Source organism: Ovis canadensis, chromosome 2 (genome assembly GCF_042477335.2).
Source record: "Ovis canadensis isolate MfBH-ARS-UI-01 breed Bighorn chromosome 2, ARS-UI_OviCan_v2, whole genome shotgun sequence".
NCBI classification, from domain to species: domain Eukaryota; kingdom Metazoa; phylum Chordata; class Mammalia; order Artiodactyla; family Bovidae; genus Ovis; species Ovis canadensis.
This window is the reverse complement of record NC_091246.1, coordinates 138,435,130-138,678,922: the sequence shown is the minus strand read 5'-3', so window position 1 is coordinate 138,678,922 and position 243,793 is coordinate 138,435,130. Positions and strand designations below refer to the sequence as shown.

The following is a 243,793-nucleotide window of genomic DNA, read 5'->3' as shown; positions in this document are numbered from 1 at the left end:
AATAAATAACATATGGTTGAACTTGCCAAACTCTTTCCGCCTCCGCCCATAGGCAACAGGAGGACTTGGCTTACTCTTTAACTAAAGTCATTTAGTAAGCAAGTTAAGTTTATCAAACACAGAGAATGGAGGGAGGCTTCCATTATAGATAATTTCCAAAGGTAGGAATGAATGAAACCCCGAGCTTAATTATTCAGCCCTTTCTTTTGCTGTCCAGACTGAAGTGTTCTTGCAATGGAGCTCAGATCCTTGGCCCACTGAGTCATTGATATAATGCATTCAGTACCTTTGACTAAAATGTCTTGGAAAAGTCATCTTGGGATGGAGTAGTTAGTTTATTATAATGATGATACTATACAAGGAAAATCAAAGCAGTAAGCAGCAGACAGTGACCCTTTCCTCTTGAACCCCAATGATCACTCCAACTCATGTCAGCTTTATAGTCCAAGTCAACTCAACTGGGAGAGCAGAGGGTGAGCTCAGAGAAAGAGGGGACCTTTTCCCAGATTTGTGGACCACACTTCAGAGCTTCCTGAATCCCAGTATTCTTACCTTTGTAGTTGGAGAGTTATGGGGGAGTGAAGGTTTAAGACCCTCTTCTTTCACCAGTGCAGTAAAATGTTGTAAGTAGCTGATCTTTTTCAGGTATACTATACAATTACCTTGTTCTTTTCCCATTGCACCCTCCATGATTTAGACACATAGATAGCCTCCCCATTATGTTCAGCCACTTTCCAGCAGCAAGATGCCTGCCTTGGAAGAGATAACTATTAGTACATCTTTAGCTGGTCCAATGTTGAAAAGATAGTTACTTCCCAAACTCATGTCTGAACCAGTTCGGAAATGATTTTGGATTCACTTGTGATGTCCCATGTCCCAGTGACAGTCCTGGGTGCCTTGTCCATGGCGGTGCACATCTCCTACTTGTGACCTAGCAACCCCCCTGGTCTGAATCGACCTTGATCCTTGCAGTATCCTCCATGATATTTCTGACCCCATCGTCTGTTACCACTTCACCTTTGACAGGGCTATCACTAGACCCAAGAAAGAAAATCTGTAGAATTCCTGTAAGTATCAGGACATTCTTACTCTCCAACAGACTGAATCAGGTCAGGTTTCTCCCTGTTAACCAGGTCATACAGCTCTGGCATTGTTCTCACACTGAAAAATGCTGTCATTTTGAAGCCATTTTTCTTAAAAGTAGGTAGAGGAGATGGAACCATTCTAAGAATGTGATGCAGTCGATAGCTGCATGCTCCTCTTCAGGACAGCTGCTCCCACCTCCTCAACGCACAAAACACAACGGAGGCTCAGGTTCTCCAAGTTCCAGCTCCAAGACAAAGGACTCGGCCAGTTTTTGAAGCCTTGGTGATGTTTTGTGGTCAGAACTGTAGATGGGGCTTCCCTGGTGGCTCAGAGGTAAAGAACCCACCAGCTAGTGCAGGAGACATGGGTTTGATCCCTGATCCAGGATGCTCACACATGCCACAGAACAGCCAAACCCATGTGCTGCAACTGTTGAGCCTGAGCTTTACAGCCTGGGAGCCACAACTACTGAGACCACGTGCTGCAGCCTGCGTGCCCTAGAGCCTGGGCTCCGAAACAAGAGAAGCCGCTGCATGAGAAGCCCCTGTACCACAGCTAGACAGTAGCCCCCTCTCGCCCCAACTATAGAAAGCCATTGCAGCAACAAGATCTAGAGAGCCAAAAATAAATAAATGAAAACTATTAAAAAAAAAAAAGACTATATGGAGCCTGGAAGAGGCGAGCCCACTTCTGGTGGAAGAAGGCGTGGTGACCCGTCACCCTGAACCCACATAGCTGAAGCCAGGGGGTGGTTATTGCGCATGAAGCACTGGTACTAGGGCAGCTGCTTACCCTTCCGGTGTCTCCAGAAGCACGCAATGCCCCAGGCCACTCACCCCAAATGTTGCCTGTCTAACCAGCCTGGAGCTGAAACTCAATTCACCAGAGGTGCAGCTGCAAGCAGCCTGCAGTGAGCCCTGAGCACCCACCTGGCCCTCCCAGCAGCAGCCACTCTCCCGCCACCCCATCTTGAGAGTGGGGACACCTGTCTATTAAAATTGACTTTTACTTCATCGATCCTAATGAATGGAGCTTATTTGGAACCTGTCTCAAGCAAAGGAAACGTTGTTACGTTCTGTTTTAAGGAAAACAGGACCAGTATAGTGTTCATGGAAAGTAGATGAGGTGGGCTGCAGAAATCAGGAAGTATTGAGAGCCCCTGGGCCCAGAAGTCAGGGAGGGTGAAAGTACAGGCCAAGCGAGGCGGTCGTGACATCTTCCCCACTAACTGATACCTGTCAGAACGTCATTAGCTAGGGTCTCCAGTTTGGCCGTCTGGGAAATATTGGGGTTTGAAAGAATGCTAGCATAGGGACCTGGGAAAAGCTTAGCTGTATTAAACTGCCCTCCAATTCAACTAGAGATAAAACAAGAGAGGAAGGAGACATATCTCCAAATTCAATTCTCCTATCTTTGCTTATGTTTTATGGAGAACTTATGTCATTCACAAAAGAGATGTAGTTTCCCCAGGGGAGACAGCAGGTGTACATTTCCTCTCAAGGTTATTTAATTGCTGTCAAGAAGACATACGATTAACAAAACCAAATGCTGGAAATATGAAGTAAAGACAATTTTAAAGTTGTTTATATAGTTGATTACAGTATATCATACACTGTGTTTATTTGCCATAAAGCTGTCTATCACAGACTGTTTCCACACCTGTGCCTTCACACTAAACAGCCCACTGCTTAGCTGTGTGGAAATTCCCAACTGAGACAATGGCCCGTGCCCGGCAGAAGTGGCTTTTTCTCCTGGTGTCTTAGTTACCCACTGGACACCAGCTTCACGACAATAAAGGTGGGGCCTGAAGCCTGCCGACCCGGCCTAAAGTCTGTTTTGATGAGCGCCCTTTGAGCATTATGGAAGCAAAGCAGGAGGGAAATGACAGACTTGGGGCTCCTCATTGTTCTTTGTGAGGTTGCTGCTCAAAGTGAGGCCTACTGTCAGGGATTTGTTAATTACTGTTCGGAGATGAGACGAGAACAGAATTGAGAGGAAGCATTTAGAACTGCTGGGCTTCCTTGGTAGCTCACAGTAAAGAATTCGCCTGCAGTGCAGGAGATGCAGGAGACGTGGGTTCGATCCTGGGTTGGGAAGATCTCCTGGAGGAGGGTATAGCAACCCACTCCAGTATTTTTTCCTGGAGAATCCCATGGACAGAGGAGGCTGGAAGGCTACAGCCCATGTGTCACAAAGAGTCAGACATGGCCGAAGCGACTGAGCGCAGCACAGCATTTAGAACTGTTGGCAACCACGTGGCAGCTTAAGTTTATTTCTGTTGAATCTAATTTTAAAAAAAGGAACTTGAATTTTGTGTACATTGATTTTTATTCCATTTTAAGTTATTTTTACTGCATTTTATAAAATATTAGGCTGTAACAGACTGGAAATTAAAAAAGAAATAGATTCTTCACCACACATAGTTTGAGAAGCATTGCTTCAGGGTAAAAACCCACATGCATGCTACATCCCAGGATTTCACTTTGACACTCTGACACTCTGTCCCCAAGGGGCAGCCAATGGCAAAAAAAAAAAAAGTGGATTTAAAAAGATGGTCTCCCAAAGGATCAAATGGTCCCTCATAAGTGAGAAGCAAGTATCTAATCTACTACACATGTGTTAGGTCCATGCCAAAGGTTGGTATTCCTAATGAAACCAGCCCAACTGATCCCCTGTCACGACATAATCCTTAGGTTTTTCAATAATACTAGTAGAGGTAGAAAGAGTAGCAGCAGCTAAGATTTGCAAAGGACTTACCATGATGCAGATACTGTCCTAAATACTTTATACATACAAAATATCAAATAGCTTCTCTCTCTTTGGAGTAATATACAGTCTCACCTATACATGTACCAAAAGAAGTATAGCATCAAGTCTGTTTACAATGATTCCTTGTACAGCTATGAAAATTTACGTCTTTTTCAGGTATTTCAAGACATGATGCCATGTATACTAGAGACAATTATTAAGACTAGAAACATAATACCCAGGAAGTAAGAGTTTTGTGTTCAGATATTGCGCATAGTGCATAGCTGGAAAAAAATTTAATACTGAAACAGCATTCAGTTTTAGAAAATACAAGGATATTTTGAACCACATTTTCCTTTTTTGTTGTTCCATTTGGAAGTTCTCAGGCATGAAATGGAGATAAAAATACAAGTGGAAGAAGCAAAGACAATGTAAGCCAGCTCGCATCAGAGCATAGAGACATTATCCAAGATGAAGTCTTCCACCTACAACTTTTCTCCCCACAACCTGGCCGATTTCTTGAAAAGATAAATAAAAATTTTAAAAACCTTTAGATAAACTAAATAGAAAAGACTCAAATAAATAAGACCAGAAATGAAAGAGGAGACATTACAACTCTTCCTATGCAAACACGAAGGATCACAAGAGACAATCACTGTTTTATGCCAACAAATTGGATAACTTAGAAGAAAAAGATATATTCCTAGAAATAGATGACCTACCAAGACTGAATCATGAGGAAACAGAAAATCTGTACTGACCAGTAACAAGTGAGGAGATTGAAAAACCTCCGCACAAAGAAAAGTCTAATGGGTGAATTACACCTAACATTTGAAGAAGAATTGATGTCAGTTCTTCTCCAACTTCCCAGACCCTGATGCTAGGAAAGATCGAAGGCAGCAGGAGAAGGGGCAACAGAGAATAAGATGGTTGGATGGCATCACTGACTCAGTGGACGTGAATTTGAACAAGCTCTGAGAGATAGTGAAGGACAGAGAAGCCTGGTGCACTGAAGTCCATGGGGTCGCAGAGAGTCAGACACAACTGAGTGACTGAACAACAGCTTCTCAAACTCTTGCAGAAAATTAAGAGGAAGGAGCACTCTCAAAAACTTGTTTCATGAGGTTAGTATTATCTGGATAACCAAGCCAGATAAGGATACTACAAGAAAACTACAGACCAATGTCCTTGACAAATCAGTTCAGTTCAGTTCAGTCACTCAGTTGAATATTGGTACATAAATTCTCAACAAAACACTAGCAAACCAAATTCAATAGCAGGTTAAAGGGATCAGACACCACGATCAACCTGGATGTATCCCTGGGAGTAGTTCAGCACACACACATCAATAAATGTGATACACAACATTAAAAGAACGGAAGAGAAAGATCAGATGATCATCTCAATGGAAACTGGATATAGAAAGAACATATTCCAACATAATAAAGGCTGTATATGACACACTCACAGCTAACACATCTCTTTTCTCTAAGATCAGGAAAAAGAGAACAATGCCTCTCACCACTCCTATTCAACATAGTACTAAAAATCCTAGCCAGAGCAATCAGGTAAGAAAATGATATAAAAACCATCCAAACTGGAAGATTAGAACTAAAACTGTCTTTTCTTCAGATGATATGATCTTCTATATAGATAATCCTAAAAACTCCATCAAAAAATTGTTAAAATGAATCAGTGAATTCAGTAAAGTTGCAAGGCATAAAATTAACTTACAGAAATCAGTTGTGTTTCTATACATTAACAATGAAAATTTTCAAAAATAGATTAAGAAAACAATTCTATTCACAATAGCATCATAACAATAAAATACTTAGAAATAAATTTAACCAAGGAGGTAAAAGATCTGTGCACTGAAAACTATAAGACTTTGATGAGAGAAATTGAAGACACAAATAAATGGAAAGATATTCTTTGTTGATATTGTTTAAATGTCCATACCACTCAACTCATCTATAGATTCGATGCGATTTCCGTTAAACTGCAACTTTTCACAGAAATAGAAAAAAAAATCCTAAAATTTGTATGGAATCACAAAAGATCTAAAAACAATCTAAGAAAACAAAGCAGAAGCCATCATTTCCTGATTTCAAACTATAGCACAAATCTGTAGTAATCAGAACAGTATTATAGTGGCATAAAAAAATAGACACAGACACCAATGGAGCAGAATAAAGACCTGAGAAATAAACCCTTGCATGTACAGTCAACAAGTATTTGATAAGTGAGCCAAGAATACTCAATGAAGAAAGGATAGACTCTTCAATAAATGATGTTGAGAAACTGGGTTGACACATAGAGAAGAAAATTAGACCCTTATCTTAACCACTCACAAAAATGAACTCAAAATGGATTAAAGACTTAAACATGAGACATAAAGCCTTATAATTCTTAGAAGACACCATAGGTGGACAAAACTTTGAAATTGGTCTTGAAAATATTTCTTTGGATTTGACATCAGAAGCACAAACAACAAGAGCAAAAATTAATAAGTGGGACTATATTAAATTAAAAAACTTCTGAGCAGCAAAAGAAACAATCAACAAAATTAAAAGCCAACCTGTGACAGGTGGCAGAAAATATTGGCCAATCATGCTACGAAGTTAATACCCAAAATATACAAAGAACTCATACAACTCAGTAGCAAATAAACCAAACAATTCAATTAAAAAATAAGCAAAGGACCTTCTGAATAGACAAATCCTTTTCACAGAAGACTTGGTACATGAAAAGATGCTCAACATAACTAATCATTCTATTCAGTTCAGTTCAGTCGCTCAGTCGTGTCCGACTCTTTGCGACCCCATGAACCGCAGCACACCAGGCCTCCCTGTCCATCACCAACTCCCGGAGTTCACTCAGACTCACGTCCATCGAGTTGGTGATGCCATCCAGCCATCTCATCCTCTGTCGTCCCCTTCTCCTCCTGCCCCCAATCCCTCCCAGCATCAGAGTCTTTTCCAACGAGTCAACTCTTCACAGGACGTGGCCAAAGTATTGGAGTTTCAGCTTTAGCATCAGTCCTTCCAAAGAACATCCAGGGCTGATCTCCTTTAGAATGGACTGGTTGGATCTCCTTGCAGTCCAAGGGACTCTCAAGAGTCTTCTCCAACACCACAGTTCAAAAGCATCAATTCTTCGGCACTCAGCTTTCTTCACAGTCCAACTCTCACATCCATACATGACCACTGGAAAAACCATAGCCTTGACTAGACGGACCTTTGTTGACAAAGTAATATCTCTGCTTTTTAATGTGCAATCTAGGTTGGTCATAACTTTCCTTCCAAGGAGTAAGCGTCTTTTAATTTCATGGCTGCAGTCACCATCTGCAGTGATTTGGGAACCCCAAAAAATAAAGTCTGACACTGTTTTCACTGTTTCCCCATCTACTTCCCATGAAGTGATGGGACCAGATGCCATGATCTTCATTTTCTGAATGTTGAGCTTTAAGCCAACTTTTTCACTCTCCTCTTTCACTTTCATCAAGAGGCTTTTTAGTTCCTCTTCACTTTCTGCCATAAGGGTGGTGTCATCTGCATATCTGAGGTTATTGATATTTCTCCTGGCAATCTTGATGCCAGCTTGTGCTTCTATCAGCCCAGTGTTTCTCATGATGTACTCTGCATATAAGTTAAATAAGCAGGGTGACAATATACAGCCTTGACACACTCCTTTTCCTATTTGGAACCAGTCTGTTGTTCCATGTCCAGTTCTAACTGTTGCTTCCTGACCTGCATACAGATTTCTCAAGAGGCAGGTCAGGTGGTCTGGTATTCCCATCTCTCTCAGAATTTTCCACAGTTTATTGTGATCCACACAGTCAAAGGCTTTGGCCTAGTCAATAAGGCAGAAATAGATGTTTTTCTGGAACTCTCTTGCTTTTTCGATGATCCAGTGGATATTAGCAATTTGATCTCTGGTTCTTCTGTCTTTTCTGAAACCAGCTTGAACATCTGGAAGTTCACAGTTCATGTATTACTGAAGCCTGGCTTGGAGAATTTTGAGCATTACTTTACTAGTGGGATATGCAAATCAAAACCACCATGAGGTATCACTTCACACATATTAGGATAGCTATTATCAAAAAGATAAGAGGTAAGCTTTGGCAAGGATGTGGATAAAACAGAATCCTTGCACAGTGTTGGTAGGAATGTAAATTGGGGCAGAGCCTATGGAAAATAGTGATAGAGGTTCCTCAAAAAATTAAAACTACCGTATGATCTAAAAACCCTGCTTCTGGGTATATACCCAGTGGAAATAAAATCAGAATCTTGAAGTAATGCCTGTTCTCCCATGTTCACTGTAGCATCATTCACAAGAGCCAGGATACAGAGACAACCTAAGTGCCCAACAACAGATGAGTGGAAAAGGAAAATGTGATATGCAAGGAATTATAGCCATTATGTTGGCTATAATCTGTATTCTAGTATAATCAGTAAAAATACTGAACGATTAGGCTGTACACCTGAAACTAATATAATATTGTAAATCAACTATTGTTGTCGTTCAGTTGCTAAGTCATATCTGACTCTTCACGACCCCATAGACTGCAGCACTTCAGGCTTCTCTGTCCTGTCTCCCAGAGTTTGCTCAAACTCATGTCCATTGTTTCGGTGATGCCATCCAACCATCTCATTCACTGGTGCCCCCTTCTCCTGGCCTCAGTCTTTCCCAGCATCAGGGTCTTTGCAGTGAGTTGGCTCTTCATATCAGGTGGCCAAAGTATTGGAACTTTGGCTTCAGCATCAGTCCTTCCAATGAATATTCAGGGTCAATTTCCTTTAGGATTGACTGGTTTGATCTCCTTGCTGTTCAAGCATCTCTTAAGAGTCTTCTCCAGTACCACAGTTCAAAAACATCAATCCTTCAGCACTCAGGTTTCTTTATGGTCCAATTCTCAGCTATACTGAGAGTATATCAGCTATACTTCAATAAAAGAAGAAGATAGAGTACATATATACAATTGAATATTATTCAGTTATGAGGAAAAAGTAAAGTCTGCTGTTTGTGACAAGATGGATGCAACTTGGGGGCATGCTAAGTGAAGTTAACAGAGAAACATAGATACCGTCTGGTATCACTTACACTCGAAATCTGAAAAAGCCAAACTCATAGAAACAAAGAGTAGAAAGGTGGTTACCAGGGGCTGGGGGGTGGTGAGGTAAATGGGAAGGTGTTGATCAAACTTTTAGTTATAAAATGAAAAAGTTTGGAGGATCTAATGTGCAGCATGGTAACTATAGTTAACAATATACTTGAAAGTTGCTGAGAGTAGATCTTAAATGTTCTCACCACAAAAAATGAAATGATAATTGTGTAAGGTGATGGAGGTGTTGGCTCACACTGTAGTGGTGACTATTTCACAATATATGTGTATCAAGTCAACACACCGTACATCTAAAATTGCACAGTATTTTATATCAATTACGTTTCAATAAAAATGAAAAAAAGATTCTTTATTGGTAAAATGACAACCTGTGGGGAAAAAACCCACAAAAATGTATTTCTGTGATCGTATGCTGTACACTGGTTCTTGCCGCCCTGAATCAAATGCTTCATTTAAGTGACTGTCATAATATTATTGCTGATCTCCTCTCTTCAAAATATATACCCAACTATCACTTTATCTTACGGTCCTTCTTGGAAACTGAAATCATGTATTCTAAGGACATTCATGAAAAGGCGTTTTTAAATTTACTGCTTTACGTAGACTGGGTTGCATGCTCAGTCGCTTCAGTCATGTCTGGCTCTTTGAGACCCCATGGACTGTAGCCTGCCAGGCTCCTCTGTCCATGGGATTCTCCAGGCAAGAATACTGGAGTAGGTTGCCATTTCCTCCTCCAGGGGATCTTCCTGACCCAGGGATCAAACACACATCCACACATCGCCCAAGTCTCCTGCACTGCAGGAGGAGTCTTTACCCACTGAGCCACCTGGGATTGGGCCACTACAAAATATCTTTTTCGTCAGCTCCCTGTAGCCTAGACAAAGTATTTCTTTTCTCTCCAAGTCCATATTGTTGAAAATTTTACCTGGAGCTGCCCCAAAACTGGGTCTTGATGCTAAAGTGCACTCCTAGAAATGCAAAGATAATGTGTAAAAGGAAAAAAAATCTGTCAGTGATGTAGATGAAAATGAACGTTAGAGCAATTCCCAGGCAGCAGAGAAAGAACTCAGTGTTTACATAATCCTAATGTGCATACATGGCTTCTTCATATTTTCCTGCTAAAGCTCATCTGGCTTTGCTCAAGACTTCAAATGCAGTGAATTCTAGGCAGCACCTAATATTTATTCATGCCATTGTAAGAGCATCTTTGCAGTTCTTGCCAAGGTCTGTCATAGAATGTTTATCCAGCTGCATGGCAAAAACATCATACACAGTCATCATTTTACTCAGTCGCCTTCTCAATATTTTCTTCTATGATTAAATTAACTCATAAATATTACACCTTTAATGCCAGAAAGCTATGGTTCATCCAGCCAGTTGAATACTTGTTTGTCCATTTTCTAATGGCACTCAGTCATTTCATTATAGAGTCTGAAATAATGAAAATCATTGCATTTACTTAACATGCACAATAAACAGAGCAGGACCCATCTATGAGCTCCTTTATTATGCAGTGCAAGCCTGCAGAAGAAATTTTGTAGGAAGAACTATAAGGATTGTGTTGAAAATGGTTTTGGTAAATACAAGCAAACAAGCTCTGACTGCTTAATGCATAAGATAGAAATGCTGACTCTATTTGCAACTGGCACAATTTTTTGCTCAACCCTGGAGGGTTTCAAATAAACACACACATCTTGGTCTTACTTGTACTTAATTCATTACCAGACTATGCTCATGAACCTGGTAAGCTGTTACCAGGTACTGTGGCATTTTTGAGACTCTTTCCTTTAAACATACATACCCAGTCTTTTTTTTTTTTTTTTTAAGTATTCATCTCCATAGTAAAGGATGGGAGCGTTGGTCAAGAATCTGCTGTGCCCTCCAAGGCAGACCTTGGTGACAGAAGCACAATATGCTTCTCCATTGATATCTGGCCCTGGAGGCAAGAGCCACCTACCGCAGGAGCCTTATCAAATCACCTTCTGAATGACATATTTATAGTTGGCACTGCAGGGCAGTCAGCTTTTGTAGAATTATATCCAAATATTCTCCATCATTCTGGGAATAGCCTTGGTTAGCAATTGCTCATAATGTCAATGCTTTTGGAAACTTTTTACAGTTATTTTATTGTTTTTATTTCAAAAGTAAAACTTAAAGGAGCTTGGAAAGTAGGTTTTTAGATGATCACACAATGGCCTGATTTCAGTGGTTTCAGTTCTGTGCATTTTACTTTATGTGCACCCACTGAAATTAACCAAAATTAATCCATATTTGAACAAAGACTGTGGATACAAATGAGCCCTAACTTCCTAGCTCCTCGGTGTACTGCGCTAGCTGAAATGTTTGGAACGCATTGGCCCTGGGAGGCGAAGAAGTTATGGCAAACAACATATGGGCTTTAAAATCTGGAACTATCCAAGACAGAGCAAGAAAACTATTTTCACTTTCCTTGTCCCCCCCTTTCTTTCCCTCCAGAAGATGAGTAATTACTAATCACATTTTATTTTCATCTTTAGAGCTGCATCCCCAAAAAGCCAGGTCAGTTTAAAACTGCTGGCGAATTTGCAGCCCCGTCCAATGATTATCTAATGCATTTGTGTCCTCTGCTTTCCCTGTCGTGTCAAAACGCACGAAGGAAATGTGTTAAGCCCACTGAGCTGTTCCCAGCTCTTTTATTCACCTTGCAGCATGCTAGTTCCTTCCCTTGGCATTGATATCATTATGCATTTGTCAAAGGCAGACTCTCACTTCAGGGGCCTTTATTATGTGTGACATTTGGCAGCAAATTTTGCCACTGGGGTTTGCTTATATCCTCTGTATGTTATTGTACTTCTTTGGCATTCAGTAAATTCCGTACACCCACTTCTTTGATGTTCATTCCAGCCCCTAAATGTGGAAACAATGACTGAAATTTTGGATCAAAGCATCTCATAGATGACAGGCAACACAACTCTCTGATTATTCACTAGAACAGAGGGGATCTCCCCTCCCCACCTCCCCCAGCTAAGATCTAGGCCAGTAGTCCCTCCAGGAACAGCTCTGACTTCCCTAGTGCAAAGGCACGAGAGGAAACTAAAGAAAACAAGTCCAAAGTTTTAGGAAAAAAGAGACTCAACCAAACAGCTGAAGTGAAGCTCATGGTCATTTCTAACTGTAGGGAAAGCTAACGACGGTTCCAGTTGGTCCTCTCATTTCTTTCCATGGGTCATATTCTAGTCTAGCACTTCTACGGGGCCAGGATTTTTTCAGGTTTTGGAAAAGTCTCCAGATCTAATTTCTGTATAACGTCAGCTATACAAGATGGCCTAGATTTTTTTTTAATGCATATTTAAAAGAAGAGGTAAAGGGGTCCAGGGATTAAGAAATTTTTAAAGTAATTGAAAAAACCCAAAACTACCCAAATTTCAACGAGTTACTTTTGCAAACTATAATTAGCTGTCTGGAACAGTTTTCAGTGTTTGCTTTTGCTTTACTCCTGGGATCCCAGTGCAAATAATTACTTCATTCAATTTACTTCACAGGTCAACTTTGACTCATAAAAGCATTAAAGCAGGTAACCCCCTAGGGGTGTTGGGAAGACAGATGAGCAAATAGATATGAAACTGTCGTAAGCACTTTGGGGGCGGTGGTGGTGAAGGCACTTTATAAATCCAGGATATTTTATGGTTATGTGTTCACTTCACTCCACTTGGTATCCAGAATGTGCTAGTTATAATTAATACACAATGTTGGGAACTATTATAAATGTACCAGACTCTTTATAAATAGTGAGGAAGATAATTGTGTTTGAGAAATTTCATCCTGTATAAATTAGAATTCCCAGTAGAGTGCCATAATTGAGAATAGGGCTGAGTGCACTGAAGGGAGAAGACAGTCGTCTTAGCATGATAGCATGTGTTCAACCAAAAGGTAGAGTGCCAAGAAGGAAGCATGAAAGCCCTTAAAATACCAGTTTCAGCTTGCCCAAGCGGGAAGCTTTTACTGCCCAGGCATATGCAACAGTGACATCCAGCGGTTGTGGAGATAATTACAAGTGAATCTCATTTTAAAATATAAAATGTTTTAAATTATAATAAAATATTCTGTATGGTCAAATGTTGTCTAGATTCTTTATCTGGCCACAGTGTAAGTCAATAATTCAGACTGGATGCCAACTGAAACAAAATTCACTCTACTTCCTAAGTAGTTTCCAAAATCTGTTTTGTTAAGTGTTATTTTGATGTTTTTTAAAATTTACTAAAATTATAGTGCTCCAAGGGTCTCCCTGACCCTCCTAAGCACACTTAGACATTTTTACAAAGACAAATGAGACTGTGTATATGCTGCAGACACAGCAGAAATGAAAGCTATACTTGACTCCTCTGTTAAATACTCCATGGAAAACATCCATGACCCTGAACATATTCATGGTTGTGGAATTGCTCTGAGAAGTTCATTATGATTTTTTCCAAGTCACTGAAGAGGAAGAGAAAGAAGAAGGGAAAGGGAAGAAAAGGAAAATAAAGGAGAGAAGGAAGGAAGGAAAAAAGGAAGGAAGATTAGGAGGGAAGGAGGGATAAGTGGGAGACGAGAGGGAGGGAGAGGGAAGGGAGGCGAGAGGGAGGGAGAGGGAAGGGAGGCGAGAGAAGAACAGTACTCATTAATCTCCAACAAGTTTTGGTAATAAGTCCATGTAGGATAATATATCTGAAGAGGGAATTCAATGGGATAATTAGCTCCCCCCTCAACTTCTTGTTTTAAATTGCATTCCTTCAACAACCAACCAATTAACTAAGTTAAAAAATAATAATTTTCATTAAAAAATAAAATCTGAAAACAGCTGCTGTTGCTGCACCTAGACCACTGTCAGTTGTAGGAGGATGCTGGCAAGGGGGCCCTCTCAGTGACCCTGGGAAAGAACTCTCCACAGAAGCCTGTTAAGTCACCTCAACCTGTAAATTATGTATGTTCACGTCAATGCTGAGTAAGTCAGGTGACAGCTTACCAACTTCCCAGGCGGCATCCCGGAAAAATCATCATCTTGTGCCAAGCTTTTCTCAATTTTAGATTTACCCCTCCTATTGGGGTTCTTTCCCTTCATGTGTCTGCATCTTTAAAGTTCTCAAGTTGGGAAGAATTTACAGGCACCCTCTCAAATCCTGCTTGTTAGAGGAGGGAAATAAACACGTTTCACATCTATCCAACTCCAACAAGATAATCAAGACATAATTCCATAAAAAACTCCAAATACCGTTCAGCTCATATACCTCTCTGTTGTGCCCTAATGGAGGAGAAAGCACTGCTCAGAAGCAGTTGGATTGAAGGTGCGCGTGCACAGGAGACCTGCAGTGAGCACTCTGCAGAGACTGCCAGTCCAGAGACATGGGGAGGGTCCCGGAAGGAGTGCCTGCAACACGACCTGTGTCAGTGAGAGTTCTGGGAGACGTGTGTTGACACAGAGCAGGTGAATCTGCAGGCTTTAGCCAGGTTTGTTTGCTTTTACAAGGCCTTTGAACTGCAGGAGGGATTATCCAGATTTTAAAGCAAAACAATGCGTTCCTATCACTGCTCTCTCAGTATCTTCACTCAGAGATCCCTCTGGCTTATTGCTTCTTTGTGGGAATATATGGAGAATTGGCACACCCAGGTCTCACCTCTCCTTTTAGTTCCGCAGGAGTCTGGCCGGGTGGTTCTTATCCAGAACACCCTGTAACTCTTATTTGATAATTTATTTCTAGAATCAAACCCCGGGGTCCCTCGAGAGCAGGGTAGAACCTTCCCTTGACAGGCTGGAACCTCCTACATCAAGGTGGCCATAGCCACCACATTACCAGCTCCTGCCAGCCTGAAGAGCAAGAGGCTGGCATGAGGGATCAGTTCCTTCTTTTCTCCCTAAGGAAAAATCCTGTCTTGCAAAGCTTCCTTTGATGTTTCAAGATTCCCTAAAAAAGGCAGTTGCCAACATGCATATCCTCTCCTGGCTTATAGCTTCCGGTATAGTTTTACTGCAGTATATAATGTAATAATCTGTTTAATTTCTTTAGAGAGATGTTATATATATATACAGGTGGCATTTGGGTGGAATCACATGCCATAAACCTGTCTGCTCCTATCCAGGTTCAGAATACAGAAGAATCTGTTTTACAGACATTCTAGAATTTTTACATGGTCAATTGGCTGGTTTTGTATTCTGGAACGTATCAGAGCATCTACAGGAAAATATATACATAAATTCTATAAAATGGTGGCAAGATTTCTGATTTACTGATACAACTGGTTTGAATTTTCACAAAAAATATTTAGCTATAGGACAATGTATTAGGCGTGTTCTTAAAGGTAAATAACTGCAGCCAATAAAAGTTGGGCCTATAAAGGGTCCCATCTTCTACTAGTTTTCTGCACCGAGAATTACTACCAGTATAATCATGGCTCCCTGCACGCTAATATTTCCTCTGATACAGTATGATCAATGTTGTGGAAAAACATTTATTATATTTCTTCTAGCTACTTAAAGGCATTACTGAATTATGGGCATCGCAAAACGAATCCACTGTGCATTTTTTCTTTATGTGACGTTTTTACAATCTTCATTTTCTGCTTTGCAGCCACTGAGCTATAGAGATCCACACTCTGTCCCTCTTACAACTGCCACTGGGGCCACCCTCTCCTTTCTGCTTTACTACGTCTGAAATGCACTTCCTATGATAACATTCCTTTTCATTCTGTGCCGGACTCTTCTCTGAAAGGAGGAAGTGAAGAAAGAAATTATACAATGTGTTGTTAATAACAGTTCTTAATCTTCTTCCTTAATGAAGGTGATGAAGTTTAGACTGAGAAAAGGACAAGGGGAGGAGATGGTATTTTACGGAATCATTCCAGGAGAGCTGATGGACTCTGAATGGGTGTGGGTTTTGCAGTTTTGACATTTAACAATTTTATTAACATCTTCGCTTGTTGTGCACCTTAGTCCACAGGATCTGCAGTGGGGAGAGAGTGTCCAGCTAACAGCCCGTGACTCAGGCCCTGCCAGGGGATGAATCAATTAGCAAGAGAAGCAATGATGCAAACACTTCAGGGTCACTCAGGATGCTGTTTGCCTTTTTGATAGAGAAAGCCCGCCATAAATAACATCACACCTCAGGAAATCATTCCGGGAGGCCCACATGCCGGCGGGGCTGCAGCCTGGGACGGAAGGAATCGTTTGCTCATTGTGTGTATTTCCCCCAGCTCAGTCAATGGAGGATTTGTAGTAAAACCAAAGTATTTCAAAGGAGGACAGTATGTGGTAACAGAGGCATGTTTAGTGATTTCTTTTAGTACCAGAACCCATGATTTATGACCCAGAGTTAGAGCCAACTTTATTACAAAAATGACTTCACCCAGAATAACCTTATTCAGGGCTCTCAGGAGAATGATGTAGCACCCAACAGCATTATAATCTAGCAGATATTCACAAACAATTCCTTCCTCAGACTCATTTCCTTCCCCTTGCAAGAGGCACCCTTCCCCCTTTACCTGCTGGCAGAAGCGGGGTCCCAGGCAGTGCTCTTTCTGCGGTGATCTGCCCGGGTCAGGCATTGACAATAAGCCACGGCAGAAGCCACCTCCTGGGTCTCAGTGGCATCTTCCCCAAGCCTGTGCCCTGAGGAATAATGCGCAGAAGACACCCACTCACCCTTCTTTCCCTCCCTGCACAGAGCTTGCCTGCTCCCTGCACTCTCACCCACTCTTCCAGAACTCAGATCCCCATCACCTCAGAGAGGCTTGCCGAAGCTCCCCGCTCTTCTGATTGCCATGGAAACCGCCAGCTGCACTAAAACTGCCAAGGCTGGGTGTCCAGGCAGGGTCCCCAGGGCGTACCAGGATCTGGGAACTAGTCCTCCATCCTATTAAACTCCGGTGTCAGCTCCTAGCAATTGTTTTAAATTTACACCCTCAGAGTGCCTTAGTGGGATTACATGTCCATTTGCATTAAAACAGGTTTCTGTCATTAAACTGCCATACAGTAAGCTTCCTTGGGACAAGTTAATGAGCTCTAAATATCATCAAGTAGAAGTTCACTTCACCAAGATGGCCAACAAGGGGGGCAAGAGGAAGTGACTGCTCAGAAATCCTAGCCCGGGAGAAATATAAGTGCCAACTACAGAAGGAGGTCTTGTCCAGGTCCTTCTTCACTGTGAGATAAGTGGCTCTGATTTAGAGCTCATCTGGGAGAGTTGGCAACATTATCTCTATTCACCAAGAGCCTGCAGTTCACTTCCTAGTCCCGATTCTGAATATGCGTTCCCCTGTGTCTGCTGAAATTCACCAAGGGATCGCTGGCCCCTCTACTCTGTGACGGTGCCTCAGGCTACTGTGTTTTACCCTGTTGTCTGTCTATCCTTGAGGAGCTTGTGTGCATCCAGGTTGTCTGAGGACAAATGCACGCAGCAGAGCATCAAGCAGCTGGAGTGAATGCTCCCAACTCTAAAATGCCCAGCTGGCTATAATGGGACTGTCTGGACCATCAGCTGGGGGCCTGGACCCTGGATCGCTGGTCCTGATAAGGAACACACCACATTGGTTATCTAGAAGCAGAATGAAAACATTGAGTTATTGAGGCTGGATTGTCTCTGTTCACAGAATTGCCTTGCCCTTACAAATATTTATATATGTGTGTCTAAGTAGAAAGATTTTATTTAAAAAAAAAAAAAACAAGTAAATCAACCTCCAAACTTTCTTGTATGTAAAGGAGGAAAGACTGGCTGCAAGACAGACTTCCTGACCTGCAGAAGCTGTGATCTCATTTCTGTGTAGACAGACATTACAGGGGACAGTAATGTATGATTGAGACACTGCTATATTTAGAAATGACAGGATGGGCATTATTAATAGCTTAATTGACATTAAGGCAATTACCCCTACCCTTATTACAGTTTGTAGAATTACACAGAAAATATTGGCTGAGGCCTTTTTTTCCCTAGAGCTACCCAAGGATACAGCATTTTATTTCATGCCAGATCCCGGTTTTGACATTAGATACTTAGCTATAGAATGATTTCAGTAAATCATTATAAATGCATTATAATAAAGATGTTATGAGCTATCAGATATTAACCCCCAACCCCTAAAGAGAGATAAATAGCCCAGTTGCATGATTCCCACTTTTGTTTCATAAGAAATAAGCTTTTGCAAAGAGCAACTGACTAATGAATTATAAAATGGTGTGTTGAGCTCAGATAATTAAACAATGCATTTTAGTGTCTAGTGTAGGATGAACACTAAATCATATACAAATAAAAAGGGAAAAGCCTAAACCCCCAAGCCCAGCTCCTATTTTCAAATAACATTACGGTTGGTCTACAGTCCAGAAATGCTCAACTGTTTTCTCATCTGATTAGAGAAAGTTATCAAGTATAAGATCAGGACACAAGTAAGTCGACTAAACCAAGAGTCAGAGCAAGATTCTGGAGGTGTTGATTTCAGAGAAGCCCACAAAGTTATTTTAATGGAGGTTTTACATGGAGATTACCTTTCTTTCCAAAGTGTTTAATGGGGCAGAAGTCTAGAAGAATCCGGAAGTTCCCAAGTTTCTTTATACCTTTATATTTTATCTCTTAATTCATAATAAAACATACTAGTGGGGGTGGGTGGGTGGAGTAAAAGTCTGATACTGATAACAGTAAAAGTCTGATACTGATACTGTTTGGAAAGACAAACAGGAGGAGGTGGAGAAACACAGAGATGGGTTTGGGTTCTAACCATCTTCAGGTATACCACCAGCCCAGCCAGGCGACATCTAGTGGTCAGCCTTGGATCACCATGAAGGTTTTGCCTGAATGTCTCCCACATGGGGCTATCTTGCCATTGGCGGCCCTTTTGGCGTGTCCTGGGTTTGTCACGGGGTTTGAAGTTGAGTATAAGCATGGCCTGAATACATGTTTTAGTTTTCCAGTCTCTCAGAGATGTGGTGACTGCTCCAAGGCACTCCTCTCTTTCTTCGTCGAACAGCAAGACACTAATGATTGTTTGGACAAAATCAGAGATGGCCTTGGACTCCGTGTGAGCAATGACCGCCGGTGCTTGTGAGCAGGACTTCCCTGGGACGCCGGGTACTTCACGTTCCACTCGACCAGCTCTCTCCTGTGTTCCAGTCAAGCCAACCACACAGCCCTGTGCCCCTCTGCTTCCCCAACCCCATGTGTCACCTGATGCTATGGACCTCCTTCTAAGGCTTCTTTATTTCAAAATAAGATAAGGATATTAATATGTCTACCCAGGCAGTTGTGTGAGCATTACATGAAATTAGTTATTTAAAAGTACAGAGTAAGCCCACAACTAAAAGTTTTTTATTTTTAGTTTATTTATCTTGTAATTTTCCTTGCCTGGTTCTTCTATCTTCATTCTACCTTTATATCTTACAATTATCTCTCCCCCTCTCTCTCACACACAAACACATACACATACACATGTTTGCAAATCCCTGAAAGGCAGAGGCTCTGACTTGCTCATTCAAGCATACCTTTCAGTGTCTAGCATGTGTTTTGCTTAAGGTCACACTCCATACATGCTTGCAACACTGAACAATATTAATAATGTAATAGCTACTAGTAACATTTTCTGAGCTCTTGGTATGAGCCAGGCACTCTGCTAAGTATCATCACCTCATTTAATTCTTACAACAAGTCTCTTAGACAAGTACTATTTTCATCTTCATTTTATGGGAAACTAAAGTTTAAAGACATTCTATAACTTGATCAAGGTCACACAAGCTCATAATTGGGCACCCGGGATGCAAAGAATCAGCCCAGTTTGAAGTTTCAGCTCTTATTTGCCACGTGTTGAGTTGATTTTCTCAGCTTTTGTCTCTTTTAGGCTGAGCTCTGTTAAGGGATCAAGATGTACCCACTCTTACATGGATGATTTTAAGGACCTCGATCTTCGAGGTTCCAGGAAGTTCAAAAGTATATGCAAACTCTAGTTTATAGCTACTCAATAGTCACTTATCTGCAAACTCCTGGATCATTACATAAAACCATCCAAAAAGATTTTACAATTGCATATACCGTAAAGTTAATTTCACTTTGAGAGACTGTATCTGAGGGAAGTGATACACTCAGTTACGTACTCAGGTTGGTGGCCACAATAGACAGCCTGGCTCCCTGGCAGCCTCACTCCATCACATGGTCACAGGCAAGGGACATCCTCCCAGTCTTAGAATGCTTACGCTTCTTAGCGGTTCAAGTCTCACAAACCCCACACCTCAATTAAAGAGGTAAATTAAAAGGAATATTCAACCTCAAGGATGAATTCTTTTAGTAATTTGAGGTGGATGCTTTATTGGATAAAAAGACACACATGGGTTTATTAAAAATTCTGCCTTCATGTACAAGGATCTGTGGAGGAGGTTACCTAAGGTGGTGAGGAGTTTGTGTAGCCTGAGATACGTGCTTGTAAAACAGCAACCAGAGGGAACAGGCCTAAGGTCTGTTGCTGAAGGACACAGCTTGGCTCTTTGTTCTCTACTTGCCTTTCAGGCACAGCAGCCAGACATTTGGGATCACCTCTGGTCTTTATTTCAAACTTGCTGACCGAGTGCTGTGCTGGATACCACTAGGGTCAGAAAGAGTCAGGCCTCCTCTGCTCTCAGGCATATGGAGACTGCCACAGCTCGGCTCCTTAGCAGTGTGTGCCTGCTAAGATACTGCTGTGTGCCTGCTCTCTTGTTGTGAGCAGAGGTACTATGTGTCACTTCTGGGCCAAAGCATTTTATTTTCAGAAGACTCCCCAGCTCTCTCCTCCTGGGCAGAAGTGAGCTTGGAAGCCTGTGTTGAGATGATAGAAGGCCTAGTATCCTGGATTCCTAAATGACTTGGTGGAGATGAGTCCTCCACAGGCCCATGGTGGACATCAGCAAGAAGCAAACTCTTTTTAGATTAAGTCACTGACATTTGGAAGCTGTTTATTACCACAATAAAACCAAGGCAATCCTGAAAAATCCAGGAGCTGACTTTTTGTTCAGAAAATGTGGCCTTTCTTTCCAAGTCTTAAGATCTTTAATTTTTTTCCAATAGCTTTATCCACTGATTCAGTGGTTTACACATTTTTTTCCCCCATCCTTTTGGTAAAATCTCAGATGACAAAGATTGCCAAATGACCTTATTTGGAAAGAATGGTGGTTTGTCTTTCATCCATTGATAAATATTGGTACTGTGAAACAAGTGGGGGAGACGGAACACAAGATCACCTTCTGAAAAGAACACGGCAGAATGAGATGGGGAAAAAGAAAGGGGAAATAGAGAGAAAAAAGAGAACTAGAGAGACAAAGAAGGAAAAGTAAAGAAATATGGAAAAGACAGAAAAGTAGAGAAGACAGCAACACAAAAGATGGGCCACTTATTTCACTTTAGCTATGGTAGTTGCTGTAGTTGTGTTCCAGTCCAGAATGTATCTCGCAGGGTATCTTTGATGTTTGGTACCTCATGTATGCGCCTAGCATGTCAGGGTCCTTTGGTTGAAATCATAAATAAAGGAGTGAATGAATTTTCATTTTATAATCTTGGGAGCATGTTTTACTTGAACTGGTCTATGACTATGAATGAGCCTCCCATCATATAGTGAAAGGCAGTGGAAAATGTGAGAGAGGAACTAGAAATAATTGAGTTTGAATAGCTCTTTATAACCTTTAAACCTGAGTCCTTGAAAAGAGCAGCTATGAGGTCAGAGCAATTATTCTTTGTCCTAGAAACAGGACATCACTGATGACTCAGAACAATCTGTTTCACAAAGTGTTTCAAATAAACTGGGTAGAAATGTCCTTGTTTTGCTTGCCTCTGGCTTAGCTGAACTGAGGGTACAGTCAGCACTGAGGTATCTATGGCCTTGATGTTGTGGAAAGAAGGTGACAGGAGGGAAATGGAATAAAATTTGCTGAATATTTTTGAGAAAACGTCAAAGGGGACAAGGAATAGCAATATTACCAGAGGATTAATAAGAAGGTGGATCTGGGAGGCATTTGACTGCCAAGTGGGGACCTCCAGTAGAATATTCACCTAATTGGGAGTAATTCACTTTCCAGACATGTGCGGAAGGACTGTGGTAGGGCCGCCCCCATTCAAGGATGTTCTCTGGTAAATTCAAGGAAGCCCATTCTGAGGACATGATAGGAAGTTAGTCCTTCCTTGGGGGGAGTATGAATCCAGTGTCTCCAGTCTGTGGGCTCATCTGTGTGCATGTTGTATGTGCTGTGTGTGCACACAGGCTCACACACTCATGCACAGTTCAGAGGTCTAGGAATTGTGATAGGAATGGAAAGCGCCGAATAAGCAGGAAGCTGCTAGACGGCAGGCTCCAGGAGGATGACTGGCGTGGGCAAGAGAACATTCTGCACAGTAAAAGGGTATCCCTGTGAATTACATGGAAAATGCCGCAAAAGGGCTGTTAGCATGTTGGCTGCAGCTTTAAAGAAAAGGAATTCTGTTGGGATGAAATTTCTCTTGGAGATGAACACATTCTGTATACCCAAATTCTAACTCATCAACTTCTACCTGCCATCTCGAGCTACACTTGTCTCTCATTTCTTATCAAAGGGACAAGCATTTTTCTTTCCTTGGCTCAAAATCATGAGCTTCTTCTCCTCGCTCTTCCCTTCATTCAATCTCTTCCCCTTTAAAATGTTTCTTGGAGTCCCTCTTTTCCTCTCCCTGCCTGGGCACATACCTAGCTGGTCTACCTAATTCTGGATCATCTCTCTTCCTATTCTAAATATAAGACCCACATGCAAATAATGAAATACTATCTCATAATCCAAAACAGAAATGGTGAGTGTTATAGTAACAGTGGCCCTCTGTACTAGATTTCCCAGATAATTCAGCTTTCATGTAGTTTTATTCTTTTCAATAAAGGCAATTTGTTAAAGGCACATACGTGATGAAATAAAAGAAAATTTAAATATTATGTGATTATTTTTGCACTTCTTTTTCTCCCCTTTGACCTTCCTCCTATTCAAGCAGTTGGCCATGTCTCTTGCTCTTTAGCTCAAGGAAGGGCTGAAACAGCATTAAAGAGAAGAAGCATTTTCTTCCTAACTTGCATATTTCAAAATTCACTCTCTTGGGTGAATAATAAAGACATTATTATTAGGGCAGAGGCCAAAGAGTAGGGCTCAAACATGAGTATAAACTAGGCTCTTCCTCTTCACCTCTTACCAAAGAAGAGACCACCACAATTGATGGAGGAGGGAGACTTGGAGGAAAGCAAAGGGAAGCAAAGATTTTGAGGGAACAGAGATGAGGGGACCTACATCCCTTAGAATAAGAACTTGGATCCTGTCAGCTGACTGCAGATGGTAAAATGGTAAAAACCCATGGTAAAAACCCATGTAATTGCTTTTGGGAATAGAGGTAGGAGGAGTGAAACTGGAAAATTATAATAGTTAACCTTTGGAGGTTAATTTGGAAGTATTTGAAACAAAATTGAAACTGTGGATAAATTTTTATATTTATCTGTAAAGATATCTGTACAAAAATATTTATTGCAGCATGACTTCTTAAGAGAAAAAAAAAATTTCCAACAACTTACATGACCATTTACAGAAGGGATAAATTAAATGTGGGATTTTGTGGCATCCATAGACTACTGTAGAGCAATTAAAAGATACTGTCTCTTGAGAGTCCCTTGGACTGCAAGGAGATCCAACCAGTCCATTCTGAAGATCAGCCCTGGGATTTCATTGGAGGGAATGATACTGAAGCTGAAACTCCAGTACTCTGGCCACCTCATGCAAAGAGCTGACTCATTGGAAAAGACCCTGATGCTGGGAGGGATTGGGGGCAGGAGGAGAAGGGGATGACAGAGGATGAGATGGCTGGATGGCATCACTGATGCAATGGACATGAACTTGGGCAAACTCCGGGAGATGGTAAGGGACAGGGAGGTCTGGCATCCTACAGTTCAAGGAGTTGCAAAGAGTCAGACATGACTGGGCAATTGAACAGCAACAGCCCTTAGAATCCAGTTGCCTAATAAACCTTAAGACTTGAAACATAAGTGCCTCATTTTACAGATGAGAAGGAAGAGGGGCCTGAAGTTAAATGGTTTCTCCTTTAGACAACAGCCTGTTGTTTAGACTTCCAACCTCACCTTTTGTCCATGATGTCATCTGACACCCTAAGTTGTCTGGTATAGTTTTCAGTCTACTCCAGGAAGCAGAAAGTTGTTCCCTCCCCTCTCCCCAGTATGCTAGCACAGAAGAAGAAGAGAGAGGGAGAGGGAAGGAAAAAGAGGAGAAAGCTGTCTCCCCTTGCTCTTGAGGTCACAGTCCAGAAGAAAAGCAGAATCAAAATTGGAAGCCATAAAAACCCCTAAGTAACCTGTTCTCACATTTCCCTCATTCACAGTAAGGGGTTTCCAGGGTTTTCCTCTCGCATCTCCATTGTCCTATCAGCAAAACAAAGGGTTCAGCTAGAAGAATTATATCCACCTTTAAGTTCAAAATATTATCCCTGCAATGAATCTACTTTTAGCTATAAAATCCAGCTGCCCAAATTTCACTGTTGAAATCTCCATGTATAAGCCAGTGTTTTATCCACTTTCCCAAATCTTTTGTCCATGCCCTACAATTTTCCACTGGTTGGTCAAACCTACAGACCATATTCAATCCTTCTTTTCCATTATAATGTTTGATTCTCAACATTCCTAAAAATTATTGGGAGTGGGAAGGATCTTCTGTCTGGGCTTTCAAGATAGGTGCTAAGTAAAAATCTCAACACTAAATGTCAGTCCCAGGAGTTTTTCTAAGATTGGCAGCCCAAGGTCAGCGAAATGGCCTTGGCTGCATCTCTGGGAAAGCCTCAAGTGGGAGTGGAAGTCATCTCAGCCCCAGCGCTGACCTCCCGGCATGGTCTGGTGGGCTGAAGAGGAGTGGGAGTCAGCAACCCCATGTTAGGTACTAATTGTGCGACTGACTTGGGCTGTGACATTGGAGGAAACTGTTTCACCTCGAGGCTTCTTTCGCAAAGCAAGAAAAAGCTGCAAAGAGTTCTCTGGAAAGTACATTCTGCACTAGAGGCTAAATGTTACAGTCATTAAGGAAGCGAAAGGAGACTCGGTGTCTTCTTCAGCCAGAGTCCTTTTGGTGTCTCCACCCACACAGCCAGAGTTTAAGAGTGTTATCGTCCAGCCATCAGAAGCACACCCACTCTAACGCAAATGCCTCAAATTCACTCTTCACTTTTAAAGGAACACACTTTTAAAAATCATTAATGGTTTAGTTGTGTGACCATCCATTAATGAAGGGCATTTCCCGCTCCCACATCTTTAATGGAAATAATTAATGAGGTGTTAGAAATTAACAACAATTAACAGTGCACAGGAGCAAAGGCAGAAGGTCAGAGACTCCAAAGAAATACAATTTAGATTCCTGGGTAGAATTTTGCCATGTCAAGAAGTGACACGCTTCTCATGAAAGAGAAGCATCTTCCATGTTAAATGTGTTGCCATTATACTGATCTTTCAAATGGGGAAAAGTCAGACAATAGTCCTAGTAGTCTCACTTGTAACAGTACAGATTTCTCTAATAAACTCTGAGAATTCCTAGCTTTGGTATATATCTCGGGGGCACAAATCCACCCATTGCTCCAGAACATGGGCTCAAACACCATTATTTTTTAAGATTATGATGTTAACAGAAGGAAGTAAATTACTTGGCACTTCTATCAAGCATATGGTTTTGCTGAACAAAAAGAAATACTATAACATAGGACATTTTTTAGCTTAGTATTGATAAACATTGCTTGATAGAGCAGACTTACAATTTAGCAGTAGTGGGATCATTTTAGACTGTATTGGATTCTAGTGGATTCCTGGAAATAACTGCCACTTAGAGTAATTATTAATGTATATCAGTTATACAAATTACATGTGTGTTTTTATATTTAGTTATAGGATACTGGTGAGCATAATTTTATATATTTATATCTATATACACAACGGCTTCCCTCGTGGCTCAGATGGTAAAGAATCATCTGCAATGCAGGAGACCTGGGTTCAATCCCTGAGTTGGGAAGATACCCTAGAGAAGGGAACGGCTACCCACTCCAGTATTCTGGCCTGGAGAATTCCACGGACAAAGAAGCCTGGCAGGCTACGGTCCATGGGGTCACAAAGAATCGGACACGACTTAGTGACTTTTACTTCACATACACATACATGCACGTAAATTCATAAATAATTTGCCTTAACCTTATCTACCTGATAGATAAGTGCCAAAGAATATTACTACCAATATACTAGGTCTCCCAGCTTCACTCCATGCATTTGTTCCCCTTTTCTAAAGCACAGCCAAGAGTCCTTGAGCCAAGGTCTTACGTATATCCCCAATATTGAAAATATAGTCAGAGGGAGTGAGTCAAGCTCAAATCTACAACTAGATGACCTCACCAAGGATATCGACCAAGGATATTTTACTAGCAAATGGGTATGGGATAGACTTATTCCACTTCTACCCACAAAGTAATTATAATTATAATTACATTACCTGCAATTATAAACATAATTAATTATATTCCTGCAGCGCTTTAAAGCTTACAAAGTACATTCACAGACATTAATTTTTTAACCTCGTCAGTACTCTGTGAAGCAGGCAGTGCAGACCTGCAGAATGGCACCAAGGACTTCTCACTGAGACCAGACCTGTTGCCTCCAGGCTTCCATCTCCTCCTGTCTCTCATGATTATCTCCTTAAAACAAGCGTATGCTGAAAGTGAAAAGAAAAAAAAAAGACAGTATCTAGAGGCAATGATGCTTCTGGCTTCTTGGTCAAGCCGCTTTCAAACAAAGCAGCACAAGTGGTGTTCAGAGAAGGAATGAGCCAGAATTTGCGGGAGGAGGTACCAGGCTCAGTGACCTCAAGGCTCTGGTTTGGTCCAGGTTCCAGGACCAGCTCACATACCCAGAGCTGCAGTTGGGTTCTCGTGGACAAGAGTCATCAGCAGAACAACAGACTTTGGGAGCTAGAAGAGCAAAATGTCTGCGGCACACCTAGGATATGCACCTACAGTCGGGAATGCCAGCAGTAAGTCAGAGCCCCACACGGCTCTGGTAACGGGACGGGGTCTTGTCATGACACCGTGCAGTCCAGCCCTTGGCTCTTGCAGGTTAGAGGCTCAAATGCACAGTCTTCCACCTGCTTTTCAAGGATCTCCCTCATACCCACCTCTCAAAATGCAACCTAACACATCACTAAAGGCTCACCCTGTGCCTTCATGTCCCATCTACTCACTGTCTCACGACCACGCCACCTCCTGTTCCTGGTCCCAGGTTCCTCGCTGTAGGGCTCCCAACCCTGCGCTCCTTCAAGGCCCAGTCCAAGGGCTCCTCCTCTGGGTAGAAGGGAAAGTATTAATAGATGTTGGCCTTTCCGCTGAGAGCTTGGTTCCCTTGAAAAAGAAATTTATACTCAAATAACTACAGTAGAAGTTGTAAGATGTCCAGGGCCCTAAAACAGCACCACTTAGAGTGTGAAAAGTGACATCAGTGGTACCTGGAAACTGGTTGGAAGTGTAAATTCTTGACTCCCACCCTAGATCTACTGAATTAGGATCTTCAGGGCTGGGCCTAGGAATCAGCATTTTAAGAAGTCCTCCAGGTGAATGAGATAGCTGCTAAAGTCTGAGAGCCCCTGCCTTAAAGGGAGATTTTTATGCTACGTCAGAGAGGAAGTGCTTCTGGAGATAGCCCTTTGGGACTGATAGGATTCAGACACCTGGAGACAGGTAACAAGAATTCCAAAGGTAAAGGGAAGGGAGCAGAGGCCTGATCCAGGGAGGTGGTCTGGAAATAATAAGGATTTCCATATTGCTACACCTAGGATGGCTGCAGAGCTGCTGGTAACTTTCAATAACATATTAACCTTGGGGCTTCTCTGGTGATCCAGTGGTTAAGAATCCTTGTGCCAAAGCAGGGGACATGGGCTCGATCTCTGGTCCTGGAAAGTTCCCACATGCCACTGAGCAACTAAGCCGGTGCACCGTGACTACTGAGGCTCCGTGCCGCAGCATACTGAGGCCTGAGCACCTCGAGCCAGGGCTCTGCAGCAAGACAAGCCGCTGCAGTGAGAAGCCTGGGCGCTGCAATAACGATTTCTTGAATGCATTCAAGCAGGTTTCTTCCAAACCTGGAAGCAGACAGAACATACCGAGTGAAGCCAAGTTAATTAACTCAGTACTTGTCAACCTTCTTCAGACACCAGAATCACCTGTGGAGCCTTCCAAATGTGCCACGGGTGGGACTGCACACCCAGAGATCAGGATTCAGTTGGTCTGTGAGGCCAGAGCAGCACTTCCTGTTTGTTGTTTGTGGCTCCCCCAGAGGTTCAGTGTGTACCCGGCACTAAGACTACAGAATTGGCCAATGGACAAGCATCTGCTGCTCACCTACTCAGTGGTAGGGGCTCTGCTCCACATAGTGGTCAACGCCAGGAATAAATAAGACACTGCACCCACCCTAGGAGTGGATATCTTCCAGGATCCGCAAAAGACCAAGGGGGAGATAGAAACAGTATTAGGCAGCAGAGCAAAGGAGGCGAATTTAGCTAATGACTCAGAATTAAACCCTAGAGCCTGCTAGGAGAATGTAGCGGGACTCAAGAAGGACAGTGTTTACACTAAAGAACGCAGATAAGGAAACAATCAGAGATTGCTGTGTAAAGTTATGCTTCCCCTTTGGAGGTTAACTGGCATAGGCTAATTTGTCACCTTCTGCCTCCTTTCTTAGCAAGAGGAGCTCTGAATGGTTTAGTATCCAGGCCTGGGTCAGGGTCTGGCGCCTATACTGCTGATGGTGGGACATGTCTTTCTCTTGGCCAATGAGAAAAGAAGGAAAACATTTCAGGAGCCGCTAAATCCCAGTGTCTTTATTTGAACTTCCCTGGACCAGGCAAGTTAGTGGTATTTATGGCTTAAAAGAATTTCCATCTGCAAGTTTATCTTCCTGTTAAAAATCAGCCACCCCCTACCCTAAACAACCAAAGACAATAAATCAGGGCTTAAGTAAAAAACAAATACTTCTCTCCACAAATTAGAATCCCTATGGTTGCTAACATACTATTTTTTTAGTATCAGACATCGTAAGAGGTTAAGTGATTTGTGGACGGGAGTGAGTTTCCCTTCAACTGGGTACACAGAAGGCGTGGAAGTGAGACCAGATGTTGTCCGAGCTAAAGGAGGAAGAGCTGGGCTAACATTTCCTGATGAGTCCCAGGGCTTAGTCAAACTTTCACCTCTCCCGAATGAGCCACACTGGGGCTGCAGTTATTTTTAAGCAAGTCTGCCAATTGATGACTGTCTTCGCCAGTCTGGTTCCTTTCTCTTTCACAGAAACAACGGTGTCAAAACAAGTTCGTCTCATTCCTGCCTACTGAACTGATGTACGGCTCTGCCATCGTCATTGACGGAAGGACAGCACAGTATCATGCATGTGCTTGTTCACTTGTGTCCGACTCTTTGCTATTCCATGAACTTGTAGTCTCCTAGGCTCCTCTGTCCCTGGAATTTCCCAGGCAGGAATACTGGAGTGGTTGCCATTTCCTTCTCCAGGGGATCTTCCCAACTCAGGGATAGAACCTGTGTCTCCTGCAATGGTAGGCAGATTCTTTACCACTGGGCCAACTGGGAAGAGCATAGCAGAGTATAGTGGCCACCAACTGGTGCAATAAACTACTACTATTTTTATTAAAATCTTTTTTAAAAAAGGTGTTATTTGTTGCCTGCTAACCTCAAAATATCCTCTTTCAAGAAGGCTCTATACTTTTCATGTTCACACCTGGGCTCAAGCATAACATCAGTGATGGGTCCAGACAATAGCCTTTCTACCCTGACACCCCAGTTGTACCCACTCCCCATTCACATTGCTGGGGGTGTCATTTTCCCCCTGTTCAAAGTCAGCCCTGTTTAGAGGTACAGTAGAAGGAACCCATGTAAATAGACCTTTTTACATCAACTATGTCTACTGATCTGTCAATATCACATTGTCTGAAATGTCTTCTTTTATGAAAAATTTCTGAATAATCTTTGGCAATTTTTTGTTTTGGAAAATTTGGGACAATTTCTCACTCTCTCAGAACCTCACTTAAAATGTATATGATCTTTGGGGATTTGGGTTTCACATCTTCAGCCATTTTCTGTTATTTATTCCCCATGACACAGTGAGTTTTCCAGTACTATATACTAAATGATAATACACACAACAGAGTTGTTGAGTTGAATTTAAAACCTACAAATCATGTTCATAAAAATTACTTGTTTTTCACAAACACCATTCCATGTGGGCAAACTGAGCCTTCACCTCTCCGTGTTAAAAGTAGCTGCCTGTCTCCGAGGAGTGCTCTGTGGTGCAGGTTGCGGTGAGAAGTCAAGAGAAGGGAAACAGCCTGTCATCAGAAAGAGCTTTTTCCAGGGAAAGTCCAGCATCCACTCAGTTTTTCTTCCTTTCACAAAGGGAAGTGCACATTGCTACAGTCTGTCAAAGCTCAAAGGGAAATCTATACAATTCTTTCCCCCAACAGACTTTTCTCCCACCCCACCGCCTTTTCTTGGGAAATTTAAAAGACACAGAAAAGTTAAACTCTCATACTCACCCTTCCCAGAGTTAACAACTGTTAACATCTGGTCATACTTTTCTCCAGGTTTGTTTGTTTTTTTTTAAGAAATAATATGTTTCAGATTCCAAATTCCATCCTCTTTAGCCAGAATGCTCCTCCCATACCCGCATCCATAGAAACAAAACCACTTTCGTGAGTTGGGTGTGGATCTTTACAGTCTATTAAAAATATATGTTTTATACATATAAAACATACACATCCTCATCCATCAGAGGGCTGACAGAATGAAAACCACAGCCACAGAAAGCTAATCAAACTGATCACATGGACCATAGCCTTGCCTCACTCAATGAAACTATGAGCCAGGTCGTGTGGGGCCACCCAAGATGTGTGGTGGAGAGTTCTGACAAAATGCAGTCCACTGAAGAAGGGAATGGCAAACCACTTCAGTACTCTTGCCTTGATAACCCCATGAACAGTATAAAAAGGCAAAAAGATATGACACTGAAAGATAAACTCCCCAGGTTGGTAGGTGCCCACTATGCTGCTGGAGATCAGTGGAGAAATTACTCCAGAAAGAATGAAGGGATGGAGTCAAAGTGAAATCAGCACTCAGTTGTGGATGTGACTGGTGATGGAAGTAAATTCCGATGCTGTAAAGAACAATATTGCACAGGAACCTGGAATGTTAGGTCCATGAATCAAGGTAAATTAGAAGTGAAAAGATGCTCAACATCACTCATTATCAGAGAAATGCAAATCAAAACCACAATGAGGTACCATTTCACGCCAGTCAGAATGGCTGTGATCCAAAAGTCTACAAGCAATAAATGCTGGAGAGGATGTGGAGAAAAGGGAACCCTCTTACACTGTTGGTGGGAATGGAAACTAGCACAGCCACTATGGAGAACAGTGTGGAGATTCCTTAAAAAACTGGAAATAGAATTGCTTTCAGTTCAGTTCAGTCGCTTAGTCGTGTCCGACTCTTTTTGACCCCATGAATCGCAGCACGCCAGGCCTCCCTGTCCATCACCAACTCCCGGAGTTCACTCACACTCACATCCACCGAGTCCGTGATGCCATCCAGCCATCTCATACTCTGTTGTCCCCTTCTCCTCCTGCCCCTAATCCCTCCCAGCATCAAAGTCTTTTCCAATGAGTCAACTCTTCACATGAGGTGGCCAAAGTACTGGAGTTTCAGCTTTAGCATCATTCCTTCCAAAGAAATCCCAGGGCTGATCTCCTTCAGAATGGAATGGTTGGATCTCCTTGCAGTCCAAGCGACTCTCCAGAGTCTTCTCCAACACCACAGTTCAAAAGCATCAATTCTTTGGCACTCAGCCTTCTTCACAGTCCAACTCTCACATCCATACATGACCACAGGAAAAACCATAGCCTTGACTAGACAGACCTTAGTCGACAAAGTAATGTCTCTGCTTTTGAATATACTATCTAGGTTGGTCATAACTTTTCTTCCAAGGAGTAAGCGTCTTTTAATTTCATGGCTGTAGTCACCATCTGCAGTGATTTTGGAGCCCTAAAAAACAAAGTCTGACACTGTTTCCACTATTTCCCCATCTATTTCCCATGGAGTGATGGGACTGGATGCCATGATCTTCGTTTTCTGAATGTTGAGCTTTAAGCCAACTTTTTTGCTTTCCTCTTTCACTTTCATCAAGAGGCTTTTTAGTTCCTCTTCACTTTCTGCCATAAGGGTGATGACCCAGCAATCCCACTGCTGGGCATACACACTGAGGAAACCAGAATTGAAAGAGACACATGTACCCCAATGTTCATCGCAGCACTGTTTATAATAGCCAGGACATGGAAGTAACCTAGATGTCCATCAGCAGATGAGTGGATAAGAAAGCGGTGGTACATATACACAATGGAGTATTACTCAGCCATTAAAAAGAATACATTTGAATCAGTTCTAATGAGGTGGATGAAACTGGAGCTGATTATACAGAGTGAAGTAAGCCAGAAAGAAAAACACCACTACAGTATACTAACGCATATATATGGAATTTAGAAAGATGGGAACGATAACCCCATATGTGAGACAGCAAAAGAGACACAGGTGTATACAACAGTCTTTTGGACTCTGTGGGAGAGGGAGAGGGTGGGATGATTTGGGAGAATGGCATTGAAACATGTATAATATCATATAAGAAATGAATCGCCAGTCTAGGTTCAATGCAGGATACAGGACGCTTGGGGCTGATGCACTGGGATGACCCAGAGGGATGGTACAGGGAGGGAGGAGGGAGGCGGTTCAGGATTGGGAGCACGTGTACACCCGTGGTGGATTCATATTGATGTATGGCAAAACCAATACAATATTGTAAAGTAAAAAATAATAATAATAATAAAGAAAAAAGAAGAAGTGGTCAAACAGGAGATAGCAAGACTGAACATAGACATTTTAGGAATCAGTGAACTATAACGGACTGAAATGGGTGAATTTAATTCAGATGACTGTTATACCTACTATGGCAGGCAAGAATCCCTTAGAAGAAATGGAGCAGCCCTCATGGTCAACAAAAGAGTCTGAAATGCAGTACTTGTGTGCAGTCTCAAAAATGACAGAATGATCTCTGTTCGTTTCCAAGGACTATTCAATATCACAATAGTCCAAGTCTATGCCCTTATCCAAAATCACTGCAGATGGTAACTGCAGCCATGAAATTAAAAGACGCTTACTCCTTGGAAGAAAAGTTATGACCAACCTAGAGAGCATATTCAAAAGGAGAGACATTACTTTGCCCACAAAGGTCCGTCTAGTCAAGGCTATGGTTTTTCCACTGGTCATGTATGGATGTGAGAGTTGGACTGTGAAGAAAGCTGAGTGCTGAAGAATTGATGCTTTTGAACTGCAGTGTTGGAGAAGACTCTTGAGAGTCCCTTGGACTGCAAGGAGATCCAACCATTCCATTCTGAAGGAGATCAGCCCTGGGATTTCTTTGGAAGGAATGATGCTAAAGCTGAAACTCCAGTACTTTGGCCACCTCATGTGAAGAGTTGACTCATTGGAAAAGACTCTGATGCTCAGAGGGATTAGGGGCAAGAGGAAAAGGGGACGACAGAGGATGAGATGGCTGGATGGCATCACCGACTCAATGGACATGAGTTTGAGTGAACTCTGGGAGATGGTGATGGACAAGGAGGCCTAGTGTGCTGTGATTCATGGGGTTGCAAACAGTTGGACACAACTGAGTGAGTGATTGAACTGAACTGAACTGAACTGATGCCCCATCAGTAATGCTGAAGAAGCTGAAATTGAATGGTTCTATGAAGACTTCTCTTAGGAAAAGGCAATGGCACCCCACTCCAGTACTCTTGCCTAGAAAATCCCATGGACAGAGGAGCCTGGTAGGCTGAAGTCCATGGGGTCGCTAAGAGTCGGACATGACTGAGCAACTTCACTTTCACTTTTTATTTTCATGCATTGGAGAAGGAAATGGCAACCCACTCCAAAGTTCTTGCTTGGAGAATCCCAGGGACTGGGGAGCCCTGTGGGCTGCCATCTATGGGGTAGTACAGAGTCAGACATGACTGAAGTGACTTAGCAGCATGAAGACCTACAAGACCTTCTAGAACTAACATCCAAGAGATGTCTTTTTCACCATAGGGGACTGGAAAGTAAAAGTAGGAAGAGATACCTGGAGTAACAGGCAAACTTGGCCTCAGAGTGCAAAATTAAGCAGGGCAAAGGCTAACAGAGTTGTGCCAAGAGAACTCACTGATCATAGCAAACACCTTCTTCCAACAACACAAGAGAAGACTCTACACATGGACATCACCAGATGGCCAATACCAAAATCAAATTTATTGTATTCTCTGCAGACAAAGATGAAGAAGCACTATACAGTCAGCAAAAACAAGACCGGGAGCTGACTATGGCTCAGATCATGAACTCCTTATCACCAAATTCAGACTTAAATTGAAGAAAGTAGGGAAAACCACCAGACCATTAGGGTATGACCTAAATCAAATCCCTTACGATTATACAGTGGAAGTGAGAAATAGATTCAATGGATTATATCTGATGGACAGAGTGCCTGAAGAACTATGGATGGAGGTTTGTGACATTATTCAGAAGGCAGTGATCAAGACCATCCCCAAGAAAAAGAAATGCAAAAAGGCAAAATGGTTGTCTGAGGAGGCCTTATGAATAGCTGAGAAAATAAGAGAAGCTAAAGGCAGAGGAGAAAAGGAAAGATATAACCATTTGAATACAGAGTTCCAAAGAATAGCAAGGAGAGATAAGAAAATCTTCCTCAGTGATCATTGCAAAGAAACAGAGGAAAACAATAGAATGGGAAAGACTAGAGATCTCTTCAGGAAAATTAGAGATATCAGGGGAACATTTCATGCATGATGGGCTCAATAAAGGACAGAAATGGCATGAGCCTAACAGAAGCAGAAGATATTAAGAAGAGGTGTGAATAATACACAGAAGAACTATACAAAAAAGATCTTCATGACCTAGATAACCACAATGGTGTGATCACTCACCTAGAGCCTGACATCCTGGAAAGTGAAGTGAAAAGTGAAAGTTGCTCAGTCATGTCTGACTCTTTGTGACCCCATGGACTATACAGTCCATGGAATTCTCCAGACCAGAATACTGAAGTGGGTAGCCTATCCCTTCTCTAGGATACCTTCCCAACCCAGAAATCAAACCAGGGTCTCCTGCATTGCAGGTGGATTCTTTACCAACTGAGCTATCAGGGAAGCTCAACATCCTGGAATGCAGTCAAATAGGCTTTAGGAAGCATCACTATGAACAAAGCTAGTGGAGGTGATGGAATTCCACTTGAGCTTTTTCAAATCCTAAAAGATGATGCTGTGAAAGTGCTGCACTCAATATGCCAGCAAATCTGGAAAACTCAGCAGTGGCCACAGGACTGGAAAAGGTCAGTTTTCATTCCAATCCCCCAAAAGGTCAATGCCAAAGAATGCTCAAACTACCACACAATTGCACTCATCTCACACACTAGCAAAGTAATGCTCAAAATTCTCCAAGCCAGGCTTCAACAGTATGTGAACTGTGAACTTCCAGATGTTCAAACTGGATTTAGAAAAGGCAGAGGACCCAAGGATCAAATTGCCAACATCTGTTGGATCATAGTAAAAGCAAAAGCGTTCCAAAAAAAACATCTACTTCTGTTTTATTGACTATGCCAAAGCCTTTGACTGTGTGGATGACCACAAACTGTGGAAAATTCTTCAAGAGATGGGAATACCAGACCACCTGACCTGCCTCCTGTGAAATCTATATGCAGGCCAAGAAACAACAGTTAGAACTGTACACAGAACAACAGACTGTTTCCAAATTGGGAAAGGAGTATGTCAAGGCTCTATATTTCACCCTGCTTATTTAACTTATATGCAGAGTACATCATGAGAAATGCTGGATTGGATGAAGCACAAGCTGAAATCAAGATTGCTGGGAGAAATATCAATCATCTCAGATATGCAGATGACACCACCCTTATGGCAGAAAGTGAAGAGGAACTAACAAGCCTCTTGATGAAAATAAAACAGTAGAGTGAAAAAGTTGGCTTAAAGCTCAACATTCAGAAAACGAAGATCATGGCATCTAGTCCGTGGCATCTGGTCTATCATTCCCTGGCAAATAGATGGAGAAACGTGAAAACAGTGTCAGACTTTATTTTTGGGGGGCTCCAAAATCACTGCAGATGGTGACTGCAGCCATGAAATTAAAAGATGCTTACTCCTAGGAAGAAAAGCTATGACCAACCTAGACAGCATATTAAAAAGCAGAGACATTACTTTGCTGACAAAGGTCCGTCTAGTCAAGGCTATTGTTTTTCCAGTAGTCATGTATGGATGTAAGAGTTGGACTATAAAGAAAGCTGAGCACAAAAGAACTGATGCTTTTGAACTGTAGTGTGGAGAAGACTCTTGAGAGTGCCTTGGACTGCAAGGAGATCCAACCAGTCCATCCTAAAGGAAGTCAGTCCTGAATATTCATTGGAAGGACTGATGTTACAGCTGAAACTCCAATCCTTTGGCCACCTAATATGAAGAACTGACTCACTGGAAAAGACCCTTATGCTGGAAAAGATTGAAGGCAGGAGGAGAAGGGGACGACAGCGGATGAGATTGTTGGATGGCATCATCAACTCGATGGACATGAGTTTGAGCAAGCTCCAGGAGTTGGTGATAGTCAGGGAAGTCTGGTGTTACAGTCCCTGGGGTTGCAAAGAGTTGGACACAACTGAGCAACTTAACTGAACTGATACATTTTTGCATGCAACAATATATAGTATTACTTCCTATATGTATTTTGCTATTTAAATGAATGACATCATTATTTATAGTTTTTGCAACTTGCTTCCCACTCCTGCCCCACTATATAGCATTAGGTTTTTGGCCATCTATCCATGTTGAGGTACGTAGACCTGTTTTACTCTTTCCATTATGTATATATCACATTTCTAGTTCACCATTGATGGATATTTAAATTCTTTCCAGCTTTTCACTATTTTCTGCCAGGCTGCAGCAAAGATTCTTGTCCAAGTCCCTTTGTACACAAACAACAGTTTTTGTGGGAAATATACTCAGTAGCAGAATCTATGGGCCTAGTACATGCATGATTTCTATTTTACTTAGGTTCTGCCAAAAGACTCTGAAAGAGACCACTGATTTACATTTATTTCCACCAGCAGAAGGTGGATTGGACCAATACATACTGGACAATACATAATATTATAGGACATTTAATATTTTTCCAATTGAATGGTTAAAAAATAATGGCTAAGTATTGGTTTTATTTCTCATTTCCATGACTATTAGTAAATTAAATGATCTTTTCACAGGTTTATTAGCAATAGCAGTTTTCCTTTACATATTCTTTACTTATTTTTATTATTGTATTTTTATTATTATTAATACTTTGTAAGGGTTCACATTTACCTTGGATAGTAATCTTTTGCAAATTATACACATCTGTTAAAAAATCTTCATTTCTTATTTTTGAATTGGTAATGTATATACATGGTAAAACCTAAAGAGTTACAAGCATATATAAATGAAAAGCATTTTTCTAGGTCTATTACCCTCTCTCCATTCATTTTACTTTCTTGAAGAAAAGTAATGTTCTAGTGTACCCTTCCAAAGAGTTCTATGCATATGCAAAAATAATAGTTTATAGTTTCCTCTACAATTACTTTTTATAAATTCATAAAATAATATACTATCCATTCATTCTGTATCTTGCTTTTCTTCACTTAAAGCTATCTTAGAGATCATCCTAAATCAGTTTATATTTCTTCTCTTTTCTATTTATTTATTTTTGGCTGCAGTCTTTTATTTTATTGATGGACCAAAATTTATTTAACTAGTTTCCTACTGACTGACCTTTATGCTGCTTCCCATTTTTATTATTAAAAATTGTGTTTCAATGGCTCCTTTTATATATGTATATTATCTCATATCTGTACAGATGGATGGAACAATGGTAAAGAATCTGCCTGCCAATGTAGGAGACACAAAAGATGTGCGTTCCATCCCTGGGTTGGGAAGATCCTCTGGAATAGGAAATGGCAACCCACCCTAGTATTCTTTTTTTTTTTTTTTCACCCTAGTATTCTTGCCTGGAAAATTCCATGGACAGAGGAGAGTGGTGGGCTACAGTTCATGAGGTCACAGAGTTAGACATGACTAAGAATCTGAGCATGCACATGTACAAATTGTCAGAAGTGAAAGCATTATTTAAAGCTAAGTGTTTTAAAATTTTTAATAGGTATTACCAAATTATCCTCTGTAGAGGCCATGCCAAATCACACTTCTACCAGAAATGTGTCATTCGTCTTGTTTAAAGATTCTTAGAATAATAACAGATAACACTTACCGAGTGTTTATTATAGGTAGGCATGGTTCCAAATCCATTGCTTGTATTTTTAAGAAATCTTTATGGAAAATGTCAAATGTGACTAAAAGAAAAGAATGTAATGAGCTCTCATATACCCTTCATCCAGCTTTAGCAATTAAGAACATATCCACAGTGCTATATGTCAATTATGTCTCAATAAAACTATAAGAAAAGAACATATAGCAAATCTTTTATCTATACACCCACCCCCATTCTCTTTCTCATATCTGTTGGATTATTTTAAAGTGAATGCTAGCACTGTATCATTTCATTCATAAATATTTCAATAGCATCTCTAAGATATATGGATTTTTACAAAAGTAACCACAGCATCGTTATCATGCCATAAACATTTACAATAATTTTTTATGATCATTTAATCACCAGTCAGGATACAGTTTTCCCCAACCAACCCACTAACATCTTTCTATAATACATTTGGTTTCTTTGAATCAGAATTCAAACAAAGTCCACACATTTCATTTGGTTGCTACATCTCTTAAATCTCTTAGTTTCTAACAGCGCTTCTCCCTCTTGTTTTCTCACCATTTATTTATTAACGAAAAAGTGTCCAGGTGGTCAAAAGTTACAAACTTCTAGTTATAAAACAAATAAGTCATACTGCTATAACATAACAGCATGGTGACTATAGTTAACAATACTGTATGGTATATTTGAAAGGTGCTAATACAGTAGATCTTAAAATTCCCATCTCAAGAAAAAAAATTGTAACCAAATGTGCTAATGGATGCTAACTAGACTTATTATGATGATCGTTTATATACAAGCTTAAAAGGTTGAACACCTGAAACTAATGTTATATTAATACATTAATTATATCTCAATAAAAAGTGTCATTTGTTCTGTTCAATTGTATTTTAACTTTACTTATAGTGGGTTTTATTTGTTTGTTGCCATATGAAAGTATTTTATATGGAATTTTTCTATAATCAAATTAAGTACATTTTTCTCTATAGTGTGTGTTTTTTGTATCTTGTTAAAGAAAGTCTTTCCTAACCCAAGAAAAAAAATTGTTTTCCACATAGGCTTAAAGCTATGTGATTTACATTTTAAGCCTTTAATCTTGTACTTTATACCATATGCAAATTATGCATATGGTATAAAGTAGAGATCTCATTTTTTTTTTCCCCATGGAGTGGGTCCATTCTATACCCTTTCTTCATTGATTTGCAATGTTATCTCCAATATAATGGACTTCCCTGGTGGCTAAGATGGTAAAGACTCCGCCTGCAATGTGGGAGACCTGGGTTCAATCCCTGGGTTGGGAAGACCTGCTGGAGGAGGGCATGGCAACCCACTCCAGTATTCTTGCCTGGAGAATCCCCATGAACAGAAGAGCCTGGTAGGCTGCAGTCCATGTAGTCACAAAGAGTCGGACACAACTGAGTGACTAAGCACAGCACCCTCCAATGCAACGTGTGGCTCAGTTTATAGGCTCTGTCTTTTTGATTGATCTATTTATCTGATTTGACTCCAGTATCTCACTATTTAATGACTATAGCTTTGTAATATGACAGGCCATTGTTAGGACAAATCTGGTTTCAAATTTTTTTAATGTATAATAAAATGAGACTAATCAGATCCTTCATATTAAAAAAAATGATGGATTTTGGTTTAGGGGGATAGTGACAATTTACAGGTTGTTAGAATTGAGGTAGGAATCCATGTTGTGCTGAAAGGTGACATTTAAAAGCTAGATTTACTTTGTTTGTAAAGGTTTCATGTAGTTCTTCCATAAGTACAGTACTTTCACAATGTCTTCTCAGATCACAGAGGATTTTACCCTTTCTTCCTCTTCTCCCCCATCCTTATCCACACACATGGGTAAAGAGAAAGGGAGAGAGTGCTCGTGAATTCAGGAGGCAGGTGAAGGTAAACATGCAAGCCTTTGGTTTATAGACTAAGAATAAGAGGTCCCAGAAGTGGGAGAAGGTCAAGCCCCAAGTCCTAGGACTCTTGTTATTTACTGTCCTGCCGACTACTAAACATAGTAGATTCCAGTGCCTCAAAGAGCCAATGAGTAATTCATCAGATACTTCCTGCTTGAGCAGTCTTGAAGATGTGGGAGGGGTGGGGCAGTGAATGTACTGATCAGCTCTCAGATGAGAAAGAAGTGTTCTTGCAACAAGGAAAGAACATGGAGAGCCCCAGACTGAGAAACCTGCCTCACTTCCTCCAGGGTGAACATCAACTGAACTTCTAGCTGTTCTCCACATGGCCCCGCACTTTCCAACCCCTCCATGCTTTTGTCTATGCCATTCTTGCTGCCTGAATTGTCTCCTCTACCATGTCCATGAAACCAACTTAAATGACATCTCTTCTATGACACCTTTACATATACCTCAGGTTAGGTATGTCTCTCTACCTCTCTTACCATAGAATCAAGTAATTGTTTTCTCCAGGCTGGATTGAAAAGAATGCTAATGGACATCTCTTCCCCTGCTGTCTCCTCTTCCAGGGAGTCCTGCACACCACTGCTGGATAAAGGCACACATTCTTCCTTCCATTTGCACTTTTCTGCATTAGAGACACTCCAGCATCCTTGCCTAAAATACGTGCCCTTCAGCTCTGCAGTCCAGGGACCCCATGGGTAAGGGACAGAAGCTGACTTTCCCACCAAAGTAGTCCCTCCCTTTTGTCAGATGGGTTCTACCTACATCCCCACCCATGTTGCTTGACCCTTCCTCTATGCTCAGGCCATTTTTTAACCCCAAATTCTTTCCCCTCTTTTCTGCTAAGAAATGTTTTATACTCCCCTCTAGAAAGACTTTCTTAACTAAGAGGGCTGCTCTTTTTATTTTAGACTTCTTGATTACTTGGCCAGACAGAAATCAAGTGTCTGGCTCTGTAGTGATATGAATTATTTCCTAGCCGTTTGGAGTATTGACATCTTCTCTTCCTACTAGGAATGTATATGCATGTGAGCATAATTGCTCAGTTGTGTCCAAATCTTTGCGACCCCATGAACTATAGCCCACCAAGGTTCCTCTGTCCATAGAATTTTCCAAGCAAGAATACTGGAATGGGTTGCCATTTCCTTTACCAGGGAATCTTCCTGATCCAGGGGTCGAACCTACATCTCTTTCGTCTCCTCCATTGGCAGGCAGATTCTTTACTGCTGAGCCACCTAGGAAGCCCCACTAGGAACATGAGCTACCTCATATTTCTTTTGCCCACTCCCACCTACCCAATGTATCTAGCACACAGGAGACAATAAACATTTGTTGATGTTCATTAAACAAGTTATATTTTATCAGCAGCCATCTCATCAAAAAGCAGCTTAAACTATATTTTGTGCTGAGAAACAAAACTAAATAGAGAATTTTTTAAAAAATTTGCAAAGGGGAGATCAAGAAGAGAAACTGAATATTAGCAGTGAAACAACAAGGTTAGAAAAAATCCTTAATAGCTTCCCAAAGGAGTAAGCATGACCACTTTAATTGAAGCAGAAAGACACAAATACCAGAGATGTGTTCATTTCACACTGGGAAGATGAATAAGAGAAGCAGCTCCAAATATTTTCTTTTCCCTGAGTGATGTATTATGTGATGAAAAGCTTATAATACGTTATGGTTGTACCCTTGACATAGGATTTAACCCATTGGTGCACTGTCTGGATTTCTCGGTTCGCCTCTGTCTGCGTCTAGGCTTTTGGAAAGGAGATTCTGAAATAAGAGCAGAAACAGAGCCTTATAAGGGTTTGATGTAGACAATAAAGTCTTTCTGCAGATTAATGCTGAGAATTCACAGTAGCTTAACAAGAATTGCGAAGCTAAACAGTCCAATATGAAAGTCATTCCTTAGAGACAGATCACTCTGAAGTCTGGCTCCAAGTGGTCTTCCTACTTAAGCTTCCAGGCCGAATGATGGCAGGCGAATATATTGCTAGAAATTGGAGATGCGGCATTTCACTCTTCCAAATGTTTCCAGAAAGGTAACTTTCATTGCAGGAATGTCTTCAGTACAAAGCAACACTGAGCCACTGTGCAGATCCTCACCTTGACCCAGGCTGAGGGAGATGGCCAGTGCCCAACTGGCCCATCAGAATGTTCTGAGAGGGAAGCTTCAGAACATTCTGACATAAACTTGGTGAAATCAGATCAGGCGTAGAGAAACAGGGGGTCCTCTCTGCATGCCCTTTATGTTCTGTTAACCCACACAATTCGTGGGCATGAGCTTAAAGCTACTAGCTTAAACCTTATATTCTTTCCCAGTAAAAGTCTTTTCAATATTTTAACAGAACACATGATTTCTTCACTTTAGAGCTATGCTGCTAGCTCATTTTTTAAGTGCGTTACAATCCCTAAATGTTTTTCTGCCCTGCTTGCATGCAGCCAGCCCAGCTATATCTCATGTTTGGCAAGTTAAATGAGTTTCCTCTCCTATCTCTATTTTCCATCATGAAAATCATTCCTGAAGCATTTAAGCAAGAATGGACTCAGCCCAATACTCATAAACCTTGCCTTTTTCTGCCTTCTGGGTCATATTGACCTGGTCTTGGGATTACCACTCTGGTTATATTCTGTTAGCTGGTTGAACACTCATCTAACAGTAGTGTGGTCTACACAGCATCTTCCTCCAGATGACTGATAACTACCGTACTCAGGAGCATATTAAAACAAAACAAACAAGAAAAAAAGCAGAGCACAATAGAAAACAAAGTATATAATCTGCTTCCTTTCAACCCATCAGGCCCACCTCATGGGCGTTGATCCAGGCTAGTTAATGAAACATTTTCTGACTGCTACCCTGTTCTCAAAAATAATTTGCTATGGCTTTGCTGAGTTAGAATCAGTGCCTCCTTGCATTTGCTAGATCTCTGAACTCCATCTGTGGCAATTAGCCTTAGATATTCATTTATGAAGCAGTCTCACCACAAATTCTATATCTCGGTTTCATCTGCACATGATTCAAGACTCCTCCTTCCCCTTGTCTTCCTGCTCCAGGTTACAGCCGTAGGATAAACTCTAGGCTATTTATTCTCTGTGATCTCTCTTCCCTGTCCTTTGGCGAATGTGTAGCCCATCTTTTCCTCCAGGATTCTGCTTCACAGGAATGTATATGGATTAAACAATAACACTTCTCATCAGAGGGCTTGGGGAGGTGTGTGAGCGAGGTGGGGTGTAAAGTGCCTGACTCAGGCTTACCCACAAATCTGAGAAATGAATCTAGAGTGTTCTGCTGTCCTTTTAACAGCTGTCTTTGGAGGGAAAGAGCTTGCAGAGAGAACAGATATTCTGAGTCCACCTAACAGAGTTATTTCACTGAATCAGGTGTGGAATCAGAAGGACAAACAGAGCAGCAGGCAGACATGACGTAATAACGTGACCCAAAACTTCCCCCAGGATGGACAAACTGGATGTCTCCTTTTTTAAAAAGCTTCTCCTTGGAAGTGGATGTTCCAACACCAGGTGGGACTCCTTAGCTCAGACCAGGAATCTAAGTTTTGTCTAAAGTTAGGATCTCTATTGAGGGAAAAGAGAAGATAATAGACACTAGATTATCATATTCTACTGATCTAGCACAAAATCTTCAAGAATACTTTAGCTTCTCAATCCATCTAGGATTGAAATGACAAATGGTAAATAAAAGATTGAACTGAGGAAAAGCAAGTTAGTGTACTTAAAACCTTTTGTTATTAACACTAATAACAATTAATTACAAACATAAATTCTGGTTTATGGACACCTGCTTAGCATCAACAACACAGACCCACCCTTCCAATTATTTAGCGATACAATGGCACATTCATGTTGCTCAGAGGTCCACGACTTTTCTCATTTCCTGTGTAGCCACCTTCAGTTCTGTGTATATCTTCCTATTTTAAATCACCACCAGGCCTCAAACATATTTGCCTGGTTTTGAAAGCAGCAGGAGGTGCTTTTTGAAGTTTCTGGAATGCATACACATGGGTGTATGCATTTGCGTGCGTGCACACACCCAGAGGTCATTCCACCCACCGACAACGTGGTATGATCCCTTTTATAACAAAGTTTTCCAAGGACTTAATATCACTCAGATAACAAAACTTTTTCCCCCTTACTTGAATGATCTATCAAATTAGCTGTGTTTCTTATTTATAACACTCTTTGCAACAACAAAAAAATGTGGGGTAAGTGATGATCAAAATGACTTCAGAAGTCAGCATACGATGTGATTTTCTGCTATTAGTCCTTACCAATGTCAAGTGCAAAATTTAAATTAACAAGCACTTCCCTTATTGGAATGACTTCAGCATTTCTGCTGCCTTCCATTGATTTCTATTTACTTTGGCAGGCACAGGCAAGAAGAACATATTTCTGTGCTTGAAGAATCAACCTAAGACTACACGAGGCTGTAGAGATGCAAATGTCAGGATGAAATGTTGCTGTGAGGTTATTCTAAGAATTAACATAATACAGCAGGACCACTATTTATGTAGTGTTCCTGCAGGCCTTAACTTCCTGTTAGTGTTGTGTTAGAGCCGTCTCTCAGCTGTATTTCTCATATTAACAACTGGTCTATAGTTCTTTCACCTAGCAGTAAATATGATGTCAAAGCCATTTAAAAACTAAACAGCTTACCTGCAAATATGTCATACGTCAGCTATCCCCAACCAGAGGTAACCTTGACCCCAAACTAGCTCCTGGGGAAGAAGGCCATGTTGCCGCTTCATCACTAAGTTACTGTTGGTAACTGGTGTCTGCAAGGGGTTATTCTTCATTAGAAATGCCAATAATAAACATTTCCACGGTCCAACTTGGCCTCAGAAAGGTATGAAAATCTACAGAAAGGCCAAAATAAGCTTTAGACTTATTGTCCAGGTGTTTTTTGTCTTTTAATTCATTTAATCTGCTAGTCTCAGGTGTTGTTTTGTTTTTTTTTTTTTTGAGTTGAAAAGTGGGTGGAATAAGCAATCAGAAGATATTCCCTCTCTCTTTTTTTTTTCTCTTCTCCATCTCATCATCTGCAGTAAAAACTCCAGCCATACAATGGTATCAGTTCAGTGCAGTCGCCTAGTTGTGTCCGACTTTTTGCGGCCCCATGGACTGCAGCACGCCAGGCCTCCATGTCCATCACCAGCTCCTGGAATTTGCTCACACTCATGTCCATTGAGTCAGTGATGCCATCCAATCTCATCCTCTGTCGTCCCCTTCTCCTTCTGCCTTCAATCTTTCCCAACAACAGGGTCTTTTCCAGTGAGTCAGTTCTTCGCATCAGGTAGCCAAAGAATTGGAGCTTCAGCTTCAGCACAGTACTTCCAATGAACATTCAGGACTGATTTCCTTTAGGATTAACTGGCCTGATCTCCTTTGCAGTCTAAGGGACTCTCAAGAGTCTTCTCTAACACCACAGTTCAAAAGCATCAATTCTTTGGTGCTCAGCTTTCTTTATAGTCCAACTTTCATATCATACATGACTACTGGAAAAACCATAGCTTTGACTAGATGGATCTTTGTTGGTATACTATGGTATATTCAATTCAAATTCATCTACCAAAGGTAACCCCAGGCAGAAATGTGAGTCACCTGACTTTCATGACCCTGTCTTCTTTATCCTGGCGTTGCAAACATTTGCCAACAGCCAATAGTCGCCCTACTGGCTTTATCAGTTGTGTAGAAATAAAGAAATAAAGTTAAGGTAAATTCGTAGCAGCTCGCTCAAACATAGAAAACTACAGAAGACATTTTCTCACTGTTTAAACTAAAAAAAGACTCTGTTGATCCAGTATCAACCTCAGTCCTCCTTCCAGACCTGGTGGCAGCTGGACACAGCCCTGGGGACAGGACAGAGGACCAGAGGAGACACTAGCAGCCGGTAGGGGGGGTGGGGAGGGGCAGTATTTGACCCGTAGGAGGCAGCTCATTCAGCGGCGCCTTAACCAGAGTGCCTGTGCTAACACTCCCTCCAGGGTGGGAGAGAGGGGCCTCCGCTTCCTAATGACCCCGCAGAGTCAGGACCTCTGTTTTATGTCTTATCGCAATTACTGGGGTGCCAGGCCGGGTAAGTCAAAGCAGCTGCAGGCCCACGTGCACATGAAGCACGGATGCGTGCCTCCTTCAGATCGCCCCACACAGGCACCGACCACCCCCCAACCTGGGCCAAATCCATTTCTTTAAGGCATTGTACACAAATGCTGCTTCTCAGAAATTTTGAGTTACTTTTGAACGCTGCACTGTGCTTATTATCTTCATCTCTCTGAAACATTGGCTAGTGATATACATAGGGGAAAAAAATCCACCAGACCCTACAGAAGTGGATAATAGCCAAGGAGGAAATTTCTACAGCAGAAAATGTCTCACAGCGTCTCTTGCCATTTTGATGGGTGATTCCTACGCAGCTGTGCTAGTGGCCTGTCATCCATTATCTGGTCACCTTATTGACCCACCTTTGCTTTCCCTGAGCAGGTCAACACACCTGTCCTGACTCCTGTAGGAGCCAGGGCCTTGCTCTCACTCAGCTTCTAAGTCAAGGGACAATTCATTACTGAGGGGTGGTGAGTGTGCAGAAAATGAGAACAAAAACTATAACAACTATAAAAATGAAGGTTCTCAGGCCAGCTACACAGAGACCAACTTTGCTCTGTAAAGGTCAACTTTAAAGGAGGCAAAGAAAACTTTTGAACCACTTTGGTGTAAAAGAACATGTAGTCTTTCAGGCCCAGATATGATTTCTGCCTATATTCCTAGAGGGAGGTTGTCAAGGTTAAAAAGTAATCTAAATGTAAACTTCTGCCTCCTTAGAATATAAGCAAAGGCTGGACTTTGTTAAGTCTTGCATCCAGTTACCAATTTCTTTACAAGCTGCTTTCCTCATAGTCACTGGAAAGTAGTATTGGGGGATTTTGAATGCATTTATTTGTTAAACACCACTAGTTTTAACCCATTAAAGCCTCACTGGAGCCCTGTGAGAGAGGTGCTGTTATTGACCTGTTTACTGATGAGGGGACTAAGCACTGAAAGGTTAAACAACAGCCACAGGGTCACACAGCAGGTGAGAGTACTAACTCCCACACAGTCTTTTGTAATCTGTCTGGACATCTGTCTGTCAGGGAAGCTCTCTGAGAATGACAGTCTGGACAGCTCATCCTCATCCCCAAGTCACTCCATTCTCTGCTACCTGCTGGAAATACCTCCACCTGAACCCTATGTCCACAGAAAATCTGCTCCATGCCAGGAAGAGCAGGAGAGCATCAATGCAAACCCCTTCAGGCCCTGAAGCCAGGGGTGGAAGGACCAAAGCAGAGTCCACTCCCCCAGACTTGCAGGAGGAGAATCTTGTGCCTAAGAAATCTCAGGGGAAAAGAAAGTCTAATTATAAAAGTCTTAAAAGAGGCCAGGCAAACCTCCAGATCTGCAAGAGCCCCTGCTTCAGGGTAGGAAAGAGGTAGAAGGGGGCAGTCTGGCTCACACCCACCTTGGCACTCCAGTGCCTGGGTGATCTGGCTCAGAGTGCCTGCCCTGCCCACCCGATGGCTCAGAGGATTTGATGAGGAAAGAGCAAGCCTTGGTTTCTTTCCTAGGAGTCTAGATATCATGTGTAACCTTGACCATGACAGTGTGACAGATACCACCAGTCAAACTCCAAGCATTTTGATGGAGAACTGCTCTTGCAGTATAGGCAAGGGGCATTTGCAATCTTGCACCACAAAATTAACCACCTGCAGTTAACAGAACAGAAGGCATCAACAGTAAAAGGAAGACACAGGCTTTTTCAAGGGTGGCAAAGCGAGTTCCTTGACACTAAAAGTATTCAAGCATCACTTGGCCCATATGTTTCAAAGGGAATTCAGGCATCTAGGTGGTTCAATGAGATCAACAGCTTCCAAACCCAGACGTTCACCACAGTCTCTTGGAGAACTTTGAAAAAATACATATTGCTGAGCTCAGTGCCATATGGTCAGATTCATTAAGTCTAGAGTGGAACTTAAGGAATCTATAATTTTCATAAAAGTCACAGCTATTCCAGTGCTCCTGGGACTGGGAACCTTTGGACAGGATAACTCTGGTGATTCCTTTCATCCCGAGAAGCTATGATTTCTTGCCAAGTCTCTGAGCCTCACCCACCACATAATGACAGGTAGAAAAATGCTGGTGTAGGTTGCTTGTCACTGGGGAATGGTTTTTACCCCCACGCAATGCAGTGGTTTGCATATTTGCTGATGTTTCCCCCAAAAGCTCGCGGGAATGAATCATTATTGAAACAATTTACTTTCAGTTAGTGCATGAATGCCTTCCCATGATGCTCCGATGCTTTGTTTGTCCTCCCATAAAAATTATTTATGACCCAAGTGTGATCTTTTAAATCAGAATACTTATTCCTGAAATCAAAGCTCTGGCATGCTAATGCAAGTATAAACCTTGATAATTTTTCAAAGCCATGTTGAATATTCAAAAGCTGGAACTAAGGAAAGGAGTTAACATTAATTAATATTTGAAGCAGTAAAATAAAAGCAACAGTGAAGCTAATTTTGCAGGACAATTAATCATGAGTCTTGCTAATTACACATGGGATTTTGCAAATGATTTTTTTTTCCTCAGGTAGCAAAGTAAAAATGATAATCCGCTACCCATCAAAATCATTGGCTTCTCACCAATGTCCCCAGCAAGAGCAATTAGTGGGAACAGCAGAACCCTAGTAATTGCATGTCAAGAGAGGAGAATGTGAGAATTTTAATTGCTCTAAATAAAGACCACTTGCTCATATGTACACCTGATTGTCCAAAACAACTCTGCAAGCTGGAGCAAGTATGCCTCCACTTCCAGGTGCCCGCATAAAAATAACTCTGGGGGAGCAGTATCTCCCAGCAACCCATGCAGTTTCTGGAAGAAAATATCAATATGCATTCACATTCTGAACTGCAGTGTCATCACTTGAATATAAGAACTGCAAAAAAAAAAAAAAAAAAGCACCCACTTGGGAAAATGTGCATATTCTTTATATTTGCCAAATATTTATTGCTGACATTTTTTTTGAAGAACTTTAACTATCTACAAGGTGCCAAGGGCTTCAAATTTACTGAATTTTAGGATCACCAATAAAATGTTTTTAACAAGACATCTCAAGAGGGCATAAAATAAAAAATTACCATATTCATGAGTGTAAGCCTCTAAGATTGCAATGCTATAAACTGGATGCTTATAATTTGCTTGTGGCTTTCTTAATTAAAAACTGGTAATTAGAAACTCAAGTACTATTTTTACACTTCATCTTCTACACTTTCCATGCTACAGTCACTTTTCAGTCTAATATATATACACATGGATGCACACAATTGCAAATGATCAATAATATTTAACTGTGTGTCTAAAACCTAAATGATGATGGATACATTTAAATATTGCTTTCCAGGAGATTATTATTGCAGTGGTCATGTCGTGGCTTAAACATTTAGTTTAAACAAGACAGCTACCATTTTTTGCTCTTCCAAACATGCATCATTTACTCTCATTTTTAAGCTGATTTGCTGAATTGCCTTCCATGTACTACTGGTATCTATTGTCTGCATGCCTGGACTTGCATCTTTACATACACCATATTGAGGTGCTAAACCACCATGCTCTTACCGCTATTAGCTTTGTCGGCTGGGTGTTAACCAAGGAGCAGTAACCTCAGCTTCTACCACATCTTCTTTCCAGATCCAAAATTGGACTATACCATTTACTACACCAGGACATGGCAGGGCTGCTTCCTTCCCTGAAATGCTAGCAGATCACAGGTGTGTATCTGGCCCCCAGAGGTGATTCAGGTAATAACACTCAGAAGGTGATTTAAATGGTTAGAAGCTTTTTCAGGGAAGATGGTCCTCACAGTCGTATCATTTTGCAGCTATTGCTCACAAATGCCAGATTATTTACCCAGACTTCTTAAGTGATTGCTTTTGATTTTTACTATATTTTAAAAGAGAAACCTTTGGAGATGGATGCTTTACTGTCGAGGCACAACCACTACGCCATCCTTAAGTTAGAATTCCTTCTTTGGGTTATCATATATACATATCTCACGAGACCTTACTCTAATCCCCTCCTTTTTTCAAACATCAATTTGGGGTCAAAAAAGGATCTGAGTCAGAACAATCATTATTTACTTAGAAGCTTTTTACTAAGGCACAAACAACATGCTGTTTATTTTTGTAGGAAGATTTTCCTGAGGAACTGGAATGAATTGACAAAGAAAGCCATGAGGGCAAAAAAGCTGACTGGGTAACATAGCCTTGTGGCTACATCTTAGGTGGCCCTAAAGAATCTGATCTGAATTATCAGATGATTTTTAGAAAAAGCATAGTTTTCACAGATCAAGATTACAAGGACATACCATTATACTAAACTTCTAAAGAGCAAAAGCAGTACGGTGCAGAATTCTCGACGTTTCTTCCTTGGGCTGTAGAAGTTCTTTCAGCAGCATATAGAATGCTCACATATGCATTTCGTTTCCTGGGTTGTTTGGCATTAACATCCAGGATTGCTAAAGTGCTATTTATATTGGTACTCATTACTGGGAAGGAGAAGGACAAGGAAGCTTTTTGATAAAAATGTGTAATTTCCCAACATTAAATGTTTATAGAAGAATTTACAGTAATAAGGGGTTTGGTGTGCCAGAAGTTTCCAAATCAAGTGCCAAACCACTTCAGAGCAAACTTGGCATAAGTATTCCTAGATCCTAACTGCCCAGTAAGGGAACAGAGTAGAGCGTGGCCTGACCTTTGCCCCACACGACCCTCAGGACCTTTTGTGGTTTTTCGTGATTATTGCATCTGCAGAGATGTTGGTAATTTTTAACACCAGGGCCAACTACAATTTTAATAAGGCAAATCTATTGTATTAGCCCTTTCACAGAGTTTATGGTGCTACATCAATTAAAAGGCCCTTTCACAGAGTTTATGGTGCTATATCAATTAAAAGAGACAGTGAGAAGACTTCCTATCACTCATCATTTGGGAAGATATTTTCAGGAAAATAAATTTTCTACACACCTATCAGTTTAGCATCAAATCAAAAACAGACATATACATAAAAAGAAAGGAAGAGGATAACAGAAAAAAATATGAAACTGGACAACCCAAGGCAGGTCACTTACACTTTGGGGCTTCAGTTGCCACCTTTGGTCTTGGAGCAGATCAAAGGTTCTTAATCTGGGTTTCCAGCATCCCCTAGGGAATCCTCTGATGGGCTTAACTGTACCCGTGAATCCTTTGAGATCATGGACCAAATGTTTGTTTTCACATATGCATGTATTTCTAGATTTGGCTTTTATGGCTCTTATGAGATTCTCAAAAACAGATCATAATTCAGATAAGGATAATGACTTCTGGAATAAATGGTTTTTCAGGACTCTTCCAGTTCTAGTTTTTACAGTAAGGGAGAATTTGATAAAATTATAAATTTTAAAAATTTAAAGCTTGTAGAAAGCAAAGACATCACTTTGCCGACAGAGGTTCATACAGTCAGAGCTATGGTTTTTCCAATAGTCATATACAGATGCAGAGAAGGGAATGGCAACCCACTCCAGTACTCTTGCCTGGATAATCCCATGGACGGAGCAGCCTGGTAGACCACAGTCCATGGGGTCGCTAAGAGTCAGATACGACTGAGCGACTTCACTTTCACTTTTCACGTTCATGCATTGGAGAAGGAAATGGCAACCCACTCCAGTGTTCTTGCCTGGAGAATCCCAGGGACAGCACAACCTGGGCTGCTGTCTATGGGGTCGCACAGAGTCGGACATGACTGAAGCAACTTAGCAGCAGCAGCAGCAGCATAAACAGATGTGAGTTGGACCATAAGGAAGGCTGAACACTAAAAAAATGATGCTTTTGAATTGTGCTAGAGAAGATTCTTGAGAGTCCCTTGGACAACAAGGAGATCCAACCAGTCAACCCTAAGGGAAGTCAACCCTGAGTACTCATTGGAAGGACTGATGCTGAAGTTCCAATACTTTGGCCACCTGATGCAAATAGTTGACTCATTGGAAAAGATCCTGTCGCTGGGAAAGATTGAAGGTAAAAGGAGAAGAGGGCAACAGAGGATTAGATGATTGGATGGCATCATCGATTCAATGGACATGAACATGGGTGAACTCCAGGAGATGGTGAGGGACAAGGAGGCCTGGTGTGCTGTGGTCCATGGGGTTGCAAAGAGTCAGACATGACTTAGTGACTGGACAACAACAACAGAATTTGATAATCCTGTTTCTAAATGAAGACTGTTCCAAATGGCTCTCTCGTACTCAAGAAAGCCCAGAGCTCAAACTCTTGTTTTAGTTGTATTGTTTAACATCATTGCTTTCTGTGGTTGGCATACATCTAGCAGTTTGAGTTCCCTCAGCAAATATTTCACAAGGTTTCACTTTAGTCTTTGTTGTCCAACCCTTCTTCAAGGATGCAATACTTAATTGAGATGCATTAATTGCCATAAAGGAAGAAAAAGGAGGTAAGCACTTTCCTCTACTGAGGGCCAGAGCCACTTGACTATCCAGATGGCCTGAGCAGTAGCAGGTCTTCTGTGGGTTGATAGCACCTCTGGGGTTAGTGAGTTGGTTGAAGTTAGCTATATTGTTATTACAATAACATTACAAATTGTATTTGTCTATTTGATTGTTGAAAATGAGCTATTGCTCTAGCCTCTACACCGGACAGTAGTCTTGCTATATTCTTAGAGTTTCTATGGACTGTGTGTCATAGATTTTGAAAGGGTATTTATTTATTTTTAAGTTTATTTATTTTTTAATTGAAGGATAATTGCTTTATAGGATTTTGTTGTTTTCTGGCAAACCTCAACATGAATCAGCCATAGGTATACATATATCCCCTCCCTTTTGAACCTCCCTCCCATCTCCCTCCCCATCCCACCCCTCTAGCTTGATACAGAGCCCCTGTTTGAGTCTCCTGAGCCACACAGCAAATTCCCATCGGCTATCTATTTTACATATGATAATGTAAGTTTCCATGTTACTCTTTCTGTACATCTCACCCTCTCCTCCCCTCTCCCCATGTGCATAAATCTATTCTCTATGTCTGTTTCTCCACTGATGCCCTATAAAGAAACTCTTCAGTACCATTTTTCCAGATTCTGTATATATGCATTAGAATACGATATTTATCTTTCTCTTTCTGACTCATTTCACTCTGTATAATAGGTTCTAGGTTCATCCACCTCATTAGAACTGACTCAGATGTGTTCCTTTTTATGATTAATATTCCATTGTGTATATATACCACGACTTCTTTATCTATTCATCTGTTGATGGACATCTAGGTTGCTTCCATGTTCTAGCTATTGTAAGTGGTGGTGCTGCAATGAACATTGGGATAAAAGTTCTTTTCAATTTTGGTTTCCTCAGGGTATATGACTAGGAATGGGATTTCTGGGTCATCAGTTCAGTTCAGTCGCTCAGTCGTGTCCAGCTCTTTGAGACCCCATGAATTGCAGCACGCCAGGCCTCCCTGTCCATCACCAACTCCCGGAGTCATATGGTGGTTTTATTCCCATTTTAAATGGCTCATGTGTTAGTTGCTCAGTCATGTCCAACTATTTGCAACCCCATGGACTATAGCCTGCCAGGCTACTCTGTCTATGGGATTCTCCAGGCAAGCATATTGGAGTGGGTTGCCATGCCCTCCTCCAGGGGATCTTTCAGACTCAGGGACTGAACCCAGGTTTCCTGCATTGCAGGCAGATTCTTTACCGTCTGAGCCACCAGAGAAGCCCAAGGGTCCCACATTTATGTTCAAAAATTAAGGGAAAGGAAATTTAAGAAGTTGAAAAGAGTTGAACGTGTGGATGCACAGGAAGTCTGGGATTCTCTTGAACTAACTCTTTAAACACAATCAACAAAATGAAATGAAAGCACACACCATGGATTATTCAAAATAGAGAGAGCTCTAAGGGTGCTTGCATAGTCTGACAGTAATGGAATTTGAAGGGGCAATCGGCAGCTGGAGAGAAACAGGTAATAAAATAATCTAACTGAATTCTTAAACGGCAGTTTCTAATTTTTAAAATGTAAATATGGGTGTCCATTTTCTCCACTAAATTGAAGGGGTCACATAAAAGGTCCTCTTTAGCATTACTACCCTGAAAATATAATACTAAAGACAACATAGAAAATACTGCTCTTGAAAATTATGAGAAGAGGTTATAGGGAGGATGTTACAACAAAAAGTTATAACAGGAAGATGGAAACATAAGCAGGATACGGCAAGATGCCACAGGAGAGCAATCTTCCCTTCTCTCAAACTCACACACTCTGGGGCTCATCAGGGCTGGAAGCAGACAGTATTGGGTTTGGTGTTCAACAAGGACACTTTTTGCAAGCAAAAGGTGGCTCAGTGGTGGAGAACCTGCCTGCCCAATGCTGGAGATACAAGAGAAGCAAGTTGGATCCCTGGGTCAGGAAGATCCCCGGAAGAGGAAACGGCAGCCCACTCCAGTTTTCTTGACTGGGAAGTCACATGGACAGAGGAGCTTGAAGGGTTACAGTCCATGGAACTGCAAAGAGTCAGACAAGACTGAGCCTCTGAACATGCGGTTTAGTGACTTTAAATTTATGTGGTCCTTAAACGGAAGTAGATATGAAATGGAGCATGGAAGTAGACACAAAATGACATTTTCTTGTGCAAAAGTTTTCACGCTGACCCAAATTAAATAAAGTTATTGGGCTTTTATTCAAACAGATGACCTCCAAGAGAAATTTCCAGCAGGGAGAGAATATACTGTGTGTACTAAGGCAAAAGCAGCCTCTCTGAAAGCCAGAGGCGTGGCATGTCAGTGAGCTGCCCCAGGGAGCAGGGTTAGGCCCTTCGCAAGGGAGACTGAGCAGTCTTGGGCCCCTCACCAGGCAGGCCCCACAAAGTCAGGCCTGTGCTGGCACCGCAATCTCTCCTTCCCAACCAGGGGATTTTCCAAGTGCTCTGAGAAAACATGCCCAGGTAGCTTTAGAGTCTCTGGGCTTTGCAGTTAAATGAAAACACTGTTAATAACCCAGGTGTGTGATAAAGGGGTGAGTGAAGATACATGGAAAGTTAGAGCTCTTTGAACAAAGGAGGGAGAACCCTGTGATTCCACTTTCTCTGTCTTCTTATTTCCAAAAAGCATCATCTTCACAAATTCAAGAAACCTCTTCTTCATGCAGTAAAGGAAGTCGGCCTGAGCAAATCATCATCTTTACAGACATTAATCACCCCCCTCCTTCTTCCCCTTGAATAAAACATACGTGCCTTCTCCTCTGCTCTGTTAACTTGTCCTTCCTGAGAACTCCCTTCTTAGAAACAGCTGCTCCATATCTCTACCATATTTCTGTTTCTCTTCTCTCCTTGACCTTGTAAACAAGCTATTGGCCTGGGATCAAATTGGGAGCACTGAGAAAGCATGAGGAAAGGAGAGGTGCAAAAGTGTTCAGGACACCAAAAAGAAATGGCCAAATAATGATGCCCATGGGGGCCTATGCCAACACCCATAAAGACTCTGACTCCAGAAGGAGCCTAACCATCACTGCAATGCTGATTTGCAGATCAGGATCTGATACCCTCCCTTCCCCCTTGCAGACTGTAAAACTGGTTAAGAGTCCTCAACACACCATGTGTGATACTAGGAATGTGGATTATGGAACACAAAGAGAGGTGAATTATTCTCTGACAAAAAAAAATGTAATTTTTTTCTCTTTTAGTTTTCTAGATACTGGATTAAATTTTCATATTTTTTCCACTTCACTCTGCCAGAGATTATCTGGTCAGTGAAGTCTTTATAAAGCATTTAAAATACTGCAAACTTTGCATGGCAATTTAAACAAATATGCATCCTATGAAACACACACGCCATCAGTCAAAATATGTCTTATCATTTTGTTAAGAGTAAGGAGACTTCTAAGAATCTCAAAGAATGTTGTGATTATCACATTTTGAGAAGGGGACTAAAAAGATAATCTGAACAGCTAACATCAGAATTCTTCTTCAGGAATAAACTATCTGCTGGGGAAAACCCCTCAATAAGCTGTGAGCGGGAGATGATGAAACCCAGAGGGCCCGGGAGCTAAGGCAGAAAAGAGACATAAAGTTGCTCTTCGGGCAATGAAGGAGAAAGAAGAAAAGAAAACAAAAGGAAGACGAGAAGCCAGGAGGATGGCCTGAGGCAGGGCAGGCAGAGATGATGAAACTAGTGAGAAATAATCTCCTGTGGTAGGGAGGGTATGGGGGGACTCTTAAGAAGAAAATGAATAAATTCAACTTGATGTAGTCACTTAATATTATGATGCAAGTCCCTCCTGTGTCCCCAAAAGCCTCAAAGAAAGTGTATGGAACATGTCTTGGATTTTTTTTTCCTTTTGGTAGACGTCAAAGAATGCATCCTATCCCACGTCACATTGTGAGGTGCTGGGGGTTAGGATTTCAGTAAAGGAAATTGATGAGGGAAAATACTTCCGCTTCAACACGTTGTTTCACGCAACATTATACATGACTCTTAAATGCATATACAGAGTGAAAGACGCCAGTCTCACAAGGCTATATAGTGTGCAATTCCATTCAATGATATTCTGGAGAAGCAAAACTAAAAGTACAAACAAAAGATCAGAGGTTGTAAGAGGTCAAAGGTGAGGAAGAGTATAACCAGCAATGGGTAGCACGAGGTAATTTTAGGGAACAGGGGGCATGGAAACCATTTGGTAACTTGATTAGGGTGGTGTTTACATGACTCTATGCATTTGGCAAAACTTACATAACAGTAGACCAAATAATGAATATTCCTGCATGTAAATCAAAAATTAATTTTAAAAACTTGGGTTCCAAATTAGAAAAAGAAACTGTTTTAACAATCTGTCAATTTAGAGAAAGACCCACCTGTGGAGCAGATAGATGAGGTGTGGTTTGCCCCATGATAGCTCAGTTGGTAAAGAATCCACCTGCGATGCAGGAGACCCTGGTTTGATTCCTGGGTTGGGAAGATCCCCTGGAGAAGGGATAGGCTACCCACTCCAGTATTCTTGGACTTTCCCTGGCTCAGCTGGTAAAGCATCTGCCTGCAATGAGAGAGACCTGGGTTCAGTCCCTGGGTTGTGAAGATCCCCTGGAGAAGAGAAAGGCTATCTGCTCCAGCATTCTGGTCTGGAGAATTCCATGGACTGTATAGTCCATGGGGTTGCAAAGAGTTGGATGTGACTGAGCAACTTACTTTCAGGCATGACCTCTCCACATCCTTTCCATCTCTTCTCCTCAACCTGAAGAAATCATTATTAAGAAACAAGGTTCATGTTCTCTTTTCAGGGTTTCCTCCTAACATGAATTCCACTCAGAAAGTCAAGGTTTAGCTACTTCCATAGGTTGGTCTCCCTGGTGGGCTGGGAGCATGCATCCTGACTCTCACACGGGAGAAAGGAACCACTGTCTGAAATCCTGAGCCTCAACTTCTGCTCTTCACCGAAGGGTGAGGCTCTGACTCCTGCTCTCTAGCTCCAGCTGCTCCCTTCTTGTATCCTTTTTCCCCAAACCCCATAAATCGAGAAACTGCAGCTTTCCCATGCCCTTCCACACAGGGGAATCTGTTGTTTTGGTCATACTTATAGTCACAGTTATTCCTAATAAATCATCTTCTGCTCATACAAAGCACTGATGGAGCCATCTTTTATTTACATTTGTTCATTTATACTTTGTCTACTTCCTAAAAGGTTCTGGGTGAAGTTGCTCAGTCATGTCCAACACTTTGTGACCCTGTGGACTGTAGCCCTCCAGGCTCCTTCGTCCATGGGATTCTCCAGGCAAGAATACTGTAGTGGGTTGCCATTTCCTTCTCCAGGGGATCTTCCTGACCCAGGTCTCCCACCTTGTGGGCAGATGCTTTAACCTCTGAGCCATCTGGGAAGCCCAGCTTAGTTTGATTTCATTAAATAAACATTTACTGAGTCCCTACTACATGCCTTTGACTGTGTGGATCACAATAAACTGTGGAAAATTATGAAAGAGATGGGAATACCAGACCACCTAACCTGCCTCTTGAGAAATCTGTATGCAGGTCAGGAAGCAGCAGTTAGAACTGGACATGGAACAACAGACTGGTTCCAAATAGGAAAAGGAGTACGTCAAGGCTGTATATTGTCACCCTGCTTATTTAACTTATATGCAGAGTACATCATGAGAAACGCTGGGCTGGAAGAAACACAACCTGGAATCAAGATTGCCAGGAGAAATATCAATAACCTCAGATATAGTGAAGAGGAACTAAAAAGCCTCTTGATGAAAGTGAAAGAGGAGAGAGAAAATTTGGCTTAAAGCTCAACATTCAGAAAACAAAGATCATGGCATCCGATCCCATCACTTCATGGGAAATAGATGGGGAAACAGTGGAAACAGTGTCAGACTTTATTTTTTTGGCCTCCAAAATCACTGCAGCTGGTGACTACAGCCATGAAATTAAAAGACGCTTACTCCTTGGAAGAAAAGTTATGACCAACCTAGATAGCATATGCAAAAGCAGAGACATTACTTTGCTGACTAAGGTCCATCTAGTCAAGGCTATGGTTTTTCCTGTGGTCGTGTATGGATGTGAGAGTTGGACTGTGAAGAAGGCTGAGCACCAAAGAATTGATGCTTTTGAACTGTGGTGTTGGAGAAGACTCTTGAGAGTCCCTTGGACTGCAAGGAGATCCAACCAGTCCATTCTGAAGGAGATCAACGCTGGGATTTCTTTGGAAGGAATGATGCTAAAGCTGAAGCTCCGGTACTTCACTCATGTGAAGAGTTGACTCATTGGAAAAGACTCTGATGTTGGGAGGGATTGGGGGCAGGAGGAGAAGGGGATGGCAGAGGTTGAGATGGCTGAAAGGCATCACTGACTCGATGGACGTGAGTCTGAGTGAACTCCGGGAGATGGTGATGGACAGGGAGGCCTGGCGTGCTGCAATTCATGGGGTGGCAAAGAGTCGGACAGGACTGAGCAACTGAACTGAACTGAACTGAACTACGTGCTAGGAGGCTGGGGATATGGGATGAAATCATAGTCCCTGCTCTCGAGATCCCCACAAACTAATTAAAGGGCAAATGAGAGCACAGATGGTCATAACACACTGCAGTAAGGGTCCCGGCAGAGGAAGACATGGGCTGCTCCAGAACCTCAGAAAGTGAAAGTTTCTCAGTCATGTCCAACACTTTGTGACCCCATGGACTATACAGTCCATGAAATTCTCCAGGCCAGAATACCGGAGTGGGTAGCCGATTCCTTCTCCAGGGGATCTTCTCAACACAGGGATTGAACCCAGGTCTTCTACATCGCAGGTAGATTCTTTACCAGCTGAGCCACCACTCAGAGAAGGAGTGTAAATGCCTCCTTCAGCAAAGGCTTCAGAGAGTTGGATCTTGAAATGTGAGCTGGAGTTAACCAAGAAGAGTGAAAAGTGGTGCAGAAAGGGTTGAAGTTGTTCTATATGGCTGGGACATATGTGGGACAAAGGAGGGAGAGGTTGCTGGAGAAAAAGGCAGAAACCGATCATGAAAGGCCTTATGCCTCTGTGAAGGAGTTGATCCAACAAGCAGGGGCATGGCGAGGTCAGATACAGAAAGGCCTCTCTGGCAGCTCTGTGGAAAACAGGTTGGTCCAAATGAACCTGGAGGCTTGGAAACTGGGGGACACATTTCTATAGCATTTCAGGTAAGAGAAAGTGAGTGGACCTACACAGATTCAGGAGATAAAGAGAAGACAGATTAAAGGCACAGCTGCAATCATTTGTACACTGTACTGAACAAGCCCAGGTGACATTCATCCACTTAAGCTGGATCTAAATCTACTTATTGATCTAAATACAGTAAGTAGCTATCACATGGACAGTTCTCCCTTTTGATAGGAATGCACATTTTTCATTGTTATGTTAGGTCCTCATTTTCTATTTTGGAAAAGAATTGTTTAATATGAATGTGAGCTTTTTATGTATGTAAAAAGTTTAACAGAATTATGTTGGGTAATGGACTATTGCACATAAAGATTTACACACTTCAAATAGAAGTGCATTAGACATGTTAATATGCCGAAATGCACAAAAGGAATTTAAATATGATGATTAATTCATCACCTGTTGACAAATAGCATTTTATATGTAATGTTAGAGGAAAAATATTTTTCATGAAATGGCCAGTTCTAATAAATATGCCAAATGTGCTTGTAAATTAAAGGTGATAATGTTAGGCAGCACGTTATAAACCCCCTGAATTCAATCTGCTCAAAGTGCTGTGAGTGCAAAAGAGAAGGGTAATAACACAGTGACAGGAGAAAGAGCTACAGCTAACCTAAGGGGGAGACGTTCCAGGTCTGAAGACAAAGGCACATGCGTGGTTCGCCTCACCTGTTTTGCTTTCCTGATGGTGCAATTAATTTTCAGGAGGACATCACGAAACATGTGTTCCTGGGTAAAGCCCTAAATTCTCGGGCTTTATCACAGGCAGGGATAAAGAGTTTCTTTAGTCAGTGGCATTTTTCCTTTTAAGAGCAAGTTTATGTTTTACAAATTAGGAGGGACTTCCCTGGTGGTCCATTGGTTAAGAATCCGGACTTTTAGACTCTGTGGGAGAGGGAGAGGGTGCGATGATATGGGAGAATGGCATTGAAACATGTATACTATCAGGTAAGAAATGAATTGCCATGATGTTTGATACAGGATACAGGACGCTTGGGGCTGGTGCACGGGGATGATCCAGAGATGATATGGGGTGGGAGGTGGGAGGGGGGTTCAGGACTGGGAACTCATGTACACCCGTGGCTGATTCATGTCAATGTATGGCAAAACCAATACAGTATTGCAAAGCAAAATAAAGTAAAAAAAAAAAAAAAAAAGAATCTGCCTGCAAATGCAGAGGACATGGATCTGATCCCTGGTCCCAGAAGATTCCACATGCTGTAGGGCAACTAAGAGCTGGAGAGCCACAAGTACTGAAGCTCGTACTTTGCAGCAAGAGAAGCCACCTCAGTGAGAACCCCTTGCAATTAGAGAAAGCCCGTGCACAGCAACAAAGACCTGTTTTACAGCTAAGTGAAATAAATAAATAAATACAAACTTTAAAAATAATACATTTATTTAAAAATAAAATTAGGTATAACTTCAAACATCTCTATATTTGAGAGAATTTTTTGATTATTAGTTGCTTTTAGCTATTGATTAATAAATCTAATAAACCAATAAAACTGGTTCCTGGGCTATTTTTCTTTTTCAAACAAAGGAGTTGTCATACACTGTTATGACCATTACATGACCAAGTATACACTGCACAAACTATCACTGTGAAATGGAGTTAAAAAAAAAAGTGGGGGGGGGGGCGGGAATTAAGCAGTGTTTTAATGTGAGCAGGTGACCTATTCTTTGATGTTAAGCTCATTACGTTTTCTTTTAAAATTCTTCACTGGAAGAACTTTAAAAAGATGGGAAAACTCATCTTTTCTCTCTTCGGCTTCACAGAATTAAATTTGATTAAAAGTTTATAATATACAAAGTTTGCTAGGATTTATCTGGATTTTTTAAAAGAAAAATTTCTACTACCCAGCACCCTTTTATATCCACAAGACAGGTTACTTGGTTTTTCATAACAATAACCATAAAGTGTAGTAAGATTTTTCAGAATTAAAAAAATTTTTTTTCTTTTGGAATTGAAGAATAGTTGATTTACATTGATTCAAGTGTACAGCAAAGTAATTCAGATATAGATAAGATAGACGGCTGATGGATATCAGGGAATCTTTTTCAAATTCTTTTCCATTTTATGTTATTACAAGAATTTGAATATAGTTCGCTGTGCTATCCAATTCTTATTGTTAATCTATTTTAAATATGGTACTCTGCATGTGCCTTTTCATACTGTCCATGGGGCTCTCAAGGCAAGAATACTGAAGTGGTTTGCCATTGCCTTCTCCAGTGGACCACATTTTGTCAGAACTCTCCACCATGACCCATCTGTCTTGGTTGGCCCTACCTGGCATGGCTCATAGTTTCACTGAGTTAGACAAGGCTGACAGAATGATCTCTGTTCATTTCCAAGGAAAACCATTCAACATCACAAGTAATCCAAGTCTATGCCCCAACCAGTAATGCTGAAGAAACTGAAGTTGAACAGTTCTATGAAGACCTACAAGACCTTTTAGAACTAACACCCCCAAAAGACGTCCTTTTCATTATAGGGGACTGGAATGCAAAAGTAGGAAGTCAAGAAACACCTGGAGTAACAGGCAAATTTGCCCTTGGAATGCGGAATGAAGCAGGGCAAAGACTAATAGAGTTTCGCCAAGAAAATGCACTGGTCACAGCAAACACCCTCTTCCAACAACACAAGAGAAGACTCTATACATGGACATCACCAGATGGTCAACACCGATATCAGATTGATTATATTCTTTGCAGCCAAAGATGGAGAAGCTCTATACAGTTAGCAAAAACAAGACCAGGAGCTGACTGGGGCTCAGATCATGAACTCCTTATTACCAAATTCAGACTTAAATTGAAGAAAGTAGGGAAAACTGCTAGACCACTCAGGTATGACCTAAATCAAATCCCTTATGATTATACAGTGGAAGTGAGAAATAGATTTAAGGACCTAGATCTGATAGATAGAGTGCCTGATGAACTATGGAATGAGGTTCGTGACATTGTACAGGAGACAGGGATCAAGACCATCCCCATGGAAAAGAAATGCAAAAAAGCAAAATGGCTGTCTGGGGAGGTCTTACAAATAGCTGTGAAAAGAAGAGAGGCGAAAAGCAAAGGAGAAAAGGAAAGATATAACCATCTGAATGCAGAGTTCCAAAGAATAGCAAGAAGAGACAAGAAAGCATTCTTCAGCGATCAATGCAAAGAAATAGAGGAAAACAATAGAATGGGAAAGACTAGAGATCTCCTCAAGAAAATTGGAGATACCAAGGAAACATTTCATGTAAAGGTGGGCTTGATAAAGGACAGAAATGGTCTGGACCTAACAGAAGCAGAAGATATTAAGAAGAGGTGGCAAGAATACACAGAAGAACTGTACAAAAAAGATCTTCACGACCCAGATAATCACGTTGGTGTGATCATTAATCTAGAGCCAGACATCTTGGAATGTGAAGTCAAGTGGGCCTTAAAAGCATCCCTACAAACAAAGCTAGTGGAGGTGATGGAATTCCAGTGGAGCTGTTTCAAATCCTGAAAGATGATGCTGTGAAAATGCTGCACTCAATACGCCAGCAAATCTGGAAAACTCAGCAGTGGCCTCAGGACTGGAAAAGGTCAGTTTTCATTCCAATCCCAAAGAAAGGCAATGCCCAAGAATGCTCAAACTACTGCACAATCAATTGTGCTCATCTGACATGCTAGTAAAGTAATACTCAAAATTCTCCAAGCCAGGCTTCAGCAATACGTGAACCGTGAACTTCCTGATGTTCAAGCTGGTTTTAGAAAAGGCAGAGGAACCAGAGATCAAATTGCCAACATCCACTGGATCATGGAAAAAGCATCTATTTCTATCCAGAAAAACATCTATTTCTGCTTTATTGACTATGCCAAATCCTCTGACTATGTGGATCACAATAAACTGTGGAACTTTCTTAAAGAGATGGGAATACCAGACCACCTAACCTGCCTCTTGAGAAATCTGTATGCAGGTCAGGAAGCAACAGTTAGAACTGGACATGGAAAAACAGACTGGTTCCAAATAGGAAAAAGAGTATGTCAAGGCTGTATATTGTCACCCTGCTTATTTAACTTCTATGCAGAGTACATCATGAGAAACGCTGGGCTGGAAGAAACACAAGCTGGAATCAAGATTGCTGGGAGAAATATCAATAACCTCAGATATGCAGATGACACCACCCTTATGGCAGAAAGTGAAGAGGAACTAAAAAGCCTCTTGATGAAAGTGAAAGAGGAGAGTGAAAAAGTTGGCTTAAAGCTCAACATTCAGAAAACGAAGATCATGGCATCCGGTCCCATCACTTCATGGGAAATAGGTGGAGAAACAGTGGAAACAATGTCAGATTTTATTTTTTTGGGCTCCAAAATCACTGCAGATGGTGACTACAGCCATGAAATTAAAAGACGCTTACTCCTTGGAAGAAAAGTTATGACCAACCTAGATAGCATATGCAAAAGCAGAGACATTACTTTGCCAACTAAGGTCCATCTAGTCAAGGCTATGGTTTTTCCTGTGGTCATGTATGGATGTGAGAGTTGGACTGTGAAGAAAACTGAGCACCAAAGAATGATGTTTTGGAACTGTGGTGTTGGAGAAGACTCTTGAGAGTCCCTTGGACTGCAAGGAGATCCAACCAGTCCATCCTGAAGGAGATCAGCCCTGGGATTTCTTTGGAAGGAATGATTCTAAAGCTGAAACTCCAGTACTTTGGCCACCTCATGCGAAGAGTTGACTCAGTGGAAAAGACTCTGATGCTGGGAGGGATTGGGGGCAGGAGGAGAAGGGCACAACAGAGGATGAGATGGCTGGATGGCATCACTGACTCGATGGATGTGAGTCTGAGTGAACTCCGAGAGTTGGTGATGGACAGGGAGGCCTGGCATGCTGCGATTCATGGGGTCGCAAAGAGTTGGACACGACTGAGCAACTGAACTGAACTGAACTGTGGTCCACATGATCAGTTTGATTAGTTTTCAGTGATTGTGGTTTTCATTCTGTCTGCCTTTGGCCTGGTAAGAGGCTTATGGAAGCTTCCTGATGGGAGAGACTGACTGTAGGGGAAACTGGGTCTTGTTCTGATGGGCGGGGCCATGCTCGGTAAATCTTTAATCCGTTTTCTGTTGATGGGCAGGGCTGTGTTCCCTCCCTGCTGTTTGACCTGAGACCAAACTATAGTGGGGGTAATGAAGATAATAGCCACCTCTTTCAAAAGGTCCTATGCATGCATTGCCACACTAAGTGTCCATGACCCAACGGCATCACCAACTCGATGGACAGGAGTTTGAGCAAGCTCCAGGAGTTGGTGATGGACAGCAAAGCCCGGCTGTGCTGCAGTCCATGGAGTCTCAAAGAGTCGGACACTTGCCAATCCCAACCTCCTAATTTTTCCTCCCTGATCCTTCCTCCTTAGGTAACCAAAAGTTTGTTTTCTATGTCTATGAGTTTATCTCTGTTTTGTAAATACTCATTTGTATCATTTTTAAAGATTCCACATGTAAGTGATATCATATGATATTTGTCTTTCTCTGTCTAACTTCACTTACCGTGAAGTTGCTCAGTTGTGTCCGACTCTTTATGATCCCATGGACTAGCTACCAGGCTCCTCCATTCATGAAATTTTCCAGGCAAGAGTACTGGAGTGGGTTGCCATTTCCTTCTCCAGAGGATCTTCCCAACCCAGGAATTGAACCCAGGTCTCCTGCATTGCAGGCAGATGCTTTACTATCTGAGCCACCAGGGAAGCCCACTTCACTTAATATGATAATCTCTAGGTGCATCCAACTGCTGCAAATGGCATTATTTCATTCTTTATATGGCTGAGTAATATTCCGTTGTATTTATCCATGTTGTTCAGTTGCTAAGTGGTGTCCGACTCTGTGCAACCCCATGGACACCAGGATCCTCTATCTTCCAATATCTCCCCAAACTTGCTCAAATTCATATTCGTTAAGTAGGTGGTACTATCTAACCATCTCATTCTCTGCTGCCCCCTTCTCCTTCTGCCTTCAATCTTTTCCATCATCAGGGTCTTTTACAATGAGTCAGCTCTTCCCATCAGGTGGCCAAAGTATGGGAGCTTCAGCATCAGTCCTTCCAATGAATATTCAGGACTAGTTTCCTTTAGGATTGACTGGTTTGATCTCCTTGCTGTCCAAAGGACTCTCAAGAGTCTTCTCCAACACCACAGTTTGAAAGTATCAATTCTTTCGTGCTCAGCCTTCTTTGTGGTCCAACTCTCATATCCATACACGACTACTGGAAAAACTATAGCTTTGATGATCTGGACCTTTGTTGGCAAAGTGATATCTCTGCTTTTTAATATGCTATCTAGGTTTGTTATAGCTTTCCTTCCAAGGAGCAAGTGTTTTTTTAATTTCAAGGCTGCAGTCACCATCTGCTGTGATTTGGAAACCCAGGAAAATAAAATTGTCACTGCTTCCACATTTTCCCCTTCTATTTGCCATGAAGTGGGACTGGATGCCATGGTCTTAGTTTTTTGAATGTTGAGTTTTAAGCCAGCTTTTTCACTCCCCTCTTTCACCCTCATTAAGAGGTTCCTTAGTTCCTCTTTACTTTCTGCCATTAGAGTGGTATCATCTGCATACCTGAGGTTGTTGATATTTCTCCTGGCAATCTTGATTCTAGCTGGGGATTCATCCAAACTGGCATTTTGCATGATGTACTCTGTATACAAATAAGCAGGGTGACAATATACAGCCTTGACGTACTCCTATCCCAATTTTGAACCAGGACAGTGTTTCATGTCCAATTCTAACTTGCTTCTTGGCCCACATACAGATTTCTCAGGAGACAGGCAAGGTGGTCTGGGTATTCTCATCTGTTTAAGAATTTTCCATAGTTTGTTGGGATCCACACAGTCAATGGCTTTACCGTAGTCAATGAAACAGAAGTAGATGTTTTGCTGGAACTCCCCTGATTTCTCCATGATCCAACAGATGCTGGCAATTTGATCTCTGGTTCCTCTGCCTCAAGCTGTACAAACCCAGCTTGTACATCTAGAAGTTCTTGGCTACTGCTGAAGCCTGGTTGAAGGATTTTGAGCATTACCTTGCTAGCATGTGAAATGAGTACAATTGTACCTCAACCTAGACATCTCCTACTTGGCCACGTCCAATTTACCTTGATTCATGGACCTAACATTCCAGGTTTCTATGCAATATTGTTCTTTACAGCACTGAACTTTAACTTTCACCACCAGGCACATCCACAACTGACAGTCGTTTCTGCTTTAGCCCTGCCACTTCACTCTTTCTGGAGCTATTAGTAATTGCCCACCACTCTTCCCCAGTAGTATATTGGACACCTTGCAACCTGAGGGGGAGGGGGGGCATCTTCCAGTGTCATATCTTTTTGCCTTTTCATACAGTTTACGGGGTTCTCACAGCAAGAATACTGGAGTGGTTTGCCATTTCCTCCTCCAGTGGACCACATTTTGTCAGAAGTCTTCACTATGACCTGTCCATCTTGCATGGCGTGGCTCATAGCTTCACTGAGTTATGCAAGTCCCTTCACCATGACAAGGCTGTGACCCATGAAGGGGCATTGTATATATATGCCACGTTTAAGTTGTTTCCATGTCTTGGCTGTTGTAAATAGTGCTGCTATTAACATTGGGGTGCATGCATCTTTTCAAATTATAGTTTTCATCTTTTTCAGATATATGCCCAGGAATGGGATTGCTGGATCATAAAGTAAGTCTATTTTTAGTTTTCAAAGGAACCTCCATACTGTTCTCCATAGTGACTGCACCAATTTACCTTCCCACCAAGAGTGTAGGAGGGTTCCCTTTTCTCCACACCCTCTTCAGCATTTATTATCTGTAGACTTTTTGAGGATGGCCATTCTGACTACTGTGAGGTGATATTCATTGTAGTTTTGATTTTCTGCAGAATCTTATAAAACATTAAAGCAATATATTATGGGAGGTACCATTTTAGAGTTAGCATATTTTATCATAATTTGAAAAGTGTCTGAGTATTGACTATATATATCAATGTTATTTTTCAGAACAATTGATTCAATAGGCATGCAAGTAATAAAGTTTGAGCAGCTGGTCAAGGACACATCTGTTAAGTGTGATAGACTTGATTTGGAATTCCAGTCCTGCTTTTTATTAACAAGTGATTACACTTTCTTCATCTGTAAAACAGGATTACATTAGTACCTATCCTATAGTGTTGTCATGAAGGTACGAGATCATATAGCGGAGCATTTAGCATAAAAATAGGCACAAGATATACACTCTAAGAGAGTAACTAATATATTATTTTGAGTTTTCTGACTATTGTGGGAAGCACATGTAGTTAGGGAGAAGGCATGTAGATAGGGAGAAGCTGAGAAAAAGTACTCTCCAAAAGGCTCAACACAAGAAGGGTCACTCTGAATTATCAAAGAAAGGAAGGAAAGAGAGAAGGAAGAAATGAAATGCTCATCTCAAGCCTGAAATAATTAAAAAACAATGTTGCTCTGAGCAAAAGGATAAATTTCTCTAAAGGGAAGAGAATATTACTTTAATATATTATTAAGGAAAGCAACAGTCCACATAAACAAGTGTTTTGAAATGAGTCTTTAAAAAAAAGAAACTAAGAAAGGAAATGCCCAGTCCGAAATTCACCTAGAATTGCCAAGGTCACTGAATTTTGGTGAGGAAAGCATCTGGGGTGTAGAAGGGAGCAGGGCAGGGCTGCTATGCAATGCAGGTCCAAAGCACCATCCACAAAAGACACTACAGAGAGACCGTCTCCTCCTCTCGCTTCAGGCTGTTAAGTGAACAGAAATGTAAGAACCACTGTCACTAAAGCTTTTCACTAGCTTGTTTATTTACCCATCAAGAACCATAAGGACCTTTACTGCATAAAATGCCAAGTGTGGTGGTAATTGACATCAAACGATCCATGTCTACCAACAAATAAAAGACTAAAGTAATAAACATAGAGAGATGAGTGTTTAATGACCTTCAACAAATTTTTATTGTAAGATCCATAACAGTTAACTATATACACTGACATCTCTGGCCTCGAGCAGTCTCCGTTTTCAAAGTCAGAGGAAGAGGCCCAAATCCTGCCTTACTACAGTGGCTCATGAAAACTGGCTTGAATGTATCAGCCTGGAATGGGCTTGCCAAAACTGTTCAGGTCCCTGAGACTCCCATCATGTCCATAAAATTAAAATTTTTCACCTTGAGTGCCACCTCCCACCATACCCCACCCCAACACATTCCATTAACTCCTTCCATAGCTGGATAAAATACTACAGTCAGCAGATACTTTTTCACTTCCCCAAACTAAGATATTCATGTGAAACATAATAAATACCATCATTCAAGATGCAAGAATGTTTTCTAATACAATAAATGTTTTCTAAATTCTTGTCTATGATAGCTGTTAGGGATACTAAATAGAAACATGATGGGTTTAATTTTTATGTTTTCTAAGATATCAATTAAATTATAATGTTAGTTTAAAAAAAATTTCAGAGGCTATGAATTCAACTGGCCATGGCAAAGAAGATTGGTAGAGGAATATCAGTTTAGAGGAGAAGACAAAATCATCTTGGTACCTCAAAATCTTCAGAATCACTTTTATAATGATGTAGGCTTTGGAATTAAGCATGACCCTAATTTCTTGTGATTCACAAGTTTCTATAATTCAGGGAAGGAACTCTCCAAACACTGGGAAAAACTGAGGTAGAAGTTCAGAGTTCTGGACTTTGACTTTGGTTATTATTTTGTTTGACCAGAATAAGATGCTTCTTTAGGAAATGCTCCTTCTAATATGTGCTTCATAGAGGAGTGGCTGTTTTCTAATAGATCTTATGTCCCACATAATGTGGGTTTAGGACCAGCCATCCCACTAAATCTAAGCCAATCATTAAGCAAAGCCCTCTGGTCACTATTGGTCCAGGGGATGGCACTTAATTCAAACAAATCAATCAGAGTTCTTTCTGGGCTATTTTTACCTTGAGATAAGGACAAGTCTTAGTGCCTCTTTGCCTCTCTGGGACTGAAATGAAAGGTAGATGTCTACTGCTGCTGCTGCTGCTAAGTCGCTTCAGTCGTGCCCGACTCTGTGTGACCCCACAGACGGCAGCCCACCAGGCTCCCCCGCCCCTGGGATTCTCCAGGCAAGAACACTGCAGTGGGTTGCCATTTCCTTCTCCAATGCATGAAAGTGAAAATTGAAAGTGAAGTTGCTCAGTCGTGTCCGACTCCTAGCAATCCCATGGACTGCAGCCTACCAGGCTCCTCTGTCCATGGGATTTGCCAGGCAAGAGTACTGGACTGGGGTGCCATTGCCTTCTCCAGATGTCTAGTAGATACAGGTTAATAAGTCCAAATCATGTAAAAGAAATTGGTTTTCTGTAAAAGAGGAAGATACTGACATTCAGAAAACAGAGCAAGATAAGGAATGCAAATAGAAGATGCTGGAAACATCCCAATCACCGGATTCAGTTGTCTTCCTCCCTGTAATCTGATTATATTATATTTCCACTGAAATAAAATAATTGTGAAGAGATAAGTAGATAAGTTGTTTTATATATTTATTACCTTGTTCTTAATACAATTTATTTAATTGCAAGTATATATAATTTAATTTTTATTGATGGTTTTGTTTAGCAATGGGCTTCACTGATGGCTCAGCAGGTAAAGAATCTGCCTGCAACGCAGGAGACACAGGAGACTCAGGTTCAATCCCTGGGTCAGGAAGATGGCAACCAACTCCAGTATTCTTGCCTCAAAAATCCCATGGACAGAGGAGCCTGGCAGACTACAGTCCAAAGGGTTGCAAAGAGTCAGACCCTACTGCGAGACTAAGCATGCACGCACTGTTTAACAATCAGCTTGCAAATTCCTAATAATTTAACCATCAGGTCTGATAAGAGATGGATGATGCAAGCACACACCTGGACCTTGGTAATCTTAATTAGCTGAAGTTTTTTTCATATTAAAATTTTAAATTCTTGTATAGTTAGAGCTATCAAAACTTTGTGAGTTTTGCCTTTAGTATTATATTAGGAAAGTTTTTGCTTATTAGAGGATTATAAAAACATTCATATTTTACCCCAGCATCTTCAGCTGTCCATGATAAAATAAAACAAAAAATCTTTATCTTAAATTCATATACACGTAAAGCATGACTCCCCAGGTGGCTCAGTGGTAAAGAACCTTCCTGCCAATGCAGGAGACATGGGTTTCATCCCTGGATCGGGAAGATCCCCTGGAGAACTGATAGGCCTAGAACAGGATGATCAAATAGTTGGCTTAGAAATCCCATTAGAGAGATAGAGAGGGAACTTTGGGGGCTTTGGGAGACCACAGTAAGACTAATGATCACTGAAGAAAGTAAAGGGAAAATTCTGAAACAATGTGGGCTTGCTTGACTCATAAAGCAAAACAAGTCACTTAGTATCAAAGTCAGACTGGCTTGCTTAACCAGAAAATCCAGCTAACTTGCTTAGCAACAAAACTATGCAACAGAAGCATGGGACATGTTCCAAGAACAATAAAACAATCGTGGCATGAGACCTACGTCCTTCCCAGTGAGCTCAGCAAGTTAATAAACCCCAAGACATGCTCTTTGGCTCCTCAGGCATGTTCTTAGCACAATGCCTCCAAAACTATAAAGCAATAATAGAAAATAAGGCCCAAAACCTGCCCAGTGGTGTCATCAAGTTAATGACCCCCAAAGCATGCTCTGTGCATACAAAAAAAAACAATCATTTATGGAAAGGTTGACTTTTCCAAATGAAAGACCCTCATTGTACTGAGACCTGAACACATTTTCCCAAAGTTCTATGACAGTCCTGGGCCTGACCATACAGGGACAAGAAAACTTCCCCACTCTACCTGGCAGAGGAGCTGAGGATAGAAACATGACATCTACTCAAGAAAGAAAAGGATCTTCTCCCTCTCCCCTATCTTCCTCTGATTAGAAAAATGTAACCCACTGAGTACTCAGGGCAGTGCAAGCTTGCCTGACCACTTGTGAACCTTACAAATATCCTAATAAATCACTTTTCATCTATCACTTTGCCTCTTGCTGAATTCCTTTCTGTACTGAGGCATAAAGGACTGTGGTGCCTGAGCTCTTTGGGGCCCTAGAAACAAGACCTAACAGTTTCAAGAGGAAATAGCAACCCACTCCAATATTCTTGCCTGGAAAACCCCGTAGAGAGAGGAGCCTGGCAGGCTATAGTCCATGGGGTCACAAAAGAATAGGACACAACTCAGCAACTAAACAACAACAACAATGAGATAAAGACCTAATCTTTTCCTCCCAAATGTTAAAATGTTGTCATAATACCTTTTATTTGAATAACCCATCATACTTTACCCTTATAATAATCCTGATGGATACTTGGATGTGTTCCCTGGATTTCTGTTCTGGCCCATTGATTTATCTCTATCTTTAAAGACCAGTATCACACTGTTCTAATAAGTGAATCTTTAAAATACATTTTTATCTCCTTTAAAATAGCTCTTTCAATTCTCTTTTAAATCTTTCTGAGCTATTTTTGTATGAATTACATAATCATTTTTGTCAGGTTTCAAAAAAAATCCCATTAGGATTTTGATTGCATTTGTATTAAACTTTTTGCCTCCTCACAATATTGAATCCTTCCAAAAACATGGTATTTTATATCTATAGCTATATGCTTATAATTATATCTCAATTTATTCAAGTCCTCTTTTATTCTTGCAGTTAAGTTTTATATATATAATATATACATATAAATTTTTAATTTATGTCTTATACTTTTCTTATTGCTTATTTCTACAAATTTTCTATTCTGTTGTTTCTATATTCTATAGTTAGTGAAATTTTTCATTTTAATCAATTGGAAATTTTTATTTAAAACTACAAAAGAGTCCATTTGAAAGGCTATTGTTTTGTTTAGTTTACATACTTATAACCCAGCTTGCTGGCTTTCTTTCTAATTCTAATAGTTCTTATTTGGTTCTTATCTACAAATAAATATGCTTTTACTTTATCTCCAATTTTTATAGCTCTTTTTTCCTTGCCTTGTCTGATTGCATGGGCTATGACTGCCAAACAATATTGAATAATAATGATAAAAATGGACATGATTGTCTTATTTTTTTCTCTTTATGCAAATTTATATAGCTTTCACCTTTAGATAAATACTTTTTATTATTTTAGAGTCATTTCATTATAATCTCATATAGCTAAAGGATTTTATTGATTGAATATTGATTTTTATCAAATGTTTTTCTGCCTTATGAGATTTATACTGTTTTCCCTTTATTTTTTTAACAAATCTTTTAATGCTGACATATTCTTTTATTCCTGAAGGCTCCTTAACCTTGTTATTTTTTAATATTTGATTTGATTATAGCATGATGACTTTCACAGAACAGATACAAAAAATACTGATTGATTTACTGGCTAACCAATTAGAAAATGCAAATCAAATTCACTGATCTTCTCTATTAATAGTAACTGAAATTGTCATGATGACTTTCTTTTCCTTAGGATTCCGAAGGAAACGAAACTCAAACTGATGAGGTCCAGGAGTGATGAATGCCAGAGATGAAATTCCTCTCGGTAATACGTCTCAGTTTCTGGGAGAAGGTAGTTACTGGCTTTAGAGTAGACCTTTATGTCTCTTGACTTGATAGACGCTAAAGTCAATTGGGCAGGTTAACATCTGAAAAAGAGATCTGCCGTGGGAACCCTTAGGAGATATCACTCTGTCTGAAAATGTTTCACTGGAATAACTAAAACAGTGGAAAGTTCCTGCGGCACAGTGTCTGCCAATATGCTCTCTTTTGCACTCCATCCATAGTAAATGGTTTCTTCATTGCTTCCACTCTCCAGCTGTGGAATCTGAGCCCAGAGCGGGGACCACCTCTTCCTCCCTCCACAACCCTACTGCCAGTGAGAACTGAATCTAATCCAAACTACCCAATATTCAAAATCTGTAAAGAAAGGTGGGAACCTTGTCCTAAAGACAATTTTCAGGGTTTCACAGTCAACTTTGTCAAGAAACTCTTCCTAACATCTAGCCTCAATTCCTCCCACTCTCTTTCTCTTGTATTTGGCATTTCTTAATTGCTCTTGTCAAAATTCTGCCAGACTAGTTCTTGCCCTTCCAGGTAGTCTCCCTCATTAGGAATAAAAACTAACTGAGAAATCACTACAAAAACACCTTGACTCTCTCAACTTCCATTTCCTCAGCATGGGTTTGCTTAGCACCTGTTTTGTAACAAGCACCAAAGCAGATGCTAAAAGGGAGTAGAGAGGGGAAGATAGGGAAAATTGTAACATAAAAGGGAATCAGACCTGGTCCTTGCCCCTTTGAAGCTTGTGAGTTACCTGAGGAGCAAATCCGAGAAACATAAATTTATTCCCTGTGGGTACTTTCCAGGGCTTGTGACTTCAAAATGCGGATCTTGCTTATGGGAGAACGTTACCTGCAAACATTCAAAACAAAGCGTTTCACACTATTTGATGTTTATATAGATCATTTTCCAAGAAAGTAGAAATGATTTATATATGTTTCCTCAATATTTACACATCCCCCTCACCCGCCAAGGGCCCTGCTTCCCTTCACACACACTTAGGGCTTTTATCAACTTCAAAGGAGGCGTGGTGCCTAAGAGAGAGACCCACAGAGGCTGAAATGGATACACACTGCTATTAATCTCGGAACACTTCTCTGAGCTGGGGAGTCAGGAAGTGCTATTACAGGCCTTTAAAGACAAAGGAATTAGACCCAAAGATTAAACAGCTTTCTCAGAGCCAAAATGGTTCCTGGAGTTGAGCATGGTGGCAAAACGCTTTGGCTCTGATGCTAGATTGTTGGACTGTTAATCCTGGCCCTAATTCTTGCCACCAGTGCAAACTCAAGCAATTAATTAACCTCTTAGTGGTTTCTTTATCAGTAAGATGGGGATAAAAACAATATCTACCATGGTTTGAGGATTAAATAAGTAATGCTTGCAAAGTATTAGAATACTGCTTGTCATTTATTAATTAATTATTCCTAAGAAGAGACATTATTTTGCCAACAAAGGTCCGTCTAGTCAAGGCTATGGTTTTTCCAGTGGTCATGTATGGAAGTGAGAGTTGGACTGTGAAGAAAGCTGAAGAACTGATGCTTTTGAACTGTGGTGTTGGAGAAGACTCTTGCGAGTCCCTTGGACTGCAAGGAGATCCAACCAGTCCATTCTGAAGGAGATCAGCCCTGGGATTTCTTTGGAGGGAATGATGCTAAAGCTGAAACTCCAGTACTTCAGCCACATCATGTGAAAAGTTGACTCATTGGAAAAGACTCTGATGCTGGGAGCGGTTGGGGGCAGGAGGAGAAGGGGACGACAGAGGATGAGATGGCTGGATGGCATCACCAACTCGATGGACGTGAGTTTGGGTAGACTCCGGGAGTTGGTAATGGACAGGGAGGCCTGGTGTGCTGCGATTCATGGGGTGGCAAAGAGTTGGACACGGCTGATCGACTGAACTGAATGGAACTGAACTGAAGCATCTGTAAACATTGTTCTGCCATAAACAGTACAGGTTAGTTTCATGTCTTCTGCATAAGTATTAAAGTCGCAGAAAACCCAGAAATTGAAACATTAAAGACAGAAGTCACTCTTAAGGTGTCTCACTAAATTAGAAATAATGGAACTAGGTCCAAACTAGTTCAGCAAACCCCAGACAAAATTAGGGTCTGTCCTCCCTGCCATCTTCCTGTAATTTCTGTCTTTCCATTATCCTGAGTGTCCAAAACCAAAATTTCTTTCAGCTGAAATTACGTATTTCCATTGCCCTGTTTCCATTTTTTATGGCAAGATCACAAAGATGACATAGAGCCTGAGAAGGTTCATTTTGCCTGAGGAAGATTACCTGGCTATTTCCAAGGAGACATTGCATACAAGTCTTGAGGAAGGAAAGAACATCTCATTCTTATGGCCAAGCTATAAAAATTTCTTATATCTAAATCGAATTGTCAGGTCATTCTTCATTTTTAGTTAGTTTCATATGGGAAATATTACTATATGGTCATGATTATAAGCTGTGCTTTTAAAACATCCATACACCAAACAAAACTGGATGTTAAAAACCTTGATCTGTAAAATCTTGCTTCCCATCACATATAGTCATATAGTCCTCATATAGGAATCTGTATTCTAAATTTATTGTGATATAATAGAAGCAAGATCCATACCCTCTCCTCAGCCCAGAAAAGCCCTAGGTTAACCTCCATTAACCAGAAGTAATGATTCATCAGCCTTAAGCAAAATTCAGAATTCCACCTTTATTTGAATCATTTACCTTGCCCTTTCACACGGTTACAGATGGGCACCACTGTCCCCAGCCTGACTGAATTCAGCTGGTGTTGAATTCAGGGCCTTGCTCAAGAGCCATTAGAATCAGACTAATTATGAATTCAGAAGGCTTGCCCAAAGCCTCAGATGATAGTGTAAGCTTTAGTTCTGTGTGTCTGCTCCCTTATAAACACTGTAAGCAACACTATCCATTTCCATTCTTGGAAAAAAGTGACATTTTGATCCAACTGATAAAGCACTAAGCATTGGGGCTATTTAATTAAGAACATAAAAATATATTACTCTTTTTTAAATTTGCTATAAGTATATAAGTATAGAAGAGGTTTTTGAAATATCTGCTCTGACCCCACTGACCAAGCTTGTCTGAGAGCTGCCTGCCTCACCCTCCAGGGTCAATCCTTGGCAGCTATGTTTATAGCTATATTACCCTCCTTCAAAAACCGAAGTTATGCACTGGCCCAAGTTGGACCAATCATATCTCCTCTCCTGAGAATCTGGGGTTGACTCAGCCCCTTTGTCTGGGCTGGACAAGATGCGAGTAAAGAAGATTCAAAGTCCTCTTTCTGGTCTCTCCTCAACAGGTTTGCAAATAGCATGAAGGGGACTGGAAAACCCAGTCTAGGGGCCTGCACTGTTGTCAGCAGCAGCCAGAATAATGTCACCTTGTTGGGAGAATCACTTCCTGCCTGGGGAGTTGCCTGGTGGTCTAGTGGTTAGGATTCGGTGCCAAAGGATCACTTCCTGCAGGAAACAGTGTCAATGACTGGAGTCCTGCTGACATCACAGGAAAGTGGCCCTTGCGTCAGCAGCTGACAGCCCAGACAAGGCCAGGCTGGGGGACAGGCGGAGGACACAGCCCGTCACATGAGAGGATGCTGTCCTTGCCTCAGGGTGGCTGGCAAGTTGCTCCCTCACTTTCTGAGCCCCTTCCCTGGTGCGACCTCCGGCACTCTCTGGGTACCAGTTTCTCACACACTCTCCAGGCATTTAGTCACAGAAAGTGGTGAGTTCACCCCTTTTAGGGGAGTCCCTATAAATAACTCTAAGTGTTACTTCTTTAGGTGTTAGTCATTCAGTCGTGTCTGACTCTGTGTGTCTCCTCTGTCCATGAGATTCTCCAGGCAAGAATACTGAAGTGAGTTGCCATTCCCTTTTCCAAGACCCAGGCATCGAATCCAGGTCTCCTGCATTGCAGGCAGATTCTTTACCACCAGGGAAGCCCCAAAACAAGATATTTTTAAGGTGGAAGTCAGTATTGGAGTGGAGAGATCTCCTTCTCCAGGAGATCTTCCCTAGCCAGGGATCAAACCCACGTCTCCTGTCTCCTGCATTGCAGGCAGACTCCTTGTGAACTGAGCTATCAGGGGAGACTTTAAAGGATATTTATATTTCTATAGGCATTACTACTACTCCAGTAGTAGCAGTGATATTAGGACTAGTACTCCACTACTAGTAGTAATAATAATGGATAACAATTTGAAGACTTCTCCTAAGGTACCGCAAACCAGACATCCCCCATATGCTCTGCCACTGCCCTCAAGCACCCTCTCCTACACGGATACCCGCCCTATCCCAAGGAGCCCCTGTGAGCTCCAGAAGTCCTGGTGAAGGCTCTCACACTGCCTTCCACCTTGGATTAGCTCCTGAACTGACTTTATTCAAATGTTTCAGAATCCAACACACACAGGGAGACAGGCAGAATGGGATCTGGGATTGGAAATCGTTGCCTGAGAACGGAACCCTCCGAGAAAGAGGGTAGGTTAGGAATAAGGCCAAAGAGTGATTTCTGGAGAACACAAGATATAAGGGGCAGGGGGCGGAAAAGAGGAACTCGAGACAACACGGAGGAACCAAGGGAAATATCAGAAAGGTGAAGGTGGAGAGCAAGTGTTTAAGGATGGAGGCTGGACGATTAGTGCCGCAGGCAGAGAAAGATGGAATGGGAGGAGAGTCCGCACCTGAGAGGCAGTGGAGGCCTGGGCTCACCCATCTCAGGCTGGCACAGGATGAAGACGCAAGCACTGGCCAGCTAGGGTGGTCAGAACCTGCCCGGGAAGAGGCGAAACCCAACAGCAATAGCAGGCCAGAGACTAATTGGCTAAAACTAGTCCTAGGGAGTCACAGATATTGAAGTTGCTAAACTGAGAAAAATTAAGTCAATATTATATAGAAAATACTTTAAAAGGCTATTCATCAATGTCACTCTCCTCTCACCACCACCAAAAAGGCATAGTGTGGGCACTTCACACTGTCCCAGAGGAGTGCCACTGTACCTGGTGACAGCAATGAAACCAATATATTGACCAGCTGTCTGGAACTTTAACGACCCAGATTTTATCCACCTGTCCTCCACTTCTAAAGCAGGGAGGAAAGTTATTTTTTTAAAAAGGTACTACACATTTTAGAGATATATTCAACAAAGAAATACAGAATCTGTACGGATTCAACTCAAAACTCTCATGCTTCTTCCAGCCATACAAGAACAGATGTTTGGGATAATAACCCTGAAATAAAAGATCCCAATCACTGAAAAACTACTTATGCTCACATACTTTACTTAACAAAATCTTATCCTTTAAAAAGTTCTGTTCTACTTAACCTTGTCAACAACCCTAAGAGGTAGATATTACCTCATTAGCATTAATCAAACTCAAGTAGAGTAACCATTGGTTGTAGAGACTCACAGTAAATTTATTTTGGAAATATTATAGGCAGTCTTGGTGCTGCTGTGAGTTTCAGAAATCAAAAATTAAATCACTTATGAAGAGAACAGCCTCATGTGTTCTGAGAAAACACTTTTTTTTTGAAATATTCCATTCCTTTCTGTAACTATTTTTAAATTATTGAGATATGAAATGAAAAAAAAATTTTAAATGCAGTATGTTTGGGAGGTTTCCTTGTATTCCCTAGGCTCAAAAATAACAAATTTAACAGGATTTTAAGTCTCTAACTTGGATGAAGGGGTTCTACTGAAATATCTGTCCCCCTTGACTATTTTGCTGATAAGTTATTAGGAAAGTAGGAGAGGATATTAAACCGGTATAGAGAGAAGGCAAGTTTATCACTAATTTTGCCCAATATCCTTTCTTTTATATTTCATTTCACTCTATTGTTTTCTCATCCATAGACTCTCTAAATTAATGGTAGACTCTTACTAGAAAAATTAAGATATGTTACTCTAATATGTTAATCAATGAAATGTTGCATATATCAATATTGACCCCAATGCCCAGATATTTCTCTACATGGTTAGGAATTATCATATTCAGCTAGAATGCATGGTGCCTCTCATATTCTCTCTCTCTCTCCTCAGTCAGCCTTTCTGACTAGGATGCCTTGTGAAGGGTTATTGGGCTGTTGACTGACTGTTGTTGACTGACAGATCCCTCTGGGTACCCAGTAACAGCTGACTCATTCTCCTTTTCCACTGGCCAAGCCATGTAGTCAGAGGAAAGGTGGCCAGCTATGAGAAAAGAATCGCTCCAGGAAAGGGCATATGTGCTCAGGGCAGCTGTTTCCCTTCTCTCTCAGGACATCCAGGTGCCATTACTAAATTTCCTGTATGTGGGGCCCTGGAAAAGTTCCCTGGCCTCAGACAGGGATGTAGGGAGGGGCAGGGAACACTTTTCCCTTTCAAACTGTCTTTCTTTACGCATTGTAACCAGAGGATCGCTGCTCACTATGTTGTCTTACAAATTATTCCTGTAAGATTTATAGTCATTTCTATGCTTCAAGTCAAACATTCTTTTAAGGCCAAACAGAGTAATTTACTGGATTGTGTCTCTAACCAATCTTATAAATAGTTGCTCTCTAGTTCAAGGTGAATAACAGTCGGTGGCAGGCTGGTATCAAAGAATACTGATTGCAATTCAATTTTATTACCTCTGAGGATTCACCCTGAGGAATAGGGCAGACTGGTCAAAAATCTATAGGCTGATCATTGTGGGTCTACATTAGAAAATCCTTTCCAAGTAAACACCTCATATAAGGATTTTTGCCTTCTCTCTTCATCGATGACCATATGTTTTTTTTCTTTCCTAGAGACACCAAGATGACAGTATTGCTAATCACACCTGCAGTTATGGCTGAGACGGGCAGTGCGTGTTCTTTCCAGCCTGCTTGCACACAAAGCCTGAGCTCTAGGTTGTGGCTGCAGATGCTTGTTTAGACCCTGACACACCCCATAAACGCCCTCTATCCCTGACATCATTGCAAGTGGCAGTGAACACAATGTTAACACTCATTAATCTTTTCATTCTTGGTTATTTCACTTGCAATGTAAAACTCAGATAGATGATTTTCAGGAGACTAGATATTCTGTCGGCATATTTAACTCTCATGGTTCTAGAAATATGCCTATTAGCCTATGCTCTTTGATTTGGCATGCAGTTTGATAACACATTGATAGCATTTTCTGCCTGTATACCTACCATAGAATACACAAACCTCTTAACTTTCCCCAGAATTAAATGGAATATTCCAAAATGTGCCACTGGACACAGTCACCCCAGGAAAACTGTGGTAAGGAAGTGCAATACTGTGAAAAAAATCTAGAATAGGAAACTCAATTCTGGTGGTGATTTTAGCCTAAGGGAACACAATAAGAGTAAGTCATGCTCACATCTGTTTTGTATCATGTCCTTACAATCCAGAGAATACTTAGCCAAAGTAAAAATTTAACTTTTTATCAAAGATTCCTCTCTCTCATTATCTCACTTTTCAAGTCTGAAGCATTTCAGGCTTCTCCAGGACCAAACTCGGTACTCAGTAAACAAGATTTTGCCAAGTGTGCATGTGCGCTGCCTTAGCAACTAGATGTCAAGGGTAAATCAAAGGTGAGGAAGAGGAAATGAAGTGCAGATAAAATTGTAATGTCTTTGTTATTGGTGATGTCTGTGAGATAGGAACCAAGTCATCATTGTGAGGTGCAAAGGATTTGCGTTAACATTACAACTAGGTCAACTTTATTGAAACTACCTTTCAGCTTCCAAAAGAATGCTACTGCATTGAAGCTAGCTACCTTAATGTTCATCCTGTTATATTTCTGGTTGCTATGGCAATATCCTCCTAGGTATTTGTAAGGTCACAAAAGGAAGAGCTAACCCTCTTACTCCTGGAATAACTAATGCGGTTCTGTTACTTGCTTGATGTAAATGGTCTCAAGTGACAGCGAACTGTACATATAGTCAATTACAACTGCTCAAAGGAAATGATTTGTTGTAACAGCCGCTGTTCAACCTCTGTGACATCAATGTTTCTATGGAAACAGTTGCCTATTGCACTGCTTTGAATTGAGTATTGATCAAACTAGGACCAACACTATTTCAGAGACTTGCTACTTTACTGTGTGGCAATTTACGATAGGAACTCATAACATCACTGTATATTTTAAGCCCCAAGGAACCAATTTAGCAGACAGTTACAGTAGAATATTAACAGAGGTCAATAATGGAAGTCTGATTATAGTCCTAGGACAATTATTCAATGCTTTTGTTGTCTGCCCTTCCAAATTCCAGCAGCGATTACAGTTTCCAAATAATAATATTCATGCCTGAAGAAAGTGCTATATTCATTCATCTCCTATTTTAAACTTTATTTTTCATTGTTATGTTATGTATCAATAAAATTATTTGGCCATATTAACCAAGCTGTGACCCCTCAGAAGTAAATAACTATTGATCAAGGAGTAAAGATCTACGGGTGCACAACACTGTTTTCCATTAATGATCTTATTGGCCCAGCCGATTAGATGGTCGTCCTCAAACAACTGAAGATGCAAAAGCAAAGAATAACATAGATATAATTTCCACAAAGAACAGCTAGGTTTGAACCCCTATCTTTGGTAAAGAATGGATTCTTCCAGCTCAGTTGAAGGAGCAGTGAAAAGAAGAGCCATGTCGTGCCGAATCCTTCTGCAAGGCTTTTGCACTGTGCAATATTCCTTTGTCTGTGGATGTTTCATTCAATCTGCTTTGCAAACAACCTTCATGATGGTCTCATCCAACCCGCGTCCTTTACAGATAAGGAAACAAGGTGACATGGCCTCTCTGGTGTCTTTCATAAGATAAATGTTCTCCTTTCAAATATTTGTGATATTTTATATTGAAAAAAATTCATGATTTACTCATCTGAATGAAAATACATGCCAATTATCTCTACTCTTAGACTGATATATCAGAATCTCAGTCAACAAATTCTATAAAATTATTTATTTCTATCCTTCTTATCCTGGAAAAGGTCAGTTTTCATTCCAATCCCAAAGAAAGGCAATGCCAAAGAATGTTCAAACTACCACACAATTACACTCATCTCACACACTAGCAAAGTCATGCTCAAAATTCTCCAAGCCAGGTTTCAACAGTATGTGAACCATGAACTTCCTTCAAGCTGGATTTAGAAAAGGCAGAGGAACCAGAGATCAAATTGCCAACATCCCCTGGATCATCGAAAAAGCAAGAGAGTTCCAGAAAAACATCTAGTTCTGCTTTATTGACTATGCCAAAGCCTTTGACTGTGTGGATCACAATAAACTGTGGAAAATTCTGAAAGAGATGGGAATACCAGACCACCTGACCTGTCTCTTGAGAAACCTATATGCAGGTCAGGAAGTAACAGTTAGAACCGGACATGGAACAACAGACTGGTTCCAAATCAGGAAAGGAGTACATCAAGGCTGTATATTGTCACCCTGCTTATTTAACTTCTATGCAGAGTGCATCATGTGAAATGCCAGGCTGGATGAAGCATAAGCTGGAATCAAGATTGCTGGGAGAAATATCAATAACCTCAGATATGCAGATGATACCACCCTCATGGCAGAAAGTGAAGAACTAAAGAGCCTCTTGATGAAAGTGAAAGTGGAGAGTGAAAAAGTTGGCTTAACACTCAACATTCAGAAAACTAAGATCAGGGCATCCAGTCCCATCACTTCATGGCAAATAGATGGGGAAACAGTGGAAACAGTGCCTGACTTTATTTTCTTTGGCTCCAAAATCCTGCAGATGGTGACTGCAGCCATGATTTAATGATGCTTGCTCCTTGGAAGAAAAGCTATGACCAACCTAGATGGCATATTAAAAAGCAGAGACATTGCTTTGCCCACAAAGGTCCGTCTAGTCAGAGCTACGGTTTTTCCAGGAGTTACGTATGGATCTGACAGTTGGACTATAAAGAAAGCTGAGCACCGAAGAACTGATGCTTTTGAACTGTGGTGTTGGAGAAGACTGTTGAGAGTCCCTTGGACTGCAAGGAGATCCAACCAGTCCATCCTGAAGGAAATCAGTCCTGAATATTCATTGGAAAGACTGATGCTGAAGCTGAAACTCCAACACTTTGGCCACCTAATGTGAAGAACTGACTCATTGGAACAGATCCTGATCTGGGAAAGATTGAAGGCAGGAGGACAAGGAGACGAGAGAGGATGACATGGTTGGATGGCATCATCAACTCGATGGGCATGAGTCTGAATAAGCTCCTGGAGCTGGTGTGGACAGGGAAGCCTGGCATGCTACAGTCCATGGGGTTGCAGAGTCAGACACAGCTGAGCAACTGAACTGACTGACTGATTCTTCCTTCAGTTCAGTTCAGTTCAGTCACTCAGTCGTCTCCAACTCTTTGTGACCCTATGAATCACAGCACGCCAGGCCTCCCTGTCCATCACCAACACCCGGAGTTCACTCAGACTCACGTCCATTGAGTCAATGATGCCATCCAGCCATCTCATCCTCTGTCGTCCCCGTCTCCTCCTGCCCCCATTCGCTCCCAGCATCAGAGTCTTTTCCAGTGAGTCAACTCTTCACATGAGGTGGCCAAAGTACTGGAGTTTCAGCTTTAGAATCATTCCTTCCAAAGAAATCCCAGGGCTGATCTTCAGAATGGACTAGTTGGATGTCCTTGCAGTCCAAGGGACTCTCAAGAGTCTTCTCCAACACCACAGTTCAAATCATCAATTCTTTGGTGTTCAGCTTTCTTCACAGTCCAACTCTCACATCCATCCATGACCACAGGAAAAACCATAGCCTTGACTAGATGGACCTTTGTTGGCAAAGTAATGTCTCTGTTTTGAATATACTATCTAGGTTGGTCATAACTTTTCTTCCAAGGAGTAAGCATCTTTTAATTTCATGGTTGTAGTCACCGTCTGCAGTGATTTTGGAGCCCCCAAAAATAAAGTCTGACACTGTTTCCACTGTTTCCCCATCTATTCCCATGAACTGCTGGGACCAGATGCCATGATCTTCGTTTTCTGAATGTTGAGCTTTAGGCCAACTTTTTCACTCTCCTCTTTCACTTTCATCAAGAGGCTTTTTAGTTCCTCTTCACTTTCTGCCATGAGGGTGGTGTCATCTGCATATCTGAGGTTATTGATATTTCTCCCAGCAATCTTGATTCCAGCTTGTGCTTCTTCCATCCCAGCGTTTCTCATGATGTACTCTGCATAGAGGTTAAATAAGCAGGGTGATCATATACAGCCTTGATGTACTCCTTTTCCTATTTGGAACCAGTCTGTTGTTCCATGTCCAGTTCTAACTGTTGCTTCCTGACCTGAATATAGGTTTCTCAAGAGACAGGTCAGGTGGTCTGGTATTCCCATCTCTCTCAGAATTTTCCACAGTTGATTGTGATCCACGCAGTCAAAGGCTTTGGCATAGTCAATAAAGCAGAACTAGATGTTTTTCTGGAACTCTCTTGCTTTTTCAATGATCCAGTGGATGTTGGCAATTTGATCTCTGGTTCCTCTGCCCTTTCTAAAGCCAGCTTGAACATCAGGGAGTTCACGGTTCACATATTGCTGAAGCCTGGCTTGCAGAATTTTGAGCATTACTTTACTAGCGTATGAGATGAGTGCAATTATGCGGTAGTTTGAGCATTCTTTGGCATTGCCTTTCTTTGGGATTGGAATGAAAAATGACCTTTTCCAGTCCTGTGGTCACTGCTGAGTTTTCCTAATCTGCTGGCATCTTGAGTGCAGCATTTTAACAGCATCATTATTTAGGCTTTGAAATAGCTCAATTGGAATTCCATCACCTCCACTAGCTTTGGTCATAGTGATGCTTTCTAAGGCCCACTTGCCTTCACATTCCAGGATGCCTGGCTCTGGATCCTTCCTTATTCCAGCAGAATTTGGGGCAGATAGCCAACCACTTTATTGCAGTGACATTGACCACAGCACAGATTGTGAAAATTAATTTTTGCAGCAGAACTTATATAACTTCAGAAAGCACTTGAATAACATGGCTACATGCCAAAGTAGGGCAGGTATCTATGAATGAATTCTGTTTCAGTACCTAGATAGAACCACTAACTTTTTATTACCATAACTGAAAAATTATGGCTTGGGGAATGATTCTTGTCAGGTAATAACAAATTCATCCACCTTCTTGAAAGAAGCTCCTCCTTAAATAAGGGAAAAGAATATTCTCCTAGCTAGCTATTGCTTTTTAAAATCCTATATGGATAACTTGAAAATAAAAATCAGTTAAAAAAATTAGTCTAAGTATAAAATAGTAGTATAATCAGTCTGGATCTCATCATACATTTTTTAATCACTAAGACCAGGAGTATTCTTGGTAATAATTACTGTCTGATTTAGGAGATGAGCTTTTCTTGTTCATACAGAAAGTATTTATTGAGCACTCACTGGACGCCAGATACTGGTCTGAACATGAAGATACAGGGCTGAATGAGGCTAGTTCTCAGTAGTAAGTGGTAAGAGTCCTTAGTCATGTAGAGTAAGGAGTAGGAAAGATGTGGTCTCTGATCCCTTACAAAATGTTCTCCCTTTGTCTCTTTTACCATATTTTAGCACCATTTTTGCCTGCTTATATATTTATATTCTGCTTTGCTATAGAAAGGATTTGAGGTGGACCATAAATTTGATTGTGAGCTTCCCAGCAGCCAGCACAAAAAAAGGAAACATAAGCAGCCACATGACTCTACATCTGGAAAATTAAAACAAAACTAAGCAAAACAAAAAGTATGTGTGCAAAAATGTACAACAACCACTTTGTGTTGAGACCAGAGAGAATTATCTCAGGTCCTTAGAAACCAAACCTTGACAATGTGAAACAACATCTTGTTCAACACAATTCCCATAAATATACCACTGTGTTTTGGAGGGCTAGAAGTGTACAGCTTTCCAAAGTCCATGAACATACACCAAAGTGCAATTCAATAAACACAATCCTGCAGGAGAACCAGATAATGCCTTTTCTGAAATGCTGTTTTCTGTCAACATATAGATCTTGAGGAGTCATAAAAAATGAAACTATTAGTAAACCATCTATATAATACTTAATTTTGAATAAAGTACCTTCCTAGTCTACCCTGAAAGTCAAGCAGGTGCCAATATTTACACCTAAATATTAACAAAGAGATGAGTTGGCTTACTCTTCAATCCCTCTGTCTATATCCATCTGTAATGTTTACTCTGTAAGTGAGCTAATGTAGAAGAGCTTTTATCAAAAGGTTAATTCTGGTTTTAGTCTATGGATCTCAAACTGTTTTGACTTGGACCATTCCTAGCTTATCCAAACTAGATCATTTGTATTGAAGAAGCAGGAGGAGAAGGAGGAGGAGAGAGAGAGAGGAAGAGGGAGAAGGAAGAGGATGACAAGGACAAAGAGGAAGATGAGGAAAGGGGGAGAAAGAATTCTATGAAATAATCCTGGATCTAGCTAGTCCAGTGGTGGCATGAAGTTACTTAAAAGCATATTAAGCAGGAAAGGCTGGCGCACAAGGCTGCTTTATCTCCACTGAGTCATCAAAAAGCCCTACATTGAATTCATGTTGCTTAATCCATACATAGAGGAAAAGCAAGAGAAGGGCTCAGCAAAATTCCACCACGAATCTAACAGATCACTCTGTGGAGCAGTGAAACTCATATCAGAGGTCACAGAGGAATAGCATTAAAGCCCCCTTCCTCCTCATGCTCTTTGTGACTTTTCAAAAAGGAAACTGGCTTGCTTTTGACTTACACATTTACAAGTCTGTAATCCAGAAGAACCCACAGTCAAGGCAGCTTGAGAGTTACAAAGTCCAAAGCAGTTAAATAGGGAATAGTGAGTTTCTTAGGTGTCACTGGAAACTGACTTTCACTTACAACCAGTGTACCTGATCAGAGGTTAATATCCAAAATATACAAAGAACTCATAAAACTCAACTTAAAATAAATAAACAAAAACCTGATTTTAAAATGGGCAGAAGACCTGAGTAGACGGATGGCCAACAGACACGTGAAAAGATGTTCAATATCACTAATCATCAAGGAAATGCAAACCAAAACCACAGTGACATATCGCCTCATACCCACAAGAATCATCAAAAAGATAGAAAATAACAAACATTAATAAGAATTAGGAGAAGAGGGAATCTTCATGTACTGTTGGTGGGACTGTAAATTCATCTAGCCCTTCTGGAAGGCCATTTGCAGTTTCCTAAAAAATTAAAAATGGAACTGCCTCATGATCCAGCAATTTCACCTCTGGATATTTATCCAAAGAAAACAAAAATACTAATTCAAAAAGATATACGCATACCAATGCTTTTTGTAGCATTATTTATATTAGCCAAAATATGGAAGCAATTTAAATAATGTCCATTACTAGATTAATGCATACAGAATATGTGATACATATATATGTATGTGTATATATACACACACAATGGAATGTAGGCTCAGTTGCTCAGTCATGTCTGACTCTTTGCAACCCGACGGACTATAGCCTGCCAGGCTCCTCTGTCCATGGGATTTTCCAGACAGGAATACAGGAGTAGGTTGCCATTTCTTCTTCCAGGGAATCTTCCTGACCCAGGGATCGAACCCACATCTCCTGCATCTCCTGCATTGCAGGTGGGTTCTTTACCTCTGAGCCATCAGGGAAGCCCCAATATCACTTAGCTATACATAAAAATGAAACCTTGTCACTGTGATAGCATAAATGAATTGAAAGGTTATTATGCTAAGGAAAATAAGTCAGACAGAAAAAGACAAACACTTTATGATCTCATACATGGAATCTAAAAAAAGAAAACACACGAAACAAAATGAAAGCAGACCCTTAGATACAGAAAATAAACAGCCAGTTGCCAGAGGGGTGCCTTTGCAGCTGTGTTTAGACCAGATACTGGTCAGATACTGCCAGATACTGCCAGATACTGCCAGCCTCCTGTTTGCTCCCCCCAGGGCAGTGTTGAAAACTCAAATCTGCATGCTCTCTCCCAATCCCTCTGACTCAGGCTGGCTTTCTGCACGTGCTCACTAGTCATCTACAGAAGCTCCGCCTTGCTGCCTTCGGGGTCGGGCTCAGGGAGTTAGTCACAGGGTGGAGGTGGAGGGTGGTGGTGTCATGCCCAGAGCACTGGGGGTGCCTGTGGGCCAGTTGAGGGGATCCCCAGAAGCTCATGGGCAGGCTTCTTGTCGGAGTCTGTGAATGGTTAGCAGGCTTGGTGTCCTCTGCTGCCCTCTGACAGAGCTCGCTGCTTTTCCTCCAGTCCTTCCTCCACCCCTGGGCAGCGCAGCCCAGCATTCTGGACGGGGCAAGAAAGAAGAGGACCTCTCTGAAAGCATCCCACAGAACCAGAGAACCCAGATGCTCACACACAGGCTCTGATTTTCCCTCAGGGGAGTAGCATGGGCCATGAAGGTCTCTCTTGACTCTGACCTGTTTTATGGCCTAAAGCAAACGATTTCAGCTAAATGCTACTGCACATTTGTTCTTCGGGACCCCAGAACCAGCTTAGAATTCAAGTATAGAGGTCATAGACCCAAAGGGCTATCACTATACCCCTTAGGTCATGAGCTCCCCTAGCCTGACAGTCGGAAAATAGTCACAATTATAAGCACTCCATCTGAAACCAGCTCCATTTCCCCATCTCTCCAGTACCTCCTACAGACTTAAAAGTTCCCACTCTCCTTTGAAAAAAACTATTGCTAAGATGTGCCCTAGAAATCCACAATGAACTTAGTGAGGAGGTGCTATCAATTCTGGCTGATTTATTAATTAACTAAGGAAATTACATATTTATATATATATAACATATAATAATATATTATTACACAATAGAAAATCTCTTTAAGCAAAGACTTCAGTGGAAATTTGGACTAGCTGAACTTTTCATTTGGATACCTAATATTAATATTTTGTGGCTATTCCATATGCCTTGATTTCACAATTATTTTACACATTTTCCCAATATCTTTTCCCACCCTCTAACCGTCCTTATTAGGAAGGTCAACATGACCAATCCTGAGCTTTGAAGTAAGAGGAAGGTGGTCATATATACCCCAACATTTATTTGCTCCAGGCTTCTGAAACAATGACTTGAAAAACCTTTATGTTTTTTTCTTAGGAAACTGGTGAAGTTATTGGATTGGGTTGGGAAGATGCCTTCTCCAAAAACTGCAATTTATATTGAAACTATCTCTGGAAATACAAAGTCCTTGAGAGTATACCAATGTATAATTTTCTGCCTTCATTGCAGGCATGTAAACAATGAGTTATTGATGTTCTATGAATCTCCCTGCTGCTGCTAAGTTGCTTCAGTCATGTCCAACTCTGTGCGACCCCATAGATGGCAGCCCACCAGGTTCTGCCGTCCCTGGGATTCTATAGGCAAGAACACTGGAGTGGGTTGCCATTTCCTTCTCCAATGCATGAAAGTGAAAAGTGAAAGTGAAGTCGGTCAGTTGCGTCTGACTCTTAGCAACCCCATGGACTGCAACCTACCAGGCTGCTCCGTCCATGGGATTTTCTAGGCAAGAGCACTGGAGTGGGATGCCATTGCCTTCTCCCTAGCCTCTGACAATTTTGCACCCCATCACATCCTAAGTTTAGCAGATAAGTAGGTAGAGCCGCCTCCCTGGAATTTATAGGTCCTTCATGAATGAAGAGCAGCTACAGTAGGAAGGATGACCTACTCCAGTGCCCATGACCCCCCTTCCTGACCTGATCTTGTTCTTTCTCCTGGGGACGTACACTGAGAACTGGAATCATTGGGCTGGGTGCACAATGACTGCAGTACTGGGGGAGGGGCTAGCACAGGGGGATGGGTAGGGATCAGGCTGAGAGCTGAAGGGCAGAGCAGGGGATTCTCTCAAATGCTGAGGATGCGGTGGAGGGAGCCTGCAGCCTGTTTCGCTTCATGACAGTTCACCCACAGATATTCATCACTTCCTGTATTCCAACCTCAAACTCAGCACACAATGGACATTTTGCCACACCATGTGGGTCAGACATGTGGTTTCCCTGATGGCTCAGACAGGAAATAGTCCACCATGCAATGCAGGAGACCTGGGTTTGACCCAGGAGAGGTTTCTTTGTCAGGGCTACGCATCATAAGCACACAGGCCAGAAACAGGAAGCCCCCAAGTCAGAAGCCCTTGACAGTGAGCTTCTTACAATCCTCGGTCTTCCCCTTGAGTCATCCCTTTGAGAGGTGCATGGGAACACCCTGTGTCCCAAATCCTACTGCTACCCTTGGCTTTTCCTTCACTCTGGTCTGGATTACCTCATGAAGAAAACAACTTACAGCTCAGTAGTGCATTCCTGAGTTTCTCTTATTTATTTCATTCTCAAACACAAAAGCCTGTATCCAGGGACGGCACTATAAACCTCCTTAAACCCAAAAATAAAACTTGATATTTCCATAAGGCCACAAAGAAAAAGCATTGGGCCTGACTTAGCTATTCCCCTGAGTTCTCTCCAGAAGTCAGGGGTAAGGAAAGCTATATTTCCCAGCATGGACACAGCATACACCTTTATGACTAAAAGAGGATGTTTTTATTTGCACTGCATTATACTCATAAATTCCATCCACTCAGCAAGTCAAATTATTGCTGGCCTCCAAAATACATTAAGTTTGGGTTTAAATCAGTCACTTTTGAAGATATACTGCAGCCCACTTCCTAGCCATATTTGTAATATATTCACCCTGCAAATGTTCTTTAAAATGCATTGTTTGTGGAGTTGTCTTCCTTCAGTCAGCCATGTGAAGATATAAGGAATACAAGCTCTAATTTGCAGTTTCTTTGTGTGTGTGATTGCTCATGATCCCTGCTCGTGGGGCTAATGGCTGCCAAAATGCTTTCGTGCTATGAAGAGAAAGAGCTAGCTGAATCTGAATCAAATTAGAATTAGTGGTATGATAGTAAACAGCAATGGAAAAATACGGTGCCCTGAGCAGTTTATGTTAGATTTTGGTAACAGCAGACAAGCTTTTCCAGAAAAGAGTGGGAAGGGGAAAGCCAAGGAGTTATTTGGGATGCTTAATGGTGTATGACAAGATTAAGGTATGCTTAATGGTGATGCTCAAAGTTTCCTTTCTTTACCTAGAATTACTATTTTACCAAGTGTTACACACTTGACTTCCTCATCAATTGTTATTCAAATAATTCCAACACGATGAACTGATTCAGAGAGTGCAAAAGCCAGATCGATTATCATTTTAAGAGGCTAAGAAAGAGAGAGATAAGATTTCCATGGTTCTCTTGGGGAAGAAGACCTGTTTTCTCTGAACTTTCCTTTGTCAAGTTGATCTGTGCTTGAAGGGGTGGAGATGGGCTCCATGAGGGGGGGGTGGGATTTGGGTGGAGGTGTAAAGGGGGGCACCTAGAGATGCTCAGTGTTCCTCTGAGCTGAGTAAGGAACCTGGATCTATCAAGCTTGGGAGAAGCAGCACATGTGGATAGTTTTGCATCTGCCCCTATTGTTTATGCCCACCTTATTTCAAAAAAGTTTTAAAAGATAAAACCTGCTAACACCTCACCAAGAAGGAAGACGCAACACACATTATCCACGTTGAAGGTAGCATCTTTAAAATAATACAGCATGGATGGTTCTTTGTCTTTCTCAGAAATCAAGCACATATGTTTTTCCTTTCCAAGGTTATTTGTGAGGCGATTTCCCATGTAGGTACACAAGCCATAATTAATATCTGGCCAATATTAAGATGGGTATTTCCCATAACCCAAATGCCAGGACCAATTGATATGTATAATATTCCACATTACCTGATAATCAAAATATTTCACACAGATTTAGGGACTGCTATATGTAATCTAAAGATATAATAATACAAATAACAATCACCCTTTTTGGTAACTTACAAGCCAAGATCCTTGCTGGGTACTTTATTATCTCCCTTGTACAACCTATCAACTTTATGATAGATGTTATTTCCATTTTGCCACGGAGGAGACTGAGGATCAGAGAGGTTAAATAGCTGGCTAGAAATCACAGAGCTAGGAAGCAGCAGAGCTAGAATTTAACCTGGGGTATCACTCACCCTAGAGCTGCTCCAATCACTCCCCACATCTTTCCCCATGATTATTGTACACTGGGGATCAGGGGTTTGCTGGAGGCACTCACGTCACCCTGGAAAAGCTAACTGTTAAATTTTCAAGAAGTCTGTGAGCTGGTTGTTGTCATGTTGGTGGCTTAAAATTGGCCACAGAGGGAGTATTTGCACAATGGAAGTAGGCAAACCGAACAAATAAGGGCTTTTTTTTTAAGGGAACGAGAGCATGAGTTTTTAAACATTTACCAACATAGCACAGCCAAGGAAGAACATTTCCAAGTACTACAGAATTATTTGGCCCATTCTTCCTCTCCATATTGTTGTCTCCAAAACACGTAATATGACAATGTTAGCAATAAAGCAGGACTAATACCCTGAAAAATGGTGCCAGTCTCTAGACCACGTATGTCCCTACACAGTCTCAGCATCAGTGCCCAGTCGGACCTGATTCTGCCAGTTCCCTCCAACTACTTTCTTCCCTCACCTCACCTGTAAACCACAAGGGGATTGGCAGAGCAAATAGAAACATTTGGTACTGTTGTTTCAGTGAAAAGTTCTGTCAGCCAAATTCAGTTCTTGGACTCAAAGTTAATAACCTCAGCCTAAGGCATGGATTAGTTCTTTCTCAGCTCTTTCTTTCCATCAGATGACTATAGCATAAATCCAAGGAAAGATATATTCTCAACACAGAGGGCATCCCTTTATGTCCACAACCTGATTTTCACTGGGGAGTCACGCTCAATGTTCTTTATTATTACACAATTAACATTTATTGAGTGTTAATAGTGAGCTTATATATAACACAGAGATCATTACTATACCTGGTTTCTTGGCAGATTGTGGGAACAGCATGTTTTTGATATCTTGGATGGCACTCTGCTCACTATAATTTCCCAGTGAAGTCAGTTGCTCTTAATTTCCTGAACATCTGTGCATCAAATTCATTAAATGGCTAATGAATCCAGACATATAAGGTTCATAAAAATATTTATATCTGACATTAACAAAATGGCACTCCTGCTTTTTTCCTCTACGTGACACTCTTAAGACAATCGAGTTTTCCTCACTGGCTGGAACTTGGTAGAAGAAGGCAAATAACTGAAATCAGTGGCCCTAGTTTCTTTCACAGAAAGAAAGGATAGAGAAGCCAAGGCTGAAAGCGGTTAGTGAATAAAGAACAAAACAGACGGAAATAGGAGCCAGGGGTGCAGACAAAGTCAGAAGATGTCCACATCCCATAGAGTCAAGTATGTGCAGGTCCCAGAACACATGGATTGAAGCTTCACTATGGGTAGAGCATTGGGTGGGTGTAATCAGTGATTACACATGTGATCTCCCCATGCTCTGACTACCGCCAGCAGCCAGGTCCAAGGTCTCCAGGCTAAGCCCCTGCTTACAAAAGAAAAAAATAATCATAACGCTCTATTCTTAGAACTTTAAGTATTCTGGCAAACACTTCAGAGACACTCTTTGCATGAACTAACAGTCAAATGTTGGGGTTCTTCTCTGAACACTGACATTCCCTGACTAGGTAACCTTGTACCTGTTATTGGATTCCTCTGTTGCCTCAGGCTCTTCCGCCCCCATGCACAACGAATGTGTTGGAGGTTAGATTTCCAGCCCCTTCCATATCTAAAAGTTTTAGGCTTGTTCTACTGAGGCAAGTAGAAGGCTGGCAATTAATGTTTGCCACTAGAACTTTAGGCCAAAGTTTACAAACATTGCTCATTTTTAGTTTTCACACTCTAAGGAAAGGGCTTCATCAGAGCCTGGCAGGAGAAACCTGCAATTTCATATCCTCTCTGCAGACAGCTTTTCACTTCCCACTGGAAGTCAAGTATGCAAACCAAAGGCAAATTTGGTTAGGAAGAGAAAACCAGGAACTCAGAGATGTGTGAGCTCCAAAACATCTTTCCCTGGTTCACAGAAGAGCAATGCTTGCCAAAAGCATCGAGTTAGGTGGCGGGATTGGGCAGCACATCATCTAATGAGGGGACCTGTAACCCTTAACACAGAAACAGGACCCACAAAAGGGCCTTATTTATCACCAGGACCATCCACGGCAGAAGGAGTTCAGAAGTCTTCCAAATTTTATTTGCTTAAGCAAAACTATCTCAGGTTGCAAGTATACCTGTGTTAATAATAAATGCTGAAGAGGGTGTCGAGAAAAGGCTTCCTACACTGTTAGTGGAAATATAAATCGGTGTGGTCACTATGGAAAATAGTATAGAGGTTCCTTAAAAAACTAAAAATAGAGTTGCCATATGATCCATCCATCCCATTCCCAGGCATATATCTGGAGAAAAGTCCAATTCTGAAAGATACACACACTCCAACATTCATAGCAGCTTTATTCACAACTGCCAAGACATGAAAGCAACTTATGTGTCCACTGACAGATAAATGTATAAAGAAGATGTGGTACAAGAACGAAATAATGCGATCTGCAAGGACGTGTATGTAAATAAAGATTCGATTCAGTTCAGTTCAGTCGCTCAGTCATGTCCGAATCTTTGCGACCCCAATAAGTCAGAAAAAACATACCATATGATGTCACTTATGTGTGGAGGCTAAAGAGATAACACAAATGAACTTATTTACCAGGTAGAAGTAGACTCACAGACATAGAAAACAAATTTATGGTTACCAAAGGGGAAAGGGGAGTGTAAATTAAGACTTTGGCTTTAACAGATACATTCAGTATAAAATAGATGAACAAGGCCCTACTGTATAGCACAGGGAACTCCTATTCAATATCTTGCAATAACCTATAATGGAAAAGAGTCTAAAATTTACACACACACACACACACACACACACACATATATATATATATATATATATATATACAACTGAAGGGCTTCCCAGATTGCTCAGCAGTAAAGAATCTGCCTGCCAATGCAGGAGACACAGGTTCGATCCCTGGGTCAGGAAGATCCCCTTTCTTTATGACTCTGAAAGTCACAAAGAAGGAAATGGCAACCCATTCCAGTATTCTTGGGAAATCCCATGGACAAAAGAGCCTAGTGGGCTACAGTCCATGAAATCACGAAGAGTCAAGACACAACTTAGTGACTAAACAACAAAAATATGACTGAATCATTTTGCTGTAAACCAAAAACTCATACAATATTGTAAATCAATTATACTTCAATTTTTAAAAAAATATGCTGTGCTTATATGAGGATCAATTCTATTAAGTACTGAACTCTCAGAAAATGTTCTTCAGTTATTTTTTATCTTAAGTTATGAAAATGGTGAAAGTACTTCCACCGAGAAAGAGAAAGTATAGAAGGAGGAGTGAGACTCAGAACGCCCCAGGGGGCACATCTGCAGCTTTGTGATGCACCCACAGTTTTATTGCCCGGAAGGGCCCCCCAGTACCTTGCACCAGCCCTTCTCCCACACAGCTCCGCCTCCACCTATGCTCTTCATTCCTCGAAACTAACTCAGCCCCAAGGAATCACCACATCATTCTCAACTTCTCCAAAGCAATCCATTTTATAATCAAGTACTGCTTTGTGATGCCACTCTTTTGCTATCAAAGTAGTATTCAAATTATTATTAGTATCTTTTAGATATGCACAGTTCTGATTTGATTATAGATTCCTTAAGAGAAAGCTTTGTGTCCTTCACTCCAGAGTGTTCCCACAAGACCCTGGTAAGTTGCTCTAGTAGGCTCTGTACCTTAGTTTTTTCATTTGTAGAATGGGCGATAATGATAGTACTTACTTTACAGACCTATTGTGAAGAGAAAGGGAGACTGTGAGGAGGAAATTATGACTGATTCAATCATTGTCGGATAACGTATTTTATTAGTATTATCAATATTCCATTAGGGGGAAAGGGAGAATACAGCACTAGAAATGAGTAAAACTGAAACTTCGTTCCACTTCTATCAAAGGGTAGTTTGTGACTTTCATAGTCAATTAAATTATCCGAACCTCAAATCCTTCGCTCGGAAAAATCCGAAATGCTGATTTTGGCATTTCTGTTAGCACTCCCTGCCAATATCCCATTGCTGTGAAGATCAAATAAATACTTTGAAGGTGTTTTACACATGTACAATTTATTGTTTCTCAGTAAATATTATTTGATTTGAGAATTATGTTGGCCTTACTTTATCACTCAGACAGCTTATTTTCACCCCTTTGAGGCTGCCAGGGCACCAGTCTAGCATCTCACAGGCTCAGAGCAGAAAACGGGGAACTCTGGATCCTCTGAATTCCCAACAACTAGTTCGTGTTGCAGGATTCACAGCATCTTGGCCTCCTAAGTTCATACCCAGGCTTCTTGGTGTTTACTTTAAATGGATACTTCTATAACATCAGAACAACCAAAATAAAAATGTAAAATGTCTGCCAGCTATAACCTGTCATTTTGTTTAAAACAAGTAGCGCATAGTTTTAAATAGCCAGTTGATCAACTCCTGCTTGATTGGTTACACCTGTACACTCACTTAAAAGAGAATCTTAAGAGAACCAGAAAGCTCCATGAGCCCCAGGGATGTCACAGGGTGCCTCCCTTGGGGACAAAAACCTCCTCCAGCCAGAGCACAGAGGAGCCTCAGCACAGATACAGAACAAGGTTCCTAGCCCATGCCTAGACAAGGCTGTCAGTTTCAGGAAAAGCCAAATGCATCACTGCTTCCCTGGCAGCTCAGATGGTAAAGAATCCACCTGCAATGAGGAGACCTGGGTTCGATCCCCAGGTTGGGAAGAACCCCTGGAAAAGGGAATGGCTACCCGCTCCAGTATTCTGCCTAGAGAGTTCCATGGACTGTATAGTCCACGGGGTCACAAAGAGTAGGACACGACCAAGACACTTTCACTTTCACTTCACTAAATGTATCACAGTTTAAAATTTCACGATTTGATTTCTTAACTTCTTATGGTCTAAACTTACTCTTTTACCTGCAAACCATAAATATGACCATTCTTTCCTTTCCAACCTCATGTTATTAGGTGTTAGATGCCAGAGGTCATCTAAATTATAGTAGCAACACACCAAATATTCATATATTTATCAAATAATTATTTAACATGACTATGTACAAGGCACCTGGGACACACAAGATGAATGACACAACCTTTTTTTTTAAAAGAGAAAGTATTATTCAAGTAACAACATATGGTTAAAATACTTAGAATTTAGTGTTCTTATCCATTCTTTAAAGACAATGAAAGGTGAAAGATTATTTGAGAAAAGCATTTGATATTCTGAAATGCTCACCTTCATTGCTTCCTGTTTTCACTGTACAAGTGCATTTTTACCAGGTATAACAAAACAACCCAATAAAAAGGTAAAGTATGGTTGAAGTATACAGGCTTTATGATATTTCTTGAAATTACTCTGCTTTTATAGAGGATGATATTCATGCTAGCAACAGCTATAAAAATATGGAAATGTAAAAGAAGAGAGATTAAATATGGGATTTATCTATAAGCTGTGGTACATTAAACCCTTAACATACTTGAAATATGATAACACCCTAGACCTTCAATATCAGGATCATAAAGGGAATTGTAATGGTGACCTGTGTCTTCTCTTCCAAGATTTTAATTTTTGTTGTTTTAAAGGTGTTTTACATATATACTCAACTTGTACAATCATAGAAATTTGTCAGTTTAACCAACAGGATTGAAACCATTTGACATTTGTGATGTCAGGTTATCCATCTTGATCTGACATACAACAAGTAGAATCTGGTCCTTGGTTTCCTTTTTCAGCTTCCCACAAAATGGGAGTCTAGGCTATGCCACCAGGGTAGACATCGTGGCAGCAATCACCCCTGTGGGAACAGGCAGGATGCCCAGTTCCAAATCCTCTGCCCATGAAACACGCCATAGCTGTGCATCAAAGTGGGGTCAGTCTTGAATCTGCAAGCTACTGGGAAGCAAGGCTGTCATTCCTTCATCCGTTACCTGCAAAGGCCTCCCGACCAAGGAACCAGCTGACACACTGGTCCTCCCTAAAGAGTGGGAGGAAAAGGCAAGTTCACCCAGCATATACTGTATCTGAACAATTGAGAACATGATCATCAGGATCTACCAAGATCTTGATGAATAAAACCAGATGAAAGAAACCTTGGGGAGGCAACGACAGAATGAACATAATGCCTGTATTAAGTAGACCTGAGGGAATGGCTATAAAATAAGGTTTTAATCCAGGCTTAGGAAGAAGAGGAAACAAGAAGTGATAATAAAGAGAAGTCATGGACATCAGGGGACAGCTGGAGAGTAAAAGCAACCTGGCAATTAATTTTTAAAATAAAAAGACGCCAAGGAGATTCAATTTAAAATGACATCTGGCTAATAGCCCTGATATAGTCTTTTACAGACACACACACACACACACATTCAGTAAAAGACAAATATTTACATTGCCACCAAAAATTGAGATTGACAGTCAACTCCTTACTACTAACTGCAAGGTCAATGAACCTGGATATTTAAAGGCAATTAGTGGCCCACCTGTGCTTGCTACCGGATTTAGAGAAAGCCCACCTGTCTGAATGAGAAAGGCCCATTATACCTTCCCCACTGTCTGCCACCTGGCTCATTAAATCAGACAACCATCCTTCTACTATGCAAGAGCCCTAAAAGCTGGAGTGTTATTTTCTTTCCATATCCAACCCCCCAGCCACAGCTCTGGTCAAGAAAACAGTGAAGGCAGTGAACTAGAAAGAACTGGTCAGCAAGAGGGAATGGGAGGAGAGGCTCATTCAAACCAGGAAGGTGTCCCCATGAAGAAAGTACATATGAGAGAAGAGAGAACAAAAACATCTCTGGCTGCCATTCATACTGAATATTACAGACTTCACATACAGAAATGCAATGGAAGTATGACAAGAGCTAACACTGGGTGGGCATTAATGGAATGAAAGCAAGTCAAACACCAGAAATCGAGCTACCAACTTGCACTCTGGATAGAGTTCTGGAAAGGGAATTGAACTCATTTTTGAGTGAAACACCAAGTCTGGATAGATCTTTTGTGTTAAGAAAAATGACAAGAAGAATAACTAACACATGCATTTTGATAAATAACAAAGAGATAGAGACAGAGATAGAGACTATCATCCTAAGACTTAGAGGGAACACAAACCGCTGAAAACAGTTTATCACAGGAATTGAAAGAAATTCTCAGAGAAAGTTCATCTTCAGTAGAATTCAAGAAGTAACACCCTTTATGGGACAGGAGTAGATATCCATGAGAAGAGACGAGGTCACAAGAAAGAGACAGCAATACAAGATGTAAAGAACGTGTGTAAATAAAAAAAGGATTGCTATTATTTTAAATCAATTATACTTCAATTAAAATAATAAATAATTTTTAAAAGAACTTTTAAAACTCAATAACAACAACAAACAGACCTAGAACTTGAATAGACATTTCTCCAGAGAAGATATACAGTTGGCCAAGAAGCATGTGAAATGATGTTCAATATGTATAGTATTCCAACATACATATACACCTCATTTTGTTTATCTATTTGTCTGTCGATGGACTTTTGGGTTGCCTCCACCTCTTGCTACTGCAAATAGTGCTGCTATGAACATGGGTATACAAATATTTCTTCAAGATCCTATTTTAAGTTCTTCTATATATATCACACTAATCATCAGGGAAATGCAAATCAAAACTTCACTGCAATATCACCTCATATCCATTAGGATGGCCTCAATCAAAAAAGCAGAAAATGACAAGTGTTAGTGAGGATTCGGAGAGACTGGAACATTTACACACTGTTGGTAGGAATATAAAATAATACAGCCACTATGGAAAACAGTATGGAGGTTCCTCAAAAAATTAAAAACGAAGCTACCATATGACCTAAAAATCTCAATACTGGTTATATATATAGAAGAACTTAAAATAGGATCTTGAAGAAATATTTGTATACCCATGTTCACAGCTGCACTATTTGCAATAGCCAAGAGGTGGAGGCAACCCAAATGTCCATTGACAGACAAATAGGTAAGTAAAATGTGGTGTATGTGTATATTGGAATACTATGCAGCCTTAAAATGAAGGAAATCCCATCAAATGCTACAAAATGGATGAAGCTTGAGGATATTAATGAGTGAAATAAGTTGATCAGAAGCTTTTAATTTTAATTAGATCCCACTTGTTTATTTTTGCTTTTATTTCCAGAATTCTGGGAGGTGGATCATAGAGGATCCTGCTGTGATTTATGTCTGAGAGTGTTTTGCCTATGTTCTCCTCTAGGAGTTTTATAGTTTCTGATCTTACATTTAGATCTTTAATCCATTTTGAGTTTATTTTTGTGTGCAGTGTTAGGAAGTGATCTAGTTTCATTCTTTTACAAGTGGTTGACCAGTTTTCCCAGCACCACTTGTTAAAGAGATTGTCTTTACTCCATTGTATATTCTTGCCTCCTTTGTCAAAGATAAGGTGTCCATATGTGTGTGGATTTATCTCTGGGCTTTCTATTTTGTTCCATTGATCTATATGTCTGTCTTTGTGCCAGTACCATACTGTCTTGATGACTGTGGCTTTGTAGTAGAGCCTGAAGTCAAGCAAGTTGATTCCTCCAGTTCCATTCTTCTTTCTCAAGATTGCTTTGGCTATTCGAGGTTTTTTGTATTTCCATACAAATCTTGAAATTATTTGTTCTAGTTCTGTGAAAAATGTGGCTGGTAGCTTGATAGGGATTGCATTGAATTTGTAAATTGCTTTGGGTAGTATACTCATTTTCACTATATTGATTCTTCCGATCCATGAACATGGTATATTTCTCCATCTATTAGTGTCCTCTTTGATTTCTTTCATCAGTGTTTTATAGTTTTCTATATATAAGTCTTTAGTTTCTTTAGGTAGATGTATTCCTAAGTATTTTATTCTTTTCGTTGCAATGGTGAATGGAATTGTTTCCTTAATTTCTTTTTCTACTTTCTCATTATTCGTGTATAGGAATGCAAGGGATTTCTGTGTGTTGATTTTATATCCTGCAACTTTACTATATTCATTGATTAGCTCTAGTAATTTTCTGGTGGAGTCTTTAGGGTTTTCCATGTAGAGGATCATGTCATCTGCAAACAGTGAGAGTAAGGAAAATATAAGCAAGGTGAAAAGACAGCCTTCTGAATGGGAGAAAATAATAGCAAATGAAGCAACTGACAAACAACTAATCTCAAAAATATACAAGCAACTTATGCAGCTCAATTCCAGAAAAATAAACGACCCAATCAAAAAATGGGCCAAAGAACTAAATAGACATTTCTCCAAAGAAGACATACGGATGGCTAACAAACACATGAAAAGATGCTCAACATCACTCATTATTAGAGAAATGCAAATCAAAACCACAATGAGGTACCACTTCACACCAGTCAGAATGGCTGCGATCCAAAAATCTGCAAGCAATAAATGCTGGAGAGGGTGTGGAGAAAAGGGAACCCTCCTACACTGTTGGTGGGAATGCAAACTAGTACAGCCACTATGGAGAACAGTGTGGAGATTCCTTAAAAAATTGCAAATAGAACTACCTTATGACCCAGCAATCCCACTTCTGGGCATACACACCGAGGAAACCAGAATTGAAAGAGACACATGTACCCCAATGTTCATCGCAGCACTGTTTATAATAGCCAGGACATGGAAACAACGTAGATGTCCATCAGCAGATGAATGGATAAGCAAGCTGTGGTACATATACACAATGGAGTATTACTCAGCCATTAAAAAGAATTCATTTGAATCAGTTCTGATGAGATGGATGAAACTGGAGCCGATTATACAGAGTGAAGTAAGCCAGAAAGAAAAACACCAATACAGTATACTAACACATATATATGGAATTTAGGAAGATGGCAATGACGACCCTGTATGCAAGACATGGAAAGAGACACAGATGTGTATAACGGACTTTTGGACTCAGAGGGAGAGGGAGAGGGAGAGGGTGGGATGATTTGGGAGAATGACAGTCTAACATGTATACTATCATGTAAGAATTGAATCGCCAGTCTATGTCTGACGCAGGATGCAGCATGCTTGGGGCTGGTGCATGGGGATGAACCAGAGAGATGTTATGGGGAGGGAGGTGGGAGGGGGGTTCATGTATGGGAACGCATGTAAGAATTAAAGATTTTAAAATTTAAAAAATAAAAAACTAAAAATAAATAAATAAATAAATAAATAAGAAATAAGTCGATCACAAAAAGACAAATACTGAATGATTCTGCTTACCTGAGGCATCTAAAGTAATCAGACTCTTAGAAGGAGAAAGTAGGATGGTGGTTGCCAGGGTGCTGGGGAAGTGAAAAACAAGGAGTTGTTCAATAGGTAGAGAGTTTCAGTCATGCGAGATGAAAAAGTTATACAGGTCTGTGTTACAACAGTGTGCATACAGTTAATAATACTGTACTGTACACTTAAAATGTTTAATCTTATGGATTTTCTTAACCACAACAAATTTTGATGGCCCTAAAACATGGCAGGCTTGAAAATACAAAATTTTTACGCACCAAACGTCAGAGCAAGAATTAATAAGTGATGCCCATATATCAGACCATAAAAAACAACAATTAATTCCCAAAGCAGAAATTCTACATTTTTCTAACCATGATACAATCAAAGCAAAAACTATAATCACATATTTAAGCAAAAAAATCATAAATAGGTCAAACCAATAACTTTGAACTTCTGGAAAACAATCTTCTATACAAAGTTACAAGGGATATCAAATCCTTCATTATAGACTAGATTTTAAATAGCATAACTAAGAAATAACAGGACTAAAAATACTAATAAAAATTGTGGGATGTGGCCAAAATTCCAATCAAGAATGAATTCATATCGTTTAATGAATTTTTAAATCAAGCATAAAAATAGGTAATATGATAAACTGGTTAATCTGATAATTGATAAAAATAAGTTGAAAATAAAATGATAATGATAAAGATGTTTGAGCACTGATCATGAGTCAGGTACTCAACCAAATGCCTTATACAATTATCTTGTTGAACTCTCACTTTATTCCAGAAAGATGGGTATTATTAGTTGTATTTTATAAATAAAGAAATTAAGATTTCAGCACATTAAGTAATTTGCTCAAGATCACACAGCCAATAAATGACAAAAATCAAGATTTATTCCAGGTTTATCTGACTCCAAAGTCTTTGCCTTTAATCACTGCTATTATAGGATTAGAAAACAACAAAGAGTCTAAATGATAAATACAAACAAAATTTGGCCCTTTGGGAAAAAACCTGGCAAACCTAATATAGAAAACAGATAAAAAGAAAGAACAAAAAGCATTTTAGTAAGAAGAAAGAGAGTATATCAGATACATTATAATTTTAAGTGAATTATTCTTTATGTTAATAAATTTATAAATATTGATGAACTGGTCTATTTCCTAATAATATATAAATCATTGATTGTGTAGAGAAAGAAGTAGATAATCCGAACAAAAACTAATAGCTGTGGGGAAAATGGAAAATTATCAAAGGCACAATGGTTAGAGTGATTTACCAGTGAATTTTAAGTTTCAAACAAGAATAATCTTTAAAACTCAGATAGAGAAACAAAATGAACAAATGTCACATTTTATCAAGACACAAAGAAAGATGTGAACAAATGTTCCTAAATAGGAAAACTCAATTTTATAAAGATGTTAAAAAAATTTCTTCTAAAATTAATTTAAGGATTTAACTCAATCTTCATGGGGATAATTTTCAAAGTTCAGCAAAATATTTCTAATGTTTAGCAAACAAAAAAAGAGAATAAACAAATTTTTGGAAGATTAAATGAGTAATGAAGTGATTAAAATGTCCTATAAAATTTGCACAATTAAACTATAAAATAAACTGTAAAAAACTGCTACAAAAATCACTGGGTAGATTGACGGAATGGAATAAACACCTAGAAAGACACATGATATATAAAGGAATTAGCATGTTATAAAGGTTCCAATAAAATCAGAAGGATAACTATGAAGGACAGAGGGTGGACAGGAATTAGATCCTTCGCGTATACAACACACACACACACACACACACACACAGTTTAAAGACATAAACGTAAGACTGAAGAAATTCAAAATTATTTCAAAACCTTTGAAAGTAGATGAATACATAATATAAGGATTAAGGGAAGGTTTTCCAGGCATAAACATGATGGAAAATATCAAAAAGGTAAAAAGTCAATAGGCTTGCCTGCATCAAAACAGTTAAATTTATCTACTTCAAAGAGAAATATAAATAAGGTGTAAAAGCAAGCAAAGTGGTAAAATATTTTTTGTTATGTGACGGACAATAGGTTGATACACTCTGTGTATAAAAAGCTCACACAGCTGGATAAAATTCCGTGTTTCTACAGTTTAGGTGCCCACTTCCAATACCCCTCTAATTTGGAGGAAATTCCCCTGTGGACAGGCTGCCATCCTTGCACACTGGCCAATGGTGGGAGGCCATGTGATCTAAACACAGGCAATCATACGCTGAGCCTTTCCCTTTTGGAAGGTGAGACAGAAACACATAGAATCTACTAGAGATTATTCACAGATGCTGTAGTGGAATTCAAAGGCCAGAGGATTCATGGTCACACAACCATGGTACCAGAAGTCATGCTGCCAACCACTGTCCAGCTACAGCCAGTGGTAGCTGTGCTGGCCTAATTGTTCCTGTGGCAGAATGTCAGCGTTCCTGGTCTCTCTTTGGCTACTGCCCAAGCCTGTTTCTCAGCCTTCCTCTCAGTTCTGTGAGCTACTCAACACTCTTAGCAGCCAATTCTTCTTACATGGCATCTTCTAAAGTTAACTGAAAGTTCCTGCCATTTGTAACCAAGAATCCTGACTAGTACACCTCTCTAAATAAATGGTCAAAGACATAAAATGGAAAGTCACAGAGAAAGAAGCACAAATTGCTAATGTTTTTAAAGTATTCAGTCTTACTGTATCAAATTAATTACTTCTAGAAAATCAAAGGCATAATTTGGGGTTAAAATTAGCATGCTTCTTTATTAATGATAATACTTTGAATTAGCAAACACATGGAGAAATGATAGGTGCACAAATTTATATAATTTTTAAGAAAGAAAGTCGATTATATACACCAAAAACCTTCCAGATGTCCATAACTTTGTTTTAGATAAAAGAATTATTTTTTCCTAAGGATTTTAAAAATTCATTCATTCATTCATTTCTGGCTGTGCTGGGTCTTCACTGCTGTGCACAGGTTCTCTGTGGTTGTGGTGAGTGGGGGCTGCTCTCTAGTTGTGGTGCATAATCTTCTCATTGCAGTGGCTTCTTTTGTTGCAGAGCACGGGGCTCTAGGCACACAGGCTAAACAGTTGTTGCTAGTTGGCTCTAGAGTGTGGCTTCAGTAGTTGTGGTACACAGGCTTAGTTGCTCCAAGGCAAGCAGGATCTTCCCAGACCAGGGAATCAAACCCCTGTCCCCTGCATTGGTAGGCAGACCCTTAACCACTGAAGATGTCCGTAACTTTTGGATGTATCAAATCTTATTCTAGGAATTTATCATAAAAAATATTTATGCAAAGATTTACATATAAAAACATTAATTCTAGCTTTGCTTTTTTTAAGGTTAAAAAGTTTAAACAAAAATTTGTTCGACAATGTGAAAATGAAAATGTTTAAGAACATACAGAGGAAGCATTCTCAATGTGCTTGTACTTAACTAACTTGCCTGAATGGTCAGTAGTCTATCAATTATTGTTACTTATTAGGACTCTGTTAAACACTGAATATTCCTCATTCATAAACCCATGTACTGTCCCTCCCCACAATTAGGTGGACATTTACCAAGAGTGGGATTCATTTGTGCCTAGGCCTTTGCACAGAATTGGAACCTGCCATTGTTGCTATGAATGCAAAAGAAAGACAATAGCTATTTCCATGAAAGTTGAGTGCTTTGCAAAACTTAGCTAAAAGCAGATTGCTAAAACAGAAAAGAAAAAAGAAGGAAAGGAAGTTACTGTTACTAGGCAACAGAGGAAAATCAATACACTCTAGAGCAGTCATTCTCAAAATTTTTGGTCCATTTACACTCTGTTGTAAGGAACCTAGAATGTTAGGTCCATGAATCAAGGAAAATTGTAAGAGGTCAAACAGGGGATGACGAGAGTGAACATTGACATTTTAGAAATCAGCAAACTAAAATGGACGGGAATGGGTGAATTTCACTCACGTGACCATTATATCTACTACTGTGGGCAAGAATACCTTAGAAGAAATGGAGTAGCCATCTTAGTCAACAAAAGAGTCCAAAATGCAGTACTTGGATGCAATCTCAAAAACAACAGAATGATCTCTTCATTTTCAAGGCAAACCACTCAGTATCACAGTAATCCAAGTCAATGTCCCAACCAATAATGCTGAAGAAGCTGAGTGGTTCTATGAAGACCTACAAGACCTTCTAGAACTAACACCCAAAAAACATTTCCTTTTCATTATAGGGGACTGGAATGGAAAAGTAGGAAGTCAAGAACTACCTGGAGTAACAGGCAAACTTGGCCTTGGAGTACAGAATGAAGCAGGGCAAAGGCTAATAGAGTTGTGCCAAGAGAACTCATGTTCATAGCAGACACTCTCTTCCAGCAAAACAAGAAAAGACTCTATACATGGATATAACCAGATGGTCAATACCGAAATCAGATTGATTATATCTTTGCAGCCAAAGATGGAGAAGTTCTATACAGTCAGCAAAAACAAGACCGGGAGCTGACTGTGGCTTAGATCATGAACTTCTTATTGTCAAATTCAGAGTTAATTGAAGAAAGTAGGGAAAACCACTAGGCCATTCAGGTATGACCTCAATCAAATCTCTTACAATTATACAGTGGAAGTGACAAATAGATTTAAGGGATCAGATCTGATGGACACAGTGCCTGAAGAACTATGGACGGAGGCTTCTGACACCGCACAGGAGGCAGGAATCAACACCATCCCCAAGAAAAAGAAATGCAAAAAGGCAAATGGTTGTCTGAGGAGGCCTTATGAATAGCTGAGAAAAGAAGAGAAGTGAAAGGCAAAAAAGAAAAGAAAAGATATACTCATTTGAATGCAAAGTTCCAAAGAAAAGCAGGGAGAGATACGAAAACCTTCCTCAGTCATCAGTGCAAAGAAATAGAGGAAAACAATAGAATGAGAAAGACTAGAGATCTCTTCAAGAAAATTAGAGACACCAAGAGAACTTTTCATGCAAAGATGGGCTCAATGAAGGACAGAAATGGCATGGACCTAACAGAAGCAGAAGATATTAAGAAGAGGTGGCAAGAATACACAGAAGAACTATACAAAAAAGATCTTTATGACCCAGATAATCACGATGGTGTGATCACTCACCTAGAGCCAGACATCCTGGAATGTGAAGTCAAGTGGGCCTTAGGAAGCATCACTATGAACAAAGCTAGGGGAGGTGATGGAATTCAAGCTAAGCTATCTCAAATCCTAAAATATGATGCTGTGAAAGTGCTGCACTCAATATGCCAGCAAATTTGGAAAATTCAGCAATGGCCACAGGACCAGAAAGGGTCAGTTTTCATTCCAATCCCAAAGAAAGGCAATGCCGAAGGATGCTCAACCTACCGCACAATTGCACTCATCTCACACACTAGCAAAGTAACGCTCAAAATTCTCCAAGGCAGGCTTCAACAGTATGTGAACCATGAACATCCAAATGTTCAAACTGGATTTGGAAAAGGCAGAGGAACCAGAGATCAAATTTCCAACATCAGTTGGATCATATAAAAAGCAAGAGAATTCCAGAAAAACATCTACTGCTTTATTGACCATGCCAAAGCCTTTGACTGTGTGGATGACCACAAACTGCAGAAAATTCTTCAAGAGATGGGAATACCAGACCACCTGACCTACCTCCTGAGAAATCTGTATGCAGGTCAGGAAGCAACAGTTAGAACTGGACATGGAACAACAGACTGGTTCCAAATTGGGAAAGGAATGTGTCATGGCTCTATATTGTTACCCTGCTTGTTTAACTTATATGCAGAGTACATCATGAGATAAGCTGTACTGGATGAAGCACAAGCTGGAATCAAGATTTCTGGGAGAAATCTCAATAACCTCAGATATGCAGATGACACCACCCTTATGGCAGAAAGTGAAGAAGAACTAAAAAGCCTCTTGATGAAAGTGAAAGAGGAGAGTGAAAAGTTGGCTTAAAACTCGACATTCAGAAAACTAAGGTAACGGCATCTGGTCCCATCACTTTACAGCAAATAGATGGGGAAACTGACAGACTTTATTTTCTTGGGCTCCAAAATCACTGCGGACATTGACTGCAGTCATGAAATTAAAAGAGGCTTGCTCCTTGGAAGAAAAGCAATGACAAACCTAGACAGCATACTAAAAAGCAGAGACATCAGAATGGCTGCTATCCAAAAGTCTACAAGCAATAAATGATGGAGAGGGTGTGGAGAAAAGGGAACCCTCTTACACTGTTGGTGGGAATGCAAACTAGTACAGCCACTATGGAGAACAGGAGATTCCTTAAAAAACTGGAAATAGAACTACTATTTGACCCAGCAATCCCACTTCTGGGCATACACACTGAGGAAACCAGAATTGAAAGAGACACGTGAACCCCAATGTTCATTGCAGCACTGTTTATAATAGCCAGGACATGGAAGCAACCTAGATGTCCATCAGCAGATGAATGGATAAGAAAGCTGTGGTACATATACACAATGGAGTATTACTCAGCCATTAAAAATAATGCATTTGAATCAGTTCTAATGGGTGGATGAACCTGGAGCCTATTATACAGGGTGAAGTAAGCCAGAAAGAAAAACACCACTACAGTATACTAACACATATATATGGAATTTAGAAAGATGGTAATGATAACCCTGTATACGAGACAGCAAAAGAGACACAGATTATAGAACAGTCTTTTGGACTCTGTGGGAGAGGGAGAGGGTGGATGATTTGGGAGAATGGCATTGAAACATGTATAATATATGTGAAACGAATCGCCAGTTCAGGTTCAATGCATGATTCAGGATGCTTGCGGCTGGTGCACTGGGATGACCCAAAAGGATGGTATAGGGAGGGAGGTGGGAGGGGGGTTCAGGATGGGCAACACATGTACACCTGTGGCAGACTCAAGTTCATGAATGGCAAAACCAATACAATATTATAAAATAATTAGCCTCCAATTAAAATAAATAAATTTATATTTTAAAAAAAGAAAGCAGAGACATTACTTTGCCAACAAAGGTCTGTCTAGTCAAAGCTAAGGTTTTTCCAGTAGTATTATATAGTTGTGAGAGTTGGACTATAAAGAAAGCTGAGCACCGAAGAACTGATGCTTTTGAACTGTGGTATTGGAGAAGACTCTTGAGAATCTCTTGGACTGCAAGGAGATCCAACCAGTCCATCCTAAAGGAATTCAGTCCTGAATATTCACTGGAAGGACTGATGCTGAAGCTGAAACTCTAATACTTTGGCCACCTGATGTGATGAACTGACTTCTTGGAAAAAACCCTGATGCTGGGAAAGACTGAAGGCTGGAGGAAAAGGGGACAACAGAGGATAAGATAGTTGGATGGCCTCACAGACTCAGTGGACATGAGTTTGAGTAAACTCCAGGAGTTGGTGATGGACAGGGAGGCCTGGCATGCCGCAGTCCATGGGGTCGCAAAGAGTCAGACACAACTGAGCGACTGAGCTGAACTGAACTACACTGTTAAAAATGATTGAGAACCTTAAATAGCTTCTCTTTATGTGGGAAATATATATGGACATTTGCCATATTCAAAATTAATAAATTATTAACTTTTAATTCATTTTTTAAAAATAACAATAATAAATCCACTGAAAGTGAAAGTCGCTTAGTTGTGTCCAACTCTTTGCAACTATACATGGAATTCTCCAGGCCAGAATACTGGAGTAGGCAGCCTTTCCCTTCTCCAGGGGATTTTCCCAACCCAGGGATTGAACCCAGATCTCCTGCATTGCAGGTGGATTTTTACCAGCTGAGCCACAAGGGAAGCCCAAGTATACTGGAGTGGGTAGCCTTTTCCTTCACCTGTGCATCTTCCTGACCCAGGAATTGAACCAAGGTCTCCTGCATTGCTGGTGGACTCTTTACCAAGTGAGCTATCAGGGAAACCAATAATAAATCCATTACATGTTACATAAATAACATAGTTTTGTAATAAGTAAGTACATTCCCAGAAATATTTAGAGTGGTGAGACTGTTATAAATTTCTAATACCTGGCATAATCGAAGGCAGTTGGCTATTCACATTGCTTCAGTTTTCAATCTACTGTGGTATATCAAGTCATGTAGCCTCTAGAAAACTTTGCTGAATACTCATAATCAGATGAGAGTGAGAGAGATAAAAACACCTTAGTGTTATAGGTCAATTATACTTCACATACAAACAAACAAACTCATTAGAAAAAGAGATCAGATTTGTGGTTACCAGAGGCAGGGCTGGGAGAGGTGGGTGAGTTGGATGAAGGTAGTGAAAAGGTACAAACTTCCAGTTATAAGATAAGTAAGTACTAAGGATTTAATGTACATGATAAATATTGCTAACACTGCTGTAAGTTATATATGAAAGTTGTTAAGAGAATAAATACTAAGAATTCTCATCACAGGAAAAATATTTGTCTTTTGTATCTATATGAAATGAAGCATGTTTACTAAACTTTAACATGTTAATCATTTTGTGATATATGTAAGTCAAATTATTACGCTGTACTTCTACAGAGCTGTATGTCAATTTTATCTCAGTAAAACTGGAAAGAAAATAAATAACAAAGTGGGGGAAAAAGAAGCATGTGCATTTTAAGAATAATTCCACATCATTTATTTTACTGCTCCCACCAGCTATTTCACTTTGGGCCACAGTTAGTTAAGCACTCATTATTTCACATAGGAGTCTGAAAGCATGTGGTTCCAAGGTTGATTAATCCAGCGACTAGAACACAGCAGGCTCTGAGTTGGCATCCCTGAGGTGGTCTTCGCTTTCCCCCCAGTGTTCACAAGATGACAACCACAGCTCCAGGGAGCCGATGGCAGGAGAGCTGGAGATTGGAGATGGCAAAGTTTTGCGTCCTGCTTCTCTCTCCTTAGCCGGAGGAAACCCTTTAACAAAAGCCTTTAGCAGACTTCCCCTTATGTCTGTCTGGCAGAACTGGATCACATAGTAACCCCTAGACTATTCACTGGCAAAAAGAATGAGACTGTCGGGACTGGCCTAGAACAATCATAGGCAGCTCAATGTGGGGGATTACATGGATATCCAAGTTTATCCTCCCAGCCTAGAGAATGTGCACCTTCTCTGAACAAATTCTTTCTACACATCTGAACAAAATCAGAGTTATTTCAGCTAAGACAAAGAGGGGAAGTGTTTTGGCAGGAGATGACAACAGTGTCTACCTCCCTCACTTTAAACCAAATTTTTCAATTACTAACCACCAGCCTGAAAGAAAGTGAACGTGAAAGTTTCTCCGTCAACTCTTTGCAACTCCACGGACTATACAGTCCATGGAATTCTCTAGGCCAGAATACTGGAGTGGGTAGCCTTTCCCTTCTCCAGGGGATCTTCCAAACATAAGGATCAAACCCAGGTCTGCCACATTACAGGCAGATTCTTCACCAGTCTGAGTACACAGACTAAAAGGGTACATCCATAACCAGTTACTAAAATTATTTTTTAAAGCAGAATTGTTGCTGTTGTTTAGTTGTTCAGTAGTGTCTGATTCTTTGCAACCCCACCGACTGCAGCATGCCAGGCTACCCTGTCCTTCACTATCTCACAGAGCTTGCTCAAACTCATGTCCATTGAGTCAGTGATGCCACCCAACCATCTCACCCTCTGTCGCCCCTTTTCTCCTCCTGCATCCAGTCTTTCCCAGCATCAGGATCTTTTCTAGTGAATCAGCTCTTCGCATCAGGTGGCCAAAGTATTGGAACTTCAGCTTCAGCATCAGTCCTTCCAATGAATATTCATGATCAGTCCTAACAATGAATATTCAAGACTGATTTCCTTTAGGATTGATTGGTTTGATCTCCTTGCAGTCCAAGGGACTCTCAAGAGTCTTCTCTAAAACCACAGTTCAAAAGCATCAATTCTTTGGTGCTCAGCTTTCTTTATAGTCCAACTCTCGCATCCATACATGACCACTGGAAAAACCATAGCTTTGACTAGACAGACCTTTGTTGGCAAAGTAATGTCTCTGCTTTTGAATATGCTATCTAAGTTGGTCATAACTTTCCTTCCAAGGAGTAAGCGTCTTTTAATTTCATGGCTGTAGTCGACGTCTGCAGTGATTTTGGAACCAAAGAAAATAAAATCTGTCACTGCTTCCATTGTTTCTCCATCTATTTGCTGTAAAGAGATGGGACCAGATGCCATGATCTTAGTTTTTTGAATGTTGAGTTTTAAGCCCAGCCTTTTCACTTTCCTCTTTCACCTTCATCAAGAGGCTCTTTAGTTCCTCTTCACTTTTGCCTTTAGGGTGGTGTCATCTGCATATCTGATGTTATTGATATTTCTCCCAGTAATCTTGATTCCAGCTTGTGCTTCATCCAGCCTGGCATTTCTCATGATGTACTCTGCATAGAAGTTAAATGAGCAGGGTGACAATATACAGCCTTGACATACTCCTTTCCCAATTTGGAACCAGTCTGGTGTTCCATGTCCAGTTCTAACTGTTGCTTCCTGACCTACATAGATTTCTCAGGAGGCAGGTCAGGTGGTCTGGTATTCCCATCTCTGGGAGAATGTTCCACAGTTTATTGTGATCTACACAGTCAAAGGCTTTAGAGTAGTCAATAAAGCAGAAGTAGATGTTTCTCTGGAATTCTCTTGCTTTTTATATGATCCAACAGATGTTGGCAATTTGATCTCTGGTTCCTCCACCTTTTCTAAGACCAGCTTGAAAATCTGGAATTTCTCGGTTCACATATTGTTGAAGCCTAGCTTGGAGAATTTTGAGTAGAATACCATATTGTTTTTATCATGTAAAACCAATATATATACATATACATATTGATGTAGGTGTTAACCGAAGATAAAATAATATGTGTTTGTTTTCTTTGGGTTTATGAATTGGTTTTAAGTTTCTTCCCTATAGCTTTTTATATTTTCTGAGTTTCTCCATGGATACCTCTCTTTCATAAACTGAAAAATTAAGCATTATTTTTAGTGATTTTGTGAAATTAAGTATTGACAATATATTCATACTTTTTATTTGCATAGCAGTTTAAACACTTTATTTTCTTAACCTATAAAATCAGAATAAGAATACTTCATATTTCCTAAGAAAATTGAAATCACACATATAGAACACCAGCAATAGTGCCTAGTAGATAATGAGAGTTTATAAATGCATGCTATTAGTGTTATTTCACATTTACTTGGTGACATAGGTAGGGCAGGACTTACTATCTTCATTTTATAGATTAGGCTACCGAGGCTAAGAGAAGTGCAAGGCCTTCCCCAATATCATACTGCTTGCCAAGATTATTGTTCCTTTCAATTACACCATCACTGCCATCATCCATGGTATAGATGAGAGACAAGAAAATTCTGTTCCTAATGCTTGAGAATGTTTCTCATGATAGATTTTTAAAATATACATATATTTTTTGTTGTTGCTATTGAGATATGATTAACATACCATAAACCTCACCCTTTTGAAATGTACAATTCAGTGATTTTTTAGTATATTAACAAGGTTATGAAACTATCACCACCATCTAATTTCAAAATATTTTCAATGTTCCCTCCCTCAAAAAAAAAAAGCAAAAAAAACACATGTCCATTATCATTCATTCCCTATTCCTTTCTCGCACAAGGCCCTGGAAATCACTAATCTCTTTCCTGTTCCTATGTTCCTATTTGCCTATTCTGAACATCTCCTGTATACAGAACCATACAATATGTGGCCTTCTATACCTGACTTCCTTCAGTTAGCACAATGTTTTTAAGAGTCATTCACGTTGTAACACGTGTCAGCTCTTCATTCCTTTTTATGGCTAAATAATACTGCATTATATGGATATACCACATTTAAAAAATTCATTTATCACTTATATATTAGATTTCTAGACACAGCCATCTGGCGGTTTAACCAACTAAAACAAATAGCAAGTAAATCAGTAACATTCAGTAAACCAGAAAAATGACTGAATAAAATGACCAGTAATCAAACACAAATCAGTAAAATTCAACTCATCTAGTTCATCCAAAACTTTTTTACTTTATTTGTTAAAAAATTAGAAATAATAGTTTTTCACCTTTTGTTGGAATCATTTCTTGTTTGTTTTCTGTTTATTTACCAGACACCAAGAATATTTCAATTGTTTCCAGAATTGTTTGTCCTTCAACTCACTTGCAAATCTTTCAGTCTAAATTCCTTCAATCATAAACTACAAAATACATGCATCTCTGATACTCAGGTAAGATGCCAATGGGAAGCCTAATCCCCACTCCCCCCACCTCCCAGCCTGGGGCTCCTGAACCTGTGCTTATTTTCTCCAGACATAAATGGAGAAAATATTTCTCCTTAAAGAGATGCCCTGTGTGCTCTCATGCAGTCCCAGGCGCCTATGACTCCGGTTCCCTGTTCACGTGTGTAGCCACCGCGGTCTCCACCGCCACTCCACTCCAGTCCACCTTCACCTATCTCCACTCTGTTTCATTCAAGCCGAGGAGTTTAGATAGGATGAAACTTCCCGTGGCTCTGGTGGCAGGAGGAAATGGACAAGCTGACAGTAGCAGCGTATGACACCAGCCTCAGAGGCTTATATAGCCCTCTACAGTTTACAAAGCAATTCTCCATGCAATTTCTCATACAGGTCCCCATGACAGGCCCTTGAATAAGTCAGGCATTTTATCAAGGAAGAAACTGAGATCTGGAAACTGGCCCAGTTCAGACTGTCAAGTGACGGACCCTGAGGCTCCTGTCTCCCAGTCTGTGGTCATCACATGGCCTCACTGCACCACTCCACCTCCAAGGGCACTGGGACAGTGAAGAACGAGCAGCTGAGGCCAAGTATCGACGGCTTGTAGTTGCTTACAGAGGTCACAGGATGGCTATTCACTGACATGCCTGTGCTGAGTATGAGTAAATGAAAGGGTGAAACACAAGTAAAGGGACAGTCAACGGAACTAGTGAAAAAATATATGAGGATACTGAAGACCAACACATGAAGAACAATTATTAGCACCTACGGAGAGTTTTTAAGGAATGAGGGTTTCCAAACAGATTGTGGAGGGTCACTTAAACTTAGCACTACTCATCCAGTCCCAGACCTCCCCCTGGAACATTGCTGAGTGATGTGATGGTCTTCACGCTGAGCTTTGAGTAGGTAAGTTGCTATTAGGCAAAGAAGAACACACTGCCAGGTGTAAACCATTCAGAAAACAAGCTGCCTAGTTTGGCATTTCAATCCATTTCAACATCCATCAGGTCCCCCCAAAATTTTCAACAGATTCCAAGACCTACATTTTGCTCCCACTCTTATTAACACCATTCCCTGATATATATCATCTATAGGTGTTTTACATAGATTTCATTGCATCACACCTGTGAGTTAGGCATTATTATCCCTTTTTTACAGAAGGACAAATTGGGCTCATAAATATGAATAAATTGCTCAAGCCACTTGGGGATAGAGCTGTTGTTTAAACTCAGGTCTCTCTTGTTTCAAATCTCTTTTCTTTCTGATAAAATGCAGTACCTCTATTCTAACTCTCTATTAGAATTTCAATCGAAATCTTGCCTGCAGTTAAATTGTATGAAACATTTTGAGGTAGTTTATATTAGTATAAATTTGTGAACATTCCAATTTCTAAATATGCTGATAATATATTTATTATAAATTCAATTACTGAAATAATGAAACTGCCTTGATAAGCACAGTTGCAATGGGCATTCTAGCTAGGCCTCTTACTTCAAGCTATATTTTATTTAGAGTGCATAGAATTGAGAAAATCATGGTTCAGTAGGTACAAATGTCTTTTAATAATAGTTTTAGTAGTCTCAGTAGTGGTTTGTGATCTCAAGTCATATCTTGACTAAACAGATATGACAGAAAGAGTTATTATGTCTGCAAAAAAAGGTTGCTAAGCTGGTTGCAGAAACCGACATACATTTTTGCCAGTATGTTAAAAATTGTTACATGTGACATTTTAGTGTGGCATGTTGTACTTATTACAATTTTAGTAATAGTTTAAAGTGTATTTAATATTTCAGAATGAATTCTCCCAAATTGATCTAAACATTAAATTTAACCCTAATTAAAATCCCAAGTCACCTTTGAAGAAACTGACAAGCAGATACTAAAATTTGTTTGAAAATGCAGAAGACCTGGACTAGCCAAAACCACTTTGAAGAAGAATAATAAAGTTGGAGGATTTACCCTACTTGATTCTAAGACTTATAAGAAAGCTACTAAAATCAAGAGAGTTAGAGCAAAGATAGACTTACACAGTGGTTGAACAGAACAGAGTCCAGAAACAGAACCAAACTTACATGGTGAGCTGGTTTTTCGACAAAGATGTCAAGATAATTAAATGAAAAAATCAGCAAATGGGATATCCAGCTAAAACAACTGGGTGTCTGTAACAGAAAAATTTTAGCCTCTACCCATATCTTATCTCACATACAAAAAAATGAACTCAAAATAGATCATAGATTTAAACACAAGACCTACAGGAGAAACTGCTTGTGATAACCAGTTAGAAAAAGTATAAAGGCACAAATCATAAAAGAAAATAGTCATTAAATTAACTTTTCCAAAATTAAAAGCTTTTGCTCTTAAAAAAAAAAGCTAAAAAGACAAAGTTATGATTTCACAGTACAATATATATAAATCAAGTCATTATGTTGTACATCTTAAACTTACAGGCTGCTGTATGTCAATTATACCTCAATAAGACTACAGGTTGGGGAGGGGAGGCAAGCAAAAAACTGTGATATGCAAAACATATATCTAACAAATGTATCCGGAATATATAACAAAGTTATACAGCTCAATAAGAGGGTGTGCTTAGTCTCTCAGTCATGTCCGACTCTTTGTGACCCCATGGAGCCCTTCAGGCTCCTCTGTCCATGGAATTCTCCAGGCAAGAAAACTGGAATTGGTAGCCATTCCCTCCTCCAGGGGATCTTCCCCACCCAGGGATTGAACCCAGGTCTCCTGCCTTGCAGGTGGATTCTTTACTGTCTGAACCACCAAGGAAGCCCCAATAAGAAGGAAACAACACAATAAAAATAGGGAAAATATTTGAGCATTTCACAAAAGAAGATATATAAACGCCGATTAGTATATGAAAAGATGTTTTATATCGCAAATTATGAGAAAAATGCCAATTAAAACTACATGAACTATTTATCACATGTGCATGCGTGCTAAGTCACTTCAGTTGTGTCTGGCTCTTTGCGACCGTGTGGACTGTTGCCCACCGGACATCTCTGTCCCTGGAATTATCCAGGCAAGAATACTGGAGTGGGTTCCCATGCCATCCTCCAGAGGATCTTCCCGACCCAGGGATCGAACCCAGTCTCTTACGTCTCCTGCATTTGCAGGCAGGTCTGTACCACCAGCGCTGTTCATCAATTCATCAATATTATACATTTATTAACATACCACTGGGAAGCCCCACATGACACCGAACTCTCACTCCTAGATATTTACCCCAAAGAAATGAGAATATGTCTACGCAAACACTTTCACATGAATGTTTATAGTAGCATTATTTATAATAGTCAAAAGCTGGAAACAACCAAGTACTGATTAGTGAATGGAAAAACAAATTTGGTATATACATACCATGGGATACTACTCAACACAGAAACAAATACACTGTATTTATATGTATTAATACACTCAACAATATAGATGAACGTCAAAAACATTAAGTGAAAAAAAGTTAAACACAAAGGACTACATATTATGATTCAACTATATGAAATCCAAGAGAAGGCAAAACTGAGTGACTGTAAATCAGCAGTTGCCTTGAAGGTAGGAGCTGGGGGAGTGGATTGATGGAAAAGGGGCTCAAGGGAACTTCTTAGGGTGATGGAAATGTTCTTTCTTGATCATGGAAATGGTTAGACAACCACATACAATTACCTAAATTTATTAAACTGTACACTTAGAATTTTATCCTATGTAATGCATACCTCAATAAAACCGAGGCAAATAGTTCTTTTAAATACTAGGGCTTCACCCTAAAAAAGAAAGAAAAAAAAATTTTAGCATTAGAACTGAATATGTACACTTCTGCAAAATAATACCAAAGAAATACACATAAAAGTTATACAATATATGTAAAAGATTGACTTTTTGAAGCTGTTTTGAAATTTTTTGTCCCTCTAATCTCTATCTGAATAAAAATTAGAAATAAATAAGCTACATCTTAAATGATTTTGGCTGACTTTAATATATACAAAACTACCTGTATGTTTAAATATATACAAAACTACTTAAATAGATTCCCAAAGAAAAATCTTCGTTACAGGAGACTTTTTCACTGGACCATGGCTCCTTAAGGCATTTGAAGACAGTGAGAAACAATGTTTCAGCTTGTTAGTTTTGAGTGTTTGAGAGGTTTTGTTTTTTATCTTTTGGTTTCCAGGGTGTGGTGATTTTTTTGTTTTTTGGCAGTGCTTAGCCACCTCATCATGCTTTCTTATTGTCACAAGGTGTTTTTATGATTCATCAGTCAACATCCAGGGTCAGATAATTAGCCATAAACATACTTCACCTGTACTGTGATGAAAATAATATCACAACGTGCAAGAGATCCCCTTGAAGATGAAATTGAAAGAAATTGTGGCCACATGTTGTTTCAAACCTGTATTCATTACACCTCCTGACTGCATGTCATCCAAGAGAGGCCAAACAGATGTGTAAAAATAGCTGTTTAACAGGGGGGAAAATACTGTAAAATTGTTTATGGCAGGACAGCGGGTTCTTATAGGCAAAGTAAATTACAAATAGATTTCTCAATTACTTTTTAAAGCCTGGTATTTGATTCTTATATAACAGTCAAAAATCAATTTTGCATGGAATTTATGTGAATACCTCATTATTAATAAAACAGCGGTTGGCGGCTGCTACTTGCTCCCCACAAAAGCGGCACGCAGTGGGGAAGCATTCACGTGCCAGGCTATGTAATCGTTTATCTTTTTATCCCCTGCTTCAGCATCATAAAAAAAAGAAAGGGAAGAAATGAATTCCAAGCAAATTTTAGACATTGCTTCTGGCAGTCCCTCATTCAAGGGGGCCAGGAGGGGTGCCTGAGAGTGCTTAGTGGCAGGTGTTAGAGCAGTTCTCATGCCCCACTCCCTGCTCATATTGTACCTCAAAGGTCTTTTTTAAAATAAACATCTTAAGCAAATAACTCCAGTTGTTGTAAAAGACATTGAACTCCACCACTCACTTTATGCCTAGTGTATCTCATCTCAGTACTGGAGCTCACTGTTGACCAAGTGAACTTATTCAAAATGATCAGCCAGTGGTGCTTTTTTCCAAATCGCTTAATGACAGTTACTAATTTTTAAAAGAAAAGAACTTGTTCTTGACTCAAACATTCTATGCACCTAACAAGCATATTTATCTCCAGTTCATAAATAGGAAAACTGAATTCCATTAATGTCTAGATTTTGTGTTTAATTCATCAAACCATGAATACTCCCTTCCAAAAGGAAAAGTGTAGTATAATGAGCAAACTAGCTTCTCTAGTTGGAGAGGGCAATGGCACCCGACTTCATTACTCTTGCCTGGAAAATCCCATGGACAGAGGAGCCTGGTAGGCTGCAGTCCATGGGGTCGCTACTAGTCCGACACAACTGAGTGACTTCACTTTCACTTTTCACTTTCCTCCACTGGAGAAGGAAATGGCAACCCACTCCAGGGTTCTTGCCTGGAGAATCCCAGGGACGGGGGTGGGCTGCCGTGTATGGGGTCACACAGAGTCAGACGTGACTGAAGCGACTTGGCAGCAGCAGCAGCAGCATCCATACATTTGTTCTCTTCATCTGTGCCTCTATTTCTGCTTTGCAAATAAGATCATCTGTACCATTTTTCTAGATTTCACACATATATATTAATATATGATATTTCTTTTTCTCTTTCTGACCGGTTGGCCTTTCTTAACCAAGCAAGTGACTTCTAGTAAGTTCTGTCATTGCTTTAGGGATTGTCTTTTCACCAAAAAATTAGTGTTTTCAAAAATGATCTGAGGTTTCTTTCAGTTCATAAACAGCTTTAAGACTCAGGGCAGTGAGCAAAAAGTCATTTTGTTTTGTCACATGCAAAAAAAAAAAATAAGGCTTGGCCACCAACATGAGTAAATGCTCATTTTCAGACGTTAAAGACAGTTTAGACCATAGCTATCTGCTACTTCTTCTACTGAGTCCACGCTTTGAAGATCCTGGCAGGGAAAAAAGGCAAGAATCTCCCTGCCTCTGGGTGTTTGCAGCACATTTCCCACAGTGCTGATTTCTCCCTTCTTTGAATCTCTGCTCATGAATGATCACACCTGGCAGCTGTGGGCAAGCTCACTTACCCCCTACACCTCCGAGTCAGCAGCTAATTAGAAATACAGTATGAACACAATCACTAAACCAGCCCAAAAAGCTGTGGCAGAATCTAGTTTACAAAGTCTGTTTGAGACAGAGGTGTACATAAGATGACTCCTTTTAAATATAGAATGCCAGGAGTTTACTGAAGAATAAGAGTCCAGGGTAGATAAGAAAAGTTTTCTTTAAGGACTGGGTTTAATATCCATTGTGAAACAAAATGACTTAAACATGATCAACATATTCAGAGTTTTAAAATACAATTACTTTCCTTTTATTCCTTCTCTAATTCTTCACATAGTTAATCTGACTTACCATGTCTTCACTGAGAATCATACAGTTAATCAACTGAAATCAGTAAAATTAGTATTCTTTTGGAAAGAATACATTTTTTTCAAAAAGGAAAGATACATTTTTTTTTCTAGGTCAAATTCACATTTGTGATTTGTTTACGCAAGGGCTGATAATGAGCTCAAAGAGAAGCTTATTTACAGTTGATTGTGGTTGATCACATGAATAGCCTCAGTCCTTCACTCCTCGTTGTATCTAGGCCTTTGCCCTGTGACTTTATAGTTCCTCTCATTTAAACGACAAATCTGTTTTCTCATCTCTTGAATCTGGTCTTGGACGTGTGACTTGCTTTGGCCAACAGAATGAGATGAAACTGACAAGTGTGCCAGTACTAAGCCTAGACTTCAAGAAACCTGCCTGTTTCTGCTTGTTTTGCACTTCCGCCATTGCCAGGACAAAGGGCATGCCTGTGTTATCTGGGAATCTCAGGAGAAGGATGAGGGACATGTAGAGCAAAGCCAAGTCACCCCAAACAACCCAAACTAGATCTAACAAGCCCTCAGACACAAAAGAGAGCCCAGCTGAGGTCAAAGGAGCCCTGTAGATGCAGGGGAAGAAAAGGTCTACAGTCGTAGTATACCCGGAGCTGCTGTGCTGGTTTGCTGCGCAACAGTGTCATGGCAATAGCTAATGACTTCATTGATCTTCCCTAAGACTAACTGGTACTGATAATGATGTTGAAATTGCCACACCTCAAGATATTTGTGACTGTCTGGTCTCTCCCTACTTTTATTAGCACGTGTAATTCATTGATTCTGAGTCCTTGTCATTGTATTCTTTTTGGTACACAAACTTTCCATGTTCTCTGAGCATCTTAGGCAAGGAGTTGTCAGGTTTTGATGAGGCCAGAAGAACTACCCAGAGGGCTTCTTAAAACACGTATTTCTGAGCCCTACCTCCAGAGTTTCTGATCTAGTTGGTCTACAGTCGACCCCAGCCTCAGAATGGGCATTCCTCACCCCAGCCTCAGAATGGGCATTCCTCACAAGTCCCTATTCTGGTGCTAATGCTTCTAGTTCCAGGACCACATTGTGAGATCCAGTCCCTCAGGCTATCAAGGGTTAAGCGCAAGGTTGCTGGTTCACATACCCATCTGTGTTTTCCCAAAGCACGTTTTCCATCACCTTTTCTGACCAGTAAATGAGTTGGGCTGGAGCCAAGATTCCACAGCCTTCCAGATGAGTTCCCTCTGCAAGAGACATCTCTGCAGCAAACAGCAAGCAGGGCTCCCAAGCCTGCATGGGACTCAGCAAGGACTCAGCACACTCTGCCCACAGACTTACAGCTATGCCAGTGACTTGAGAAGTTTTCTGGCTTGCATCCAGGAAGGATTCAGGAGGATAAAAGAGAGTTCACACTTCTCAATGTCCACCTCAAAGCATTTGTTCTTAAATTTGCCTTCTTAGAATTCTGGAATTTTACTGTCGGGAAAAACTCTTAGCCCCATCTATTTAAATGTGTACAATCAATTTCTCCCTCTCAAATCTCCACGGCAGGTATTCTCATTTCTTCCCACTTGCTGGGTGTGCAGTGATCCCCTACTGTGTACACAGAACAGCTTTTGCTCATGGTGCAGCTCAACTCTGCCTGATCTCTTTTTCATAACAATCTTTCACAACAGTTGAACTCAGACACTCAAGCATGGCTCTGTAGCATCAGCAAGAGTTGGCAAGAATCTGGGTCCTCTGAGTGATTTTTATTTGCAGTGTTGCCTCGGAAAATGAAACCAAATTGAAAAAAACTGTCCCTTGAAATGTAACATTTTAAAATCACAATAGGGAAACTGTAAGCATTCATAAAGCGCTGACCAGCCTGCTTCACCTTTCACTTCCTTTCTTTTAATAAAGCATGGTTTTCATCTGCTAATTGCTGCATGATTTTAACTCAGTAGCTGTACTTTGAAGAAAAGTAGGGTTGTCCTTGAGGTGTGTGAACAGTTGCCCAGGGGCCTGGGGAATGTCTGGCACTTTTCTGCTCATAGTCTGGCATCCTGGAAATACTTCCCATCTGTTTTATAAAAGTAGTTTGCCCCTATTTTGAAAATCTTTTATTTTGCAAAGAATTTTTATAAGAATCTTAGAACTCAATGTCACAATCAACCACTACTTTGCCTATCATTAAAGCCATAAACTATTTGACATTAAAACCAAATGGTTGCAGACTATTTCTATTCAATAGATATTTATCAAGCATCTACTATGCATACTTACTCTGCCTGGTAAGAGATACAGAAGTGAAAATATCCCCTCTTTGCTTTCAAAGTGCTTATAATACTTTTGATAAAACCAACCTCAAAACAAATAATTATTCCTTCATTCATTCAACACATACGTGTTGAGTGCCTATTATGTCCTTGGCATAGTACATACTGTACGTAGAACATGCAACAATAATAATGGTGGACTTGATTCCTGCTCAAAGTTTAGTCTTGTAAGGAAGTCAGACAGTTACAAAAAGGGTGATAAATATCACTTGGGACAACCATATGGCAAGAGCATGAGGCAGGAGACCCTAGTTTAGTCTGTGAAGTCAAAGAAAAGCTTTTGGAAGAAATAACACATAAATTGAGACCTGAAAGTACAAAAGAAGATGCTGAGAAAGATGGAGAGAAAATGAGGACGAAATAGATTTGCAAAGGTGGAGCTAATTTGCCACCTATAAAGAATTTTTAAAAATCAGTATAATGAGGGCTTCCCTGGTGACTCAGCAGTAAAGAATCCACTGCCAATGAAGGACACACAGGTTCAGTCCCTGGTCCGGGAAGATCCCACATACCATGGAGCAACTAAGCCTGTGTGCCACAACTACCAAGCCTACATGCCCTAGAATCTGTGCTCCGCAACAAGTGAAGCCTCTGCAATGAGAAGTGCGTGCATAAAAAGGAGAGAGCAGCCTCCACTTGCTGCAACCAGAGAAAGCCTGCACACAGCAGCAGAGACCCAGCACAGCTCAAACCAGCGCTCTGTGACAATTCAGAGGGGTGGGATGGGGTGGGAAGTGGGAGGGAGATCAAGACGGAGGGGATGTATGTGTGCCCTCATGGTACTGACAGTTAAAATCACTTATATGGGGCATTTCTTCCAGGTTTCCTCTGGCCAGTCATTTTGCTTTGATTGGTCCTGAGTCTATTTTTGAAATATCTCAGGGTCCTCCCATGTGTGCACATGGATCTCTTAGCCAAGATGGAATTCTAGTGAAGAAACTTATACGCAAGTTGACACCACCTACTCTGGAGGTGCCCTCTCCTTTTTTGACCTTCAAGGAACTGAATAGTTGGGAAGGTCTCCTTGACTTTGAGAATGAGAAATGTGTGGTCTCTATTTTTTATCTGGGCAGGATTCAGCTTCTCCAATTGCTATTATGGAGTATCTGTCCACAGAGGATGAACTACAGCTGCTCAGTCTGGGGTCCATCTGCTGCTGCTGCTGCTAAGTCGCTTCAGTCGTGTCTGACTCTGTGGGATCCCATAGACGGCAGCCCACCAGGCTCCCCCGTCCCTGGGATTCTCCAGGCAAGAACACTGGAGTGGGTTGCCATTTCCTTCTCCAATGCTGGGGTCCATCTATCTCCTGCCTTAATATGAGTAGAAGTAATGGAACTTTATCTTTAGCTGGGGGTCTAAATCTTCCTGGTATACTCACTCTGATGCCTTAGACTCCAGGCAGCCCAACAGTCCTTTCATGCAGCTGCACTTGCTCAGCCAATCCTGCTTGTCATGCGAGACTTAATCAAGGAACAGAGACAGACCTCATTCCTTCTGAGTCCCCTGCTCCTTAGCTACTCCCAGCCTCTCCATCTTTCAAAGTAGGGGAGTCCTATGGTGCATCTAAATATTGTGAAAATCCCTGATTGCATTTTTCCAAACAGAATTCCTCTGGCTTCTAATTCTGAACTTCTTCTTTGAGAAATATTTGTTTCCCATTCCCATTTCTGATCAATAGCTGGTCTCTACTTAAAATCAATTTCTTTTTCAACTATCTCTGAATTATAGTATCAGATAGAAACTGCCTTTTGCTCAAAGACTTAGTATTAGCAAAATAATCGCAATACTAAAAGTAACTTTCTTTTCATTTATGTAAGATGTTTGAATTTTTGTAGGTCAATGCTCCTCAAATTTTAAGTATACCATAATTCTCCATGAAAACATTGGAATGGACCCACACCTGCACTCAAGGGTCCCCACCCCTGACCGCTGGAGTCCTGCTACGGGTGGAAGAGCCATGTGGGCCCGCAGGTGTGCCCTGGCCAGGCCCCCACTCAGGGCTTTGTGTGCCCATCTCACCCAGCTGTGATGGTCACCTCTAGTACTGACCTGGTTCATGGAGGCCACAGACACACACATACACCCACCTCATTCCGGTTTCCAGGTCTAAGCCTTCCTCCCTGCTTAGTCATGAGGATCCTGATCCTCTGGGGTCCTGATACCCAGAGCAGGGCCTGCAGATACCTGGTCTCCCTCCTAGAAACATGGGACTTATTTTTCTGACTGAAAAAAATATAAAGTGCTGTGCAATTATTTAAAAAAACAAAAACACTGGAACCAATTTACACCAGTCATGGGATTCCAAGTAATGGACCAAAAACAACAGACTCCTTGCTTCCCGAGTCTGAGTTTAAAACTGAAGGCATATTGATTTCTGGAGAGGTACAATCTTCTACTTTTTTAAAGCAGCAATTAGGACAGTGTTCATACAGAAGGTCTGAAGTGCAAACACTTTCTATACATTCTGGATCCTTGCAACCCTAAGTGTAGTCCTTCACCATTTGTATTAACCAGTTGCTTGTCGTAAATGGAGAACAGCCTGCAGTGCAGACCTACTGAATAAGAATCTGCATTTTAACGAGATTCCTGGGTGATTCACATGAACATTACAGTTGAAGAAGAAATGTAAATAAGATGATGTTTGGGTTCCAGGATTGTTCTTCCCACACAAAAAAGTAGGGTGGGAGAAGACAGTGCTTACATCTCTGGCTCTGTTAAAATATTCTCAACATTTGTCTTCAACTCTGCTACCTTTGCAGTCTTTCACTAAATTCATTCTGACAGTCAGCACATCTGGGCACCTGGAAGGTATAGTAGCCCTCTTGCAACAGAAAACTCCTCAGCTTTGCTTCCAGCACGTTGACTACAATGCTCTCCATCACGAGGCTCCTTAAGTTTGATATTATCTATCATCTCTCCTTCCTTCTGAATCCTGCATTTTTATAGTGTTGAGAGTGCCTGGACACATAATACAGCGGAACAAAAGGAAGACAGACTCCTACATCTTCACAGCATCCCCCTTGACCCTGAAGATTGTTGTTGTTGTTCAGTTGCTAAGTCATGTCCGACTCTTTGCCACCCCATGAACTGCAGTACTCCAGGCTTCCCTGTCCTTCACTATCTCCCTGAGTTTGCTCAAACTCATGTCCTTTGAATCAGTGAGACCTTCCAACCATTTCATCCTCTGTCATCCCCTTCTCCTCTTGCCCTCAGTTTTTCCCAGCATGAGGGTCTTTTCCAATGAGTCAGCTCTTCACAACAGGTGGCCAAAGTATTAGAGCATCAGCTTCAGCATCAGTACTTCTAATGAACATTCAGGGTTGATTTCCTTTAGGTTTGACTGGTTTGATCTTCCTGATGTCCAAGGGCCTCTCAAGAGTCTTCTCCAGCCCCGCAGTTATAAAGCATCAGTTCTTCAGTGCTCAGCCTTCTTTATGGTCCAGCTCTCACATCTGTACATGACTACAGGAAAAACCATAGCTTTGATTTGTTGGACCTCTCGGCAAAATGATGTCTCTGTTTTCTTAATATGCTGTTTAAATTACTGCTACCCAATAGAACTTTCTGGGATGATGGGTCTCTTCTATATCTGCACTGCTCAGTCTGAGAGCCATTTGCCACATATGACTGCTAAGCAACTGAAACACAACTGGTGTTGGGAATTCCCTGGCGGTCCAGTAGCGAGGACTCAGCACTTTCAATCCATGGTCAAGGAACTAAGCAAGCTGTGCGATGCAGCCAAAAAAAAAAAAAAAAAGCAACAACCAAAAAAAAAAAAAAAAAACAAATTTAACTATATGGCTGAAAAACTGATTTTTAAAAATTCATTGGCTGTTTAAATTTAAATCTTAAATAATTAAAAGTAAAAAAGTTTCTCAATGTGTTTCTTCAGTCTCACTACTGACATTTAAGTACTTAATAGCCACACGTGTAGCTACTGGCTACATTTTTGGAAAGTGTAAGTCTAGATCTTTCTCCTGAGGGTCTCTTGGCTCCCTACTTTTACTGATGCCTGGGTGGTCCTTGCATCATCATGTGGTCCAATCACAACAGCTGCAGTGACTATGTGTATGTGTGTGTGTGAAGGCAGACAGAAATCCTTACATCAGGATATGACTGATGTTTTTATAGTTACCATATATTTCCACCCCTAGTAGAGAAAACACCTTGGAAACTAAAGCTCAAAAGGAGTTTGTTTGTTTCTTTAAATGATTACAAAGCACTCTAAAAATGCCCCTAAGAAAATGACCACCTTGTGATAATCTCAAAAGGGTTATTATAAACTACATTGAGAGCTTTCTTCTTTCAGAGTCTCCAGAGGTACAGAAAGGAACCAGCATCATCAGCAAATTTTACCATCAAACAATTGAATATGTTAGATGGAGAAATCAAATATTCTGATTGGCTGATAAGAAGTCTGAGCAGGGACTAATGGAATATAACTCTCTGTTCAGAATTTATGATGCTTCATCGTCACTTAATTAACAATATAAATATTAAAAAAACATTTTATAATAAAATTTTATAATTGTAATAAGATACCCTAGCACATGAATTATGGGGTATTAATTCCCACCCACTTTTGTTGAAACTGGACATGAATGAATATATTAAAATGCCCACTATGTCATGTCTTCGTGCATAAAAAATAAAGTGGCAAAAAAATGTTCCAAAAGTCAAAATCATCCCCTTAGAAAATAAGCAAAGAAAGTCAGTGAAAATGTAATTTATGGAGTTTTAGCTCTTATTCATTTTTCCACTGGTAATTACATTACCCACACAGGAACAGTCATTGAAGAGTTTCAAAAAAATTAAAGGTTTTTTTTTTTACTCTAGATTTGTAAGTTTCCACTCCTCTACAAAGAGGCCATGTTTTTTCCTCCTAAATCACCCTATAATTTAAGAACACAGTAATAAAAAATATATTAGCAGTATGCAGAACACAAGGATTAGAATTTTCTGAGCAGCAGTCTTGAATCATATCCAGTATCACAATCATTTATTTATAAATATATATATAATTATATATAATATAATTACATTTATAATTATAACAACATTTATATATATTTATAAAGTACCCCACACTGTGCAATGTGCTTTGCATATGTTGTCTCAGTGAATATTTACAGTAACCCATGAGGTTATAATTATACCATTGACTCACTTTACAGGTGAGAATACTGAGGCTTAGAGCAAGCTACCTAGAGAAAACTAGTTAACTGTAGAGATCAGATTCAAACCTAGGCACTCTAATTCCAAATCTAGCTCACTAACCATACACTACTTGTAGGGTAGTCACTGAAATTAACCCTATTGATACATAAGGAAGACCAAAGCAGACAGATCAGAACTCAGTCACCAGCCTCACAGTTTAGGCTGCAGCTTGTTGAGCCTGGAGTAACAAAGCAATTTTTGGAGTCCAGTAAGTCCCTCAAGATTGAGGAGAGGCTCGAAGAGTAGGCGTAAGGGAAAAGCAGAAGAGATAGTTTCAGGAAACATGATCAGAAAAGTGCCTCTGGGAATTCATTAAATTAAAAAATAAATATATGGAAACAGGATTCTATGACTGCAAGTGTTCCGATTTTCCAAGGTTTAACGATCTGCTTTTGTTGGAGAACATTCAGAGATTTGGTGGAGGGCTGGAACCTCCTGGGAAAAGATGCATCTGGACAGTGAGGCACACCAGCGTGAGCACAATACTTAGTATCAGAGAGAAGAAAGCAGTGGCCATCTGAGTTCTCAAGGATTACAGAAGACGTTCCAGGGACAGGGTCCAGGTCTTCAGCAAATGAGCAGGCAGAGTGGGAGCACAGCTGGTGGGTTTGGCCATTATTAGCAGTTAGAGGTTTTCCCAGTTCGAGCCCAGCCGGGAGGGGTACAGAGGCAGTCTCCTGGTGGTCAGGTTTGCAGAATATGTAAGACATCCCTGGGGAAACATAAAGTTGCAGGAGAGCTGAGTGGAGAAGTACATTCTGTGATGCTGCTGATGATCTGATTTTCCGCTCCAAGCTGGTGGCGGGCTCCTTCTGACAGAGGAGGGCGAACACACAATGCCACCTGCCAGTGGTCTGGAGTTGGAGAGAGACGGTGATGCCAGCCCAAGACAAAAGGAAGTGAGGGCTCCAGTGTGGGGCACACAGTGAAATCTAAACGTGGACTGTTGGAGTTCAGATGGGGGGAAAACGCCAACACAAGGCTCTCTTAGGACCAGATCTTCATCCAGTTAGATCTGTGTGACTCTACTAGCTGCTCGCTGGTAAGACCCCTCTCTGAAGTAGTGCAATCCTGAATCATTCTGAGAACGTTTCTTGATAAAGTTCAAGCCACTGAATTCTGATATTACCACAACTTTGTCACTTAATTCAGTCTCTCTGAAGAAAGCATGAGCGATATGGGTCAATTATCTCTCCACTTATGCCTTAGTTTTTTGCTTGCATTTCGTTAACCCACATGGCTTATGCCTGAACACTCACCTAGGTACAAAATAACAAATTCCAGATGAACGGATGGAGTCCAGGCAGACAGTTTAGTCTACCACAGCATTACCTGCTTTAATAAGGCAAATGCTAGTGCCCAAGACGACGATCAAAGAAAATTCAGAGCCAAGTAAAAAGTCTACACAAAATTTACTGAGCATTCTAAAAACCATCAAGGCCCCACTCCCCATCAGCTCAGCCAGCCTCTGCACACTGCCACCACCACCACTCCTCCCAGAACCACAACATAACCTCCTCTCATTGATGAATGAATTATCTTCAGATTTTTCTCTCTATGACCATAACCAAGCAAGATTGAGTTCTGTCATTAGAACTATGCTGGCCAGTATTTCACACTAAGTGGGAAAACTGCATTAATGGCTAATATTTCCACAAATATTCACAGCAACACTGTTCTCCAGAAATGACTTCCAGGCTTGAGAAGGAAGAGAATGGTAGGATTAGCTGAGATCATTGGATGATTTAGAAAGGAAATTGGGGTATTTCCTTAATGAAACTGGCAATTCCTACACAGACTGGGGCAGGTGTCACGAAACACACCTACAGGTAAAACTTTAGACCTTTCAGATATTCAGATCTTGTAAAGAGACACAGAAAGAAAATGTTGAAAATGAAATTGAAGATATAAAAAATAGTGAGTAGGTTTGATGGGCCTTAAGAAAACCCAGTAAAGAAGGAAAACATTTTGATACAGGCTTTCTGAAATTTCTGTCCTTCAATCTTTCCTTCTTGCAACTATACCAGGTGGTGGCTGTTGCCTAGAATCCTAGAATAAAGGAATCAAAGTTTTAAAGCCACATCCCAGGTTTAAAACAGAAACGTTTGAAGAGTACATGATCAATAAGAAGGCCAGTTTTTCCAAACCCTGAAGAAAAAAGAGAGTTAGGCTAGGGGAACGACGTGAGCATTTAAGACTCCAAGGGCTGCTCCTGAGAAGTCCTAATCCCCATCCCATCACCCCCTAGGCTGATTCCAGGGGTGGGCGATGAAGCAACAGAGTGTCCCCTCATGACTGTAGGAAAACCAAGACAGAGAAGACCAGTGCTTCATATCCTGTGGGCCCAGGAATGCAGCTAGGAGTTCTGTCACACCCCAGGGTGAGGCTGGAGCCCTTGAGTACAAATACCTGTATGGGGTGTCTAGGACAAAAGTCTTGAGGCAACCTCACCAAGTAACAACATGTTCTCTCTGCAGACATGAGACCACAGAGCTGCTGGGGCTGCCCAGCTGGACAGGAAGGACACAGTAGTGGGTGCAGCTGGAGACCATACAAGATGAACCAGGATTTCAAATAGAAGAGGTAAAGAGATGAGAAACCTTGAATTAACTGAAAATCATCCTGATTAGACAGACTTCACCCTAAATTGTCAAACAACACATTTTTACTCTCTACCAGGCAGAATGAAGTCTTGAGATGAAAATTAAGTGTATTATTTAGCATGATCTTGTGTGTGTGTGTGTGTGTGTGTGTGTGTGTGTTAGTCACACAGTTGTGTCCAACTCTTTGCGACCCCATGGACTATATCCTGTTGGGCTCCTCTGTCCATGGAATCCTCCAGGCAACAGTACTGGAGTGGATAGCCATTCCCTTCTCCAGGGGATCTTCCTGACCCAGGGATCCAACCTCAGTCTCTCACATTGCAGGCAGATTCTTTACCATCTGAGCCACCAGGGAAGCCCAAGTATGTGAAAATAGGCAGCCTCCAAAAAGACAAATCAGATGCTGGTTGTTTCTATTGTTTAACAAAAAGAAAACCCTTCTTTGCTGAATCCCATAGGGTACTTTGAACAAAGTAGCTGCTCTCAAGTTGAGTGACAGGAAATATTCTGCTAACAATAATCTCCCAGGTGCACTTAAAGTCTTATTTGAGTCAAGTAAGGATTTATGCACACGGTATCTCTAGCATAGTACTATTGTGAATTCGAAAGACACCAATATGCAAAAAAGGGAGGGAATGTTTCAGAGTAATTAATAAGAGGTAAGACAAAAGAAAATTAAGGGTATTTATTCAAAGAAAATAAAAACTCTAACTCAAAAAGATATCTGCACCCCCAAGTTCATTGTAGCATTGTTTGCAACAGCTAAGACCCAGAAACAATCTAAATGTCCATCACTGGATGAATGAATAAAGAAAAGATGGACAGATACCTGTATGTCTACATATGGACATATATACAAACTATATATATATAGAGTGGAATGTTATTCATCCTTAAAAAAGAAGGAAACTCTGCCATTTGCCACAATCTGTATGGACCCTGTGGGCATTATGCTAAGTGAAACAAGGCAGAATGAGAAAGATAAACACCATATGATCTCACTTATATGTGAGATCTAAACAAACAAACAAACCACACTCATAGATACTGAGAACAGATATCTCATTTTTTAAAAGGAAAGTTAAGGAAGATACATGCTTAAATGGAAATTTCTCTCTCAAATAATGAAGAAAGGCTTGTTGGAGAAGATTATCCTGAGGTCAGAATTTGACAGATCTTTGATAACACCCAAATAGTCCCTTAACCAATAAATTTTAGAACTCTTCTTGGGAGAAAAAGATTTTACAAGAACTGTCAGCCATTTGTGAAATGTACAGTGATTTTGATCGCTCTGCCTCCAAAGGGTTTGCAAACAAGTAGCAAAATGGTTAAGGGAGTGAAACAATGAACCACTAACAAACTTGAAAACAATAAATTTGTTGAAATCAAGAAATCTGAATTGAAACCTGTGTGTGCTAAGTCACTTCAGTCGTATCCGACTCTTTGCAACCCTTTGGATTGTAGCCCGCCAGGCTCCTCTGTCCAAGGGATTCTCCAAGGGAGTGGGTTGCCATGCCTTACTCCAAGGATCTTCCCAACCCAGGGATCGAAACTGAGTCTCTTATGTCTCCCGCATTGGCAGGTGAGTTCTTTACCACTTGGGCAACCTGGGAATCCCTAATGGAAACCCACAGTTTCTTTAATATCTTGATAGACTCTAATGTCTTTTGTAATTCTGATTCTCAAGCATTTGCAAGTTCACATATATTTTTGTGTTTGTTTTGTTAGCATCAAGTGATGAGGTGTTTGGGAAGAGGAGATCTTCCTGCTTGATCGGAAGCCCAGGGCTCAATTGGCCAGCAGACTCTGGCTAGTTGGCTATGGTAAAATGTTTTGCCTACACAAGAAAATCCATCTTTTTCTGAGCCTATATTACTGACAAATAAAAATAGTCCATTTTGAAACTAAAGCTGTATTGCAAGTAGACAGCTTACTAACTTGGGTACAATTAATTAACTGTACAGTTCATTTTTATAAATATTTGGACTCTAGCATAATTTTAGCAATGTCCTGTGAAATTGATGAGAGCTTCAAGGCTTTTATTTTCCTTTTTATTTGGACATGGGGAAGAACTGACAGCGGTGTGGGATTTATTGGAAGAATAAATGTGGTTATCTAAATAAGTTATTATTGTTTAAGGTCTATCAATACAAATTTAGTGATTAAAAGCAGAAGTGTCAAACTTGTTCCAAGTTCCCTGGCTCTTATTCAATTAGAGTAGATTTTTAATGTTCTTTTAATGGAATTTTCATGAATTAATTTAATTGAATATTGAGATGCCTTACTCTACTCTCATATACATCTTTTTAAAACACAGATAAAGGATAGAACTAGAAAGAAACAGAGAGAGAGAAGGAATGGAGGGACAGAGGAAGGAAAGAAGTTTCCAAGGAAGGGAAGAAGGGAGGAAGGGTGGGAGGAACAAGCAAGCAAACAGCCTGACTGGTTCACTGCTGATGCTGAAATTCCTGATCTCCTTTTGTCAACCTTTCCAAAATGACAGTGAGTTTATAAAGCACATACAATATGTTGAAGTCCTGGGTTCTCCTGATCCCACAAACCTAATCACTTTACTAGTATACTAACAAATCGAACAGTATAGGCACTCTTGTAAAAACTGATAATCAGAATTATAATAGATAACAGAGCATACCAAGAATTATAGTACCCCCAAATTAAAGTAGCAATTCAGAAGTCAAGCTTTTTAGATTGGCTTACGTAAAGCCCAGATTGCCATGCCCTTTCTCCTCTGGTTTTTCTCTACCTGTAAAATCTTTCAAACTCTTCCCCGAACCTAGAAGAGATTCATCATCATAGATAAATTTTGATATATTACTTACTGAGTCTTACCTAGTTCAAATTATTCCAATTTCTTATAAACTTTTTAAAAATGATTTTTTGATGTGGATCATTTTCACAGTCTTTACTGAAGTTTTTACAGTATTGTTTCTGTTATATGCTTTGGTTTTTTTGGCCCCAAGGCATGTGGGACCTTAACTCTTTGACCAGGGATTGAACCTACACCCCTTGCATTGGAAAATGAAGTCTTAACCACTGGACTGCCAGGGAAGTCCCAAAAGGATTCCAGTTTGTAAGTCAACTAGCTTTATCTCAAATTGCGTAATTCTGGAATTTATTTATAAAACTGGTAATCAAAATTTTCAAGTAATAGAAACCAGAAGGATTCTGCATGACATATGGCCTAAATTACACACATTAACTATAAATGTATTGATTCATCCTTTTGGCAAAAAAACAAATAAATCGCTCCTTATAGTGAACCAATCTGGCTGTATTCCTACAAGTTCTCTGATGTATGACCAAATATCTCCTAACTCAGAAAAGTCACCCATAACTTATGGTTTCTTTGGGGATGGGCTAAAAGGCCTTTTTTCTGGATTCTCTCTTTCAAGAGTTCCCCTGTATACCTTGTATTATCATTATGATTAAAGTATTATTGAGAACCTACAGTATACCAGACTGTTTTGGTGTCTAGAAGTACACAAGGGTATAAAACAAAGACTGCTGCCTTGCTGTGCGCTTACCTTCTAATGGAGGAGATAGACAGTGAACAATAGCCAAACAATAAGTCAAGAATTGGAGGAGTTTTATAAAGTTCAAGCCAGATCTATTTCATCTCTCTGAATGACTACCAGTCAATTAACTCCCTGCCTTAAATCCCTTCTTGCTAAAACTAGCTAGGGTGGATTCTGTTTGCAGCGACTGAGCCTCAGCCCATGAGATTAGAAGCTGCTTTGTGAAGAATCCTCCCCAGTTTCTCTTTTAAAATTATAATAATGAAGCATATGTGTCCTTTAGTAACTACATTGTTTAAGAAAAGAAAAAAATCACTGAAGAATGTTAGGCAGCTCTTAGAATTGCCTGGAAGACTAGCGATCCAGGCTTGGAAAACAGACACAAAGGAGGGCCAGATGGCAGAAGCATGGCCCAGTGTTAGCCCACAAAGCAGCATCTCTCACTGCTGACTGAAAGCACAGGAAGGGTCAGCAGCTGGGCTAGGGAGCTCTCTACACCATTGGTCCTTTCCATCAGTAGTTCCATAGGCATCATCCTCAATGGATGTACCTGATTGACCAAACTAGGTGTCTGTCCTCCAGCTGATAAAACTGAAAAAGTTATCTAGCTTTCTTGGCTTCTGTAAATGGGAGAGGCTGTGGCAAGGGTCATAAGTTGGCACATCCTCCATACTTAGTAGGCAGAGAGTACCAATGCTGGACAGCTCCACCAAAATGACACACATCTTTAACAAAGGATTTTCTCTAAATTTCTTAAAAGGTATGTCTCTTTTTACAAGATTATATCTGTACCTACTTATAAATATTTCAAACATCAACAGTATAAAACTAAATACACAAGAGAAAACGTAAAAACACTCACAGGCCCAGAATGTGGCCAAAGAGCCAAGCTGTGGAAGCCCTAGTCCTTCTGGCTGTCAGGTGAAGAGGTAACCTCATCAGGTGGGTCCTCAGGCTGGCCCTAGGGCCTTGGGTTTGGAATACCTGGGCTTCTTCCATCAAGGACATATTTGCACTCAATAGAAAGCAAGTGTGAGAGATAAGGTTGACGGTAAAGAGGAAACTTGTACCTCACTACTTCTCAAGTCATCATCCTATATTGAATATATAGGAATACTACGTTATGAGGAGGCTTCCCAGGCAGTGCGGTGGTAAGGAATCCACCTGCCAAAGCAGGAGATGCAGTTTTGATCTCTGGGTTAGGAAGATCTGCTGGAGTAGAAATGGCAACCCGTTCCAGTATTCTTGCCCGGAAAATCCCATGGACAGAGGAGCCTGGTCGCAAAGAGTCAGACATGGGTACACATACACATTACGAGAGGCCTCAGAGCTCCTGTTCTTGGCAAACCAGCCCTTTATCTACCCTCACTGTGAGAATGAGCTAGGTTCTCCTCCTGTGTCTCAAACAGGATGTTCCTGCCTTTATCAGATTGCTCACCCTACTGTAAATACCTGCTCTGTTCACTTGTCTGTCAGCCCTCCTGGACTGAAGGTGCTTTTGAAGAGCCTAAGCTATTCCATCTTGTAAAAGAACTCCATTTTGTTTCGAGCAAACAGACTTAGACTTTGGATATTGCCTAAACTTGCCCCACTGTGCGCGAGCCAATCAGCCCTTAGGTTAAACCTCCTGACTTTAAGTTCAAGAATTTGTGATTTACCTTGGAAGTAATGATTTACCTTTGTGATTTACCTTGGAAGTAATGAGTTACATTTGTGATTTACCTTGGAAGTAATGATTTACCATGGAAATAAGAAAACCAATCAGAACCCAACACCTAACCCTTCCACAGAAGGTAACCAATTAGATGTCTCCCAACCCAGAAACTCCCGTTTTTTCAAATTTTTTGCGTGAGAATACCCTATTTAAGCAATGTAACCCAGAGTTCAGGGCTCCTCTCCTTAGCCGCTGTGTCAGTAATGGTGGGAGCCTCAGCTCGAGCTTGGTAATAAAAACTCTCTTGCTTTTGCATCGGATACTGGCTCCCTGGTGGTCATTGGGAGATTTCACGACTTGGGCATAACAGTTTGAAGAAAGAGAGTTATACCTCATTCACAAATCACTTCGCTCGATACCTATAAGAAATAAGTTGATATTTGTTAAACAAATGAATGAAATAAAGCTTCAATGTTGTGACTCCAAACCATCAGTGAAGTTGCTCAGTTGTGTCCAACTCTTTGCGACCCCATGGACTGTAGCCCACCAGGCTCCTCCATCCATGGAATTTTCCAGGCAAGAGTACTGGAGTGGGTTGCCATTTCCTTCTCCAGGGCATCTTCCCAACCCAGGGATCAAACCCAGGTCTCTTGAATTGCAGGCAGATGCTTTACCATCTGAGCTACCTTTTGTGACTCCAAAAGGCAGAAATTAAAGATAAGAGGTGCTCCTGTATTACTTAACAACCTCAGAATGTTAGTCACAATAAAATCTCAACTATGTTTTTTGCAAAAGATGACCTTGCAAACCACGATGCACCACGACCTTCAGGGAACGTTTGGAGTGTTAGGCTTGAGAGGTGGCTTTAACTGCATGTTCTCTCTGCCCTGGCACCACGCTCCTTAATTCTTTGCTCAGTTAATATTCCAGAGTCCCAGTCCCAACATACTTCACCCAACCCCTCCTCCCACTGCACCATCACGCAGACCCATCACTCACCATCATCATTACCGTCCTCTGAAAGCGAGTGAACTACACCTAAGGACCAAAAATGCCAAACACCTCGGTTGAAATTAATTGCTTTTTATAAAACAACTTTTTCCTGTACCTAGAATTCATCTAGCTGGGGACTTGCAGTGAAACATCTAGTCTCCCACACACCATTCTAAACAGCTAGAATGGAAAAGATAACCATGCCACTCCACATTGCTTAGCCTGTATTGCATTACACACCACCCAAAACTTGATGGCTGCCAAAATAGGCCTTTATTATTGCTGGCAAGTGTCTGGTCACTTGAGTGATTTAGGGCAAGACTGGTTGCTTTTGGCTGGCTTTGCTGATGCATCTGTGGTCAGTTGACTGGTTAGGTGAGAGTAGGATGGTCTCACTCACGTGTCTGCAGTTGTCTGGAGTAGTGAGGGTAAACAATCCATGTGTCTCTCATCATCCAAAAGGCCAGCATATCTTCTTCAGATGGTGATGGTAGCCACAGCCTCATAGGCAACAAAAGAGGGCAAGACTCAATGTGCAAGCAGTTTTCACATCTCTGACTGTCTCACGTTTGCTATTATACCACCAGCCAAGGCAAGTCACATGGTCAAGCAGACTCAACGCAAGAAGGGACAGTCCTGAGACATGGGTACAAGGAAGCCATGAACAAGTTGGAGGCCATTGCCCAACAAACTACCATACACTCTTGACCCAAAGTGACTTCATTCTTCAACCTCTTTAAAACATCTACCCTACAATATATGTGAAGTGAAACTGACACTAACTTGGGAGGTGTCTCATCATTTCTGATTTCCTCCGTGTGTGGCTCCGACAGTCGACTGTGTGCTAGTACACGGTGCAAACACTGCACACAGCAGCCAAGCAAGTGAGCTTTTGAGAGCAGCCAGCCGTTCATTTGCATGTTCGTGTACACAAGTTTGAATCCATAAAGACACAGATTTGGTGAGTCCCATTCCCAGTACAAAGAAAGGCCTGATATTTGCTGGAGGGCATTCAATCGGCAATTCATTTTTCCTGAGCTCCTACTGTGTGCATTGCAGTAGTGCTGGAGATATAGAGTAGGGGTCGGGGTTCCAGTGAAGAAAGAATGGAGGTCCAGACTAAGACAGAAGCAAGCAGGTGGAACAAAGTTGCCAGAATTGAAAACTGAAGGAGAGGAAATCAAAAGGATTTTGTGATTGATTACATGTGGAAAACAAGTGTGAGGGAGGAGTTAAGGATGACTGCCAGGTGGATGGTAGTGCAGAAGAAGACAATGTTTCCTCATAATGTAATTGCACAGATTCAAAGTGCCTACTCTATTGTTTTGATATTGTGGCTAGAAAAAAAAAAACCAACCCACTCCAGTAAGGATGTATGACTTTTCTTAGTCCTATGCATTCTAAAGAATCCTTTAAATCCACAAGTCTTCAATATCCTTGTAATTGCCTTTTCAATGTTACCCAACACCAGTTCAAACATGTAATCAAACCTAAACTTAGTAAAATTATTTTTCTATAGAGTAATATATTTTTATTGTCCTTGTCCACTGCTAGAAGCCAAAAATCTCTTTTTTATTGGTATTATCTTACAATCATAAAGGCTCTGCGATTGGGTTATGATTGCTTCAAATGAAGAAACTTAGTCCAGGTAATTTCTCACGACAGAAGTCCATGAGGAAGGTTAAGTTTGAAATCAAGCATATCAGATAATGCATCCAAGTTCAGACATTTGATTTATTGCCTATCCTTTCTAATGATTAAATATTCGGCTGTCCCCATTGAAACCACACATAGATTCATACTATAATGTTCAAAGCAGGTTAACTGTATACTAAGTTTCCACCTTCATCCTCTAGAGAAAAACATCAGCCTGGACACAACTCAATAACAAAGAATTAGATACTAAGATCCAAGAAAGAGAAGAAGAAATTAATGAGGACATGAGCATCAGATTTCTCTCCTAAGCACCAAGTCCTAGTAAAGTTTTTCTTTGTGGTAAAGGAACTCAAGAACAGCTGTCAAAAATATGGCACTGCTAACCCTTTAACAAATTAAAAAGCACCATCTGCACACACTGAAGTCTGGATAAGCAGATGTGCGCCAGTGCAAAGCCCAGGGAAGAGAAAATGGCTTGACGATGCTGAGGTTAACGGGTCTGAAAGCAGACAGCATATGCTTCTCCAATAAAAGGAGCACTCCACTACAGAAGCCAACAATTTGTAATGTTTATAAATTGTTATTGAACCTCTAATGTACCTCTAAATACCTGCATTCATGTTTTCAAAGTTTCTTTAAGAACAGTAAGTAGATCAATTACAGAGGACTACAAGTTCAGCATCTTTCCGTGTACCATTAGTCGTTCAGTTTAGCTGAAGAAGGTCCCTACACCATCTTTAATCTGTTTCTCCCCCCACCTCGGCCACCCCCCATCCAGTAATGCCTCTCATTAAAACTAACTCTTTTGAAATATGCAACACTGGCTAGCTTGTCCCACTAGCTAATGGTCCTGAATTGATTCTTAATTAGTTGCAGTTTTGGAAAGAATCCAATTAAAATAGTGGGGGATTCCAATAGCAGAAAAGAGCCAGCTAATATGTGTTATGCTCTGAGCTGCTGATCTTTGCATTAAACTTGCTCAGGCAAAAGGCAGCTCTGCAGAATATGGCAGGATTCAAATCCTACTAAACATGTTCAGGTTTTAAACAGAAACCTTCACATGGTAATTTATCCCCTAGCCATAAAATATGATCAAAGAAAGGCAGCCAAATGCTGTTAGAAAAATTACGTTCCTTCATTCCACTTTCTCTCTCTTCTTCCTAAAAGGACAGGTTACTAATTCAAGAGAAGACAGCGGAATCTTTTCAATAAATTATACTATATTTTTATTTGCTGTATATTTTCCAGTTCCCTATTCAAATTCCAAAAAAAGGAAGAGGAAGCTCAGTGTGGGAAGAATTGGAAAAATAAAATAAAAGATAGAGGAGGGAAGTCTCCAGGAGGATAAATAGGATATTTTCCTATGTTCTTTCCAAAAGCAAAGAGTTGCCACCAGCAAAATTCCCGGTGTTGTTTATGAGGGCAGCTGGAGGGCATTTGACAGGTATGGCTTTTATGGTTCGGATTTAATTATAGAAAAGCAAGGGCTCAGGAAAGCAAGGTCTCAGGAAACCCAGGCAGGAGAAGGACTGTGCCACTGCTGTAGGTGACAGTCACGTGACCAGCTTTGTATTCAGCAGTAATAACTCACTGCCGGCTACCGGGATGGAGCCCAGCTCGCCTATCCCCTGAGGAGCTTCCACCAGGCTTGGATTCACAGAGTCTCTGATCTGCAGATTAACATGATCAGGACCATAGGCTTTGTCTTTTGCAAACATCCTCAGTCCCTGGATTTGTATCCAACATAATGTTGAGCCCGTATTTATTTGAGTAATGAATTGCAGTAATTAATGCACACATTGATTTTTTTCAAGTCTCCCTGAAGGCTATTTCTATTTTTAATTTATAGAAAATATATACCATTCCCTTAATAAGAGACCGCTCTCTGTTTCCAAATACATAGAAGAGACACAATCAAGCAAACAACAAAAAATGAAAGAAGCAGGTGATGTTAAAGATAGGACCAGGGACTGAATTAAAGTCACTTTTTAAAAAATCAGTAGGAAGGGCCTTTTCCTGTGGAATTTCAGTCTACTCTGGATCTGTTCAAATACTTCGTCAAGCTGTTTAAAGAAACAGTTATTTGAAGTATCCAGTATTCACACAGATAAATATCTCCTTCTTTTAAACTAAGCTTCTTTTCAACTGTTAATAAACGGATATCCTGTGCAGAAAAAAAAAGAAAGAGATGAAGAAGAGAGTTAAATCTGAATCAGATAAACATTGTTGTGGAATTTTAATTTTGTTTTAAGAATAGGTAATATCAGTTCTTCCGATGTCCCTGACTAAATACCATTTAAAACAGAGAAAGAGCTAGGGAGAGAGAAAAAGAGGATGAACACCCCTTGTCTCAGCTGCATCTTAACTGAAGTATCCCTAGGGCTTGAAATGATGGGATTTTTCTTACTTGAGAAATAATTCTTTTCTGCACCAAGGTTCTTAGTAAATGCCAACAGAGAGAGGGGAGTGTGTAAGTGATACAATCCGATATTTAGCTGAGAGTCATAGGTAAGAAATAGTGGAAAAGCTTTTGTGGCAGGCATTTGGCAGTGGACAGGCACAGCTCAGAAGGAAGGGGAGTTTGGAGACACGTGCAAACTAAAGAAATACCTGATTAACCTTTCGCTGACTCTGAGCCACGTGATGCGCAGTGAGCCTTCTTAGAGTGATGGCTTTAGAAGAAGATGTTAAATTTAACCTCTGGCGCATGATAAATTGACAATAAAAAATTCAATGGCTTGGTAATTACCAATCACTTTGGACATCGGCAACATTTTTCAGTTCTGTCACTGCGCATTGGCACAAAAGCTTCAGCTGAAATTCTCTCGATCTTCCTCTTTTTAACTTTGTTTTCATGATGCAGATTAAATCTGCCACCCTATTACAGATTCATTTTCCTAATTTTTCATGTCTGCACCATGCCCCAGCTGCACCAGACTGATAATTGTGGAGCCCAGCCCTGATGATTAACATCAGAAGAATTAATTATGCCTGCCATTAAAATTCCGGGTTGCACATGGTGATCAAGAAAAATTAAGTTTCTCTAGGCCTCTAAATCATTTCACCTTTACAGGGAAGGATAGTGGACAGCTAAGCTGCAACTGTTCCTACCGAGGTCGAAACCAGGTTGAATGCCCTTTGTGTAATTCAACACATGCTTTCCCTGTTATTTTTTCTAGGATTTGAACTAAAGGATTTAATGCTTAGAAAATTATAAAGAAGAAAAAAACCCTGAAAGATATTCTCTACCCTACACTTTGAGAGAGGAGAAAAATACCTTTATGGAGGCTCAGCTGTTGTTTCAGAAATATCTGTTATACTAATTTGTAGAGGAATGCATCCTGTGGAAAAAGAAATGAGGAACCCTTGAAAATAGTTGGTGAAACGAGGGTGGAAAGGAGTCTAGCTTTACAGTCATTATAAATGGGAAGAAAGGAATGCTCATTCAAGAAGGTAAAGGCAGGGACATTTCTTAGAAATAAATCGATAACAGAATAAAAACAGATCCTCAGATCTTTAGGCTAAATAATAATGAGTAAAGGAAGCCTGTTGACTGGCGCATTTCCAAAATGATTGTTGCATGAGAAACTCAAAATATATTCAGTCTAGCCTAAGGTACAAAATTTACTGGAGCTATAAAGAGTAAGATGATATGCATTTATCATGTTCTTTTTCTACTCTATGTTCCATTTTTAAATTACCATAATAATGTATATTATAGGCATGGCTTTAGAAGACTACAAAAGGAGTCATATTTTGATGAACAGATGTAAATATCTCATGCCAAATGGTAAATCTCGTGTTCACCTCTATGCAAAGAGTATGCATCAGCTATGCATCATATCTGTTTCATTTATTATATTTAAGAAGTGATATCACAAGACAACTATTTCAATGCAGATACTCTTGTTAGTTTTTACTGGCAGTAAATTTACAGAGTCAAGTTAACTATCCACTAATCCCAGGTGAGGTGGGGCGGGGGCAGGAGAGGAGGAAACTGAAGAATTAATTCTATCTTTCTAGAATCTGTACTAGAAAATTTTAGAAGCTTGTATATTTTGACGTTGGCTGATTTTCACAGGAAATCTTGGGTTTAGTGACATGAGAAAAGCCCAAACATAATGATTTAGTAGCTTGAGCTAAATATGTCTTATATTTCTTGAAATGACTACCTTCCGTACTAATAATCCAGAATTCCTTAATAACACAGTTTCACAAATGACAAGTTCTGCAAGCAGGGCTGACTGCAAATTTATTCATCTCATAAGCATTTTGAGATGAAGATAACAAAGACAACATAACAAAAACTAGAAAAGTCTATTGAAATATCAAAATTTGAAAAGTCATAAAATACACTTAGAGGACCGTAAGAACAAATGAGATAAAAGCAGTGTGTGCGTACATGCTCAGTCATGTCCAACTCTGTGATTCCATGAACTGCAGCCTGCCAGGTTCCTCTATCCGTAGGATTCTCCAGGCAAGAATACTGGAGCCGGGAGCTATTCTCTTCTCCAGGGGATCTTCCTGGTCTAGAGATTGAACCTGGGTCTCCTGCATTGGCAGGTGGATTCTTTACCACTGAACCACCTGGGAAGCCCATAAGAACAAGTGAGATAAACACAGAGGCTTAAGTAGAGTTCTTCAAACTCTTCTTCACTGTGCACAGAGCTGACTTTCTAGTATCCATTTTTTAAATCATACACAAGTCCCTCAGGAGAAGAAACAGAAGGAAAAACTGGCCCCAAACATTCATATCAACCCCAGATTAAAGAAAGTAGAATTAAAATACAGAGCAAATAGTAGAATAGATTCTACCTTTTCCATAACAAACAACGTAAAGGTATAAACACTGAGAAGTGATGGGGCGGCAAGTGGAAGAGAGGAGGAGAGGAACTTGCAAATATCATCATATAAGCATCAAGACTGCATGATAGGAAAGTAGATAACACTACAACTTTCTGATGATCAGGGAAAATAAACCAGGAGGATAAAAAGGTAACATAAGAATCCAATAGGAGTGAAATGACTAACATTAGTATCACTATAGAAGAAAACCAAGATGGTAGCTCAGGGGAAATATCTGAATTTTTCTTATAGGTATTGTAAGGCGCAGTAGGGGTGTCCCTGGTGGCTTAGATGGTAAAGAATCCTCCTGCCAATGTAGGAGACCTGAGTTCAATCTCTGGACCAGGAAGATCCCCTGGAGAAGGGAATGGCTACCCACTCCAGTATTCTTGCCAGAGAATCTCATGGACAGAGGAGCCTGGTGGGCTGTAGTCCATGGGGTCGAAAAGAGTCTAATCGCTTGCACACACACACACACACACACACAGAGCAGTAGATGGAGGGGAGAGACACTCCCAAGTGCAATAAACAATTAGAAAACAGATGTGAGGCTTCCTCTAACTACATTGAATAATAATGATGGGACAAAAAGATGCAAAGATTTCCCACCGGCATTCATTTTCCTTATCACAAATTTATCAGTAAATCCGAAATAAATAGACTCTCACGTTATTCCTCTCTTTTCAAAATATTTATTATTTTGTTTACTGGACTGCAATGGGTCTTAGTTGAGTTGTGCAGGGTCTTTAATAATAGCATTCAAACTCTTAGCTGTGGCATGTGGGATCTAGTTCTCTGACCAGGGACCAAAACCGGGCCCCTGCGTGGGGAGAATGGAGTCTCAGCAACTGGACCATATAGGAAATCCTACATTATTTCTCTTTATTTGTGGCAAAGAGGACGTAAGAGAGAATTTTGGATATTATAAATAATTTTGGTTTTGCTTAATATATCTCTAATGTTCTGTTGATCTTTATTATTATAACTGGCACATATAACGCCAGGACAAAGTGCAAAGTGTGAGTGTATTTGTGTGCGAGTGTGTGTGTATGTGTGTGTGTTTAGGAGTGAAAATTTTTACAATGTTCCTCTAGGTTTAGGGGAGGGACTGAGGCGATCACAATGTTACCCAGAAACAGTCTATATAGATTACATGTGTAAGGCTTTCTGGTCTAAGTAAATAGAACTTATCACAAAATGATTCAGGCACAGTAGTTATTGAAATATATAATCATAATAGTGCTATTCTCTTGGAAAGAATATAAATAGTTAACATAAACTGACACCATTTATGTTACTAGTAACCAGTCGAATAAAATGTTTCTTCTACTTTGTTAGATCTCCATGCTGTATTAGCCAATACCAATGAATGAAAATTCCAGTGATCAGTGGGGGCCCTCTGCATCTCTGGTGGTATGCTGTCTCCTGAAGGAATGCAAATAAAACACATGGTGTCACGAAGCATTCTTGCCAAAATTGTTTAACCTAACTCTAAACAAACTTTAGATCCAATTCCCAGCACACAGGAAATACAAAGGATAGAGGAAAAAGTTAAACGACACCACAAGGAGACAAATCCAGAAAGCAGAATGTTCTACAGAAAAGCCAGTCAAGTCTCTTCAACATGTCAGTTTCATGGTGGGGGTGGGGGGACAGCTCCTGATTAAGAGACGTTATAAGTTCACATGCTGCAAAGCATTCTGATTTGAACAAAGTAGCTATACAAGACATGTTGAGAAAATCATGGAAATGTGAATATGAGCTGAATGTTAAATGACGGAATTTTTACTTTCATTAGGTATGACAATACAGTTGTGGCTATGAAAGAAAATGTCATCTTATGTAGACACTCTGGAATAAAGTTAAATAATATGAATAACTTTTTTTCAAACAAATAGTTCAAGCAAGAATATTGGAGTGAGTTGCCATTTTTTTCTCCAGGGGATCTTCCCAACCCAGGGATCGAACCCAGGTCTCCTGCATTGCAGGCAGATGCTTTACTATCTGAGCTACCAGGGAAGCCCTCAAAAAAGATAGAATATGGTCAGTTTTATGTAGGATGAGTTTATGGTTGTTCGTTATACAGTTGACCCTTGAACAATTCAATTGTTATGGGTGCTGACCCTCCAGGCAGCTGAAAATCCACCTGAATTTGATAGTCAGCCCTACAAATCTGCTGGAGAAGGAAATGGCAATCTACTCCAGCATTCTTGCCCAGAAAATTCCAAGGACAGAGGAGCCTGACGGGCTACAGTTCATGGGGTAGCAGAGAGTCGGACATGACTGAATGACGAACACACAAAAATCTGCGATTCTATATCCAACAGTTCAATCAACTGCAGAGTCTGTACAACTATAGTATTTATCGTCGGAAAAAAAATCCGCATGTAAGTAGATCTACACATTTCAAACCCACATTGTTCAAAGTTAACTGTATTCTCTGCTTTTCTATACATCTAAAAATTTTTTGTAATAATAATGTACTGGGAAGTGGTTAGTATTGGAAGGTAGATTTCTATAAAAGATGATTGGCTCTGAGTAATAACTAAATTGAAGTAGTCACTTGTGTTATAAGTAATGTCAAGGTATAGAGTCAGCCCAAACCACTGGAAGTCATTTGAAGGATCAGCGGAGTCTAGGATAATGGGTCCAAGAATATCTGATTCACATATTTTTTTCATTTGAAAGGTCTTCAGTTATCATCTAGTTCAACTGTACCATAGCAACAGGGAAAGAGAAATAAAAGTGAGGGCATTGCTCATTTCTTGAACCACAAAAGCAGAAACAATTCTTTTGACTTTAAGCCTACCCTACTTCTTCTCATCCTATTCTACATATAAACGTCCATGATTCTATTAATACATTTTTAACAATAAGGATAAATTATACTTTTATACATTTTGTAGTTTTTTGTGTACTTTTCATATACTATTTCTTACAATGCTTCCTAGAACCCTAGCGATAGATTCTTTTACAGATAAAGAAACCGAGGTGCTAAGAGGTCAAACAGCCTGCCTACCTTCAGAAAAAAAAGAAAAACTTGAGCCTAAATCAAAGCATGGCAGCACTCCTAGCTCTACGCTTTTGCATTATTCTAGGGGTAGCACCTATATGCGTGAAATGACTAGTTTGCAGGATCTGATTCCCCAGTAGCCTGGTTAGGGGACAATATCTTGCAGCAGCAAGATATTTACTTTATTTGCCATATTAAAGTCAAAGGCATAACATTATATAACAACCCAATGAAGGTAATTAACTATACCAATGCTTCTCAGCTCAGGTTGCATTCCATAGACTCTAGAGTAGAGTCTGATATTCTGGGTTTTCTAAACGTGCTGCAAGCTGGAAAGTGAGGGGCAGGGGGAACTCTGATATGCAGCCATGATTTTAAAACCTCTGAAATAAACTACCACCATCCCGGTGTGCAGCCTTCTGGTGGTCTAACATGACCTAGGGATAGAATTTCTAAATGTGTAAAAGTAAATGACACATGGATGAAGATCTCACATGCGGAGGGGCAATTAAGCCTGTGCACCCTGGGATGACCCTGAGGGATGGGATGGGGAGGGAGGTGGGAGGGGGGGTCCAGGATGGGGAACACATGTACACCCATGGCTGATTCATGTCAATGTATGGCAAAAACCACTACAATATTGTAAAGTAATTAGCCTCCAATTAAAATACATAAATAAAAATTTTTTTAAAAGCCTGTGCACCGCAACTAGGGAGTCTGCATGCTACAACAAAGACCCAGAGCTACCAAAAAATAAAGTAGACTGGTGGTTGTCTAGGGCTGGCGTATATTGATGACTCAGAGTGATGGCTAAGGGATGCGGGGTAACATTCTGCTGCTGCTGCTGCTGCTGCTGCTAAGTCGCTTCACTTGTGTCCGACTCTGTGCCACCCCATATAGACGGCAGCCCACCAGGCTCCGCCATCCCTAGGATTCTCCAGGCAAGAACACTGGAGTGGGTTGCCATTTCCTTCTCCAATGCATGAAAGTGAAAAGTGAAAGTGAAGTCGCTCAGTGGTGTCCAACTCTTTGCAACCCCATGGACTGCAGCCTACCAGGCTCCTCTGTCCACGGGATTTTCCGGGCAAGAGTACTGGAGTGGGGTGCCATTGCCTTCTCCGGTAACACTCTGGGGTAATGAAAATGTTCTAAAGTTGATAGTGGCAATGGAAGCACAAGTCTATAAATATACTAAAAGCCACTATACCTTTTAAATGTGTGAGTTGTGTGGTATGTAAATTAACTCTCAATAAGGCCATCAGTTTTTAAAAATGAATGCTCTGTATGTCTAAACAATCCCCATTTTCACCATTTCTCTTCCGCCCACTTCTTGACAAACTGGAGTTGTGCTTTCATTCCCTGATCCAGCATATGTTTGCCAACCAGGCTCTGTTCTAGGAGTTCGGGATATAACAGCAAACATGGCAGAGAAGAGTCCTGTCCTCATGGAACTTATATTTTAGAGGAAGGAGATAGGCAGTAAACACATAAATAGAGGACGATTTCAGACTGTGATATGACAAAGGAAATAAAACTAGGTGAAGTAATAGCAATGCTGGGGGCGTGGGCCACTTTGAATGGGGTGATCAGTATATGAGGTAACTTTCAGGACTTGTGAGCCTTGAATGACATGAAGTAATAAACCATGCAAAGATCTGGGGGCTGAGCCACTGGTGAAGAACAAATGTCTTCGGGGGCAGTAACAGGTCTGATGTCTTCAAAGGAGGAAGAGAAGGGCAGAATGGCTGGCCCCAAGTGAGCAAAGCAAACATGGGCAATGAGCTGGGGAGGCTGGCAGATGTCAGGTCACATGGGGCAAAGATTGGACTCCAAGAGAGCTTGGAGGATTACACATTATGCGTCCAGATCAGAGTATTCCTGAGAGTGAAAGAGGGTGCTTTATTAATTACATAGGAACAATAGGTACAAACTGTGGACTGTCACAGACTAAACAGGATGTCTGCTCACCATACAAAAAGATCAAGATTTTACTCTAGAAGGTGATGGAGAACTATTGGACTCCTTGGAAGAAAAGTTATGACCAACCTAGACAGCATATTCAAAAGCAGAGACATTACTTTGCCAACTAAGGTCCGTCTAGTCAAGGCTATGGTTTTTCCAGTGGTCATGTATGGATGTGAGAGTTGGACTGTGAAGAAGGCTGAGTGCCGAAGAATTGATGCTCTTGAACTGTGGTGTTGGAGAAGACTCTTGAGAGTCCCTGGGACTGCAAGGAGATCCAACCAGTCCATTCTGAAGGAGATCAGCCCTGAGATTTCTTTGGAAGGAATGATGCTAAAGCTGAAACTCCAGTACTTTAGCCACCTCATGCGAAGAGTTGACTCATTAGAAAAGACTCTGATACTGGGAGGGATTGGAGGCAGGAGAAGAAGGGGACGACAGAGGATGAGATGGCTGGATGGCATCACTAACTCGATGGACGTGAGTCTGAGTGAACTCTGGGAGCTGGTGATGGACAGGGAGGCCTGGCATACTGCGATTCATGGGGTTGCAAAGAGTCGGACACAACTGAGCTACTGAACTGAACTGAAGCTGCATTGCATAAAGTTTGAAATTATCCTCCTAAGGGGACCCCGGAACTATTGTTTAATTAGAGAGATAAAGAATGGAAGTGGCACAGGCAAGCATCTGTATGGAAGCTAGAGGAACCAGCCCACCACACAGAGGAGGAGGGCAGCAGCAGGGACCCCGCAGTAAGACAGCCAGCACTGTCCTCCTTGGGCAGCCTGGGGTTAGTTCCAGTACATGAAAAATGCTCTGCTCAGCCCCCAGGGTTCCATGACATACAGCAGAAATCATTTTGGCTTGGAAAATTTTCAAAGCAGGTGTTGCTAGTCATTCACTCTAACCATAGAATAGTTTCAAAAACACTCCCTAGCTTCTTCTGACCCAGAGCATGGGAATTCTGTCACTTCCCAGGCATGAGCTATAAAACGCATTCCCAATTAACTGCTTGGAATTATGTAACAGGTTTACTGAGTTTGGGAGCTTGAATGGGTAACACTGAATTATTCTTTGGGTTTCTGCTTAGATACCAAGGCATTATTGAGTAAGAAACATCTAGCAGCAATCAACCATTTTTGCCCCTAATATCTGCTTTGGGAACAGAATCTAGGAAAGGTTGGAGGAATTCAAATTCTAAGAAGCATTCATAAGGCGTCTACAATTCTTTTTGAAAACAAGTTAACAATTTACCATTTATTGAGCACCTAGTATTTGCCAGACATTATGCTAGATACCATACTTGCTTTACCATCTGCAACCTTTTACTACAGACTTGCCAGGTGGGCGTTATTCTCATTTATCTGATGAGATTTATTGTCATTATTCTGATGAAATGTCTCAAATGTTATATTCTTAAAGTCATATCCTTAAGAAACTTCGACCTTAAGTCTAGAATTGAATACATGTTTATTCCCAAATGCCTTGACATGTTCCCCTCTGATGAAATAAAACATATTTTTTATTATGCAAACATGCAAATGTTCCATGGATGTACCCTCTTTTTTACTCATACTGTATATAGAAATCCAAATAATGCATAACAAATAAATTAGAAGTTATTGTTAACATTTCAGTGGGTTTTACTTCACTGATTTGTTAATAGCAGCTTCCCCAGGTGGCTTTATGATTTGTTTTACACATTTTCCATTTACATGCACCTATGCAGAAATGTATCTTCTGAGTGTCCTGAAGTTTAGATTTATAACCCATTCTATAGCATATCTATTTTTGTTCTGTCTCATACCCCAGCCCTTCATGCAAAACATTTATACACCCAGCTGTTTACCATAAAAATCTGAGCGCTAAAGTTGGTTTAAATGTTATTATTAATGGTGGCTGGCGGTATATACATTTATTCAAAAGGCACTTCCTTGCCCTTAAGGCAAATTCAAACTTCTTAGTCTTGTTTACCAGGCTCTTCACACTCTTGCCTCCTTACTGATCTTAGCTGCACCCAACAGTCACCCAGGGGCCTGTTAGACAAAAGGAGAGCTCCAGTTTGGGGGAACTGACAAGCAGCTAGCAGAGAAGGTGTCCCCCCGTGAGGGGTGGGAGGCCAGGTTCAAAGACCACTCCCCACCACACAGAGGCCAATTAAATCAGATTCGGCTGGGGCCTTTGTTTTGAATTTGCTTGCTTGTAGTTTAGTTATTTAATCTCTCATTGATGCTCCTGTTTAGCCAGGACTGAAAACCTCACATCCCAGCTCACCCACTCGCTTGGCTCTTTGCTCTCCTTTACACTCTGGAAGCTGCCACGCACCGATGCACTCTCATCTCAAGGCCTCTGCACAGAAAGGAATGCCTAGAACACACTCTTCCACAAGTCTCCTCCTGCGTCTCCAGCTATATTCCTTCAGCTATACACTCCAGGAAGGTTCCCCCCATCCCTACAAAACAGGTTAGCACAGACTAAGCTCAAACCTCAGCCCTCACAGAGCACTTGCCTATTTAATCTGCCTGCCACCCCCTGCCCTGTGCTCCTGGAGGACAGGTTTGTCTGTGTTGATCTTTGTATTCCTGGTGCCTAATTCCGTGCCTGGCACATAGGACATGCTCAATGAACCGTGTGAGAAATAGGTTCCATTTCCCGTCTGAAGCAGTTCGCCAGTTGATGGGAAATGACTGTAAGTCACTACGGGATGTGTTAAATGCCTCCAGGAGTGCATAGAGCATGCTTTGCGGGGAACAGGCTCTCTTTTATTTCATACACACTCCTCATTCCTTGCCTTGCTTTTGGTGACTTGTATTCACCTTCTCAGACATTACTGTTGTTCAAAAATTCAAAATAACGTTCACCTAGAAGCCCTACATCTAACTCTATGCTTGTCTCTCTGATTAACCATGCATTTTACTGCACAGACGTCTGCGTCCACCAGCAGCCTGGCTGTGACCATGTCCTTGGAGTGACCTTGAGAAGCAGATGTGAGAATGTTACCTTTGAAAGATGATTGTATTAATATCTGTGATTATGGACAGAACCACATTTTGCTATTGTCCCCAAAATAAAGAGATTCATTACTTTTATCAAAGTTAGTAACTAATGATCAGATTAATGACTGCCATCTTATGTTTACATCCTTTAAAATTTTCTCTATCTGTACCTTTTCTACATATGTCAAAACAAAGATTTTTTATTATTTTTAAAAAGTGGGAGCATAATTACAGTTATCTAGCCTGCCGTTTTTTTTCCATTTAACAATACATGGGATATATTTTTCCACGTTAATAAATATGTATTTACCTCATCATTTCTAATGCCTGTAGGTGATCTGTGGTAAACCATTAGTTATTAAATCAGCCACTATTGGCCGTCATTTAGATTGATTTCAGTTTCTGTTATAAACAATGCTGTGATGGATACCCTCATCTGTACAATTTTATGTGTCTATCCAGATTCCCTTCAAACACATTTGAAGAAGTAGAATTCCTAAACCAAGGAGTTTACAGAGCTTTCATTCCGACATTATGCTGAGCTGCCAACAGAATATGTTAGATGAATTTTTATCACTATCAAAAGTTTATAAAAGCATATGTTCCCTATTTTCCTATCAGCAACAAGTTCTTTCAATATTCATTCATTTCATAGAAGAAGATATCTATTGCTGTTTGAAATTGTAGTTCTTTGATTATTCGTGGGCTTTTGTATTCTTTTACATATTTTTGCTCTCTGTATTATTCTATTATCATGTTCACATTTTTATTAATTTGTAGGAGCTCTTTGCATATTAGAGATGTAATCCCCTTGTCATATGCTGTATAAGTCTTTTCCACGTTTGTCTTTATCTTTACCTTTGATCGTGCTTGTGTTGTACTATGGTTTTGTTTTTAATGTTGTCAAATTATTAGTTTTTTCTTTTATGTTCTTGGTTTTGATGGCATAAAATTTTAGCATGTTATATAGTTTCTGAGATTTAAGATGGATTTCTCATTTTGTCAACAACAAAATGTCACCTGGAAATCAAATTAGAACTGTTGAAAATATCATTTAGGCTATTTATTACACAACTATAGTCCTTAACCCTGGGTTGAGAAGATCCCCTGGGGAAGAGAATGGCTGCCCAATCCAGTATTCTTGCCTTGAGAATCCCGTGGACAGATGAGCCTGGCTGGCTATAGCCCATAGGGTCACACAGAGTCAGACACAACTGAGTAACTAACACACAGTCCTTTACACCACTAAAAAAAAAAGTTTAATGATGACTAAAGTTAACACACTTATCAATATTTTTAAAGGGGAAAAATAATCAATATTTTCAAAATCCTGTCTGTGCCAATTTGTAGGTGACACTTTGAGTCTTCCATATTTATTATCTGAAATAACATGATCCCAGTAGAAAACTCTGATTTGGTCAGGAAACAATTTTACAAGCTGTTGCAGAATACAGATGCAAGTATCACAGCTTCAAACTGTAAGGCGAGATCCAGCCAGGGCTTGACTGGAAATGTTTCCATAATGACCACACATGGGATAAAACAACCGAAAATCATCCACTCTCATTGGCAGGTGAAGCATTCTAGAAAAGTTTCTCTTCGCTTTCCTGGAGATGCTACGTAGGACCCCCAAAGCTCATGAAGGATAGAGTGACAGAAATGCGGCAGCCTGCTGCAGGACCTCCACATGCGCACACACCATTCTTTGATGAGGACTTGCTCAGTGAACCAACATTTGGTCCCTATAGGCTTTCCTTTGATTTGTTGTTAATCCAGACCCCTGGTCAAGAAAGTACAGCTGGCTTTAAAAGATCCAACTTTTTTCTGATTTCATAATGCCAGTTCAGCTCCCTTTAAATTCTGCAACAAAATTCTTCTCAGCAGGTCATAAAATAATGGATTTATGAAAGCCAGTGACAATTCAAATTTCTCTTTTTAAAATTGATAAAATTAACAATGGCAACAATAATGAAATCCTTTGGGCAGCATGAGTCAAAAGAAACCATTTCCTGTAACAAAAACAGCTGTGTAAGATAAATCTTCATTTTGATCTCTTGAAAATATAAAACAATTTTAGCTGTCTTTTCATTCTTTGTATTTTACTATTAAGTACTATAAAAATATCAATTAATTAATAACAGATAGTCTCATATTCAACACGCTCACAAATGTACCCTCATCTAATGAAGAAACACTCTCCTATTGGTTAGTGATTGTTAGATGAAATGGAGTGCTGAGCCAGGGATATAGGGGATCCACAAAAACAAAAATAGAATCTCTGATACAAAGGCTCATCATCCATAAGGAAGAGTGGAGAAATTTAAATGGGAAATAAGTACATGATAGATTTAACTAAGAATTTAAATCCTATGATTCGGGAAAGAATGTGTAAGCAGAGGCTGCGGCATAAGACAGTTCAGTGGAGAAAAATGAAATTGAGCTGGATGTTAAAGAACAAGTGGGAGAAATGTTCAAGGAGGGAAGAAGGCAACAGTTCCATAAGAGCGGAAAGGTAGAAACGAGCATGGTACATGAACAAAACATGATTCACTTGTGGAACCATCGAAGACCCTTTCACTGAAAGGAAGACAAATGTTCTACCATAAAAGGAAGGAAGAGAAAATAAGACAGGGAGATGCAAAGAGAGGCTTGAGGAATGAGAAGTTTCACCAGGTATGAGTAGGCTATCGCTACCCCACCTCCCGACCTTCCAGGTTCAAAAATAGAAATACTGTTTTTTTTTTAATATAAAAGTTGCTTATAGAATCCTGGGGTGGGCAAAACACTATCTGCTATAATATTGTGTATTCTTCCCTTACTGTGTGTCCACCTCCCATTACACCTGGATAATTACTTTACACAGGGAGGCATGAAAAAGGAATTTTAGACTGAATAAACTAATACAAAAACAAATGATAACATTTTTTGAGGTGTTTATTATATTATTATTATATCTAGACATGAACTTTTGGGGGTTTCAGGGGACTGGAAGAAAAATGGTGCGAGAAAGGAAAACCAGCTATTAAGCTACTGCAGAATATCAATTATAAAATGATAAGGATTTAGATTTAGGAGGCAGGAATAGGAATAAAAACAGAGACATTAATTTAAGAAAATTATGTCGAGTCATTAAATGATTTCTATTCATGGCTATTCCCATCTAACACCCAGGTCAAGTTTAGGTGATTTGACCAACTATTCCACACATTCATTCACATGGAAAATATCTACTGAGCCCCAGGCACTCTTTTGGCCCCAGGGTCCAAAGTGAAATTCAAATTTATTTTCTTCAAATTTCTGACTGATCACATAAAGCCATGAACCCTGACAACCTAACGACTCATGTACAATTGGTCATTATCACAATAATCATCCCTGATCACCAAAATAACCTGGCATGTATTAGGCAAAAGGTTTGAAAGAGTGAATTTTAAGGCTGAGTAGCATTAAGACAGTCCCAACTGTGTATATATTGGAAACATTAAACAAGCAATTAAGCACTTCATCTCCAGTCACTTCACATTATTTATCCAAGTGAGACAGAGTTCCAACCAGATATAACATTTTAGGAAGCATGAATTCAGATAAGATTTTTAAGGCAGCAAAAAAAAAAAAAATTGCCCAACAGCAATCATATATGGATCATGAGTCAAAATTTTTATAAATCCAAATTTGAACATGTGTAGTTTAAATTTGATGTTCTTTCCATCATTTAACTTTGCCTTTAGGCTCCACATGCCTTTCTAAATATCTACATCAAGATTAGAAGTCCCAAAAATCACTTAGCATATCACTCCCCAGGGGAATCAAGTTTAATAACCCCTTTTTTCCTCTCTCCCTTCTTACCTCCTTTTCCCCCTCCATCTCCACTTTTTCCTTATTCCATCCCTTCCTTTCTTATCTATTGAGTGCCTATAACTCTTCAGTGTAGTATTCAATTCAGTTCAGTCGCTCAGCCGTATCTGACTCTTTGCGACCCCATGAATCGCAGCACGCCAGGCCTCCCTGTCCATCACCAACTCCTGGAGTTCACTCAAATTAATGTCCATCGAGTCGGTGATGCCATCCAGCCATCTCATCCTCTGTCGTCCCCTTCTCCTCCTGCCCCCAATCCCTCCCAGCATCACAGTCTTTTCCAATGAGTCAGCTCTTCACATGAGGTGGCCAAAGTACTGGAGTTTCAGCTTTAGCATCATTCCTTCCAAAGAAATCCCAGGGCTGATCTCCTTTAGAATGGACTGGTTGGATCTCCTTGCAGTCCAAGGGACTCTCAAGAGACTTCTCCAACCCCACAGTTCAAAAGCATCAATTCTTCGGCGCTCAGCTTTCTTCACAGTCCAACTCTCACATCCATACATGACCACTGGAAAAACCATAGCCTTGACTAGACGGACCTTTGTTGGTAAAGTAATCTCTCTGCTTTTCAATATGCTAAGTATAGTATTAGGTTGACCAAAAAGTTCATATGGAAAAACCCAAACAAATTTTTTAGCTAACCCAATACTAAATGCTGGGAACTCCCATAGTGAATCTAACAGACAGTATGACAGTCACTGGAGGGCTCTCTTGACTAAAGCCAGCAATTCCAAGTCCTCCAAAATAGAATCCCATCCTTTCCAAGGCTTATACTTCCTGATTACTACCCCAAACCACTCAGAACTTCAAAACAGACCAGTAGAACTTCACATTAAGCTTTTAATTCCTAGAGTTTGGTTTTGTTGTTGTTTCTGTCTCCAGAAACTGTGAACTTTCAGGTGTTCGAGCTGGATTTAGAGAAGATAGAGGAACCAGAGATCAAATTACCAACATCCGCTGGATCATCGAAAAAGCAACAGAGTTCCAGAAAAACATCTACTTTTGCTTTATTGACTACGCCAAAGCCTTTGACTGTGAATCACAACAAACTGTGGAAAATTCTGAAAGAGATGGGAATACCAGAGAGACCACCTGACCTGCCTCCTGAGAAATCTGTATTCAGGTCAAGAAGCAACAGTTAGAACTGGACATGGAACAACAGACTGGTTCCAAATAGTGAAAGGAGTATGTCAAGGCTGTATACTGTCACCATGCTTATTCAACTTATATGCAGAGTACATTGCCAGGCTGGATGAAGCACAAGCTGGAGTCAAAATTGCCCAGGAGAAATATCAATAACCTCAGATATGCAGATGATACTTACGGCAGAAAGTGAAGAACTAAAAAGCCACTTGATGAAAGTGAAAGAGGAGAGTGAAAAAGTTGGCTTAAAACACGGCATTCAGAAAACTAAGATCATGGCATCCAGTTCCATCACATCATGGCAAATAGACGGGGAAACAATGACAGACTTTATTTTGGGGGGGCTCCAAAATCACTGCAGATGGTGACTGCAGCCAGGAAATTAAAAGACACTTACTCCTTGGAAGAAAAGCTATGAGCAACCTAGACAGCATATTAAAAAGCAGAGACATTACTTTGCCAACAAAGGTCCATCTATTCAAGGCTATGGTTTTTCCAGTAGTCATGTATGGATGTGAGAGTTGGACTATAAAGAAAGCTGAGCACTGAAGAATTGATGCTTTTGAACTGTGGTGTTGGAAAAGACCCTTGAGAGTCCCTTGGACTGCAAGGAGATCCAACCAGTCCATCCTAATGGAAATCAGTCCTGAATATTCATTGGAAGGACTGATGCTGAAGCTGAAATGCCAATCCTTTGGCCACCTGATGCAAAGAACTGACTCATTGGAAAGACCCTGATGCTGGGAAAGATTGAAGGTGGGAGAAGGGGACGACAGAGGATGAGATGGTTGGACAGCATCATTGACTCAATGGGCGTGAGTTTCAGTAAGCTCTGGGAGTTGGTGATGGACAGAGAAGCCTGGCATGCTGCTGTCCATGGGGTCGCAAAGAGTCAGACACAACTGAGCAACTGAACTGAACTGTCTCCTGACACTTGGTCTTTCACTGCCCCTTTGGAGAAGGAAATGGCAACCCACTCCAGTATTCTTGCCTGGAAAATCCTGTGGACAAAGGAGCCTGGTAGGCTACCATCCATGGGGTCGCAAAGAGTCGGACACGACTGAGCGATGTTCAGTTCAGTTCAGTCACTCAGTCGTGTCCGACTCTTTGCAATCCCATGAATCTCAGCATGCCAGGCCTCCGTGTCCATCACCAACTCCCGAAGTTCAATCAGATTCATGTCCATCAAGTCAGTGATGCCATCCAGCCATCTCATCCTCTGTTGTCCCCTTCTCCTCCTGCCCCCAATCCCTCCCAGCATCAGAGTCTTTTCCAATGAGTCAACTCTTTGCATCAGGTGGCCAAAGTACTGGAGTTTCAGTTTTAGTGTCATTCCTTCCAAAGAAATCCCAGGGCTGATCTCCTTTAGAATGGACTGGTTGGATGTCCTTGCAGTCCAAGGGACTCTCAAGAGTCTTCTCCAACACCACAGTTCAAAAGCATCAATTCTTCGGCGCTCTGCCTTCTTCACAGTCCAACTCTCACATCCATACATAACTACTGGAAAAACCGAAGGCTTGACTAAACGGACCTTAGTCAGCAAAGTAACGTCTCTGCTTTTGAATATGCTGCCTAGGTTGGTCATAACTTTTCTTCCAAAGAATAAGCGTCTTTTAATTTCCTGGCTGCAGTCACCATCTGCAGTGATTTTGGAGCCCCCAAAAATAAAGTCTGCCACTGTTTCCACTGTTTCCCCATCTATTTGCCATGAAGTGATGGGACCAGATGCCTTGATCTTTGTTTTCTGAATGTTGAGCTTTAAGCCAACTTTTTGCTCTCCTCTTTCACTTTCATCAAGAGGCTTTTTAGTTCCTCTTCACTTTCTGCCATAAGGGTGGTGTCATCTGCATATCTGAGGTGATCGAGATTTCTCCCAGCAATCTTGATTCCAGCTTGTGTTTCTTCCAGTCCAGCGTTTCTCATGATGTACTCTGCATGTAAGTTAAATAAGCAGGGTGACAATATACAGCCTTGATGTACTCCTTTTCCTATTTGGAACCAGTCTGCTGTTCCATGTCCAGTTCTAACTGTTGCTTCCTGATCTGCATACAGGTTTCTCAAGAGGCAGGTTAGGTGGTCTGGTATTCCCATCTCTTTCAGAATTTTCCACAGTTTATTGTGATCCACACAGTCAAAGGCTTTGGCATAGTCAATAAAGCAGAAATAGATGTTTTTCTGGAACTCTCTTGCTTTTTTCCATGATCCAGCAGATGTTGGCAATTTGATCTCTGATTCCTCTACCTTTTCTAAAACCAGCTTGAACATCAGGAAGTTCACGGTTCACATATTGCTGAGCGACGTTACTTACTTATAATACAGTGCCCCAATCTGATACAGTCTGACCTGGATTCAAATTCTAACTACATTATTCTGTCTGCAGGATCTTGAATAAGTTAATTAATCTCTGGGACCCTCACATTCCTAATGAGGTAAATGAAAATAATAATACCTACATTTCCAGGATGTTGAAAAGATTAAATGAGATGATTTAATCTCTCTCCTGTGTGAAAGCATCGAACAGAGGCTTTATGATGATTTTTCTGGGACAATTATGGGAAAAAGTGAACTATCCTACCAAATTCCCAGAGCATGTTATACCACTGCACTTTCAAGCCACCTCCAATTATTAGTTATTTTTTAATTAATTTATTTTTAACTGAAGGATAATTGCTTTACAGAATTTTGTTGCTTTTGTGTCTACCTTAACTCCCTGCATAGGACCAGAGGAGGAGACAAACCGATTTATGGCTTCCTGATACCTGAGACATACATAGTTGGTCACACTGAGGGGAAAAGGAGAAGGGTGGTTAATGATCTTTGATGCCTCATGGTTAACATTAGTAGTTTAAAGATTCTTCTGAATTTAGAGACTCATCTAACATTCAGATTGTTCCTCTGAGCGTTACCTAATCGTGCAAATGGGGAGTCACCTCAGAACGACCTCCTTCTTTTATTTCTGTTGTTACTGAGTTTAAATCCAAATACGAAGGCTGAAAATACTCATATCTAAATACTGTCCAATTAATTTCATATTGCTCTTCATGTTTAATAGCCATGAAACAATTAACTTCAAACCAAAAAGAGAGTATTTTGTAATACAACAGATCGCCAAAATAGGAACCCAGGCAGAAAATTAAAAGGTTAATGAAGAGTCAACCCAGCCCAGCTGGCATGCTAAGCCAGTGACTAGCACCCTCACAATAATAAGAATCACAAGCATATGCCTCCAAAGAAATAATTGAGGCAGAAGGGACTCATTTCGCTAGGCCATCATCGTGGCCGAACTTATACCTAAGCAAATGCAACTTCAGAAAACTTATGACTCTTGCCTTAAGAAGCTTCAGACCACTTTACAGAATCACTGCGCTAGTCAATATCCCCCTACTTCTTCAAGAGTAATTTATGGTCCCCTAAATCAAGGACTTTCCACTGTTCAATAAAACTCTTTCCTGAATTATAACAAAAGTCAAAACTAAGTTCACCCAGACTGGCAACATGTAACTGGAAATTCTCCGTGGCCCCTGTGCATTATTTCAGAGAGGGCAGAAGCCCTGGCATCTGTGAATCGCACCCCGCAGCTCGCCACTCCCCAGTGTGGTTATCCCCACACCCTGCCCCTGGGCCAGGAATCTGGAGACAAGCTACAGTGCGGACAACCTGTCTTCTTGGATCAAGATCGAGGAGCATCTTGCTCCTCTGATAGACGGACATAGCTACTGTATAAAAGGCTGCAAAATGACCAAAGGGAATCTTTTATTTTGTTGCTGTTGTTGAAGTGTAGTTTATTTACAGTATTATATTAATCTCAGGTATGAAGCATTGTGATTCAGTATTTTTACAGATTGCACTCCATTAAATGTTATTATAAGATAATGGCTATAATCCCTGTGCTACATAATATATCCTTATTGCTTATCTATTCTACATACAGTTGTTTGTCTCTCTTAAACCTATTCCCCTAATTTGCAACCCCTACCACCCCCTTCCCCTTTGGTAACCAAAGGAAACCTTTCAAAATGTACAAGTATTTAACTGCAATATAACCTCGATCTGAGCTGCAATTGCTTCACATGGAAAAAATCCAAGACCTTCCCAATGGAGAACTCAGACTATGAAGGTGATGGGCACTAAGGAATAGGAACAGGTTGGCAAGATTCTCAGGACACGTTTGGATATAATTGCTTATTCTTTTTTTCCAGGAAAAGTCCCCGTAACAGGGAAGGAACCCCTCCTTGCCCCTTTCCAGTAAATTCTCCTCATAGCACGTTGCACCTCCCCTGGGACATTTAGAGACTGCCATTCATTTAATTGCTTGAAAAGCCCAAACCAAACAAGAGTCACTGGAGCTTGGCCCTGTTTGTTGGCTGTCTGCAGATTTACAATTTAGCACCATGTGGATCTTCCAAACCAAAGTGTTAGAAATCTAAGGGGCGCATTCCACCTCTCAAAGTACAATGGGCAAGCGTGGAAAAGCTTGTGAGTCCCCACAAGGCAGCAAACCCAATTACATTGTAACACGTGTGCAGCCCTTTAAGCTGCTCATTAACATTTGGAAAATTCTTCTGGTAAATGTCTTCATATCCAATTTAGCCTTCTTTCCCCTTCTCTCCACCACCCTCATTTCATAGACAGGCCACAGTAATGAGCTATATAAACGTAACTCTTTAAACGAAGAATGTCATCACTTAGGAATACAAGAGAACGGTGCATGTTGTGTGTGTCTACAAACTGCAGTTGCTGTCTGTTAGAGTTTGTAGCAACTTTTAAATCTGTCAACACGGCATGAATTTCATACTAAGCTCCTTCCCGGTGCTTGAGCCAGGAAGCAAAGGGGGAACAGGCTGTATCATTTATGGGCAGGCTGGTATTGGGTCAACTGTGACATCACACTCCGCTACCACTGTAACGAGGTGAAAGGCTAGGCTGCGACAACATGGCACTTTGTTTATTGGGAAAATTTAAGTGGGGGCTGTATTTCAACTTCTGATAAAACTGGAACAAAGACTAGGGATTACAGATTTTTAACAGCTCCAAACAAGAGGAGAGTGAAAAAGAGAGGAGCCATCTAGGAACTTAGTGAAAATGCCAAAAGTCAAAGGATCCAAGGAGGCTCCAAGCAGACTGGTTCCTTGGCATTTATATTGGACATGTCAGCTCCACTAAAACATAGGCACATCAGCCAAGTGTCTAATCTTTATTTCTTCCCCATGATTAATATTTAAGCAGGGAGGAGAAACCTAAATTGTGTGTGTATATTTTAAAAATATAGGTCCTCTGTTTAATACTCTGGCAAGTCTCTACCTTGATCAAAGTTTTATATTCAGAAGTATAACCTCAAATATGTTTTCTAGAGTCTTCTTTTGTCCACACTGATATTGGGTACCATGATCAAATCCTGTTTCTCCATACAATTATGTACAACATTTGAATTCATTAATAACCTACTGAATACAATATTGTGTGCTAAGAGATATTTGGCAAATAAGAGAGAAAGAAAAAGTTTTCAAGATTGAGCTATATTTAGAATTAGGAAATTTTTATGTAGATTTGTAGCTAATACCTGCAGCTTGGTGTATTTATTTGTCCCACCTAGAGGCCCCATCCGTGCAGAGTGCCCAGTGTTTGGGAAACCATCATGTCAACAGCTGACTATGAGGTAAGGCAGAGTAAAACGAGGACACTGAGTAAGTGCAGGTGCTAATGGCAATCTGAAGAAAAAGGCACTAAATTCACCTAAAATTATTTTATCTTCTGCGGAAAGAACCCCTACTCCCAAACTTGTCCTTTATGTATACATACATATATCAATAAGGCAATGCTGCTGCTGCTGCTAAGTCACTTCAGTCGTGTCCGACTCTGTGCGACCCCATAGACGACAGCCCACCGGGCTCCCCGTCCCTGGAATTCTCCAGGCAAGAACACTGGAGTGGGTTGCCATTTCCTTCTCCAGTCAATAAGGCAATAGGCTTGAGCTATTCCTATTGGGATGGGATCCAAGTTCTCTCTCAAGAGAGAAAGACACCAAAGCATCATACCACCAAAATCTGGAGGAGCTTATTTTTCAAATTGCTCTAAATAGTTCTACTTCATGGAAGTGAGAAATTTATTCTAAGAGAAAACATCCATTGTAGAACCATTACTCTTTTGCTCTTAATTTTCTCAGCTCTAATCAGATATAACCTAGTAGAACTGGGCCTAAATTTTACCAATTCTTCCCCTCAATTTTTGTGAAATACTGGTTGCTTCCCACTTCTTAGGAATCCCGATATTAATTGGACTCATGTTTTTTTCCTAATTATGGGCCTCTGAGAAACCTTGCCTATCTCCATGGTGACCACATAGTCCTTCATCAGCTCCAAGTTAACCCCTTCTTAGCTATTTCCTCTTTCTGTAGATGCTCTGCTGATCACCCAGATGCTTAGTTAGGAACACAGACTACTTATTTTTCATTCCCCATTGTCAGGGTAATTAGACTGCTTGAAACGTCAAATAACCAGAATAGTAAAACGGTTAACAGCATGATCCCTAGAAGTCAAAAAAAAAAACCTTTTCCAATCTCAATTCTAACATATTTATCTGTGCCACTTCAGACAAATTATTTACCCCCTCTGAACTTTAATTTACTCATTCCTAAAATGGGAAGAATAATAACATCTACTGTTGTAAAGATTAAATGACACATGAAATACTGAGTGTCATGGAAAATGCTCAGTAAATAGCTGTCGACAAAATAATAATTATGTAATGATAAGATGGTTAATAACAAGTATATGATAATCATATATTATATCATAATCATTCTTGGTGGGAACTCATTGCCTAACATTATCCAAAGCTACCATCCTTTCTCTAGTTTAATTCCATATCAAGACCCTAGTATTTTCAGTCTTTCTACCTGGAGGAAAAAAACAGTGGAGAAAGAGAAAGACAATGGAAACAAAATGCAGAGACAGCCAATCAGTCAGCAAAGTGCCCACCCCATGTGCATACAATCAGCACCAGCTGTAGTCCAATTAAACTTAATCTAGTCACATGCTCCTGTGCTTCTCAGAAATTAGAGGAAATCAATTCAAATGCTAATGAGAAAGTCCATAATTTATTATCTGCTGAGGAATGCATGTTACATTAATTTTAACTGTAAACAATTATTTTTATTGCAAGATTAATTACCCTATCTTATACAACTTCCTTTTTTCATATTCTTTTAAGGAATTAGTTTTCAGTTGCTGTTTTGTGGTTCTGTCACAGTTCTTTAGCTTGAGAAAAGTATAATTAATTTAGGGATGCTGCAAATGTTGTTTTCTCTTCTTCTGCCAAAAGAAAGTGGAATAAATGGTTAGGTCAAACACAGAGAAAAATAGCTTCAGCTTCCGGCCAAGATGAAAAGACATTAGAACTCCGACTGGAAGTGGAGGGAACCAAACAGAATTTAAAACATAACTTAATGTTGGGCACTTCTGACCAAAGCATTTAAGGCTTCGACATACAAAGTCCAGTCTTCAAATTATTCCTAAGTCCTAAAAATCACTGGAAGATGCATGAGCCAAAATTTTCATAGCAAGAAAAAGACTAATCATTTTTTTCTTAAAATAGCAACAAGGCCTAGATTTCTCCATACATGCTGTGGTGGGGGGGATGGGGGGGAGACTTTTTTTTTTTTTTAGTAATTAGAAAAGAATGAAATTTGTGCTGTCAGGATTCTGCTCTCTTGACAAAGTTCCCCTCACTCTGACTTGGCTTTCAAGGTGAATGAGCCTTCAACACAGTGGCTTATGGGAAATTATTCTTAAACCAATCACTTCTCAACGTGGAGAACAGGGACTTTAGACAGAGTTTTCAGCCTGATGAGTGTTCTATTATTTCTGACAAAACATTCCTTTACTTGATTCTTATGCTTTTCAAAAGTTAAAGAACTCTGCTTCTTTTAAAGGCACAACTAGACATAGCATTTTCAAGATAAGTATTTATGAAATACCAAAATCCATTAGTTTACTTCATTGGGACTTTCTTAAACTTCCAATGAAGGCAACTGCTATTCATCAATTAAAATTAAATTAGTCTAAACTAAATCAATAAGCCTAGCTGTTGTTTTCAATGGGAATTTGGTTAGAAAATGGATAAGAGAATTGAGCTCAGAGAAGATTCAACTGTTAATTACTTGTAAAAGTTTAGGCTTAAAGGGTAATAAGCCTTTGACCTGGGAGTGGAAACAGAGAAGACCCTGGGCCACAATCCTAAGTCAGGTTCAACTGTGACTTCCTGTCAAGGGGATTGAATTCTAGTTAGTACTAATGTGTTTCAATCTGACCCTCTCGTGAATTCTAGTTAGTACTAATGTGTTTCAATCTGACCCTCTTGGAGAACTATGGCCTGGAAAGCCATCAGGCACAAACAACAATCAGCTGTGTTAGAGCAGATAGGATGAAAAATCATCCATCCCATGAGCAACAAGCTCTTAGCACTCCACATTATAAACTCAAACCAAAAAGTGGGGATTTTTGCCCTTTTCACATGGTTTCATGATTTCTATGGAGTATTTTCATAAGTCCCTACCGAGAGAGCATGTGCTACTTATCAGAATCACATATAGTAGCTACAAAAACCAGGAAGTGATTAGAAAGGACAGGCTCTGGTGATACAGCTTACACCTGGCTTTAATTTGATTGTCAGATGTCAGAAGGGCAGACTTATAAGGCCAGACTTTCCTCTCCTCCAGCCCTATAGGGAATTATTGCTGATTTATTTTAGCAAAGAATGTTTCATGCTCTTGATTTCCATTCCAATTTCTTTGCTTAATAAAATAAGATGTCACATGTCAACCTACATTGTATTGAATTATTTCAGTAACCCAAAGCCATTCAAATCCACTTGAAAATTTGCCACAAAGCCAAGATCTGTCACAAAGCATTAGGATTAGTTACCCCTGGAAAACTTTCCTATATAAGACTAACTGATAGGTGGCACACAACAAGAAAACCTTGAAGGATTTCCAAGTTTTGCACACCAGACTCTGGTTCAATATATATCAAGGTTCTATAGCCCCTTGAATTACTCAATGCCTAGATTTAAATTCCTCTGTTCTTCTAATTGGACCAAAACAATCTTATGGGCTAAATTTGTGAGAAACTTTCCAAGCTGTAGACCTGTCCCACAAAATACATAGGAAAGGACCTCCATTATTTTCAGAGATTTCATATGAATAATTTGCATTCCATTAAAGTCCTCTGATTGATGAAGACCAGGACATCCAAGCAAATAATAAGCCACAAGTCTACATTTTGAAAGGCTATCTTGCTCTGGGCCTGTTTCCTTGTAGCCAGGAGCAGGGGGTACCTGCAAGTGAACCCGTCTTCTAAATGGGGTGAGTGGGAGCATCTCCAACTCTGATCAATTACAGATGTATTTCATACATCCCAAACCAATGTGGTTAAAGAGGAAACTACTTTGGGGAGAGTCTACGGATCATAAATGTGATGAATGAACCAAAGGAACCCCATCTGTAAGTGCTTATGCATTCCAGATTCAATGGTAGAGCTCAAATAGCTTATCCTAAAACACTCTTCTAGGGGGAGTCTTTTTTATAGCAAATATGTGTGGAATGTCCTGCGGAACTGCAGGGTTTCATTTTATGTGTATGGGAACCAAGAGAAACACAGAGACACTGCATGAATCCTCCTCCTTAAACTGTTTCTTCGACTATTGGAAAGTATCAAGCCCCAAACATCACATCAGAAAGTATTCTCTCTCATGATTTCCAGTGGAGAAACTCAGTTTTCAAAAGGATCGTGGTTTGGCTCTGTACAAGAGAGCATCCTTAGATTCTCAGCTCTCTTGAGATTCACAAGTCTTGGTCATCCTGGGGTCATTTCAGTGTTCTTATAGAGCAGTGTTTTGGCAGCAGTGCATGCCTCTGCCAGTCCCCTCTACTCTTGGAGGAGCTGCTGGGCTTCCATCTCTAGGCCCAGCTCCATTAAGTTTCTAAAGGGACTTCTAAGGGCCCATGGATAGAATAAAGGATGTCTGTGAACTTTAGTGAGAGAAAAATTATTTTCACTACATTCTAACAAAATTTGGTATTTCCTTGAACTGTGAATGCAGACAAGCCAGAGCGAAATAAGCACGTCTGAAACTTACAGAAATTACATATATATATATACTTTTTTCATATTACTATTATGTTGATGCCATTATCTCTAATACCATTTATATTTATCACTGTTTTAAAATTCTGGTGGTTATCAGACATGTATCAGATTTATTTTATTATTAATCTATTAAATAAAGCAAATGTACAACTAACCATAATTTTAGAACATTTTATAACTGTGTTTCAATATGATTGGTTTTTCTTATAATTCTAGAGATTTTATTTTATGCATTAAACATATTTTTATGAGAAAGGATTTATTGGCTTCGTCAAATTTTCAAAGGTGTCTACGACATACACACACACAAAAGATGAAGAACCCTGACCCCAACATGACTCTAGAGTTCTTATCTGACCATTACCACATAGCCCCCAGACCCTCCATCAAACAAAACAAAACAGTTTCTATATGGTCCTAAAGAGTATTACCCTGGTGGCTCATTTGGTAAAGAATCCGCCTGCAATGTGGGAGAACTGGGTTTGATCCCTGGGTTGGGAAGATCCCCTGGAGGAGGGCATGGCAACCCATCCAGTATCCTTACCTGGAGAATCCCCATGGACAGAGGAGCCTTGGGGGCTACAGTCCATGGAGTCTCAAAGGGTCGGACACGACTGAGCAACTTTCACTTATTAAAGAGTATTACAGCTCTAGTCACCCAATCCTTGCATATTTCCTGCTTGAATTTCTGTCATAGAAACTAGGTTTACTCTCTATTCCTTCTAGGACTGGTCCTCTTATTTGCCCATTCATTTATCCATTCATTCATGGCATCACTTCATGGCAAATAGATGGGGAAACAGTGGGAACAGTGGCTGACTTTATTTTGGGGGGGCTCCAAAATCACTGCAGATGGTGACTGCAGCCATGAAATTAAAAGACACTTGCTCCTTGGAAGGAAAGTTATGACCAATCTAGATAGCATATTAAAAAGCAGAGACATTACTTTGTCAACAAAGGTCCGTTTAGTCAAGGCTATGGTTTTTCCAGTGGTCATGTATGGATGTGAGAGTTGGACTGTGAAGAAAGCTGAGTGCCAAAGAATTGATAGTTTTGAACTGTGGTGTTAGAGAAGACTCTTGAGAGTCCCTTGGACTGCAAGGAGATCCAACCAGTCCATCCTAAAGGAGATCAGTCCTGGGTGTTCACTGGAAGGACTGATGTTGAAGCTGAAACTCCAATACTTTGGCCACCTGATGTGAAGAGCTGACTCATTTGAAAAGACCCTGATGCTGGGAAAGATTGAGGGCAGGAGGAGAAGGGGACGACAGAGGATGAGATGGTTGGATGGCATCACCAACTCGATGGACATGGGTTTGAGTGGACTCCAGGAGTTGGTGATGGACAGGGAGGCCTGATGTGCTGTGGTTCATGGGGTCGCAAAGAGTCAGACATGACTGAGTGACTGAACTGAACTTATCCATTCATTCAATAAGCATATGAGTACCAACTATATGTCAGATACTGTATGGTGTGGTAGAGATACAGTACAGAACAAGACAAGTGCCCTGTTCCAGTAGAGCTTAGATTCTAATGGGAGGATGGATAGATGAGTAGAGAGATAGAAAGAAGCAGTTAGGCAGGAAGCTATGTAGTAAGTAGAGATAATGTCATGGGAAAATGACTGCTTGGCCACATTATCTTGGCAGATCATGCATGACCTTTCTGAGATTTGGCTGGTAAGAGCAGCTAATTTAATGTTCAGAGAGGAAAATCACTGGAGTATTTTGGTGATCAGAGAAGGCCAGGGTAGTTGGAACATAGTTTTGAGGCAGAGTATAGTCATCGATGAGGCCAGAATAGAAAGAAGGGATTCTTCCATGAAGAGTATCCCAAGTCAGGGTAAGAACTTTGTATTTTACAAAAGTGCTGGGCAGTCATTTAAGGGTTTTAAGCAGGAGATTGTTATGATCCTATTTACATTTTTTAAAAGATTGTTTTGGTTGTTATGTAATAGTAGGCTTTGCTCAGTTGCTTCAGTTGTGTCTGACTTTTTGTGACCCCAGTCCATGGAATTTCCCAGGCAAGAATACTGGAGTGGGTTGCCATTTCCTTTTCCAGGGGATCTTCCCAACCCAGGGATTGAATTGGCAGCTCCTGCATTGCAGGTGGATTCTTTACCACTGAACCACCACAGAACCCCATGAGTAGGCTATAGGAACACGAAAGTGAAATGAGGCAGGGAATTAGGGGGCTAGTGCAGTAACCTTACAGGACTAGGTGGTAGCAGAAGAGATGAAGAGAGAGCGATGGAACTGGGATATGTATCAGGCTGGGTGGTAGCAGGAGGCAGTGTCAAAATCAAGATAATTTGAGGGAAGATTAAAATGAACAATTTACAAATGTGCGGACTGAGTATAAGGAAACTGTAAGGGATAGACAGTAGCCTGACTCTTAACCTGAAGCCCAAAGGGAATGGAAAGTGAGGCTACTGGAACCCAGAAAGAGAAAGTGTTCCAAGTTGGCTGCCTCAAGAGAAGCTCCGACCTTTGGGCAGAGGGCATAGCCAGTCCCAGGCTATGTTACCACTTTAGAAGGCCACTGATGGGAATAAACATGCCAACACCATCCTTCTCTCCAGCCTCCTATCAGGACTCACTGTTGGCCAGAGGGAAAGCAAGTCCAGTGATTGTTCTATACCGAGCGAAAGAAAATGAGTGATTCTGGAGGGGCAAACAGAAGGTATTAAGTGCAGGATGTGTCGGGAGGTACTGTGGAGAAAGCTCCTGGATTGTTCTTGCTACCTTGTTCCCCAGAGTGTCATCCCTGAACCCTAAAGCTTCCTGCCTGCCTCCGTGCTTAGAGTACCAGGTGTTTTGCATCCATCAATTGTGAGGTTTATCTCCTTGCATCCAAGTTCTTGGTTTACAATAACTGGTATAGTGTCTAGTTAATGTAAGACTGTGGTTGGCGAATGAATGACTATCCCTTTCCAGATTCCTATGTTCTGCACATCTATGGAGTGCGGTTACTCCGTGTCAGCTCTCCCAGCCACCCACTGCTGTGCAAGCAACAGTACCTCCACAGGACGAGCTGGGCTGACACACCGGCCCCCTCCCAGCTCCTCGGGCGGGCCCATCACAGGCCTCCTGTCCTACTTCTTGACTACCTCTAAGTCCTACTCTCTCTCCTTTTCACCCCTCATCAAACTACTGTCAACCTGTTCTGAGATGATTACCTACATTTTTAGTGTTTTTTAACCACAAAGATCTAAATTCTGAGGAGTAGCAGATACACGGCTTCCCCTCCGAGCTGTTCTGTATCAGGTTAGCACGCTCATCCTTGTGTCTTAGAACCTTGGTGAATCTGCACGCACACACACACACACACACACACACACATATATCATATATATCTCAAAGTCAAAGACACATGATCTGCCGCTCCATTTAGTGCTTGAAGATGCAGATGTTCCGTGCTGACATGTCTCGCTGTATAAATGCTAACACCGGATTTCCTTTGGAGATTATAAACTGAGCCTCTGCTTTGCTGATGAAAATAAAATACCAAACATCCAAGTACAAATGACTTATTTCTGAAAAGAACAAACTACTTCATGCTTATCAACCTTCATATCTTGCCTGTCTGGTACAGTAGCATGCACAACTTTCTAGCTCTGCCTCCAAAACTAGATAAATCTCTCCTGTGATAAATATTCCCTCTGGGGCAAAGAATGCCTCTCTGTATTTATCTAGAGAAAGAATTTAACTCTTGTCTACATGTTAAAAAAAAAATTAGGGTGGGAGAAGAAGGAGGAGGAGAAAGGTAACAGGCTGTGAAGGATTGATTACTAAAGCAAAAAAAAAATCAATCTTGAAACTTTGATAACCAGCCACAAAAGCATAGAAATGTATGAGAAAGCCCTGATTGATTTTTAACTCTGTAATCCTTCCCACCCCATCTATTTTCCTGTATGGATCATATTAGCCATCATTATGACTAACACAAGACCGAACACTGACATTCACCTGACATGATATAACTGTAAGTGGAATCGGCTTATACACAAAGGCTTTTATCTGGTTATTAATAGTGTTTTCTGCGGGTGAGGGACTGGACTGATATTAAAACCTCCATCGGCTGTGTGGAGCCATTGCAATTTGATTTCAGTCCAAGAAGCAGCTCCTCAAAGTAGTTATTGCACAGCGCCCTGACAAACTGCACGAGTATCATTCCTGGATACTCACCCTTTTAAAAGGCTCATAAAATACTGGGGGCTGATGACACCTTGTTGGCACTGAGGATTCCAGGCAACAATGGCTAAGCTGAAAGACATCAAGTATGTTCACAAATACCTTGACGACATCCCTTGTCTTCACCACCACCATCATGAATGCTGAACAGAAGAAGATTCAGAGCAGATAACTTTTCAGGTGACATGCATGATAGCAAAACACAGATGAGCACGTAACTGAAGTATTAAGATCACTTGGTGACTTGTGCTTGTTTCACTTACCTTCAATGAAGCAATGCAAAATATTTAGTTCTTAAGCAACCATTTACCTACTCAGCTCTATGAGGCTTTCAAACACTATTTCCTTTCTAACTAAACCAAGGGCTAAATTAGAAATATTAAATTTAGAAGCAGTTCCAATTAGAAAGCCCTGATTTTCCTTTTGTATTCAACAAAATACCTTTTTTTACTCAATAAACATTTATTGAGTCCTTACTATGTAACAGGCATTTTCCAGTGAGTGGAGTAAATGCATTATAAAAAAGCAGTATTATAAAAGGGGTTATAATCCTTGTCCTCATGAAGTTAACAGTCATTCTCAACCCTGGAACCTTGTTGGGAGACACATATATACCACTGTATGTTATATGACTAAGCACCTGTGAACTTAAAGAACCTGACAGATTCCCCCAAACAATGCTGGCTTCCTCCTACCCTTGAAGCCAACACACGGCAGTCAAATTCTGAATAATATTCTAAGACATAGCTGGGCAGATAGGAGAGGGGAAACCTAACTTATAAAACTAGTAATTCTTTCCTTTTGGAAACTAGAAAACATCTTCTCTTAAAAAGAGGTTAAATTTGAAAATTCCTGTGTTTGGAAGTTACATTCTGGGGATCAGTTGTGAGAATTAAGTAAGATCCTAGAGAAAAAAAAAATAGATGATAGATAGAATTTAAGTGTCTGACACACAAGATTTCAAATAATATAATCAGTGAGGAGAAGGAAGCATGCATTTCAGTAATGTACATTTCAGGAATGATGGTACAGTTCAGTCAGATGAAAACACATCCTAGTATCTGCTCCCTGACTCAGTAGGATAAAGGCAAAAATGGAAAGTCTATTCTTATGCTATCTTTATGAGCTTTCCAGGTGCTGGTATGTTTCCAGCAGGGAGTAGCATTTTCTTGGAATGCATTTGCTCCTCCTGAATTAGCATAACTGTTCAGTTCAGTTCAGTTGCTCAGTCGCGTCTGACTCTTTGTGACCCCATGAATCCCAGCACTCCAGGCCTCCCTGTGCATCACCAACTCCCGGAGTTCACTCAGACTCACATCCATCGAGTCACTGATGCCATCCAGCCATCTCATCCTCTGTCATCCCCTTCTCCTCCTGCCCCCAATCCCTCCCAAAATCAGAGTCTTTTCCAATGAGTCAACTCTTCACATGAGGTGGCCAGAGTAATGGAGTTTCAGCTTTAGCATCATTCCTTCCAAAGAAATCCCAGGACTGACCTCCTTCAGAATGGACTGGTTGGATCTCCTTGCAGTCCAAGGGACTCTCAAGAGTCTTCTCCAACACCACAGTTCAAATCATCAATTCTTTGGCGCTCAGCCTTCGTCACAGTCCAACTCTCACATCCATACATGACCACAGGAAAAACCATAGCCTTGACTAGACAGACCTTAGTTGGCAAAGTAATGTCTCTGCTTTTTATATGCTATCTAGATTGGTCATAACTTTTCATCCAAGGAGTAAGTGTCTTTTAATTTCATGGCTGCAGTCACCATCTGCAGTGATTTTGGAGCCCCCCAAAAATAAAGTCTGACACTGTTTCCACTATTTCCCCATCTATTTCCCATGAAGTGATGGGACCAGATGCCTTGATCTTTGTTTTCTGAATGTTGAGCTTTAAGCCAACTTTTTCACTCTCCTCTTTCACTTTCATCAAGAGGCTTTTTAGCTCCTCTTCACTTTCTGCCATAAGGGTGGTGTCATCTGCATATCTGAGGTTATTGATATTTCTCCCAGCAATCTTGATTCCAGCTTGTTTTTCTTCCAGTCCAGCGTTTCTCATGATGTACTCTGCATATAAGTTAAATAAGCAGGGTGACAATATACAGCCTTGACATACTCCTTTCACTATTTGGAACCAGTCTGTTGTTCCATGTCCAGTTCTACCTGTTGCTTCCTGACCTGCATATAGGTTTCTCAAGAGGCAGGTCAGGTGGTCTGGTATTCCCATCTCTTTCTTGCTTTCTCCATGATCCAGCGGATGTTGGCAATTTGATCTCTGGTTCCTCTGCCTTTTCTAAAACCAGCTTGAACATCAGGGAGTTCACGGTTCACATATTGCTGAAGCCTGGCTTGGAGAATTTTGAGCATTACTTGACTGGCGTGTGAGATGAGTGCAACTGTGCAGTAGTTTGAGCATTCTTTGGCATTGCCTTTCTTTGGGATTGGAATGAAAACTGACCTTTTCCAGTCCTGTGGCCACGGCTGAGTTTTCCAAATTTGCTGGCATATTGTGTGCAGCACTTTCACAGCATCATCTTTCAGGATTTGAAATAGCTCAACTGGAATTCCATCACCTCCACTAGCTTTGTTCGTAGTGATGCTTTCTAAGGCCCACTTGACTTCACATTCCAGGATGTCTGGCTCTAGATGAGTGATCACACCATCATGATTATCCAGGTCATGAAGATCTTTTCTGTACAGTTCTTCCGTGTATTCTTGCCACCTCTTCTTAATATCTTCTGCTTCTGTTAGGTCCAGACCATTTCTGTCCTTTATCGAGCCCATCTTTGCATGAAATGTTCCCTTGGTATCTCTAATTTTCTTGAAGCGATCTCTAGTCTTTCCCATTCTGTTCTTTTCCTCTATTTCTTTGCATTGATCGCTGAAGAAGGCTTTCTTGTCTCTTCTTGCTTTTCTTTGGAACTCTGCATTCAGATGCTTAGATCTTTCCTTTTCTCCTTTGCTTTTCACTTCTCTTCTTTTCACAGCTATTTGTAAGGCCTCCCCAGACAGCCATTTTGCTTTTTTGCATTTCTTTTCCATGGGGATGGTCTTGATCCCTGTCGCCTGTACAATGTCACGAACCTCATTCCATAGTTCATCAGGCACTCTATCTGTCAGATCTAGGCCCTTAAATCTATTTCTCACTTCCACTGTATAATCATAAGGGATTTGATTTAGGTCATACCTGATGGTCTAGCGGTTTTCCCTACTTTCTTCAATTTAAGTCTGAATTTGGTAATAAGGAGTTCATGATTTGAGCCACAGTCAGCTCCTGGTCTTGTTTCTGTTGACTGTATAGAGCTTCTCCATCTTTGACTGCAGAGAATATCATCAATCTGATTTCGGTGTTGACCATCTGGTGATGTCCATGTGTAGAGTCTTCTCTTGTGTTGTTGGAAGAGGGTGTTTACTATGACCAGTGCATTTTCTTGGCAAAACTCTATTAGCCTTTGCCCTGCTTCATTCGCATTCCAAGGGCAAATTTGCCTGTTACTCCAGGTGTTTCTTGACTTCCTACTTTTGCATTCCAGTCCCCTATAATGAAAAGGACATCTTTTTGGGGTGTTAGTTCTAAAAGGTCTTGTAGGTCTTCATAGAACTGTTCAACTTCAGCTTCTTCAGTGTTACTTGTTGGGGCATAGACTTGGATTACTGTGATATTGAATGGTTTGCCTTGGAAACGAACAGAGATCATTCTGTTGTTTTTGAGATTGCATCCAAGTACTGGATTTTGGACTCTTTTATTGACCATGATGGCTACTCCATTTCTTATGAGGGATTCCTGCCTGCAGTAGTAGATATAATGGTCATCTGAGTTAAATTCACCCATTCCACTCCATTTTAGTTCACTGATTCCTAGTATGTCGACGTTCACTCTTGCCGTCTCCTGTTTGACCACTTCCAATTTGCCCTGATTCATGGACCTGACATTCCAGGTTCCTATACTGCTTTATTGACTATACCAGCGCCTTTGACTGTGTGGATCACAATAAACTGTGGAAAATTCTGAAAGAGATGGGAATACCAGACCACCTAACCTGCCTCTTGAGAAACCTGTATGCAGATCAGGAAGCAACAGGTAGAACTGGACATGGAACAACAGACTGGTTCCAAATAGGAAAAGGAGTACATCAAGCCTGTATATTGTCACCGTGCTTATTTAACTTATATGTAGAGTACATCATGAGAAACGCTGGACTGGAAGAAACACAAACTGGAATCAAGATTTCCGGGAGAAATATCAATAACCTCAGATATGCAGATGACACCACCCTTATGGCAGAAAGGTAAGAGGAACTAAAAAGCCTCTTGATGAAAGTGAAAGAGGAGAGTGAAGAAGTTGGCTTACAGCTCAACATTCAGAAAACAAAGATCATGGCATCCGGTCCCATCACTTCATGGGAAATCGATAGGGAAATAGTGGAAACAGTGTCAGACTTTATTTTGGGGGGTTCCAAAATCACTGCAGATGGTGACTGCAGCCATGAAATTAAAAGACGCTTACTTCTTGGAAGAAAAGTTATGACCAACCTAGATAGCACATTCAAAAGCAGAGACATTACTTTGCCGACTAAGGTCCATCTAGTCAAGGCTATGGTTTTTCCTGTGGTCATGTATGGATGTGAGAGTTGGACTGTGACGAAGGCTGAGCGCCAAAGAATTGATGCTTTTGAACTGTGGTGTTGGAGAAGACTCTTGAGAGTCCCTTGGACTGCAAGGAGATCCAACCAGTCCATTCTGAAGGAAACCAGCCCTGGGATTTCTTTGGAAGGAATGATGCTAAAGCTGAAACTCCAGTACTCTGGCCACCTCATGCGAAGAGTTGACTCATTGGAAAAGACCCTGATGCTGGGAGGGATTGGAGGCAGGAGGAGAAGGGGATGACAGAGGATGAGATGGCTGGATGGCATGACTGACTCATTGGACATGAGTCTGAGTGAACTCCGGGAGATGGTGATGGACAGGGAGGCCTGGCGTGCCGCGATTCATGGGGTCGTAAAGAGTCGGACATGACTGAGCGACTGAACTGAACTGAACTGGACTGATGCAATGTTGCTTTTTATAGGATTGGATCTTGCTTCTATCACCAGTCACATCCACAACTGGGTATTGTTTTCACTTTGGCTCCATCCCTTCATTCTTTCTGGAGTTATTTCTCCACTGATCTCCAGTAGCGTGTTGGGCACCTACTGACCTGGGGAGTTCCTCTTTCAGTATCCTATCATTTTGCCTTTTCATACTGTTCATGGGGTTCTCAAGGCAAGAACACTGAAGTGGTTTGCCATTCCCTTCTCCAGTGGACCATGTTCTGTCAGACCTCTCCACCATGACCCACACATCTTGGGTTGCCCCGCAGGCATGGCTTAGTTTCATTGAGTTAGACAAGGCTGTGGTCCTAGTGTGGCAGTGCTAAGCCAGAGTATTGTTCACATCTGCATCTCCTGACAACCAGTCAGACTCAGGGTCTATGATGTCATTGTCAGACTGAGTCCAGAAAGCTCAAGAACACCTGAATCAGCTGGGTCACCTCTCAGACCCCAGAATTCAGAGAAAAAATACTCTGTCCAGAAGCAGCCCCGGCTTATCCATGAAGCAATGTACACTGATAGTCAGTGTGGCATCACGGGGACAAGGCGTTTTTTAAATCCACCTAAAGCCTGAGAGTGGCCAGGGTGAGTCTAAATATTACACAATTACCTACAGACACACAGTGAACCTGTTGTTAATTACACAAATGGTCATTGTCATCCACAAGCATCTCACCAGAACTCCATTATTTAATAGTTGAGATAAGGAAATTTCCACTTTCTTGAGAATCATATACAATTTGATGGTTATGGAGGCACAGTATTCTTTCCTACCTAGACTCCAGTGGCTCAGCAGCAAAGAAGCCTTCTGCAATGCCAGAGACGTGGCAGGAGCTGTGTGGTCGATACCTGGGTTGGGAAGATCCCTTGGAGAAGGAAATGGCAATCCACTCCAGTATTCTTGCCTGAAAAATCCCATGGACAGACGAGCCTGGTGGGCTATAGTCCATGGGGTCACAAAAAAAGTTGGACACAGCTGAGTGTCTAAACAACAAAGACTCTCAAAGAGATCCACCATCACCCATACAAGACTGTAAGCTTTTCCAACCTGAAGCTCAGAGCTTTCTGGAGAAAATGGTCAAATGCCATCTAAACTTGTTTCCCTTGTTAAGTTCTTCCAAAGCAATCTGTATTTTTCTTTAATGGCCCTCACAGTCCATTATATATGTGGGTGATGATTTCTGTTTCCCTGCTGAGCATAAGCTCCGGGAAGGTTTTTGTTCATTGCTTGTAATGACCTAGTATAGTGCTGGGCTCACAGAAGTCACTCAAAGAATAAATACAGACTGAAAGAATGAATAAGTGAAGTGATTTTGATTCACTAGAGTCAAGAGACCACCTATGTATTTGCTTGTTTTTATGGGGCCACCATCACATGTCACTATAAACAGGTCCTTATTATCTTTCTTGGAGACCTTCTTCTGTATAAACATCATTAGTGTAGACACTGACACTCAGATTAATGAAGGGAAGCAATTTGTTGACCTGATATTTGGTATAGACGTCATTAACAGTGCTCCTTTAGTGCAAACGACATGAGATGAGACATAGTCTCCCTAGAAGAACATGAAGAAAATCATCTAACTACTCTTCTACAGCTGTTTACATGAAGCCAGCCCTCTAAGGATTGTTGAACTGGCTCTGCAACAACTGTGAGCCTGCGGTAATTGCTCTTCACTGATGCTGTTTTTGTCTCTTGTGAGAAATACATCCTATAATAAACTGAGCTGTTGTGATTTTAGTTTTTGGTGGCATTATTATCTGGTTTTCCCCCTCCCCTACATTAAAGGCACTTGGAAAAGTTCCAATAATGAGACAAGGTCAGAAGAGCTCCAAATAACCTTACTGAGAGGGTGACATCCAAAAGGAGGTCTTAGAAACAAAATAGGGCCTGGTGGACTTGGGTGGTTTTTCAAGTGCACCAGGAATATGTTTTCTGTTCACAGATTCTTTGAGTTAGAAAAGTCAGATATATTCATTAGGCAATAAGGCAAGATTGGGAAAAAATTATATATATCCATTATCTACTCAGGCCTCACAGACTAATTAGTGACTGGTCTTTATCCCATGTGCTCCTAGCAACAGCCTCATTTTTCCAGATTTATTAAAGCTTTCCCAGCTTCAATGATAAAACATCTATATGCCCAGGTTCTTACCACCCATTCTGAAGCTCATTCCTCCATTTCTTTAATGATTATCCACTCGCCTTCCATACAAGAGCCCTGTCTGGCGAACAGTCTTTCTAGACCCCATTGACCACATTAACAGATAGTGACCCATTCCTTTAAAATTTTTTTTAATTTATTTATTTTTAATTGAAAGATAATTGCTTTACAGTATTGTGTTGGTTTCTGCCAAATATCAACATGAATCAACCATAGGTATACTTATGTCTCCTCCCTCTTGAACGTCCCTCTCCATCCCAGCCCTCTAGGTTGTTACAGAGCCCCGGTTTGAATTCCCTGAGTCATAACAACAAATTCTCATTGGCTATCTATTTTACATATGTAAGGAGACCCAACCAGTCCATTCTGAAGGAGATCAGCCCTGGGATTTCTTTGGAGGGAATGATGCTAAAGCTGAAACTCTAGTACTTTGGCCACCTCATGCGAAGAGTTGACTCAATGGAAAAGACTCTGATGCTGGGAGAGATTGGGGGCAGGAGGAGAAGGGGACGACAGAGGATGAGATGGCTGGATGGCATCACTGACTCGACGGATGCAAGTCTGAGTGAACTCCAGGAGTTGGTGATGGACAGGGAGGCCTGGCGTGCTGCGATTCATGGGGTCGCAAAGAGTCAGACATGACTGAGCAACTGAACTGAACTGAACTGAATGTATGTTTCCATGTTACTCTCTCCATATGTCCCACCCTTCCTTCCCCCAACCCACCATGTCCATAAGTCTGTTCAAAGTCTGTTCTCTATTTCCATGTCTCCACTGCTGTCCTGAAAATAATTTTATCAGTACCATCTTTCTAGATTCCATTCATATGTGTTCATTTCAGTTCAGTTCAGAAGGTCGTCCCCTTCTCCTCCTGCCCACAATCCCTCCCAGCATCAGAGTCTTTTCCAATGAGTCAGCTCTTTGCATGAGGTGGCCAGAGTACTGGAGTTTCAGCTTTAGCATCATTCCTTCCAAAGAAATCCCAGGGCTGATTTCCTTCAGAATGGACTGGTTGGATCTCCTTGCAGTCCAAGGGACTCTCAAGAGTCTTCTCCAACACCACAGTTCAAAAGCATCAATTCTTTGGCGCTCAGCCTTCGTCACAGTCCAACTCTCACATCTATACTTGACCACAGGAAAAACCATAGCCTTGACTAGATGGACCTTAGTCGGCAAAGTAATGTCTCTGCTTTTGAATATACTATCTAGGTTGCTCATAACTTTTCTTCCAAGGAGTAAGCGTCTTTTAATTTCATGGCTGCAGTCACCATCTGCAGTGATTTTGGAGCCCAAAAAAATAAAGTCTGACACTGTTTCCACTATTTCCCCATCTATTTCCCATGAACTGATGGGACCGGATGCCATGATCTTCGTTTTCTGAATGTTGAGCTTTAAGCCAACTTCTTCACTCTCCTCTTTCACTTTCATCAAGAGGCTTTTAAGTTCCTCTTCACTTTCTGCCATAAGGGTGGTGTCATCTGCATATCTGAGGTTATTGAGATTTCTCCCAGAAATCTTGATTCCAGCTTGTGTTTCTTCCAGTCCAGTGTTTCTCATGATGTACTCTGCATATAAGTTAAATAAGCAGGGTGATAATATACAGCCTTGACGTGCTCCTTTCCCTATTTGGAACCAGTCTGTTGTTCCATGTCCAGTTCTACCTGTTGCTTCCTGACCTGCATACAGATTTCTCAAGAGGCAGGTCAGGTGGTCTGGTATCCCATCTCTTGGAGAATTTTCCACAGTTTCTTGTGATCCACACAGTCAAAGGCTTTGGCATAGTCAATAAAGCAGAAATAGATGTTTTTCTGGAACTCTCTTGCTTTTTCCATGATCCAGCGGATGTTGGCAATTTGATCTCTGGTTCCTCTGCCTTTTCTAAAACCAGCTTGAACATCAGGGAGTTCACGGTTCATGAATTGCTGAAGTCTGGCTTGGAGATGTTTGAGCATTACTTTACTAGAATGTGAGATGAGTGCAATTGTGCGGTAGTTTGAGCATTCTTTTGCATTGCCTTTCTTTGGAATTAGAATGAAACCTGACCTTTTCCAGTCCTGTGGCCACTGCTGAGTTTTCCAAACTTGCTGGCATATTGTGTGCAGCACTTTCACAGCATCATCTTTCAGGATTTGAAAGAGCTCAACTGGAATTCCATCACCTCCACTAGCTTTGTTCATAGTGATGCTTCCTAAGGCCACTTGACTTCACATTCCAAGATGTGTTCGTATACAATATTTGTTTTTCTCTTTCTGACTTACTTCACTCTCTATAATAGGCTCTAGGTTCATCCACCTCATTAGAACTGATTCAAATGTGTTCCTTTTTATGACTGAGTAATATTCCATTCTATATATGTACCACAGCTTCTTGATCCATTCATCTGTCAGTGGATATCTACGTTGCTTCCATGTCCTAGCTATTGTAAACAGTGCTGCGATGAACATTGGAATACAATGTCTTTTTAAATTTTAGTTTCTTGACCCATTCCTTTTCAATACTTTCAACTGTTAGAAATCTCTGTGTGATGTGCGGACAGTCTCCTTCCAGTAACTTTGACCTATTAGTCTCTAGTTATGCTATTTAGATGGCAAAGGCAATGGCAACCCACTCCAGTACTCTTGGCCTGGAAAATCCCATGGATGGAGGAGCCTGGTGGGCTGCAGTCCATGGGGTCGCTAACAGTTGGTCACAACTGAGTGACTTCACTCTCACTTTTCACTTTCATGAATTGGAGGAGGAAATTGCAACCCACTCCAGTGTTCCTGCCTGGAGAATCCCAGGGACGGGGGAGCCTGGTGGGCTGCCATCTATGGGGTCACACAGAGTTGGACACGACTGAAGCGACTTAGCAGCAGTAGTAGCAGCGTGCTATTTAGAAATGCTTAACATAAACTGATAATTCTTTCCCATATACCTCCATCTAGAGTTGGATTTCCTTACCTCTCCATAATAAAAGTTATGTTCTCCAAACCTTCTCCCCTTATGAATTACTGACCAATTGGAAACAACTTAATATTCAATGGGATCATTCATTTCTGGAATAGAAAGATCTTTCTGTGGAATTATATGTAGTATCATAAAGATTTGAATTCACAAGCAAAAATTCTCAAGCCATATCTTTCATACTGTTTATGAAAACCAGATACTTTCCGAGAATCATTTAAGAACAAGGATTCCATTCTGCCATTTGTGACAACATGAATAAAACTTGAGGATATTATGCTAAGTGAAACAAATCAGAAAGAGAAAGACACATACTGAATAATATCACTTACATGTGGACTCTAAAAAAGCCAGTCTCAAAGAAACAGAGGATAGGAGTGGTTATCAAGTTCAGGGTGGTGGGGAAAATAGGGAGATGTTGGTCAAAGGTACAAACTTACAGTTAAAAGATGAGTAAGTTCTGGAGATTCAATGATCGGCATTTTGATAGTTAATAATACTATATTACATACTTGAAAGTTGCTAAGAAAGTAGATCTTAAGTGTTCTCAGAAAAGAAAAAAATGGTCATTATGTAATATGATGGAAGTATTAGCTATCACTATGGTGGTCATCATTTCAAAATAAGTGTATCAAATCAATACATTGTATACCTTAAACTTATGCAATGTTATATGTCAATTATTATCTTGATAAAGCTGGAAAAAGAAAAGAATGAAGAGCTCATGAAGATAGCCTCCTGAATTCCACAGGACGGTCAAAGTATGGTCAGTCATAAAACTGGAGAGAAAAAGTTGAAAAGAACAGGAAAATTAAAAATGAAAACAGTATTTCAAGATTCATAGATGAATAGGTCATTTGGCAGATTTAGACCTTCATACAGATTCTAAGTCAAAGTATGCTCAAAAGTGCATATATACAATGTTTTTAGACATCAGTCCTGAAAAAATTGATTGATTGGTTTTTCTCTGAATGAAAGCACCGCAATCCCATAATCCCGCCTATTATGCCATAATTCCTGCAGACTCCTGCAGTTTGAAGGGCTTCCCTGATAGCTCAGTTGGTAAAGAATCTGCCTGCAATGCAGGAGACCCTGGGTTCAGAAAGATCCACTGGAGAAGGGATAGGCTACCCACTCCAGTGTTCTTGGGCTTCCCTTGTGGCTCAGCTGGTAAAGAATCCGCCTGCAGTGCAGGAAACCTGGATTCGATGAATGAGTTGGGAAGATTCCCTGGAGAGGGAAAAAGCTACCCATTCCAGTATTCTGGCCTGGAGAATTCCATGGACTATATATGGGGTCGCAAAGAGTTGGACACAACTGAGTGACTTTCACTTCCCTGCATTTTGAACTTGTATATATCACTTTGGTCATGTTGGCCTTTGCTACTTCCCATTTGATTCTCCTGAAATACAAATAATATCTAAATAAGCATTTCACTCTATACTCCAGTTGATTTTCAAAGACTCTATTTTCCATCTGAGTCTAGTTTTCTACTTTTACAAGCATCTTTTCCTGGAGTTTAAGAACTAATACTGGCACAGTTTGGCAAGTAGGAAAAAAAGTATGTCCTTGAAAATAAAGCTTCCACTTTGGAAATTAATACTATGGTATGAATCACACATGAATAGAAATATGATTGAAAATGTATCTTTTTTTCTAAAAGTCATAAAGCAAGATTAATGGTCAATTTAAAACTAAAACCCACCCACAAATGAAATCTCTTTCCCTAAACCTCACCGGTACACATTAAAAGAGCATGTTTCTCCACCCTGTTATTTTTCACTACTGGCATTCTCTGAGTTTCCAGCCAGAAGCAGGAAACACTGAAAGCCTTCCAGGAAGCCTGCACTAGTGAGATTTGCCCCAGGTTTGGCAGACCAAGGAGTGAATAGAATCATCACATCATCCTTGTTTATCACATGGTGGTTTATTGCTGACCAAATTCTGACACTGGGCTCCCTTTGACCAAACAGAACCTTGAGCCCATATGAGCAACCCTGGCCTCCAGGAAGAATGCTCAAGTCAAAGTGCCACAGAGAGGATGTAATAGAGGTGAGTGTTTCCCACACACAGAAAAATTTAACCCAAATGCCACATAGGAGCTCTCCACTAATTGCATATCCAGAACATGAAACACATCAAGGTATGGGCTGAAAAAGGAGAATCTTGGCCAAGAACACACACTGTGACTCTGTGACTTAATCGCATTTATCTATCTCTTACTCTGTGGTCCTTCGAAATTTCCAGTTGGAATTTTAAGAATTAGAGTAAATGAATATGCCAAATCCCTAGAGTCTGCAGCTTTATCAGTTTGATTATTTTCAGCTATCCTTTGACTAAGAACACCTTCTTGATTTTTATGGTTCCATTTGCCCACAATAGATATTTTAATTAAAAAATGATTTGATTTGAACACCTGAGTCACCTAGTGAAAATGAAAAGGTAAAATTAACAAGGTCTAGCCTAGTGTAAGAAATGTTAGCAGAGGTAGTTATAAACAGGTATTTCATATTTGCTTAATGCAATATTTGAGCCACTGCATTACTAAAAATACTAAAATGTGTTTCTATCCATTACTTAGCATAAAGCATCATTAAATTTAGAACAAGGTAAGAGGGAGAGAAATAAAATTAGTGATTAATATTAGGTCTGTGGCCCAATATACTTTCTCATCCAAATTAAGAAAAATTAAGAGTTTGATTTTTCTTTCCCCTTAATTAGAGAACTGGGAATCCATGTATGATAGGATGAATTTTTTTTTCATTTTCTCCTTTCTTTATAGGTCTTCTTCATTCTCTCCTGAAAAGGAGAGGAAAAAGAAAGTCTTTGAGAGTATGTCATTGCGTTAAAGTTAATTATACCCCCAAAGAAGATCAGCTTTAGCAAGGGAAAAGTTTGTCCCTACTGAATGGGAAAAAATATTTGCAAATGATATGGCTGATAATATCCAACATATATAAACAGCTCATACAACTCAATATCAAGAACACAAAACCCAATCTAAAAATGGTCAGAAAAACTAAATAGACATTTTTCCAAAAAGGAAATGCAGATGGCCAATAGGCATATGAAAAGCTGCTCAGCATGACTAATCATCAGGGAAGTTCAAATCGAAACCACAGTGAAGTGTCACCTCACACCTGTCAGAATGGCTATCATTAAAAACAACACAAATGACAAATGATGGTGAGAATGTGAAGAAAAGGAAACCTTCAAACACTGTTGGTAGAAATGTAAATTGGTGCAGCCACTGTGGAAAACAGTATGCAGATTTCTCAAAACACTAGAACTACCATATGACCCAGCAATTCCACTCCTGGGAATATATCGTTAAAAAAAAAAAAAAAAAAAAAAAACGAAATCAAAAAGATACACACACCCCAATATTCATAGTAGAATTATTCACAATTGCCATAGAAGCAACCTAAGTGTCCATCAACAGATGAATGGATAAAGAAGATATGGTATATGGATACAGTGGCATACTCCTCGGCCATATAAAATGAAATTTTCCCACTTGCAGAAGCACAGATGGACTTGGAAGGGATTATGCTAAGTGAAGTCAGACAGAGAAAGAGAAATACCATATGATATTACTCATATGTGGAATCTAAAAAATCTAATAAACTAGTGAATATAACAAAAAGGAAACAGACTCACAAATACAGAGAACAAACTAGTGGTTACCAGTGGGGAGAGAGAAGGGGAAGGAGCAATAAAAGAGTAGGGGATTAAGAGGTCCAAATTATTCGACATAGAGTAAGGTACAAGGATATATCATACAACATGGGGAATATAGCCAATATTTTATAATAACTATAAATGGAATATAACCTTTATATTATGAATCACTACATCATACATATGTCAATATATAATACTCTATAGCAACTGTGCTTCAATAAAAAAAGAAAAAAATTTCAAATAGTAAAAAATATGGACTAAAGGCTTTAATTTAATAAAATTACTAGAAGAAAACATAGGTGGCAAGCTCCTTGATATAGATCTTGGCAACATTTTTTTTTAATCTGACACCAAAGGTAAAAGTAATAAAAGCAAAAATAAACAAGTGAGACTACATCAAACTAAAAAGCTTCTACACAGCAAAGGAAACCATCAACAAAATAAAGATACAATCTACTGAATGGGAAAAGATATTTACAAACCATGTATGTAATAAGCAGTTAATATCCAAAGTATACAGAGAACTCATATAACTCAATAAAAGCAATCTGATTTTAAAATGGGCGGGATATCTGAATATTCATTTTTCCAAAGAAGATAGACATATGGCCAACAGATACATGAAAAGATGCTCAATATCATCAACCATCGGGAAATGCAAATCAAAACCACCATGAGATGTCATCTCACACCTGTCGGAATTCTGTAATCAAAAAGACAACAAATAACAAGTAGTATTGAGGATGTAGAGAAAGTGAGCCTTTGTGCACTGTTGGTGGGCATGCATATTGGTGTAGCCACTATGGAAAACAATATGGAGGTTCCTCAAAAATTTAAAACAGAAGTACCATATGATCCAGAAATTCCACTTTAAAGATATCTGCAGCCCCATGTTCACTGCAGCAATGTTTACAACAGTCAAACTAGGGAAACAAGTTTAGGGTCCTTAAATGGATGAATAAAGAAACTGTGCATATACACAATGGAATATAAATCAATCATAAAAAAGAAATGAAGTTTTGCTATTTCAACAACATGGATAGACCTTGAAGGCATTAGGCTAAGTGAAGTAAATCAGACAGAGGAAGACAAATACTATCTGATCTCTTTTTTATGTGGAATCAAAAAAAAAAAGATCATGGATACTTAGAAAGAACAGGTTTGGTGGTTGCCAGAGATGGGAAGTGAGGGTAGGAGAAATGGGTGAAAAGAATCAAAAGTAAGAAATAAAAAAATTTTAATAAAAAATTATTTTAATTTTAATTTAAAAATTAGAATATATAGTATCTGAGATAAGAATAAAGGTTTCAAAGAGGGAAAGAAAGTCATCTTGAAGAGGGAAGCTAGAGACACTACATGTATTGAGTAACTTCAGTAGAATACAAGTATTTAGGCAGGAGGGATAACACTAAATGGAGTTATGAGAGTATATTTCTCCTTCGATAAATGAAACGAAAAATGAACAAACCCAAAATACAAAGGAACTATCGTGCACCTTATTCCCCAAAGCTTCCCATCAGGAACTACTAAGGCAGTTGCTTTCCTTTTACACAAATGACTCATAGTCAGCTGCATTCTTAGCTTTAGATCAAGGTGATCTGTTCAGTTCATCCTTCCCCACTAACTCTCTATAAAAACTTAACCTCTTCTCCAGTCCCTAGTGTACATATTACTTCCCTCCCTGAAACCCTCTTCAACGAAATAATGTCCCAATTTCACCTGGCACTTCACAATTAACAAGGTACCTTCCATTCATTAACTTTCATATTGATTCTGAGAGCTGGGCATCTTCATCTTTATTTTACACAGGACGAAACTAAGGCACAGGGAACATAAGTGACTTAACCAAGTTTGAACAGCTAGACCTGAGACTGAAACTCAGATATTCTTGGTACTCAGGCAAGTAGCAATTCTTTGTGTCCGAAGGGCTTCCCTAATAGCTCAGCTGGTAAAGAATCTGCCTGCAATGCAGGAGTTCAGTTCAGTTCAGTTCAGTCGCTCAGTCGTGTCCGACTCTTTGTGACCCCATGAATCGCAGCACACCAGGCCTCCCTGTCCATCACCATCTCCTGGAGTTCACTCAGACTCACATCCATCGAGTCAGTGATGCCACCCAGCCATCTCATCCTCTGTCGTCCCCTTCTCCTGCCCCCAATCCCTCCCAGCATCAAAGTCTTTTCCAATGAGTCAACTCTTCGCATCAGTTGGCCAAAGTACTGGAGTTTCAGCTTCAGCATCATTCCTTCCAAAGAAATCCCAGGGCTAATCTCCTTCAGAATGGACTGGTTGGATCTCCTTGCAGTCCAAGGGACTCTCAAGAGTCTTCTCCAACACCACAGTTCAAAAGCATCAATTTTTCGGTGCTCAGCCTTCTTCACAGTCCAACTCTCACATCCATACATGACCCCTGGAAAAACCATAGCCTTGACTAGATGGACCTTAGTCGGCAAAGTAATGTCTCTGCTTTTGAATATACTATCTAGGTTGGTCATAACTTTTCTTCCAAGGAGTAAGTGTCTTTTAATTTCATGGCTGCAGTCACCATCTGCAGTGATTTTGGAGCCCAAAAAAATAAAGTCTGACACTGTTTCCACTATTTCCCCATCTATTTCCCATGAAGTGATGGGACCAGATGCCTTGATCTTCGTTTTCCGAATGTTGAGCTTTAGGCCAACTTTTTCACTCTCCTCTTTCACTTTCATCAAGAGGCTTTTAGCTCCTCTTCACTTTCTGCCATAAGGGTGGTGTCATCTGCATATCTGAGGGCATTGATATTTCTCCCGGAAATCTTGATTCCAGCTTGTGTTTCTTCCAGCCCAGCGTTTCTCATGATGTACTCTGGATAGAAGTTAAATAAGCAGGGTGATAAGATACAGCCTTGACGTACTCCTTTTCCTATTTGGAACCAGTCTGTTGTTCCATGTCCAGTTCTAACTGCTGCTTCCTGACCTGCATACAGATTTCTTAAGAGGCAGGTAAGGTGGTCTGGTACTCCCATCTCTCTCAGAATTTTCCACAGTTTATTGTGATCCACACAGTCAAAGGCTTTGGCATAGTCAATAAAGCAGAAATAGATGTTTTTCCGGAACTCTCTTGCTTTTTCCATGATCCAGCAGATGTTGGCAATTTGATCTCTGGTTCCTCTGCCTTTTCTAAAACCAGCTTGAACATCAGGGAGTTCACGGTTCACATATTGCTGAAGCCTGGCTTGGAGAATTTAGAGCATTACTTTACTAGCGTGTGAGATGAGTGCAATTGTGCAGTAGTTTGAGCATTCTTTGGCATTGCCTTTCTTTGGGATTGGAATGAAAACGGACCTTTTCCAGTCCTGTGGCCACTGCTGAGTTTTCCAAACTTGCTGGCATATTGTGTGCAGCATTTTCACAGCATCATCTTTCAGGATTTGAAACAGCTCAACTGGAATTCCATCACCTCCACTAGCTTTGTTCGTAGTGATGCTTTCTAAGGCCCACTTGACTTCACATTCCAGGATGTCTGGCTCTAGATGAGTGATCACACCATCCTGATTATCTGGGTCATGAAGATCTTTTTTGTACAGTTCTTCTGTGTATTCTTGCCACCTCTTCTTAATATCTTCTGCTTCTGTTAGGTCCAGACCATTTCTGTCCTTTATCGAGCCCATCTTTGCATGAAATGTTCCCTTGGTATCTCTAATTTTCTTGAAGAGATCTCTAGTCTTTCCCATTCTGTTCTTTTCCTCTATTTCTTTGCATTGATCGCTGAAGAAGGCTTTCTTGTCTCTTCTTGCTATTCTCTGGAACTCTGCATTCAGATGCTTAGATCTTTCCTTTTCTCCTTTGCTTTTTACCTCTGTTCTTTTCACAGCTATATGTAAGGCCTCCCCAGACAGCCATTTTGCTTTTTGCATTTCTTTTCCATGGGGATGGTCTTGATCCCTGTCGCCTGTACAATGTCACGAACCTCATTCCATAGTTCATCAGGCACTCTATCTATCAGATCTAGGCCCTTGAATCTATTTCTCACTTCCACTGTATAATCATAAGGGATTTGATTTAGGTCATACCTGAATGGTCTAGTGGTTTTCCCTACTTTCTTCAATTTAAGTCTGAATTTGGCAATAAGGAGTTCATGATCTGAGCCACAGTCAGCTCCTGGTCTTGTTTTTGTTGACTGTATAGAGCTTCTCCATCTGTGGCTGCAAAGAATATAATCAATCTGATTTCAGTGTTGACCTTCCTCAGTTCAATTCCTGAGTCAGGAAGATCTGCTGGAGAAGGAATAGGTTACCTACTCCAGTATTCTGGGGCTTCCCTTGTGACTCAGTTGGTAAAGAATCCACCTGCAGCGTAGGAGACCTGGGTTCAATCCCTGGGTTGGGAAGCTTGCCTGGAGATGGGAACGGCTACCCACTCCAGTATTCTGGTCTGGAGAATTCTACGGACTGCTTAGTCCATGGGGTCGCAAAGAGTCGGACACAACTGACAGACTTTCACTTTCACTTTTCGTGTAATAGGGGAATAAGTCCTGCTCAGAATTGCTTAAAGAGTAAGGGGCCTTTACTATCTCTGATAACTGAAAACAACAGAGATGGCAGCGCTTGATCCAAATGTGATTTTGTCATGAGGCCTCTGGCCCCACTTCCCTGTGATTTTTAGCAGCTTTGCATTTGTCCATGCTCAGGCCTCACTCTCAGGCTAGCCCACATCATGATAGTAAAATTTACCCCAGCAGTTCCAGTTTTTATCTGCATGCCACACCAACCAGGAAGAGAAGATCTGATGGCAGCATTCTCAGAAAATGTCTTTTGAGTCCCAGCTCAGGTCACATGCTTCCCCCTAAGCCAATAAATAACTGCAGCCAGAGGGATGGACCAAACGTACAGTCTTAGCCTGGACTGTGCCCTTAACCCATGCCCCAAAACTAGCCTCAACTCAGACATGGAATCACTGCCTGGGAACAGTCAGATCATTAACAGAAGTCAGGTTTATGAGGCCAACAAGCATTTTGACAGAGTCAATGGCAGTCTTGCCCTGGAGACAGCTACCTGCACTTACAGTGAGCAATGCTGAGAGGAAACAGCCCAGTTAGTCCACAGGATCCGGCGCCTCTGGGGTTTTCTGTGGCCCAAACTTTAGGCCCAGTCCCATTGGATAATTATACTTTTACCTTATAAATAAAATAGCGCCTCTTTCAGGAGCCTAGAATAAATACAATTGCATGGGATTAGAGTCTACCCCTAAACTGATTTTACATTCTCTGAAAAATTTATATTGTATTGTGTTTGTGTGTGTGCATGTGTTATGTAGAACTGTTGCTCAAGTCACTGACGGATAGTTTTATAAAGAGTCACTCATCTGCCTTTTCATAGGAATAAAATCCTATATTACAACAAAGACCTTCAACAAAGGTTAAGCATGCAAACTTTGGTTTAAAAAAACAATTCATCCATGATTCAACTGCTTTTATCTTCAAGCCTTTGAAGTGGAAGGTAAAAAAAAAAAAACAAGTATTTCATCCTTGACATCTTCAGGGAGGGTGTGTATAAATAGGAAACAGACATAAAATCCCTGGACATAAGGAGACAGCAAATAATTACACATAATTCAACTACATAAAAATATATAGGACGTAAAATAGGTTAAGGGTGTTGCCCTTGGAAGCTACTTTCTGTCAATAGGCATAGATAGATTTGCTAGCCTCATACTTCTCTGATCTACAGGTTGAATTTGCCATCCTCTGATTCCTTGTTACCATTTCAAATATCGGGCTAAACACTTCCAAGTTGCCTCTGGGGTATTCATAACCTTCAGAGAGTTGTTGATAGTGATCACATTTCTCCTGAAGTCTTCATGGATCCAAGAATACATATTTTGTTGTGTAAGTCTTCATAAATCAGCCATTCTGCCCGCTAATCACCTTTGTTGCTTTTCTCTGAACATTCTCCAGTATATTTCCAACTTGCTAATAACAAGGTCCCCAGGCCACGGTGCAGTATTCCAAACTAAGTCTTCTCATTGTACAGAGATGGACTTTGCCTCTTTGCTTACTGGTACAGTTTCCACTTACAAAGTTCTCATGCTGCCAGATCACATATGAATCCATGATTCATGTGCTCTCCATTACAATGCCTGTGGGAACCCAAGCATTTCCGTAAATAGGTCAACGCTTGACATATAATAGATGCTCAGAAAAAGTCCTTGAATAAATGGACAAATGAAAGCATGGACTCCTTGGTTGTGTTTTCACTGAACCAAAGTATTACAAAGAGAACAAGAGAGATGTGTTTATGATGGAGATAGGGGGAAAAGGAACAGATAAGAAATCATCCACTGATTATTTGGGCTGTATCATTCAAACATTTCTACCATTTCGATTCTATTGAGACATAGGTCTACTTCCATTTAGCACAAGGCTAACTGGAGTTCAAAACACTAAGGTCATCACCACAGTGGCAGAACACTTGAATTGCACCTGAGAACATATTTGGAATCTCAAATTGTGGTGCCTATTGTAGCCTGCAGGCAAAACCAATTTTAAAATATTATTGGTAAAATCCTTAGAGTGCCTACCTCTTTAGTGGAAATATTTGAGGCATGGGTTTCTAACTGTGCTTTTGCTGATAGAAGCCTTGCCATGTCCACCCTCAAGAACAGGATCCAAGAGGATGGGACATGCGGCAGGCTGCACCTGGCTCCTGCTCTCTGTTCTAATTGCAGCTAGCGGCAGTCAGAGCACCAATAACAGGGGCAGAAGTTGTGACCATTATTGAGTACCTGCTGTATACCACACACTCTACTTGACTCTTTGCGTTTATTATCTCAGGTAACCCTTAAAACAGCCAATTAAAATCGGCATTATTAGATCAATTTTACTATATGGAAGCAGAGTCTCTTTAAAGGTTGTCTAAGGATTGCACTGCAGAGCTTGCGTGCTAACTCAGCTCTCTGAGACGACAACACGCTCTTCTGCTAGGATAGATCCTCGCTTGCTTTCAATACCAGACCATTCCTGATGGCTACTCCCACTTTCTGGTTCCTATTCACTTGTCATGGAGGACGTTCAGGCAAACCTCACTGAGACACAGAGGGGGACAATCTATTCCTTTTTGCTTCACATAGAAAAGCTTAGAGGGACATTTTCTCTAGGAAATGAAGAAAACCAACAACCCATCAAGCACATCACTTGCTAATAGGACTAGCCAAAGATAGGGCCAAATATAAAGGTATTAAAATCTACTGGTGTAGTCCCTGGCTGGCCGCAGATGGCCATGGTGGCCCAGTACCCAGGCACTTGCCCTCTTCTCCAGTCCCTCCCTACAGCTCATTCAGTTTGTTCTATTGTGTGTGTACACTGATGGCCTCTGGCTGGAACTGAGGAGAGCAGATCCATACAGCAGCACACTGTACTGTGATGAAATACTGCAGTGAAATGATTGGAAAGACACATTCCCCAAATTACATGCTCCTCTTTCAGAAACTAATCAAAACAAAAAGCAACACCAAATATTCTTTTCTATTGGTTAATTCATCCCCCCAGGTTATCTCTACCACACTCTGTCTTTATGATGCAACTCTGAACCAATAGATACTTGGATTGGAAAATTTTAAAGAGGTAAATTCTTCAGATAATTCCACATGACAGGCAAGAGAAAACCTGATTTCATGGAAACAGCACTGGACACATGGAGACAGAACAAGTGAGAAGATATGGTAGATATGTGACTCACTGGTTTGTTAACTGAAGCTAAAAATAATCATTTTGAAAACTCCCTGGGATACAAAAAGCACTCCACAGTACTTGTGAATGTTGGCTGAATTTGTTGAACTGATCTTGGGTAAACTTCTCCATATTTCCAGGCTTCAGTTTCTACATTTATAAAAGAGAAACTAATCATACTTCCTTGTATCACATGGCTTGTGGGGCTCCCCATAGAATACATACAAAAGCATTGTTTAAACAACAAAGCATCACATGAAAGTAAGTTATAAAGAAGGGGAGATGGACTGTGAAGGTTCTGCCAATCACATGGGCATTGTGCCAACATGCGAGTTGGAATGTTAATAGCACTTTTTGCTATTCATCCAGATGTTAGGCATATTCCAACTACAAAAACTGAAGCTATCACTGGCAAACAGTCAGATCAGAGGACCGCTGGAAAGAACACGAACTTCTCTGGCCCTCCTGGGCCCTGAGGAAGGCAAGAAAGCTTCCTTGTAGAGCTGGTTCTCCTCAAGAGAAACCACAGCTCTCACTCACTCTTGTTGCTCTGAAGGGAAAATTGTGCAGATTCCAAATATTTTGCTAGTGTGCCAAACTGAAAGAATCTGCACAAGAGTTAAGCCTTTGTTGTTCCACTGGGGAATAAGCCTTTCAGATCTCACACTCTAAGCCTGCTTGCATGGCAATCAAACAAAGCCAGAAATTTGCACTCGCAAATATTTTTGAAAGATCTGACTAAGCCATTTTTAGATGTTTTCCAGTCTTCATGTACCTTTCCCTCCCACAAAGCACAATTAAAAAGGCACCTTTAAAAGGCTATTAAAATGCATTGATTGGCTTAACTGTGCTAATGTCATGGCGTTAAAATAAAATTCTATTAAGTCCTTTAAATATTGCAGATAAGTATTTCACAGTAAAAATTCAGGACAATCATCCTGTGGCTTCTGTTAGTCACAGATATTTAGCTAATTACTTCATTCAGTTCATCTTTCTTATCATCTTTTATCTTTTTTTTTTTACATCAACTGGAAATTCTTATGAAGTAATTGCCCTCAAACCTGTCAACCCTAAAGGAAATCAACCCTGAATATTCACTGGAAGGGCTGACACTGAAGCTCCAATATTTTGGCCACCTGATGCAAAAGCCAAGTCACTGGAAAAACACGCTGATGCTGGGAAAGATTGAGGGCAGGAGGAGAAGGAGGGGACAGAGGATGAGATGGCTGGATGGCACCTTCAGTTCAATGGACATGAGTTTGATCAAGCTCTGGGAGATAGTGAAGGACAGAGAAGCCTGGTCGCTGCAGTCCATGAACTTACAGAGTCAGACACGACTGAGAGACTGGACACTAGCGTGCACAGCTGCCGTCGTGCACACTAGAATGCAGGTACTTAGCAGCCGCACTTCCCCCTGATCACCAGACACGAGTCAAAAAGAGCAGGGGAGGCATGTTCATGTTCACGCTGACTTTCACTTTGTTGCTACTGACACATGAGGAAATGACGATGTTCTCTGCTTATAGTCAACAGCTAACATCCCAGAGCACCTTGCCCTCAGAGCTGTCCCAGGGTTTCCTTTAAATCCTGATTAGCACGTGTGGTCTCATCCCTACTTATAAATTGCATCACTCTTTATCCCTGGAGAAACTTGGGAGCACAAGGCATACATGCCGAATTCTTTTCCTTACTTCTTGATTTCAATCCTTGCTCTTTTTGTGTCTTAGGCCAGCCAACTTCCTCTCACACGCATCCTGTGTGAGATGAGCTCCAGGAAGGAAACCCCTGGGGTAGGTCTCATTTAAGGTGTACACAACTCAACACCGGTTTTGGTTGACCCACACCAGGTAGTGGCTAGGTGTCCTGATAACATTCTTCCATAATCTACCTGGCCATAGACAGCAGACAAGAGACAGTGGTGTGATGCATATGGAGGTATTTGCAAACTGCACTTGGTTTGAGAAATGCCAGGTATTTGTTACTGTTGCTGCTGCTGCTGATGATGATGATTTGTTGGGGTTTGTTGGCACTAACATAGGATTTGCTCAAGAACCTGGAAGTACAGGAAGTCATCTCATGAAGTATGTGTCTCACATAAGTGTCAGCTAGGAGGCCGCTTTATGAGTTACTATACAGATTCAGCTAGGAGAAGGCAATGGCACCCCACTCCAGCACTCTTGCCTGGAAAATCCCATGGATGGAGGAGCCTGGTGGGCTGCAGTCCATGGGGTCGCTAAGAGTCGGGTACGACTGAGCGACTTCACTTTCACTTTTCACTTTCATGCACTGGAGAAGGAAATGGCAACCCACTCCAGTGTTCTTGCCTGGAGAATCCCAAGGATGGGGGAGCCTGGTGGGCTGCCGTCTATGGGGTCGCACAGAGTCGGACACAACTGAAGCGACTTAGCAGCAGCAGCATACAGATTCAGCTAGGAGATGTGATAGTGAGTGAGTTATTATGTTTGGCAATTTCTCCACAGCTCAAAGTTGGGGTCCACAACCTCAGGAAAGGAGTCTCCAGGACATGATTCTTTGAAGAAAACATCAAAGTTAATCGAGGTCCTCACCATCCCTGATCCAGGGTGACCTGTCCTTACCTCTCTGTCCTCATTCATTTCCTCATCTATGCCAGGTGCCATCTTACCTTCTCATCCTCTTAGGCCCACTCTGTTAGTCAGAAATAATCAATTTATAAAACATTCAGAAATACTTCATTTACTCTATCCATGATTATCCCCAGTACTGAGGTAGCTTCCTGTTATTTATTAAACCCACAGTAGACTAATCAAATATTCCTTTCCTCTACAGAACAGAAGAAAACACTTGTTAGTATTTTATACAGGATTTTTTCCCCAATGTTTTCAAATATTGAATAGACCAACATGAGAGGAAAAGAGTCTGGGATAGGCGGAGCAGTGTGTCAAGGCATGACGCAACACTCAGGGAATAAGACCTGCCGTTATATCTCTCCTCCACTCCACTCCCCAGGACCATAACAGCGGCAGGTGAGTGGGGAGACCCCCCGCCTGTCCAGGTGAGTGTCAGAGCTCTCCAGGACTGCTGAGGACTCTGCACATTCATCCCATTGTTCCCTGGGTACTTCTGGCTCTTATCTCCTCTGATCATCCTGCTTATCCTTCAAGACCAGGAACTAGGGTCATCTCCAAGAACACCAACTGCTGAGGCACCGCTCCCATTTCCCAGGAACCCTGAGGAACTCAGAGCTTGAAATATCTCGTTCATATGGCTACTCACCTTCATGTATGGATCAGTAGTTTGTTAGCAGGGATCCATAAAAAATCATTTTTGAAAGCCACCCTGAAATAAAGTACTCAAGAATTATTTGTTGAACCAACCTTAGGTAAACCTCTCCATATTTCCAAGCAAAGACCCCAAGTATGCCAGTAGTTTGGTGCCTTTCAAACAACTATTCTTTAAATATTGGCTTATCAAGTATCCAGGGGGGTCAAGAAAAGCTGCCTATTAATATAAACAATCTTCTAAATTTCAAAATAAGAAAATGCTTGAAATATAATATTTAGACATAGCTGGAAGTCTCATTCCTCTTTCTTATTATCATGTATAACTAGACAGTATTGGTGTATCAGTTTTCTGTTATTGCTAAAACAAATTGCTACCAACTTGGTGGCTTAAACAACGTAAATTTATAATTTTACAGTTCTGTAGTTCAGAAATTCAACACAAATCTCACAGGGCTAAGATCAAGGTGTTGGCAGGACTGTATATCTTTCTGGAGTCTCTAAGAGAACCCATTCCTCTGCCTTTTCCAGCATCCAGAAGCTGCTTACATCCCTTGGCTCATGGCCAAGCAATGGTGGGCTGAGTCTCTCTCACACTGCTATCTCTCTAGTTCTCTGTAGTGGGGAAATGTTCTCCATATTTAAGAACCCATGTGATTAGACTGGGCCCAATAAATCAGGATAATCCCTTCATCTCATAGTCCTTGACCTTAGTCTACCCATCTGCAAAGTCTCTTTCACCATGTAAGGTAATGGATTCACAGGTTCTATGGATTAGGGTATGAATGTCTTTGGGGCCATTATCCTGCCTACCACAATTGGTCTTCCCTACTTCTTGGAGTGAATAGTGCTAATATGGATACAATTACCAATAAGCCATGGTAAGATCACAAGCTACTTTAATAGCCCCTATCTGGACAGATGCCCTCCTGGTTTCCCGCTGCTCCAGTCCATCCCTCGGTGCTATTGCCAGATGACTCTCCTGAAGTGTAGCTCCAGGGCTCCTATTTCCTGTTCAAACCCTGCGGTGACCTATGCTACATTCCAAAGTATGACATATTCTCTGAAATTTAATAATGATGATGATGATAATACAGTGAGCGAAGTAGGTGTCATGAATTATCACACTTAATCTTTCTTGACAACAGCCCAAAGACATTGATGTTTTTAATGTCCCAAGTTTACAGAAGAGCATACAGAAAACAAACAGGTGTAGAGAGGTTGGATAAATTGCTCCACTCCCAACACATACCTTACACTTCACTCTGATGTCAACAAACTTGGCCCACAGACTAAATCTTCTACATAATCTGCAAGCTAAGAATGAGTTTTACAGATGAATGTTTAGAATCTAAGGAATACTAACTTTGAATCCCAGTTAAATGAAATGTTACCCTCCCCCCAAAAATGTTACCCTCCCCCTGCTCCTTAGTAGGCCAATATTACAAAAAAAAGTACTCAATTATTATTATTATTTTATCACTAAAAAATTATGAAAATTTGCTTTATCTTCTAATATATAAACACCAACATAATATCCTCTTGATCCACAAATCCTAAAATATTTACTACCTGGCTCTTGATGGAAAAAGTCTGCCAACTTCCACCCTAGCAAGTTGTTTCTCAAATTTGAGTAAAATGTGGAGCCCGTACACCCATGGTGGATTCATGTCAATGTATGGCAAAACCAATACAGTATTGTAAAGTAAAATAAAGTAAAAATAAAAATTTTTTTAAAAATAAAATAAAATAAAAATAAAAAATAAATAAATAAAGGAGATATATTCTTTCAGATACAAAGTGTTGAATTAAACATTTCATTCACAATATTATCGTAATAACAAAAACTTGGTAAAACAAAAAAACCTTCTTATACACATGGCTCTTAAACAACCATACATCAAAAAATTATTTATGAATGAGATACAACTAAGCTTACAAGACAAATAAAATTCAAATAACATCAATTTGGCAAGTCCATTCATGATGTTCTAATTAAACTCACCACACCATAAATATGATGTAATCTTCTCAGTACATATTATATTGAAAATGGCCACACTGATGGCCCCAAATGTGTCTTCCATATTTTAGGGTTATTATTAAAATAAAACTAAAATTATAATAATACATAAAGAGAACTCAGCTGCCCTAATAACATCTTCATGGCCCCTTAGAAGTTCACAGACCCCATAACTGAGAAATACTTCTCCAGCCAATGTGAACTATTTGCTGTTCCCCAAACATGCTCCATGCAGCAATCTGTGCCTCTATTTACACTATTTCCTCCTCCTGGTTCCAACCACCTGCCAGACTCCCAACTCTCTATTTGTATTTCTGGTGTGATGATTCCCAAGCCAAAGAGTACGGCAGACACTGAAAAGGCCAAACAAGTGTGTGCCCTGCAGAAAAGCTGTGTGCTGCATATTGGCAAGCCTATTCAATCAGAGCCTGCTCCTGGGGCAGGATAAATGACAGGTGATCCAGAAGAAGGCAGGTCCCCAGGAGGGAGGGATGTTCTTCCGAGCTCTGGCTGAGTTAGCAGTGGAACCCAAAGCAACTGTGTAATTGTCCAGAGGGTTTTTGGAGCTGCCCAACACCCCCACTTAGCGTCCATGAGAATCACTGGTGTCTGTTTCTTCTTTAGAACTTCCAAGAGCCTGATGCAAGTGCTTTCCCTGTTGGTCCTGCCTAATTCTTTCCTAAAGTTTCTTCAGAGGGACTTCTCTGGTGCTCCAGTGGCTAAGACTCCAAGTTCCCAGTCCAGGAGGCCCAGGTGCAATCCCTGGTCAAGGAAGTAGACCCCACAAGCTACAACTAACAGTTGGCACGCCTCCACTAAGAAAGATGCCACAAGTCTGCCCTCTAAGTTGGTGTCTCTGTTCCTGCCCTGCAAATAGGTTCATCAATATCAATTTTCTAGATTACATATATATGTGTTATCATACACTATTTATTTTTCTCTTTCTGACTTGACTTTACTCTGCAGGGCTCGTGTTCATCTACCTCACTAGAACTGACTCGAATTTGTTCCTTTTTATGGCTGAGTAATATTCATGGAAACCCACTCCAGCATTCTTGCCTGGAGAATTCCACAGACAGAGGAGCCTGGCTGGCTACAGTCCACGGAGTCACAGAGAGTCGGACATGGCTGAGTGACTAAGCACAGCACAACACAAAGATCCTGAATGCCACAGTGGAGATCAAAGATCCCATGGGCTGCAAATAGGATCCAGCACAGCCGAATAAATACATATTTCTAAAACATTCTTCAGAATATTTTCACATCCTGTTCCTTTTATCTCCAGGTGCCCATAGCAAGAGATGATGGTCGTTGAGAACAAGAAAGCCTGGGGAAATGGAACAGGGCATTCACAGGAACTTGTGTAATCTTAAGCATTTGTTGGGTAGACATTTTTACCTCAGTTTTCCCATCGAAAATGTAATTGCTATAAAGAACAGTTTTGCTGCAGGAGGTATATACAGCATTGTTCACTCTCCACAGCTTGGAGTTGGCTTGAGTATCAATAAGAAGTCAGTGTAAATTTAAATGAAGTTCATAACTGGACCCCCACAGACATAATACTCCGCAGTGGGAGTAGCCATGAGAATTGTACTAATAGCTTCACTGGTTCTTTAATCAATCCAGAAGCAAGGTTCAAGCGCAGCTGCCCCGCAGCCTGTTTTGAGTAAGGCATCCGATGGACTCTGAGCCTGGCTTCCAGGAAGGTGACTGCTTTGTACCACAACTCGATCCATTGAAAAGTTGTGCAGTAACTTTCCAAGCCCCTGTGTGCATGTAACTTATTGGGTGGCCCAGTCTGGCAAAGCTGTCAGAATGAACACGTGATTCCAGCTTTTAAATGTTAAAACAAATACTTCTATATAAACTTATATTAAAAAAAAATCCTCAGTGATACCAGCATCTGCCAGATATTACTTTTGTGCACTGGAAGAGAAATATAAGCTATGAGACAAGATTATCAAGGATGAATAATCAACAGCCCCAGAATAAAGATAAGTCAAAAACACAAGAAACTTATATTTTTATGTCTTAAGTATAAACACAGAATAGGTGATCTTATTCAATAGTATTTTTGAGTATTCAATAAATATCCTATGATGAATTATAGGAAACACAATACTTGGCTCAAGAAACTAAGAAAAACAGATGTAATGAGAAATAATATCCACTGGCCCAAGTGCCAGGAAATTTAAAGCTACTATATTATTTATTTCTCCCAAGTGTTGGAGATGCATATTATTACTCATTTTATATCAGAAGAGACAGAGGCTTGGCAAGATCAAGTAACTCACCCAAGACCCCATATCTAGCAAGTGCCAAAACCATGACTCAAAACCTTGTCTCTCAATAGATCCAAACCCTTACATTTCCCATAAAGATGCATTTTTACCTAACAAATATGGCAACTATAGGAATAATCATGAAAATTTTAAAATTTCATAAGGGGACACATACCTAATGCTATAAATATTGAAAGATGTAGAGAACATGGAATGTTTCTCAAAGTTCCGTAGATATTAATATAACAGGCAACGGCAAAGAAAGAAGATGCTCTGTATTTAAGATCTGCAATAACATACAATTTAAAAGAAAATCAACCTGTGCTATCATCAGTTCAGTTTAGTCGCTCAGTAGTGTCCGACTTCGCAACCCCATGAATCACAGCATGCCAGGCCTCCCTGTCCATCACCATCTCCCGGAGTTGACTCAGACTCACGTCCATCGAGTCCATGATGCCATCCAGCCATCTCATCCTGAGTCGTCTCCTTCTCCTCCTGCCCTCAATCTCTCCCAGCATCAGAGTCTTTTCCAATGAGTCAACTCTTCACATGAGGTGGCCAAAGTACTGGAGCTTCAGCTTTAGCATCATTCCTTCCAAAGAAATCCCAGGGCTAATCTCCTTCAGAATGGACTGGTTGGATCTCCTTGCAGTCCAAGGGACTCTCAAGAGTCTTCTCCAACACCACAGTTCAAAAGCATCAATTCTTCGGCACTCAGCTTTCTTCACAGTCCAACTCTCACATCCATACATGACCACAGGAAAAACCATAGCCTTGACTAGACGGACCTTAGTTGACAAAGTAATGTCTCTGCTTTTGAATATACTATCTAGGTTGGTCATAACTTTTCTTCCAAGGAGTAAGCGTCTTTTAATTTCATGGCTGCAGTCACCATCTGCAGTGATTTTGGAGCCCAAAAAAATAAAGTCTGACACTGTTTCTACTATTTCCCCATCTATTTGCCATGAAGTGATGGGACCAGATGCCTTGATCTTCATTTTCTGAATGTTGAGCTTAAAGCCAACTTTTTCACTCTCCTCTTTCACTTTCATCAAGAGGCTTTTTAGTTCCTCTTACCTTTCTGCCATAAGGGTGGTGTCATCTGCATATCTGAGGTTATTGAGATTTCTCCCGGCAATCTTGATTCCAGCTTGTGTTTCTTCCAGTCCAGCGTTTCTCATGATGTACTCTGGATAGAAGTTAAATAAGCAGGGTGATAATATACAGCCTTGACGTACTCCTTTTCCTATTTGGAACCAGTCTGTTGTTCCATGTCCAGTTCTAACTGCTGCTTCCTGACCTGCATACAGATTTCTTAAGAGGCAGGTCAGGTGGTCTGGTATTCCCATCTCTTGGAGAATTTTCCACAGTTTCTTGTGATCCACACAGTCAAAGGCTTTGGCATAGTCAATAAAGCAGAAATAGATGTTTTTCTGGAACTCTCTTACTTTTTCCATGATCCAGTGGATGTTGGCAATTTAATCTCTGGTTCCTCTGCCTTTTCTAAAACCAGCTTGAACATCAGGGAGTTCACGGTTCACATATTGCTGAAGTCTGACTTGGAGAATTTTGAGCATTACTTTACTAGCATGTGAGATGAGTGCAATTACGCGGTAGTTTGAGCATTCTTTTGCATTGCCTTTCTTTGGAATTGGAATGAAACCTGACCTTTTCCAGTCCTGTGGCCACTGCTGAGTTTTCCAAACTTGCTGGCATATTGAGTGCAGCACTTTCACAGCATCATCTTTCAGGATTTGAAATAGCTCAACTGGAATTCATCACCTCCACTAGCTTTGTTCGTAGTGATGCTTTCTAAGGCCCACTTGACTTCACATTCCAAGCTGTCTGGTTCTAGATTAGTTATCACATCATCATGATTATCTTGGTTGTGAAGACCTTTTTTGTACAGTTCTTCTGTCTACTCTTGCCACCTCTTCTTAATATCTTCTGCTTCTGTTAGGTCCAGACCATTTCTGTCCTTTATCGAGCCCATCTTTGCATGAAATGTTCCCTTGGTATCTCTAATTTTCTTGAAGAGATCTCTAGTCTTTCCCATTCTGTTCTTTTCCTCTATTTCTTTGCATTGATCGCTGAAGAAGGCTTTGTTATCTCTTCTTGCTTTTCTTTGGAACTCTGCATTCAGATGCTTATATCTTTCCTTTTCTCCTTTGCTTTTTGCCTCTCTTCTTTTCACAGCTATTTGTAAGGCCTCCCCAGACAGCCATTTTGCTTTTCTCGCATTTCTTTTCCATGGGGATGGTCTTGATCCCTGTCTCCTGTACAAGGTCACGAACCTCATTCCATAGTTCATCAGGTACTCTATCTATCAGATCTAGGCCCTTAAATATATTTCTCACTTCCACTGTATAATCATAAGGGATTTGATTTAGGTCATACCTGAATGGTCTAGCAATTTTCCCTACTTTCTTCATAAGCACAAAGATTAAGATACAAGAAATACTCATATTGTGCGTCAGTTCTTTCTCAGCCCATCTAGATAGAGCACACTCTTTTCAAACCACTGAATGGTATTTATTTTATTTTAACATTCATATTCATTTTAAAGGCACCTGTGTTCTGAACTCCTGGATCTCTTTGGTCTTTATTTTGACATCTTTTTAAAATTGAACCTTTATTGCTCAGGTAAAATGCATACTTCTTGTCTTTACATCCCAGCATCTCTGGCCCTCTCTCCAGTTGAGCCTGAATGTGTCAGTCTGGTGCAATGTACCAGTTATTCGTGGCCTAGTGTAGAAAAAGAGCCTTTAATGAGGTTTTATATTTCAAGCCAGGAGCCTTCTCGATTTCAGGCTCAACACAGAGTTTCCAATGCTGAGATGGCCTTAATTAGTATATTACCTATGACCTGAGCGATCATGAGTATAATTTATCATAGCTGAAAGCTGAGGGCATTTCATTTGAAATGAGACCATGTTCTCAGTGTGTAAGAATGAGAAACCGCTTGCCTTTTCATCCTAACCCACTTTTATCACACAACCAGAAACAGCATCCAACTAGTCAGATGAACTCATGTCTCTGTGCCTGTCTGGTGGTTATGCACAAACAGGAAGCTCCATGTACAAATGGCCATGCCCACCCTACCTCCCAAACATCAAGATCTCTTTGCTGGTCCTGATAATGAAATATTTGATCTAATCTTCTGGAAGGGAGCGGTAAGATGCAAGAATGGAGTAGAATACATCACAGAATACAAACTGACCCTGGAGCTAAGAGGCAATGACAACACACACCATCAGGAGGGAACAGGGCAGAAGCAAGAAAAAGAAGATACTTACCAATGAAGACCCTGAACTAAAGGCAGGAGACTAGGTTACAGCAAACTGGGGACACTTTATCATCTAAGGAAGTTATCTACAGCGAGAACATCTGAGCAGAGAATAGAGCAGTAGAACCACCGACTGCTTTTTCATCTCAACCTAGGAGACGAGGGTTACCCTAAGGTCTTCATTTCCTTCTACTCCCACATAATGAGCACATCATGAATGTTTGTTAAATGAATGACAGACATCACTGGGGAGCAACTCCACTGAGGCAAGTCATCCCTCATTCTCCTATGTTTGTATCATCTTCCAAAGCAATTGCAGATAATTCCATGTTTCCCAGTAACTGGTGGTGTAACTGGGCAGGGCTATCACCCTGTTTTACAGATAAGATTATGATTCAGAAAGGTAGGATGACTTGCCCAAGGTTACACAGGTATTTAGAGCCAGAGGCTCACTTGGAACACAGGTTCTCCATCTCAGAGCCCTTAATTACAGCCTTGAGATGGGGTTGAAGAGGAGAAGCCCCATTTTTGCTCTCTTTATGGATTTCTCTCCTTTCTGTGGGATCCATGGTCACATAGTGGGAAACAGGTCATTAGTAATAGTTGCTAATAATGTGTTTAATAAGTGTCAACTTTGCCGTTCCGATTCCTCAGCTTCAAGGTGGGATGTTGACAGTACCCACATTACAAGGTGGTTTCAAGCTTTAAATAAATTGATGCATTTAGAAGAGTGGCCTGCACATAGCTGATATCAGTTGTACCTCCAGTCTTCCTTCTGGTCTTGCAGTCGAAGTGCACCTGCCCACTGATAATGCTTCCCTAGGTCCCTCTTTCGGAGAAGGCGATGGCACCCCACTCTAGTACTCTCGCCTGGAAAATCCCACGGATGGAGAAGCCTGGTGGGCTGCGGTCCATGGGGTCGCTAAGAGTCGGGCAGGACTGAGCGACTTCACTTTCACTTTCCACTTTCATGCATTGGAGAAGGAAATGGCAACCCACTCCAGTGTTCTTGCCTGGAGAATCCCAGGGACAGGGGAGCCTGGTGGGCTGCCGTCTATGGGCTGCCTGGTGGGCTGCCGCACAGAGTCGGACACGACTGAAGCGACTTAGCAGCAGCAGGTTCCTGTTTATGTGGAACAGATACAGTCTCTTCACGGCTTCTTAGTTCTACTGGCAGTCAGGGTCCTCATCAGCCTTAGTTTTGAGACTAAAATGCTTCCTATCATTTGATTACCAAGAAGAAGAGTTTTATTATTTTTCCTATGTGTAATCCTATTTTAAAATTTTTCATCTACCATTTGCATTTGTTAAGTAAAATTCTACATGGCTTCCTTAATAGGAAATACACTATTGCTTTAGGTCTTTTAAAGCAAAAATAGTTAACAGACTTAAATTACTCCTTAAGGACCACAGGGGCTTCCCTGGTGGCTCAGATGGTAAAGAATCTGCTTGCCATACAGGAGACCCAGGTTCAATCCCTGAGTCAGGAAGATCCCCTGGAAAAGGGCATAGCAACCCATCCCATGGCCAGAGGAGCCTGCCAGGCTACAGTCCATGGGGTCACAAAGAGTCAGACACGACTGAGCAACTAACAAACACATTAAGGATCACAGATTGAGAATCACTATACTAACCCAACCTCTTATTTCCAGGATAAGAAATGGAGGACCCCAAATCCTGGAGGATTTGTTCAAGGTCACTCAACTAATTACAGTTGAAATCTGAACAAGGATCCACATCTTTTGATTCTATCAAGGGTGTTGACCGTTTTCCTACTCTAAATCCATATACCCAGTTAGGTCTTTTGTTCCACTGAAACCATTACACCAGTGCTCTTTGTAATCTGAATTTCTTAAAGTCAACATAACCCCCATCAGAATTGTAAGGAGATCCGTTTTCACTATCTCCAATGCAGAGTAAATGTTTCATAACCTGGCAACAGTCAAAAGACCTAGCACTGGAAAGTCAGACTCCAACCTGGTTATTCCAAGACACACATCTTGAGTTTTCCATTTGCTACAGTTGGATCTGTGGGTCATTTTCTGTAATATCTGCCCTAAGAATAAGGTTGGTGCTGTGCAGTTTGATGGTTCTCCCTAATATTACATGATAATTCTAAACTATAATTTTTAATCACCTATTTCTTTTTTTTTTTAATACAGTTCAAGACTGACTCTCCAAGACACAAGCCACCTCACCCAGCTGTTTTTATTGGCAAAATTCACAAGCAGATTCTTATTCCTTCATCCCAATGATTAAGGAAATGTTGACCAGGGCTGGACCAAAGAAGGCCATGATGGAAATCCACTTAATCTTCCCATTGGCTGAAACGGAACCAATGACATCATATTAAGCTACAGTGCAGATTGGCTTTCCAACTGGAAATCCAGAAAAGACAAAACTCTAAAACCATTTTAGTTGCATTAAGAATGGTATTTTAGCAGTGCTAAAGAAAAAGCAACTTTAAATTGAGAACAAATTTTACCCGGACTGGGTATTCTAGCCTTTGATTACAAGGGCTATACTTCTCTCCCCATAAAAAGTCACACATCTGAAAGGAAATATTTAGTAGAAATTTAGACCACATTTGTCTATAATACCACATGCTTCTCAGCATCCCCAGAGGCATTCTCTAGCATCCAGTCACCAGGGAATGTTCAGGCAGTCTGTAGTTCTCCACACGTATCAGCCAAGGCCGACTCTAAACACACAACCTCGTCTCCAGCGTGGCTTGTAGTGTGTGACTCTCCCCAGAGAGCCAGGCTACAACATTTAATGAATAGATTATAACGAGAACAGACAGGCTCTCGTTCCAGGATTGTTCTTGTCTAGTTATCATCTCTGATAAGAAACCAAAAGGCTATAATTGTACAGTGAGCATAAAGCCACACTTGATCCAATAGCACCGTACAATTTGGTAAAAGAGCCATTTCCTTTTTCTCACAATTTTCTGCTAACATGAACAAGAACCCAGTGGAATCTGAATCAGAGCACACGGCATGCCTGGCCATGATACAAAGGTCTGCAACCTCCTCCTAAATATTTGATGACTCCTGGGATACTGCAGCGTAGCGCTGCTGTGGGAACAGCTAAAGCCGCTAACGTGCACAGCTGTTTTTGTCTTCCCACACTGCTCAGAAGGATGGCTGTGGGAAGCTGTGAAGATGGAGGTAGAGCGCTGTTCAATAAAATGAAAAGTACTCGCCAAAGCCCACACGGCAGGGCCAGGCTGCCTGAGCTCTAAATTGTTAAACTCTGCTCCCCACAGACTACCCATCTGTAGCTGCCACCGCCAATCCCTCCTCTCCCCTTCCTCACCAGGCTGAAAGATTCACGTCACATACCAGGAAAGCTGCCCCCAAAAGCACTAGCCTCTCAGGGCAAGGGTCATGCCAGTCAGTCTAGGGCCCTGTCCCTGGGAGGGGCAGAACAGCACGGTAATGATGGCAGAGGTGGTAGTGGTAATTCCACCACCAGGACTAGTTATGCCATGTAATAGGCTCCAGGTAAGTGTTTTCAGGTGGCTGGGAAGGGACTGGTGGTTTCTGATAAAGAGTATCCTGAAGATGCCTTGGTAATAAGAAGCTTGGTTCAGTTCCCAATTTCTATAAAATAGTATCACTTGCTCTTCCCATATCACAGGCATGGCCATTTCTAGGCTGGCTTGGGGCTGAGGAGTCTGCTGTAATTTCCATAAGCCTCCTCTCATGTGACCCGAAAAAGTACATAATAGTGCCCCTGCTACGCAAACGCTGCTTCGAGACAATTTCGCCATTTGCCCCTCTCTGTCCAATCAGATTGCCACTCCAAAGAGTCCCTTGTTGTAGTTCAGTCGTGTCCGACTCTTTGTGACCCATGGACTGCAGCATGCCAGGCTTCTCTGTCCTTCACTATCTCCTGGAGTTTGCTCAAATTCATGTCCATTGAGTGGGTGATGCCATCCAACCATCTCATCCTCTGTCGCCCTCTTCTCTTGCCCTCAATCTTTCCCTGCATCAAGGTCTTTTCTAATGAGTCATCTCTTTGCATCAAGTGGCCAACTATTGGATCAAAGACCCTGTTCTATAGTAATTATGTCACCACCACTAAGCATCAGTTCAGTTCAGTTCAGTTCAGTCGCTCAGTCGTGTCCGACTCTTTGCGACCCCATGAATCGCAGCACGCCAGGCCTCCCTGTCCATCACCATCTCCTTGATAAGGTTGATTTAAATAACAAATTAGAAGCCATCCAATAAATGGTTTGGATAAATAAAATAAATAAAAGGGGCTTCCCTGGTGGCTCAGATGGTAAAGAATCTGCCTGCAATGCAGGAGGCCCAGGTTTGATCCCTGAGTCAGGACGATCCCCTGGAGAAGGAAATGGCTACCCACTCCCATATTCTTGCCTGGAGAATTCCATGAACAGAGGAGCCTGGCAGGCTACAGTCCATGGGGTCACAAAGTCAGATACTACTGAGTGACCAAACACTTTCAGAAGAATAAAAACGCTACTAGAAACAGTATAATGGAACAGGAAAATAAAAGAATAGAATATTTTGTGGTGTTTGTTGTTATTGTCATGAAAAAAAAGTAGGTGTGTGTATTTGTATGGTAGTGAGAAAGAAACAAACATAATAAAAACATGTCAAATGAAACAATATAAACTATTCTAGCTATATAAGGCTTATGCTAGGGAAACCTTGTGCTTTTTCCAAGAACTAGGCGCTCACTCCGGTGTCATCTACATTACTGCCTCCCCTCATCTCTTCTCCCTCCTTTTTTTCTCATTCTCTTCACCATTTTTCCCTTCCATCCTGTTTCTTTTTCCCTCTGGTGTACCTGCAACTAATCTCAAGAGCTAATTGTGAGCCTCTGAGCTTCCCTGGCATTACTGAATGATGCATGGCCAGTACAAAATTTAACCCATCACCTGACAATATCACTTTCTAAGCATGCATGCAGCTACACACTCCAAAGCATGTTGAGTTGTTGCTAGCATGCCACTTCAAAACCTTAAATATGCAATATCTAAGGCCTCTGTAACCGTGGGAACCTACCCAGCAATGCTCCCCACAGTCTGATGTGATAAGCAATCTTCTTATTACACACTCTTGACCCATAATGGTGACAGGTGACATTTTGCCTAAATAATGTCAGGGATCATCCATCATAGGTCGCCCCTTTGTACCATCTGCCTTTCTGTGGGGATTATGTTCTTTCAATACCTTTCAAAATGTGCTTTAGATAATGCAATTTCTGGCTCTGAGACAGATCAAGACAGAGACTAGATCATTCAGTACAGGAAATCAGAAGGGCATATTTTGCATTAAGAAAGCCCTTACATGGATGCCTTAGGTAGGTTTCACCCCAAACAGGCCTCCAGCACAGTCCATTTACTCATGGACTGCACTTCTTATGCCATCATATGCTCAGCCTCAAAGCAGCAGTAAAATGAATTAAAACTGTTTTCTTTTAACCTATGGTGCCCTGCCCAGATCACCTCTCAGGGTGAAGACTCATTCATTCTGATGTCTGGAGTTTTGACCCCTGACCAGATCACAGCCGAGTCCCTCTGCAGGAATTGCCCTTGACTAAAGACAGCTGCCTCACTGAGGTTAACCTCTATCCCTTGCCACCATCCCTAGGGGCAGGGCAGAGGGGGAGCCCAAATTCAATGACTGGCTGCTAGAGAGGGTTCAAAGGTCTGATTATTTTGCCTCAATTTGGGACAATTCTGAAAGGTCATCCCAGCTGCAGGGCTCCACCTGGGATCGGCTGAGGCCAGCTATCCAGCGATTCTGATTACTGCACCTCAATCTGGGATAACTGTCCATCGGTTCAGTGTTTGCTTCTACCCAAACCTCTTCCCTCATTCCCAGGTGTCCCAGGAATATTCCTCAACAAACCTTCCTAAGGGGCTAATCTCCATCTCAGAGTGTGTTTCTGAGACAACTTCTAAGCAGAACTTCAGTAAATCTGACAAAAGGTGCATCATTCTAAAAGCAGTAACAAAGGAATGTAATGCAACATTAGCTCACACTGACCCCTACCAGATTCATAATGATTAATTTGCAAGCTTCTACCTTAGAGCAGTGGTTCTCAACTGGGAATGATTTTCCCCCCAGGGTGGCAATGATTGGAGACATTTGTGATTGTCCTGACTTGGGTGGAAGGGTACTACTGGCATCTAGTATGCAGAGGCTAATGATATTGCTAAACATCCTACAATACATAAGACAACATTCACAACAACAACAACAAAATTATCCCATCTAAAATGTTGATAGTGTTGCTTTTGAGAAACCCTTCTCTAGAGATATCAAGTAACATTTAGTATATTATTCAAGTGAGTTATTCTCTGTCTCAGGATAATGTATACCAACTGGTCCTAGGATAGACATAACTGAAAGAAATATGACCATGACTTATAAGAGTATGGATCATGAACTTGACCTCTCTCAGCCATAGGGAAGGCAAGACCAACATGCCTAGGAGCTGCTGAGCATCCCATTCCTCTGATACGGAATTAACAACCAGGATTCAGTCCCCTGGAATGCTTCTGACAGTGGCGGTGAGAGTTCAACCAGTGAGCAGCGGGATGCTCTGCACCCCTCTGGGCTAGAAGAAGGGGACAGTTCTTAGGGAAGAGACACCAGTGTTTATTGTTAATGAGTGGGAAGGACACCAGTGTTAGGCAGAAGGTGTATCCACCTCATTTGTAAATGAATCAGGCTGCTGAAAGCAGAGCATTTAATATTCTAAGGGCAGACACTACTCCTTGGTGAGTCTTCAAAAATCTTGTCACCTGTTGGGTGTGCAAGTAAGTCAGTATTAACCTTTCTTTCAAACTACCCAGGGCAACAAGTCTTAACTCTGTTCTTGGAAGCTGAAATCACCACTTGAGAAGCTTTTAAAAAGTACTAACTGTGAAGTCTCACCCCCAAGGGACTGGATCAGAATTTCCATGGGTTAGGGCTTAAGAATTTCTGGTTTGAAAACCCTGATGCACAGCCAAGGTTGAGAACCATTGGTCTGGCATGCCCACTGAGAAAATGAGAGCAGAGGGAGCTGCTGCCAACTTTGTGGAACAGTTTGTGACCACAAGAGGCCCTGTTAGGAAAAGGGTCTTCATCTAAGGCTTCAGGAAAGGCTTGTGGGCTGCATAGCAAAGCCATTCATTATAGATTCTAAAGACTAAAGACTCTAAAGACCACTGTTGGTCATGATTTGTTCACATGAGACATTCAGAAGTGATCATGAAAGTGAATTAATGTGTAGTTTGGACTGTTGTCCATATATCCATTTATATGGTTCTCAGAGTAATTTTATGTATATAACTATATATTAAATTTTATTTTATATACTATTTTAATATATGATTACATACACAATATAAATTATGTTATATATATTGTTTAAATATGTTATAATGTGTTTATATATTATATTTTGTTATTGTTTAGTCATTCAGTCCTGTCTGACTCTTTGCAACAACACGGACTGTAACCCAGGTTCTTCTCTGTCCATGGGATTCTCCAGGCAAGAATACTAGAGTGAGTTTCCATCTTCTTCTCGAGGGGATCTTCCCGACCCAGCAATCGAACCTGAGTCTCCTACATTACAGGTGGATTCTTTGCCACTGAGCCATTGGGGAAGGCTTTATATTATTCATATACAAATATATAATGTTACATTATATATATTTATATATCACATATAATTACATTTTATATATATTTGGCAACCCACTCCAGTATTCTTGCCTGGGGAATCCCATGGACAGAGGAGCCTGGCGGGCTACTGTTCATGGGGTCACAAAGAGTCGCACATGTCTGAGCAACTGAGCACAGCCCAGCAAACAATACACACATATATATAACCTGATAATGGGAATTAGGAAGACTAATCTAGAATAATATAACACCTGAATTTTGGATTATAAAACATTGTTATCTAAATTTTATTTTAAAATTTCTTGAGGTTTCAGTCTAGTCTTTCAAGAACAGGCTATAAGCAGCAGTGCTGACTTTTGTGGCTGGTGTTAGAGTAAAGAGATGTTATGATTAAAAGTGGTATTAACTCATAAGTATCCTAAGCTGCTAAAAATGCTGTCACTGATTTGTTAGTCCCAGTTTCCTGATTATGAAATTATACAGATTAACTTATTTTATGAGGATCGGTCTTACAGCCAAACTGCACTTGGAAAAGACCTACCTAAAATTTAAAAAGCAGAGGATTTTCACTCTGGCTTCTACACTGACTTGCACAATATAAATATAAAGGGAATTAATTGGCCCACTGCCAATGTACACTCTTAGCAGCCCAGATAGAAAACTAAAAATCTCAGACTCTGAATTAAGATAGATTCTGTATTTACTAAGGCCCTATGGTTGTCCCAGTTACCAGTGAGAAGAAAAAAAAAGAAACATTAAAAAATAATATAAAATCTTCCAGGCATTGTTTTTAATATTAATATAATTCCTATGTTTGAGTACAGCCAAAAGATATTTTCAAGGCTCTAATGAGGCAGAACCAATAACAGATTGATTAATTAAATACTGATTAACTGAGTACTTGAAGATAGACACTCAGGTAAATAATGCAAAGGAAAGAGATTTCCACAAGTAAATTCAAAATGCATGGCTGCAGGACCACTCCACAGAGCTCGAATTTCGCTGGTGTACTTGATTAACATTTTTCTGGGGATAGAGCCTATCTCATTTTCCCAAGAAGAGAACTATTTATGAAGAGTCACAGCCCTTTCTTTGGCTGGATGGAAATGCTGCCCTCAAGCCGCCAGCATAACCTGGAACAGGAATGCTCACTGCCTCCAAGAGGACCCTGGGGACTTTCACACACACACACACACACACACACACACACACATTTATCTTCTCCCTGTGCGTATGAAATTCCACTGTGAGGAAAAGCCACTCTTTCCTAGTTACTGGGCTTTCCATAACCCACATCTTCCACAGATTAAGGCAGCATTGCCTCATCCAAAGCACTCTCCCCACGCTCCAGCACCACGTGACCGACTTGTCTCTCAAACCCTGGGGCTCTGTGCCTTGCTCTATTCTCTCCTTTCACCCAGCATCACACTCTCAAAACCCCGCCCTCCGTTCACTGGTCTTCAATCTCTCTGTGACCCTGAACAATAATCCTATTACATCCCTGAACTCTCTCCAGGACGTTCATCTCCATCCCCCTTTTTAATGGCATTGTTAATGATTTGAGGGGAGTAAATCACAGTCAGGATAATGGCTGCGAAAAATTAATAGACATGATTTTTATGATATAATACACTAGTGTACTAATCGTGAGAACAGTTAATTGAAAAGCACTAAATATTTTATTATCCATTCAGCATTCTGTCTCCTTTTACCATTCAGCATTCTGTTTATTCTTTCCCCCATTCTGAACTTTTTACCTATTATTCTTTCATAATTCCCCATAAAGTGAAACTGCAGAGTAAGAATAAAGGGGATTCTAATCACTACATCTAATTACAGAGATGAGTAAATCACAGTTTCACGTGTCACGGCCTGAAGAAAAACGGACAAGGCACAATTCAAGGGGAAGCGAATGCCTTGAGCTTAGGGAGAAATCTCAGAAACCTGAAAATCTGTTCAAACACATGAGGAAATGAGGTCTTTTTTCTTTCCAATTCCTAAGCAAGAAGCATCAGGACCTCTTTTTAATGACGGTAGTTTTTCGGTCTCACTATTGGCTGATGTGGCTCTGGCCTCACACCCGGAAGCCGGCAGCGCTGTCTGGTCTACCTCCATGGTGCAGCCTGGGACCCAGGACCCAGAGCCTGGTACCAAGGAACTTCATAATTTCACCAGCACTCCACTTTTCCCACCAGGCATGCCAGAAGAACCCTATTTTCTTTAGGACTGTAGCATATGCTCAGTTATTGTGAATTTACATTCTTCGATATTAAGAAAAATATTCACTAACTGGAACATTCAACTTTACACCATCAAATTACAGAAGTGGGCTTCTCATGGTGAAATCAGAATATTTTCACATCTAATAAACTCTAATAAAAGTTCCCTCAAACTGTGTTCAGCATTCAGACTTGCTGATTAGTTCGCTTAACTGTTTAATTTTGTATTGTTTCTTAGGTTGAGAGGAGAATAAAAATCACACCACCATATAAATTCTTGAAAGCTAACAACCCCTCTCCTCTACTTAGTATTATCCCCCATGGACTGTAGCCTACCAGGCTCCTCCCTCCATGGGATTCTCCAGGCAAGAGTTACTGGAGTGGGTTGCCATTTCTTTCTCCAACTTAGTATTATCACTTCATCTCAAAGGAAGTAGGAGAGCAAAGGTTACAAGCTTTGTTCACTTGTCCACAGCTGGTCCTGAGTGTGTTTGTCAAATGGGTCAAGTTTCTTTTCGATTCTCCCCCCAGACCTTTTGGTTCCTGAGTCCTCATTCCTCAGGCCTCCCTGCCACCATCTTCTTCCCCCACTGTCTCTCTGCTTCGCCACCCTCCAGCCCCATAGCTCTCCCCTGCAGGATAAAAGGACTTACATATTAACTTTGCCAGAACATTTAGATTGTTTAAGAGGATTCTTAAAGGCTGGGCTTCCCTGGAGGCTCAGATGGTAAAGAATCCATCTGCAATGCAGGAGACCTGGGTTCTATCCCTGGGTCAGGAAGATCCCCTGGAGAAGGAAATGGCAACCCACTCCAATATTCTTGCCTGGGAAATCCCATGAACAGAGGAGCCTGGTGGGCTACTGTCCATGGTGTCACAAAGTCAGACACAACTGAGTGACTAACACACAGAAAGCCTGGGGAGAAAATTGTATTCGGAATTTTCAATACTTGGAAACATAACCTTTGATCATTAGCCCCCAAACCTAGCAGGGTTTCAGAATTATCTGAGGAGATCTTTAAAAATGCTGGTCTGTTCCCAGGGCTCTAATCTCCAGAGGGCAGCCTGGCAACCTACTGCAGCAATTTTAAAGCAACCAGGCCAGGGATCATCAATAGCCCGGCTTCAGAGAATTATCACATGATCAACTACCTAAGTTCTTTCTCCAAAACTGGGCCTGCCTTTGGCAAATTAGAATCGGAGCTTGAGGGGATTAATTACCAGAAAATGTAGAAGAGCCATAATAATAAGTACAAAATGAAAAAAAAAAAAAGGATCAGTTATATTAGCCACGTTTATATTTTGCTAAACAGAATGCTAACTTCAGTTCAATCAGCTGAATCTACCAAATTGATGCATTTGATCAGCTAATTGTATCCAGTAAGAAAATGAAATTGGCTACTTTTAACTTCATTCCATTAGGCTACTGTAAATGGCAGGATTTATAGGTATACATAACGGCCTTTTCTTTTTTCCCCTGGAAATGAAAATGATCCCTGGCCATCTCTAAACCCAATCTAACATGTTTCAATACTAGACCAATGCTGAGTAATAATCAGCTCCATTTTCCCTTATGGAATAAAGGATTCATAGTAATGCCAAGTAGCAGGACACTCCCACTACAGGGGAAGCTTCTGTCTTCACCCTTCCTGCCCATTATAAGTTCATCCAAGGAACACTGACCTGGTGGAGGGTGTTCTGAGTGCAAGTTCCTACCCACCAACTCCATGACCTTGGGCATTAAACTTACCAGTAGGGGGCATAGCATTTGTACACTGGGCATCAAGGTCCTTACCTATCCAAAGTGAGATGTCAGGCCCCTCATCTCTCAAGGCCTCTTTCATCAGTTTCATCTCAATTCAACCAGTCCCCTACTCTGCCATCCTTCAATTAAACTACTACTACTACTAAGTCACTTCAGTCGTGTCCGACTCTGTGCGACCCCATAGACAGCAGCCCACCAGGCTCCCCCGTCCCTGGGATTCTCCAGGCAAGAACACTGGAGTGGGTTGCCATTTCCTTCTCCAGTTTTCCTTTAAAATTGGAGGAAGTTACAGTTCAGTACACACAGGCAATTAAACTATTTGATGCAAATGAGGATTTTTTGCCACTCAAATCTGATTGATTTCTATCTCAATAATAGATAATTATAATACAATGAGTCATTTTATTATGATAAACTAAGACTATGTTTATCTGAACCATGACAACAGTTACTTGTTGAAAAAATACATCAAGCATGGCTTGGATGAACTTTTTGGGGTATGGAAGATCCTTCTTCCTGGCATTAGCTGAGTAAGTGCACCATGTGCTCCAAAGACTCTTCCAGCTACAAAGTCTACGAAGTTATTGCTAATCCTAAACAATATTCATTCTTTCATATCCTATTAGTATCAATCTATCTTTTTTTACTCAGAGATGTGCCTTGAAAATTACATTCTGATAAGTCAATTCATGTTTCACATTAAATTTCTGTGATTCTGCTACTCTAAAGGAACATATACTCAAACACTTTGAGAAGCCAGCAACATTTAATTGTTGTGAATAACCTCTTTATTTACCTGTCTTGAAAACTAGACGTTTTTGGACCCACGTGATTCTTTCTGAAGCAACACACCCTTGGACAGAGTTTACACTTATTGTTGTTCAGTCACCCAGTTGTTTTTGATTCTCCAAGACCCCACGGACTGCAGCACGCCAGGCCTCCCTGTCCCCCACCATCTCCCAGAGTTTGCCCAAGTTCATGTCCATGGCATTGATGATCCATCCAGCCAACTCATCCTCTGTCACGCTCTTCTCCTGCCTTCAGTCTTTTCCAGTATCAGGGTCTTTCCCAATGAGTTGGCTCTTTGAATCAGGTGGCCAAAGTATTGGAGCTTCATTCAGCATCAGTCCTTCCAATGAATATTCAGGGTTGGTTTCCTTTAAGATTGACTGGTTTGGTCTCCTTGCTGACCAAGGGAATCTCAGGAGTCTTCTCCAGCACCATAGTTCGAAAGCATCAATTCTTCAATGCTCAGCCTTTTTTATGGTTCAGCTCTCACAATCATCCGTGACTACTAGAAAGACCATAGCCTTGACTATATGGACCTTTGTTGGTAAAGTGATGTCTTTGCTTTTTAACACACTGTCTAGGTTTGTCCCAGCTTTCCTGACAAGAAGCAATCATCTTCAAATTTCTTGGCTGCAGCCACCATCCTCAGTGATTTTGGAGCCCAAGAAGAGGAAATCTGTCGCTACTTCCACCTTTTCTCCTTCTATTTGCCATGAAGTGATGGGGCCAGATGCCATGATCTTAGTTTTTTTAGCCGACTTTTTCTCTCTCCTCCTTCAACTTCATCAAGAGGTTCTTTTGTTCCTCTTCACTTTCTGCCATTAGAGTGGTATTTGACTCTTTTTTGAAGTAGCACACCCTTGAATAGAGTTACACTTGTATAAGAGTATAAAACTATGAATTATGAAAGTTGATGAAACAAGCTTTTTTGGAGTACAGTATGACTCAGCCCATGAAACGCACTCCAGTTCAGTTCAGTCGCTCAGTTGTGTCTGACTCTTTGTAACCCCATGAATCGCAGCACACCAGGCCTCCCTGTCCATCACCAACTCCCAGAGTTCACTCAGACTCAATGTCCATCGAGTCAGTGATGCCATCCAGCCATCTTAATAATCATAAATAAAACAATAGATTCTCTACCCACCCATCCTCAAAGCATAATTTCCAAGATGTTATTGCCTTTCACCTATCACAAGTTTAGGGTCAAAGCAACCTTGTTATTATTGCCAAAGTCCTGGATCTGTGATATCATATAATTCTGTCCCAATGGTAGTCTGTGCCACAGACAGTCAGAATAAGCCACAAGGTCACTGAGAAGGTGCAGAATGTCCTTAATACTAACACTGACATAACTGCCCTCAGTGTTCATGAAGAATAGAACCATCCGTAGCCAGACATCATGCAAAGTTGGGGGCTTCTTGCTTCTGTTTGCCTCTTCAGGTCCCACCCGCTATACTTCTCACTATTCTGGGTAACCTGTGTGAACTGAATCAGTGGGCTCTCTTGCTCTCCGGCATCCAGGTATGTCCAGCCATTGGGAGTATCAGCACAGGGAAGGAAGAGAACGAGATAAAGATATTTATTTTGTTAACTGCCTCCCAGCATGGTGGCTCTGGGCTGGCTGCATGCTTTACCAGAAGGCCTTAGTACTTGTCAAGTGACCCTCTACTTATTATACACATTCTGTCTCTCTCTGGGTTCCAGTAACCACTTATTCCCCTGCTCCATCAAACCAAGAGGTATAATAGCTCTGTGCTGGGATTAACCCAGCAGTTTATACATTATGTTTAGTTGATTTTCTCAAGTCCTCCCCATACATTTGTAAATAGTCCATTTATTAATCTCTCCTCAATCATCCATCTTGAACGTGCCATCTATTTCCTGCCAAAGCCCTTATGTCCCAATTTGCCTCTTTTAATCAATCTAAAAAATCGACAGGATATGCCTTTTCAGAGAAGGCAATGGCACCCTACTCCAGCACTCTTGCCTGGGAAATCCCATGGACGAAGGAGCCTCGTAGGCTACAGTCCATGGGGTCGCTAAGAGTCGGACACGACTGAGCAATTTCACTTTCACTTTTCACTTTCATGCATTGAAGAAGGAAATGGCAACCCACTCTAGTGTTCTTGCCTGGAGAATCCCAGGGACGGGGGAGCCTGGTGGGCTGCCATCTATGGGGTCACACAGAGTCAGACACGACTGACGTGACTCAGCAGTAGCAGCAGCAGCATATGCCTTTTGGTAACACTGGAGCCCATGGTCAGTAGCTCAGGTTCCGGTAAAGGATCCAAGTCGGTCAGACTAGGGAAGAGTCAGAGCCAACATTCAGCAAAGAGATTGCAAGATGCATACAAGGTGAAGCTGAAGACATGTCTAAACCAGGATAAGAGGAACAAAGAACTATCAGAACAAGTGCCAGCTCGTACTCCAGTCTGGGCAGGACATGGCAGGTGATCAGCTTACAGCCAAATGAGAGACACCGAAGGAGTGAGTGGGTGGGTGTGTACATGAACAGATTTATGACTCAGCTATGGGGCTTCCCAGGTGGCGCTAGTGTAAAGAACCTGCCTGCCAATGCAGGAGACATCAGAGACCTGGGTTCAACCCCTGGGTCAGGAAGATCCCCTGGAGGGGGGCGTGGCAACCCACTCCAGCATCCTTGCCTGGAGAACCCCATGGACAGAGGAGCCTGGCGGGCTACAGTCCATAGGGTTGCACAGAGCAGAATGTGACTGAAGCAACTTAGCACACACTGCATAGGGAGAATCTGAGATTAGAGACAAGGAACAATAGCAGAAATAGAGCAGTAGGTTGGAGAAAAAAAACACCTCTAATATCTCTCAGGAAGAGGTACCCATGGCAGGGCCTCAGCCTCAGAAGAGCCAAACTGTCAGGCTCAACGTGAGACCAGATGCACAAACCAACCAAAGTAGATCAATGAGAATATGTCCTTGAACTCCTTAAAACCAACAGCCTGGAGTCAGGAATGGAACTGAAATCTCAGCGGGACTGAGCTGGAAAAGTAAAAAGAGTGGAAGATGGGGGTTAAATAAATGCAGTTGCCAAAATGATAGGGATTGTTGAGTTGGATAAAATGAAGGCTATTAAACATCACCTACTTAATCCTACCTCCAGAATATCATTTGGGGGGAAATGACCAGAAGGTGGAGTTTAAAAGAAAGTTAGTTTTCTATATGCCTAGCATTTACTGAGAACTTACTATGTGCTAGGAACTTGAGCTTTCTAAGAAATTGCTAAGAGATCAGTGTATTTAACTTAGAACTTCAGAGTAACTGGGGAAAGTTGAGCTGGCAATGCTTTGCTTTATATACATATTCTCATTATGTCCACACAACTCTATAAGTACATACTACCATTATCTCATTTTATGTAAGGAAACTGAGGCTTAAGGGAGGATCAGTCACTTCCCCAGGTCAGACGGGAAGTCAGTGGCAAAACTAGGATTTAAACCCAATCTGCAGCTATGCTCCCAGCTCCTAAGCCACAGTCTGAAGGAACATGAGAGTCAATTAAGGCCGTGCATATCAGTCATCAGTGGTGTGTATCCAGGTGGGTGGTGTGTGTATTTACCTAAACAAGATGCTGCACAGTTATAAGCCCCAGGGGAGTTCTGTTCTGTAGCAGAACACTCTCATATGTTATTGTTAGGACAATTCATTGTTCTATCTGTAACGTTATCTTTCTCCAGGAGAAGCTGGTCTGCCTTCTCACCAGTGTGATCAGCACTTGGCCCACTGCAATATGACATCCAAAATCCCACGAATTACCCCTTTACAATACAGTTCACCTAAGGCACTCCCAGTCAAGATTAAGAGTAGAGGAGAACGTGGGGGGAAAAGGACATTTGTAATAACACATTAGGTTTTCAAAAGCTTTCAAACTGCTTTGTTAAGCATCAGAATCCTTTTGTAAATACAATCTTACTCAGACCCTCAATATATAAGGTTCATAAAATCAGAACTTCCCGAAGTTTCGGGAACAGGAGCAAAGCATTGCCAGCTCAACTTTCCCCAGTTACTGTGAAGGTCTAAGTTAAAAACACTGATCTCTTAGCAATTTCTTACAAAGCTCAATATAATCTTACTGTATGATCCAGCAGTCACACTCCTGGATATTTACCTGAGAGAATTGAAAACATATGTTTACACAAAAACTTGCATGCAAATATTAATAGTATATTTATTCATAATTGTCAACAACTGGAATAAATCAAGACGTCCTTAAGTAGGTGAATGTGTAAATAAACCGTGGTACCCCCATATAAGGGTATATTATTCAGTGATAAAAAAGAAATGGGCTATTAAGTCATGAAAAGATATGGAGAAACCTTAAATACATAGTAGTAAGTGGGAAGCTAGTCTGAAATGGCTACATACTATGATTCCAATTATATGATTCTGGAAAAGGCAAAACTGTGGAGACAGTTTAAAAAAAAAAATCAGTGATTGCCGGGGGCTAGAGGGCAAGGGGACAGGATGAATAGATGGAAATCAGATCTCAGGGGGGTAGAGCTATTCTGTATGATACTGAAATGGTGGATACCATGCATTTGGCAAAATCCATAGAACTGCACAACATAAATAGTGAACTATAGGCTTTAGCTCAAAGATAACATATTAGTATTGGTTCATCAATTGTAAGAAATGTACCACACCAATATAAGATGTCACTAATAGTGGAACATGAGGGGAAGGGGAAAGAAAGTTTATGGAAACTCTGTATTTTTTCCTCAATTTTTCTATAAACATAAAATTACCCTAAAAAATGTCTATCAATTAAAAAAAAACAAACACTGATCTCAACAAATGTTGAGTCCTGAACAAGCTTAATAAATGCTTGCTAAATGAAGTCACTGATTCATCACTAAACTCGTTCACGTTGTCATTTGGACACCGGGCATCTCTGTAAGAACAGCTTAGTGCACTCTACTTATGGGCATGTCAGCATCTCAGCTAGATATCAAGCATGAGGTAGGCAGAAGAAGGGCCCCTCAAAGATGTCCACTCCCTGAACCCTTAGATCTATGAATATGTCATCTTACATGGCAAAAGGGACTTTGCAGATGTGATTAAGGTTAAAGGGCCTTGAGATAAATCCTAGATTATTCAGGTAGACCCAATCTAATCACAAATGCTCTGAAGCAGAGGACCTTTCCTTAGTCAGCAAGGGAAGGTGTGAGTACAGAAGCTAAGCTGAGAGACACAACATTGCTGGCTTTGAAAATGGAGGAGGGGGGCCACAAGCCAAGGAATGTGTGTGGCCTCTAGGAGCTGGAAAAGGTAAGGAAACAGATTATTCCCTAGAGCCTCCAGAAAGAAGCACAGCTCTGTGCCACCTTAACTTTAGCCCGCTGAGACCCATGTCAGATTTCTGATTTACAGACCCATAAGATAATAAATTCGTGTTGCTTTACACCACTAAATTTGTGGCAGTCTGTTGCAGCAGCAATAGGAAATTAATATGATACATATATGAATTAAAAACAAATCTTAAACTACTGCCTCACCTCTCCAGCCCAATACAGATCCTTTCCCAGGGGAATATCTGGGTTCCCCACACCTTAGTCAGTTATCATCCATCTAGTCATGACGTTAAGCAGGATATTGTGGGGAAACATACCATCGCAGTTCATCATAATACAATAGTCAGAATAATGCTAGTGAATAAACGAGTTCACTTTAAAAGAAAAAATAACAACTTCCATCTCAACTGACTCTTTTATTGGGGAAGGGAAAACCGGTTTGATGTACGGCGAAGAGTTTGTGCTTTGGAGCCAAAAAGACTCTGTTTGAATCTCAACTCTGACATCAGTCTTCAGTTATAAACATAGTACTTGACCTGAGCTTCTGTGCTCACTGTGAAGTAATAAAATGTAATATACCCAAGATTACAAAATGTATGATATATAGACACACAAAATAATTGTCCTAATGTACATAATACTTTCAAGAAAAGAAACATTGGAAGAAGTGTTAGCCGGTTCCTCTTTTGTTTTTCAGGGATGTTCACTGAACACATTATATACAAGTACCTCTAAGCAAATCACATGTGCCAGAGATTACAATGGGGGAAGCAGGAAAGTGAAGAGAAGCATGTGAATGGATGAGCCAGTTTACAATCTATCAACCCATGTAGTTTCCTATTGAAAAAAAAAACAAAACCTCAAACATTAGATAATTCAGTGATGTAGGCACAGGCTCCTACACTGTAAACTCAAGAGCCTGCCTATCCCTGATGTTTCTGAAAATGCCCCTGCTCCTGAATCTTCAAGATGTTTTCTGTTTAATATTCACTGATCAGCAAAGCAAAGTGCGGCACAGCAGAACTGGATCAATATCCTGCATCTCTCTCTAGAAGACACAATAGGTTATCCTCCATTGTTCAGAGTAATGATCGCATTTAACCCTTCAGTCTTATCCTGGACGGCACCAAAACTCCCCTGGGTAATTCACCTGCAAATGATGCTACACAATCGGGTGAAAGATGACTCTAACAAGAAATGCTGAGATTTCTCTTTTCTAAAAGATTTGCAAAGCATGCTTCCATCTTTTTCTTTCCTAGAATGTGTGCAAACTGTTCTAAAATATAACACCAGGAAGGCTCCCCTGAACACGAAAAACATAATGCATCCTTTTAAAAACAGCACCAACAGGGGAATTCCCTGGCAGTCCAGTGCTTAGGACTCAGTGCTCTCACAGCCGTGGCTCAGGTTAAGTCTCTGGTCTGAGGAAACTAAGATCCCATAAGCCACTCGGTGCAGTCAAGAAAAAATAAAATAAAAGTAGCCCCAGAAGACTGCCTGTCCAGTGGAGGGTCTATGAGACATCAATGGGGTAAGGCATTCACTTGTGCTTATCTGTCTGAAGATTATCACAGAGCACGGAAAATAAGATGCAGTTATTACTCAACCAAAAGGTATATGACAGCTTATAAGATTTTATTTTAGTATAGAAATATGCACTTGGCTTGAAAATACAAGCTCTGTTCAGGTGTACGTCCTGTATTTTTGAGCTCTGAGATGAAACCGTAAAATAATGAAATCAAGTTTTAACAAACATGGCAGGACCTCAACATTCTCAACAAAGGTGTCTCTCTCAAAGAAGAATCCTTGAAAGCTATAAAATTCCCATGATACTATTATGATCAAAATATTTGTGTAGCTCCTTTTGAGGAACTGTATTCTGAACTCAGGCATATCCTTCTGACACATATCTTGGTACCTTGAGTGATAGATTTTACTGCTGCAAAGAGTCCAAAGTCACCTGAAGCCTGGTTTAATTAGCAATGTAGTTTATTGATGGAGAGTTTGAAGATAAAAACTAGCCAACAAGACAGCTCTAAAATAGGAGATTTAAAAATTGACTGAGCATTGACATCACTGAACTAGGAATATAGGATTTCAAAGTGACTGTTTTGAAAGGAGAAACCCTCACTTGATATATGCTAAAGCATCTGTTTGAAAGAGAGAAAGTCTCATCACTTTTAAGAAGTGATTTTTAAATGCTTGGCCTCAGGACCCCTCTGCACTTTTAAAAATTATGCAAGACTCCAAAGAACTTTTGTTTATATGACTATTGAAATTTACCATACTAGACACTAAAACTGAGAAATGTGTAAAACATTTGCCGCTTCATTTTAAAATAATAATAATAAACCCACTACATATTTATATAGGTAACATATATTTATGTAAAATTGCTACGTTTTACAGAATAAAACAAAATTTACCAAGAATAACAGCATTGTTTTACATCTTTGCAAATCCGCTTAATGTCTGGCTTAAGAGAAAATTTCAGAAAGATAGGCAATATTTTAATGCTATAAGAATTATAGCCTGATTTTACAGAATCCCTAAAAGAATCTCAAGACCCACAGGGTTCCTCAGACCACAGTGGAAAAACCACTGCTTCAGAGTCACATCTGGAGTCTGACAATGGACTCAGCTGTGTGTGAATGAATGTGAGAATATGTGCAGAGGTCTGTGCGAGCAAGTGTGTGTGTATGTGACTGTATGTGTGTAGATGTTGTGTGAGCAAGTGTTGTGTGTGTCTGCATGTGTGTGTGCATGCACTTGGGTGAAAACTGAGAGCTAAAGCAAATACAGAGTGGGAGTTCAAAAGCCCCTTAACGTTGCTCCAAGGAAAGCAGATTTTTAAGTCTTCATGTTTCTAACCTCACTCTGTACTCTAATAGAGTGCTGTGTTAATTTGCCCCAGCAGTTAAGCTGAAACACCACTGTCTCCTGTGCTATTTAGCCACGCTGTTTATGCCCTGAGTACCCTTACTTGCCAATTAAGTAGGCGTTTCAGTCCTTGGTAAGCAAAATGAGTCAGAGGAGCAACCTGGACCATCAGCCGCAGGTCTGTTGCTTAAAGAAACTGCATTGTTTATTCTGGACACAAGGATTGCTCTCATCCCAAAGTGACCCTGATATTATTCAGTTAACAGGGCAACCATGGGAGACCCAAGCCGTCCACCCACAAAACATGGTGAAAGCATGAGGGGTGGGAGAAGGAGAAGGCACAGGACTCAGCTTCCAGAACTCCCAGAGCTGCAGGCACAAGCTCTCAGATAGCCAGGAAGGCATCTGCTGATGTCTGAAGGTGAAGGTTTTGAAAATGAACGTGCCTTGGACTGAACATTTGAGAATATTATAGTTTACAAAAGACTTCATGTTGGCACATATAAACTGAGCTCTCAGTATGTTCCAGGATATTCGCTCTCTCAGTAAAAATATCACTCAATCGTTCTGGCCCTTGGATTGTACCTAATTCGCTGCGTGTCCCAGGACAAATCACCTAACTTCTCTGGCCCCAAGTTTTCGAATAGTAAAACCAGAGACATTGAGAGAAATGAACTGACCTTTTTGTTCTAAAGTTCTATAATCCTAGAGCTTAGTGGCAACCTACAAATACAGAGCAACAGAAGATTCTTTGAGCTGTGTGAGGAAGGAAGATGGTAGGCACGTTTCTCCTATGACCTGCCTAAGGTCCGGGACTCTTTCAAACACTGTGGGTGCCCACCAGTGGGATAGAGGTGCTGACAGATGACATGGATGCCATCTAGAAATGCTCCCAGAGCCCCGGAGCTGGGGGCCATGAGCACCCCCCACCTCTACCAAGTGTAGCTGCTTTCCAGGGACTCTGCCCTTTCCTGCTCAGGATCTCATTATTCTCAGCGATCCAGACGAAACACACAAAACCCTGCGATGCTGAGCATAAGGCCTGGCTCAAGGTGTGCTCTCCTGTGCAGAGAAATAGGACATGTCACAGAGACGCAAACACCTGGCTGTAACCAGGATTCTCAACAGAATTATCCTTAACCTTGGAACCTCTGAGCATAGCTAACGTTAAGCCTTCAGCTAAACATGAAAATGGTAGCAGCCTAGATCGCATTCCCCCGAATGACACTTTTCCCACCTTGCTCTCAGCTCTGCCATATGCGCACATGAAATATCAAATTGCTTACAGCTCATATTGAATAATGAATATGCCCGCCTCAGCCTATCACCAAGCCTTCAGCAGTCTGCCTGGGGAACTGAGAGAGATGTTAGAGGTTTGCAGGCCAAGCACAAAATTGAAGACAAGCTTGAATTAATAATTTGCTTATTTCTATACATGTGCTTCAAAATAAAGTGCAAATTGAATAAGGTAATAACAGAGCTTAAGAGGGGGGAAAAAAAGGCTTCCTTTTGCAAACTGCTGACACTTCAATTTCATTATCTCTCACCACCCTGAATGCGATTTGCAAATGTGCTCTCTCTATGTCATCATGTGGGAATGTCTTAAGGAAGAGCCAAAAATGAATGGAAAACAATTCCATGGAGCCGCAGGAAAAAAAAATGGAAATTAAACATTTCATTTTAAGCAGATTCTTTTAGAGCATTGTTTCTTAAAATTGGGCTCTGTGGACTTCTGCCTCTGAATCACCTGAGCCTTCCTTGGAAATTCCATATAAGTTTCATAAAATTGTCTATTCCAGGTTACTTCAGCTTTGTCCTACATTGACACACAAAAAAATCCCTGTTCTGTTCTTGCCAATACACAGCTGCATACATACCTCAGGAGCCATGTTTTTTCATCAGTCATTTTCGAGTACATTTGCCCCTGTATGTTGGTACCCTAAAATGTAGACACATTCCCCCTTGTGTTTTTAATCATTGTCTCCCTAAAACTATAATCAGGCACTTGTAGAAGAATGAAAGCATATTTGGGTCCAGTCCCAACATCTTACCCTATTTAATTCATCTTTTTCTGGGTCTGAGGTCATTAGGGAGGAAATAGGTAAAAAGAGGTAAGGAGATAGGTATACACACACATCCAGAAACAAATTTAGATTCAAAATATTGGAGAAACCATATCCCCAACAAATCTCAAAGAAAGAACAAGCTGAAGATTTCCCTATTTTCCTGTTCCCTTGGAATATTCTCCGACTGTTCTCTAGGAATACTCTCTCCTTAGCAAATGTGATTCTTCTCCTTCCCTCCCCTCCACACCCCTTCCTTCTTCTTCTCACCCTTACTCTGTCAGTCCTTCCAGGCTCCTTAAGGTTGGGTTAGGTTTCCATCACACGTGTTCCCATAGCCCTTACTCCTCTGGATGAAAACTGCCTAATGACTTGCCTATAATTTTACTATAACAACTCCAGCTCATTGGGTTTTGCATCCCCAAAACTCTGTTCACTGGCTGGCATATAAAAGAAAGACATGTTGGTTAAATAAATGAGTAAATGCACCAGCACACTTAGACCAGTCTGACTTATTATCCAGAGGAAGGAAGATGAGGCAAGCAGAGAAAATGAAGATTATGGATCTAGGGATGAGTGATGGAATACCAAGTCTCCAACATCCAGGTTACTGGTTTGCATGCATACTTGGTAGATGACTTATGAAAACTGATATCAATAAATTCCTATTTGGTCATGGGTATTAACATCACTTCCAGGTGCCAAAATCCAAAATCAGAAGAAACGGAAAATCACTATTATGCATTTGAACTATCACTGCCCTCTAAGACATAAAGGGTTGGTTGAACAGTAGAGGCCAAAACAATCATTTTTCCTCTACAGGCAGGTAAGGAACCTTTTGGTGATCACAGTCCATGAAAACCCAACCAAAAAGATGTCCCTGAGGATGTTCATTTTGCATTACCTTTTGTCTTCCATTAAGAGGTCCAGGTAAGGACAAAGATGAGGAAAACAACCTAGCAAAGTCAATGCTGACCACTTTCTCCCTTTGTGGAGTAGACCCTATACCTAAAAATTAGAAATGGACAGAGATGAGACTGTTTAACATAATCTTGGAAAGATTTCAAGAAGTAGAAGAGAAAACAACACAAAATGTCATATGGAAACATTATAGGTGACTGGTCTGTTTCTTTACCTTTTCCAGCTCCTAGAGGCTGCATACATTCCTTGGAACTCATGTCTGTCTCTCACCACTTCCAACTTCAACGTTGGCCACGGAGCTGTCTACTCATGGCCCAGGACATGAAGATGCAGAAGTAGATCTGGTGGGAGCTTGAGGAGCAGTAGATCCAGGTGCTGCCCAACACCAGTGAGGTGGATTTCAGAGAGCATGCGTGATCCACCACATCACATGAAGCCCTGCACCAACCTGCAGTGCATGAAAATCATGGCTGGGGCTTCACAGCTGCCTTCCACCTCTCCCACAAAGTCTCTCCTGTGGGCTGACTAACCCAGAACTATACAAGGCAGGGATTTCTGAGAAATGGTTCCACTGAGCTAAGTAGATACAATCCAGAGCTACCACATGAGCTCTGTAAGACCTGGCATGATCTGACCCCAGCCTACTTCTCCATCCGTATCTTAGTGAACTTCTCCCCTTTTCTATTATTTTTTTTATTGGAGGATAACTGTTTTACAATGTTGTGGTAATCTCAGCCATATATCAGCTCAAATCAGTCATAATTTTATATATATATATATATATATATATATATATATATTTCCCCTCCATTTCGTCTTGGAGTACAGAATGAAGCAGGGCAAAGGCTAATAGAGTTCTGTCAAGAGAACGCACTGGTCATAGCAAACACCCTCTTCCAACAATACAAGAGAAGACTCTACACATGGACATCACCGAAATCAGATTGATTATATTCTTTGCAGCCAAAGATGGAGAAGCTCTATACAGTCAGCAAAAACAAGACCGGGAGCCGACTGTGGATCAGATCATGAACTCCTTATTGCCAAATTAAGACATAAATTGAAGAAAGTGGGGAAAACCACTAGGCCATTCAGGTATGACCTAAATCAAATCTCTTATGACTATACAGTGGAAGTGAGAAATAGATTTAAGGGACTAGATCTGATGAATGGATGGACGTTCGTGACATTGTACAGGAGACAGGCATCAAGACCATCCCCATGGAAAAGAAATGCAAAAAAAGCAAAACAGCTGTCTGAGGAAGCCTTAAAAATAGCTGTGAAAAGAAGAGAAATGAAAAACAAATGAGAAAATGAAAGATATCCCCATCTGAATGCAGAGTTTCAAAGAATAGCAAGGAGAGAAAAGAAAGCCTTCCTCCACGATCAATGCAGAGAAATAGAGGAAAACAACAGAATGGGAAAGACTAGAGATCTCTTCAAGAAAATTAGAGATATCAAAGGAACATTACATGCAAAGATGGGCTCGATAAAGGATAGAAGTGGTAGGGACCTAACAGAAGCAGAAGATATTAAGAAGAGGTGGCAAGAATACACAGAAGAACTGTACAAAAAAGATCTTCATGACCCAGATAATCATGATGGTGTGATTACTCACCTAGAGCCAGACATCCTGGAATGTGAAGTCAAGTGGGCCTTAGGAAGCATCACTACAAACAAAACTAGTGGAGGTGATGGAATTCCAGTTGAGCTATTTCAAATCCTAAAAGATGATGCTGTGAAAGTGCTGCACTCAATATGTCAGCAAATTTGGAAAACTCAGCAGTGGCCACAGGACTGGAAAGTCAGTTTTCATTCCAATTCCAAAGAAAGGCAATGCCAATGAATGCTCAAACTACTGCACAATTGCATTCATCTCACACGCTAACAAAGTAATGCTCAAAACTCTCCAAGCCAGGCTTCAGCAATACGTGAACCGTGAACTTCCAGATGTTCAAGCTGGTTTTAGAAAAGGCAGAGGAACCAGAGATCAAATTGCCAACATCTGCTGTATCAACGAAAAAGCAAGAGAGTTCCAGAAAAACATCTATTTCTGCTTTCTTGACTATGCCAAAGCCTTTGACTGTGTGGATCACAATAAACTGTGGAAAATTCTGAGAGAGATGGGAATACCAGACCACCTGACCTGCCTCTTGAGAAACCTATATGCAGGTCAGGAAGCAACAGTTAGAACTGGACATGGAACAACAGACTGGTTTGAAATAGGAAAAGGAATATGTCAAGGCTGTATATTGTCACCCTGCTTATTTAACTTATATGCAGAGTACACCATGAGAAATGCCGAGCTGGAAGAAGCACAAGCTGGCATCAAGATTGCTGGGAGAAATATCAATAACCTCAGATATGCAGATGACACCACCCTTATGGCAGAAAGTGAAGAGGAACTAAAAAGCCTCTTGATGAAAGTGAAAGAGGAGAGTGGAAAAAGTTGGCTTAAAGCCCAATATTCAGAAAATGAAGATCATGGCATCTGGTCCCATCACTTCATGGCAAATAGATGGGGAAACAGTAGAAACAGTGGCTGACTTTACTTTTGGCAGCTCCAAAATCATTGCAGATGGTGACTGCAGCCATGAAATTAAAAGACTGGTGGCTCAGATGGTAAAGCGTATGTCTACAATGTGAGAGACCTGGGTTCAGTCCCTGGGTTGGAAAGATTCCTTTGAGAAGGAAATGGTAACCCACTCCAGTACTCTTGCCTTGAAAATCCCATGGACGGAGGAGCTTGGTGCAGGCTACTATCCATGGGGTCGCAAATAGTCGGGCACAACTGAGTGACTTCACTTTCACTTTCTTTTCTACTCCTTGGAAGGAAAGTTATGACCAACCTAGACAGCATATTAAAAAGCAGAGACATTACTTTGCCAATGAAGGTCCATCTAGTCAAGGCTATGATTTTTCCAGTAGTCATATATGGATGTGAGAGTTGGACTATAAAGAAAGCTGAGTGCCAAAGAATTGAAGCTTTTGAACTGTGGTGTTGGAGAAGACTCTTGAGAGTCCCTTGGACTGCAAGGAGATCCAACCAGTCCATCCTAAAGGAGATCAGTCCTGGGTATTCATTGGAAGGACTGATGCTGAAGCTGAAACTCCAATACTTTGGCCACATGATGCAAAGAGCTGACTCATTGGAAAAGACCCTGATGCTGGGAGAGATTGAGGGCAGGAGGAGAAGGGGACAACAGAGGATGAGATGGTTGGATGGCATCACCAACTTAATGGATGTGGGTTTGTGTGGACTCTGGCAGTTGGTGATGGATAGGGCAGCCTGGCGTGCTGCAGTTCATGGCGTCACAAAGAGTCGGACACGACTGAATGACTGAACTGAACTGAACCTCCATCTTGAGCCCTCTCCCACCCTATTCTACTCTCCTACGTCATCACAGAACACCTGGCTGGGTTCCCTGTGTTATATAGCAGCTTTCCCCAGAAAGATTCCCTTGACCAAGATCTTCTGCAAAGTACTGGATGCCCTGTTAATTGGTTGCTCAAAGTCTAGCTGTACCATTAGAGTACAAGCTCCAAAGGGACAGGGACCATGTACATGGTATGCAATACTATAGCCCAGCCCTGAGCATGGTGCCTAGCACAGAGAGGGCGCTCACTAAAGACCAGATGAATGTACATAAATTGCTGTATCAATAGACTTCTTCTTACCTGGGATTCCAGTTAAACCACTCAGGATTGATATTTATCCAGCTTTATTTTCAAAGAATCTCTGAAGTAGGAAAGACAGCTACTTGAAAGAGAATTCATTCCAAAGTCTGACATTCATTTTCATTGTACTTCACCTAAATCTTTAATGCCTTTAAAACTACCCATTGACATTCCTAATCTAAAAGATATAGGCCACTAAATTATTATATATTAGCACCAAGGAAGACAAGGGATTCTCTCTCTTGGAGATTTATTAGAAATAGTACACAGCTAACATTCCTACATTATATTAGAACCGCCTGCCCAAAAGAGGGAAGATGGCTTCTATGACCCTTCAGGGAAATTCCCGTTCAATGAGCCTATCAAAGTTATTTTACTAGCACAGCCATGTAAGATTAATCATCTTTGTGAATTCTTAATTGCTGTGGTTGGACAACCCCCAGGGAGTAATCATACACCGCAGCAGAACTCACACTCCTTTTTCATTCTTCCATGATGAAGAAGAAAGTGGGAAGAAGCAGTAGCTCACTGCCATTTACTCATTAATTCAGTCAAGAAATAATTAAGGATGTTTCCTACACAGTAAGTTCTAGGGATTCAAAGACGGCTAAAGGAACTCAGAGTCTAGTAGGGAGAAAGCCAACTAAATAGACATGGTTGGTACTTCTTTAGAAGAATTTAAAGACAAGCAGATGCTTTAAAATAAAATAATAATAAGTGACCAAAATATCATAGAAAGTGCTCAGTACGTATTAGCTAAATGTCAGACACTGTTGTGAGCACATTACATGAATTAACACATATATTCCCGATAACAACTCAGTGAGTAGATTTGTTAATTATTTCCCATTTCTACAGATGAGAAAACTGAGCCACAGAGAAGTCAGTAACTTGCTTCAGGCCATACAGCAGGTGTCCAGAGCCCACTGCTTTACCACAGTGCTACCCTGCCCAATCTATCTCCCCACTCCCTTGCATGATCTTTCCATGACAATTAGCCCTAATGATTACAAATTAAGCTTTTAGAGGTTCGATAATTAACTTTTAGAACATAATGAGTTGTTAGCACTTTAACAAAAATTACATTTGAAATCTATATAGGAATCAGCTTTGTAAACTCTTCATTTGTGAACACAAATACCTACATAGTCTTAAAAGATAAATACAAATTATTGCCCAGAAGGAATGTCTGCCTTTGAACATGTCTCATTCTTGTCTCTATCCTTGCTTCTCCCTTGACCTAGGCCTGAACAATGGAGGAATGATCCACTACCCCGCATGCAAGTCAGCACATCCTGCAGGAGAAAAGGGACCGAGGAATCCCCAGTAACTATACAACAAAACAGTCTACCCTTCTCTTTCACACTTGGGATTTCCTCAGCAGGTTTTGCTGAGAAACAAGTAGTCTCTGCCCAGTCCAAGGTGGAAGAGGGAATACAGCAATATATAGAAAATGCGATCCTTTTCATTCTATCAGGAGAGGTAAATAAGCTCACAAATCATTTATTGTTTGATTTCGCATTGAAATGGACAGAATCAGCGCATAGAACCCTCTTAAGCTGTTCTGCCGCAGTATCTAACATATTCCCTCACCTGCCCAGCTCTGGTTGGTCTGCACTGGATGCTACTGAAGCCCACTGAGGCAGCAGAAAGGCTTCTCAGAAGATCCTGGATTTGAAGAATATGACATGGTGAATCTGTTGGAGAATTCAAGTAGTTCCCTATGACTGGAAGGCAGAGTAGTGGGAAGAATAGATGGTGAGGGTGAGGTAGGGTGGTCATAATGATGAGCCGAAAGACATAAACAGGGGCTGGATCACTAAGCGTGCATCGACTTGACAGAGAAGGCTATGGAGAACTGCTGGAGAACATGACCCAAGGGAGATCACTCCAGCAGTGACAAGTAGAGAAGACAGATGAGAAGTCCTTTCTCTAGAACTTGAGCGGTCATCTAGCATCGAAGGAATAGCCCTGCCTACTTGAGATTCTCCATGGCACCTAATAACGAAAGACCAAAATAAAAGATAAGAAGCATCTCTTTGGTTTTCCCTTTTCCTTAGCTGTGGTCATAGACTAGACATGAACCCAAGTCAGCTTCAACGGTTGACAGCAAAACTCCCTGGAATTTACCACTTCCCAAGACAGACAAGACAAGTTGAGGAAAGACAGACAAGAAGTTGAGATCTAGCCATGAGAAATGAAGAGTCTTTCTAAACTTTTTTTTAAATTAATTTATTTATTTTAATTGGAGGCTAATTACTCTACAACATTGTAGTGATTTTTGCCATACATGGACATGAATCAGCCACGGGTGTACGTGTGTCCCCCATCCCAAACCCCCCTGCCCCCTCCCTCCCCATCCCATCCCTCTGGGTGGGCCCAGTGCACCGGCTTTGAGTGCCCTGTTTCATGCATCGAACTTGGACTGGTCATCTATTTCTCATATGGTAATATACATGTTTCAGTGTTATTCTCTCAAATCATCCCACCCTTGCCTTCTCCTACAGAGTCCAAAAGTCTGTTCTTTACATCTGTGTCTCTTTTGCTATCTCACATATAGGGTCATCATTACCATCTTTCTAAATTCCATATATATGTGTTAATATACTGTATTGATGTTTTTCTTTCTGACTTACTTCACTCTGTATAATAGGCTCCAGTTTCATCCACCTCATTAGAACTGATTCAAATGTGTTCTTTTTAATGGCTGAGTAATATTCCATTGTGTATATGTACCACAGCTTTCTTATCCATTCATCTGCCGATAGACATCTAGGTTGCTTCCATGTCCTAGCTATTGTAAACAGTGCTGCGATGAACATTGGGGTTCACATGTCTCTTTCAATTCTGGTTTCCTCAGTGTGTATGCCCAGAAGTGAGATTGTTGTATGGCAGTTCTACTTCCAGTTTTTTAAGGAATCTCCACACTGTTCTCAAAGTGGCTGTACTAGTTTGCAACACCACCAACAGTGTAAGAGGGTTCCTTTTTCTGCACCCTCTCCAGCATTCATTGTTTGTAGACTTTTGGATAGCAGCCATTCTGACTGGCGTGAGATGGTACCTCGTTGTGGTTTTGATTTGCATTTCTCTGATCATGAGTGATGTTGAGCATCTTTTCATGTGTTTGTTAGCCATCTGTATGTCTTCTCTGGAGAAATGTCTGCTTAGTTCTTTGGCCCATTTTTTGATTGGGTTGTTTATCTTTCTGGTATTGAGGTGCATGAGCTGCTTGTATATTTTTGAGATTAATTCTTTGTCAGTTGCTTCATTTGCTATTATTTTCTCCCATTCTGAAGGCTGTCTTTTCACCTTGCTTATAGTTTCCTTCATTGTGTAAACTTTTTTATAAAGGGATAGATCATAGTCTTGAAATAGAGTCCAACATGTGACAAGAAAGCATCAGATATGACTAAATGACCTCTTGGGAACTGACTGTAAAATAAGAGTTGGAGGACATAGAAATTCACCCTTGAGACCATCGTCAGTTCTCTCTTCTTGGTGACATGCCCACAGATACCACAGGCAGAGAGTGCATGGATCGAGAGCAGATTATGATCTTTTGTTTCGTAACATTTGATCAGAGGAGAAGCTTTTATGATACTTTATAGTACCTAGTAGTTAAATTGAACAAATATTATGACCACAATAAAACACATTCTTATCACTGGGACATAAATCAGTAATTGCTACACTGTAAGGGAGTTTCCCCCACAAGTACAGGGATGCTGCTAGCATCAATTGGAGAAGTTTAAAGGCAAAGACATGCCATCAAATATCATTTAAAATCAAAACACCACAAAATTAAAACCCGTTCCCTCCAGGGCTTGCATGCTGCCTTTCAAACATTTTACAAAAAAAACCTTTTTGCTCTGCAGTCGATCACTAAAAAGCCACCTACATAAAACCTATTAATAAGGGCTCCAGTGGAGAGACTTGCCATAAAATCAGGAATGCTCTGGAGCTCAGTGGAGATTCACTCCTGCCACACACAGCTTGGCAGCCGCTACTCCACTCAGCCCCAGCACATATGTTTTCCATTACAAATGAAAGATTTCTATCAGAGTTAAAATTGTTTTATACTGCTGGCGTGGGAGAAAACTCTTTGAGGAGGCAAATGTCTACAGCTCATGTAGCTGGACTTCTCAGGAAGAGGGCCGCACCATCCCCGATATGTCCAGTTCAAGGAGGGGGAAAGTGTTGAGATCCTGAAAAAATGAAATTCGTTTTGCCAGTTTCTTTGAATTCCTTCAGTTATCGCACCTTTTCAAAATTGTGAAATCAAAGCTGCATCTCAGAACAACCTGAGGACTATTTCTAATTTATGGACTCTTTGGAGCATGGTGAGCTCTGGACATTTGAGACAACATCGAACGTCCACATTTTGCTCTTTCCAGGCTTTAAGGTAGTCAAAACAAGGTAGCTCTAAAGGCAGTCTGAGGAACTTCTAAGGAAAACGAGCTCAAGGAACGTTGCTCTTTCTTGATTAAATGTTTTGATTCATACAAGCTCATGAATCTACAAGGTTACGATCTCCCTATGAAAAAAAATTTTTTTATGGAATGACCCAAGAGTAATCGTGGACAAGAACTTTTTTTTAATTCAAAGCAACAGACTCCCCAAAACATGAAAAGTCTTCAGTTCAGTTCAGTTCAGTCGCTCAGTCGTGTCCGACTCTTTGTAACCCCATGAATCACAGCATGCCAGGCCTCCTTGTCCATCATCAACTCCCGGAGTTCACTCAGACTCACGCCCATCAAGTTGGTGATGCCATCCAGCCATCCCATCCTCTGTCGTCCCCTTCTCCTCCTGCCCCTAATCCCTCCCAGCATCAGAGTCTTTTCCAATGAGTCAACTCTTCTCATGAGGTGGCCAAAGTACTGGAGTTTCAGCTTCAGCATCATTCCTTCCAAAGAAATCCCAGGGCTGATCTCCTTCAGAATGGACTGGTTGGATCTCCTTGCAGTCAAAGGGACTCTCAAGAGTCTTCTCCAACACCACAGTTCAAAGCCATCAATTCTTCGGTGCTCAGCCTTCTTCACAGTCCAACTCTCACATCCACACATGACCAATGGAAAAACCATAGCCTTGACTAGACGGACCATTAAACTAGCAAATAACAGTTAGTATGTGCCAGCCATTGTGCGAAGAAATCACCCAGTCTTTAGCATCCATAAGATATATGGTCTTATCCTCCAATATTGTTTAAGTAAAGAAATTAAGGCTCAGGCAGTTTAAGTCGCTTGGTATGACACAGCTAATAAAGAAAGGTAGTAGGATTTGAACTCAACACTGGTGAGGGTTTACTGCTATAACATGGTGCCGCTGTATCAGAAATAACTAGTGTGAGGCCTCCATTCAGCCTCTACTGGTGCACCAGGGGACAAATGTCATCTCACTGAACATATCAACGTTCATAACCATCATGCCTCTACGTTTTTACCCATCACTTCAATTACATAAGGCATGTATTTCTCGGGAAGAAGTGACTTTATTGCTTTGGCAAAAAACATATATAAATAAATACATATGCAAATGAGATCACTTTGCCTTTCCTTGTAACGCCTAAAACCTGACACACAGAGCACATCTGTGTGCTCCAGACAACCAATGTATTTTCCAGTTACAGTAGATAACCGCTGTATTTATCACACACCCCAACAAAAGCACTGACTTAACCTTCCTTAAACTTTTATAAATCTTTTCTCATAAGAGGAAACAAGGTATGGTTTCTAATACATATAGCAGAAGCATGAATCAATTTTCAAGTTCAAAGCAACAAATTCAGCTTCATCTGATTGAAGGGAGTAAGCACTAGGAACCAAAGCTGAGCTGTTCTCCTGAGATTGCTAACAGTTCACCTTCAACACAACTGCAAAGAGGGATCTTCAGTGCTCATTTTTTGGTGTTACCCAACTGCAATAGTTTCCCACCCAACACAGAGTTAACAATATATAACACATTTTCATTGCCCCAATTAATGCAGGGAAGAAAAAAAAAAAGCCAAAAGACTCTTAGGGCAACCTGCAAGAGGAACTCAAATCAACCTTGTAAAGAGTGCCTGTTTCTGGTTCTATATTAATTGCCATGTAAATTAACAAAAAGCACATCCCCCACCAGCAAGGAAAATGAAGGTTTCTTCACAGACCATCAGCAATGTCTCCCCAGAAGCCTAAGTAGCATCATGCCTATTTCTTTAGACAATAAAATGCCAAAGTTTTTCTTTTGCTGTCAGCAAATGATGAATACATGTGGTACCGATTATTTAATACCACTAGACCACCAGGGAAGAAGATTTAGGTGAACTGCGGCAGAACTATGCCATTTATTTTTATTACCATGCATTAAAAATTACGTTTACAGATAATTGTTTTTCTCCTTCCAATAAAACAAGATAAAAAAAAAAAATCCAGAAGAATATTTAATAATACCGGACCACCAGGGAGGAATTTTTAAAGTTGATTTTTATTGAAAAACTAGATTTGCTTTTTTAAAATTTCCAATTATTTTTAAGTGCAATTTGTGAAGAAATTATTTTAAACCAGGGCAGTATGAATTTTCTACTGCGGGAGTGTCTCACAGATTAAGTTACTCCTTTACAAGGGTAATTACCTAATCAAATCACCCTTCAGAACCATCAGATTTAAAATACCTGTGTAACTGACAGCACATTCTACAATTGTGTTCCACAGCACATTCTCATGGTTTCTATCAGAGTCAGTGTTTCTAAAATCCCCAGAGAAGATTACCTCAATTTTTTTCCAATAGCATAACTAAACTGTACTAAAATTTTTCTGTTTACTCGCTTCTTTGAAAAAGGAGAAAAAAAGTAAAAGGAGGAGGAGTGGTAACAGCAAACTGAGAAAAGGACAAAAGAACAAATGAAAAGGAGATTAAATTAGGGTTCACTGAAGAGTTGAAATAATAATCTTTCTAAGCTTCAGTTGGCATATTTACAGTTAGGAAAGGAAGTCATCGTTCCCCCCCACCCCCCACCCCCTGTTCTTCTCCCTCCCCCGGCTCTTTCCCTGCCTCTCTTCCTCTCTCTCCAGAGTGCCAAGCCTCTCAATTAAAGGGAACTTGAGAGCTTGTCTAAGCTGATCCTCCAGGGCTTCCCTGACGGCTCAACAAGAGTCAGACAAGACAGCGACTAAGCCACAACCAAACCACAAGTTTATCCTCGATCAGTATGATCTATATCAGAATGCCCCTTCTCTGCATCTCATGGATGCCTGCCTCCCATGCCAAAGCATTAGCTGACCTGCCCAAAAGACAGGTCACTCTCTTGTCAGGGGACAACCCCTGTGAGACAAGTTCCTTCTCTCCCTGTGACTCACTCTCACTTTGGGTCCTACTGCTACTCTTCCAAGGCAATGAAAGGAAGAAGAGTGTTTCTCAAGATAGCACTGCAAATCTGTCAGCCAACCCATACTGCCCCTGTAGAATGTGTACTTCTGGTTTTTTTAACTAATTGCATGTAACAAATCCATCCCTGTGTTCTGGGCTAAAATCAATCGGGGGCGGGGGGGAGGGGGGGCGTGGTGTAGAAGGTCACATACACCTGAATTCACTTCCCCAAAAGGAAAGCTTCTTCCCAACTGGTTCTCAGGATAAAAGAAATCAGGGCCAGATGCAGGCAAAATTCTGAAGTCATTCCAAGTTCTCCAGCTCTTCCCCCTTCCTCTCCAATTTGTTCATTAAGGTCTTCATTCGATCACAATATTGTTTAATAAAATATCCTAATTATATTAAATAAGTTCATCAAAGATAAGTTCAAATTACTCCATTTTTATGGAGTTTGCACCTCTAATCTCACAGAGCTTGTTCATACGATGATTTTCAGGATGGATCTCTTTGACTCAGGTTTGTTACAGCATTACCAACATGCCCACATGTAAGCCAGAAAGCCATTTTCAATGCCACAAAGCTGTGTTTGTCTGGAGAGGACAAGAATGGTTACCTATGATACAGGGCAAGCCTGGATCACACACTGACTCCCTGCGGTAGCCACACAGTCTTGATATGGGCTCCTTTGATTTTAGAACCAGCTTTGCTCCAATGTAAAGCTGGATTGCTGTGCTCAGTATCTTCCAGGCTGAGAAAAGCACAGGCAGGCTGGAAACTGATCTGGTCATGGCTGATCGGAATTGAACCTCCTCTCACAGAGTGTCGGTGTGTGTGACTATGGACAGGCTCCAGGAAGACTTCTGGGCATGGCCCCTCACACTGGACCCTGACAATGGAGGTCTCTGACTGACTTCTGACTTCAAAGCATTTAATCTTGCCTGTGCCATAAAGCCTCCAATACCTCTTTACTACTTCTCCCTTTCAAGGAAATCATTTGCCCTTCTACCCACTAAGCTATTCTTCTGGAACATATGCCTTTAGACTGCATTTCTCTGGTGCCCATGTGCAGAGACCCAGGAGCTCTACGGGTCTCCAAGCAAAGGTTCAGAGAAGAAGAGGGATCAAATGCCAGCCTGATCCCCAGCTTAACACACTTCTCTGGCTCCTACTGCCCACAAGCTCCTTTCATTGGTCTGCAAGACCAGCCTATTTGGCCCTTGCCCTCTCCTGCCTCAGGACCTCATGCAATGAATCCCTCAACTGTGTGAACTTCCAGGGACCTAATGACCTCTGAACTTTTACATGTGCAGCTTTCTTGCTAGAGCTCTACTAAGAATTTCTCCCCACCTTAATCAGCAAGAGTAACGTAAGAACCTTGACAAAATACAGCTCTAAGATAACTATTGGAAGGAAGAGCTTATGTCTAGAACAAATGCTCCCACATTTTTGCATCTGTGATTTTATTATCAACAAGAGAGAAAGAAGACAAAGACAACCAGACTGCCAATGTCATGCATGCTCAGAGGACAGGGAAGTCCCTGGGACTGCTCAAGGACAGTGTTTGGCCTCTTGCCACCTTTCTATAGTCGTGCAGACTTCAGGAGGTTGAGGGGGTTTGCAGAGAACAGATATTCTAGAGAACAAAGAAGGAACATGCTGGTGGTCATATATGACTCATCACTGCCTACTTCCTACGGGTGGAGGGCGGATTCTGAACCTACTGAGTGGCCTCCCCAGCAGATTGGTGGGTGGGAGGGTGGAGGTCTTACCCAGAGAAGGTGTCCCATCAATTGGCAAAGATATCCTGGATCTGATGATGCATTGCTGGGTTCTCAGATCACTGTATAAGTGTATTCAAACACACTTTCCTATAGTCAAGCTTGGTACATTTTCTAGTCTACCTTGAAACAATCTAACTTACTAGAACATGGGCCACTGAGCTGGAAATCAAGTACAACTGAAATAATATAAAAATAAAACTACCGCAACAGTAACAAAAACCAATGTGTCTCCCATTTCAAAAGACTTTCACAAACATCATCTTTCTTGAAAACGTAGCTCTGCTACATGACCTTTCGGTAAAGCAAGTGCTCTTACCCCCACATTGCAGATGAAAACACTGGGGCTCTGGAAGCATAAATGACTGGCTGAAGTTTCAGTTCAGTTCAGCTCAGTCGGTCAGTCATGTCCTAACTCATAAGTGGAGTCAGCATTCAGCATTCTGTGTCTTCATAGCAGGGCCTATGCCCTTTCTGTTGTACATTTCTGATTTTCACCAAGACTAAAAGCAACAGCAAAGGAATTACATAGAGATTGGATTCCCTGATCAGGACTCAAACTCAATTCAACAAATATTTATTCAGTCTCAACTGTATACCTGCATGTAACATAACCCAAACATCTCTCAAAGACCATGAGGCCCTCTTGATTTTCAATTGCCTAGGCTCCTGTTTTATTACAACAAAATGTATTATGCCAAAGCAGTTATAAAAATTGAGGTCACTTAAATATTTAGAGTTAAATTAATTTGCCAGACTTAAATTGAAGAATGTGGGGAAAACCACTAGGCCATTCAGGTATGACCTAAATCAAATTTCTTGTGACTATACAGAGGAAATGAGAAATAGATTTAAGTGACTAGATCTGATAGACAGACTGCCTGATGAATTATGGATGGAAATTCATGATATTGTACAGGAGATAGGAATCAAGACCATCCCCAAGAAAAAGAAATGCAAAAAAGCAAAATGGCTGTCTGAGGATGCCTTACAAATAGCTGTGAAAAGAAGAGAAGTGAAAAGCAAAGGAGAAAAAGGAAAGATATAAACATCTGAATGCAGAGTTCCAAGAATAGCAAGGAGAGATAAGAAAGCCTTCTTCAGCGATCAATGCAAAGAAATACAGGAAAACAATAGAATGGGAAAGACTAGAGATCTCTTCAAGAAAAGTAGAGATAGCAAGGGAACATTTCATGCAAAGATGGGCTCAATAAAGGACCGAAATGGTAGGGACTTAACAGAAGCAGAGGATATTAAGAAGAAGTGGCAAGAATACACACAACTGTACAAAAAAGATCTTCACAACCAAGATAATCATGATGGTGTGATTACTCACACACACCTAGAGCCAGACATCCTGGAATGTGAAGTCAAGTGGGCCTTAGAAAGCATCACTACGAACAAAGCTAGTGGAGGTGATGGAATTCCAGTTGAGCTCTTTCAAATCCTAAAAGATGATGCTGTGAAAGTGCCACACTCAATATGCCAGCAAATATAGAAAACTAAGCAGTGGCCACAGGACTGGAAAAGGTCAGTTTTCATTCCAATCCCAAAGAAAGGCAATGGCAATGAATGCTCAAACTACCGCACAACTGCATTCATCTCACACGCTAGTAAAGTAATGCTCAAAATTCTCCAAGCCAGGCTTCAGCAATACATGAACCATGAACTTCCTGATGTTCAAGCTGGTTTTAGAAAAGGCAGAGGAACCAGAGATTAAATTGCCAACATCCACTGGATCATGGAAAAAGCAAGAGAGTTCCAAAAAAACATCTATTTCTGCTTTATTGACTATTCCAAAGCCTTTGACTGTGTGGATCACAATAAACTGTGGAAAATTCTGAGAGAGATAGGAATACCAGACCACCTGACCTGCCTCTTGAGAAACCTGTATGCAGGTCAGGAAGCAACAGTTAGAACTGGACATGGAACAACAGACTGGTTCCAAATAGGAAAAGGAGTATGTCAAGGCTGTATATTGTCACCCTGCTTACTTAACTTATGTGAAGAGTACATCATGAGAAATGCTGGGCTGGAAGAAGCACAAGCGGGCATCAATATTGCCGGGAGAAATATCAATAACCTCAGATATGCAGATGACACCACCCTTATGGTAGAAAGCGAAGAAGAACTAAAGAGCCTCTTGATGAAAGTGAAAGAGGAGAGTAAAAAGTTGGCTTCAAGCTCAACATTCAGAAAACGAAGATCATGGCATCTGGTCCCATCACTTCATGGCAAATAGATGGGGAAACAGTTGAAACAGTGTCAGACTTTATTTTGGGGGGCTCCAAGATCACTGCAAATGGTGATTGTAGCCATGAAATTAAAAGATGCTTACTCCTTGGAAGGAAAGTGATGACCAACCTAGCAGAGACATTACTGTCAACAAAGTTTCATCTAGTCAAGGCTATGATTTTTCCAGTAGTCATGTATGGATGTGAGAGTTGGACTATAAAGAAAGCTGAGCACCAAAGAATTGATGCTTTTGAACTGTGGTGTTAGAGAAGACTCTTGAGCATCCCTTGGAGTGCAAGGAGATCCAACCAGTCCATCCTAAAGGAGATCAGTCCTGGGTATTTATTGGAAGGACTGATGTTGAAGCTGAAACTCCAGTACTTTGGCCACCTGATGTGAAGAGCTGACTCATTTGAAAAGACCCTGATGCTGGGAAAGTTTGAAGGCAGGCGGAGACGGGGACGACAGAGGATGAGATGGCTGGATGGCATCACTGACTCAATGAACATGTGTTTGGGTAGACTCCGGGAGTTGGTGATGGACAGGGAGGCCTGGCGTGCTACGGTTCATGGGATCACAAAGAGTCGGACACGACTGAGCAACTGAACTAACTGAATTTGCCAAACATACATCCACACAATTACAATGACTGGATATAGTAATTCACTTGCAAATAATGTCCAAGTCAAAAAGAAAAAAAAACGGGGCCCTTGGTCAATGTGAGAACTTCTGGTCCCTTGGGACAGACTTATGCCAGGGAATTACTAATTCAGTAGAGAATTCAAGCATTTTTAGACTCTAAATGAGTTTTAAACAAAAGGATAGGACTTTGGAAAATTTTGATTTAATTTTTTCTCAAACTGCAATTAATAAATGCATGCGAAGCTGGGAAAGAGCCCTGGATTAGGAGTCTAGAGACATAGGTTCTAGACCCAACTATCTCGTACTAGGCAGGAAGCCGTGATTCAGCACCTCAGAACTGGTCCATGGGTTGCTGGACTATGCTGTGTGAGATACTTACAGCTTCATGTTCCATGATTTTAGTGCCCATCCCTGGAGAAGCT

The 243,793-nt window shown here is 40.8% G+C and overlaps 1 pseudogene; it reads right to left on the bottom strand.

Moving 5' to 3' along the window:
* Window positions 1-522: 522 nt before the first annotated feature.
* On the bottom strand, window positions 523-141,217 carry LOC138432421 (tissue alpha-L-fucosidase pseudogene; annotated as a pseudogene).
* Between the last annotated feature and the right edge of the window lie 102,576 nt (window positions 141,218-243,793).